Consider the following 251264-nt stretch of genomic DNA (forward strand, 5'->3'; position numbering starts at 1 on the left):
TATGCACTTCCAGATTTTTTTGGCATTTAAAGTTGTAACTTTGACATGGTAACGATGTCATTTTTGTTTAGCATTCATAGACTTATTTGTAAAGTGTTTTCCTGGACACTAATCATCTTTGTGTGGTTTTCTGGGGTTTTTTGGAGGGCGAGGGCGGTGTGGTTGTTTGTTTGTTTGTTTGTAAATTAACCCTATATGATCTGTGTATTTTGGCAAGTAACTTGCAGAAAATTCTTTTTGTTTGATCGGTGTTTATTTTTCAAAACTAAGCACCTTTATACTTACAGACTGGCTTCTGTGAAGTGTCTTTCAGCTTGAATTTGAAAGGTAATCAGTCATACTGGGAAGAGTAGCATGCATCACAATTTCCCTTCCTTGAAGGAGATGGGATAGCTTTGTGTTGCTACTTAAACAGTCAGGTTCTTTGAAGTCCATCAAGTTACTCAAGATTTACAATGGTGTAACTAGAACTGAAAATTTTTCCTACTGTATTTTTCCACTCAGTTGCACCTCCCAGGACAGTCACCTGTGTAAACATAAACTTGTCTCCAGGTGACACTCTGTTTATGTGATGTATGGGTGTCCATTACCAAAGGAAAGGAACTGCCTGGCACTAAACTTTGAACTGGTGAGAAAACATATTACTGAAATAATCATTATCAATGGAGATAATAACAGTAATCATGTAGTCATTACCAAGATAAAGAGCAACTTCTCCAATAAAAATAATCCAACCAATATAAATTTGTTTGTCTAAGGTGGGAGGAAGCTGAATCTGTTTGTAGATGTTAATAAATAGACTAGGTCAGCAATTTAACTTGCACCAATGGCATTCATGGGGATGGACTTTTAATCTGCTTTCATTTTCTTAAGACACAGACAGATGGGGATGAGAGGCGGTGGGTTGCTTCGTCAACCCCTTTTCACGGATGGATCAGAGCCATTACTTGTTCAGATTAGCTGAGAAGTCTGGCACAAGGCAATCTTCAGCTCCTGGCGGTTAATTCACTACTGAGCAGAGGTTCTTCCCGAGGACTATCCTGATCTCTTCCAGGGAGGAGTGAAGACATTATTTCTGTTTGCAGAGTGCACTTCCCACTCTGTGGAACTAATGCTTCAAGACTGGCTCAGCTCTGAATAGTGTCTCTAAATCCAGGGAAAGGAGAAAGCTGTTGCAACTGGGGGACCCAGACACGTACTGCTGAATGAAGAGACCCTGCAAACACTGCCACCAAGGCATGAGCCCTACTAGGGGCAACTGTCAGAGAGCGAGGCTGCTGAGTGCTTTAGTCATCGGGGAATGCAAGAAAATGAGCATTCACTGGGGGATTTAATTCATCAGCTCTGGTGTGTGGACAAAAGAAATGTATGATCTGGGGGGGAAAGATTTCCAGTTTGCTCTGAAGATCAAGCACGCTGGGGCCCAAATGCTGCCCATGCTACACAGCACGGTGCCCTGGTGAGTGTGCTCAACATCTTCTATGGAAGGGATGCAGCTAAAGCTCTCAGTATCCATCTCCGGACTCTCAGGAGCCCCTCCAAGAAACTTTCCAGTGTGAGTTCTATTAAAGTATCCCTGGTGTTACTAAGAAAGCAGCAGCCCCATGACTCCAGCTTGCTCTCTGAGTCCTGCCTTTCTTACATAACTCCAGTGGGCATTATATGCAACCAAACAGGGGTCGTGTGATGATCAATGCCATCGCTTGGACCATTACTAATTCCCAGTCTTGCTCTGCTTCAGTCGGCTGAAAAATTCTGCTCTACAAAGCTCTTCTGAGTGACCTGGCCAGTCCTTTCCTGCCATGTATGCACTATGCTCTGTGGTAGGGCTTTCTGTGCACAGTCTGGTCAAAGGAAGAATAAAAGGGAGGGAGGAAGGTAAAAAGACTCAGGCTAGAGAGATTGCTCCCGGCCGTGGTAAGCATGGGACTGATCCCAGCTCCAAAGGAAGATCGTTCTGCAGTCCTGCGAGCACCAGGCACGGAAATTCTATTCGGAGGAACAGCTCAACAACAGAGCCGGCCTTGGCTTGCTTACAGGTAAGAAGCAACGACACTCGGCAAAAACGGACACATGGCATTGTGCAGGACAGAATCAGCTTAAGCAAGGTTTGAGAACATATCAGTTATCTGTGATGGAAACCCAATAGTATCTGTTGGGTCTACACTGGCTTCACAAAGACCAGAAATGTTGTTTCTGTTATTAGGGCTAACGGAAACGAGGAGGGCTATATAATTTCCAGGGGGTTTCCTCCAGGTGTCCTAAAAAGCGCTGTCCAAGGTGGATAATTAATCAATTGGCAGCAGAACATTTTCCGTTTGGGAGGAGTGCCTCAAAAGCAAGGCATTTAAGGGGGCATGGAGGCAGAAAATTATTAGACTAGGAGATTTTAGTTCCCTAGCCTCTTATTCCTGGTTCTGCCACCTGTACCATCCAGGCTGCTCAGTGCCCTCTTCTGGAGCTAGAGCAGAGGTCCACAAACTGTAGGGCACGCCCTCCTCGGAGGAACGTTCAGGGGGCACGGCGGGGCCTGAGGCAGTCCCCACCGGGGCTGGGGAGGGATCACTACCCAGCCCCACTCCACCCCCAGCTCTGCTCTGGCCCCACCCCCAGCTGTGACCCCAGCTTCCAGCCCCACATCTGGCCCCATGCCCAGCCTCAGCCCCCAACTGTGGCCCGGCCGTAGCACCGTTCCTGGCCATGGCCCCACTCCCAGCCCCAACCTCAGCCCCCTACCCCCATCTGCATCCTCCCTCCCCCCTGGGAGCCATGACCCTGCTCCCAGCTCTGGCTCCAGGGGGGCACAGACAGGGGTAAGGTGGGGCACAACCCTGAAAAGTTTGAGGACCACTGAGTATGCCAAACAATCCATATTTTAAAGACTTATTTTTGTAATGCCGTTGTTTTCATTTTTCTTAGACAAAAAGCAAGGTTTTATATATAGTCGCATTATAAAAATCTTAACCATCACAAATGGAAGACTGATATTTTAAAAGCAAACTAAAACCTTGAGTGTATTATTCTGCTTCATTGTCTGTTTAGATTTCTCTCTTGCAAATGGGTTTACAAATGGTAAGAATGCAAGTTACATTATAGGAGAATTTGTAGCCAGACCTGTTCACTACATTCTTCTGCTAAAGTAACTGATTGTAGGGAGGGACTTGCGGTATTGCATTAGCCAAATGAGCCATTTTTCATTAATGGCACCCTGTTTTGCCAGTAAAATTTTGACTGATTGCTTAAAGGAACACATACATAATGCACCTTTCTTACGCTTCTCTTTTCTACAAAAATCTCTGAGACAAGAAGTGAAGGATGCATGAGTGGGGCAGTGCCCGTTTTAAAACAAAAATGAAGATCTTGCACGTAATGGGGAATGCAGCGCTGGTATCAGGCAGCAACCCATCAGTTAAGGGGTTTGTTTAATATTCATTGTGCATCCCCTGTAAAAGTGCCCTTTGGTAAAATCTCACTGCCCACTGTCACATCACTACATTCTCTTTAAAGCCTGGTATGGAGGCTGCAAATGGTAAATCCAATGGTTAAATACGGGGCCTGATTCTCCTCTCTCTTACACCAATGTAAATCAGGAATAACACCATGGAAGCCAAAGAGGTTACACAGGTGGAGAGAACTAGGCCTTCCTTTTTACACCTTAAAAAATCGATAGACCACTACAAGATATAATACCTTTGCAGTGCTAGGCCTGTCTGCAAGTCAAAAGCCATATCTTTTTGTTTTCAGATTGTGTGATTTTCTGTAGTGGAGCTTCCATTTATCTCGTTTTTTTCCTTCTTCCACACAAAGGGCCAGGACATGCCTCTGCAAATCTTCATGCACAAGCGTCTTCCAGGTGTGGATCTCCCTGTGATGGGGCGTTCGCCTCACGCTGGCATGAAGGGGGTTAATAGAGCCCTAGGGAGGCTGTGCAGGAAGCAGCCAATAGGAGAGGGGCTGTGAGGATCAGCCATTCAGGGCCCAGTAGGCACATATAAGAAGAGCCATGGGGCAGAGCACAGTCAGTAGCTGTCTGGAGCTCAAGGAGGGAAACTTGTGTTTGCAGTAGGCTGCAAACCTGTCACGCATTGGACAGAGCAGTGCAGGCAGGAACCTGAGGAGAAGAGCTGCAGAGACTGAGTAGGGTGAAGTGGCCCAGGGAAATTCAGTGATAGTAGAGGTAAAGGAACGCAGTAAGTGACTGCAGTTCAGAGGACCCCTGGGCTGGGACCTGGAGCAGTGGGCAGGCCTGGGCTTCTCCCCCCAGTCGCCACTGTGGGAAGTGCCTGGACAGTTGTCTGCAGGGCCCCTGGAAGAAGGGAGCACAGATTGTGACATGGACAGAGGGCTGTGTCATGAAGAGGGCGCTGCAGTCCATGGAGTTACATGGGTGTGAAAGCAGATGTGATGGTGGCTGAGACACACTTGGGAGAGGCCTTAACAACCTGTGAAGCTAATCCCCAAAATGGCCAGCAGGAGGTGCCAGTGTGGTGAGTGGTGCCCTGTCACACTCCCCTCTTCTACTGAAGGGGGACTCCACAACATGCTTTCTTTGTGTGGTCTAAGAACTTTACTTGAAAAGGGTGTGGAGACCGAGCAGGCCAGGGGGTCGGGTTTAGAGAGGATGCAGATCATCCACCACCCCAATCCAGCCTTGTGGACGTTATGAGAAAGGGTAATTAGTGCCAGAACTGCTAGAGCCCAGAACAAGTGTGAGACACAAGACCCTTGTGAAAATGGTGCTGATATCTCCCAAGGATCCACCAGGCTTATGGGCTGGCCTGCACCCTTTTTCCTTGTAGGGTCAAACCATAACCTGTGATGGGACAATTTGGGGGGAATCTCTGTGAGGGAATCCTTGTAGAGATGTTCCCCCTGAAGTCCCCATCTGTGGCTTTTAATGAGGGGCCTAACCCCAAAATATGGAGTCATTAAAGCTAGCTAGTTTTGAATTGGCAAAATGATTATATTTTGAGGAGACAAAGTGACCTGTTGACTGTGAAATTCATACATGAAAACTCTAATTTTTACAGTACATTACTTTTTCATAGACAGTATTTGAAAAAAACAATAAAAATTACATATGTATTTAATGGTATAGAATCATCGAAGTGTAGGACTGGAAGGGACTTCAGTAGAATAGGTCTTCTAGTCCAGTGCTCTGTGCTCAAGTCAGGACTAAGTAATAACCAGACCATCCCTGACAGGAGTTTGTCTAACCTGTTCTTAAAAATCTCCAATGATGGAGATTCCACAACCTCCCTAGGCAGTTTGTCAGGGTAATTAAGCACTGGAACAGTTAGGAAGTTTTTCCGAATGTCCAACCTAAACCTCCCTTGCTGCAATTTAAGCCCATTGCTTCCTGTCCTATCCTCAGAGTTAAGGAGAACATTTTTACTCCATCCTCCTTTTAACAACCTTTTATATACTTGAAAACTGTTATCATGTCCCCTCTCAGTCTTCTCTTTTCCAGACTAAATACACCCATTTTTTTCAATCTTTCCTCAGAGGTCATGTTTTTTAGACATTTAATCATTTTTGTTGCTCTTCTCTGGACCTTCTCCAATTTGTCCACATCTTTCCTGAAATGTGGCACCCAGAACTGGGCACAATACTCTCACTGAGGCCTTATCAGCGTGGAGTAGAGCGGAAGAATTACTTCTCTTGTCTTGCTTATGACACTTCTGATAATACATCCAGAAGGATGTTTGCTTGTTTGCAACAGTATTACACTGTTGGTTCATATTTAGCTTGTGATCCACTCTGACCCCCAGATCCCCTTCTGCAGTAATCCTTCCTAGGCAGTCATTTCCCATTTTGAATGTGTGCAACTGATTGTTCCTTCCTAAGTGGAGTACTTTGCATTTGTCCTTATTGAATTTCATCCTATTTACTTCAGACCATTTCTCCAGTTTGTCCAGATCATTTTGAATTTTAATCCTATTTTCCAAAGCACTTGCAACCCCTCCCAGCTTGGTATTGTCCACAAACTTTATAAGTGTACTCTCTATGGCATTATCTAAATCAGCGTTTCTCAAACGCAGCCACTGTGGCCGCATGTGGCCACTAGGGGCTTTTCTTGCGGCCACAGCCCCCTCCCGACCCCGTTGCTCCTGGATGCTTCACCTTGGTGTTGGTTGCTGGGGCTGCCAGCAGGGACTGGGCCCTGCCCCCTCTGGAGACACCTGGGGTACAATGCTGGAGGAGCAGCAGCTGGTGAGTTCCCCACCTTCCCAGGGGCAGTGGGGCTCAGGCTTTGGGCTTCAGGCCTGGGGTGATGGGCTGGCAGGTTCTGGCTGTGGGGCTTTGGGCTCCAATCCCAGGTTCCAGCTGCACAGTGGCAGGCCCTTGGCTCTGGTGGTGGGGCTTCAGGCTCTAGGCCCCCCGCCTCCCCTACTCCCTCATCCAGGGCTTAATTTGTCCCCAGGCTTGGCAGGGCTGAGTAAGTCTGCTGTGAAAAGTGATATTTGTATTTTAATATCACTTTTCACAACAGACTTACTAGCTAGCAATAAATAAATTACAATGATTTGGACGTGTGTATGTGCATATTTATTTGTTTTTCTAAAAGCTAATTAAGTATTTTAGGAAAGAGTGTGAGTTGGTGGCCGCACTCTGAGGCTACCAAAAAATTTGTCCTGAGAATTCCTGTTATAAATCATTGATGAAGATATTGAACAGAACTGGACCCAAAACCGATCCCTGAAGGACCCTCTAGATCCAGCTTGACTGTGAACCACGGATAACTACTCTCTGGGAACCAGTTATGCACCAACTTTATAGTAGCTCCACCTAGATTGTATTTCCATTTATGAGAAGGTCATGAGAGACAGTATCAAAAGCCTTACTAAAGTCAAGATATACCACGTCTACCACTTCCCCCCCATCTACAAGGTTTGTTACCCTGTCAAAGAAAGTTATTAGGTTGGTTTGACATGATTTGTTCTTGACAAATTATTGTCTTCTAGGTGTTTGCAAATTGATTACTTGATTTGCTCCATTATCTTTCCGGATACAGAAGTTAAGATGACTGGTCTGTAATTCCTCGGGTTGTCCTGATTCCCTTTTTTATAGAATGGCACTATATTTGCTCTTTTCCAGTCCTCCTGTCTTCCATGAGTTTTCAAAGATAATCACTAATAGCTCAGCTATCACCTCAGTCAGCTCCTGAAATACTGTACCATCCGGCCCTGATGACTTGAGGACATCTAACTTGTCTAAGTAACTTTTAACTTGTTCTTTGCCTATTTTAGCCTTAGATCCTACCTGACTTTCACTGGCGTTCACTATGTTAGATGTCCGATCGCTACTAACCTTCTTGGTGAAAACGGAAACAAAAAAGGCATTTAGCATTCCCCCATTTCTAATTTTTCTGTTATTGTTTCCTCCCCCTCCCACCAATTGATTAATGGGCCTACCCTGTCCTTGGTCTTCCTCTTGCTTCTAATATATTTGTAGAATTTTTTCTTGTTCACTTTTTTGTCTCTAGCTAGTTTAATCTCATTACATGCCTTGGCCTTTCTAATTATGTCCCTACATGCTTGTGTTTATATTCATCCTTTGTAATTTGACATAGTTTCCACTTTTTGCAGGACTTCTTTCTTTTTTTTTTTAGTGTCAGCTCACTGAAGCTCTCCTGGTTAAGCCAGGGTGGTCTCTGGCCAGACTTCCCGTCTTTCCTATGCAGTGGGATAGTTTACTCTTATGCCCTTAATAATGTCTCTGAAAAACTGCCAACTCTCTCAAACTGTTTTTTCCTCTTAGACTTGCTTGCCATGGCTCTTACCTACCAACTCCCTGAGTTTGCTAAAGTCTGCCTTCTTGAAATCCATTTACTGAATTGTAGTTAAGATAAAGTAAAATACATTTTATGCATATTAATTGGGTACAACTGTTTGTATATTTCATTGTATTATAACAAGAAAAAGGAAGGTGAGACAGTGGTCCCAATTGACTGCACGAACAACTAACTCAAAATTAAGTACATTTTATTAATTTAACGTTGGGGGAATTTGCAATGGATTTGTGGCTATTCTTTCACCTGTAAAGAGTAGTACTCCATTCATGTGGGAATCAGAACTAGCATTCAAGTAAACAGAGTGCAATTACTTAAGGATAGTTTGTCCATGTATAAGTATGCCCTATGAAAGGGGGCTGCATGTAGCTTGCACCATTCCAAGAGGAGGCATGGGAAAGGAAGCATGTCCCAGTAACCGATACAACAACATCCCTGCAGCTGCTCAGCTGGCCTGCACACTGGAGAAGTGAAGTCAATGCTCGGCCCGCTCCCCACCTCCTTGCTCCCGGGGGGAAGTAGCTGTTATAAAGTGCTTATCTCTATGTGTCTAGATCCTGGGGAGGCTGTGCAAGGGTGGGGTTTACTCTCTCTTATGCCCCTGCGCAGCCGTGTAGGGTGGGTCATAATCTGAGCCTTACCATAGGGAGTAATATCATTGGTATAACTCCAGTTAATTTTTAACAAACTGCACCAAAAATGTGTAAATCAAAATAAGCCTGTCTGCAGTTTCTAGAGAAGAGTCCTTTTAAAAATAATCCTCAAGGTTTCTTCTTTTATACCTATTATTTTGAGGCATTTCAATTGCCTAGCATTAAAAGGCATGGCCAGATGTAGCGACATACACTCTGTGTGGGAGTAGTACATGATATGTGTTAGTGTAGTGTTTCTGTCTCATTAACAGGTTAGACTTGGGAACTTTAGACATAAAAGCTGAAGAATGATGCTGTACTATAATAGCTTGTTTACACTGCTGATTAGCAGAAACAAGCAGCGGGTAGTAACTACTTGATGCTTATAAACTCTCATCAGGAGACACTAAATTGTTGTAACTGGTAGAAAATGTTCTGAGCAAAACTTCCTTGCTGTTAAAAAGAAAAGGAGGACTTGTGGCACCTTAGAGACGAACCAATTTATTTGAGCATAGGCTTTCGTGAGCTACAGCTCACTTCATCGGATGCATTCAGTGGAAATGCATCCGAGGAAGTGAGCTGTAGCTCACGAAAGCTTATGCTCAAATAAATTGGTTAGTCTCTAAGGTGCCACAAGTCCTCCTGTTCTTTTTGGGAATACAGACTAACACGGCTGCTACTCTGGTTCCTTGTTGTTGACGACCATGACCCCTAATGGTGGCAGCAGGTACTAATGCCACTGAAGCAAATAGCAATGTTACTCACTGACCTCTCAGGGTTCTTCAGGCAGACCAATATCTAGCAACCAATATCTAGCAACCAAGGCAGTTCAACAGGAATGCTAATTAATTTTGTTGGGAAATATCCTAGTTCTTATTACGCACGTGCATACTATAATTATTCACCTACTGTGTTTTGACTGTGTGACTTTGAATTTGTACTTGTAAAGTGTGACGTAAGTGAACCAGTTTTATGCATTACCTTCCGTCGCATTTTTCTTTGTGTGGCTATACCTGTTTCATTAACATAGGAAATATCAGTCTCTCTTAAATGCACTGGAGGAATTACGTGTAAACCCTAAAATGATGCCACGTTAGTTCTGTTCTTGGATACATATAAAATAAACCTTAGATGTTTTCTTGCTTACAATTCACAGTAGTAACCAAATTCCATGTTCCCAGATCTGAAGAGGATCTGGTCCCTACAAGAAAGAGCTGAATGTGTTTCATTATACAGGATTTTTTTTTACCCCAAGAGACTCTCATTTTGGGTACACCAACGTAAATCAGAATCTATACCCTCATAGCAGAAAGAGCCATGTGCCACCTAGCGACTTTGCACTGATGTGTCTGTATCTTTCTCAAGATTATCACTTAATTGCTGGCTGTAACATTTCCCAAATTGAACTGTGGGTGTTTTATGGTATCAAGTTAATTTTCTCCCCATTTTAGTTCTCTCACCCCTCCCATATTTTGCCAGCCATGACTTAACATCTGCAGTGTAATTTACTGACTCCATATTCCATTGCATGCAGTCTAGTGAGTCAGACTTGTGATGCTCAGCTTCGGGTGGTGGGCTGCCTTCTGATTAGACATACACAACAAAACAACATTAACTGGATGTAATCCGACATAGGTAACTAGGATGACTGGGATAGTAGCTTTTTGTCTTCTGGATCTAATATTCTGGATACTAAGAGGACTGAATCACTTCATGCAGTGAAATAACTTTTGGAATGTACTTACAATCAACTGACACCTTAGTAAAAATGTTAAATGATATTTTATCGAGAGAAAATTGTATTTATACTCCCTATAGAATCAGTTTTTCTTTCCTCGCATTTTTACTGCTACTGAGATTTAGGAGTTAATTCACCAAAGCAAAACCAAAAAACCCAACCCCCTTCAACTTTATGGATGATCCAGAGCTAGTGCAAAGTCAGCATGGCTTCCCTGAAGCTAATGAAGCTGCACCAGCTTACACAAGCTGAAGATCTGGCCCAGTACATTTAAGGGAGCTATCAAGATGTGCAAGTGTCTAAAACTGAGTAACCGCATGATCTGATTGCTGTAACCTGTGTCCTCCCTTACTCCCCTCCTCTGTTTGTCACCCCAACTCATTGTATCACATCTAAAATCTGATAATAAACATTGCAGGGCAGGGACCATCTCTTTGTATTTGTTCAATGAAGACTAGCGCACTTTTGAGTGTTGTAAAAATAATCAATAATAATATTCCTGAAAGCAGGATTTATTTTTGAGGGTAATTTATTGCTTTTGCATATTCCTCTATTGAAGTCATAATCCTCTCTTGGTACATCATGACCATTGTTTATCTTAGCTGATGAGGGGATCAACTAATTGCAGTGTCACAAATAGGATTCTGACTTCAGGTGGGGAATAAGCAGCAGGAGCAGAGGAGTCCTTGAAAACAAACTGAACACGACTGTCTTCATGCAAGTCTGTTACAACAGATGAGGAGTGAAAAGGTGCAGGGAAAAACCCAGTATTGTATTTAAACAGATTTGTGACAAAACATAATCTTTTGAACATTCCTATAGCTTAGCAGTGCCTTTTGAATGTACTAATGAAGTGTGCTTTGGGGAGTCTCCTGCTCGTATCATTTTATATCACTTCCAAAACAAAACAAAAAATCCATCCATTAACTCTTTTAGTATGTCGAGATATACTGTAGATCACACATCTGTAGCTAAGGCACTTGAGAGACCTGATTCACTGTTGGTGCCAGGAACACATTGTCAGACACTGAAAACTGCAGCTGTCCATCCCTGAAAGTGCTCGCCAGCACATGTCTGAAAGACTTAAGGATAATGCTCCATGAGTAGTAGAGAGGAGACTGCATGAATTTGCTGTTCAGGAAAGAGTGGTCTCAGGCTGGTGTCTATTGGTGAAAATGTCGTGAATTGAATTAACCTGGTGATCAAACTGCCCCCTCAGAGGGCAGGGTCCTTTCAAGTCAGAATTAGAATATATCACCATGGTATTATGGGACAGGTTTACACTTGCCCGATATTGCTTGCTCTCATTGTTAACCTTTTTTCTAGGAGTGCTTTATAAGCAGAATCCCTCACTGGTTAATTCCATGAAACATTAATGACCTATTGGATGAACTGTGTATTCTTCCTTGGGGCAATATCTGGTTTCGTCGTTCCCAGGCAGCCATCAGAAACAGCATGAAGCTGGCATTATGCTGTACAGGAATGCCTGACACTTTATTTAGCAGGGGTGAGAGGAAATGGACATTGTATAGGTCACAAATGTGCAGCATTAAGACTAATCACTGGTAATATTCAAGAGATCCTGTTTGAAAAGGGAGTTTGAAAAATATGACAAAAGTAAAAGGTAGGTCACTTAACAGAAGCAGAGACAATGGTCTGAGTGGGACAGCTTTTGCATGAAAACAGCTTTGTGCTACGGTTCTTGTCTATCTGTGGGGTTAGATTCTGTATAACAAATGTTGTTTCAAACACCACTGTAAAAATGACATGGGGGAGGGATAGCTCAGTGGTTTGAGCATTGGCCTGCTAAACCCAGGGTTGTGAGCTCAATCCTTGAGGGGGCCATTTAGGGATCTGGGGCAAAAATTGGGGACTGGTCCTGCTTTGAGCAGGGGGTTGGACTAGATGACCTCCTGAGGTCCCTCCAACCCTGATAATATTCTGTGATATTCTATAGGTGGAGTGTGGCTGTGACTCTCCCCTCTCCTTGGCCATAAGTCTGTTTCATACTAAACAAAAATGAAAAAGTTTGTTAAATACTATCCATGGTATGTGGTTATTTTGTTTTGTTTGGGGGTTCTTTGTGTGTCAATTGCCTCGATGGGATAGAGGGGGAATTCAGTATGGGCACCTATGCAACTCCATTGGCCCAGGATGGGCTAATGCATCACCTACAGAAATTAAAGTCCAGAGGCTTGCTTTTTCTAAGACTGTTTTGGGAGCTTAGTGGTTTTTGTGCATAACAGTGACAGATTCATGGTAGGAAACTGAGGCTTTCACCACTGATTGTATTGGGGTTGTGATGGTCTAGTCTCCTACATGGTACATTACAAATCATAGAATCTCAGGGTTGGAAGGGACCTCAGGAGGTCATCTAGTCCAACTCCCGGCTCAAAGCAGGACCAATCCCCACTTTTTGCCCCAAATCCCTAAATGGCCCCCTCAAGAATTGAACTCACAACCCTGGGTTTAGCAGGCCAATGCTCAAACCACTGAGCTATCCCTCCCCCCAGTGAACAGTCTCTGAGCCAGATCCTCTGTTACGTTATGGCTGCATTGTCTCTCTGGTGGTACAAAGCGGCCCGAAAGCCAACTAACTTAACTGGCCCGTTGAAGGTTCCTCATGTCTAGGAGAATCCTCAAGTGGCGTAGAGCTGCAGTAATAGCAGCTCCATGCTACCCTTGATACTGGTTGTTGGTGCAGGGGCATGGGCATGGAAAAGGGGTCTGATCCAAGCATCTCTACGTTCCAGTGATCCCCATCTGCTGGAACGCTCCCTTGGGGCCATGAGCAGCCATCATAAACTACCGGAGTCCTAAAGCTATGCTGATTAATGCTGTGGACTGCACCGGACTTTGATCTATTGGCCATCTGGATACGGGTATGCAACAGTGGTTAGGTTGCTTTTATAACACTCCCCTCCAAGTCTTGAGCCGTGTTGAATGCAAGTTGGCCATCAGTTTGTGCATTTTAAAATGTACAAATGCCCCAAAAGAAGCTTAATCTTTGTAACGAGCTTTGATATCCTTGGCTAAAAGATACTGTGGAAAAGCGGCGTATTTATTATGATTTTATTAATCAATTTATATAGGATTTGGCAAATCGTATCTTGGCTGCTCCCAGAAACCTTCTCACAGGTTAAGGTCCCTGTGCCGCAGTAGAACTGTAATAATGAACTAGGCTGTAATGAAATGGTCTCTAGAGACACAGTCTCATTACAGTTGAGCTTTCTGCTGGGGGGGGGGGGGGTTCAACAAGGAGAGTCTAGGTTCATAGGAGATGTTAGTTCTGCTCCTATCTGCATTTCTGGATTAGTGATTTATTTATTTATTTGTTTATTTTCGCATCAGGTTGCTTGTATGGAGGGGAAAGGAGGGAGTTAAATTTTAGCCAGGATTTTGTAGTTCTCTGCCCAGAGGTTTTACAGATGTAGGTTAAATATTTGCTTGGGGCAGGATGCATGTCTAATCCAAAAGGCACCACTCACAGATATGTTTCGATTGCTGTAGCTTCACTTAGTCCATTGCACTCCATTGGGCAAGTAAAATATGAATGAACTTGCCTGACTTAACAGCTAACTTATTTCTCCATATTTGAGAGGTCGCTGAGCATTTATGCTTCGTGAAAGTGAGTCTCACAACATTGGACAAGCTTCTCTCAGACAGTTTTGCCAATGCATATCAATTCTGACCCCCGACAATCCAGCTAATGAAGTTAAGGGATTGTCCTGAGTAGACAGCCACAGCTGTGATGATTTTGTGATATGAAAAACGATCTACTAAAGAGAACACTGAAACTTACCAGACTAATGTATTCATTAAATTACATTTGAATCCGGAGATAAATGGACATTTACGAACCACAGCATACCCGTCAAGTACTCCTTTTTCCTCTTCCACTCCAAACTTTCTTGTGTGACTGCTTTACTTCCGGGTGGACAAATGTAAATTTGAGGCTTTCTTGACATGGAATTAGCTGGGGTCACTGTGCAATCTTCAATTCACTGCAGTGTATATTGCAGTCAGGAATTCGTATCTGATGGAACTGGTTCCAGGGAGTTCGGTTTGTCCCTTAAACAACACCAGTACTTACCTTAGCCATGCTCACTGGGGGACAGCTCTTGAAATCATTTCCCACGTTTTCCTCAGTCCTTACTCAGGCAAGCTCTCATGCAGTACAGTGAAAGTGTGTCTGAGTAAAAACTGGGTAAAGATTTCAGAACACGGCTCTATGTGATTATCATTATGGTACTCGCGGACTGTTCGCAGTGTTATCGGTGGCATGTGTATGACTTAGTGTACAGGGCATTCTGTGAATAGGTTAATGTAATTTAGCATAGAAATTGCTTGACAGTTGTCCACATGTTTTTAATTATTAACTTCCAGCTGAAGATAGTGCACTTGGTACCTTGTGGCCATGTTTGGAAAGCACTGATTCCAGTGAGTCCTGTGATAAAGTGTTATTTTGCTTGTTGGTTCTCTGTGATATCATGCAAACTGATATCTCTACAAACACCTTTTAACAATGTAGCCAGCTGGAGACAGAGCCCAGGTACCATGCAGGTACCAACCTGTTTTTGGAAGAATTGTGGTTAGTAGCATGAGTAGGCCTGTTTTCCTTTCTCATTTAGAATCATATATGCATTAAAAGCTCTTGCCTTTTCTCTTGTTTGTAAGGAAAATTATCTTAGCACTGAAGCCTAAACTAATCTCTTTGGAGGTCCATTTTTGATTACTTTTTCTTGCTGGACGTGTTGTGTGTGTTTGACCACACACCACGTAAATGGCCATGTGCCATATATAGAACTTTTATCCCATAGGGCAATTGCTGATACTCCTTGCCTCAGCATTTGGCCACCTTGCTCTGTTCACCATCATCACACTCATAAAAGCGCTTCCCCAAACACTTCTGTAAACAAAACCCAGCCACCTAAAAGTTCATAGTAAAGAGACCAACAACAAAAAAGGAAATAAACATGGCTGGATCTGATCAAGCGCTGGATCTGATTCAGCCAATGTGCTCATGAATAAATTTTTCTACTATTCACCTAGTTTTCCTACGTTAATCGGTACTTTCCCCCACCCAGTCAATGAATCCTTCTGTTCCCCGCAAATCAATTAACACTTAGAATCACAGAATCTCAGGGTTGGAAGGGACCTCAGGAGGTCATCTAGTCCAACCCCCTGCTCAAAGCAGGGCCAATCCCCTGATCCCTAAAGGGCCCCCTCAAGGATTGAACTCACAACCCTGGGTTTAGCAGGCCAATGCTCTCTCCTAATCAGTTAATTAATTCTCCTCCACCTCCCCTGGCTTTTTTCTAGGGCTTTTCTGCTGTGTCTCTATCACTCTCTAAGGAGCACCAGAGACCTGTGCGCTCCCAACTCCTCTTGCTTCTGAGAGCCCTGCTCCTTGCTTGCCAGCCTGTGCTCAGAAAGCTCAGCTCAGTGGTCACTCTGACTCCCTGCCTCTCCCCTTCCTTCTCTGAAACCAGTAGCAGCAAATGGACTTCTCCTAGCTGTGAAAAATCTAGCGCGTCAGAGGCCGCTTTTGTCCTTCTCCGGTTTCCTGGGAAAGGCGTTCAAAACGGTATGGTATGTTTAGTTTAAGCTCTGCAGCATTAGTTAGCAAAACATTATCTCCCAAGTTCAGACAACATCTTCTCAAAATTGACTCTTCCAAGAGATGTGCTCCTGTACCTCTCAGGGCAAACACAGCACGTAACGCTCTGAAAGGGATACCCTCGGCTCCGCCCTCAGCAACTAGCACCTCTGGTTCTTCCAACTTGGAATGGGGAGCCCATTTCAGCAATTTAACTATTCACCATCATTGGAACTATTTGGAGAAGAAGCTACAATCAAGATACTAGAACTGAGGGCAGGTTGCTGAGCTCTCAGGTCCTGTTTGCTGGAATATGTCTTGATAAATTCCAGGACACAATTGACTTGCAAGTGCTATGACCTCAAGTGGAAAAGATTTTGAGTTTGGGCATCCATTAACAACATAGTCTCAACTTCAGCTTCAATCCAGTCTATACTTGCTTCACTTGAAACTTTCCGGTCACTTCTAATCACCTCTGAAAGTTCATTTAGCAGCCATATCTACTGACAACATCCTGTACTTACTCATGACAGAATAAAGAGATTTATGGAAGGTTCAGGGATGCCTTGAGGCAGCAATGTGAAGCTGAAAGCCACTAATATATGTTGCTATGCTCGGGAATGCAGCGCTTGTAATGCTAGGAGGAGACTGTGATTGGTGCAGATGATGCACTATGAAGGTTTAAGAAAATTGCCTATTGCTTTGCAGGCCTCTGTTTGCTTTCAGTGAATGGAATAAAGATGGCTTTCAAACCAAAACAATTCTTTAATTAAAAAACAACAACTGGAGGAGAGAGACAAACAAAAAAACACATCAGCACTGTGGGGGATGGGGGAAGGAAAGGTCCCAGGAGGAGGTGGGGTCCCAGGATGGTTAAAGATTTGTGTATGTCCAGGGATCATATCCAGCCTTCTCCTTTGGAGTACAGTGCAGCGAGTACTGTACTTCAGCAGGGCTAAGCTGCAGAGGGACGGGTGTTGAGTGCAGTGGGTACTGGGAGTCTACAGGGTTGGACTGCGACGGGGCGGGAGTGGAATGCAGCGGGTATGGACTGGAGCCAGGAGGTTGATAAGAGTGTGTTGGCGGGGTCTGGGGGCCACACGGGAAAGAGCTTTGTGACAGTGGCTGCAGGGGACGGTGGGCATGGAGCTGTTCGGTTTGCAGTGCTCGTAGTCCCTGGAGCGTGTCTGCTTGGCGCTCCATAACCTTTAAGAGCCGTTCCGTGGCTTCATTCTGGCGCACCGCATTCTCCTTTCGGTCCTTCTTCTCGCTGCCCTGCCACTCCTTCAATTCCTGTTTTTCGGCTGTGGAGTGCACCATGACATCACACAGAAAGTCCTCCTTAGTTCTTCGTGGCCGTTTTATAATTGTGTGTGGCCGTTCAGACGGCAATAACAAAGAGGGAGGCTGGGCTCCCAAGGTCACATCTGTGAAGCCAAAATGCAACGTTTTACAGAAGCAGTATTGTTTACAAGGCACAGACCACTGATTCAGTGATTTAAAAAACAGCCACTATTCACACACCTGTCACTAACTGGCTGATCCCAGGCAAGCACAAAGGAGCCACAAGACCCCCAACGTGGTGAGTAACCGCAGAGGCACGGGAAATCAGTGTTCCAGGGCCGTACTATACTCTGGGCACGTGGCTCTAGAGGAAGGTTAATAATCATTACTGTCTGCACACTTTCCACGGGCTGTGTTCATTATGGAAGATCTCTCGCTGCTGAGGGGGAGCAGGGAATCCAGGGAGGGTCTTCTCCAAGCCTGCAGCTTCTGCCCTGGCCCTTATGCGGCTCACCTGTGTGTAGCAGTGGTGTCCCCCCAGGGATGGCAGAGTAGCGTGGGAAAGTGGCCCTTAATGGGGCAAGAAACAAAGCAGCTCTGCCGAAGAACCTGTGGCAGCGGATTGCCCAGTATCTCCATGAGAGTTTCGTGGAAATCTCTGAGGCAGATTCCCGTGAAGTGAGGGAGTCAATCAACACCCTGTTCCGCTGCTCAGACGAGGCATGTGGTAGTGCGCACATCATACAGACGCAAGCCTGCTTTCTGCAACCCTCCTGCCCCCAACAACTTGCTTCAGCAATTCCCAAAATCAGATCCACTTACCAGGGGCTTCCTCTCCTGTCTGCACGTCGCCAAGCTCCAAGCTAACCTCCTCTGGGGTAGAGAAGAGCTCCTGGCTGCATGCCTCTCTGACCTCCGAGTTGTCCTCTGCCTCTGGGTCCCCCTCCCCCTCCACAGCCTCGTCCAAGATTTCCTCCTCCTGGCTCGGTCCACTCTCGACTGGCACAGGAGCCAACGAAGTATCCACAGTGGCCTTTGCAGTGGAGGTGGGGTCGCCGCCGAGTATCGCGTCCAGCTCTTTGTAGAACCGGCAGCTTGTGAGCGCAGCACTGGAGAGGCGGTTTGCCTCCCGCGCCTTGTGGCAGACGCTCCGCAGCTCCTTCACTTTGATCCTGCACTGCAGCGTGTCCTGGTGATGGCCCCTTTCTATCATGCATCGTGAAATCTCTCTGTAGGTATAATTCCTATGGCGGGAGCGCAGCTGGGACTGGACAGCCTCCTCTCCCCAAATGCTGATGAGGTCCAGCAGCTCGGCATTGCTCCAAGCGGGGGATCGCCTGGTGCGTGGAGCAGGCCTGGCCACCTGGAAAGATGCACTGAGACCACTGCACGCGTCACCGAGCAAACAGAAAGGGGACTTTCAAAATTCCCAAGGAATTTAAAGGGTGGGGCTCACGGCTGGTCACCTGAGGGCAGGGCAGTGGAGTTCAAACCGATGACCAGAGAGGTGAGAACAGGCATTGTGGGACACCTCCTGGAGGCCAATCACAGCGCTGGAATCAACCAGGGTGTCTACACTGGCACTGCGGTGCTGTAGACCCGGCACAGAAAGCTCTACGCCTCTCATCGGGGTGGCTTTTTTACAGCGTTCAAAGCTGCTTTACGGCGCGGAAACTTGCCAGTGCAGACAGGGCCTTGGTTTGATAAGCAGTAATGTGACGTATGTCAACTATCTCATGGGCAGGAATGTGCAGAGGCCTCTGGAAGAAGTAAAGGTTATTCACCTGTAATTATGGACTCTGAACAGTCACACTTCCCACCCCCCTTCCCTTGGAATCCTTGGAATGCTAATTACATCCTCATAGCTGAGGAGGCGGGGGAAGGAAGTGAGGCAGATGGAAACCTCATGTATAGCCACACTCTCCGAATGCCGAGGACCAGTGAAGGGAGGGACAGAAGGGGGTGCGAGAGCACTTCAGTGGGCACTGCCATGAAATGTTCTACTGTCAGAGCTGCACCTCTGGCCCTTCCCAGGGGTCTGACGGTGCAGGGTTCATCTCCGTTACAGATGAGTAACCTTCATTTGTTAAGCCGATGTCATGATTTTGGGCGACCCAACTCAGGACTGAATACTTGTGGGTGACAATACTGACCACACCTCCATGCATGAAGATATTTATGCCAACCCAATGTTAATGACAGGGTTCCTCACATTTATTTTTTTTTTAAATTAGAAAATTCCCACACAAATAGATTCATAGATAGTAAGGTCAGAAGGGACCATTATGATCATCTAGTCCGACCTCCTGCACAACGCAGGCCACAGAATCTCACCCACCCACTCCTGCGAAAAACTTCTCACCTATGACTGAGCTATTGAAGTCCTCAAATCGTGGTTTAAAGACTTCAAGGTGCAGAGAATCCTCCAGCAAGTGACCTGTGCCCCATACTACAGAGGAAGGCGAAAAACCTCCAGGGCCTCTTCCAATCTGCCCTGAAGGAAAATTCCTTCCCGACCCCAAATATGGCGATCAGCTGAACCCTGAGCATATGGGCAAGATTCACCAGCCAGATACCCAGGAAAGAATTTTCTGTAGTAACTCAGATCCCACCCCATCTAACATCCCATCACAGGCCATTGGGCCTATTTACCATGAATAGTTAAAGATCAATTAATTACCAAAACCATGTTATTCCATCATACTATCTCCTCCATAAACTTATCGAGTTTAATCTTTTAATCTTAAAGCTTAATCTTTGTTACTTTAGAGTTATGACTCACATAGGTGCCAACTCTGCACTCACCGGCAGCCAAGCTCCCCTTCCGCCCCCACCTCCTCCTGCCCCTCTCCCCCGAGCGCGCTGCATCCCTGCTCCTCTGCCTACCTCCCAGTGCTTCCTGCCAGGCCGCCGCCAAACAGCTGTTTGCACGGTCGGGGCGGGGGAGAAGCAGGAAGCGCTCAGGGGAGGAGGCGGGGAAGAGGCAGGGCCGGGGCAAGGATTTGGGGAAGGGATTGGAATAGGGGCAGGGAGGGGGTGGGGACTTTGGGGAAGGGATTGGAATGGGGGCGGGGAAGGGGTGGGAAGAGGCGCGGGCGGTCAAGCACCCATGTAAGACAGGGGAAGTCAGCGCCTATGATAACTGATGTAACTGACATAGGCCTTATATTACAATGCATACCTAGAGCATACCATTAAAAAAACCTAAGCGTTCAAAAGACAGGAAATGAGTAGTTAAGGTGATTTACACAAATATTCTACTACCCTTACAGTTGATAAATTAAGTTAATGACACTGTAGCATTACAGTTGTTGTTGGAATGAGTAAGGTAAATTTTCACGTGTCAGTATTATTAGCATTAAACCAAATGAATGGACTGCACTGGTAATAGAATATTTTTGTAAATTGCCCCTTACTAATTATGTCCTGTCTTTTCAAATCTAAGGTTAATGCTGTATCTGTGTATTCTGCGTAAGAGTTATATTAATTACTTCAGCAACTTTAATTTGGGTAGCAATTTTTTTATGTGGGTTTATTATTCTTTACTGTAGCCTGAGGAATTATTCTTTTAAATTCGTTCTCTGTTAAGGGTCTGAGCCGAAGCGCATTGAAGTTAAAGCCTATCTAAGCCCTGCTGTCTCCCAAGGATGACCCCAGTCCAACAAAGCACTTAAGCATATATGTAATTTTAAGCACATGAGTAATCCCTTTAAAGTCAGTGGGGTTGGTTGTCTGCTTAACATTACACATAGGCTTAAGTGCTCTGCTGAATCAGGGCCTACATGCTGACATGGGGTGAGGGCTGTGATTTTGGAATGGAAGTGAAATTCAGAAGAAGAAAAATGCGAGGTACCCTGTTCCTAGAAGTTCAAGATATGTAGTCTCTGGTGTTTTCTTTTGCATTTTCTGGTCCTCTAAAGCAGGTGGCATCTGCAGTTTAGAGGCGGTGGCTGCAGCTGTGGGAGTTTGTGGTTGGTATGGTTTAATGTTCTCTGCCAAACCTTCATTTGCTGTTAGCAAACTAGAAATATTTCAAGAGGGCGATTGCAGAAGAACCAGCTGAGTGCAGAGGTGTTTTTTCTTCACAGCTGGGAAACAGAGTAATTAGCAGTACAATCTCCCACTTGTACTGTTAGAACAGACAGGTGGTATGAACAGGGCTGAAGAGGCAGGTGTGAAAAGGTGATGAGGTTCACAAGACCCATTAAACAACGCAGAAGCTCACAGTTATTTTCCCTTCCCTTATCTTACAGATTCTTTATTTCTCTTTTCCCTGCTCTCCATGAAGTATGCGAGTGGTACAAAATGAGATGGAACATACACCTCATTCTGGAGTCCGATATCATGGGTTTTGTACTTAGTACCATTAATACACACACCTTCGAGATGAGGGTGGGAGTATCTGTGGGGGAGAGTATTATCATGGAAGCAGAGCTGAATGGACACAGAGATTGAATTCCCCATACTATCCCCAAGAAAAATCTGAGGTACATTGTGATTTAGTATTGCAGTGTGGGAGGGAAAGGAAGAAACTCAGAAAATTCTGACACATGAAGCAAGGGCATCAATTTCTACTGGACTGACAGTGTCTCCTCTCTCAAACAATATGAGAAGACCTGAATAATAATACTGCTTTGCACTCATAGGGTCTACACTATACTCTACAAATATTGGGATGAAATTAATTGTGGTGAGGGGGCCAGCACAAACCCCTATGTCCTCAAAATAGGGCTTAAGTGGTGCAGTAGAGTCTTCTGCTGGCCCTCTGCACAAGCATGAATGTCACCCCATTAATGAATGAAACCAGTCAATACTCTTGTGCAGTTGGCCAGTATTATATTCCCATTTTACACAAGGGAAAATTGACCGACAAAGCAGCCAAGTGGCTTGTTCACAGGCACATAGAAAGTCAGTGGCAGAACTGAAATATCCTGGCTTCTAACTCTTTGTTGTAATGGCAAGACCCTCCTTGATGTGAGGGAAGACTCTTGTATCAGATGAGGGAACCCAGTGGAATTGTGAAAAGATGGATGTGATGTGATCCTGTTTCAGCATTAGTTTTCTGTATGCACGCTGCAGCCTGGAGACCTGGGACTTTGGTGAGGATGAGTGTGGTGGTGTCCTTCTGTTCTTGCCAGTGAGTCTACATATTACAAGTCTGAGGCTTGCAGCAGTGAACTGTCAAAATTGGAGCCGCATTTGGGTGACTAGTGCAGTGACAGCTGTGCATTTATGCTTTGCTGTGGACAGTATCCTGTGTTGCTAACCAACCTCAAACATTCAAATATCATGAGTCAGCCCCTCCCAAAATAATGAGTGTCTTAAAAACTGAGGGTTTTTTTGTTTTGTTTTTTCTTTTAAAATGAAGTTCTTTTATTTCCTTTCTGATATTCGAGTCTTCTGAGTGCAGTTCCATCACATCTTTCTGCTTTTCTTCACAACCCTGAGGGCCAGAAGTATATGTTTTTGATGAAAGCTGAGATCTTCATGTAATCACTTGTCTCCAAAGCCCAGGCTCTAAGTGAAACATCCAATATCATAAGAATCGGCATCACAGGCATCTGCTCAGGTTGTGGAGGAGGGAAGAGACTGGAAAAGGACAAAGGGGAAGATGAAGTTTATTTTTATACCCTGCATGCTTCTCACAAGCTAATCCCCTACCAAATCTTTTAATTACCAAGTACTTGCTTGCACGCAGCCATGTGGGTGCTGTGTCTGCATTCCGTTCATTTTTAGCTTCACAGAAGACAAACATATTTTTGTCCAATGGATGTGGGAGCTTCTGTGACCTGCCTTTCCCCATCCCTTCCCCCACACACCTTCCTTCCCAATGAGTACCAGGAAGTGCCTGGATTTTGTCAGCACCTTTGACAGCCAAGCCCTTTCACATTCACTTGAACCTTACCATTTTTTTTTTAGATTTGTCTGAGGCAATGCAGGGAAAGTGAATTGGGCAGGGTGGATACCTGATCTCCAGCAAACGGATGTGAGTATTGTTGTCAGACGTCACCAGTGTGGTGCTCTGCTCTGTTCAATGTTGGTAACAGTTGGCTGCATGCGTGTGTTTCCTCTGTGTGCTGCACAGAGCACCCCCAATGACCACAGACTCCGATAAGGTACGAAGGCACCCGGCCAGGTTTATTGCCAAATGAAACACAGTCTCTAGGTCCCTGGATCAGATGTCTACAGTTCTGCTAGTACATATGTGCTCCCTGACAATGGACCGGCTCAGTCAGTGGTGGGATTTACTACTGCCCCCCAGGCCAGACAAAGACATCCACTCAGGGATGTATTCTTATACACAGGTACAAACAAGTTACACCTCACTCCTGGTGCATCGAGGTACAACCCCGCTGCTTGTTGGGGTGCTGCCTCTCTCCTGGTACATGTTGGTTCGAACAAACAAGTCTATCCATCGTATTATCCTTTGGACCCTGTCTTTTAGGATGGGTCAGCCTGTTCCTCAGTCTCTCTGTGGAATGTGTTCATACAGGACTGTTCTGGTGCCATGTTTATCCTATTAGTGCTTGGTACCCTTTAGATATGTGTATACGTCCAATTAGCAGCCTTCTTCTTGCCTACTTCCGTGAGCAGGGCCTGCCTCTGGCTCGCAGCTTAACTTTGCTTTATGTTAGCAAAGTCTTGACCATTACTTTTGTTCAGGCCTCATACCAGGCCTCTGATACAAGGGTTTATGTTTCAGGGCCTCATCTTACTACACGTATCTCTGCCCACAGCAGGCAACACCGTTTGTGTGGTTCTGACAGAAGAATTTCAGTATTGCCAGGACCATTTCTTGGTGGAAAATGAAACACAGGTACAGCCTAACAATTGTCTGGCCTCAAGCAAGAACTTGGTGAGCAAATCTTTGTTTCTGCTGCCAAGGGGATTGATTTGAGTAGGAACTGGGACTGAGGCCCACAATGCTGAGGCGACACGGAGCCCCCAGAAGCATAGGACCTCCATCAGTCTGATGAGAGCCAGGTCGCCTTTGTGCTGATGGGTAGGGTTGTAGGGCCCAGTTCATCATCCTGTGGCTCCTTTATGTAACTAAGCTGTCTTAAAGCAACTGCAGGACAAGTGCAGGGGCTCATGGGGAGTATCCCCAGCATAGGAGCCCCCACTCCAGGCACAGAGCCAGCTCTGCACAGTCTATCCCAAAGCACGGGGTGTGTTCCAGGCCAGTGGAGGAGAGATGGAGGACATAAACGGCATGTTGGGGGTGAGAATGAACTGCCCATCCAGCAAGTCTGTGCCTTTGTCATCCCCCACAGGGGCCATTGCGGCAGGGACAACCCTCCACCAGGAGCTGCGCTGTCCCCAGAAGCCATTGAATAGGAAAGGTACAAGCTGCTTTGCCTTCATCCCTGCACTGTAGAGAAATCTATCCCCTGGTGTTCAGCGGAAGGACTGTGTATCGTCTCCTCTCTCCTCCTGGGTGTCTTTTCCCACTTATCGCCACAGCATCTCTCAATTGCTGAAGTAAAAACACTCCTCTAAGGCCAGGTGTATACCACAAACTTTTGTTGGTATAGCTGTGTTGGGCAGCTGACACAATAACTGTGCTGGCAAAAGATGCCGTTATACCCGCAAAACTTCGGGTGGGGGTAATAGCAAAGCCTTCTGAGACCTCACCTAAATAGTTCAGTTTTCTTACAGAGCCACCAGTGATGATTACCTGAGTTCTAATTGGAATGTAGGACATAGGACTAGAAGGGACCAATCTAGTCTCCTGCTAGCTCTGTAAGAAAGAAACTATTTTTAAAGTCTAAGTCATGTTTTTTATGCATCTCTCACAACTAAATGTAGAACTAGTAATTTGTCATTCCTGTAATTTGTGGAAACGGGAAGGATGAGCATGTGGCTCAAGCATAGGCTTGGGAGTCAGGCTATTTGGGTTCTATTCTCGGCCCTGCTGTAAACTTTGTGTGACCGTGAGTGAGTCACTTCCCCTTTCTATGCCTTAGTTTCCCTATCTGTAGCTACAAAGTGGGCATTGCTCTTGCTTCATTAAAGTTTGCAAAGGGCTTTGAGAATCTCAGATTGAAGGTGCTAGAAGCGTGCAAAGTTTTGTTGTTTATCGGGTCATTGTCAAGTAAAACAAACATGTTATTAAATAAATCCCTTACCGTTTTACTAAGGCCGTGTCTGCACTTACAAGCTTACAGCAGCAAGGCTAGCGTACTGAGCTATGTCGACGGGAGAGAGCTCTCCTGTTGACATAACAAAACCAGTGCAATGAGCAGTGGTAGCTCTGTCAGTGGGAGAGCGTCTCCTGCTGACATAGCGTGGTGCACACGAGCGCTTATGCTGGCAAAATGCATGTCGCTCAGGGGTGTGGTTTTTTCACACCTCTGAGCGCCAGAAGTTTTGCCGACATAAATGCTAGTGTAGACATGGCCTAACTAATTTGAGAACATGAAAGGGGGGGGGGGGGAGGAAATATCTAATTTGTATTGTTTACTTTTAGCATTTCATTCATCTTAGACAATTGAAACAGAGTAGACAGAGCTGTAAAGCATAACAGTTTTTTTGACTTTTGGGGTGTGAAAGGGACTGAGGTTTGTACGGAGGCACTGAGTTTTGTGGGAGCTCTGTCGTGGGTCTAGTTTTGGTGGGAGCTGTTGGTGGGTTTAGCTTTTAGTTCCAGCTGATTTGATTTTGGAATGTATGTCAAAGGCATGTGGAGTGGTAGGTAAGTGCCTATTGTTTTATAAAGCACAATAATAAATTGAAGAATAATCTAGCTTTCTAGCTGCTACACACTAGAATAAGGTTCCTGTGTTTGGGTTTCCAGCAACACTGGGAAATGTATGAATTAAAAAACACAGATACACTCTTTTTTTTTAAATTTAAAAATATAATCAACATGAAGATCTTTCCATGCAGCTGCTCAGAACTATCCGGATAGCCTGATATGTATTTATTAGGGCTGTCGATTAATTGCAGTTAACTCGCGCGATTAACTCAGAAAAATTAATCGTGATTAAAAAAATTAATCGCGATTAATCGCAGTTTTAATTGCACTGTTAAACAATAGAGTACCAATTGAAATGTATTAAATATTTTCTACATTTTCATATATATTGTATTCTATGTTGTAACTGAAATCAAAGTGTATATTTTTATTATAAAATTTGCACTGTATATATTACAAACAAAAGAAATAGTATTTTTCAATTCACCTCATACAAGTGCAATCTCTGTCGTGAAAATGCGACTTACAAATGTGGATTTTTTTGTTACATAACTGCACTTAAAAACAAAACAATGTAAAACTTCAGCACCTACAAGTCCACTCAGTCCTACTTCTTTTTCAGCCAATCACTAAGAGACAAACAAGTTTGTTTACATTTACAGTAGATAATGCTGCCTTCTTCTTATTGACAATGTCACCAGAAAGTCAGAACAGGCATTTGCTTGGCACTTTTGTAGCTGGCATTGCAAGGTATTTACATGCCAGATATGCTAAAAAGAAGTCTTAAAGGAGCAACACTCTGATGCGGAAACTAGAGAACCCGAACCAGCAAAAAAAGAAAAACAACCATCTGCTGGTGGCATTTGACTCAGATAATGAAAATGAGCATGCTTTGGTCCATACTGCTTTGGATTGTTATCGAGCAGAACCCATCATGAGCATGGACCCATGTCCCCTGGAACGGTGGTTAAAGCATAAAAGGACATATGAATCTTTAGTGCATCTGGCATGTAAATATCTTGCGATGCTGGCTACAACAGTGCCATGAAAACGCCTGTTCTCAATTTCAGGTGACCTTGTAAACAAGAAGCGGGAGCATTATCTCCTGCAAATGTAAACAAACTTGTTTGTCTGAAAAAAGAAAAGGAGGACTTGCAGCACCTTAGAGACTAACAAATTTATTGGGGCATAAGCTTTCGTGAGCTACACCTCACTTCATCGGATGCATGCAGTGGAAAATACGGGGGGGGGGATTTTATCTGAGTGATTGGCTGAAAAAGCAGTAGGGCTGAGTGGACTTGCAGCCTCTAAAATGTTACATTGTTTTATTTTTGAATGCATTTTTTGTACATAATTTTACATTGTAAATTCAACTTTCATGATAAAGAGATTGCACTACAGTACTTGTATTAGGAGAATTGAAAAATATGTTTTCTTTTGATTTTTTACAGTGCAAATACTTGTAATCAAAATAAATATAGAGTGAGCACTGTACACTTTGTATTCTGTGTTGTAATGGAAATCAATATATTTGAAAATGTAGAAAACATCCAAAATATTGAAAGAAATGGTATTCTATTATTAACAGTGCGATTAATGACAATTAGTGTTTTTAATGGCACAATTAATCACGATTAATGTTTTTAATCACTTGACAGCCCTGGTATTTATATTATGGTTTATTATTTAAAAATAAACCCTGCATTTGGGAATGACTTGATGGCCACCATGAGTTTGCATGGAACGCTTTTCACCCAGAAAGACCCCAGCATGCTTTACAAACCATGCCGGCGAATCCTTTCGACCACCACAGGAATGCATCCGCCGCTGAGGCGGAGCAGGGCAGCTTGTTTGCACCACTGGGCAACAGGTTAGGGCAGGAAGCGGGGGGGAGGGTTCTCCCAGAGAAGGGGCTGGTTGTGACCCCACGGGAGCGGACTCTGAGCTCTTCCCACGCCAAGCGAGCGAGAAGCTGGCCGGAGCTCCGAAGCCCGGTCTCTGTGCCCCTAGCTGGGGGACGCTGCTGTCTCCTGGGGGATAAATGCAGCCGCTGTACGCGAGACAAAGGACAACAGCCCCTGCTCTCGCTCCTGGCTCCGGTCCGCGGCGGCCCTTTGGGGAAACTCCTCGGGTGGCTTTTGCTGCCTTCCTCCTGCTCCGCTGCACCTTCAGCCCGCTGCGAGCTCCCTGGCGAGCCCCCCCCAGCGGGCGGCTCGCTGGTCCCTGGCAGGCTGGGGCGTGGGATCCGCCGCGCCGCCTCGCGCGGGGCCAGGGGCCCGCCCGGCGTCCCCCGCCCGCGGGCCCGGGCGGGGGCTCGCTCTGCTCCCCCCCCCCCCAGCGCGGGCCTCTGCGGAGAAGGAGCTGCCGGAGTGCGGGAAGCCGGTTTCCACAGCAACCGGCAGCAAGTAGGGGTCAGTTATTTCCTGAGGAAAAGCATGTGTGTGCAAGGAGGGGGTGTGTGTGCAGGGTGTGTGTGCAGGAGGGTATCTGTGTGCAAGGGTGGGGGGGGGTGTGCAGGGGGTGTGTGTGCAAGGAGGGGGGGTGTGTGTGCGAGGAGGGAGTGAGTGTGCAGGAGGGTGTCTGTGTGCAGGAGTGGGTGTAGGGTGTGGGGGGGTGTGCAGGGCGGGGGGGTGCGTATGTGCGTGTGTGCAAGGAGGGGGTGTGTGTGTGTGTGTGCGAGGAGGGGGTGTGTGTGCAGGAGGGTGTCTGTGTGCAAGGGTGGGGGGGGTGTGCAGGGCGGGGGGGGTGCGTGTGTGCAAGGGAGGGGGGCGTAGGGGAGGAGAATGGGGAAGGTCCGCGACTTGCCTGCGGAATCCGGGCTCGCTCAGTGAGGGAATGACCACGCAGCCCCATTGCCATGGCACTCCTGGCCCTGGGGGCGGCTAGCCCGGGTATCAGTGCCGGGCGCCCACCCCGGGCCCGGGCAGCTCCGACTGGGTGAGTCTGGCCTCGGCCCTTTTTGTTTCGTGCATCAGCGGGCCGGGAGGGCAGAGCGAGGAAGGCAGGTTCGCAACGGGGATTTCTCCGGCTGCTTGCGGCAGCAGAGAGTCCCTGTCTCTTTTGTCTGGCCTGCCTCTGCTCTGGGTGCCTCTGCTTTGATCCTGGGGGGGGTTCTTTCTTTTTGTCTCTGTGTGTGTGTTTCTCTCTCTCCTGGCCCTGCCACAAGGAGCCCGAAGAAGAGCTCTGTGTAGCGGGAAAGCTGGGCCCCTCCATCCGCAGAAGTTGGTCCCATATGCAGGACATTCCCTCACCTACCTCGTCTCTCTCAAAGGACTCTTTGTCATTGGCGGTGGGGGCGGAGTGGGAGCTAATGCAGCAGTAGGTGGCATGCGCCTGACACAGCTTTGTGCCTTTTAACCAGGGCTTTGCTTCTGTCACCCCCTCCAGCTCCCCCAAATCGCCGCCGTTCCCATCGGTCAGTCTGTATTTCCAGTGACTTGTTTGGCAGCTGATGGCCCCTGGCCGGGTGTGCGCCGGCTGTTGGAATTCTCGTTTCTCCCCCGGAGCGTGCACCTGCTCTTGCGTTGCCATTACGCTTCACCGGCCAAGGCCCAAAGGTGTGACAAGCCCTGTCTGCGTGTGAGATGCATCAGAAATAGCAGGGCCGGGTGCTTCGAAATACATGGCGTTCATTCCATGAATATGTACAGCATAACGTGTGCTGTAATCTTAGTTTCAAGATTCAGCATTTCCAGCAGTCGGAATAAATGTACAGTAATAAGCAGCGGGATAATGCCAGGGTTCTGATCCTGCAGCTGCCACCGTCTCAATGGACCCCTGTGCCCATTTAGCGGCAGTTGGGAACTGGGGTCCCTGTTAGCGTGGGGTGGGTCACTCTAATAAGTGATGTAATGGTTAATGAGGCAGAGTGGAGAAGTGTTTTAAGGTTCCATTAATGTTCATGCAACACTCTGAAATCTTTGGATGAAAGAAGCTTGACGAGCAAAATAGAAAAGAGTGTTTTAATTAATGCGCGTTAGGTGCTTCACAGGGCATAGAAAAGACAGTCCCTGCTCTGAATTGCTTCCAGTCTAAGCATACACTGATGACAGGGATTTTAAATAAAAATGCAATTAAAAAAAATTGTTTATTTCTCCTCTTCACCTCTAGTTTCTGATCATGGGCTATTTCTCTGTTCCTGCATGGCACTGGCTTTCCCTGCATAACTAAAGTCTGCTGCAGTTTCCACGGCATGCATCCGATGAAGTGAGCTGTAGCTCACGAAAGCTCATGCTCAAATAAATTGGTTAGTCTCTAAGGTGCCACAAGTACTCCTTTTCTTTTTGCGAATACAGACTAACACGGCTGTTACTCTGAAACCTTCTTTTAATGGGCTCTCTCCTGCTTCATAGATTTCTGACCAGAAGCTCTGTGTGTGTATGTGAGATGGTAAGGCTCATGTATCCAGTTCTGAGTTTGACCACACTGACGGAAACAATCCTAGATCACAGAGCACTCTCCTAATGACTCCTTTCTTCATGCCGCTGCCTGGGTGCCAAGCCACAGGGCTTTTTTGGTTGTTTTCAGTTTTCTTTTCTCCCCTTCATTATGGCTTTGAGTTTAGAGTCAGTCCCCAAATCAGTGCTTTCTGACTACTTCACTGACTCAGCTGCATGTGCTTGAACCCGTGTTAGGTTCATCCTTCCTCTCCAGATGACCCAATGGGATCATTGAGACACAGAGTCATTGAACCACAACAATATGAATGAGAGCAGTTTTGTAACGTTATGAGTGATAGTTTAGATGTCTAATTGAAACAAACACGGCCAAATCCTTCCTCGTGAGACAAAGGATTTGAAGACTTCCTCTCAGTTTAATCCCAAATGAGGGAGTCTCTTTCCAGATGAGTGAGGCGCAGTGGAGATGGAAGGTCTGGGCATCCAGATGGCACATGCCACTTTGTAAAGCAGCTTGGATAGGAGTCTCTCTCCTCCCCAGTCTGCTTCCAGCCTCTGTGGTCTATGGTTCTCATCCTGTGGAGGCCTGATTGTGGGATGCACTAGGTCTCATTCTAATCTAAGTTATGAAGGTTTAAATCAAGTAATTCCACTGAAGTCCACTGGTGGAAACACTGGTGCAAGATGAGAATCAGGCTCAACAACTGAACAAAGACCCTGAATATCTTTGCTATTCGTTGTACGGTGGTAGCACTTTTGAAGGCCCCAATCAAGATCACAGCAGTGCAATAAGAGTGTGATGTGATGCAGAGGAGAACAGGTAAGAGACTGGGGCTTATTTACTGGCTATTGTACTAGGTTATCTACAGACTCATAGGACAACATGATTCCTACCCTGAAAAACTTACAATTGTAAAAGTTATAAAATCAAATGTTGTAGTGGAAGAAGCTGGAAATGATACAGGAATTATTAACCAAAACAACGTGGGTAAACAACACTGCAAACAATTGTGGAAGCTATGGAATTTTGGCACTTAGAATCGAAACATCACAACATGAAGAAGGAAGAAACACAGCTACAATAACATTGCAAACAGGAATTATTAAGTTAATTACAGATACAGTGTGTGTAACATCTACTTTGTATAGGTCAGCATTTCTCATGTGGACAAATTCCCAGTATCAAATCTGAATCGTTCCAGATCTGTGTGGGAGTAGGAATCAAGTTGGGGACATTGCTACTTGCATGGCTTGCTAGAGTATCTCATCCTGGACTGCTAACTTGCTGCAGCTGGAATATCTTTGCTTGTGTTTATTCCCAGGCCCTGAGGTGTCGATCTGCTTTGGAACCCTATGCCATGATTACATCTCAGAAGACCTGGGATCTGGGACCTATTCCCTCATTGAAAGACCTGTGGAAAAAGGACCTCCCTCTTGACAGTGAGTATTAAGTGATGGCTCATCCCATTCCAGGCCCAGCCCACTCTTGCTCACGCCCTTTCTCACACTACAGCCAGGAGAGGCTAGAAAACCAGCGAGCCCACATTTTTGACATTTCTTTTTAGATGCCAGAGATGAGACTAAAATGGTTTCGGGGGAAGCAATTCCAAACCAGACAAAAGCTGTTAGGTAACTCCAGGGCTTAGCAGGCAGGTATTTCAGTGCTGCTGCTGTGGTGGAAGGTGAAAGGCTCCTCTCCTGCTTTCTAGTCAGAAGCCTTGGGACAAAAGTTAAATTTTAACATGTAAAAGAAAATAAATGATCTGTGATCTGCATGGAAGAAAAACACGTGGATTCTGTTCGTCCTTCATCTCAGCTCCTCGGGAGAGTTTGTTCTCTCTCTCTCTCTAAAGCACGTAAACCAAATAGGTGAGTTTAGTTTAACGTTCTTTCTTTTTCAGGGGCTGATGTCTTTTCAAAAAGTAGCTAAAAGAACCAAAACCCGCTTGTTGAAATACGCTGCTGCTTCTATGCAGTTATACACAACACCTGCTGTCTGTTTGCAGGCTTCAGGGTCACTCTGAGTCTGGGGCTAAATGTTAAAGCCAGGTTTTAGCAAAAGGACTAGATATTTTGGGTGGGAAATCAAAAACAAATGGATTTGTTGTTCACTCTGACACATTTAAGTTCTTAAACTTTGGCAGCAATTTGTCTATTTATTGTTTCCTCTTCTCTGATTTCTAACTACTGACCATAGACGTGTGTGTCTGAGAGGCTGGCCTGGTCTGCAGCAGCAGGGGTCTGAAGTTGTGTTTTCATTTCCCCCCCTACCCTTTCCCCACTGAGCTAGTAACATTCCTTTGTTACTGGGTGGAGAGACTGGTGGGGAGTGAGACACTAAAAGCCAGTGTACTGTATGATTAGCATGAGATGGTGTCCTTCCTGGTGGGGGAATAATAATGTACATTAATTGCACGTATGTAATACTTTTTATTTAAGGAACTACACGTGATTTTGAAAGGTTGTTATTCCTATTTTAAAGATGGGGAAACAGAGGCATAGGGAGGCAAAGTGACAAGCACAGCAAGATTATATATCTATCTTGTACGTATACAGCCATCTTCACCATAGTATCTGAATACTTCCCAATTATTTAAGAACAGAAACAGCAATAACAATCTCTCTGTCCCTTTCCAGCCTGTAGGAGAAATAGCTTGATTTATTTATAGTCGTTTTTTGGTGTGTTTGTGTATGAGAGAGATGAACAGATCATGGGAAAGCTAAATGGAAGAGTTCATTTTTGCATTTAGTTCTGGACATGGAGAGACCTGTAGTCTTTCTTATTTCTTTCAGGGCTGGGTTCCCTGGTTTAGGCCCAGCTCCCGTGAAAGTTCTCTTTTCCACCCTTTCAAGCCTCCCTCTGTGGTCTGTATATTCATTATACTAGTGGGACGTAGACGCCATAAGAAGTTATGGTCACTGAAGGAGAAATGATGTCTCAGATAGATTGGGCCACTCTTATACAGGGCTTTGAATATCAGGAAAGAGACCTTGAGTAGCCACTGCAGAGAGCTGAGTGATTTTATACGGTCATGATGACCTGCACTGCTAAGTGGAGGGGTTGCTGTGTTTTGCACCCTCTGGAGCGTCATTCCTATACGTAATAAGTTGCAATGATCAAGCCTGGAGGTCACCAGAGTGTCACTGTAGTCAGGGCTGTGTTTGGGAGGAAGGAACACAATCTCCTGCTCATCACAGAAGAAAGTGAGTGTTTTTTGCCACCATGGCTATTTGAGTATCCAGTAGCATTGAGGAATCCACAACCATATCAACTCATAGCCTCCTGGTAACAGACACTCTTGAGAGCGGGGGATGAGAGAGGAGGCAAGTTCTGCAAAGTGCTTGCCACTTCCTGCCATCATCACTTTAGTGGTCCAGTCAGGGTTCAGCTTTAGCCGGCTGCTCTCCATCCAGGGATTGATTTTTGGCTAAGCATTGAGAGAGCTGGGAGATGATCCATTTTCTCAAGTGAGCTTTTTCTGCTGTTGGACCCAGAAAAGAACAGAGTGGCTACTTCGCCTCTAGATTTGTCCTTTTTGGTTCTGGTTCCATAAGGAAGAACACATTCAGAGGGGCGGAGGTGTTAGCTCACTAGTCCTGCAGTGTCAGTTAGACAGGTTTTGTGATGCAGACCTGGTCAGGCAATTAGATAGGGGATAAGATCGTGGATACTGAAGTCACAAAATAAGTGAGTGGCAAAGGTGGGAGGAGAACCCAGGAATCCTGATTCCCAATCCCCTTGTGTGGGAGTTTTGACAGTACAGAAAAAGTTCAGGCGTCTGACAACGTTGTAGATTGAGAGGTGACGTTTGCATAATTCTTCAGAGTCTGTTTGGATTGTTTACAGGGTTCTTCATAAAGATACATGAATAGATTCCTACAGTTTGGATTCCTGTAACTTATGTTCATTTGCCAACAGATCATATTTGCCCTAAAGGGCTCATTTTGCTAATCAACATTGCCCAAGTTGTAAAAATACTTTGTTCTTGTATGGTGCTTTACATTTTCCAAATGACATACAAAGAGAAAGTTGTAGTCATATGTGAAATGAGTTTGACCAGTCTCAGCTCACTCAGGTAGGCAGACTGTAGCTTTGCTTACACCTTTTCCTTCTTTCCTTCGCCCACCCCTTCTCTCTCTAGTATCATAGATTATCAGGGTTTGAAGGGACCTCAGGTGGTCATCTAGTCCAACCCCCTGCTCAAAGCAGGACCAATCCCCAATTTTTGCCCCATATCCCTAAATGGCCCCCTCAAGGATTGAACTCACAATCCTGGGTTTAGCAGGCCAATGCTCAAACCACTGAGCTATCCCTCAGCCCTGTGGCTGAGATTCCATACAAAGCTCATGGTTTCTTCATTGACCTGAAGTATTTTGGGCAGCAGGAATCGAAAGCGTGACTGTAGTTGTTAATGACCTTGGCTGTGAGCCAGAGAAGGGAGGGGGCTTGAATACCAGCTTTAGTTACTAGCATGATGATGGATGGCCTGGAACAGAACTTGGGGGGTGGGCAGAGGGGAGGAGGAGATAGACTTGCTGAATGAGAACAGGAGGCATACATAAGACTGAATCAATCTAAAGGGATCCCTCCTCACTCTCTGCTAGACAAGCTGTTTGTAGTCAGTTTCTGCTGGGCTGATTTATTTAACATTATTTTTTGTTCTGTTCAAGGGAGTGGACAAGATTCACTCCTCAGTGACGGTGAAGAGGACTCGTCTGTCCAGACGTCTGTGGTGCCTGCATTGATCCAACATAAAACCCTCAGCGTGAACTGGTGCAGTGCTGCAAGTCCACAAGGCCTCTACCTGACTGTGCAGGTAAGGAACTCCTGATCCCCTTCTCGGTGGTTTCCTGCTTGAACTGTGTGTCTTTTCAGCTGTGTCTTTATGGGAAAGGGAGTGGGTTATCAACTAAGTATTATACTGGCATCTAGAAGTCATCTGCCTGCAGTGTAAGGGAGCCAAAAAATAGCTTGACCACTGGGGACTACCTGAGGTGTACAAAGGATTTCCTGGTGATATTAGGCTGGTGTAATGACAGTACACCAGGCCCCATCACAACTTCTGGTGCCTGGACATGTCAGGGACATGCCTCGGGAAGAGAAGGGTTGTGTTGGGGAAGGCAGGAGGCTGGAATGCTCTGCATTCGGGCTATTATGATCTGTTGGGTGCTCCTGTGGGGACTGTTGCAGGCAGGATGTTAGTCACAGCAGCCCCTAGGCTGCTCTAACTTGTGTCAAGGGCTGAATCAATCCCCTGTAGTTCCAAAATCTGGAAGGCATAAAGGTTGCTTACAGTCATCTTTGTGCTCCCTAGATATAGGGCTGCACTGAACTCATCTTAGCCACAGCCCAGGATCAGGGTCACCATCAGTAGAGGATCCCAAACCAAAAATCAGCAGTAGGGATCTCAGCGTTTCCCAGGAGGATGCATTTTGGGGGGAATATGATAAGTGTCCTCATTGTGAAACTCACAGCTGATTGAACTTAGTACGACCACCACTCTCACAGCAGAAAATCCTCTAAGGAATAAGGTAGGAACTTAGCCTATGGAGCAACTGCTAGCTAATTTAAAAAAAAAATCACTCTTAGATTTAGAGTAGCAGCCGTGTTCATCTGTATTCGCAAAAAGAAAAGGAGTACTAGTGGCACCTTAGAGACTTATTCTCAAATAAATTGGTTAGTCTCTAAGGTGCCACTAGTACTCCTTTTCTTAGATTTAGGTGCCAGATTTTTAAAGCTAGCTTGTCTCTTTTCAAAATACAATTTATTCTGCTGTGTAAAGGCACTTTGTTGTAATGCTTTATTCCCTGAGTGGAGATGGAAAGGGTGCTGGGAAAATGTATCTCAGTTGTCTGGAATGTGTCAGGAAACCAAATCCACTGAGGAAGTGGTAAAGATTTAGTGGAACTGTTAAGAATAACATTTTTGGTGTCACTTTTGAGCTATATAATAATCATTCAAGGGAGGAAGAAGACAAAACAAACAAACAAGCAAACAAAAAAACCAGCCCATGCTTTGCATATACCTTATCCCAAATCTAAGATTGTGCAATAGGGTTTACTAACTACTGATTAGATGGGTCATGGGTGGGGGAGATGATGGTAGTAATTTCATATGGAGGGGTTAGAACAAAGGATTGAGAGTCAGGACTCCTGGGTTCTAGTTCCATTTCTGTCACTCGTTCATTGCTGGACTTTGGGCAAGTCACTTAGATTCATAGATATTTAGGTCAGAAGGGACCATTATGATCATCTAATCTGACCTCCTGCACAACGCAGGCCACAGAATCTCACCCACCCACTCCTGCGAAAAACCTCTCACCTATGTCTGAGCTATTGAAGTCCTCAAATTGTGGTTTAAAGACTTCAAGGAGCAGAGAATCCTCCAGCGAGTGACCCGTGCCCCATGCAACAGAGGAAGGCGAAAAACCTCCAGGGCCTCTTCCAATCTGCCCTGGAGGAAAATTCCTTCCCGACTCCAATTATGGCGATCAGCTAAACCCTGAGCATATGGGCAAGATTCACCAGCCAGATACTACAGAAAATTCTTTCCTGGGTAACTCAGATCCCACCCCATCTAATATCCCATCACAGGCCACTGGGCCTATTTACCATGAATATTTAATTACCAAAACCATGTTATACCATCTCTTCCATAAACTTATCGAGTTTAATCTTAAAGCCAGATAGATCTTTTGCCCCCACTGCTTCCCTTGAAGGCTATCCACTTAATCCATGTCTCTATACAATGGAGACAATACCTATGTGTTTCACAGGAGCGTAGTATAGCTTCAGAAATGACCTTTTGTAAAGTGCTTCGTGAATGCGGGATGACAGGTACTATAGAAATGCAACGTATTGTTTTCTGGCTGCGGACTGAGAATTGCTCTCCCTCATCTTGAAGTTAAATTCAGAAACGTTCCAGTTGTAATAACCATTCACCATTTTGTGTTGAGTATTGTACTCACTCATGCCTTTCAGGTTTATGCTCTTCAGGGCAGGGACTTATCCGTGGGACGCCGCTCACCTATTGTACAGGGCTTTCTGATCTTAAGCCTGGTCTACGCTACCAAGTTTTACCAGTAAAACTTGCCTATTTCAGAACATTATAGATACAGTGTAACTCATAAAAGTAGCTTCTGAACGGGGTGGGGGAAAATTCTCAAGTCTCAGTCAGGGAACAGATTACACCAAAACCTTGTCCACGCTGACCATTTCCAGAAAACCTTCCAACGTTGCTCCAGCCCCAGAACAATTCCACTGGTGACAACAAAGGAGAGAGTGCTGTTACCACTCTGTCATCTCCACTTGCTTTTAGACGACGTGAGGGTGAAAATGCTAGAGCCCGGCCTGCACTCGTGCCCGCATCGCTGTTAGTGCTGGCATTAGAGCTACAGCGGAGAAATCCCAATAATTGTCCCTGTAGAGACAGCTTCACAGTCCTGTCTGCAGGCCGTTAAGGTAGTCCTCGCACCGCACCAGAAACAGTGTAATCCTTCCTAGGGTAGCAGAAAGGAGAAGGCTGGAATGGAGAAGAATGTAGATTTTTTTTTTTCAGGGTACTGAATAATTGCTACATAAATTACTATAATCCCCTTATTTCTCTGCATCCTTCCAGATCTGCTATACTTGGGTAAAACTGTTAGAAGTTAGGCTTGCTCCAAATCCGTGCCTCTGAACAGTGGCTCATTGTAGTTAAATGGCCCACGGAAATGAGCTTACAGTGTGATAGAGCAGCAGAAAAAGCCAGCGTGAATTCAGAAACAACATGTCATGGAACGCAGAGTTGACAGTCTGTAGAACGACTACGCCAACTGGAATACTGTGTACAGGGCTGGGTCCCTCTCAACCAGTTAGGTGCTGGCAAATTGGAAAGAATACAGAGAATAGTAAATGTGATTTAGAAATGAGAGGCATTGATTTATGAGGCTAGATTAAAGGATACATTTGTATATATTAAAGGACAGACTAAACTAAACATGTGCATTTTGGCTAAACCACAACAAAGGTAGGAAGGGACATGACTATCTACCAATAGGATTCAAATATTAAGGAGAGTGAGGACTTGTTTAAGGTGGTTCAAGGATGGGGGTGTAACTAGGAGGAATGGGATGAAATTAAGGAAAGGAAAATCGAGATTGAATGTCAATGAAAACTTCCTGACACTGAAATCTGTAAAGCTCTGGTAACGTCTCCTGAGGAACGTGGTGGAAGCCTCATTGCTTGGGTGATCTGAAACTAGATTGGACAAAACACCAGCAAATGTAGTGAGAGGAATAATCCCTGCACGGAACCATGTCTGGGGCTACATGGACTAAAGGACTTAATGCATCTTTTCTGTTGCTGGTTTCTGATTCACTCTGTCTGGTTTCTTTCCTGCTGAAATGGATTTTTTTCCCCCTCCTCCTTTTTCCCATCAACCTTGGCTTGGCTCGCCTGGTTGCAATCAGGAAATCACCTGCTATGCGATGAATGGATCCGCCTCAGTCACTGTAATTAGTGTCACTTTTTTCTTACATTGCCATCTAATTTTCTGTCCCCTGCCTGTCTTCTCCTTGTTCCTTTCTCTCCAAAATAGTTTTCAGAACTTTGAAAAATGCCCGCGATGAGAGATGCTGATTTCCAGTCTGTAGTTTGTATTTGAGACCATGTGTATGCTGCTTCTTGTCTTTTGCCTTGTGACTGACCTTTTGGAAACCTGAGGTTGATGAGAGCTGAAAGCTGGAGGGAAAGTGTGGGAGAACATAGGAGGTCACTGGGGAAGAGGGCACCGATGGCTTTAGTGGGATGGCACAGGCTGGAGTTTGATTAGGTTGGAACGACAATGGAAGGAGTTTGGTTTAGCAGGTAGGGAGTTGACCAGATCAGAGTGGTGCAGGGAAGCAAAGAAGATGTGAAGACAGCAGAAATATATCTTGAAATACTGTGTGATACTGAGGTACCTGTAATGATTTCAATACCCTGGGGCACAGGGTGACCTTTCAAAATCTCACTCAGTCAAAATCTCGCTCAGTCTGTGATGAGAAGTCTAGGGATGGTTTGTGCCCTCTTGAGTTACAATGCCCTTTAAAGGGAAAATGGTTGTGTTTTGAATGCAGGCCTTGCAGGACAAGTTGTGCAAGGACAAGAGTCAGGTGAAGAACGAAGAGACACATCATCAGCCACAGACTCAGTGTAGGACCCAGAAGCTGGGCATAGAGAAGAGGCCGGGGTCTGCTCTCAACTGGGACGCTGGAGCACAGGGCCAGGAAGCCTGCAGCATGAACTTTGAGAAAACAGGTAAAGGGGGAGGCATGAAAATTGGTGGCCATTAATTCTTACGCCGATCTCTGTCTTAAGGCAACACAATCAGAAAGAAACTGCTTTCTAGTGAAATGAGCTAGGGGGTAAGTGAATTTCCTCAGCTCACAGCTAATGCAATGATTCTTTTATATAAATAGAAACTGATTACTCGTTAGGGAATCAGTTTGACTCAAGAGGGATCAAATGCAAACCAGGTGTTCGCAGGCAGGTAACAAAAATGAGCTGAGCTTGGTCACTGACAGATGAATCTAACCTTTGATCTGAAGCAGAATGATCTTGTTTATTTCTTGTCTTTTAAGGAAATGTTATCACAGCACAGTTATAACCACCTATTCCCTCCGAGTGCATTGCCGCCTCCTTTCCTCTTCATCCCTGCTCTCTTGCATCCCCTCGGCCTGAGTTTTTATCCTGTTCTGTGTCTGTTTCGCCTAGTAGTGCCGGCACGTGTCCCTGTGCTCTTGGGTATCGTTTAAATGTTCTGGTTTTGTCTTCAGCCCCCTTCCCACTAGAGGAGATAAATGGCATTTCAGAAGATTATACTTCTTGCTTTGAAAGCTGCTTCTTGCCCAGATGCTCTTCTGAATCTTACGCAGTTAAACTGACAGCTCAAATGTGGGACCTCGTCTTTGCTGTCCTGCAAGTGCTGAGGACAGTGTCCACTGTAATGTGTTCAAGAGGCTGGTCTACTCTTGATGGTTATTCAGAGCTTTTTTATCCCTCTCGCTGGTTAACTTCCAAAGTGGACAATGTGGATTTGGCAGAAATGGAGTCCTTATTGCTCCTTTTGTCCCGCTTCCCATCCTTCCAGAGGCAACATCGCTCGTACAAGAGTCCAGCGAATGTAAGTGTCTCCTCAGGCTTGGAGTCTGTTGGCAGGGAAAAGGAGGTGAAGGAAGAGCTTTTCACTAAAGGTGCATGGAAGCGTATTCACCTTTCTGAGAGAAATGGCAGATCTGATTCTTATCCACTCATGCCAGTTTAACTCCATTGACTTCTGGGGGTTATTCCTATTGTGCAGATTCAGGCCTCGTGTCCCTGGTGAGGAAGAAGCTACGCAGAAACTGTGCTGCAAGTTGGATTTTGATTCCTATTATTTATTTTCTCCATCAGAAACTCATTACCTGGGCTTGTCCAGACACACCAGAGTGAGCCACTCCCTGCTGTACTCTGGTTTAGAACTGACTGGGTTATCTGTGGGAGACGTCTCTCTCTGCCCTGAGCGGGCCTCAGGACAGAGCGTGTGCGTGAGAGCACCAAGCATGTTACACAGAAGAGGCGTCTCAGTGACAGAAACAGGAAGGAGCTTAAGAAAGGGGGAAGGCCTGCCAGCTGGTGATGTCAGGTTCCAAGAGACAAACAGTGATGCAAAGAGTAGGCAGATGCATGAACTGCAACTTTCTTCTCAGGCAGGGGAACTAGCGTGTGAAAATGACGTAGCTGGAGTAAGTATACAGTGAGTTAGACCTAGAATTTATCTTCACAAGTCCGTGGTACCCCCTTCTCTGAACCCCCCTGCTGCTGCTGAGTTATTTCCTCCTGTGCTGCCCCTGCTCCCCCTGCCGCTTCGCTAAGCCTTTAGCTGCTCTTCTAGCTGGGCCCACCCGAGGCAAAAGGCTCCTCTGAACTTTGCTGATCCCTCCATCTGCTAATGCTCCTTGAGCTTTTTACTGGCTTTGCTCGTAGGTGAAGCAGGCTTTCCTGCTTTATACGCTCCCCATTCTCTGGCAAATGGTTGGCAAGATGCCAAATAGAGAGGCTCAAGACACCACACAGTCAGCTATAAATAGGGCCCTACCAAATTCACGTCCATTTTGGTCAATTTCACGGTCATAGGATTTTAAAAATCGTAAAATTTCATGATTTCAGCTATTTGAATCTGAAATTTCACGGCGTTGCGACTGTAGGGGTCCTGACCCAAAAAGGAGTTGTAGGGGGGAGGAGGGGTTTGCGGTATGGCTACCCTTACTTCTGCCCTGCTGCTGGCAGGGCGCTGCCTTCCGAGCTGGGCAGCTGGAGAGCGGCAGCTGCTGGCCGGGAGCCCAGCTCGGAAGGCAGAGCCCCCGCCAGGAGCAGCATAGAAGTCAGGATGGCCTGGCCTGGTGTTGCCACCCTGACTTCTGCCCTGCTGCTGGCGGGGCGCTGCCTTCCGAGCTGGGCGCCCGGCCAACAGCCGCCCTTCTCCAGCCTCCCAGCTGTGAAGGCAGCACAGAAGTAAGGGTGGCAATACTGCGACCCCCCCTAAAATAACCTTGTGACCCCCCCCTCCCCCGCAACTCCCTTTGGGTCAGGATCCCCAATTTGAGAAACACTGGTCTCCCCCGTGAAATCTGTATGGTATAGGGTAAAAGCACACAAAAGACCAGATTTTGCAGAGGGAGACCAGATTGCACGGTCCGTGATGCGTTTTTCATGGCTGTGAATTTGGTAGGGCCCGAGCTATAAAAAGCTGAAAAGCCAGAAAGTGTTGAAATAACAGGAGATTTCATTTGTACGCTTTGCACATCAACGGCTGGCTACCTCAGCACCTTCTAAACAATTTCAGTGTTAAATGCCCCGTATAAATCCTATGATCTGATCTGCCCTGTACATAATCAACATGTTTTGTGAATACTTGGGTACTGTACACATCTTACTGCAGCCTTTGTGGAAGTCACTGATGTCCACTTTAAAAGTTTTTCAGAACAAGCATGGAAGTCTGTGTTGCAAAGCTAGCTGTGTGTGTGTGTAACTCACAGTGTGAAGTGTCTGCCTAGCTTTGAACTCTAGCATACATAGAATACTGCTGTGTAATTAGCTTCCCAACAAGTAAGTCCGTGTGGTAAGTTATATAATGTAGGCCAGCCTGCTCCATTGGCAGACCTGCCTTTCCAAGCCTCCGGTTTCCCAAGAATGGTTTCTGGAGAATAACATGTTGGAACAGATGATATACCCTGTACCAAAGGGGAACATGTTCAAAGCATAGAAAAATGCCACGCTTTGTTTGAATTAAGTTGGGTACAATTGCCATGGTTTTAAATGGAATGGTTTATATTCCCTAGCAGAAGGATTCAGTGTCCCAGCACAGGATTAAAATGGATAATACACACAGATACACAGTGGTTTCATACGTGCCCTGACATCTCCTTTAAACCTAGGATAACACTTTTGAGGTGAGAATGCTCCAAAAGGAACAACACTTTGCATTTATATATCACTTTACAGGTTCTTTTCTTAACGTCTGGTGGATGTTATCCCATCTGGTAGATATTATCCCTCTTTTACATACAGAGAAACTCAGGTACTAAGAGAGGTTAAAAGCCAACAAAAGTGCACATTGCTTTTGGACCCCCAACTTGAGTCACTCTCAAGGTGTCTCAAGCATCCAAAAATTAAGGCAAAATGCCACCCAGAATCAGTGGTCACTTGTGAAAATATTGGCCCTATTCATAGACTACAAGGCCAAAAGGAATCAGGCTGATCATCCGCTCTGACCGCCTGTATCCATAGCACTTTCCCAAATTAGTTCCCGTTTGAACTAGAATATACCTTTTAGAAAAACGTCCAATCTAGATTAAACAATTTCCAGTGATGGAGAATCCACCACAACCCTTGGCATGCATCTTATTTCTAGTTTGAATTCAGCCACTGGATCTTGTTATGTCTTCGAACTGGCCATGGTCACACGTCAAATCAGTGACGGAGCTAGGGTTAGAACTCAATACCTGCTTTTCAGCCCTTTGCTTACACCATTATCTCATAACTTCTCTAGACAGGGACGAACACGTCAAAGGCCCACAGCTGGTATATTAAACACTTCCATGTGGTCCAAACGTGTCTTAAGAAGAGACCGAGCTACCAAATGCTTACGGGGAACAAAATTTAGTTTTGCAGCAAAAGCAGCTTCTTCTGATAAATACGCTTTTCATAAAGCAAGCAACTTCGGCTGCTTGCAGTTAGCCAGACAATTACTAGCCCCATTACTTGCCCTTAAAGCCACAGAACTGTGTCATTTCCAGTAGGGCTTATTTAAACCAGGTGAGAGGCAGGGCAGGGTAGTATTAGGCTCATGGCAGGCTGGAATCCTGACCCAATCTCTCTTTCTTATGGCCACAGATTCTCCCTCCTCACCACCATAGCGCCTCCTTGTAGTGTCACCCCAAATCCTGGGAACTAGCCAGTCTCTTTACTTTCACCTGGGAATTAGCAAGTACTTTAAGGGTTAGTTACAAGAGCTACAATGTATGCATAGCTAGGTCTCGATGAACATATATGTCTATATAATAGGGGATATCTGCAGCCTTTCTCCAATCAAAAATACAAGCCCAAATATAATATAAACCATATAAAGCCACCCACAACCTGCTTCCAAAAAATAATGCTCCCTTCATAATTAATTTAAGTTAAAACAACAAAGCCTGAGGAGCTGTGAGGTGCCTTTTGTTTCCTCACTGCTGAGTCTCTTATGGCATCAGTTCTCTTACCATGAAGGCAGCGCAGTGAGAAAATAGCAGGGCACTTTCCTCCCACAACTCCTCACTTTTCCAGGTTGTTTGTCCACTGTGAATTGCAGCCACCGTCAGACCCTCCCTCACCTGCCACGGGTTTTCGATCAAGGCATCTGAATGTAGGAGTTTGTGCAATTTTTTTTTTTGTTCTTCTGAATTAAAAAATATGAATAGTAAAGCCCGACATTACCTGAGGGACTTGAGAGTAGGGTAGAAATAAGGGCCTTGCAAAGGCAGGGTGGACTAGTGGGTAGGTCACTGGACAAGGCCTTTATGAGAGATGTGTTTGAGTCCTGGCTCAGCCACAGACGTCGTATGTGACTTTGGGCAAGTTACTGAATCTATCTGTAAAGTTAAAAAGGGGGATAGTACTTCTCTGCCTCATAGTGGTGTTGTGAGGATAAGATCCACCGATGACTCTGAGGTGCTTAGATACTACCATTATGAGGGCAATGTAAGTACTTAGACATGTCGATAGGAGCTGCAGACCAGACCTGCCCTTACTGTTTTGTAGGGCCAGATTGTTACAAATAGGAGCTGAGTGGGGAAAATGAGTGAGATGTGACCATGGAGCACTGTTAGGAGATTACGGCATGTGGCATGGAGGAAGGAGATTGCTTTACTACCTCTCAGTATTATTCTCTTCACTAGATAGCCTTTTGTATCATGCTTTGGATTGTGGCTGGTGCTCTCCTTCACTTGCTGGCCACAGCCAAGAGTGAAATGCCTTGTAGTCCCCTTGGCTCAGCCCCCCTTCTTGGTAGAACTATTGTCCATTGCGAAGGGTGTATTGGGTTATTTTCCTCCGTTTGCCCCAAAGCATTTTTTTTTACGTGTTAAATGAAATCACGGGCTCTGTCTGTGTGTTTTCTTTCTTGCTCGTGGAGCCAGGAATGTGGAAGTCAGCAGGTGATGAACTCCTCAGCCCGGGGCTCAGAAGCAGTGGGGTATTTATGAACATCACATGCTTGTGTGCTCACAGTGTACTTTCCACCAGCCAAACACCAACAGAGAGTTTCCTGGGGGGTTGTGACTGTGGAGATGTGACGTTTGTGTCATTGCTGACACACACTGTTGTTTCTCTCACACGTGCGCTTGCGTCTCTGGGCATGGAACACTGTTCCCCACATGCTTCCATTGGCTCAGTGGCCACCATTTTCCATCTATGACGAACTGAACATCTTTTAAAGACAATTTAAAAAATATTTGAAGGTATTGAATTGTCAGGATTTGTCTCAAATGCCTTCTGCGACACTTTCTTCAGCCCTGATCCTACAGGCACTTAAGCATGGGTGTGACTTTACTCTGGGGGTACTCTGTAGTCCTGCTACGCTCAGTGAGACCGCTCACACGAGTAGTTAGGCACATGCGTACGTGCTTACAGAATCACAGCCTTGTTTTGGGTCTGTCAGTGTGCATGGAACTCTCAAACAAATTACTGTTCAAAGGTGTACGCACTTATTTCAGGAAAAACTTCCAATCAAATGATTCATCTTCTGTATCCGGAGCATCCCTGCAGCTCCTTCTGGGGGCCGGCAGAACTGCCTCGAGCTTCACTGCTGGTTCTTTCCCTCAGAGCATTGATTGGAGCAGCGGGTGGTTACTGGAGTCATGAAATGGTCCTCTGCATCTACAGCATGTTTAGCCCGTGCTGCTCAGGAAGGAATCTGGGGTTTTCACTGCTGTTATGGACCTTTTCTTTTTGTCTTCACATCTCCTGCTCCACTTTAGTCAGTTAGTGGGCCCTGCTTTTAGTCCACACTTACTGGCCTCTCCTGGCGTGCGTCTGTCCGCCAACCTCCATACATTCACACCTACCTGCTGCTTTGTAAATGTAATGCTAACACTCTTCTTGTTGCAGGCGGAAGATTCTTCGGTGGGAAATGCTCCAGCTTGTCAGGAGCACGTCAGTTTCCTATGATCCAGAAGATGGTGGAGTCTGTGGCCCAGCTGCAGGAGGAGAAGCTGCAGCTGCAGGAAGAGCTGCTGGCACTGCAGGAGAAACTTTCTGCACGGCAGAATGAAGAACTTGCTGTGTCTGTCCAGCTGCAAGATCAGGTACCGCACAAGATGGGGGAGGAAGAACTCTGGGAGTGAACCGAGACATTTTTCAGGGTCCAGATCCCAAAAGGTATTAGGTTCCTAGCTTCCATTGATTTCAAAGGCAGTTAAGTGCCTAAATACCTTTGAGGATCTCGACCAAGGTGTTTAGGCCAACATTGTAACTTACGTGTAAATTGCTATGTTCCAAGTGCTCTCACACTCAATATCTGATCTAATTCCTCTTGTAGAATCACAGAATCATAGAATAGAATCATAGAATCTCAGGGTTGGAAGGGACCTGGTCATCTAGTCCCACCCCCTGCTCAAGGCAGGACCAATCCCCAACTAAATCATCCCAGCCAGGGCTTCGTCAAGGCTGACCTTAAAAACCTCTAAGGAAGGAGATTCCACCACCTCCCTAGGCAACGCATTCCAGTGTTTCACCATCCTCCTAGTGCAAAAGTTTTCCTAATATCCAACCTAAACCTCCCCCACTGCAACTTGAGACCATTACTCCTTGTTCTGTCATCTGCTACCATTGAGAACAGTCTAGATCCATCCTCTTTGGAACCCCCTTTCAGGTAGTTGAAAGCAGCTATCAAATCCCCCCTCATTCTTCTCTTCCGCAGACTAAACAATCCCAGTTCCCTCAGCCTCTCCTCATAAGTCATGTGTTCCAGTCCCCTAATCATTTTTGTTGCCCTCCACTGGACGTTTTTCAATTTTTTCACATCCTTCTTGTAGCGTGGGGCCCAAAACTGGACACAGTACTCCAGATGAGGCCTCATCAATGTCGAATAGAGGGGAACGATCACGTCCCTTGATCTGCTGGCAGTGCCCCTACTTATACAGCCCAAAATGCCATTGGCCTTCTTGGCAACAAGGGCACACTGTTGACTCATATCCAGCTTCTCGTCCACTGTAACCCCTAGGTCCTTTTCTGCAGAACTGCTGCCTAGCCATTCGGTCCCTAGTCTGTAGCGGTACATGGGATTCTTCCATCCGAAGTGCAGGACTCTGCACTTGTCCGTGTTGAACCTCGTCAGATTTCTTTTGGCCCAATCCTCTAATTTGTCTAGGGCCCTTGGTATTCTATCCCTACCCTCCAGCGTATCTACCTCTCCTCCCAGTTTAGTGTCATCTGCAAACTTGCTGAGGGTACAATCCACGCCATCCTCCAGATCATTTATGAAGATATTGATCAAAACCGGCCCCAGGACCGACCCTTGGGGCACTCCACTTGATACCAGCTGCCAACTAGACATGGAGCCATTGATCACTACCCGTTGAACCTGACAATCTAGTCAGCTTTCTATCCACCTTATAGTCCATTCATCCAGCCCACACTTCTTTAACTTGCTGGCAAGAATACTGTGGGAGACGGTGTCAAAAGCTTTGCTAAAGTCAAGGAATAACATGTCCACCGCTTTCCCCTCATCCAGAGAGCCAGTTATTCTGTTGCTAAGAAACACATATTTTAAAGCAGATATTTTGCAAGACCTAGATACACAATGTGTTGTGCTCCCTTTGTTGGCTCTGTGTAACAGCAGTCAACTCACAGGTCTAGTGCAGGAGTCATGGAGGAATGTTGGGGGGAGCGGTGACGCCAGGCAGCTTGGACTTCAGCCTGGCGTGGCGGGTGCCGCCTCCACCCCAACTCACCTCTTTTTTTGGTCTGGGTTGCGGGGGAGACACAATCAAAAATTGTAACTGAAAGCGGGGGCTGAGCTCAGTTTGAAAACTGCTGGTCTAGTGGTTAGGGCAGGACTCTAGGAATGAGGACTTTGAGTTCTATTCACAGGTCTGCCTTTGGCTTTTTCTGATTTTGAACAAGTCACTAAGCAGCTGTATGCTTCAGGTTCCCTGTCTAATCTTCCTCTGAATCAGTTTTGTGGCATTTCAATAATCTCATGAAGTGCTTATAAATCCTTTGATGAAAAGAGCTCGTTAAGCACCAAGTATTGCTGCCTAGCAAACCTACTCTCAGAGCTATGCTGTGATTCTCCATTATACTAGTGTACAAAGGGCCCAGCACGATAGGTTTGTGGTATGAAATAAGCAAGTTAATTCTAGTGTCATTCAAAAGGCAGGAAGTAAAAAACACATTTAAAAATCAGTTTTCCAGCTGAGAAGGAGAAAACTGATAAGAGAATAGGTATGTGGGTGGGTGGATGTGGGGAAAAGGGTGGTGCATGAAGTACAAAGACATTCTTTGGTTTCTAAGAAAAAACAACAGATGTTTTAAAGTCATTACCTGGTTGTTTGTCAAAGTGTAGCAAGATTGTGCAACACTGGTAACCACCGCCCATACAAAAAAAATAGCATTTATTTGTGAGAAAGTGGGACTACAGTGGGAAGGGGGGTTGGTTTATAACTCTAGATGTAACTATGGTCTGATTCTGCTCTTAATTACACAGATCTAAACATGACCGAATAATTGTATTGAGTTCAGTTGGGTTACTCTGTATGACACCAGTGTGCATAAGTTAAAGCAGAATCTGGCCCTATACCAGCTGACAGAGAGAGAGAGAGAGAGAGTGACATTGTATACAGGAGGCAAATCTCTGCTAGGGAAAAACATCTAGTTAGCATGTGGACAAAGGAGAAGGATAAATTAACATGTCCCATTTCTTTAAAGAGACTTTAAAGGCTAAAAGAAAGGAGGACTTGTGGCACCTTAGAGACTAACAAATTTATTTGAGCATAAGCTTTCGTGAGCTACAGCTCACTTCATCGGATGCTGTAGCTCACGAAAGCTTATGCTCAAATAAATTTGTTAGTCTCTAAGGTGCCACAAGTCCTCCAGAGTAGCAGATTAACATGGCTGCTACTCTGAGACAGTAGTCCGGTTACTCCCAGACCCAAAGGACCAGTCATGTATACCAGGTCAGTTGCACCTTAGATCTCGCACTAAAGATAAAGCTTGAAGCCAGTCCTGTCAAACTATCTAAAGATTTATTAACTAGGAAAAGGAAACAAGTCCTCCTTTTCTTTTTGCAAATACAGACTAACACGGCTGCTACTCTGAAACCTGTTTAAAGGCTAAGAGATACAAAGGCCACACCTACGTGCCAGACCTAGCTAAGAAAACCAGTGGGTGTCATTTCTAGCAATTGTGGCCAGGCTGCAGATACAACCAGTGAGGTCTAACCAGGCAAGCAACCAGGCTCCACCTATTTTTGCAGGAAGGGGTGGGTCTCCACTGCAGGAGAAGTGAATCAGTGTCTCCTGTGGTTGTCTTCATCTTCAGCTGAGGAAGAGAGATGAGCTGGTATTTTCTAATTTAACACTGTGAGTTTTCTGCTAATGAATTTAGGGTTAAACAAACGCTGATGTTAAATGTACTGATAATCACTTATTCTGAGTGGCATTTGTATCACAGGTGAATGCTTGTCTGCAAATACTATTAATTCTAAAGACATTTCAAGACTGACCTGGGTGACTGACTGGCTGACGTTGGAATGGTATGAAGTGTATAAATCCATTCCCGGATAGATGGCTATGTGTAATGCAGACTTGCTTTTGATTTTTTTTTACTTGTTTTTTGTGTCCACACTGTAAGGACCAACTATTGTAAGTGTCCATAGGTTTTGACTCTTTTTAGAGAGATGCTGTTGTTGTTGCTTTGAAATAGTGTAAAATTTCAATATTAAAGGGAAGTAAAATGATTAAAATCTAAGGTATGGATATTAAAAGATTAATTATTCTTAGTGATTTTTAATCCATTAGATCTGTTCTTTGCATTTCTCTCAGGTTGGACAATGAAAACAGCTCAGTCAGTCGCAACTTTTTTAACTTTTTTCTTCACTTCCTGGTTCTCATGCACTTGCGCAGTGCTGCCGTATCTGGGGCTCTCTTGTTTAAAAACAAACTCCTAATTCTATTGGTCTTCGGTTTTGTCGAAGTTTGTCTTTATAAAAGCGTAATTGTTAGGCAGTGTATGACTTCTCAGTGTACTTTTTTAAATGGAACAGCAAGTGTGGGGTGGGATCTGAGTTACCCAGGAAAGAATTCTCTGTAGTATCTGGCTGATGAATCTTGCCCATATGCTCAGGGTTCAGCTGATCGCCATATTTGGGGTCAGGAAGGAATTTTCCTCCAGGGCAGATTGGAAGAGGCTCTGGAGGTTTTTCGCCTTCCTCTGTAGCACGGGGCACGAGTCACTTGCTGGAGGATTCTCTGCTCCTTGAAGTCTTTAAACCACGATTTGAGGACTTCAGTAGCTCAGACATAGGTGAGAGGTTTTTCGCAGGAGTGGTGGGTAAAATTCTGTGGCCTGCGTTGTGCAGGAGGTCAGACTAGATGATCATAATGGTCCCTTCTGACCTAAATATCTATGAATCTCAGAATATGGTAATACCATGTATTTAAGTACTCATTCTAACTTCACCTCATTAGATGGGTGTAACTTAAAGTGAGCTTAATTAATTGTAGCATAATGTAAACATGTATTTGTTTTAAGTCAGCAGTTCCAAACTGAAAAGGAGGACTTGTGGCACCTTAGAGACTAACAAATTTATTTTACTCCTTTTCTTTTTGCGAATACAGACTAACACGGCTGCTACTCTGAAACAGTTCCAAATTGTGGTCCACAGATCACTGAGGGGCTGCAGAGAGCTGGGTGGTCACATGGTAATAGCTCCTTCTCTTTGTTTCCAGCTGTTAAATGCTATTAAAAGAAGCTGAAGTATGTGAATAGTCTGCTAACATTTCTTTCCCTTGTACTTGCCCGCTGTGGCTGCCACAGGGATGTTCCATGATCACAGGTGGAGGGGAAGCACTAATGAGAGTCTTTTTCTGTTAAGAAATGGTTCACTCTTTAGGAAAAAATTGAGATCCTTTATTATAAGCTAAAAAATAAAAACTGGTATTAATTGTCACAGGGAGTCAGACCACTTATAGTAACTCCATCGTGGAAAGACTGTTTGGGTTCAGTTCTCTGGAGGGATCCACTCCCAGCACAGGGGACTTTCCAAGCGGATGTAAAAGCTCCATAGACCCACCTCTTAGCTCCTGTTTTAGGGTATGTGTCCAGGGTCGGTAACGGTTATCCCAGGGAGAGGGAAGGGGTGTGGTTTGAGTGCACGTTGCTCTGTCTGCTCTCATAGGGAGGCATGAGAAGCAAAAGATTTGTTAGAGACCTTTTGAGATAGCTCTGACTAAAGCCAGGGGGCAGAGCACTCTTCAGCTACTTTGGGACCACTTTTGGCCACCCCAGTCTTCATTCTGCATTGAGCACTAAGATGGGGGAAAATAGAATTGGGGTCTTTATATGGAGAAGTGCACACCACCAGATCTTTGTGTCTAAAGACCCTGCTTCTACACCAATCAAAGAGGTGGGTCTGAGAGCCAGAATGTAAACTTAGGAGAAGTCTGAAGTGTGTGTGTGTGGTGCAGGGGAGAGAGGGGAAGGTTGTCAAGCTGTCCTGGAGTGGCTCAAGAGTGTGGGTACCAACCCCAGGGCAGACTGTTGAGAAGCAGGTCACAAACACCAAATTGGCAATGAGTTCTATACTTAGATTTCACCTATTAAGTGTAAACTTCTCAGGCAACATAACAGCCTAACCATGGAGTCACAGATGGTTCCCTTGGCTACTCAACCTAGGCAAGCTAGCTTTTGTGCTAGATGGTGCCCTACACCAAAACTCACAACAGTAGTCCGCAAAAAGAAAAGGAGTACTTGTGGCACCTTAGAGACTGAAGTGAGCTGTAGCTCAAATAAATTTGTTAGTCTCTAAGGTGCCACAAGTACTCCTGTTCTTTTTGCGGATACAGACTAACACGGCTGCTACTCTGAGACAGTAGTCCGGTTACTCCCAGACCCAAAGGACCAGTCATGTATACCAGGTCAGTTGCACCTTAGATCTCGCACTAAAGATAAAGCTTGTAGCCAGTCCTGTCAAACTATCTAAAGATTTATTAACTAAGAAAAGGAAACAAAAGAGTTATTTACAAGCTTAAAGCAGATAAATGTACACACACTCCTAAAGGTAATAGAAGTTTGTATAATAAGCAAGCTCTATATGTACCTTAGGGCTAGCCTACGTTAAGCAGCTGGGGGACCGCATGCTTATGCCTAGAAATCTTGCCCTCTAGAGTCTAAGCAGAATAGAGTTACAGTTTCTCCTTTGTAGGGATGTTTGAGCTACCAGCTCACCTGATGGGAGGATTCAGAGTGGTAGCCATGTTAGTCTGTGTCAGCAAAAACAACGAGGTGTCCTTGTGGCATCTTAGTGACTAACAAATTTATTTGGGCATGAACATCTAGCCCACGAAAGCTTATGTTCAGATAAATTGGTTAGTCACTAAGGTGCCACAAGGACTCCTCGTTGTTTTTGCTGATGGGAGGAATTCACTTGCATGTCTCCTCTTCCACGGGGCTGGCGGGGTGGGGGTGGGGGTGGGGGGAGCAATCAGCAAAGTCTTTTATCTTCTTTGATGTTCCACAATAGTTCTTCTAGTGTTGATGGGCCTTCTCTGTGGGACAGGACACGACACCTTGTGTTGTAGGCCAGCATTACACACTAACTAATGTCTCTTGCCAATCTGGTGACTGACCCAGCTACAGAGGTTTACAATGCAAATGCTCAAATATTACCTTACAATATGGTGTACAGATGTTAGAATGGAGATTAATGCACAAAGCAGTTTACAGGCTTTCAATAAAGTCTGGACACTAAGCCCATTTTTAGAACTCGAATACTTGTTTTAACAATACTAACACTAATCAGGTACTAATGCGGAGAGTGGACTAGATGATACATCTGAGGGAAGGGAACAGAAGGAGACTCCGCCAATTGGAAGGCATGAGATGCACTGTCGTAGGGATGGGGGTTCCACGACCACCGCTCCCCAGAGGAGGAAGTGGGTGGTGGTGGTTGGGGACTCTCTCCTCAGGGGGACTGAGTCATCTATCTGCCGCCCCGACTGGGAAAACCAAGAAGTCTGCTGCTTGCCAGGAGCTAGGATTCATGATGTGACGGAGAGACTGCCGAGACTCATCAAGCCTTCGGATCACTACCCCTTCCTGCTTCTCCACATGGGCACCAATGATACTGCCAAGAATGACCTTGAGCAGATCACTGCACACTACGTGGCTCTGGGAAGAAGGATAAAGGAGTTTGAGGCGCAAGTGGTCTTCTCGTCCATCCTCCCTGTGGAAGGAAAAGGCCCGGGTAGAGACTGTTGAATCGTGGAAGTCAACAAATGGCTATACAGGTGGTGTCGGAGAGAAGGCTTTGGATTCTTTGACCATGGGATGGTGTTCCAAGAAGGAGGAGTGCTAGGCAGAGATGTGCTCCACCTAATGAAGAGAGGGAAGAGCATCTTCAGGCTGGCTAACCTAGTGAGGAGGGCTTTAAACTAGGTTCACTGGGGGAAGGAGACCAAAGCCCTGAGGTAAATGGGGATGTGGGATACCGGGAGGAAGCATGAGAAGGAGCGCGTGAGAGGGGAGGGCTCCTGCCTCATACTTGAGAAAGAGGGACGATCAGCGAGTTATCTCAGGTGTCTATACACAAACGCAAGAAGCCTGGGAAACAAGCAGGGAGAACTGGAAGTCCTGGCACAGTCAAGGAATTATGATGTGATTGGAATAACAGAGACTTGGTGGGATAACTCACATGACTGGAGTACTGTCATGGATGGATATAAACTGTTCAGGAAGGACAGGCAGGGCAGAAAAGGTGGGGGAGTTGCATTGTATGTTAGGGAGCAGTATGACTGCTCAGAGCTCAAGTATGAAACTGCAGAAAAATCTGAGTGTCTCTGGATTAAGTTTAGAAGTGTGAACAACAAGGGTGATGTCGTGGTGGGAGTCTGCTATAGACAACCGGACCAGGGGGATGAGGAGGACGAGACTTTCTTCGGGCAACTCACAGAAGTTACTAGATCACAGGCCCTGGTTCTCATGGGAGACTTCAATCACCAGATATCTGCTGGAAGAGCAAGACAGCGGTGCACAGCCAATCCAGGAAGTTTTTGGAAAGTGTAGGGGACAATTTCCTGGTGCAAGTGCTGGAGGAACCAACTAGGGGCAGAGCTCTTCTTGATCTGCTGCTCACAAACTGGGAAGAATTAGTAGGGGAAGCTAAAGTGGATGGGAACCTGGGAGGCAGTGACCATGAGATGGTCGAGTTCAGGATCCTGACAAAAGGAAGAAAGGAGAGCAGCAGAATACGGACCCTGGACTTCAGAAAAGCAGACTTTGACAACCTCAGGGAACTGATGGGCAGGATCCCCTGGGAGAATAACATGAGGGGGAAAGGAGTCCAGAAGAGCTGGCTGTATTTTAAAGAATCCTTATTGAGGTTACAGGGACAAACCATCCCGATGTGTAGAAAGAATAGTAAATATGGCAGGCGACCAGCTTGGCTTAACAGTGAAATCCTTGCTGATCTTAAACACAAAAAAGAAGCTTACAAGAAGTGGAAGCTTGGACAAATGACCAGGGAAGAGTAAAAAAATATTGCTCGGGCATGCAGGAGTGAAATCAGGAAGGCCAAATCACACCTGAAGTTGCAGCTAGCAAGAGATGTTAAGAGTAATAAGAAGGGTTTCTTCAGGTATGTTAGCAACAAGAAGAAAGTCAAGGAAAGCGTGGGCCCCTTACTGAATGAGGGAGGCAACCTAGTGACAGAGGATGTGGAAAAAGCTAATGTACTCAATGCTTTTTTTACCTCCTCCTTCACGAACAAGGTCAGCTCCCAGACTACTGCACTGGGCAGCACAGCATGGGGAGGAGGTGACCCGCCCTCCTTGGAAAAAGAAGTGGTTCGGGATTATTTAGAAAAGCTGGACGAGCACAAGTCCATGGGGCCAGACGCGCTGCATCCGAGACTGCTAAAGGAGTTGGCGGATGTGATTGCAGAGCCATTGGCCATTATCTTTGAAAACTCATGGCGATCGGGGGAGGTTCCAGATGACTGGAAAAAGGCTAATGTAGTGCCCATCTTTAAAAAAGGGAAGAAGGAGGATCCTGGGAACTACAGGCCAGTCAGCCTCACCTCAGTCCCTGGAAAAATCATGGAGCAGGTCCTCAAGGAATCAATTCTGAAGTACTTCGAGGCGAGGAAAGTGATCAGGAACAGTCAGCATGGATTCACCAAGGGCAAGTCATGCCTGACTAATCTAATTGCCTTCTATGATGAGATAACTGGCTCTGTGGATGAGGGGAAAGCAGTGGACGTGTTATTCCTTGACTTTAGCAAAGCTTTTGGCACGGTCTCCCACAGTATTCTTGCCAGCAAGTTAAAGAAGTATGGGCTGGATGAATGGACTATAAGGTGAACAGAAAGCTGTTTAGATTGTCGGGCTCAACGGGTAGTGATCAATGGCTCCATGTCTAGTTGGCAGCCGGTATCAAGTGGAGTGCCCCAAGGGTCGGTCCTGGGGCTAGTTTTGTTCAATATCTTCATTAATGATCTGGAGGATGGAGTGGATTGCACCCTCAGCAAGTTTGCAGATGACACTAAACTGGGAGGAGAGATAGACACACTGGAGGGTAGGGATAGGATACAGAGGGCCCTAAACAAATTAGAGGATTGGGCCAAAAGAAATCTGACGAGGTTCAACAAGGACAAGTGCACTTAGGACGGAAGAATCCCATGCACCGCTACAGACTAGAGACCGAATGGCTACACAGCAGTTCTGCAGAAGAGGACCTAGGGTTACAGTGGACGAGAAGCTGGATATGAGTCAACAGTGTGCCCTTGTTGCCAAGAAGGCCAATGGCATTTTGGGCTGTATAATTAGGGGCATTGCCAGCAGATCGAAGGATGTGATCGCCCCCCTCTATTCGACATTGATGAGGCCTCATCTGGAGTACTATGTCCAGTTTTGGGCCCCACACTACAAGAAGGATGTGGAAAAATTGGAAAATGTCCAGTGGAGGGCAACAAAAATGATTAGGGGACTGGAACACATGACTTATGAGGAGAGGCTGAGGGAACTGGGATTGTTTAGTCTGCAGAAGAGAAGAATGAGGGGGGATTTGATAGCTGCTTTCAACTACCTGAAAGGGGGTTCCAAAGAGGATGGCTCTAGACTGTTCTCCGTGGTAGCAGATGACAGAACAAGGAGTAATGGTCTCAAGTTGCAGTGGGGGAGGTTTAGGTTGGATATTAGGAAAACTTTTTCACTAGGATGGTGGTGAAGCACTGGAATGCATTACCTAGGGAGGTGGTGGAATCTCCTTCCTTAGAAGTTTTTAAGGTCAGGCTTGACAAAGCCCTGGCTGGGATGATTTAACTGGGAATTGGTCCTGCTTTGAGCAGGGGGTTGGACTAGATGACCTCCAGAGGTCCCTTCCAACCCTGAGATTCTATGATTCTATGAACACAGAGGTGAGCCAGTCTGAGCCCTGCTCTACGTTACAGAGTTAGGCAGCTTATGTCCACCTAACTCTGTAAGAGTCTACTGTAAAATTTTGCTCCCGCCGATGTAACTCACCCAGGACACCAATTTAATAACTCTGCCTCCACAAGAGGCGTAGCGCTCCTGGTGGGGATGCGCACTGCCCACACAAGGAGAGTCGTGTGGACATGCAGAAGTGATGTAAATATGGTGGTGGAGCTATGGCAGTGTAACTTATGTCAATATAATCTTGTAGTGTGGACATACCCTCATTCCAGCTAAGTATTTGTCAGTGCTCAGTTGAGACATGGAGGCCTGGCATGAGCTGGCACCTGCTTTGCCAGCGTCAGAGGGTTTAGCTCACCTTTTGGTCTGGCCGATGCTGTTGAAACACAGGTTTTGTCCTGGCTTTATCCTAATCCTCTGGGAGTTTGTCAGGCATCCCCTCGCTACCTTAGAGTAACTCAGGTTCCATCTGTGTGTCTGCACTGCTGCCATAACCCTCCCACTCCTGCCATCCTGTGAGATTGAGAGCCCTGACCATGAGACAGAGCCCAGCTCTCTTGGCTGGCAACAGGAAGCATTAAATGTTGAACAGAAAGGCTGCCCATCAGACAGTCTCTTAAATATTGAAATTTGGACACTTGCAGCTGTCCTGAGGGTAAACATGATGTGCGTGGTGTAATCGTCTGCAAAAGTCCCCCTTACCGTTTATCACCCTGTTCTGGTCAAATTTAGCCTATTGTCCTGCAGGTTGCTTCAGGCAGACAGACCACTGTACCTGTGTGAAGCCCCTCTGGAGTCAATGGGGCTCAGCACAGGTGCAGGGGTCTGCCTGTGTGGCTCTCATTGCAGGATTGAGACCATACCGTGTAAGTGCTTTGGGGGCGAGGACGCTGTATTTTGTCTTTAGTGAAGCCACAGCACACAATGGGGGCGCTGTAAAGTCAAAATAATGGACTCCTGCGGTGTAGCTGGTGTGACGTCTCTGAGACTGCACTGCAGCGGTTCAGGTTAGTCATTTTTTCCAGTGGATTTCCTTGTCTGACACTGATAGAAGAATAGGACCAGGTAGAGCAGAGAACTAAGTGAGAGCTCTGCAGAAATCCCGTACGTTTTGCCAAAATCCCTCACTTCTCTTGTTCATCGGTATGAAGATGGGTATACTAGTAACGTCCAGCCAGGGCTTAATCTGTAATGAAAGAGTTGCCACAGCTCGAGTGATTTATTTTTACATTCGTAACGGATGCAGCAAGCCCAGAGGTGCCGGGGCTATGGACTGCCAAGCTGCCAGGTGCTGGGGCTCAGTCCTAGCAAGCCCTGGGACAAATTAAGCACAGCTTACAGACTTCGATCTACTGTATCCCTGGAGCGGATATCCCTTACACACATGGAAGGAGAACGGTGTGCTGTACATGGAAAAAAATATTCTTTGACGTCTGTTTAGGAGGATTCTCCTTCACGAACCTCACCATATAAAAGGAATTTAAAAGCCACTGCAAGAAAAAAAAAGTAATAGACATCTTCCTAGAAGAAAAAGCAAAAAGTGCCAGAACCTGGGAATGGGAGACAGGGGATGGATCACTTGATGATTCCCTGTTCTGTTCATTCCCTCTGGGGCACCTGGCATTGGCCACTGTTGGAAGACAGGACACTGGGATAGATGGACCTTTGATCTGACTCAGTATGGTCGTTTTTATGATAGAGGAAAGCAAAGACCCCTGGCAAGGAGGGGACGATTTGATCTCTGAGCACAGTTGGGGTGGAAGATTTCTCCAATAAGAAACAACATTTTTTATCCATTAAAGTTTCTCCCAAGAGTTGGTGAAAGAATGGAGGACAAGCTGTCAAAATGCTCATGTGGTAGAGGAGGTTACCTGAAAAAAAAATCTTTTTTTATTTTTAATCCTCAAACGTGCATTGAGGCAAAAAAATGAGTATTTGGTGTGGGTAGCTCTCAAATGTGCAAGCAATTATCAGAGGAAATGGGATGAAACTGAGCAAAGAAAACTTTTGCTGAATATCAGGAAATAGTCCTAACAGTGTGGTCTCACTCTGAGGAATGATTTGCTCCAGGGCAGTGGTGGGGGGCCCATTATTTGGAACTAAAACTGGATTGGAGAAGATACTGCCAGGTATCTGCGCTGATCGCAGGTGTGGAGTAAGGGACCAAATAAGTCTATTTCCTTTCCAGCTTGAATCTTTTTATGTTCCCACTTTCTGTTGATGTTTTCAGTGGCAGCTCACAGTTAGCCAGGGCTGCTATGTACCCAGTTCTCTCCAGAAAAGCTGCCTACATGGTATTCTACAGTCATGTTAGCAGAAATAAAGAGAGTGCGTTGCTTGTTTGATGAATAGCACCCCATGTAATTTGGGGATTGCTGGTATGGTTCGTTGTCTTCTCAGGGCCAGCTTGGTAGTCTTGGACATTGCTTTCTCTGGGGTGGGGGGTTCCGCAACTCGTAACTACCCAGTCTATCGGTCTGGCTCTGTGTGGCTTGTAGGAAATTCATGATTTTTCCCTCTGGGCCTTAAAGCCCCTTATTTTTGTGCCGGAGCATTGCAGCTTCAAGTGAAGCTGTGTGTAATTTGAGCTGGTGTGTGTCGGGAGGAGGTGTTTGTGGTCAAAATAAAAAGGGGACCAGCCTAGTCAACTTGTGCCTGTGTTGACAGGTTGAAAGTCTGAAGGGGAAACTCCTGGATCAAGCTCAGGAAGTGAACAGACTCCATTCTGAGTTGGTGAGCCCTTGGAAACTTATCTGTTTTTTATATCTGTATTACATGTGTTTTTCCCCTAAGGAAATGGTTACATTCTTGGTTGAAGTTGTTGGTTGTTGTTGGTCCTTAGTATTTTACATATGAGACAGTAAAACAGGGAGAGAAAAGAAAGAAATCTCAGTGCAGATGGGGATTGTTTAGAAGCCTAAGGGTGATGAATGAAATACTCCCAGAACCATAGGTTTGACCCAGATGGATTTGGGCCAACCTAAGGTAGATAAATTGAAGTCCATTAAGTTACATGGAAGTTTGTCCAATGCAGCCTTAAAACAGAGGCCCTGGCACTCTTCTCCATAGCAGGAGTTTGCTGCTGGTGTCCTTGGACAAAATTTCCCATGCCACTATTATTGTGGTATTCAGTGGCTGCATTCTGCCCTTCACCCCAGAGATGGCTGCATTTCAGGAGTACCATATGTGTACAGGTTTCAGAGTAGCAGCCGTGTTAGTCTGTATTCGCCAAAAGAAAAGGAGGACTTGTGGCACCTTAGAGACTAACCAATTTATTTGAGCATTGTTAGTCTCTAACGTGCCACAAGTCCTCCTTTTCTTCACATGTGTATAGTGCGTGAAAAATGTAGAATCCTTAATTATTATTAAAGATACTGTGCCAAATCCTGTTCTTTCTTTTATTGGTGCAACTCCACTGAAGTCAAATGCATTGCATGGGTGTAGGGAGAGCGCAGAATTTGACCCACTGACTGAAAGTAAAATATTGGGTTAAAAAACACTCTGTCTCCTCTTCTGCCCTTTTCAGGGTGGCACTGACTTGGAAAAGCACAGGGATCTGCTCATTGCAGAGAACGAGCACCTAAAGCAAGACATGAAGTCATGTGAGGCGGAGCTGCAGAAGCTGAAGAAGCAGCATGTGAAATGCATTGACTGCGAACACATCCAGGTAGCGAAGTCCCGAGGGTGGGGAGTGCAGACAGAGCTGTTCATTATGTACCATGTGCTTGCTGCCTGCCGATCACATGAAACTTGGCTTCCTCTCCCCCCTCTCCCAACCTGGTTTGCAGGAGAACGCGAGGCTGCAAGAAAGGGTGGCCCAGCTGCAGCTGGAGGTGGAGGAGGCAAAAGGGAGGCTGTCGGAGCTGGACTTGGAAGTGCAGCAGAAGACCAATCGCCTGGCAGAGGTAGAGCTGCGCTTGAAGGACTCCCTTGCAGAGAAGGCTGAGGAGGAGGAGCGACTCAGCAGGAGGCTGCGGGACAGTCAGGAGACTATAGCTAGCTTGAAAGCCCAACCCCAGCAGATAAAGGTGAGATGGAACAAATCATTTATGCAGGGCGATTCCTACTGATCATTCTGCCCATTTGCTGTTATAAATCCACGCAGAAGGCACGCCTTTACATTTTGCTTAGAGAGAAAGGGCCAAACTCTGCCAGGCTTTCTCCCCTATTAACCCCTTGATGTCAAAAGGGGTATAAAATGGGCTAGCCCTTGACTCAGAGAATCTAGGAGGAGCTTGCAGGCGGTTTGAATACTGTTTGTTGTTTGTCTGTAGCTTATACAGAATCCTGGCAGCGTACAAAGTGCTTAGGGTAGGTGAAATCTGTCATATAAATAAGAGTCCCAGCTTTGTGCGCTAAAGATGCCACTACCTGTTTAAAGTTATGGTAAATCCGTAATGGTGGTTATGCAGACCTGCACTGAGCTCCAAAGGACTTGCCGGTTTCATCTGGTCCTTATGGATAAACTTCCTTGGAAATTCAGTGGGGAATGCCTTTGATTCGGCCAAGGCCGTGTCTGTCCCAGGCCTGATAGTGGGGAGTTTCTCAAGTGCTTGTGTTGGGAATTTTTTTGTAGTATATCATCAAAACGGTGGAAGTGGAGTCATCCAAGACAAAGCAGGCTCTCTGTGAGACCCAGTCACGGAATCAGTACTTGCAGGAGCAAGTGGGGATGCAGAGACAGGTGCTAAAGGAGATGGAACAGCAACTACAGAAGTCTCAGAAGACTGCAGCCCAGCTCAGAGCCCAGGTAATCAGTACTGCATAGAGAAGGGGAAAATATACAATGCGTGGGTGGAAAAGGAGAGAAAAACAGCTACAAAGGAACATAGCAAACTGCATCCAACCTCAGAGCTCAGGTCCCTGGGTCACACAGGGAACGTATATGGGAACAACTTGAAGAAGTTCCACTGGTCACATTACTCCTTGTTCAATGGCCCTTTTTGATTGACTGTTTCTGACTTACTCACCTAGCCCCATGGTACAAGTAAAAGAATTTTAGCAAACTCTGATAAGAGTTGGCATGAAATATTGGGTGGGTGGGTGAGTGAGTCAGTCCTGCTGGGCTTGGCCTTTGTGATGCTGGTTTTTGTCACAGATGAATAACTCCGGTTTGGGTCCCTTCCTAGATTATGATGTATGAGTCTGAACTGGAGCAGACACATGGACAGATGCTGGAGGAGATGCAGAACATGGAAGATGACAAGAACCGGGCCATTGAAGAGGCATTTGCACGAGCTCAAGTAGAAATGAAAGCTGTGCATGAGAACCTGGCAGGTGAGGAACAGGGGAAGCAAGTCCCAAAACAACCTGACGAGGGTGGGTGGTACAGGTACTGGGGAATGTAGCTTTCCAGGTGATGCTACACATTCTCATTTGCACCAGGACTTCCTTTGGAGTGACGAGAGGAAAGCCACACTTGGATTTAGAAATGCCCAGCAGCATTAGTGAATCCTCCCCACATCTCTGCCATCTGCTCTGTTGGTAGTTTGAGTTCTGACCTACACTTCCAAGTGAAGGCTCCAAACAAGAGAAGGGCTTTATCACCTTCAAGGTGGGATCTGAATGTGAGGATTATCAATTGTCTTATGTTTGTTTGCAGGGGTCCGGACAAACCTTCTCACACTACAGCCAGCACTCCGAACCCTTACCAATGATTACAACAGCCTGAAACGGCAGGTCCGAGACTTCCCCCTGCTACTGCAGGAAGCTCTGCGGAATGCCAAGGCAGAGGTGAGTATGGCAGGAGAATCCTTGCTCTGCGGAAGAGAAGGACCTAACACTGTCGCTTTGATTCTGCCACAATTAGGTTTGCACAGTGAGCATGAAGGAGACAGATGCTCTTTGATTCTCTGCCACGGGAACATCCCCCATGTTTCCCTTGTTAGATTCCTTTTCTGGTTCCTGCACTGTGAAAGAGAAGTGTGTGTGTGTGAAAGAGGGGGGGTGTGTGGGTGTATGTGTGGGTAGCATGCTGTGGTGGGGGTTCGCCATACTTCAGTTTTTTCCCCTCTCATAATTCGTGTCTCCTCCTCTTCAGATTGGACAAGCCATTGAGGAGGTGAACAGCACAAATCGAGAGCTACTCAGGAAATACCGCCGGGAGCTGCAACTCCGGAAAAAATGTCACAACGAACTGGTGCGGCTGAAAGGTGTGTGTGTGAGAGATATTATTTAGACAGCGATGTAGGGCAGATCTTTTCGGTGGGTGACATTAATGCAGCTGTAGGGCAGAGACTTCCCACTTCAAGCTTTGTGACTGGACTGAAGTTAGACATTTGTTCAGGCGTGAGGCTGGGATCGTTGGTTCTGGGGGGCCCTACCCATAAGGGCAATAACAAAAGCTTCAGCATTTCTGTCGCACAGTAACCTATTGTGGTCTGTCTCCAGATCACCGTGGTTTCACTGTGTTCTACCAGGGACATGATTCGTGGCCTGCTGCAGACAACAGTGTCTTGTGACTCCACCCATGCATGCGTCACATATTCTGTGCGGGGCACTAGCAAAACCTCTGTCCTGTGGGAAGTCTGCATGATCCGGCTGGTGGTCTTGGAGCATGTTACTCTAAGTCTCCACCTTTGGGATCTGGAGTTGCAGAAGAGAATGCGAGCGGTGAAGTGGATGGTGTTAAGCACCTTCGCTGTCTGATGCCCTTTGATAAGAGATAATCGGTGGGAAGGTTGATCGAGAGCTTGTCTCTGTGTTTTAGTCTGTATTTTTGTCTTGTAAAGGAAATATCCGTGTGTTTGGCCGAGTCCGGCCAATAACTAAAGAAGATGGGGAAGGGCCTGAAGCAGCCAACTCAGTGACCTTTGACCCTGACGACGACGCTATCTTGCACCTGATGCACAAGGGGAAGCAGGTGTCTTTTGAACTGGACAAGGTTTTCTCGCCGCAGGCAACACAGCAAGATGTAAGTACATTAGCATGGACTTCCACCTCAAGAGAAAGGTGTGGGTCAACATGAGTGTACACATAATTATTTCATAAGGTCGCAGATCACGCACAGGTCCCTGATTTTGTAGGGGAAGGATGGAGAAGAGAAGGTAAAGCAACTCTTTCCTCCAAAGGAGCAATAAGCCGGCAGAGGAGAACTCGAGTAGACTTAAGAGCTGTATCTCTGCTCCTGCCGGTATAAATGTATATGCTTTTCCGTCACCCAATGGTATGCAATAAATTAATGTAGAAACGAGAGGTTCCAGCACAGCCAGTCAATCCCAAGTGTAATCTGTATGAGAGGCTGCAGCAGGGGGAGTGGTTATGCTGGGGTGTCAGATATTGCTCATTTTTATTTCTTTCCCATTGGCAGGTATTCCAGGAAGTTCAGGCCCTGATCACATCCTGTATTGATGGCTACAATGTCTGTATATTTGCCTATGGACAGACAGGTGCAGGCAAGACATATACAATGGAGGTAAATTTCCCCTTCTCGCCTTTTCTCTCTCTATCTCCCTCCATCTTCCCTTTCAGTGTGTCTTCTTGCTTTGCTTCCTGTATTCTACAGCTCAGTGTCATCATTTCTTGAGGAAGGGTGAGGGTAGATTGATCCCTAGATCACTGTATGTAACGGATATGGTCATGGGTAAATGTGTGTAAATTCCCCCTTTGTCACCATGACCAAGAATGATGTTCCCTGATTAACCATGCACAGCAGCCCTGACTATGCATCTTCCAAGTTGGTAACAAACCTCACAATGCCAACAGCAGAACAGTCTGAAGAAGAAGGTTGGAACCTGGTTGTTTTGCAACCTTCTGGCTGTTCCCCTTCTCTTCCATGAGCGTGGGAGGTGGATCTTGGTGATTCCACAGTGAATCATGGATGCCTGTTCCAAGCTTTGTCGTGGTGTAATATCCTACCGGTGTCCTCACAACTGCACACCGTATGGGCTCAGTGGTGAGTCTTGTGTCAGTCACTCTGTCACACCTTTCTCTCCATTGATGTCACATGTGAGATTTTTTTCGCGATCATCAGGGAACTCCTGAAAACCCAGGAATCAACCAGCGAGCTCTTCAGCTGCTCTTCTCCGAGGTGCAGAGGAAAGCGTCTGACTGGGGCTACACTATCACTGTCAGTGTGGCGGAGATTTACAACGAGGCGCTCAGGTAACAGGAAGGGAGCCTGGGAAGGGTGGGAGTCTGTAGGAAAGCTTGAGTGTGGGATGTCTGTGTCCCTTAATGGGTGACATGGAGTGTGTGCGCTGAGTCACCCTGCAAAGGCAAGGGCAATCTGTCCTGGTGCTCCTCCAGGGCAAGGTGGCTCCGCACTGCACGTGGGCAGGGCTGGGCATAAATGACACACCTGAACTCTGAACCAGGCTGTCTATTGTCGGTGTAAGAAGAACAGGAGGACTTAGAGACTAACCAATGTATTTGAGCATAAGCTTCCATGAGCTACAGCTCACTTCATCGGATGCATTCAGTGGAAAAATACAGTGGGGAGATTAATATACACAGAGAACTTGAAACAATGGGTGTTACCATACACACTGTAACCAGAGTGATCAGGTAAGGTGAGCTATTGCCAGCAGGAGAGCCGGGGGGACCTTTTGTAGTGATAATCAAGGTGGGCCATTTCCAGCAGTTGACAAGACTGTCTGAGGAACGGTGGGGGGCGGGTGGGTGGGGAATAAACATGGGGAAATAGTTTTACTTTGTGTAATGACACACCCACTCCCAGTCTCTATTCAAGCCTAAGTTAATGGTGTCCAGTTTGCAAATTAATTCCAATTCAGCAGTATCTCTTTGGAGTCTGTTTTTGAAGTTTTTTTTGTTTATTCCCCCCCCACACACACACACTGTTCCTCACATGTTCTTGTCAACTGCTGGAAATGGCCCACCTACAAAAGGTTTTTTTTCTCTCCTGCTGGTAATAGCTCACCTTACCTGATCACTCTGGTTACAGTGTGTACGGTAACACCCATTGTTTCATGTTCTCTGTGTATATAAAATCTCCCCCCTGTATTTTCCACTGCATGCATCTGATGAAGTGAGAAATAAATAAATTTGTTAGTCTCCAAGGTGCCACAAGTCCTCCTGTTCTTTTTGCGGATACAGACTAACACGGCTACTACTTTGGAACCTATTTTCGTTGTGTTTACCAGGGAGTTTACTTGTAGTGCTTAGGCTGGGAATTCTTAATGGCTGAAAAGCAGGTTCGCTTCATATATCTCTCCTCCTCCAACTTGTCTAGTGTACGGTCTCTTCTCTCCCATGTACAGGTAATTAAGAAGCATATGGTGTCTCCAAAATCTTAAACTACCACACTGATCCTGGGCTGTACATTCTGTTTTTGATGTGTGCTCCAGTCCCCTAGCTTTAGCGGGCTCGGGGATTTTTCTCAGCACACAGGGCTTTCAGAACTCCTGCCTGGAATTCTTCCCAAGCCTTGGGTTCCTAGAATGCCTTCTGTTTCTATGGCCTCTCGCTCATGCCAACACCTGTTAAAACATCAGCCAGCAATCAGACTGTATTTTTCCCCTTCATGCTTTCGCTCTCTGCCTCCTCATTTTCCGCTAATGGATGTGGAAACCCCAACAAGCTTTAATTGGAAGCTCTTTTACATTAACATTCTCTGCCTGTGTTTTGTGCCTTTGGCACTTTGGTTGTTACGTTTGGAAATTGTGAGCTATGGTCTCAAAGAATGAGAAGCATTTTCCTCCAGTGAATTCTTCTTCTTGTCTCCTTCAGGAGTAGGGTTGGGGGTGGGAATGGAGCATAGAAGGGTGGCAGCAAAGACACTGGAAAAATGACTTAATTATACAGCAACTGGGTAGGTTGAACCTGAGACGGAGACTGTCAGTTGTTGAGATAATAAAAGCTGCAAACCAGGCATGAGTCAGATCAGGTGGAAACAGGGGAGTGGAACTTCTGAATGTGTATCTGTTTGGGGCGCTATACGGATGGGTTATGTTACATTCCTGACAGACAAATAACACACACACAGAAAATAGAAGAGCTGAGACTATAAATAGATGAGGAAGCATCCAGTGGGAAATGATTCCTCTGAAAATCGTATAGCTGGTGTTGCTAGTATTTAGTCTGTGCTTGTTCACCCAAAGCCAATGAAAAGGTTCTGTGGGCAACAGTTGGGGTAAGCATGCTTGAGGAGAGATCCTGGCTTCCAACGGCTGGAAAAAGCTTGTCCTGTCTAGGTCATAAACCAGACCACTGGCAGAGCAGAGGAGAGCATGGGAGCCTGGCCTGCCTCGGGCTGTAGTTTCCTTGGTGGGGACATTAGTTCAGGGGTGGTCAGGCTGAAAGGCCTCATACCTTTCACCTTTGTAAGTCACTAGTATAGGGAACAGAAAATGACACGAGTCTGAGGGGAGGGTCACCTTACCCATCTTTACAGGGACTTGCTTGGCAAGGAGCCTCAGGAGAAGCTGGACATCAAACTGTGCCCGGATGGCAGCGGGCAGCTGTATGTACCAGGACTGACTGAGTTCCAGGTGCGAAGTGTGGAGGATATTAACAAGGTAAAAACATCCTGAGAGATGGAGAAACCAGGAGGGGAAGGGCAGCGATGGTACCTAGTAGATGGGGTGAACCAGCTGGGGGATCACCTACTGGGATGGGGTGAACTGCCCTGTGCATTAGAGAGACTTACTCAAGTTCTTGTCTTATGAACAGACCAGCTGCTGGAGCAGTGGTCGCAGCACAGGGACAAGAGGATGCAAATGCCTCATCTCTCCACACATAAGATCAGGGCCATCCCTAGGGGCCTGGGACAACCCCCCCACTCCCTCTGGCCCAGGCCCTGCCCCCACTCCACCCCTTCCCCCAATCCCAGGCCTCACCTCTTCCTGCTCCTGCCCCACCCCACCCTGCCCTACCCCCTTCCTGCCCCCAATCCACCCCTTCCCCCAATCCTGTGCCCTGCCTCTTCCCTCTCCTGCCCCTCCCCACCTCTTCCCACGGAGTAGAGTGGGCTGGAGCTGGGTTGCTTGCTGCTGCCGGCACCAGGCCCCCCGCTAACTCCCCAGGCTGCCCTGGACCCTGCGTCCTGAAGCACGGGGCCCCCCAAAGCATGGGGCCTGGGGTGGTTGCCCTGGTCTGTCCTATGGATGGGACGGCTCTGCATAAGATGAAGGCAGTGGGCACAGATCCAAACCCTCCTGGACTCACATGTGTGATAGACTGACACGTGTGATATTTGCCTCTTGTAGGAGTCAGACTGAAAACGAGGCACCCAACAGAATCGACCCAGAAAGCAGCTTGTAATGTGAGCTGTGTTTCTTCACATGCCTAAGATGTACTGTAATTTCAATTTCATGAGTCAGCACTTCACAGAAACAGGGAGCAGGTGACAGATTTGTAAAGAATGAAGATACATTTAGTTGGGATTGGTCCTGCTTTGAGCAGGGGGTTGGACTAGATGACCTCCTGAGGTCCCTTCCAACCCTCATCTTCTATGATTCTATGAAATGGAGGTCTAAGTAATTACCCCTCCGAACTGGGTATGTTTGTGAGGAGCAGGGAAGGGAGACTGGAATAGGGCCCTGAATATAATGTGACAAATGCCACATGATGAGACCAGTTCGGAGGTCAATAACCCTTTGTGTGAGCCACCAATAATTTAAAAATAAGCTTTTGGGGCCTAGATGGCTCTCAGGGCGTTAGTAGGATACCAAACCTTTCTCCCACAGGTTGAAGGGCTGGACAGTGCCTTGTGTGAAATGAACTGTCAGGTCTCAGTCCACTTCTGTGTCCATATCCCAATTATATCGCCCCGCGACCCCCCCCCAGACACCCACCCACCCACTGGGTTTGCACCCTTGCTGGCAGTCTCTGAAAAGAGTGGGCCTTGTCCTCCCACCAGAAAAGGAGAGAGATGCACTGGCCAGAGATGTGTGATGGGAAACTAGCACTGACTGCTCATACCATACCTATTCTATGGGCAAATTTAGTGCTACTGTCAATCCAATATCTTTCGTGAGCAATTAAGGTCAGTCATTGATGATTTCATTGCGGAAGGCATAGGGTTAATATTTGCCTGGGGTTATGAGCATCTGCAAGGGAGAAAGGGCTGCCGTTCATCCACGTTCTGCTCAGAAAATGGGGTAGCCAGTGGTGCGGAGCATCAGCAAGGAAGATCTGCCAAAGACCTGCCCACCATGTTGTCATTTAAGAAAGTGGTAAATGTAGACAGGATAGATGAAGCTGCTGGCCAGAGAACACAATGAAATCCAAAGGCTCACGGCTTTCTGCCTCTCTCCCAGGTATTTGAATTTGGGCACTCAAACAGAGTGACTGAGTACACCAGCCTCAATGAGCACAGCTCACGGTCTCACGCCCTCCTCATCGTCACAGTAAGAGGACTCGACTACAGCACAGGACTTAGAACCACAGGTTAGTGTCTCCTAGGAGGTGGAGGGTGAGACTGGTGATCACACCTGTGCTTGGATGACACAGGCCTAGAGATTTGGGTTCAACTGCTGAAGTGGGTAACAAGTGAAAAAAGAACTGGGTGCCACTGGCCTACTCCCTAGGGGATGCTTGTCTCTGACACAGAAGTCCACACAATTACTGGGAGTCAGTGTTTGGGAGCAGAATGCTCAGGGTGTTGCTGGTCAGGACTGAGTTGTGTAGCCGAATTGAAAAAGAGGCTGGCTACTCTAGAACATCTGTAGTTATACATGCTAAGATAAGGTGCTCAGATTTCATGCTTCGGGACATCAGCTGATTGCTACAAGATCAAGAAGGAATTTTTACCCCCATGCATTGCACAATTGTGCAGTGATTCTGTATCAAGTGTAGGCAACCCCCAAAGGCTGGCTCAGCTTGTACAGTCCCATCTATTGGCCCTCTTTCATCAGCTCTAAATGTAATGAAAATCCAAGCTGCAGGTTGATCTGTGGGACTCTTTACTCATAATTCTCCATAGCAATATAAAGTTTAGTGTGTCTAGTTCCTAACTGGAGAGGATGGGGATGTTAATTAATTGCTAGGCAGGCCCCACTGTGGCTAGCACTTCCACATGGGCCAAGCAGGTAACTGCATAGGATTATTAAGTTTGTGCGTGTATTTGTGTTTTGGCTGGTCATAGGGAAGCTGAACCTGGTGGACTTGGCTGGATCTGAACGGGTAGGCAGGTCTGGTGCAGAGGGAAGCAGGCTCCGGGAGGCCCAGTACATCAACAAGTCGCTGTCAGCACTAGGAGATGTGATTTATGCTCTGCGCGCCCGCCAGGGCCACGTGCCATTCCGCAACTCCAAACTGACCTACCTACTCCAAGACTCCCTCAGCGGAGATAGCAAAACCCTCATGATGGTGCAGGTAGGTTCTGGGGCCGAATGGGCAGATGAGGTAAGGAGAGATGGTTGACTGAATCAGGAAACTTTATACTGTCAAAAAGCCAAGAGAAGTCCAGAACCTCATGGTCCAGAACCTCATTGGGTTCTTAACAGGTCTGAGGAACGGACATAAGAAAGCTTGTCTCAAGTTTGGATCGGTAGATACAATAAGGCTTCACTTGAGGTGTGGCTCTCCTCTGAAAGTGGCACTGTAGGGTTCTACATGGAGTGTCTCTAATTTTAATCAATGGTGCTGTTTATAAGTGAAAAGATGGGCTTTTTCGTAACAGCCAGCAACTTGAGAGTCAAGTTGGATTTCTTCCATCTCATCACCAGTAATAAAGGCCCTGCAGGCCAAATTATGGCTTAGTGACACCTGAGTACCCCCTTGGCTTCAGATTTTGCCTTCAGTGAGACCTGTGCAGTCCTGTTGCTGTCTGTGAGTTTGCACAGGTGTCACTGCCTGGAACCTACTTGGCAGGTTTGTCCCTAATGCATAAGAAGGAATAGAATTTGGCTTCCTCTCTCATAGCTGTGTTGGCTTCTGCATGGATAATAGGCGTAAAGAACAGTAAAAACTTGTTTTAGTTGCTAAAGTGAGCAAGGCTGACCCTGAATGCCCCATGGGGAGTAGATGAATAAGGAGGTGCCATTTTTACACAGTCATTTTTTAGAGTAGAAACCACATTTCTAAGAATAAGTTTGCAGTGCAACAATTGATACTATACTATACAATTTTAATGTGATCCACTAACTGGCTTATATGTTCGCTGGGCATTTATTTAAGCCGCTTCATTCTGTTTGTTCGGTTTGATTGGGGCAATACACAACATGTATTTATATAGCTGCCTTTGACCAGACTCAGGAATCAGTCACTGCCCTTCTGCTTTTTGAGAACACCCTCAATGTTACCACTGTGAGGAGTGGCACCCTCCTCTGGAAAATCTTCCTACACACCCACTAGGATTAGCTCTTCCACTGGTGTAAACTGGCATAGATTCACTGCAGTCTTCCAACTCTGTGGGGGGGTGCGTCCGTGTGCCCTTCTTTGTCGACGTTTGCTGCAGACAGCTGGGCTTCCCTACATGCCTTTACTTCCCACTTCAAACCATGCTCCTGTCTCAACATGAAAGTGCTGCAGGCCATAACGTATTACAGTCTCCCTCTCCAACATCAGCCTCTCTTCTTGAGTTCTCCTAGTGCCGCTGCGGAATATCTGCACTTGGTCGGGTCTGTGCTGGTGATGAAGCATGAGGAATACGTTACGTGTTGTGTAAATGTATGGCATTCCTCTCCCCTTTCCCCGCACTGCAGAGTAGCTTGCCATTTGGGACGTGTCACGGACTGAAAGGGAAAGGTGCCAGTGCAATGGAAGGGGATACTCAGGTTTAGCTGAAAGCCTCCTCTTACAACAGCGAGTGGACACTTCGAGCTGGAGATGTCATTTCTAGCTTGGGGAGATGTACCCTCACTAGCTTTGTTTGAGCCAGTGCGCTAAAAATAGAGCATAGCACGACAGTGAAACCAGTGAGAGGGCTGGCCACCCTAACTACAATCCGACTGAGGTCCGTAGGGATGGACTTAGGCAGTCAGCCCAGCCTGCTACCTGCACGGCAGCAGCTACCCTTCTATTTTTAGCGTGGTAGTGGGATCGAAGCTAGTGCACACACGTCTATTCGAGCTGGAAATGACACCTCCCGCTCAAAGTAGAGACATGCCCTCAGTCACAGAGGAGGAGCACAGTTGTCCATCACGGCACTCCACCAGCATCAGAGCCAAGAAGTCGGGGCATCCAATGAGATTCAGTCAGCCCTGCCTACTTGTCTGTTTACATTATACTTGGGGGCACTGTGTGAGGAAAAGACTTGATCTTGAAATGGAACCCGCAAAACTCATCCTTTTCTATTGTCTCTCTCTAACAGCTCTACTCAAAGAGAGCTCTGTTGTGCATGAGAGGCAGGAAAGCCAGTAAATCCATTCACAGATTCTAGTACTGGGTGGGTCACAGAGATCTACTTGTATATGGAAGTCTGAGAAATCTCATACTAAACTACGGCTCTAAATGTTCTCTAACAGCCAGGCCAGGCCAGGGGACATGTGGCTTTTTGGGGTGGGTTTCCCCCTCTCCTCTGTATTTTTCTGTGGTTGGCATTATCAGATTCTTAATAGTCTCTCTCTGCTCACCTCTATTTGTTCATGGTGGCCTGAGGTGTTTTTTTAAAACCTCCCTGCAGCTTGTGTGCCCCCTCCCCACCAGGAATTTCACCAATAAATCACTAGAATGCCTGTGTCTCCACTGTTCCCTTATGGAAGAGCCACTGAGCAGTTGCCAGCTGCTGTAGCTTATTTCAGCTCTCCTACAAACAAAAGTGTGTTAGTTACAGGGAACACACTTGACTCTGATTGTAAAGCACCACATACGTGTACAGTGCTATAATGGGAAATGATTTTTATTAATCATAGGCTCTTAGCAGCTCTGAAATACTCTTGCTGTGACGGAGAGCTGGAACTTAGATTCTATCCAGCCTCACTGAAACTGCTGTCTGATAGTGAACACGGCTCTTCCAGTCCTGCCCCCCCTCCTGTTACCAGGGATCGACGGCTGCCCGCTGCGAGCAGTACGGGAATATTGGGAGAGAGGCCGGGAGAGTTCAAGGCAGTGAATGCTGTGTATTTCTGTCTGGCTCCAGGTCTCTCCAGTGGAGAAGAACACAAGTGAGACTCTCTGTTCCCTAAAGTTTGCTGAGAGGGTTCGCTCTGTGGAACTGGGCCCTGTATCCCGGAGAGCAGAACTAGGGTCCTGGTCTAGTCAGGAGCACTTAGAGGTAACTAACCAACCCCGTTGCACTCTTCCATTGCCTTGCGTTAGATTGTTCTGTTGGGGCGCTGTTCACGTTCTGTTTCTCTGTGACACACACAACCTCCTCCACCCTGGGACAGTCTTTCTCCCTCTCTCACCAGCCCCAGGGCCTGAAGTTTGGAACTCCCCCTGAGGGCCCTTCTAGAATCTACCAGCCTGCTCAGAATACAATGGCCCCTTTTCTGACTGCCTTGAGCAGTAGTGGTCCCATCCGGCGCGGCCTGCATTCTTCATGTGGCAGATTTACTAGGCTGGCCCAGTGTGGTGATTTGTCTTTAAAAATCCTTAATGGTGCAGACAGTGTAGCTTTTCTTTGCCGTCTGATCCCGGGCTCTCGCTCTCTCTAGAATGATTCAGCAGGGGCAGCACAGCCCTCCATTCGAACACATTCTTCTCCTAGCTCCGGGACCCCTTTAAGACGAGCAGGCTCATTCCGGAGGAAGCTCCAGACCTCAGGTAGGTGCAGTGGAGAGGTCTCCTTCAGCCTCTCGGTGCTTCCCTATTTTCAGTAATGCTTCTTGACACATGTGGATGTGAATAACAAACTCCAGACTCTTCACCCTCTGTCCAAACTGTATGAATTCCCACCCCCTCTGCCCCACTCAGCTATGGTTTCTGAGTCCCTCCCAGCAAGAAGAGAACTTCTTCTGAATGCATTGTTTGTACAAAAGGCTGACCCAGAGGGCTTGTCTTACCATAAACGTGTGGGCATTGGCTCTGCAGCATCAGACAGAGCCCTTAGATCTCACTGAGGTGAGCTGCTTTATCCAGTGGCACATAGGCTGTAGAGAAAATTCACAAGCCCCTAATAGGGAGAAGTTAGGAGGCTCAAGCCACCCTCCTTGGATTTCAGATTGGATTCTCCAGGGACCCACAGACAAAGAAGGGATTTTTGGATAAATAGCCTGGTTTTAAACTGGCTCAGGGCCTTCTTCCAGCAAATGGACAAGACCCCTGGTCCACAGAGGGCCCCAGCCCTGAGGGACGGGTTGGAAGGGCTGGGCCTACCGCAGCCCTATAAGACCGTGTGCTTGTTCTGAGCTGAAGCTGTGATGAGCTTGAAACAACAAGGAAAACCATTGTGTGTGGTGGGGGGGCGGGTTGAGGGACTGCTCCTGCCAGAGCCCATATTAGGGTTGGGGTGACCTCCGGTAAGCTATTTAGCATGTGTGTAGGTTCTTTTGTTGTTTTCAATATGTTTTCTGTGTGGTGCTTTTACCTTAAGAATAAAATTGGCTTGCTTAGAAAGAGCTGTATGGTAAACACTGTTAACCATCTCTGCAGAGAAAGCAAGCGGCTGTAGTGGGGCAGCCTATCTCTGCTGGTGGGAATACCACACTGAAGGCAGAGAACTGCGCAGCCTGGAAATACCCCAGATAGAAGGGAGAGACGTGGGTCTCCACCCAAGAAAGGGAGCTGGAATCCTAATGCCCTTGCTGGGGCCCTAAGGGAAAATACAAGGCAGTTGCCCAGGACTGTGACAAACGGCTCTTTTCTGATACATCCAGTCCCAGTGTGCGAAGAGCGATCCTAGGAACTGAGGTGTCCACGTGCTCTGATGTGTTGTGCTCTATTCATGTTGCCTTTTGAGGGTCTTCACAGGACAGTTCCCCAGATAAATTCCAGACTAGACATGACTATAGAAAAGAGGATTGGTAACAACTGGGGCTAGTGCAGCAGACAACTAACGGCTCATTCGCCTGGAATAAGTTCATTAACTAAACACAAAAGATCTGGAACATTCCCAGTTAAATCTCTTCCACCTCCCTTCTTGGAAGAGGACCCAGTGGTGATGCTGCCTGGTCTGAGATCTTAATCCCACCTGCTTTGCTTCTGCTCCAGCGTCCATGTGGTGGGGAGCCGGTGCTGACCAAGGGAAGAGGTTTTCATTGCAGACTGCAAGCTCATGCTGTCGTCATCGCCTCTGGTTTAAGGACCAGTAATGGCCATATAGTTTGACAAGGCAGCATAGCAAAAACCACCCTTGGCAGCCCTTCCTGAAGGGGGCACAAAGAGAGGGAGGTGCTACATAACCTTTGTGCACTGCTCTAAATCCCACGCCCAACTTCCCCTCCTCCTCGTAGCACTGAGAGAAAAAGTGGGGGAGGGGGAGGCTTCGTTGCAGGGGGCGGGAACATGTGTAACCTCGTCTCCAATGAAACTGTGTTGTTCGCTTTGATTTCAGCCTGAAATTAGGGGAAGTCCTGGCCTCCAGGTGAGCATGTGCAGGTATGGAGGGCAGTCGGGTTTAAGCCTTTCTGTAAGCGGTGAAGGTCTCTACTTCAGTAAACGCTTAAGGAGGAAGGTCAAGTCTGCTCAATAACTGGCAAAGCGGGGCTTGTGTCTCAGAAACGGTGTGAGGTGGTTTGCAGTCTCTAATGCAGGGCGCTTTTTCTTTGGCAATTCATGGGCCAGGGTTACAGCCGGGGCCTTCCTTTGGTGGTAGCAGGGAGAAGCCCTCACACCCTAGAAGCACTGTCTCTACATTGGTGTTTGGGGCAGGAATTATGCATTCTCCCCTTTGCCATAGTATTGATGCTCTTTTCTTTCCTTGTAGGAAAGCTGAGGCCAGTCCCTGTGTGATGGACACGCTCAGCTGGGAAACAGGATCTGCTCCAGCCCCAGTGAGCTCATGCTGTGAAGGAGAACCCCTGCGTTTCAAGAGATCCGAAAACGGAAAGAGACTCTCCTCCTCCCCCACACCTCTCCCACTGGATTGACAATGCACACTACTGTGCCCTGTCACACATTCAGGAGCAAGCAGGACTCTGTGGGATCCAAGAGCCAAAGGTGAACACAGTTCTCTCCAGGCTCCCGAGCAGAGGCAGAAGCTCTTGGAAGCATGGACAACAGGTTGCTCCACTGCAGATGTGAAACCAGGTTGTCAGGTGCCGGTTCTCCTTCCTCCATCTCTGAACCAAGACTCCTGCAGAAATAAAGTCCCACCTGGAGACTCGTGTCACCAGATAGGGGCTCCAAGCTTGGCAGTGCACACTATGGACTCCATTGCTGGCAATGGATGCCCCTGGAGCTGGATTCTGGTGGACCTGAGCCCAGGGGCTTTTACCTGCCTCCCTGTGGCACTTATGCATGTATACTTTTATTTGCCATATGGAGGTTTTTAGTGGATCTGAAGGGAGAGTAGAGCTGCCGGGGCCTCTCCCATCTCACGGCCCCTGGCTTTATTTGTAAATGAATAAAGAGTATCACCAAGCTGTTGGTTTAAAACCTACCAACCAACCGTGTCTGTGCTTTCCTCTGTGCAACGACCAGGGCTGCGTCTGTTCGGATCTATTCATGGCTCTCCGGCTGCTGCCAGCGAGAGCTGTGGAAGGGAAGATCACGGACTTTCATGCCACTGTCTTCATCTCCTCAGAGATAGCTGGGGTAAAGCTTGTGTAGGTGTCAGCTGGTCGAGGACAACCTAGAGGTAATTTACGGCAGGGACGTCCACATTGGCCCTAGTTCAAACTTCACGCTGACATACTTGCACACATGCTATTTCATTGTATTCTGCTGCCCGACACACAACGCAGAGAGAGGGGAAGGGTGAATTTCAGAGGGGACGGTGTGTGCCTCTTATTCTTGGATTTAAACAGCATTTGGGGATCCAGAAGGGCCATAATTTGCTTGGCTAAAGCTCACAATCCATTCACTTTGAAGCAGTCTTCCACTCATTTTCACATCTGCAAACTACAGATGGGGACTGTCCTCTTCACCCACTTTTCCTAAAAATACAAGCAGTACCTTCTTCTGATCCCCCATTGCTGTTTCTCAAGCAGTCCTCTCCCTCCACCAATCATCTCCTTAGTTGATTATAGCTGTGGAGGGTGGGGATAGCCACATAGGAAAGCAAGTTTGCTGGTCATTACGGTAAATGTTGAGGAAGAAATGTTCTAGCCCTTCTGTGCTGTTTGTCCCTTAGCAGAACTTTTCCATGACATGTCCTGCACCCTCTGTGTATAAAAGCAGCAGCCAGCCACCACTAAAACCAGCTGAACTGTCTGCCTTAAACCAAGGATTCCTCATAGCCAGCCAGAGTTCCTTGGATCCAACTCTAGAGGCAAATGAAGCTCTTTAAGTGACTTTCATACCTTTATCCATCTGGCAGGAGAGGGGTAGTGAGGTTAAGGTTAGAGCTGAGAAAAGCAACTACTGCCTTTAAACTGGAGTTTTCCTTGTAGCAGCGACCCAGGCTTCCAGCTATCTAGCAGATATAACTTGGTACTGCTCTGCAGGAAGCTGGAGCAGCCAGGTGGTAACTGAATAGTGCAGCTGTCTTGCTTGCCAAAGACCAAGGGGATCTTAACACTGGGTTTAGAAAACTGAATCAATCCTTTCCTGGATCTGTCTGTCTCCCTGAGCCCTACTCCTGCAGAAAGTCTCCCATATGTGACCAGGGCATCTACTATTTATTTTGACGCTTGCATAGGCCAGCAAAGACTGGAATCCTGCTACCACTTAAAGCAAGATCAGGCCCCGCTGTGTGTGTGATGCAAAACATTGGAGCCAGAACCCTTTCTTACCATCCCTCTGCTTCTCACCACTACCCCCACCCCCCACATTGCATGCAGGACTTGACATACAGGGCTGTGCAAAAAGCACCTGTTAATGTGCCAGTGTAATAAGCCTGCTGCTGAGCAGCGATCGAATGTTTAAAAAAGCTTCAAATAAAGCTAATTGTAAAGCTATTTAAAAACCGTCTTCTCTCTTTCTAAACAGGTCAGTGTGTTCGTTCATGGAAGTGTCTGAAATATTTATAGCCTCTCTTACAGTCTCCGAAAAGAAACAAGCAAAAAACGTTGGTTTATATAGTTAAGTGTGGATGTTGTCTAACCTTTGGGGGTGGGGTGGGGTGGGGTGCGGTGCGGTGGATGGAGTTCAAGAGCTGTTGTTTAGAGCAGCTGCCCAAATACAGCCAACAGGGTGTGCTGGCCTGCATTACAGAGGACAGGCTGCATTTGTCAATCTTCCCAGTATTACAAATACTTGATTCCACCTTGGCTCTTTCTAAGCTTGTTCTTGCGCTATGGATTCTATTTAGAAAACCCAGCCTTTTGTAAGATTAGATGTTTTTATGTATTTTAATAAAAAGATCCTGTTTTGTAACAAAACTTATTTTAAATAAATTGTATAAAGCAACTGCTTTCACGCTATTGGTTTGCCTGCTGCTAGTTTATGATCTCTCTCCTGCTGGCTGCTGCAACAGCTTAAAATTCTTTCCTCTCCCATTTTACTGTCACTTGCAAAATGTGTTGCTTTGATCAATCTTTTCATGCTTTATCCTAAAGCGCCTATTTAATCTCTCTTTTTGCTGCTGTTTACTACAATCTGAGGTGCAGCTTGTCTTCTGCAGGCCGCTGCCTGAGAAACATACAAAAACATAAGAGCTTTTACCATCACAGACCTTGAACTTGTCATTTTTGGGGCAGGGTAGAATTATTTTCTTTATCGGTGGGAGGAAGAGAGGCCACAGCCGACAGTGTACTGCAGGGATGGTTCCTGGCAGGGAATCTAGCCTAGCTTGTTGCCTCCTCGGTACTAGTGCAGTTGGCCTGAAAAGGATTACATGCCTGCTCGCTGCAGGGAGTCAGAAAATAGAGGGAGAATGTAGGTCTCCCGCTTCTAACCGAACGTTAAGCAGCATGCGTCATCCTCCACACAATTAGTACCCCGTGGGAATTCTGAACCACTGCACATGCGCAGAATTTATGTCCCCCACACATTTCTTTGATTCCCTGCAGAAAAATGACTTTCTGAGGGGGAAGCAAAGGGAAGCCACAAGAGCAGTCACGTGACCCTCCCCAGCTGTAAGTTTTGGGTGTCCAGGGCAGCCAGCAGAGAGGTAAATCACTGTGGGGCAGGAGATGGGACTGGGGAAGAGCTGACTGGCAGCACCCACCCTGCACTGGGCTCAGTTGCTAGTCCCAGCTGGGCTGGGGAGGACAGGACTTCCTCTTCCCCTGCATGACATCCAGGGCCAGGTCAGACTCACCCCCAGATTTCTCCCCTGGCTGCACGCAGCTCTGCAAACTCCCCCTTCCCCTGCTTCCTTCACCCATTGCTCCTCAGCTGCATGGGGAGGGATCCCTGTACAGGGAGCTGCACCCCCATCTGCCCAACGCCCACGTATCCAGACCCCCTCATACCCAAACGCTCCTGTTGAGCCTCATTCCCCTGCACTCAGAACCACCCCCAAGATGAGCCCCACTCCCCCAGCATCTGGACCCCCCTCTGAGCCCCACCCACTCCAGCCCCCCTGCCAAGTGCTATCCCCCCTATACCCAGACTCTGCCCCACTAAGCCCCAACCACCTTCACCTAGACTCCCCTGCAGAGTTCCATTACCATTGCACCCAACCCCACCCCCCACAAGCCCCTGTGCATCCAGATCTTCCCTGCACCTGGATCCCCCACTAAGCTGCCCACGCCCAGATTGCCCCCCCACAGAACCCTCAACTCACACCTGGAACCCCACACACTAAGCCCCTCCACACTTGGATCCTGCCTTGCCCACACAGAGGGCAGGGCCCAGGGGTGTTTCTGGGGCAGGCCCAGTCCTTGCGCTGTCAGGGTTGGGTGCAGCCTCACCACTGAGTTCGTGCCCTGGGCGGGGGGAATCTTCACCATGATCTCCCCCTACCTCTAGGCAGCCAGGGGTCTGTGTTCCCTACTGTCATGCTAGAGTCTCCGCATTTATTTGACAAAAAAGAGTGCAGAATTTTGCAGAATTTTAAAATGTGTGCAGAATTTCTATTTTTTTAGCACAACATGCCCTCAGGGAGTAAATTAGGACAAGGAGAGGGTTGCAGCTTCACACTGGCTTCTGTGCACAAGCATGTAAGTGGGGAGGAAACTGAAGGGCAGCACCTGATGCAGGTACAGAGTCAGGAAAAGACTTGCAGGAGGTGGATGGAAAGAATGGCATTGCAGTTGCCTAGGTCAGCTGCTATGTGGGGAAGGAGGAGTTGGGCAAGGATGAGATGGGGCTAGGCCATAGCGTCTCCAGCTCCTTAACTAAGGCTGCTTAGTTTGTGTGAGACTCAGGGTTTGGCAATGATCAGTCTCTTTCCTCAGCTAACACCCCATTCCAGCTACATACCTGACTCCCCTCTGTCCCAGATTTGTTAGAACAGTTGTGTACCATTTCCCGTACAGAGCAAACGGGAACTCTGGCTCCACATCTTACTCTGCTCTCCCATGCCTCCGAAGTTCCTGACCTGAGGCTGCTCAGCCTCATACCTCTGCTCTACGACAGTCTCCCTCCCCATCAAGCAGTGGCCAGGAATGGTAAGGGAGAAAGTAGTAGACAGTAGATTCCCTTCATTTATTCTTTGCTCTTCCCCTCACTTCTGGAGTTCACACAACTGCTGAGCTGGAACTGGGCAGTGGGGTGCTGGAGACAGCAGCGGATTCAGATTTAACCAGAGATGAATTTCATTTACCAGACACACTATTTTTTATTTCACCTGTTTATAGGGAAACACTTGCAAAACACCTAGAGCTGGGGGACAAATCATTAATCAGCAGCCTCCAACCTAACAGCTCCAAGAGACAGCCTGACAGAGAGAGACAATGCACTCCAAGACTAACCACAATGGATCAGTTCCTAGACTACTAAATGATTGAAGATTAAAGGATAAAGCATGGGCAAAACCCTGAAGAGCCAATTATAGGCTAACACCAAGGGGCGTTCCAGCATGTCAGAAAGCTAGTATTTGGCCAAGATATTTATTTTAAGCAGCAGACTAAACCTCTACGCACTCAACCATGAAAAGCATCTGCTACTATAGTCTGAGGCATGAGCCACCATGCTCACAAGTGGAGCCAGGACTTCCCAGCAAGCACCTACTTACTACATCACAGAAGAGTCACAAACTCAACCAAGCAACTGGGCATTTGCTCCATGCTCCTCGGAAACAATCCCAGCAGAGGTTAGTTCCTTCAGGCTGGCAGAGCTCTCCAAAGAATTATGGAAAGCAGCTGAGTGGTCTCAGGGTGCAAATCACTTAGCCTGAGGAGGCTGCACCCAACCCATAGAACCACATTGTCTTTTCACAGCTGAAGAGGCCAGTGTTCGAAGTTTAACATATGATTGTGTTTACAGAGCTCCAATGTATTTAACAAAAACAAAAAAACAAACAAAAAAAGATGTTCTAACTCAACTGTTCCCCCCACCACATTCACTAGGAGAGAAACCACCTCTCTCCACATCAGTCCAGCTGCTCCATGCAGACACGGGCACAGCTGCAGAATGACTATTTGCATTACTGGCTCTTTTGTGAAAGACAAATAGTCAGGAAGAGAGAAAAACCACCAATTGCGCCATTTCTGATGCAGGAACAGCTGATTCTGAGAAAGGCAGTTTTCCTCCAGCTCAAGTTATTTTCATAACATTTCCTCCATCCTTCACCAAGTATCCTGGCCTTTTTCAGGTGTTCTGATAAACCTGCAACTTTTGGCCTTTACCACAGTTGCACCCGATCTACACAGAGTGCCAGGGTAATCCTCACCCAAGCATGGATCGCTGCTTACTTACAAAGTTGACACATGACAGGAGTACTGTCTACTGAGTATTGGGCAATCCTTACCTGCATGCCATTCTGCCTTAGGCACGCACTGAAGTGTGTGCAGTATTACACAATTCTTCTCCCTTCTGTCCTTATTTCTCAAGTACACCCGTTTCTAACTTGAAAAATGCTCAGACAGCTGCATCACTCATTTCAACAAAACCCAGACATGGGTGTAGCTTCATAAAACAGCCTGGAATAGAGCACAAAGCAGCAGGGAACAGCAACCACAAAGGAAGGCTGACAGCCAGTGTTTCACAAGTCCCTTCACTGCTCTTGGGTCTCTCTCCAGACTACTCTCCGAAACGTCAGGACAGATTTCACCCTCAGCCCTGCTCTGCTTTTCCTTAGGGGTCGTGATCTGATTTCCACAGCCACCACCACAGCAGGAAGCGTCTTGCTCTATGACTCCAGAGGTTGAGCCATCATTGACACCTCTTTCCCCATTGCTATTCACACCGAGGCACTGGAGAACTGCTCAGACCATTCTTGTAGGGCCCAGTAAATGCGCAAGACCGACCAGAGGGGGATGAATTTAAGATCACATTGACAGGTGTGGATCAGAGCACTTTCATGGCCATACACCCTTAGAGTGCTTTTATGGCTAGAGAACCTCTCTACCTGTGACCATGATGGAGCAGGTTTCACCAGCAGGCAAGCAAGCAGGATGCCAGTTAATACGTAACCTTTAAAGAGTTTGTGTGGAGGCCATGCTTAAGGAAGCAAGGAATTGAACCACTGGCTCCAGGCAGTGGCTGTGCAAGCTTCCCACACAGCACTCTGCACTGCACAGCCATCCTGAATGACAAACGCCTGCTGCTCCTTCATAAGCATTATATAGGATTAGAGCACTGAGTCCTCAAGTCATGTCCTCTGCTCCTTGTTACATGCAGGCTTTGCTCCTGGTCTGAGCCCTGGGTCCTCTTCACTCCCTCCTTGCTCTGTGCTTTCTTCCAGACTGCTCATACACTTGGATTTGCCTCTGTCAACCAAGCCCTTCATTTTGCCCTAGAGCGCACCACTGGGGCCTGCAGCTGCCATGCTTTACTCACCCATGGAGTCCCACTGACTGTACTGTCTGCTCCCATGTTGCAGCATTGGGTCATTAGACTAAATTCTTCAGGGCAGGTAACTTAAGTGTTCAAGCACAGCTCACCCACTGTGCACGGCTGTATACACATCAGCACAACACACTGAACAGGTTACCTCCAGCAAAAGGTAAGAGTTATGGCCCTCTTCAGGCTAAGCAGCAAACGGGGAAGACAGAGGATAAAACACTGATGGGTTTCACTTTTGTTCCCAGCCCTTACATTGTCAAGACGCAGTGCTGGAAAGGCTTGGGTTACTTGATGCTGGTTCCATTGCATTTAGCTTGGGCAGTGAGTGCGTTAACCAGGTTTGGGTTTTGGTTCTTGTACATCATACACCCTGCCTGCAACCCAAGGGAATATTCAGACAAAGTTCCTCATCAAAACCCTAAAGGTGGGACCTTAACTGTGCCACAGGAAAGGAGATCCATGTCAGACATGGGAACTGGTCCATTCAAGGACAAGCTGTGAATGGAGATTTCTTTTAAAGCTTCTAGGATGGAATAAGACAGCGGAGTGAAGATGTCCTGTAAAATCTGAACTAGGCGCTTGCTGGTGCCCTCTCCAAATTCAGGGGCTGCACCTTGGCCGTGACATGCAAACTGACACGGTTCAGCAGCACCCCACAGCAGGAGACGAGACCGCAGTATGGTTCCCACTGTAAACATTAGTAAGCTGAGCCCTGCTTTCACCACAACGTTCCCAGCAGGACAGAGCAGGGCTTTGGGTGTTTAGAGACTCAAACGTTTAACACGATTTTCCAAATAAGTTACAAATTTTTAATAAAATTCATTATAAGTTAGTTTCCTGAACAGCAGGCTCCAGCGTATTAATGGTGGGGAGGGAGCCCTCAGCACAGGAGCCTCCTTCCCTACAGGAAAGAAGCAAGAATGGACAAAGGTTCTGACAGTCATTTATTGAAAAATCTCTAAGAGTCCAATGGGTGTAGCAAGAGGTTGGTCTGTGTCCATCTGCCTCTCACCCGCCCACACACTCCCAGCTCAAAACCCTCCCCAAAGGCAAACACATAGGGCAAGTCCTGGCTAAATTCCATTTACAAACAGATCATGTAGGCCCCATCCCCACCTACTCCTAGTTAGATTTTAACATAACTAAAGCTACGCAGCCAAGAGCCACTAACAGGGATCTTAAGCACCCCCGCTATCAGGCAGACCACAAGACAGCCTCCACTGGAAACAGGGCCTTGAGACGTCAGGTGTGACACCAGCAGGACTAGTGCTGTGAGATGTCCTGACTCAAATCCTCTGAAAAAGTTCCCCAAGGAAGGGGCTAGTCCCAGCCGCCAGTGGAAAAGCACTAGCCATGTCCACGCTCTAGGAAAGGGGCACTCTGCCCAGAACCAGCTCTCCCGCAGTGTTGCACTGGCGATACCCAAGCAGAGGGAAGCTCCTGGAAAAGGGATTCCATCGCTCATCTGACTGTGAAGGGAAAAACGGAGCAGGCCTCCAGGTCCAGACTCAAGTGTTCCAGCTGGTCTGATCCACAGCCTCTCCGTGGCTGGAGTAGTCAGGTAACAAGCGGGCTGACGATGAGTATGGGAGTGGGAGACAGCGGAGTGATGGCTGATTCTGAGCCCCCACCCCAGGGAGGAGGTCTAACAGAGAAAGAGCTGGGTAAAAGTTCTATGAAGAGCTGAACTTAAGTTAGCTCCACATAAGAACCAGAGAAAGGTCTTAGCTCCGCTGCAGTCTTCATCCAGCCAGGCCCCTCCCACATGCAGGACAGACACCTCCAAATCAGGTTTTCAATCCAGCTCCTAAGGCACCAGAGGTGGGGCAGGTAGCCAGCGGGGACTTCGGTTTCCTGCTGTGCTCTGGGGAACAGGGATGGACACGGCATGAGACAGATGGAACTAACTGAACCTGTGTGTTTGCGCGTGTGGAGGTGGAGGCAGCTGTCACTCAAAGACAGCCATGAGGAGGTGAAGCTCACGGAAGGCACTGCCATGGCGGCCACTCAGTCCAGACTTGTTCTTTATGATATTGCTGATATTCTTCAGCTGCTTGTAACACAGTTTGCACTTATGGAGCCTGCAAAGAAAGAAGATGGACAGGGCATGAATCCGCAGCAAGCACTCCCTGGGGTTCCTGGGAATATGTGCTGGGAAGGAGGAAGAACGCCTGCATCTCTGTGGCTCGAAGAGACAGAAATATCAATGGATTTGTGCGAGTAGATGTTTGGAATTCTATCAATGCTATGAGCCAACAGCTCTTTTTCTACTTGTTTCCCCGCCCCGAAGGGAGCCAGTTTGCGATGTAAGGAAGTGCCATTTCAACAGAGCCACTTTTCAAAGAAAAACTGCACTTTAAATGAGGAATCTTGCAAACCCAATTTCAGGCTGAAGCCAGTTGTGGGCGGTCACTTAAGGAATACAGCCTTAAAGGACAGTGGCTGTTTGGTATTCACATGCGCTCCCGGAGCAGTGGGACACTGCGCATGTTGGGGGAAGAAAGTAGTAGCTCAAGTGCCTGAATTTGCTTCTCAGGCATGGTCCTTCATCGCCTAATGCCAGGTGCTACCCATGAAGGGGCAGGAATACCCTGCATAGCTTTGCAGCAACCCCTCTAACTCCATGAGCAAGACTGATGGGGCTGGGAGGGCATCCATCCAGCCTCTAACTGTCCAAAGGAAAAATCAGCGTGATGCCATGACATCAGGAGAGGGCTCGTATGGCAGGAGGCGGCGTGGCAGCGGCTAGGGTGCCTTACCTCTCTTCTCTTGTGATGTCCACCCCAACAGACGGTGGTGCAGCAAGAATATCGGTGATCAGTGGCAGGAATCTCTGGAGAATCAGCTTTAAGGAGGTGCAGCCAGTCTGTACATAACTGACACAAAGACACAGAGGGTCAGATGTCACTTGACTTTCACTCCCATATTTACACCACCTGGCTGAACGTGTCTTACAGCTCACTCACCAACTTAGTATCCTGAGGTTGGTGTCCTCAAACAAACCTCCCCAGCCTGCATAAAAAACCCTCCTGGGGAAGAAGGGCTAATAAGAGGAAGGAGAAAGGAAAGCAGAAGCTGGGCCTAAACAGCAGACAAATACAAACTATGCCCACACTCTCAGAGACTCTGACATTTGACCCCTGCTCAGCAACCTGTTCAAGCACAGAAACGTTCTGCCTCAGAACTCAATCTCCATAAAACCCACTAATACTCATGGTTGAAGAGTAAAAGCCGGAAGTCGTTCCTTGAGGGACATCCTGCATTTCTTTATTGTGCGTCTACGAAGTACACAGGATCTTCAAAATGACCCAGAGGCTGCCTCATGACCAGTTCCCAGGTCCAGGTCCATCTGGAGCAACTTGCTTTCTTGGTTCCCCGCCTACCTATCCAAGAGCTCCTGTTCTGTGACTAAACATTTCAACCAATGTCCTACATGCTCAACTCCAATTCATTCCTTTGACTATCTCCTCTCCCAACCCTAGTTATAAATTCCAGGTGGAGTATTCCAAAAAAACCTTTGGTCCAGTCATTGTTTAAAGCCCAACTATTCTGCCTCAACCTCTTCCCTGGCTCTGCCATAGCTACTTTCAATTCAAAATATCTAGAACAATCTGCTGCTCTCAATGTCCGTCTTGTAGTGGGTAACAACTCCCACCCCAAGCAAACCCTATCCTCCACGTTTCTTGGTTTCCCCTGTGCTCCTCCTGACCTTTGGCCATTGCACCTCTCTCTTCCAGATGATGTATCTATGCAGAACTGTATCCTACATGGTTTTCTGGTATTTTTTTTACTGAGCAGCTGTGTAATACCCAGTGAAACTCATCTAAGAATGCCACAATCCACCTGCTTGTCCCCCAAGGAGGTAGCTTCCTGAACACCTCACCTTTCATATTTGCTTTGAAGGAGCTTCTCTATCTGAGGCAGGATTATAGTACACAGATCCAGTTTCCAGAGAGACCTGAAAAGAAAATAACACACTCCAGGAGAAATGGAGACAAGCCTCAGGGGGCTTTCTGATTCAACACAAATAATGCATTCAGACCCAAAAAACTCAGCCAGTTCAGCCTGAGCTTTGCTGACTGAGTTCACTCACTCCACCTTGTGATGGAAAGTGGCATAATAGCAGCTCTGGTCATTTCTGGTTGGATTCCTGAAGAACTGGCTGAAGTTCTTCTACAAAACTCATTTTCCTGATGAGACATTAACTGCTAACAATGAAGGCACTGCAAGAACTAGTGCCAAAGACCTGATCACTAGTGTTGCAGGCTCAAAGATGTGACTAAAATGCATTTGCTCTTACACTGGTGGCCATATGCTCAATATAGGAGATGAGTGGATGTTAGGATATGTCTAGTCAATATCAGATAAAGCAACCACAGAGCGTAGAAGGTACCTACTGGACACATTCTTACACAGATGCAACAGCTGCAAATACTCACGCCTTCTGGTTGACAATGTTCAGTAGGTCCACTATGACAGAGAGATCATTGATAGCCACAGCAGAGTCCACAGATGTCTGAGACAAGGGGAGAGGAGATATAGAAAAGTTAGTGTGAGGCTTACACTAACAGACCCCATGTAATCATTATGAGAATCACTTTCTAAATACCAGGCACAGGGACATGGTAATAGAGTAGAGAAGAGCATGCTGCCACTAGCCACCCTAACACTTAGCAACACACCCACTGATTCACACAAGGGTCCTTATGTAGGAAACAGAGAAGCTCACAGCTACTCTAGTTCCAATTGCAGCCACACTACAGTTCATTCCACATTTCTTTTGAATCATATAAAAAGAATGAAACAGTACACCAAGGTGCAATGATAGGAACCGATGCTTGGATATCATCTTCCTGTAATCGGGGGTTCAGAGCCAGTTCTGCGCAAGTTGAGATGGCCTGTCCAATTGCTGTCCTACCTCCACCCCACAGAGTAAGTCTGACCTGTCCCTAAACGCCAGTAAATCCCACTTCCTTGCCTTTATGTCACCAGTGCTCCACATCGCTCGCACAGTGTCCAGGTTCTTGTGGCGGCTGGTGAGCACCACACACATAGTCTCATGGCCTTTACGGATCTGGGACATGGCTTCCTCGTCCACTATCTCGCATTGGCTTTGGTTTTTCACAGCCTGAGGTACAGAGAAAACATCAACTGATTGGTGACAGCAGAACAAGATGCTGTGGTCTGAGACTGTGAGAAGTGGATAAAGAGGAGCCTTCCTAGGTCTAATCCTGCTTCCCTTGGCAGTAGGAATATGGGCTATCCGAGAATGAATCTCGGTGTAATTGAGTCTGACCTTTCTGGCAGCATAGGGACATGGTAAAGAATTCATATTCTCCAAGTTTGGACTTTTGTTCTCAGCAAGTTTTAAGCACAAAATGAACACAGCTAGTGAAAACTAGACCTGGGAGAGAAATGGGATTCTTTCTGGTGGAATTTTTCACAAGAAAAAAAGTCTTTATTGACATTTTTCAGCTGGAGAACATTGATTTCCCATAGGAAAGTCCAAAGTGAACATTTTTAATTAAAATTTTTTTATTCTGTTTCATATTCAAATATTTCAGTTTGTTTCTTTCAAACAGAAAAATGTTTGTTTTAATTTTCAGCGTGTTTCTCCCACCCTCTTCCCTGCACTGGAAAAAAAGGAAGAGAAGGTGGTAAACCTATCTTTCATGCCTTTTTACTAATTAACAGTGGGTGGATTCTCCCCTCACCCCTTTGGCTGTTTCCCAACTCCAACTGTTAGAAAACAGTTACAAAATGCTGGAAAGGAGGGGAAAAAAAAAGTTTGTTTTGAGACAAACCCCATTTCCAATAAAAAAATTTCAATCACAACATTTTCAACCAACCTGAGTTAAAAAACCCAACACACACCAAACCACTCTGTGGATTTAATTAGAGGCTTAACTAGACTTCTGTCTAAGCCAAGCTGGAAGCTCCCTTTCATCTGATCATGTTCCTAGTTTGGTATCAGAAGAGTGCCTTGGCTTGGGAAGGACTTTTGCCTTGGGAAATTCTAGGAGCCATCCCTGATTTGGGAGACAAAGGTGAAAGTGAAATAATTTAGAGACAAACTGACACTTGCCGCAATACCTATAAAAAAAACTTGACCGATGTTAGGCAGCTTGTGTGCTGGCTCACTGCCTATCATGCTGACCTGTACTGTCCCACTGTTTCCTTGCGCTCCCGTGTCTCAGGATCCGTCCATTGTCACTTGTCTCCTATTTGGACTGTAAACTCTTTGGGGGCAGGGACTTTTTGTTCTGTGTTTGTACAGCAGCTAGCACCATGGGGTCCTGGGCAATTGCAACCAACCAAGAGCTTGTCAGTAGTTAGGGGTGTGAGGGTCCCTTGACTGATAAGGCGTGAGCAGAGGGAGGGCGAGACCTGTGGTGTTCCTCTGAGGCCACATTCAATGATCTGAAACACAGGCTTATGGAATCTCCCATGGAGCAGTGATTATTTTTCAGTATGAAGAGCCCTATTGCAGGGGTGCCCCACATCCCAGCTCTGTCTCACAGGTTTGTCCCGTGTTCTTTTTTTAGCCGTCTAAGCCAAGGCTGAACATAAGAAAATCCCGCAGTATGTGGTCAGAGATGGCACCAATACAACCTCACAACCGAGCACAACCAATCCAGGCCTACGGCACTGCTACCCCGTACTCCCAAACCACCTGCTTAACTCTCCTGCTTTAGAGCAAGCTAGTTACTTACTGGCAGAAAGTCAGAGGCCTTCAGCCCAATGGGCGCATTCCTGGCTGCAGGAATCACTGATGGCTCTGCTCTGGTCACAGGGGTTGAGGAGGCTATTGGTGGCCTCTGAACCAGGTCAGGCTGCAGGAGAAAGTGAAATAGAAGTTACAGCAGCAATACCCTGCCCCAGGTCTCACACCCTCTCCCTCACCCACTTCCTTCTGGAGCAATCTAAAGTTTGCTGGCATGGCAGGCGGGGGAGGGGGGGAGGGGAGGGGAGAGAGAGAGACAGACACTCTCCGAGGCATGTTGTGAGGCTTAATTAACGATTGTGAAGAGCATGGAGATACTCCACTGAAAGGCATTAGGGCCGCCTGAATGTGAATGGAGAGGCCCCATCCTGTGGGGCTCAGTTAATCTTCAGATACAAAGAAGCCACGGTCTAAGAATCCCGTGAAATCTGACAGCTGTTTCTCTTCAATGCACACTGGGGCTTTGAGGCACCAACAGAGACAAGACTAGAAATCTGGAAACAGAATTAAAAGTAGCAGAGTCAAAATCTGCTTGTAAATGAACCCAAACTGGAGATCTGGCTTCGAGCTCTACACCTGGCCCTGCCCAGATCAGTTTTCCCCCTTTCTGGTCTCCACTCACGTGCACTGGAGGGACTGGCATGATTAGCAACATTCCAGAATCTCCAGTGCTTGGAATTCATTGGGAATGGGGATGTTGAAAGATCCTAATGGCTCACACGGTACATACGTTTTCTTGGTTTGGCAGTGGGGTCTGAATGTCCACGACTTGGCTGGGCTTTGCTGCTTCCTTTATGATGACAGGCTCTGGAGTGAAGGAAGGAAGGGGAGGAGGGAAAAGTCACACTCTATCCCTTTCAGGAGAAGCTTTCAGCAGAGGTTCTATGTAATTCAAGTGTCTGAGTACAAGTCATGTGACTCTCTGGACAAGGAGCATCCTGTTGAAACAGCCACCTGCCCCCCTGATTCCCATCCCACCCTCACCCAGCATTCAGGTGGACAGTCCCAACTCACCATCCTCGGGAGGGGCTGGGAAGGGCTCACTCTTTGGTGGTGGAGTTCGAGCTACAAGAAGGGGGAAAAAAGAAAGCCAAGGCCACAGATTAGCACAGAGCAGCCTTGGGACTGGTGTAACTCACAACAACTAAGCAGATTAGGACAGTTACTGACATCGAAGCCTGGCTTATCTCCTCTAGAGTTTAAATGTTGTTATTGTTGGGTTTCAGCTGAAGGTTTGTAGCCACTGTGGCTGTGAGGAGCAAAACAGACCAATACGTTCCCATAATTCAAAAGGAGCGAAGTGCAGAGTCAGGCAACATGTTCACAAATCAATTAGATTAGTGAAGCAGAAAAACGTATAAAAAGATAAGGGATTATTAATTACACCAGTAAGGAAGTTAATATAACTAACACCACCACCTTAGACAGCTTAGATAATTTTAACCATTTAACCCTCTACATGGTCATAGCTGGGCTTTGGACTAGACACTTAACCACCCACCTTAAATGGGAACCCTTGGAAACTATGGGGTTTGTGCAGTATGGTGCCTACTGCCATAATTCTAAGTGAAAAGAGATATCTAACAATCCAGTGCTCCGTCTTGATCTGACCAGAAAGGCATCCCGCTCAAGATGGAGCGGTTGGCTTCTGGGCCATACCTCTATATTACAAACGAGAGGCTGCAGTTTGCTTCCCCATATGCTAGTTAGATACAGCCTTCTAGTAAGTTGCCAATGTAGCCCTTGGTTCAGAGTTCCGTTTTAAAGAATTTTAAATAGAGGTTTTCTGAACTCCAAATAGTCACAGGCTGTGCCAATTAGCCAAAGATCAGTCCTTCCTCCTGGAGCTGATTATCATAGAATCATAGAATATCAGGGTTGGAAGGGACCTCAGGAGGTCATCTAGTCCAACCCCCTGCTCAAAAGCAGGACCCATACCCAATTAAATCATCCCAGCCAGGGCTTTGTCAAGCCTGACCTTAAAAACTTCTAAGGAAGGAGATTCCACCACCTCGCGAGGCAACGCATTCCAGTGTTTCACCACCCTCCTAGTGAAAAAGTTTTTCCTAATATCCAACCTGAACCTCCCCCACTGCAACTTGAGACCATTACTCCTTGTCCTGTCCTCTTCTACCACTGAGAATAGTCTAGAACCATCCTCTCTGGAACTACCTCTCAGGTAGATGAAAGCAGCTATCAAATCCTCCCTCATTCTTCTCTTCTGCAGACTAAACAATCCCAGTTCCCTCAGCCTCTCCTCATAACTCATGTGTTCCAGACCCCTAATCATTTTTGTTGCCCTTCGCTGCACTCTCTCCAATTTATCCACATCCTTCTTGTAGTGTGGGGCCCAAAACTGGACACAGTACTCCAGATGAGGCCTCACCAATGTCGAATAGAGGGGGACGATCACGTCCCTCGATCTGCTTGCTATGCCCCTACTTATACATCCCAAAATGCCATTGGCCTTCTTGGCAACAAGGGCACACTGCTGACTCATATCCAGCTTCTCGTCCACTATCACCCCTAGGTCCTTTTCCGCAGAACTGCTGCCTAGCCATTCGGTCCCTAGTCTGTAGCTGTGCATTGGGTTCTTCTGTCCTAAGTGCAGGACCCTGCACTTATCCTTATTGAACCTCATCAGATTTCTTTTGGCCCAATCCTCCAATTTGTCTAGGTCCCTCTGTATCCTATCCCTGCCCTCCAGCGTATCTACCACTCCTCCCAATTTAGTATCATCCGCAAATTTGCCGAGAGTGCAATCCACACCATCCTCCAGATCATTTATGAAGATATTGAACAAAACCGGCCCCAGGACTGACCCCTGGGGCACTCCACTTGACACCGGCTGCCAACTAGACATGGAGCCATTGATCACTACCCGTTGAGCCCGACAATCTAGCCAACTTTCTACCCACCTTATGGTGCATTCATCCAGCCCATACTTCCTTAACTTGCTGACAAGAATACTGTGGGAGACCGTGTCAAAAGCTTTGCTAAAGTCAAGATACAATACATCCACTGCTTTCCCTTCATCCACAGAACCAGTAATCTCATCACAGAAGGCGATTAGATTAGTCAGGCATGACCTTCCCTTGGTGAATCCATGCTGACTGTTCCTGATCACTTTCCTCTCATGTAAGTGCTTCAGGATTGATTCTTTGAGGACCTGCTCCATGATTTTTCCAGGGACTGAGGTGAGGCTGACTGGCCTGTAGTTCCCAGGATCCTCCTTCTTCCCTTTTTTAAAGATGGGCACTACATTAGCCTTTTTCCAGTCATCCGGGACTTCCCCCGTTCGCCACGAGTTTTCAAAGATAATGGCCAATGGCTCTGCAATCACAGCCGCCAGTTCCTTTAGCACTCTCGGATGCAACTCATCCGGCCCCATTAATTAATTAATTCTGAAGCCTCCAAACCCTAATCCTTGCTACCACCCGGAAAGCAGAACAGAGTCCGGTACTGACTGATGGAATTCTTGGGCTGGAAGATCTCCTTGTAATCCTCTGGATTCTGGATCTCAGCCTTTGATTCCTTTTCATCCCGGTCATCTTCACTGCTGGGACTGCGCCTCTCGCTCTCTGAGTTGTGCTTCACTCTGCCAATAAGAGAGTCCCAGTCAGGAGCAGACTGGCAGGGTATGTTAGAGAGAAAGAGCACTAAGTTCTCCGCTCCTTCCAATAAAGCATTTGGAATTGTGAAGCACACACCCGCATCAGATTCTTCCTTACCTTTGGGGCTTGCTACAGGTAGTTGATGGCCTGTCATAGATGCGTCGAAGGGAGGACCCTGTGGGGGTGGGCTGAGCCAGAGGCCTATCATCTTTGATCGGTCCATGAAGACCAGAACCAGACTTTGTGACTCTGCTGAGGTCCACAACGAACGAGGAGACTGTACTCTGCGAGACGGAAACCCCTATCTGCCAAGAGCAAGAGTAAGGCAAGTTGTTAGGAGTCCAGTATAATGTTAGCCCCTCTAAGCTGAGGTCCCATGGGCTGGACTTAGGGTTTCTTCTCCTTTAAATCAGTTACATAACTTGTTTTGAATGGCTTCTCTGTGGTGTTATCCCAAAATAGTGACCAGAAGGGCCTTTAGCAACTGGGAGCGTAAGCAAGGTATGGAAGAATCTACCAGGGAAAGTTACTGAGAATGTGTCAAAGGACATTAACTAACAGATCAGACATTGGTTAAAGCAAGCAGAAAAAGGGCACTATGAGCGTATGCCAAACAGCTGCACTAGTGAAAAAGAGAAGCAGCTTGGCAGAGGGGCTCGTGAATGAGAGTGGAACTTAGGAAACCTAGATCCAACCCATGGCTCTGACAATACTTCACTAAGACTTAAAGCTTGTCATGTCACCTCACCTTCTTATTCTCGCCCTACCTGTTAGATGGGATAGAAAGGCCACTACTGCTAAGGGTTTTCTTCATGATAGTTGTCTGCATACAGTCGTGCTCTTGGCACTGGGGCTCAAACCTTTCTAGCTAGTATTCTCCATTGGGCCACATGCTCGTGGTATCAAATAGCCAAGCTCCAGGGTGCAAAAGGGACTAGAGCCCCAACTACCACCCATTTGTTCCTCAGGAAGCCAGACAGACGTGGAGCGGGGTAAGAGGGAGCAGCACGTGGAACTACACAAGCAATGATCCAAGGAGAAAACGATGCTGCCCCATGTTTATCCGTCATTCTGAGACCTGCTGAGGAGCATGGTACCAGCATTAAGACTGACCATGGCCAACTATGAGCTGTGACAGCCTAACACGGCCAGTCTGTAGAAGTCAGAGGCCCAGTAAGCAGCCCAGGGAATATTTATTTGGTATTTCTCAGACTCTTCTCTCCAATTCATGAAGGGGAACTCACCAGCTGGTTGTTGCAGATAGATAAGTCAGCCACTTTTCCCCAGGTCACCAAGACCACATCAAAGCAGCGCTCAGGCTCCCAGCCATACACACGTAGTGAATCCTGGTAGCCGCTATACAAGCAGCAGCCATCTGGGTTGAAAAGAACACACCTGGAAAAGGAAAGAGACCAAGATTTATCCAAGACTTTACTAACTCAGATAGTCTTTGAAGGAGACCAGGGCTGAACATCCTACTTCACCAGAACACCAGGGACAAGTGCCATAAGTGTTCTAGAGCTTCAACTTCAGCAGCATGAACTTTCCTTAGCAAAGTGTCCCATTAATGAGAACTCGGCCTTTTAACCAGGCCGAACCCATATGCTAGGTCGCTACCGAACTCACTATGGTACAACTATAATGTACCTGACAGGAGTGGCCTCTTCTTCAATGCAGCTCACCACTTGAAACTTCTCCAAGTCCCAGAATCTGACTGTCCTGTAAGCACAAAGAATGAAAGGAAAGAATAGCTGTAATTCTAGAAAGCCAGAGACCCAGACCGTTATAATAGTATGTAACAGTATTTTCTACTGCAGTTTATTGCTGTGTGCTAATGATGACCCCCCCAACAGTAGGTAATAACGCTAAAGCAGAATTTGGATCCAGCCACAGATGCAAAAGGAGATGCTTATTGGCTCCATAGGTATCTAGCACTGACCCAAAGCCATGGATGACTCAGTGGGGACAGGCTGCCTGCTGTGGCTGCATTAGTGTTCGACTCAAGTCTAGCTCGTTGATTCCTAGTGTGACAGAAGTTGCGACTAGATTTTGGGAGAACATGGTAGGATCTGCATGGAATCATACCACATTTGCAATCTGCAGTGCAACTGTCCAGCTCCTCCAGTGGTGGGAATGTCTCGCCCCCTACATGAACAGCAATGCTCCCAGGAGGGTGGAGACCAATACAGGAGCAGATGAATAAACATCTTGCTTTTTCTTTCCCTGCATGTACCTGTCAGCGCTGCCGGAGGCCAAGAGGTATTCATTGGGATGAAATTCAACAACGTTTACTGGGCCTGTATGTCCTGTAAACTCGAACATTATCTTCCCAGCCGCCAGATCCCACAGCTGGAAGAAGGAAAGAACAGTCAGGCTTGAGAGAGGATGTGTCTACCCTGGATTGTTCTCCACTGGAAATCTGCTAGCTAGCCCACAAGCCTGCCTCTGGCAGGTAATGACCAGGGCCACGAGAGTTCTAATCAGACTGAGGGTTATTTCCAGTTTTGTTTTTATTTGGAGATTTGTCAAAGAACCTCTATCATTGTTGAAGACTGGCAAGAATATACAGTGGCACTAGAGGGGGTTTCAGTAGCTAAAAGAAGAGGTTTTTTAAGTCATGATGTGCTATATATTATTTTACCTGTAGGGTTTAACTTTTCACATCATCTGGTCTTCACTTATAAATCTTGGGTGCAATGACTGACCTGCTCATCTGAACGGAGGTTGAAAATGAAGCCAGCTTCTTGCCCAGAGCCCTCCATACCACAGCAGAAGAAATTGAAGAGTTGCTGCTAGAACAGATACTTTGCTGAATTCTCTCTGCATTCGGCAAGTTGTGTCCCTGACAGCTCTTTGGAAAGTGCACATGCTTAACCATCCAACTGGCTGAGCTTTCATTTTCAGCCTCAGGTTCACCTCACCTGGCAGTCAATGTACCCTCAACCTTTAGAGGCAGGACACTCTTGTATGTTGGACAGTAAGGAATTATATTTCACTTAGCCACATCTCATTTCTGGCTGTTTTGCACTGTTGGACAATGGTCCCTGCTCAGAGACTTACCCTATGAAGCTAAGGGGCTCGCATCACTGCGAAGTGAGCTGGAGTAGGTGGGGTAGAGAACTGGCAACACAAATTAAAGAACAGTACCCCTGCCCTTCCACATGCCACAAGGAGGAACGGCTCTTGCCACACTCTTGATAATGAATATCATACCTTTACAGTGTGATCATCTGCAGCGGATGCTAACCACTTCCCATCAGGACTAAATCGGAGACACCTAACTGCTTGTGTGTGACCCTAAAAAAATACAACCACATACAGCTTGCAATGGGTTTGCACCTTCATTGTGCCCTTAGGAGGAAATCCTAGTTTCCTCTTTCCATTTTATTCTGTGCTTGTAACAAAATGAAATCAAGTAATGTTTATTACAGTTTGAAAGATTCCATAGTATGGTGGCAAAGCTCACATGGAAGGTCCCTGTGTGATGTTATCTAATTAGAATACGACCATACAAATCATTGTTGCTACATCTGTTATATAACTGCAACGAAACTTATACAAAGTGTGACGCATGGCCAGAAAGGGTTAAGCATCCTGAAGGATAAATGACCCAGATGCAACCTTTAGGGACATGTTAGAAAAGTATGCGAATGGTAATTATGGCCATCCCATGTTAGATAGGCTAGAACTTTGAAACACAACCTGTATTGTTAGAGAACTGGAGGTGATACTAATTGTATGTGTGTACTTATATCCTGTCAGATGTTAGCCAGATAAACAGACAGTTCCTGTCTATCACTATAGCTATTGATTCAGAGATTAAAAGGACATCTTAACATTAAAATGAACTATAAACATAGTAATATCACTGTATTCATCTCTCTTTGAAATGTATAGTGAATCACCTGCCAATGGTGGAAAAAACAGGCAATTGCCTTATGTTAATCCATATAGCTAATTACCGGAGATGCTTAGGAAATAGATCTATTTCAAAGTATCCACGATTGCCTATTGTTTGCCTAAGGACTCTGAGCTGTCAAGGAAGACCTGGAACTGTATAAGAATGCCTAGGGTCCTAAAACTTTTTATCTCAGATCTGCTTGATGCTTCATGCAGGGGCAGCTTAAGCCAAAAGGCTGAGATCTCCAGTCCTAACCTGGACTCCCCCTGCATATGGATATTGGACTATAACCTATGAACTAATTCTGAAAGAACTCTTTGCATCTACAAAACTCACCATCTCTACTATGAATCTGATCACAGAACTGTACTCATGTCTGTATGTATACTGATCTTTTAACCAATACTCTCTCTTTTTTTTTTAAATAAATTTTAGTTTAGTTCATAAAAATTGCCTGTAGTGTGTATTTGGGTAAGATCTGGAGTATTCATTAACCTGGGAGGTAATGTGTCCAATCCTTTGGGATTAGTAGAACTTTCTTATATGATGAATAAGATTTTCAGTAATCCTCATCATATTTGACTTGGGTGTCTGGGTGGAGGCCTAAGGCTGGGTGGCTTTAAGGGAACTGTGTTATTGGCTTTTGGGTAACCAGTAAGGTATTACAGAAGCTGTTTTGTGCTGGTTTGATAAATGTAAGTATTGGAATATCCACCAGCTTTGGGGATTGTTTGCCCCATTCTTTGCAGTTCACTCTAATTGAGTAACTCCAGTGTAGCTCCTTGGGACCCCAGTCACACCCTGCAGAACACGAACAATTCATGTCTCCAGCACAAGGGCAATGCATCACTCCACTGCACACTCACTCATGGGATGCTCTGTAAGCACCATTGTCACTGACAACACATAGTACATTTACTCTTATGTTAACCATTTCTTGCAGCCTCTCTATCCAATCAGGCTCTGTACAAGTGGTCAGGCCATTCATTTTCATTGCATGGACTTCACAGGTCACATCACTCCAATTTCCAATACCAAGGGATTAATAAATTAATTCTAGGTGATCCCATCTCGATTCCTGCGTAAGTCAGAGAGAATCTCCTCTCCCCTCCCCCAAATGATAGTGAAGCACACCTTACCTTGTACCGGAAGACACAGCCTTTTCTTCTTACATCCCAGAGCTACAGGAAAGAGCAACAAAAAACATGCTTAGAACCACAGTTATGAAGGACCCTGAAAGTCATAACAGAATGACAGGTCTCCCTACTACAGAGCCCATAAGTACTGTAGAATAGCTATGGGACAGGTGCCCAGCAGCTAAAGGGGCTGCTAAAACACAAGCCCATGCAAAGTATATTTCTTTACCCCTCCCTCCCCCTGCCCATGTAGGAATGGCCTGGAGTCAAGTTGTAACTTGAAGTGTTCAGAAGAGAGACGGCTGGCAAGACATTTCATACCATGAAAGCTAAATTCTTAGGGCCAAATGCAGACCTGCTATAAGCAGGTGTAGCTCCATTGATTTCAATGTAATCACACTTGCTTACACCAGATTTAATTTGGCATCTAACACCAAGAGGCTTGAGAAATAAACCATAAACCCTAAGAGATGAACCAGACTCCTATTATTAGGATAAATTTCAGCTATAAGAATACAAGCAGGAATTTCACAAGCATCTATGAACACACCTCCTTACACACATGCAACTGATACTTTACAAACCTCCAACAGGACAATCTTTTTTGCTGTCAAAACAATCATGGTACTCTGATACATATGCACAGGGGATGAAGAGGGTACTTCCAGAAAAGACTGGCCTTACCTTGATGTTAGTGTCCAGGGACCCCGAAGCCACAAAGCTTCCAAAAGGATGGAAATCAAGGCTGCAGATATTTGCCTTGTGACCCATTAATGTACGAAGAACTGGAAAGAAAGTAGCAGCACAGAGAGGGAGGAAAAACCCTATTAGTCAGTGCTAATTTTCCCCACAGACAATCCACAATTCCAGCCATGCTGCCACTTACCATTAAATACACACGGATATTGTATACTGGCCAGTCTGTGCACAGCTTATTCATCTATGTACTGTGACAGATATGGTATTTTTCTGCAATATCTTTTGGAGACCTTACTGAATCAAGTTTAAGGATGTCTGGGGTGCATCATATTAAATAAATGGTTGATGTATTACTGCGGGCTGGGACTGCACGTAATCTCTATCTAGGTGGGACATGGAATGTGAACCCTAGGAAGTGTTATGAACTTCAGAGGACTATACCGGGGTGGCAAAACTTACTGGCCCTCTGAGTCACATACAACAATCTTCAGACGTTCGAGAACTGGGGTGCACCTGCCAGGGCTCGGGGCTTCTGCCCCACGGTGGCTGCAGCCCCAAGCCCCAGCAGGCCCGCCCTGTGGCAGCTGAAGCCCCGAGCCCCGGCAGGTGATGTTTGGAGGGGGACATGTGGAGTCATGTGCTCCCCCCCATTTTTGCCAGGATTTCCTGACCCCACTCAGTCACATAGTGCTGCCGGTCCCCCTCCCTGCACAGCAGCTGCTGCAGCTGTCAAGCTGGGAGCTGTGGCTGTGGGGAGCAGCAGCAGCAGGGAGAGTCACTACTTTTGCTACTGCCTCTTCCCGTGGAACTAAAGCAGCAGCCCCTCCAGGCAGCTCCCCGCTGTTTGCTACTGCTTCGCCACAAGGAGCTTACACGTGGGATCTGCAGGGAGGGGATGCGTGACTCAGGCTGTTGGGGGGCAAACCTTTAAATTCTGCCCCCCCACTCTCAGCAGGCACCAGTCGTCTCTAGCAGAAGCCCCTAGCCCCATCACAGAGCAGAAGCCCCAAGCTCCCTCTCCCACTTTGGTAGGCAGAGAATGAGGGGGCGTGAGAGGCTCAGTGAGACACACGTTAACTGTAAAAGAGCAGAATGTAGTTCGCAAGCTGTAGTTTGGCCACCCTTGGACTGTACTAAATGATGTGCCAGACAAGAATGGACTTTTGGGACAAACCGTTTGCCTGTGGAGTCGAATACAAATTCCCCATCTCTGTTTATACAAACACCCAGCCTTTTGAAGTGGTGCCCTGAGGAGGGGACCATTGTCTGCTGATTATCCCTTCCAGGAGTCTCAAGATCAAAGGCTCAAGCTGTATAAAGGAAGGACTGATTTATTCACAGGTGTGCTAGTTTTGAACTAAGGATGTTTAAACACAGAACCACCCCTTGGTGGGCTTTGAAGGACTTACTCCTCCCAGAGCCCTTGCTGGAGTTGGGGGTGATGTCTGGCACCTATTAGCATGTGTGTAGGTTCTTTTCTTGTTTTTAATACGTTTTCTCTAATGCTTTCATCTTAAGAATAAATGTGCTGGTCTAGAAAGGGCTGATAACTTATAACAGCTAGTAATTAGAGCTGTTCATAGCCTTCGGCAAAATAGCAAAACAGTAACATTCTGGTTTGCTGGGCATATCACAGTATAGGCAGGGAACTGTACAGCCTGGAAAAACCCCAGTCAGAAGGGGAGAAACACATGGGTCTTTGCCCAAGAGAAGTGACAGCTGAGGAGCTGGGAGCCTAGAGTGGGCTCCATGGTCCACCAAGGGCAGAGGAATGCAGGTGCAGTTCCTCTGAATTCTGACATGTACATCATTTCATAGAAATGCTTTTCAGTCGACTTCCGCTAAACAAAGAAACTGCACTAAATGGACTGTTCCAGGGACCCTGCTTTACATGGTAATGCAGTTAGCAAACATTAATGCAAGCCACAAGAAGATACATAGGGGGGAAACAGGAAAAATGTATTTCTTGGCTGAGACGTTTAAGTGACACTTCAATGGCTATTATATTAACTTTCAGAGTAACAGCCGTGTTAGTCTGTATTCACAAAAAGAAAAGGAGTACTTGTGGCACCTTAGAGACTAACCAATTTATTTGAGCATAAGCTTTCGTGAGCTATAGCTATGCTCAAATAAATTGGTTAGTCTCTAAGGTGCCACAAGTACTCCTTTTCTTTTTATATTAACTTTGTATCTATAAAATGCGCCCTCAATTGACTAGACTCAAGAGCATGACTTCCACCATCAACGCTCTAATAATGCACCATGTTTCATCTACTGCAGATTCCTGGCAGGTGTCCTACAATGATGACTTGCACATGAACATGACAGAAATGCACAGGCCAAATTCCTAAACATCCAGCCTCTTAAGTCAGGCTCAACATGAGACTATGTACATTCACACAAACCCCATGTGTACATTTATAACTGTTCAAATGTATACGTGCATTATGCAGCTTCAGTAGAACACTCCAAAGCATTCTAACAATACTGGTTTTGAGCTGAAGGAAACACTATCAGTCGATAAGGGCCTATCCAGATTTTTGACCTTCCTAGTCAGGACCTCTCCAGGTCAATGGGGATATGTGGTATAGGGATTTCCCAAAAGTTTGTACCACCCTGCTGTGCTCACACACTGCTGACTTAAATGGAAGACACAAAGGAGAATGGAAACCTACTTTTGGCAGCTTCCAGATCCCATACTCGAATGGATCCTGATTGGGATCCTGCAACAATGAGCTCTTCATTTGTATTGATCCTCACACTCTCCACTGGTGTGGTATGGCCTGTCAAACTCTGCAAGGAAAGTCAACAGTAGTAGTCAGCAGACTGGAGGTGCAACTCTGAAAAGTCCTATGCGGGCACATGGTATTATCCTGTAACTGGTTTGGCATGCTGTTTTGCAACAGGCAGGACCTCCTTACCGCACAGCCAATTTGGCTGGTCCTCCCTCCTGGCAGCTCTCAGTGTGGTATAACATTCTAAGATGCATTGCCTCCCTCAGCCCCTGCCAAGTACGGCTGGTGTCACTCTGCGCGCATATCCCCCGAGCACTGTATCTCTTGCTGAGGCACTATGAGATAGTTGCCCAGATTTTCTCAGAACGTGCCGACACAAACACGGGTAGTCAAGCAGTAGGTGTGGATGTACAAATTAGGTCAGCACATGCATATGCAGTGAAAAATATGCTGTATAGACACAACTACACCAGGTTTGTTGTAAATGAGTCAGATGACTGTCATACAAAACCACAGCTGTCCTTACAGCATAAGCAGGACTATCTGAAAGCCTTCTCACAAGCAAAGAAGTACACGTTACTAGCCAGCGTTGGCTGCCCACCAACAGTGCTACAATAGTACTGCAGCATTAGCTTGATGCAACAGCTACTGCCATGTACACAGTGCCTTTCATTCTCAAGGATCTCAAAATGCTTCTAACTTGACTGTATAGATACTGTGCAATAAGTAACCATTTAGTTAAAATGCCCGTGCCATAAAACACGTAACACAAAAATAAGGAGTTGTTCCAATAATCAAATTAATATGTGCATAATAATTAGTTAATATGTGCTGTTATAGGTATTTTAGTACCATTAAGCGATGCTTATTATTCCAAATCCAAACTCTTCCTTTATTTGTCCTTAGAATGGCTCCCTTGAAAAATTCAATCCAGCTCTCTCCACCCTTCACATTTATTAAGGTAACACCAGGGAGTGACAAGTTAAAACCCACCTGGATCTTTCTGCAGTTTTTGCTTGGGATTGCTTTTCTATAATATTGCAACTGTTAACGTTTTGTGTGCAACAGAGAACTCGGACTCAAATCAGGGGTCACAAAGCTGTAAGTCACTTGCCTCCCCTCTCCCCAAGGGTACTGGGGGTCCTAGAAAATCAAGTACTAAAGGTGAACTTCAAAGCAAACAAAAATCCCATTGAGAACATCTCTATACACCATAAAGCAGTAAAATCACAGCGATTCCCCTGCCCCCATCAAATAAAACCCGTCTTTTGTTTTGTTTTTAAAAACAACAAAAACACTAGAAATACTAGGTCCTGACTTCTCTCTCTTCCCTGGAAAACCCAGGCAAATGTGCAGAAGCCTGGATGGTGACATCACAACAGTCCAAATCTAGTGCTGCAGTTCTCTCTGCCCTCAATTGGGGGGGGGCGGTGAAGAGATGCTGAATCTTATGCCCCTGCTGACTAAACTGAAACCAGTGCCCTGGTTTCACACTGCTCTGACATCACCATGCAGATCCTCCAGAGACATTGCAAAAGCCTATGGGAAGGAAACAGCACTGCCAATAAGGGATAGAGATTTCTTGTATCTACTTAGTCCTCTTCACATTTCCTGAAAGATGCCAGTTCAAACGAATGGGTGTTTGTGTGTGTGAAATGAAGTGAAAACTTCCTCCTTCTATCTTTCTCAACTCAACTCTCCTACCACACCAAGTGTCCCCTACATCCAAATCAAACATCAAACCAGGATGCAGCACAGATAAATGCTAGCTGCCTTTATAATTGGCATGTGCTCAAGATCATTTCACATTATTGTGGTAGCTTTACTCTTATTATAGTGCATTTGAACATGCTGCACACAGCTTCTCCCTGCCCAGCTTATGGCCAAATCAGCACAATATCCTGACACAGTTTTATGCAGAGGCAAATAAAACATGCAGCCGTAGATATGATGCAACTGAGAGTGCATCCTGGCCTAGGATGTGCCCCAATTCCAGGGTACAAATCTCACCACCCTGAATATTAATCTGTAAAACAAGCCTATCCTAAAACTAAGCCTTTAATAGTTTGCAACCCTGTAATAGTTGCATGCTGCAAACAACAGCAAGCCCAATATGTATTGTCTGAGCAAATGCTAGGACGGATGTTAAAGGTAGCCAGACATGCTGGATTGCCCTTGTTTTGAAAGACAGTTCCTGTCAGTTACTAACTAGGATTTTGTTCCTTCTTCACTGGAAACAAGACTCTGGTCACCCTGCACTCAGTAGCACTGATGTGCTATGAGCTAATGATATCTTTTCCCCCAACCCCACAGCCACAACTCAGCTGCTCTACAGAGAGAGGTGATGTCTGCCCTCTCACTGAACACGAGACACAAAACCAAGAACTGTGCAGGGGCAGGAGGGCTGCTCTCTCCAAACCCCCCATGTCATGAAGATCTTCAAGTATTCAGTGGGAGACTCCATTACCTGCCCTGGCCTGTCTTCAGTGGGAGGACGAGGAAGGAACCAGTGCAAATGTACCTTTTAAAACCTTTTTGAGTCAAGCCAGTGCTAGACTGGGGGAAGAGAGAGAAGATGGGGTAAAGGAGATGAAGTGGAAAATCAAGAGGAAGGAGAAAAGAAGAGTGACAGATGGAGAGGAACAATAAAATAGGTAACATTTTGGAGAGAAGTCTGGAGGAGGAGGGGACAAGCGTAAAGAAGAAAAGGTGAGTAAAGGAAAAAGAAGAAATGCCTACAATGGAGAGGGATGAAAGAATTAAGAATTACAAGTTTAATTTGGGGGTGAATGAGAAAACTATGGGGACACAGAAAGAGGGTATCTTATTGCCTGCCCCACATATTCAGCTAACTGTGAACTCCTCCTAAACATTTCTCCTGTTCCTACCACCTCACTGAACGGATATCACTTACTAGAGTGATTTACCTCTGCTCCCCACACAGCTGGTGATCTCCCCAGTATGAATTATGAATCAAGATACTAGGGTAATAGAAAAATGTACACATTGAAGAAATTAATAATTTCCATTTTTTTTAAATGTCACTCATTTTAGACCCTTGTCATCTTTGAAGGCCACTGTCACACAGTTGGGCCTTAGCAGGGCATGGGAAGAGAGGTATAGCTGGTTCAGAGTCATGTGAACTGAAGGGACAAAGCCACTTTCAAACTGTGCGCGGCTGCTGGATAACATCAGTCCACCAAAGCTACCTTACTGTGTTTGTGTCCCAATATAGCTTTGTGAGCACTCCAAAGCAGACGAGAGGGGTTGGTAAAACCTAGCTGGAGGATTTATGACATTGCCAGACTCTCTCTGGCTCTAACTATGCAGACCAATTGCCTCCTCCCACAACCTACCCACAAGCAAATAAAAAAAAAACCAGCCAACTCTTACTATGATGCAGTTGGGCTTGTTAACAGACCATATATTGACCCGACAGTCCTCTCCGCCAGTTGCCAGCAGCCGACCTGAACTTTTGCCCAGAACCAGCGAGGACACGTTGCTGCTGTGAGCTGTGATCTCTTCTGCACAAGACAAAGCAAACAAACAGTCACAACAAGTATTTGTACGATACACAATTCCTCTCCTGAAAGACTAGTAATCCACTGGGAAAGACTTCCCAGTTTTCACTGCGCAAACTGCAGTAACCTAGAGTTCCGATAAGAAGCCCCGCTACTTACTTATCTTGTTTGCAGCAGCCCCTCTTGGCCCTATCTGCTATGCTTGGTGATATATGCCAATCAACCTTCATCATCCCACTCTAGTCTCAGTGTGGTTCACAGTGACTATCTTATCTTACTAATAGTGACTCAGTAGCTTTTAAAAGGAGAATTTGCTTGGTTCCAGCACACTCCTTACGGAAGCTAGTTCATCATCTGTACCTGTGTGAACTCTCCTGGCCAGATGAAGGGTCTCAGAAGTTGGCATGGTACAAAGCAGTTACTGATCATTTAGAGAAAGGCTCCCTAATATTGTTCTGGACAGTAGCAGAAGTTCACACTGTCCTATCTGAGCCAAACTTGCAGGTTTGCAGTCACACGTGCTACCTTGCCGAGAAATTAAGACTCGGCACCTGGGATGGGCGGAGCTCCCTTCTACTTGAATTTTGGCAGAGCCTTTGCCTATATTCTCAGCATGTAACGTAGGTGAAGCAGAGCAATACAGTTAGTTTGGGGGCAGTGACAAAAGATGTCCCTATTGGAGGGATGGACATAGATATGCTTTAGAGGGGATGAATAAGGAAGTAGAATTAAAAAGGTGTTTGTTTTGTTTTTTTTTAAAGTAGCTTTTCATAAAGGCTGGGGGAGAAGATAGCCCCAGGACCCCGGTGGACTCTGGAGACGTCCCACTATAAACGGCCAGATCTGCATTTGTTTTACATTAAAGGGCACTTTAAAATGCACCCAAATTGTTAAGTTTTTGCCAAATGCATTTACCAATTCTTTAATATCACAGCTAAAAAGTTCTTGTCTTTTAAAGGCAGCTAGATTTGTTTATGAAATGGTTACGAAACATTTGTAAAAATGCTAGCTAATAACCAATCCAGCCTTTGTTCTGATAATTGGGTGTGAAGCAGCTCACTTTTAATAAGTGACACTAATATTCCAAGACTTCAGAGGGCAGGAACAATTGCATACTCTTTGATCTGATGATCTCAAAGCACATTACAGAAAGCGAAACCACGTAACTTTCACATTAGCTAGAGAAACATCTTTCATGTTTCAGTTGTAATTAGGTTATTAATTAAATGAGAAAGGGACATTTGCTGAGGATGTACTTGCAGTTTAATGAAAGACCAATATTCTACTAAATGACAATACTAAACCAGAGCATGTGTCAACACATGAAATTCAAAGGCACATACAATACTAGTTACATAAATCCTCCTTTGGTATTAAGGGACGAATAGTGACTATTTAAGATTGGGTGGTGCAAGTACTGAATGTTGTTGTGAAATGTGAACATTTGCATAGCCTCCCTTTATCTTTTATTAATAATTTTTTACAATTTTTAAGAGTCATTGCTGAAGCATTCAACCCCCTGAATAAATGCCAGATGATAATTTTATGCCAACATTCAAAAACTGGTAGCAGAACCCTCTCTCTCTGAAGTGCTGATTTCCCTAAGCCCACAAACCCTTTCATAAAATGCTCTCTCATTAGCTACTACACATTGGCTCAGCAACCTTTAAGGCCCTAATTATCCTGGCTACACCTCTTTCCTAGCACTTGAATGATTACTACTCTGAAGGCAGAGCTAAAATGAAGTAGGAAATAGTGATAGTAAAGATCAACAGCACGGGCACGGCTGCCGAATGAAATGGGATGGAGATTTGAAACGGACCAAGTGCTGTCTTTTCCAGTAATCTGTGAACTTCAGCGGGGGTGGGGTGTTGGGGGGCGGTGGTGGTGATGGGGAGAGTAAGAAAAACATTTTTTCTGATTGTGAAACTATGAATAGAAGAACCAACTGATGCCAGGTATATAGTGCTATACAGCCTTTGATCGTATACACCAGTTAACTCTATTAATACAGTTCTATTAAACATACAGCAACCCAGATAGGCAACATTCTCACTAATACAGTTCTGGGCCTCAAATACTCAGCCTGGAATGCACATTTGTGGATAATCAACTACTTCCTACTTGTTCTATTGATCTTCTGACATCTCACAAAAAATTTGCAACATCTACAGGAGAAGCATTTTTCTGTGTTTCTCTTTTTGACATTTAGGAGCTGCTTTGCCACTCTTTTTCTTTGGAGAAAAGATCAATTAAAAACAGACGTTTACTCCCTCTCGTGAACCTTTTATGGTGAAGCCAGAGACATAAAGACCTTGTAATAATCCCAGCACCCTTCCTGCAGCGATCCAAGAACCTACTGTACCTATAGCGATGGTAGAGGCAGCAACAGAGAGCAATCCAAAAAGAATATTGACATTAAACAAGTGGAACACTCCAAGGCAGGCTTGGCTTTATTAGCGTTCCAACCTGTTCACCAGCTGTTCTTATATTATATTAGAGAATTAGCAGGTTGTTACAGACCTGAAATTTAGAGAAAAAGAGAGATTTAATATCCAAAAAAACCTCAGACAACAGGAATTGAAGACAGAAAGGAGGATGCCCTATCATCATCGTTGCAAATCCCAAAGGAACGTATCCCCTAGACCGATCTCTAGCTATGTCCTTAAGTCACTCTGGCTGGATGTTCAGAGGATGCCCTATGCCCTTCCACAATTCTCTCTCTGCCCTCCATCCACAAACAGACCCCTGAATTTTAAAAGAGTGCTCTATTGTCACATTAGAAAGGGAGTGGGTAGTTCCCTGGGGAAATTTCATTCATACCACAAAATAGAACAAGAGGCCTCTCTCTTCCCCTTCCCCCTTTTTCAAATAGAGAAATCTAATGAAGGACAAGAGAACACTATGAAAGACACTCACGCAGCTTCCAAGCTGTCTTGGTGGCAACAGAAGTTGCCATTTCCTTATTCAGTTCTTTTCTGATGGCCACTGAAAAAGTGCCCCCTTTCCTCCCAACAAAGGTTCGCTTTGCTGAATTGTGTGGGGCTCAACCCCCCAAGCCTCAGTTTCTGCTGTTTGATCTGTTCAGACACATTTAGGCTAATGCAATTCCTTTCAAAATTCTTATTCTATTGTATCCAGAACAGTGGCCAGTTTCCTTCAATCGATAGGCCAGATCTTGAGTTCTGACTTAGTCTTGATCCATATCACTGAGCTGTATGCCTGGAGAAGAGGAAAAAAAGAAAGAATCTTAACGTTTATGGCATTGTCCTGTGATACCACTCAGTCAGTACAGCAGGTGCAAAGTTCAGTGTATAGTTGTAATATTCATCTATTTATTCTGCTTGTAACAGCACCTAGCACAACAGAGTCCTGGTTAATGACTAGGGCTCCTAGGTGCTATGGCAATACAAATAATGAATATTTATTTAATTATTATTTGTGAGGAAGGTCATCAAATCCTGTTCTTCTAGTGTAAGCTAAAGAGTATGGACTGGTTGCCTATATGACCACTTCCCATCTCCCAGCTTTCAACAACAAAAGCAAAACAAGGCTCAATTCAATAAGATTATCACAGGGCTAATCAGGGGTTATTAATACACTAATTATTACAATTAAAATAACTAGAATAGTTCAATGGCTAGGTCCTGAAGATGTTTACAAGTCAGCGTAACTAGCACAAGGGAAGAAGCTTACTAGGCAACCACTTATCTTAATAGGTCACCCAAAAGTTTCCCCAGACCTACTGAATCAAGTTCTACTCCACCTTTATGAGGAAGCCACTGCTGTAAAGCCAGTGAGTTTTAAACCCTTGAGCTGTCACTCAGGCTCCGTACAGAAACTGAATGAAGGTGGCAGCTTTTCCTGGCCATTGCTAACATACGATCCGTGCGGCAGAGCCGCATCCCCACACGAGTATCTACCCCCTGCCCACCCCTCTCTGGCGAGACTCATAGGCGAGCAGCTTCATAAGACGCCCCGCAGCCACGCGATCCAGGGCGCCCGGGAGTGCGGCTCAGCTCCCCCCCCCCCCCCCGCGCCGGCCCCTCCACGCCAGCAGCCCCCACGCCCGGCACGGGGGGAGGAGCCACCTTTACAGCTTCCCCCAATAGCTCCGCGCCGAGGGGTCCCACAGCCGAGCCCCCCCCCCGCCGGCCGCGGGAACCGGCACGTGAACACATTCCAGCCCCAACAGCTCCCCGGCAGCCCACCCGGGGGAGGCGTCCCCGCCCGGCGGCCTGGGGGAGGGGCGAAGGAGGGTCCCCGCCCCCACACCGGGCCCCCGGCCGGGGGAGGGGAGAAGGAGGGACCCCCCCCGCCCAGCACGCTCTGGGCCCCCGCCCCCATGAGTGGCACCAAGGCCCGAATCAGAACCGCGCCCCACCCCTCACCGTGGGGCCTGCGAGCCGGGGGGGGGAGGGGAATTAGACCCTCTCAGCGCCCCCCCCCCCCCCGCCGCAGCCGGCATGCGGGGGACGGACCCGACTCCATGCCCGCCCCCTCCTACCTGCAGCGGCTCCGAGCTCCGCTCCGCCTTCCAGCCCGGACCCCCCACCTGCTCCCATCCCCCACCCTGATTGGCCCCTGCCTGACAACCGGCCCTCACCCTCACAACAAACCTCGGGCCTGGCCCCGCCCCCACGCGGCCTTCGCCGAATCGCACGCGCCGCCTGCATCCGGGCCCACCCGCTCCGCGGCAGTCCCGCCAATCAGAGCAGCCCATTATCCCCGCCGTTCTTCGGCCGCCCAGCCGCCGCCGCTGCTGAGGTTTCTCGCCCCGCCTCTCCAGGCACACTGACCAATCACCGAACACGAAGTGGGGTCAAAGCCCGCCCGCACGGATGAGCTCTACCAATGACAGATCGGTTGGTCGCCTTAGCAACCGCGGAATTCCTGGCCACTCCCAGCGGGTCTTGCTGGCTGAGCCCCTACTAGGTAACCAATAGAGAAGGAGAGAGAGAGAGAGCGCCCCCGTGGGATGGTGTAGCCGTGTCGCCGCCATATTGGCTTCGGGCAGGCATATTGGCTTCGGACATGGCTTCTCCTGACTGTTCCGAGGGGAGGGCCCTGAGCGCCGGTGACCCGCCCGTGCCCGGCCATTGCCCCTCCCCCCGGGGCGAGGCTGGCGTCACGGCCCCTGCCGCGATCCGGAGGCTGCCCCTGGGGCTACTGGCGCGGAGGTGGGGTCGTTGAGAGCCCGGGGCAGAGCTGGGCTGGCAGCGTGAGGCGGCGAATAAGAAATGAGAATAATAAGAAATGAGGCACAAACCGTTGCGGTGAGGGTGATGCAACCTCTGGGGCAAACCACCGGCGGAGGTCGCGGGCTCTCCGTCTCCTCGTGTCTGCGCAGCCGGCCTGGGTGCCGGAGACAAGGGACTGGGCTCAGGACGGGGGCAACTGGGTGAAATTTAATGGTCTGTTATATACAGGCAGTCAGACTGGATGATTTACTGGCCCTTTCTGGCCTTAAAATCTATCAAGAATAAGATTATGGTTACATCTTGGGGAAATATTCCGTAGCAAGAGAAAATGGCCACGTTTCAATGACCTGTCCTGTCCCAGTGCATCTGCGAACAGCCCCCTAATAATGCTACGGTGTTTGTGGTGGGCAGCAGCCCAGGAACCGCTGGGCCATCTGTTCTCTGGCCTAAGCTGTGTGCTTCAGAGCAAGGAGTAAATCCCCTCTCCCCTTCCAGGTTTCAGGGTGACAGCCGTGTTAGTCTGTATTTGCAAAAAGAAAAGGAGTGCTTGGGGCACCTTAGAGACTAACCCATTTATTGGAGCATAGGCTTTGAGCTTATTATGCTCAAATAAATGGGTTAGTCTCTAAGGTGCCACAAGTCCTCCTCCCCTTCCAATGCCCCACGTTGGGGTATTCTAATATTTCATAGCAGAATGTGTTTCTGATTTTCCCAGATTGTAATCAGTATCTACCTGTGTGATTTGGTGAACTATCTGCAAGGTGAATTCCCATGAAGTTATTATAAAGTTGTTACTTTCAAAATTGCTGTATCATGAATACCACTTTGTCTGTGTATATCCATGATTGCTTACAAGCCTTTCAGCTTGTACCTCCCAAACCAGGTTCAACAGTGGGTCATTAGATTTCTGTGACCACCTGTTAAGGTTGATGAAGTTCCTTGGGACAGTGGGTTTGCTGGTGCTGGGAGAAGATATGTACTCTTCCTGTCTGAAGGCAGTGGGGAGTGAAGAGACTGGAAATTCACCAAACAGAACAAAAAGACAGAGGTGACAAAGCAGGAGGTTATAAAAGGACTCATGGTGAGGCTCAGAGAGGCAAACAGAAAGTTCTGGGCAGGAGGAAGGAAATGGATGGACCAGCCAAGATCAGAGTAAATGAGCTGGGGCAGGAGGAGACTCCTTATTTCAGAGCCCAAGTCATATGTTGAAACAGAAAGACCTTGGATGGCCCCAGACAACCCTCACCTCAGCCCAAAGAAAATGCTCAAGAGGGAATGCTTGATTGGACTTGTGACAGCCTAGTTAGAGGGGATAATTATAGGTAATCTTTTGAGGATTGTGAGTTGGATTGTCTTCATACTTGTCTATAAAATGCCTAACACTCTTTGGATGAAGAAGAGCTTTGTATAAACTCAAAAGCTTGTCTCTCCCACCACCAGAAGGTGGTCCAAGAAAAGATGTTAGCTCACCCACCTTGCCTCTCTAGTATCCTGGGACCAACATGGCTACAACAACACCGCATACAAGAATAATACTTAGCATTTATATAGTGTTTTCCATCTATGGATTTCAAAGCACTGTGTTTCCAAAACACTTTATTACCTAAAGTTCCCTTGATTAGAAATGCACTCTGTTTTACTCCTGACATTTCCTCGTATCTACCAACATTTGTGAGCTGTAACTGGGGAGAGTGAGAGAGAAAAATAAAGATGCCTTTTCCTTTCTAAATATATTTTTCTAAAAAAGATGTTTTGTAGTGACAGTAAAGAAAATGGTTGATATTTTTCTTTAAATTTTTTTTGGGACTACAGGATTTCTGGCAAATTCTATCAAATAACAGCTGTTCTACACCTTACTGCCTTTTGTAATTAATGAGTAATTCTAATGATGGTCACTGAATTTTTATATTTGTGGAAAACCAGCAAGTATATAGTTAAAAGATTTCACTGGTGGTCTCAGTTATATAGTCGGAACAGTAGTTCCCTGCACATCCAGAAATTACTGGATTTCAGAAGAGTCAACTCTTTAAATAATGCAGTCTCTCAAAATCAGAGAGACCAGGTGGTTGAGGTAATATCTTTTATGGAACCAACTTTTGTTGGTGAGAGATAGAAGCTTAATATATCTCTAGATATCAGCAATCGTGTGAAGCAAATGACATAGGAAAAAACGCTAGTGTCCAACATGTAACCTTGACCATAGCAACTTATAAAGTAAGAGGCTAAAGATGAGGGCTCATTTAGACTGCAGAACTGAACCATAAAGACAACTGTATTCTATTCTAACCAAGCCCTTTGACTCAATTGTAATTGTAGCGTAGGTGGGCCTTAAAACAGCAAGGTAACAAGAAGAAGGCAGATATACAAGTATGAAATAATAATAAAACAGGACATAAGCCTCACTAGGAAAACATTTAATGAAAAAAAAAGGGATAAATGAAATGTGTGGAAATGAAGGTACTTCTGCTATTATATCCTCTGCACTACAGTGGAGATCCCAGCAGCTCCTGAAGAAAGCTGCAGAGGGGCCCTGGGGGAAATTTGATCAATCAGACCACAAATGGTTCATTGAACACAAGTAGGAAAAAGATGCCACATTTCTCTCCAGTAGCTCGTACGGTTAGCTCAGCCAACTCTGCAGGTTTCTGCACTGATTCCCAGTGACTGTTGTGAGGGAACAGGGACTATATCAGACATTAAATTTGAGATACTCAGTCAGGCGAGGATCCTTGCACAATTTCTCTTCCAGTTCTATGTATTTCTGTGGCGCCATCTCTTTGTGCCTAAAATAAGGAGGAAATCAGAGGAAGAAGCTGGATTGTATTAGATGATATTGATATTAAGTGGAATATTTTCAGATTATGAAATTATCAAAAATTGAAATGCAAAGCCCCAGTGAATCTCCATCTGTAGATCTCCCTTAAATCACTCCTGTCAGACTGCCACGCATTCATTAAATACTTATTATTACCTATTAAGCCGTATCTCCAGAATGCGGATACGGAACATGGCATCAGAGCAGTAGGTTAGGTAGGCATCCTCATCCTCCAAGGTCATAGAGAGCTGGTTTTGCTGGTACCACTGTTGTTTCTTCTGCAACTCCTGTGTCTCCTGATGGGAAGAAGGAAGAATCAGGGTATTAGAGAGAGAGAGATACAGAAGTAGCGTATCAAGATTAAAGGAACCAAAGGAAAGAAAAAAGAACAAAGAAGAAGAAATGTAATAAGTCAGAAGCAATAAATGAGATTAGGGCATAGAAAAAGTAAGCAAAATATGGAAAGCAAGGGAAGGAGAGAGAAACGTAGAAGCGCTGCCTCCTTGGAGATAGGAGACATTGGGGGTCAAATTCTGCTCTGATATAAGCTGGAACAAATCTACTGAATTTGGTCCTAGGGCTATCTGCCCTTTGGTCTCCTTGGGTAAAGACAGAGAAACATGAGGGCATATATACTGCCTCCTCCTAGACAGAGATGTTGGAGGAGTGTTGCTTTTTCACTTGCTGTAAAATGAAGAGAGAACCCTACATGTTTCCCAGTCCCAAAGCAAAAGAGACCAAGCCAAAGGAGTGGACAAAGAGAAAGTGGGTGAGTACCTTCTCAAAGCGAGCTTGGATGAGGTTGGCCTTGTCAATGAGATGGTGCTTGAAATCATTCAGGCAATCTTCCTTGAGGCGTAGGGCTTGCCACTTGGACATCTTCTCTGTGCTTCCCATTTGAATCAGGAAGGGTGCCAGGTAATCTAGGTCCTGCTCCACTTGTCGCTGTCTCTCTTCTAGCATCAGACGCTCCTGGAGGGTAAGGGTGAGAAGAATTATGCCCCAAACATCCCTGTATAGGGCACTACCATAACAAAGGACAGACTAGCTGTGCCCCCACTGCCAGGGACATGACATAACTCACCAAGATTTGACCAGAGGTGCTTGCTTTTCACCAGCTGTTTCTTGTACCAACCATTTCCCACATAAAGCCCCAATCTGATTATTATTCTGTTTCCTAGTTTTTGGCTGTGCTTTTCAACAACTCTCCCCATTCTCCTAGAATACAAAGCTTGTCCCATACATGAAATGTCATCTCCTCTGGTGTGAGAAGGGCCCCACAAGGTACACTGTCATTCTGGGTTTGAAGTGGCTCAGGGTGGAGGGATGTGTTACATTTGAAACCTTTCTGAGCGATGTTCACCTGGTTGAACTGGCTGACAAATGTTTGCTTCTGGACTGCTTGTCTCAATTTTCTGTTCAGTCCATAGGTGCTTGACACTTAAAATCTAGTATCTCTTTTTATTACCTTTCTCACCAGGAGAGCACCTAGAGTATTGTTCTTGGAATTTATTATTACAGTTGTGCCCAATACAAAATCCATACCAAAGAAACGTCTTGTAGAGAACTGGAATTTGTAAGCAAGCCACGTAACAACCTCAGATAGCTAGACTGGAATAGCCTTACTTTTGTCCAGAAAACTCATATGGGTATTAATTCCTCAAGAGATATCCTGGGCCAAAATCAATATTGTTGTTATAAACAAGACTAAGAATGGTGGAACCATCTATTCCACACCTGGTACTCAGGGAAGATGTTGATATTTTCCCCAACAAAATGAAGCCTGGCTATGGAGCAGATTTGGATACAATTATCAAACTCCTCACCCAGCTCCAACTACAATTAGTTTTATCATTATTAATTATTTTATTTATTTTATTACACAAAATAAAGTTGTCGGTTTTTTGGACATGATTCTTCCAGAAAGTCATAGGCACAAGGAGCTAGACCTTCAACTAATATAAATTGTTTTAGCTCCATTGAAGTCCATGGAGGTATGCCGATTTACACCAGCCAAGGATCTCACACGGAGTTTTAATGGTATAAGAATGGGCTCTGGAGATAGCCCCTGAGAAGGGAAGAATTTGAGCTGGATTTTTTTTGTCCACTGGTAATGAACTCTGAATCCAATCCTGATAAAAAAAACTTGAACTGGATCTTGCTGATCCACTCAAACAGAGTAGGTTTATCCCATGGCTCTTACTAAAACCTGCTTTTAATACAAGAGGTAGAAGGTGGGATGAAAAATTGTGTTAGTTTGTTATTAGACACCACTGCCTACCATTGTCTCTCGCTGTTGTTTGCTCTTTTCATTCCTCTCTGTATCATACATGGAAACTGTCAGTTTGCTGGCTGCTGCTTCTTCCTCCCGGATCTTGAGAATTTCTAGCACCTTCAGTGAAATCAGAAAATGAAAGACCCCCTGACATTTCCTCGAAGTATGAAGCCCTCCACTTGGTTTGTCTGCTTAAAAGAACATATGCAAGGGTCTTTGTGCAAGGACTGTAGTATGAGTTTGTATACTATTAGCTGGGGAGCAGCACGTATGTATTCAATGCTGAGGATATATCAGTGTGACCAAAAGAAAATAATTTTCTCAGAATACTAATAACAAGAACTTTATGTTGTTCTACGATTTTCTACAGACTCTTTGATCAAATCTATTCACTCTTTTGGAGTCCAAACTCCCCATTGGCTCTAAAAATTGCAATGTTAGCTTTAAGAAAAGGAGGACTTGTGGCACCTTAGAGACTAACCAATTTATCTGAGCATAAGCTTTCGTGAGCTACAGCTCACTTCATCGAATGCATCTGATGTATGTAGCTCACGAAAGCTTATGCTCAAATAAATTGGTTAGTCTCCAAGGTGCCACAAGTCCTCCTGTTCTTTTTGCGGATACAGACTAACACGGCTACTCCTCTGAAACCTGTCATAATGTTAGCTTTGGCATATTATATCTCACCAATATAACCATAGGCTAGCCTGCTGATGTGTCAAGACTGAAAGAGTCCAAAAAGTCATTTGCTGGAAACCAGGTTATACCCTTCACTGTTCTGCAATATGTACTTCTACAATCCATTTTATCTTAATAATTATTGTTAATACCTTGCATTTTCACAGCACCTCTTATCCAAGGGTCTCAAGCCCCTTTACAAATATTTAATGAAAGAAGCCCCATATTTTAAAGATATGGAAACTGAGGCACTAGGGTCTTAAGTGACTTGTTCAAGGATACACAGCACGTCATTGGAAGAGCCGGTATTAGAACCCAGATACCTTGATTCCCAGTCTAACCTCTAGACTTACTGCCCCCCCGTTCTCCCTCACTCTTTCCTCCTCTCCTGTTTCCTTTGGTTCTAAAAAATACGGTAATACCACTGCAATCCTAAGAAAAAATCTAGCTGTGTTATATATAGACTGAACAGTGTGTAAAATGTGAACAATAGGGTTGTAGTTTCATTGAGGTATTCTGATGACATTATGAACCGTGGGAATGAAAGATGGGTGTCCAAAACCCACTAATGGAATTATAGATCCATAACCCATGGACCTTACCCTAGTATTTTGGTGGCCCTCTACTTTGCCACCAGGCTGGCTCCATAATCCTCTTCATTCCCTAACCAACTGCTATAGGGCTTTCATCACAGCAGCTTTCTCACCTTCAGATTCAGTGACCTTCTCTTCACATGCTGGAATGGCTGTGCTCAGTCAATCCTCTCCAATCAGTGCCATGGGAATGGATTTTGCTACATGCGGTTGCAATGTGTTACTCATTGCAATCCATCTATTTTAAGGTAATTCTTCCCTACAGATAACACAGTGATGGGCACCTAGATAGTATGGCCATGGGTACCTTAGAAGTGCTTAGTAACTAGATTTTAATCAATCCAACTTCTTGGGCTCTCTCTTCTTCCCTGCTGTGGTCAGCAGCCAAATGGTAGATGCGCTGCTAGATATCCCAGTATGTACCCTTTCTGTGCAGATTCTTGCTCTTAGATTATCCCCTTCCCCTAGAATGTAGAACAAGAACTGAGGATGGTTCTTCATAAACATTCCAAAGAATGATTTCCACAGAACAAAGGCAAGTCATGATTTGTATATTCTGGGGTGTGGACCAGCATTGTGTCATTAGAACTTTGATCACTGTTTAGTTACTAGATAATATTTGAACATATGGCATAACATGAAGAGATGGTAAGTTGAACCTGGCACCAGACTCCTATCAGACTTTGACATTAGCAAGCAGATTTCCCCCATCACCTCTGTTTCAGACTCCCAGACTTGATGCCTCAACTGCTTTTCTTCTTCCATTAGCTTCAGCATCATTTCGTACAGATGGAGCAGCTTCTTGTTTTTCACAGAAGACCCCACCTAAAAACAAAAACGCCAGTGTTGGATGGCAGGAGTCTTCCAGACACGTGGGACCAGATCCTCAGCTGGTATAAATTGGCATAGTTCCACTGACTTCAATAGAGCCATACTGATTTACACCATCTGAGAATCTGGCCCATGGTTAACAGTTAATTTAGCCCTATCTAGGTTTTGAATCTAACACTTCACTGAGCCAGAAAGTGTATTGTTCACCTCTTTGCTGCTGCTGCTGTGTGGCTAGAAACAGTCTTCTGCACACTTGAGGTCACAGTTACAGTCTGCGTGCTCTTTTCAACGCGACAAAAAATTACAACCTTTTTAAAAAGTATTCAGATTGCAGAAAAAACCCTGAACTTGGGCAAACTAATGGATGGGAGAGTTTAGGACAGATGGCAACGTCACATAGCAAGTCCATGGCAGAAATGGAGAGAGAACCCAGGTGGGTATTCCTGACTTCTTGTTCCCTGCTTTAATCGCTCCCCTGAGAGAGAAATGCAGAGAGATTTCAGCTTTCCTTTCATGAGCTGCCAGCTTTGAGCCTCAGAACTACAGAAATTGGGTCTCCCCAAATCTCAGTTAGTCTTCCAGCTTCTCTGTGTCCTTTTGAGCTAAAAAACTCCAAATCATTGTCATACTCTCTCCATACCTGATAGCTGATGCACATGTCTGAGGTCATGATGACCTTGTTTCCCTTATTATCCACATCCTTCCATTTGATGAACTCCTTCTTTGAGGCAGTGATGTAATCGTCCTTGCAATGATACGTCAGCATAATCCGCCCCTCTAAGATCATAAAGATGCGCTCTGCTACATCTTCATCAGCTGGCTTTTCTGGGTTCCTATGGAACTGCTCCTTGATTTGCTAGGGAGGGTCGGGAAAAGAGAGATAAACCAGTCAGAATCGAACATATGGCCTAGAAAAATGACAAGGTTTGTGGGGATTTGGATGAAACAGGTGGGAGACAGAGATCCCAGGTGAAAATTGGGCCCCACTCCAAATTCAAGGTCTCTCTATAACATGATAAAGATTTGGAAGAAGGAACTATGTTCAGACTAGGACTGTGATGCTATCGCTCAATGCTAGGATCAGGGTCCTACTGTTCTCGCCTGTGACTACAGTGTGACGGAGAAGGAGCAGAGTCAGAGCTGCTTGGTGCAACAAGCAGAGTTGCTGCTTATTGGAGCAGATTATACCCCTCAAGCACAAGACCAGAGTTGCACCATCCACTCCATGAGGCATTATGCCTTGGAGAGACCCAGTGCCTCCCAGAGCTCCCCACATGCAGGGGGAGAAAGGATGCAACCTCCCCCTTTGAGCACCTGTCCAAGAACCAGCCATGCTCTGGCCCTATATTAACAGGTGGGACACGTGATCCATGCTTCAGGGGGTCAGATGTGGGTGTGCCCCTTCCCCCATTATCAGATTTGGTTTTGGGGACTGGCAGGGAGATGGAGGCTCAGTATGGGGAGCACAGGGTTCACCCAACTGAAAGAGCTGACTTCAGCAGAGGATGGAAGGACTATGTCATGGAATGCCAAGTGAAGGAGAGGGTGCACTGGAGCGGACACCCCAGATACAGATCTCATGCATCTCCGTCTTACAAGCTCTCTGCCCCAGGGAAACAAGGCAGGACCATGGTCCTAGCAGCAAAGGCTGGTTTCGAGGTCTTATTGTGATAAGCAGTACCAGCTATTTTGGAGAGGGTCATTATTATGGCTCTAATTCAAGAAAGCACTGAAACACATGCTTAACTTTAAGTACATGCTTAATATCCTTCAATGGATTGGGATGCTTTCCTGAATTAGGGCTTCTATGACTCCCTGCTACTGACATGGTGCAAATCAGAGTCCTGGTCTTCTTATGCAGAGCTTTAGACACATTTCATAATGAAACCCCAAACCTGGCTAGTGTGGGGCTTGAACATGGAAACAAGACCAGTGGAGTATTTTGGGGTCCTTGTGAACATTTTTTGTCCAAACTCATAGCTAAATCTTTTGTCTGGCATAAATTTTCAAAGACTTAGTATCATTTTGGTTGCTCAATGGAATTGGTCAATTGGAGTTGCTCATGACAATTGGTCACATGGTGGGGTTTCTGGGTCAGACTAGCCCATATGCAAGGCTCATTTCTCTCATTTGGAGTTTTGCCTTGGCTATGCCAAGTGAAAATGAATCTGAACCTTCACCCAAAACGGTATGTTCCATACAGCTCTAATATTGGTAATGCCCAATATTTCCCTCTTGTACCACTATGGGCCGGGCGTTCAATTCAGTATTAATGAGGACCATCTGTGCTCTTTTTGTTCTTCTGCCAAACTCTGTGTGCCGGTAGTGCAGGAAATCTGACCGCCCTTCAAAGTATTCCGTCATCTCTTTGGTATTTTCAACCCGTTTCTGAAGGCCATCTACTCGCGTCTCGCTGTAAAACTCCATGGTGCGCTCAGTCTCCGGCTCCATCGTCTTGTAGCTGTGCGCTAGGAAAGCCAGAGGTGCTGTGTAAATCTTAAACTGTAAGAATGACAGCAATGATTAATACAGACTTGCAAAATATTACTAGGCGTGAGCAAGTAGCATCTCTCGTGACAAGATTTGCTTTGTGATTGCCCCACCAGCCACCATACAGCCTGAATGTCCCATGCACCTGTACAGGAGAATAAGAGAATGTGAAGCGCTCTATACTTTTCTGCACCAGCATGCTGTGGAAAGCAGCATTGAAGGACAGCAGCATCCACAGGGCCACTGCATCCTCCCACTCATCTGGGCTGGGAGTAGGTGGAGCCTTGATTTTACCCCTGGAGGCCTCCATGTGTGTGGCTGCCTTGGAGGTACATGCTGCACAAGGTTTATGGCTGATACAGGGTATGTCTGTCCCAGAGCAGGGGAAAACTAGGAGGCAAATTGTGACTTTGAGATTTGTCTAAACAGGATAGTTCTACCAGTTAAACCAGTATAATTATGCTGGTATAGTTAAACCAATAGTTAGATGGGTATAACTCCCATGTCACTGTTTTCAGGTTAGCTAAAACCCTTTCCAAACCAACATAAAGTAAACTGGGGTGGGGGGAAGCTATTCTTATACTGGAATGTGTGTCCACATAGCGAGTTCCATCAGAATAGCTATATTGGTTTAAATTCACCCCTTGGTTTATATTGGTATAACTTCCACATTTAAACAAGCCCCGAGTAACAATCTGGTTCCTGATCTGCCCCCGGGACAGGGCAACAATGCAAAACTGTCCCACATGGGGCTTGTGGCAAAGCCACAACTGATCCCGTAGTGAGAGGTGGAGGAGTAAAGCTTGCGCATGAGCTGATAAATTTTCATTGGTTTTGTAAAGCTGCAATAACACTTGGCATGTTTACAGGACCTTTTATCCAAAAAGACTTAAGAGCTCTTTGCAAACATTAAATAAACCTCCAGCCAAGCATTCAGAGGAAACATAGGAAACTCTATTATGAACCCACACTCTAGTTCTGAGAGTGCTGGGTTGTAGCCCATGCTGATCCCACATAACACTAGAAATGTAAATACCATTTAAAAAGTTAACCATTTAAACTAGGGCTGTCGATTAATCACAGTTAACTCATGCAATTAACTCAAAAAAATTAATTGCAATTAAAAAATTAATCACAGTTAATTGCAGTTTTAATTGCACTGTTAAACAATAAAATACCAATTGAAATTTATTAAATATTTTGGATGTTTTTCTACATTTTCATATATTGTACCTGTGTTGTAATTGAAATCAAAGTGTATATTATTTTTGATTACAAATATTTGCACTATAAAAATGATAAAACAAATAGTATTTTTCCATTCACCTCATACAAGTACTGCTGTGCAATCTCCTTGTCATGAAAGTGCAACTTACAAATGTAAAATTTTTTTTGTTAAATAACTGCACTCAAAAAAACACCCACCCAATGTAAAACTTTAGAGCCTACAAGATCAATCAGTCCTACTTCTTGTTCAGCCAATTGCTAAGACAAACAAGTTTGTTTACATTTACAGGAGATAATGCTGTCCACTTGTTATTTACAGTGTCATCAGAAAGTGAGAATAGGCATTCGCATGGGACTTTTGTAGACAGTATTGCAAGGTATTTACGTGCCAGATATGCTAAACCTTCGTATGCTCCTTCATGCTCTGGCCACCATTCCAGAGGACGTGACTCCATGCTGATGACGCTTGTTAAAACAATAATGCGTTAATTAAATTTGTGACTGAACTCCTTAGGGGAGAATTGTACGTCTCCTGCTCTGTTTTACCCACATTCTGCCCTATATTTCATGTTCTAGCAGTCTCAGATGATGACCCAGCACATGTTGTTCATTTTAGAGCACTTTCATTGCAGATTTGACAAAACACAAAGAAGGTACCAATGTGAGATTTCTAAAGATAGCTACAGCACTCAACCCAAGGTTTAAGAATCTGAAGTGCCTTCCAAAACCTGAGAGGAACGAGGTGTGGTGCATGCTTTCCGAAGTCTTAAAAGAGCAACACTCAGATGTGGAAACTACAGAACCCGAACCACCAAAAAAGAAAATCAACCTTCTGCTGGTGGCATCTGACTCAGATAATGAAAATTAACATGTGTCGGTCTGCACCGCTTTGGACTGTTATCAAGCAGAACCCATCATCAGCATAGACGCATGTCCTCTGGAATGGTGGGTGAAGCATGAAGGGACACATGAATCTTTAGCGCATCTGGCATGTAAATATCTTGCAACCCCGGCTACAACAGTGCCATGAGAATGCCTGTTCTCATTTCAGGTGACACTGTAAACAGAAGCAGGCAGAATTATCCCCTGCAAATGTAAACAAACTTGTTTGAGTGATTGGCTTGATCAAGAAGTAGGACTAAGTGGACTTGCAGGCTCTAAAATTTTACATTGTTTTATTTTTGAATGCAGTTTTTTTGTACATAATTCTGCATTTGTAAGTTCAACTTTCATGATAAAGAGAGTGCACTACAGTACTTGTATTAGGTGAATTGAAAAAATATTATTTCTTTTTTTTACAGTGCAAATACTTGTAATAAAAAATTAATACAAAGTGAGCTCTGTACACTTTGTATTCTGTGTTGTAATTGAAACACAAGCGGGAGGGGCATTTCAGAGGTGAGATTGCCGCATGCAATGCTGTAGAGATTTCAGGTAGCACTGTGGCCCATAGGAGAACTGGAGGAGGCTGCTATATCTTAGGCCCCCAGGTCTGTCTAAGTTACATTGGGGACCTCTCCAGACCCAGGATACCCCAGGACTGGGAAGGTGCACACCTTAGCACCCCTTCCCCTGGGTTGCAAGTTGTGAATTTCACCTCTTCAGTTTCTTGCATGGTAACTAGTGCTTACAAAGGCTCTAGAATGAAGCCTTGAACCTTGACTCGTGGAGGATTTCTTTTGTTGCTGAACCAGGTGACTGTGTCCAGTAGTTTATAGTCCCATGATTGGCCTTTTGGCCAAACCTAGGAGGAACTGTCACTGGGTCGCAGAGAGTACACAGCTGCGGATGGGTCTGAGCTTGTGTACCTTTGAGGCCTTGGATGTGTCCCGGGCTGAAGTACTCCGTTGTCACCTCTGTTTTTTTGTTCAGTTGTCTCATGTTCATCATGTCCTCTCTATTTTCGAACCAGCCTTTCACCTCCAGCACTCTGACACCTAGAACGAGAAAAAACCCCATGGCACAACCATGTGGCCCCTTGAAAATCCTAGACTTCAGACCTTCCCTGGTGATGGTAACACACAGGAGGTAGGGGAGAGAAAATTAGGCGACTTGTGCTAAAGGAGAATGCTGGGGAAAGGAGGTCGTTTGTCCAGTTAGGGGCTTACACCCTACTTCCTGGACCAACTGCTGATAGACATGACTTAGAAATAAAGAAAGGTCTTTAGTTAAGCATAGCACACGCTGTCCCCTTCACATCCACAGCGATTGGGCTGCGTGAGTCCCCTTCGCATCCATGGAAGACGGGGTGATCAGTTAGCGCTATACCGCTGTTTCTCAACAGGAGAAAACTAAAGGCAACTCCTGCTCACGATTCAGGACTTGATCCTGAGAGGCGCTGAGCGCTCTCGCCCGGTCCTGCAAAGCAGTTAAGCAGCGGCTTAATGTCAAGCAGGGAAGTGGAAAGGATCACTAACCTGCTTTAAGCAACGCACATGCTTAAGTGCTTTGTTGGATCAGGCCAAACTGCTCCGGGCCTGGATGGATCACGCCGTCAAACAGCATGGTGACTGCACTACTTGTGACCCATGGTGCTTCCCAAACCTGACAAAGCCCTTGAGAGTAGCTCTGAATCAGACCCAGAGGTACGAAAGGGATCAGTGATACCGACCAGCATTGCCGTTACAGCTTAGGATAGATTTATAGGTTCCAGTAAGAGTCCCCAGTCGTGCTGGAAGTTTTAGGGTTTGTAGGGGAGCGAACAGGGCAGCGTGAAGAAGGGGTTGTGGGAGCAGAAGAGGAGAAGCAAGAAGTGTGAAAGGAGGGGGAGAAGGGATGGGAGATACAATGGTACCTCTCTATCCTATTCTTTCCCCCTCCATTGCACCCCACCCCATTGTGTATCGTCTCAGTGGACTCGTGCTGATCATTCATCTCCCCTTACATTCCGGGTCCTCATAGACGGTGAGGCGTTTGACCAGCCCATTGCTGTTCAGGTAGGGTGCCCATTTCTCCAGCTTTGCGCTCTTGTACTGGATCACCTTCTTCCCTTGGGGACAGCGGGTCTCAAATTCTGCAGAGGGCAAGGAGAAGGATTTAGCCGCAAGAGCTGAGAACACTGGAGCAGAGTTGCTTGTGTTTAACAGCTGCTGCCAACACTAAAAGGAATTCACATGGGGGAAATAAAGGATGCAAGAGGAATGATTTGTTCCTTTGTCACATTCAGCTGCCTGAGAATATATTACTGGGCAGAGGGAACATTGTTCCTGATACTCTCCGTGGCTGCAGGAAGGTGATGCACTTTCAGAGGGGAGGAGCGGGAGCCAATCTGGTGGGGTACTTAGCCCCCTCTGCTGACTTCAGTGAATGTTGAGAGCACATAGGAGCTCACAGGACTGGGCCTGATCCAACTGTCTCTGGGAGCTGGATCGGGTCTTTAATTTGCATAGTCATGACATACTGCAATGGATTGGTATTATCCTTTAACCTCCATGTATCTTCTACTAGTGATAATTAAATTAAATTAGAAAAGAAAGACACAGCCCTGGGGGTGCGGATGCCAGAGGGGATTAGCAATGGGATGAGGAACCTTTCACTTCTCTATGACTGGTTAGACTATGGGCAGTACCTTCTGAATTACCTCCTGAATTTCTCATTTACAAATCATTTACCTAGGGGCTGCTCTTGAATAAAGTTCTTACTAAATATGAGAGGTTTTCCTCTTATAGCATCCCCTGTCCAAGGATCGCAAAGTACATGAAAGAATTAAGCTTCAAAACACTCCTGTGAAGTAGGCTATTCATTCTATTTTACAGATAGGGAAACTGAGGCACAGAAAAGTTAAGGGACTTGCCTGAAGTCACACAGTAAGTCAATGGTAAAACTAGGAATAGAACCTAGATCCCCTTGCTCCCAAACCTGGGCTTTAACCACTAGACACATATAATGATTAATAACACTTTGTACTGCTATAGCACATACATGATAATGCATCAATTGCAATGAACATGCGTAATGCCAGGAAAGAGATCCTCAGAGGCAGAATTCACCCAGCTAGCAGGCAAAGGAAGAAAACAGGTCCTATGTCCATAGTGGGAGCAGAGGTTCCCAATTTAGGAGGAGATAGTAGGTTCTGGGAGAATCCATGGGCACAAAACACAGCTGTGTAATTAAATAATAATGAAAAGGAGTACTTGTGGACCTTAGAGACTAACAAATTTATTTGTCTCTAAGGTGCCACAAGTCCTCCTTTTCTTTTTGCGAATACAGACTAACACGGCTGCTACTCTGAAACCTGTAAATAATAATGGATATCCTAATCATTGTGTATCTTGATTTATTGCTATTTCATTGCTTGACTTTGTCCAGTATGTTACAATAAAGGTTCGTTGCAATACACAAAATTGTATCTATTGCCATCAGAAAAATATAAAACATGGTAAAGGAAGAACAAATACCTTTCCGAGATATTTGAATCAGGTCCACCCAGGATGGTGGCATGTCAAAACCCTTCTCCTCCTCTTCCTTATCCTATCAAGACAGAGCAGGGGTTTCCATGAGGTGGCCAATGCCCTGAGTGGAGTTGGTAGTACTCTCCTGCCATGGCAGGAAGCACATTTGTCTCTGGAAATACTTGTTATATTAGCCTGTGGTTCATGCAGGTTATACACACTCCCAGGTGACGCAGCCGTACGGTAAGGGACGGTTTATTTGAGTCATACACACTGCTGAGGATACAGTCGTGCAGCAAAGTATGGTTTATACAGTCCGAGTTCCAAGAGACACACGAGATATTTATGCATGTGAGTATTTGCATCCAAAAGCTCACACCAAAAATTCATACAGGTTGTTTAGTCAGTAAAATCTCAGCGCTGATGGGACATTTCTGACCCTATAATTTTGCAGAGTGGGTGCTATTTTATGCTTCAGAACTAATTGCTCTTGGATTTCTCCACTGAAACTGCATGGCTGTTCCATTTAAAGAAACTCTGCGATGTTCACTCCATCCAGAAGTCCCTCACACATTGCCACAAGCAGAGCCCAGCCATGGCCTAAAGGCCTCCACTTGCTTTGGGTTTAAGATCATGCTGACCGTGGAGACGCTCAGGTCTGATTGAATATGGCAGTGCTCGTTAGAACCAATGACTTGCTTGTTTATTTTGTATAATCTGAGAAAGGCACTCACAGACCATGGTGATGGGCATGGTATAAACCGATTAGATAAAGGGAGAGACTGTGCTGATGTCATCCCTACGCTATCACACTGTGTCCTTCATACTAAGATGTTGTTCCTCTCAACACACAGTATTTTCTTTTGTGAATGGTATAAGAGCACATGCGTTATTTCCAGGCCCCCCATTGCCATGTTCCACCAGCCCCAGGGAGAGGAGAAGCAGGTAGAAGGGGTCCTGAAAAGTTACACATTTGAATTTGATTTTTAAAAAGCAGTTTTATCCTGGGCAGGCTTGTGCCCTTCAGGGCACGCGGGCCTTGAACATGGGTCCCGTCCATCAGGTCTCCCAGCAATCAAAGCTTGGCAGGCGCTGTCCCGTAGCAGATCAGTGACCACTTAGGATGCCACTGTGCTGCAAATCATGGTCACAGGGAATTACACAGTAACAGCAGTGCTTGAATTCAGATCCTCCTGCTCCAAAAAACGCATCCCTTGAGCTGAAGGAGAATGTCTACTAGCCCTATAGGATTGAGGCAGTGAAGTACCTCTGATTCTATCCAGCAGAGGGCAAAGGCACACATAGGCGTAAGTCCAGTTCATTAAAACATCACTCCCCTCTATCAAGAAGCGCTCCTAGAAACATAGGAAACTTACGAAATCATCCAAATCCTCATCAGCTAACTCCTCTTCTTCCTCCTCTGGGAGCAACAGAAGGGGCTTGTCGGTCCCCAGCAGCATGAACTCCCACCGCACTGGGTCCCCGAGGTCAAAGGTGAGATCCTAAGCAGGACAGAAGAACCAGGGTTGGCCACAAAGGTGTCTTCAGCTTACGATGCTAATAACAAGAGACATATGACCTGCCACGGAGCACTCAGCTGCATGCTACTCCCACTCAGCAGCAGACATTCAGAACCTGTCGGTACCATGTGGAGTTCTAAGGATTTTAGTGGGGCATTAAATCCATCCTTAGTGAGGGACTTATTGAATTCCTTTGGGGAGGAGCCACTGGACCCAAGACTCGAGTGAAGACGGGGGACAACTAAGGAATAACAGGTCTGGGAGTGGGAGTCATAGGTTCAAAACTAAGGATCCAGAGGGGGACACTGAGCAGAGAACCCCAGACATAGGCGCCGACTCCATGGGTGCTCCGGGGCTGGAGCACCCACAGGGAAAAATTGGTGGGTGCTCTGCACCCACTGGAAGCTCCCCGTCTCCTCACCTCTGCCTCCGTTCTGCTCCGCCTCCACCCCTGAGCGCGCCCCTGGGTCCTGCTTCTCCCCCCTCCCTCCCAGCGCTTGCGCCGCGAAACAGCTGTTCCGCGCGGCAAGCCTGGGAGGGAAGGGGGAGGAGGGGGAACGCAGTGCTCTTGGGGGAGGAGGTGGGGCCGGGGCGGGGATTTGGGGAGGGATCCAATAGGGGCAGGGAGAGGCAGAGTTGGGGTGGGGTCAGAGGTGGGGGGGGGCACGAGCACCCACCAGCACCAAAAAAAGTTGGTGCCTGTGACCCCAAACAGCACACACTGCTCCTCAAAGCTGTCTAGGGAGCCAGCGGACTCCATCCAGTGGAAATCTGCCCAGACGCATGAGACCAGGGAGGAACGGAAATAGGCCCCACAGTTGCAGAGTACCTCCCCATCCAACATCCTCCTCCTGGTATTGTCCATGGCCACTTTGGCAGCTTGTCAGAAGCCCAAGGGCTGCACCTCTTCACTAAAGGCCCTGGATGCAGTTCAACACTGCACCGGTGCAGGGACTGAGTGGAAGCAGCTTGGGATTCCTGGTGTCAACTGGAGTATTCCCAAGGGCTGCTCTAACTTATGCACTGGCTGTCATGGCCCCACAGCTTTGCTGCAGCTGGGGAATAGCGAGGGTGTAGAAACACTTTTGCCACGTCTCCTCCCATCCCAGTCTATCCCTGACGTGCCCCTGGAATCCCCCCTGTACGGGGCCCTTGTTGAGGGAGGGGGCACGCAGCCAGCTTTGCCGGCTGGGGATATTCCCAGGGGATGGGCAGCAATAGTGGCTTTACGTTGCTGTAGCTGGTGGGATGTGCCTGCAAAGTGATCAAAGAGCATTGCTGAACTGGGCCCAGGCTTACACCCTGGCTCAGACGCTGGCGTAGAAGGCAGCTGCTCTGACTTCTGGTCCTAAAGCCAGTGTAAGCAGAGCTAAGGGGGCGGGATGGCAAGTGAAAGGTGGGCAGCCGCATGGGTCTCCATTTTCCCCATGCCACCGAATCCAACTGCTCGCTCTCCCGCAGGGCAGGAACCATTCAAGCGGGAGAGTTACCTTGCAGCCATTCCAGCAATCCTGCATATTGACCCAGTAGTTCTTGTGGTTCCAGATGCTTTCGATACCGAGGAAATGGTCGTCGGAGGTGCTGTAGCTGTGTGCTGTGAAGGGATCAATGAAGAAGCTCTCCGGCACCTCCCGCTTCCCCGACAACACCAGAACCCAGGCGTGGACACGTAACCCGTACAAAGGGTCCGGCGTTGGCTTTTCCGCTTCCTGCAGTACAGAGTAATGATCAGAAGGTATAATCCAACACAACAACAATTGTGCTTGGTCATTCTCTGGTACTGTTCTGCCATGGCTCTCCAGGTGCCACACTGATTAATGAAACCTCACGGCCCCAGCTGTGAAGTAGGTAAGTATCATTAGCCCCGTGCTATAGTAGGGAAATTGAGGCACCGAGCGGGGAAATAGTATGTACCCAAGGTCACTCAGTGGGTCACGGAAAGAACCAGCAATGGAACCAGAAGTTCTGGCCACATTCCCTCTTTATATCAGCTGGAATTCTTCCCAGTTAATCAACTTGCTAAATGCCAGGCCACTATTTACTGTTATGGGTACCAAGGTGGCACTGAGCCAGGGACAGAGCGTGAACCCGGGAATCAGGGACTCCTCCAACCCAGATCCTCAATGGATGAAAATCAGGAAAGCTTCCCAGAAGTCAATGGAGCTAGGCTAATTTACACCAGCTGAGGATCTAGCCCCTGGCTTTTGTTCCCCGTTCTGCCACTCTGCGTGTGCCCCTTTGCAAGCGGCTTAGGGTCAAATTTTCAAAAGCAGCCACCATTTTTGCCTGCCTTGGTTTTGGGTTGTCCAACTTGAGATGTTTAGGGCCTGATTTCCAGCGGCTCTGAGCCTCCACTATTACTTCCAGTAGATGTCAATTGAAACTGCAGGTGTTCATCATCTCAAAAAATCAGTGGATACTTTTTGAAAATTTAGGGCCCAATGGCACCGTGCCTCAGTTTCCCCATTCACACACCGGGGCTAATATTACTATCTGTCTTGGAGTGGGTTGTGAAGATTAACTTAATATCTGAAAATCTTAGAGATGTAAGGGATTGTATATTGACGCATATTACAGGGCTACCTCATGCTGTCTTTCCCCAGGCTAAATGCTCGCTGACAAACACAGTGACTTACCGGCCCACTGAAGACAGTGGAGGCTGAGGGTATCTCACAGACCAATGATGTGAGGTGGCTAGCAACTTGATGAGTCGGTCACTAGCTGTGTCAGGGATCTTGCTGCTGAGACTTCGGAGTAAGAGGGAGACACATGAACATTTACTCACCATGACCCTTTCCTCTTCCTCCTTCTGCTTCTTCTTCTGTGCGGCTTTAATATCGGCTTCCTTCTTGGACACCTGCTGGAGCTCAAACTTGCTGCGCAGGTCCCGTGGGGGCTTGACTGCGTACTTCTTGGCCTTCTCCTTCACGGGCTCTTTCAGGACCTGCAACCACAAGAGCAGAGGGCTATGGAGCCTTATTTAACCCAAAAGGGATCTAACGGAGCCCACTGGACAGGCAGATCACAGACACCCCTTGGTTCTCAGCTCCCTTAACATTCTGTGGTTTAGTACTTCGTGGATCTGGGGTTCAGTAAACACTGAGAGCCCAAACAGGCTTCTTCAGTGGAAGAGTGACATGGAAAAGAACTCAGCAGATCACCCAGGCGTAGAGAAGACCAATTACATGGACACTGCCTTTGGTTCAGATCATTTACACTGGAGCCCCCATTCGGAACCAGAGCGTGTTAAACAGAACGCAGTCACAGACTATGGGAGGCCAGTCACATTCAGCATGCCTGGCCCATCTCACTGCATTGTGGCTGACTCGCCTGAACCAGTGAGCTGGGCTCCTCACCTTCTTTGACTTCTCCAGCAGTGGGCACACCTCCCTGGTCTCGTCCATCATGCAGATCTCCCGGGTGGCATAACCGTTCACACAGTAGGCATCGTAGCCCGCACCGATCAGCAGGGAGCACAGTAGCACGCTGAAGCCAAAGCAATTCCCCCTTTGGTACTTCAGGATTGTGGTCGGGGAGGGAAGGTAACTGGGCTTTAAAGAGCAAACACATTTCCTTGCTTAAAGTCTTATTCCCGTCATCTTGGTCTGTTTACCTCCACCCTCGAATCCCCTCCTTCTCCAGAAACAAAGCACAGGCTCTCAGACACACTGAGATTCTCTGGGCCAAACACTGCAGAACTACAATGGGACTCACACGTAAATAGCTGAGGAGAGAACGGAGCCCTCTGGCTCACATGCTTTCCCTGTTAGCGTATTCTCTGTATCTATGGTCCCTGCACGTGAAATAACTCTGCCTGAGTTCACTGTTTCCCCAGAATTCTCTCCTTTGTAGATTCCTTTGCTAGGAAGCCATGTGGGCTAATGGATGGAGTAGAAGGCTGGCAGCCAGGAGACCTGGAGTCTAATCCCAACTTTGACACTTGCTGTGTAACCTTGGGCAAGTCACTTCACCCGTATGTGCCTCGGTTTCCACATACATTAAATGGAGAGCATGATGCTTTCTATGAGATCTGTCAATGCAAGGAGCTAGAGAAGTGTCCGGATTTGATTTTTGAATCCCACACCAATTTGAACAACTTAAAGCCGCTCTTCAGCAAGTATAAATCAGCGTAGCTCCATTGCTCCGTGGGGCTACACTAATCCCCACCAGCTAAGGATCTGATCCATCACCTCTAACCATGTTACCAGTCCCTCTCTTCACTCTGCAAGCCTCTGTCAGGGCACCTCAAAGTCTTCTGTGGAGCTGAGAACATCCCATCAAGTGCCTCATAACAGGTCACCAAGACCTACCAGGTTCTGTCCCTGTATATGCTACTCCTCTCCAAGGCAAGCAGCCTCCCAGTCCTTGGAAGGGAAGCCTGATACTTTAGCATGCAATGAGCCACCAGCTGATCTCCGTTGTACACGCCCACTTCAATGGAGCTACTCTGGTTTTACATGGCTGGGGGTAAGACCACGATCAGGCCCAGTAGGCTAGATGGAGGCTTGTGTGCACTGTGCATATTAGTTTGGGAAGCCCAGAGTCTCCACTCAGCAGTTGGGAAATGATCATGCCTGTAACATGGTCGTATGCCCAAATAATGCACATGACAGGACTCACTGAAGTCAATGGGAGATTTGCCTAAGTAGGAGGGAGAAAGGGTTCTTAACAGGCCCTCCTGGGGAAGGAGTTCCTGGGGGGGGGGTCAAAGGGCAAGACTCTTCATAGCCCCATAACCGGTGTGATACCCTGATGAGAAACCCATTACTGTTAATGATGTGGGACTCCCAATGCGCCAAGGGGGGCAACTGGAAGACTCAAAGGAAGTGCCACGTCTTACCGGCGTGATGGGCGATGAGAGGGGCTCCATGGTGAGATAGTCAGAGACGAACTGGGCACAGCCATCCCAATTGTACAGCTCCGGGTAAGGCTGCAGGGTCGGGCGCACTGTGGTGCTCACAAATTTCTGCAGCAAGAGGGTGTCGGTTAGCAGATACGCGGTGGGGAAGCCATCAGAAGCGGCATGCAGAGCAGGTGACAGGGAGGGACTCCGGGGCCAGCTGGCCAGAGCTAGTGGCCAACTCCTCTCTCAAATGCAGCAAGCGTTTGATCAACCTTCTTGCTCTATTACTGACTCTTTCTGAGATGGGAAATACAGTGGGCAGAGAAGCCATCTCACTACGGCTTCTGAAATATGTCTCTGTCTGTCTCCCGCCTTTGTCACTTCTTGGCTGGACTACAGCAAGGGGCTAGACCTGGCCATGAAGCCTTCAGCACTGAGGTAACTGCAACTAGGACAGAGCACTGCAGCACCCGACCACAGGAGGACTGAGCACACCCAGCGCCCAGGGCAGTCAATGGGAGTTAGTTCAAGATGCCCATTGCAGGATTGGGCCCTTCCCCGCTACCTTCTAATCTCAGGGAAGCCTCACATCTATTGCTACACATCTGGCAGCTGCGGGGCATAGGAGGCTTGGATGTTTCCAGCTTCCACAGGTTGCACCTGGCATGTTGTCAGTAAAAATTCTGAACACTGGATCTGCCCAAGCTGAGCTGCAGAACTGGATGCTAGGTCTGCAGCTCAGGCCTGTCCCCACAATGGGCCCAGACAGGACCCCATATTTCAACACCCAACATCTGGAGAGGTTCAGCCTAAGATCCAAATCTGGATCTAAACTTTGTGCCTCAGACCTCGCTCGAGTGCTGAGTAGATTGTGGGGTCTTCAGAGTTGATCTCTTAGACTCAGGTATTTCTTTTAGTTTGAGTCACTTCTTTTTTCTGTTCCCCAAATGTACTGTATGCTGAGTGTACAGTCAGTGCGATGGGTATACAGGCGGTGTGTATAACTGCTGTGTCAAGTGTGCGGTTGGTATGGTGGAACTACAACTGGTAGCATGGGTGTATAACTGGAGTGCTCGGTGCATACCTGGGCACTGAATGTACAATTGGTGGGTTTTCAGCACTGGTTGTGTCTATTGCAAGGGAGCACACGGGACTGGCCCTTGGACAATTCTACTGCTAAAATATGTTTGCAGTAAAAAATACATGCAAACGAATAAAAAGATAATCAAGAAAGAAAGAAAGAAAGAAAGAAAGAAAGAAAGAAAGAAAGAAAGAAAGAAAGAAAGAAAGAAAGAAAGAAAGATCTGACTGTGCAGAATTGCACATAGTCCATATCATATGCTATCAAAGGAAAGCAAACCCAGATTGTCCCCAGCTGTCTCCAGATGTTCCTTTACCTCCACTCCACACTCATTTAATGGGTGGAGAAAGAGTGGCTGGCGATCTGGGCAGAGATGCGCATACTGTCGATGGAAATTGTCAGCTAGTTGAAGCAGCATCTGCTCCTTGGCAGAATTCGTCTTGTAGGAGGCTGGTAACTGGGAGGTGTCAATGGAATTCCAGTCAAATTCACTTCATGCGGTGGGAGGAGACAAACAGAGATGGATAATGAAATAGTGAGATTCAGATGGGTTAATCCTGTCTGAAGAAACACTAGGGTCTCTCTTCTATTATTTCCCAGCAGAATTGGTGCAAATTAAATAACTTTGAAAGCGCACAATTCAAACCAGGAGGGCATGAAGCACGACTAAGCTGTTCCCAGTGATGGCAAGTGAGCTGCACAGCCCCGTGGGCCTGTAAGTATCTTCCTATGATATCTGTAAAGCTGATCCAATGGGGAACACATGAAAAATGCAATTTAGAGAGCCAGTTAGAGCGCGGCTTGTGCCATGAAGCCTGAGGGTTTAGCTCCCTTCCAAAACACCTGGTTTTTTTTAGTCCTTACTCTGATAACTCTGGAGATTCCCATTATCCATATAAATGTACTTTTTTTTAAAATCATGCTGAGCAATTGGCCTTGGTGCTGTCTTGTGGCATGGAGTTCCACAAACTAGCTGTGCATTGGTGAGAATAGATCTCATCTTAGCTGTTTCAGAAATGCAGTCTGTCATGTATTCTTGTCTATCTGTTTGCCTTTCTCTCTCTCACACACACACATTCCTACTTACGGTACAACATTTGGGATATGGACTTTGATCCTTGACAGCTTCTCTTCCAGGTCTTGGAGTTCATTACTAATCACAAGGACTTTCTTTTCTTCTTCCTCCTGTTCCCCATTCTCTCTCAGGACCTCCATCCTGCTCCCTCATGGGCTGCTGGGAGAGAAGCATCACATGGGTTATTTTAAAAGGGTAAGAAATGGCAAGAGAGAAACATTTTTATTGTCTGCCTACAGATTCAATTGGAATGAGGAAAGCAGAGTTGGCTGGGGGTGGGATTCCTTCTTAGGGCAAAATGTGGTTTAGGGCATGATTTTAATCCATATTGGGTCTGCTGACTACTATTAGTGTGAGATGTGGCTGGGGGAGTGGGGAAACAGAAGGGCTGCTGCTTCTTTGATGGATTAGAAACACAGGAACTGCAGAACTGACCCATGATCCATCTAGTCTGGTATCCCATCTCCAGCAATGGCCAGCAGTAAGCAGTTATGGAATCACTTGCCCTTAGGGGAATTTCTTCCTGACCTCCTTGAGTTAGAACTTGGTTGGTGCCATGAAGCATGAAGGTTTAGATCCCTTCCAAAACACCTAGTCATTTTAATCCTTGCTACGACAATTCTGGAGGGTCCCACTATCCATATAAATGTCCACTCTTTTTTTTTTTTTTAATCCTGCTAAACAATTGGCCTTGGTGCTGTCTTGTAGCATGGAGTTCCACAAACTAGCTGTGCACTGGTGGAAAAGTATTTCCTCTCAGCCATTTCAGATGTGCTGTCCTTCAGTTGGATATGTCTGTGTTGAGGGCGCCGAGCGTGCTGTGGGGCGGGGTGTAAATAAATCTAAATAAATAGCAGAGCAGCAGAAGTATCTCCAAGGCCTGTTTTTTGTTTTGTTTTGTTTTTTAAGCTCACACTGATCCCAACGTGTGTTTTGGGGCTTGGGGAGATAAGGCATGAAAATGGAGACGCAAGCACTCTCTCTATCTGGCGTTGTTTTGGTTGGCAGCGGGAATGGCATGTCGAACGAAGACAGCAGGAGGAGGAGATTTACTGAAATAAGACAGAAAGGCTCACAAGAGGAAGGAGTGATTTCATGTTGGACACTAGCTAGACCATTCACTGGAGCTCTCCCTGCCCTGGGCTTTGGACTACATTCAGCCAGCCAGCCAGAGGGGAGTATCCAGCCCGAGCAAACCAACTCGTCCCATCACGTCCTGCTGACAACCGCATGGCTGTATGTCTCTGGTTACTTACTAAGATTTGTCAAACTCTCCCGCTGTGTGTGAAACTCTCCTTTTCCCCCTGTTCCCCACCCTGCCCCAGCTTTCCTCTTCGTATGTTTATTGATTAGTTGCACTGATGCAGCACCGAAGAGCCTCCGTCGGGGATTAGGACCTTATTGTGCAAGGCGCTGCACCAGGGGTTAAACACAGAACTTAGTGGAGAGCACAGGGCTCCCCTCCTCTCCCTGGTGTGGCTAAGGGGGGCTCCCCACAGCTCCCGCTCCTCTTCCCATCTCCTTTAATCACTGCCCAGTACAAATGTTTAACATTGTTTCTTCTGCTTTTAAAGCCTGGCTGCGTGAGGTCTTCTGCAGCGGGGGAAGGAAGGAGCCCAACCTCCCACTCATCAGGAGCAACCCCAGTCTGACCCCTTTCCATTTCCCAAATGCTCCTGCAGTGCCCAGCCTCCAGCCCCTCCCTTCTTCACGTCCCCCCTCCAGTCCACCCCTCCCTCCCCTGGCGGCACAGTCCGAAAAATGGCCTGGTTTTCTGTTCTCAAAACGCGCTCCCCCCAAGACACATGTGGTCTGGGTGGGAGCAGCCCGCGGTCACCTCATCGGGCCCCACGCAGACCCCGGCTCTGCCGAGGGCGATGCAACACAGGTGCTGGGCTTTTCTGGTTTTGCTTCCCTCCGACGGACAGATCCCCCAACCCAAAATTCAGCCCTCCCAAGTCTAACAGCTCCACTGGAGCCTCACGCCAGGCAGGAGTTTGTCCCAGTGTGTCAGCATCCTCCGCCTTTTGCTTTCCCAAAGCTCCCGGGTCCTCTCCTCCCCTGCCTTCGACTGATTCCCTGCCCCTTGGTCTGGGCCCTGCTTTTCCATGCCCTGCCTGGCCCGCGCCCTCAGGCGTTTCCTTACTCCCGGGCATGCCCCTGCTCCCGTCACTGGGACGCCCCTTCCCCGGGTGTCCCCTGCGCTGCCCCATAGTGCATCCCCCCCCTTCCCCAGCCCTGGGTCTGCCCTTGCCTGCAGTCAGACATATACGTCCTCGCTCACACAGGCGCACAGCTGCTCTCCATCCCTCAGTGCCCCCGGATGTAACTGCGGAGCAACGGCCGCTGAGAGAACCCCAGTGCCTCGCACCCACGCACCCACCCCTCTGCAACCAGGAGCCTCACCCGCTTCTCCTGTGCTCTCCCAGCCCTGTTGGGCTCCCTCGCCATGGCAACCGCCTCCCGCAGCCTGAGGCTTCTGGGAGCTGTAGTTTCTTGGGCAGAGAATAAAGGCTGGGACTGGCAATTTAAGCACGACCAGTTTCAGAGTAGCAACCGTGTTAGTCTGTATCCGCAAAAAGAAAAGGAGGACTTGTGGCACCATAGACTAACTCTCCTGCTGGTAATAGCTCATCTTACCCGATCACTCTGCTTACAGTGTGTATGGTAACACCCATTGTTTCATGTTCTCTGTGTTTATAAAATCCCCCCACTGTATTTTCATGCATCCGATGAAGTGAGCTGTAGCTCACGAAAGCTCATGCTCTAATAAATGTGTTAGTCTCTAAGGTGCCACAAGTCCTCCTGTTCTTTAAGCACGACCAGTTTCCTTTCTGTGTAACTTGTGGAGGTTTTGAAAATGGAAAGCTCTTTTAAAATCTAGGCGCACATTTTCAAAGGTCCGGCCAATTTGCACTGACTGAGGCTGTGCTAAACCCAGCCTTTGAAAATTAGGGCCCTAATGTTTTCTTTTCTGTTACGGATGCATTTGTTCACCTTTTGCATTTCACTTGGATTGAGAAATTAGTCCAGTCAATTTCACCCTTTGCCTCTAGTCAGTTTTACTGTCAGGATTCCTTCCTGCACCGGCAACATCCTGCAGTATTTGGATTTGGGTTTCAAGCCAAACTAACATCTGTTTGCCCTGATATTTTAATATGAATAAATCAAATTTATTGGAGAGGGTTCAGAGACAAGCCATGAGAATGATTAAAGGAATAGAAAACTTGCCTTACAGTGATACACCAAGGAGCTCAATCTAGTTTAACAAAGAGAAGGTTAAGAGGTGAGTTGTTCACAGTTTGTAAGTATGTATATGGGGAATAAATATTTAATAATAGGCTCTTCAGTCTAGCAGAGAAAGGTCTAACATGATCCAATGCCTGCAATTTGTAGCTAGACAAATTCAGGATAGAAATAAGGAGTCATTTTTTAACAGAACCACTAACCCAGGAACCTATCCTTGCAACAAAGCCCGTTGCCAACTGTGCCCACATATCTATTCAGGGGACACCATCACAGGGCCTAATAACATCAGCCACACTATCAGAGGCTCGTTCACCTGCACATCCACCAATGTGATATATGCCATCATGTGCCAGCAATGCCCCTCTGCCATGTACATTGGTCAAACTGGACAGTCTCTACGCAAAAGAATAAATGGACACAAATCAGATGTCAAGAATTATAACATTCATAAACCAGTCAGAGAACACTTCAATCTCTCTGGTCACGCAATTACAGACATGAAGGTCGCTATCTTACAACAAAAAAACTTCAAATCCAGACTCCAGCGAGAAACTGAATTGGAATTCATTTGCAAATTGGATACTATTAATTTAGGCTTAAATAGAGACTGGGAGTGGCTAAGTCATTATGCAAGGTAGCCTATTTCCCCTTGTTTTTTCCTACCACTCCCCCCTCAGATGTTCTGGTTAAACTTGGATTTGTGCTGGAAATGGCCCACCTTGATTATCATGCACATTGTAGGGAGAGTGATCACTTTGGATAAGCTATTACCAGCAGAAGAGTGTGTGTGTGTGTGTGTGGTTTTTTTTGGGGGGGGGGGTGAGAAAACCTGGATTTGTGCTAGAAATGGCCCACCTTGATTTTCATACACATTGTAAAGAGAATGGTCACTTTGGATGGGCTATTACCAGCAGGAGAGTGAGTTGGGGGGGGGGGGGGAGGCGGAGGGTGAGAAAACCTGGATTTGTGCTGGAAATGGCCCAACTTGATTATCATACACATTGTAAGGAGAGTGATCACTTTAGATAAGCTATTACCAGCAGGAGAGTGGGGTGGGAGGAGGTATTATTTCATGGTCTCTGTGTATATAATGTCTTCTGCAGTTTCCACAGTATGCATCCGATGAAGTGAGCTGTAGCTCACGAAAGCTCATGCTCAAATAAATTGGTTAGTCTCGAAGGTGCCACAAGTACTCCTTTTCTTTTTGCGAATACAGACTAACGCGGCTGTTACTCTGAAACCACCCATTTTTTAACAGTGAGAGTAATTAACCATTGGAGCAATTTACCAAAGTTTGTGGTGGATTCTCCATCACTGACTATTTTTAAATCAGGACTGGATGTTTTTCTAAAAGCTCTGCTCTAGAAATTATATGGGGGAAGTTCTCTGGCCTGTGCTATACAGGAGGTCAGACTAGAAGGTCACAGTGGTCCCTTCTGGCCTTGGAATCTATGGCTCTATGAAAATGTATGAAAAACATTTCTGTTAATATTAACGTGGCAAAAACTTGGATTCTTTTTTGCAAAATGTAAGGCCCCCAACTCTAGCAAATGCTTATGCAGATTCTTAACTTTACTCACAGGAGCAGTCCTGTTGAAGTCAGTGTGGTATCTCAAATGCTTAAAGTTAAAGATGAGGGTGTTTGCCCTGCAGGACAAGGGTCTTGGTCCTTTAACTCTGGCTGTAGAGTTTCATGCTTTTAGCTACTGGAGCTCAGTGTTCAGTTCCTTACAGTGCCCAAGGTGATGGCAGTTACACACAGGATCCCTGAGTGCAAAAACCATGAGACTGGCTAAAAAAAAAAAAAAAATTGCGTTTTTTATAGTAATACATGTTGGGCTTTTTTTCTTTGCTTTCTGTTTTCTGAACCTTTAAGGTTCGCTCACGTCAGGTGTTCAAGCTTTTCATCACACCCACGACGCCTAGAACGACAATGGAAGCTGTGTGTAGCTGGCATGTACGTGCACAGGTAGTCAATATGGTTTGCAATCCAACTGTGTCTGTGTGGGGTCTTCATAGTCTTATTGTTCTGTAAAGAGCAGCCACATCAGAAAGTAACTCGTCTGACTAAAAAGGATGTGTGCGAGGGAGGGGACGGAGGAATGCAAAAAATCTTCTCTTCCTTAGTGAGCCACCAGAGCCACGAGTTGTGTCAGTGCTTATGATGAGTGGCCTAATAGGAAGGTTGGTGTTTCGTGAGTCCTTTCCACCACTGCAGCAATCACAGGATGCTAAATTGGCACTGATACAATCACTGGGGAAGTGTGAGGGGTGGGGGAGAATCAGCTGTTGAAAGATGATATAAAGAGCACAGCAAGGCAAAGGGAAATGAGGACAGCTGTGGGTGGGTGAGTGAGCGAGCAAGGTTACGCAGGTCTGGCAATGGTGAGTAGAGAAAAGCTCATGAAATCTCAACTTTAAACAGGGACGGCAGGGTTCTGTTTGTGATTGCTGAAGTAGTGGATTTCTCTTCCTAGATTGTAACCTGCAAGAGCGCAGGGCTGTCTTTCTCTTATCTCCTGAAAGCAATTGCTAGGGCTTCTGAAATGTCTTATTGTGTAGCCATGTTCTCCCTTCAGATAAAGGGTTCTGATTCCTCAGTCTCCTGCTCCTTGTCAAGTCCATTAACTTTAAGGCAAAGTGAGTGCAAAATGCTATCACACCAGCACCGTAGCATTTGATACCTACTTTGCTGAGGTATAAATGGCTACACAAGGTGCAAGGCAGTGGGGGAATCAGCTCCAAGAAGTGCAGCTGTTTACTGCTAGCTCTTTTAGCCTCTCCAGAGGTTGGCCTGCCTCAGTGCTGTAGGAGTCATGTACTAACAACAGTGTTTCTAGACAGTATGCTATCCATAGATCTCCTAGCGCTCTAGTAGTATCTAGAGATAACGGTAGAACCTACTTCTCCAGATTTTTAGCCTTGTGCCGTCCTTAACAACACGAGGGCAAAACAGGTGTAAAATGCTCCCGAGTCAGGATGGGGACTACGTATACCTGCATTGTCCCTGGTGTTAATGACTGCCCAAAGGGCAGGGCAATGGAATCCGACTGGAGCCCTATCCACTAGCCCACACTGCCTCCTAGCAAGCTTGCCAATGAGATGGCTCCTTCTGTGTCAAACTGTTACACTCCCAACTGTCTATTGTAAGATCTGTGGAGCAGAAGGCGGCCTTGACTCCTTGTCCTTTATCTGTTTGTTTGTGATGTAAATGTACATTCCCTTCAAAGCCACACTCTTACTCTAGCTGTGTAAAGTATCCGTGGGAAGATGCTGTTCCTCTTGTAATTGACCACTTTATTTATAACTCCTCTGAAGTGGAAAGTGAACTTCCTGAGGAGGAACAACTCTTTCCTTTCTCTTCTGTTTGCACGGGTGCCTCTACTGTGTGATTTCACTGTAAGTGCTTAGCTGTTACTACTGGCCTGTAGTCACTTGTCTGCTTTTATTTTTGTCTGCATATCCTCTAATTTGGGGACTCTGATACCACAAGCCCAGTGAAGTAGCCCTATTGGCTAAGACGCTTTAATGCAGGACAAAATCCTGCCCTGCATGTTGTAGGATGGCTGATGAGTAAGTTTTTGCTGCTCAGACCCTTCAGATCTTTGGTGATTGGCAAAATAACAATAGAAGACACATCTGGGAACAGAGGAGACCAGGAGATCCCAAATTAGAGTTAGTAGCACTGATGGTCAGGGTAACAGACTCCTTCAAAAACCCAGGAAAGCAATGCTTGCTGCGAAAAGAGAAGTATTCTGAGTGGGTGAACCTCAAAGTCCATATTGTCTCTGCTTTCTAGATAGGTTCAACATCTCAGCACATTCTGCTGCTATCAGAAGACTTTTAAATGGCTGCATGTGTTTCCAAAGGCTACTGATGAGCATGTTAGAAATCAAAATAAGCTGGAGTCCATTTGCTTTTCAGGAAGTGACTGTGATGTGCCTGCTGCTGCTCTCGGCTCCCTGGCTGCCTGGCGGTGAGAGCTACAATAGTGAGTCCCTCTATTTACTGGCCTGTGGGATGAGAATTAATAGTGAAAACAAGAAGGGTGAAATCCTGATCTGTATCGGAGGATGTGCTCAAGCTACTTATCCAGAGTAGGATTAGCACTGGTCACTTTTCCCAAGAGCAGAACGAATTTGGGTGGCTGAGGGGGGCGGGTGGAAGAACACCAAAAAAAAAAAAAAAAACCTGGCAAAGGATGCTAAAGCTTTGGGGCCAGAAGTGAGATCTTTCTGCCTTCTTGTCAGCAGGAAGCTTTTTACCTGCCAAGCCAGAGATGAAGGTTCTGCATCTCCTGTAACAGTTGAGAGCAGCCACTCCCCACGCTGAGATTTGGATGCTAATGACCTCAATTCTAACAAGGGGAAGTACGGACCCTTGAACATTCCCTCTTGGTAGGCACTGAAGAGGAATTGTCTTTCAGATGTAGTGTCCCAAGGCAGTTCAGCCATTCATGTAAGGCTTCTCTCGGGAACTAAGCAGTGACTTTAAATAAGAGCAACTTGTCCTGTGGTTAAACAAGGGTTCCCCTCATGGCTGAGCAGAGCATGGGCTCAGATTTAGTGACAGGCTAACTTTAGAATCATAGAATCTCAGGGTTGGAAGGGACCTCAGGAGATCATCTAGTCCAACCCCCTGCTCAAAGCAGGACCAATCCTCAACTAAATCATCCCAGACAGGGCTTTCTCAAGCCTGACCTTAAAAACTTCTAAGGAAGGAGATTCCACCACCTCCCTACGTAACGCATTCCAGTGTTTTCACTAGGTGCGTGGTGAAAAGTTTTTCCTAATATCCAACCTAAACCTCCCCCACTGCAACTTGAGACCATTACTCCTTGTTCTGTCATCTGCTACCACTGAGAACAGTCTAGATCCATCCTCTTTGGAACCCCCTTTCAGGTAGTTGAAAGCTGCTATCAAATCCCCCCTCATTCTTCTCTTCTGCAGACTAAACAATCCCAGTTCCCTCAGCGTCTCCTCATAAGTTATGTGTTCCAGTCCCCTAATCATTTTTGTTGCCCTCCACTGGACGTTTTTCAATTTTTTCACATCCTTCTTGTGGCGTGGGGCCCAAAACTGGACACAATACTCCAGATGAGGCCTCACCAATGTCGAATAGAGGGGAACGATCACATCCCTCGATCAGCTGGCAATGCCCCCACTTATACAGCCCAAAATAACATTGGCCTTCTTGGCAACAAGGGCACACTGCTGACTCATATCCAGCTTCTCGTCCACTGTCACCCCTAGGTCCTTTTCTGCAGAACAGCTGCCGAGCCATTTGGTCCCTAGTCTGAAGCGGTGCATGGGATTCTTCCGTCCGAAGTGCAGGACTCTGCACTTGTCCTTGTTGAACCTCATCAGATTTCTTTTGGCCCGATCCTCTAATTTCTCTAGGGCCCTCTGTATCCTATCCCTACCCTCCAGCATATCTACCTCTCCTCCCAGTTTAGTGTCATCTGCAAACTTGCTGAGGGTGCAATCCACACCATCCTCCAGATCATTTATGAAGATATTGAACAAATCCGGCCCGAGGACCGACCCTTGGGGCACTCTGCTTGATACTGGCTGCCAACTAGACATGGAGCCATTGATCACTACCCGTTGAGCCCGACAATCTAGCCAACTTTCTATCCACCTTAGTCCATTCATCCAGCCCATACTTCTTTAACTTGCTGGCAAGAATACTGTGGGAGACCATGTCAAAAGCTTTGTTAAAGTCAAGGAACAACACGTCTGCTGCTTTCCCCTCATCCACAGAGCCAGTTATCTCATCATAGAAGGCAATTAGATTAGTCAGGCATGACTTGCCCTTGGTGAATCCATGCTGACTGTTCCTGGTCACTTTCCTCTCCTCTAAGTGCTTCAGAATTGATTCCTTGAAGACCTGCTCCATGATTTTTCCAGGGACTGAGATGAGGCTGACTGGCCTGTAGTTTCCAGGATCCTCCTTCTTCCCTTTTTTAAAGATGGGCACTACATTAGCCTTTTTCCAGCCATCCGGGACCTCCCCCGATCGCCATGAGTTTTCAAAGATAATGGCCAATGGCTCTGCAATCACATCCGCCAACTCCTTTAGCACTCTTGGATGCAGCGCATCCGGCCCCATGGACTTGTGCTCGTCCAGCTTTTCTAAATAGTCCCGAACCACTTCCTTCTCCACAGAGGGCTGGTCACCTCCTCCCCATGCTGTGCTGCCCAGGGCAGCAGTCTGGGAGCTGACCTTGTTCGTGAAGACAGAGGCAAAAGAAGCATTGAGTACATTAGGCAGCTTGCCTTTAGCTTACTCCACTATAGCCGGTTATTCACGATGCACTTAAACATTCACACGTCCCTCTGCTGTAGCTGATCTGAAGAAGCCCCGTCGCCGAATGGAAGAGGCTGCCCTCCGTCCCAAGAGAAGCCCGAGATTCTGCTTTCCGAACCCATGTAAGCACCAGGGAGTCTGCCGGGTAGCTGAGGAGAAGCCAAACTGTACCTGCAAGGCTGGTTTCACTGGGACATTCTGCCAAGGTAGGACTGGGGCAATGCTGGGCATGGGTGGGGTGCGCGGGTCAAGTCTAGCAGTAGTGAGCGCTACTCAAGCCACTTGGACAAATATGAGGGGGGGACTTTCCCTTTTGCACTCTGGTGAGCGCCTTTCTAAACGGATATGAGGAAAAGATTTGCTGAACTAGGAACCATTTCATGGGAATGGCGTGGGAGTCCGCTGATTTCTCGTGCAAAAAGGTGCGGGCCTGTGATGTGACTTGTGTGTACGCTTGCATAATGAGTGGGGTGGGTGGACACCTTCCTTTTCAGGGGAGCAGTGGGTGTCTGGACATGGGGAGGGAGGGTGGGGTCTCTAGCCCTTCCCATGCTACCCTGCTCTGTGGATCAGAGATGGCCCAGCACTTGCAAGGGGTGCATGGAGCTGCTCTGGTTGTAGAGATAAAACCCCTATCAGTCAAGCTAGGATTGCTCCTGCTGGTTATGGCCCAGTCCAAGGCTTTCTCGGTGAACAAAACTGGGCAAACTGAGAGGATTTGCTTGGTTGCTCTCTGTTGGGAATTACTCTCTGGAGTCACTTCAGTTGTAATGAGACTCGTGAATGGTGACAGTCACAGAGGAGATCTGGCCTTAAGAAATGTGAAGCCCTGCACTTAAGGAAAGGAAACTACTGTCCCTCCTCTCCTCCCTTCTTGTAACTAAGCAGCTCCAGCCTATAGCACTGCATTAGAGTTAATTTTCCTTTCATCTCACACCCGTCCTCATGTTTCATGCAATGGACACTTCTGCTGTGGGATGGGGAGACTGCAATGCCTCTGAGACTATCTCTGTAATTCCAGGGGCCTTGCAATAGGAGGAAGCACAAGAACCACTGTCTAGTAGCATCCCATAGCTTTCCTTGGTCACTAATGGACTCTGGCATAGCAAAGTCAAGTGTCCCTTGAGGAAAGTGAGCAAAAAATCTTGCTTTAGACTAAGGTCTGAAGCAGAAGCACTTCAGCCTCACCTGGCTTCCCAGGGTGATAGTGCTGTAGGGTAATGACTGCACAGACATCGGTCACGGGGATTAAATGTAGCACCTCTGGATCTAAAAGTGGGAGCCCTCTGCTGTCCTGAGTTAAAAGGCCATGTCCCTCAGCTTGGAGGCTGAGCAGTAGACTTGGAAACATCTTGGTGTCTAACCACTGGAGAGAGACAAGCTCCCACTGGATTCATGTGGGTTCTCAATCTCTTCCACCCAGCATCCTTTGCAGGGCTCTGAAAATCATTCTTGGCCAGCAGTGAAGTGAGGGACACTCTCAGTATACCGGTGCTGGGTCACACCATAGCTCACATAGGGCTCCTTCAGGCCTCTTCCTTATGGCTATTGCAGATCGCTTTTTCCCCAGATGTGGTGCTGAAACTGCAGTGTGAGGAAGATCACATGAAGATGATGGTGAGAAAGGAAGTGTTCGAAGTGTTGAAAATCCCCTTGGCGCGGGTCCACTTGAAGAATGGTGCTTGCAAGGTCTCCGAAAAGGAGGAAGATGGAGCAATCTTCTTTGCAGCCAGTCTCACTGGCGAGAACCATACCCTGTGTGGGTCAGTGATTCAGGTAAGGTGGGGTGTATCTGATTAGATCTTGGGAGGGGAAGCCATTCTGAGACAAGACACAGTGGTGAAGGGGTTCTAGGTATTTCTGCTCTTCCTGTTTTATCTCTGCCTTGTAGCATTAGTACCCAAGTCCTAGCTCTAAACGGAAGTCTTCTCAGGAGAACTGGTAAGGTGGCTAATGTACACCATTTAACTTAGTCAATGATTCTTTCTGGACCTCCACTGAGTTGTTGATTGCGGTTTGAGGGGGCAGTGCTTGGCTACTTCAGCAGAGTATGGGAGTCCTGAGTTTCTATTTCCCAGCTGAGAGTAACTGTCTTTGCAGCAGCTATTGTATGTATTAAGATGGAATAAATGGGCTAACACAGTTAACATAACCCAGTCACAATCCAACAGTCAATAGTATCAACTGAGGTCCGGGAATTGATATGCAGAGTCCTCCGCCTGCTTAGCATCATGGCAAACACACTATAAAATTAATGTCACAGGTTATTAAAGAGACTTTTATTGGACCAAAATCTGTTGGTGAGAGTGACAAGCTTTCAAGTTTATACAGAGATTTTCTTTGGACCTGCATAGGTCAAAAGTTTCTCTCACCAAGAGAAGTTCTTCCAATAGAAGGTATTACCACACCCACCTTGTGTCTCTAATATCCTGAGACCAACAGGGCTACAACAGCTCTGCAAATGCCAAAGATTAGAACTTTTTACTGATTGAAATATACAAGAGGAAAAGAATCAAAACCAATTAAAGAGCATCAAAATGGAAATTGTCTTGCACAAAGTCCCTTTTTGGAGACTGAATATGGCTTAAAGCCTCTTATTGAGCCGAACAGTCCTTGGTGAGGAAGAAAGAGTTAATTCTATTCAATTCTGAATCAGGCATGATAGCCCCTTTCCTGCTTTAGACCAGACTAAAACCACCCCCCTCCCCGCACCCTCATAATTTTGTCCACCAATTAGGTCTAATTTCCAACACACCAACTTTGGTTAATTTCCAATCCTCTACTCCTCTTTACTAGTCATTAATCTGAATGGTATCAGCAGATGCTTTCTGTTTAAACTAAATCCAACTTTGTCTCCCTCTCACATCTTCTCTTAAACCGTTTCATACAACAAATCCATTGACTATTCATCAACCTTTCCCCACTAGTCATCAGTTAGGTTAATGATTAAAGTAGGCCTGCTAGGCCCCAATTATTGTGATTGCTGTCAACTTTCTGTCCCATAGCAGGACTGTGTCCCATTCTAGTGGCTGGACTGCAGAAGAAGAGCCTTCCTTTTGCCAGCTAATGGAGGTCTTCCTCTATCTCAAGATATAGGAGGCTCCTTCTGGAGTCCAAGGCCCTGGGTTCTGTACCCTGCCACACATGGGGTGTGGATTAGCTGAAGGTCTGTGTGCAACATATCGATCTGTTTTGGTGCTACATGCTTAGCCATATCTAGTGCAGTACAGACGTGCCACTACCAATCTACTACATACAGTGCTGTCTTAATACAGAGATCTCCCTTATTGGGGAACAGATGACTTGTTCTGGGCCAGATCTCGAGAGGCACACAAAAATTAAAGGCTGAACTTGAGATCTGCCTCTTTGGACGAGCACCCAAAAACTCCAGCTGAAATCAACGGGTGCTTCTAGCCTTCTAGCTGCTGGGCTACCTACAGTAGCTGACCTACTGCTAGCTCTAACTGGGTTCCTGACCACCTTGCTGCAGGCAGGATGGGGTGAGCCAGACTGAGTGCAGAGAGAGAGACATGTTCTTGGCATGAAGACATGTCTTAAATACTCTTTCTGGCCCATGTCAGCAAAACAGGTCACACGTGTCTTACGCCAACGTGATGGAGTCAGACACGGAGGCTACGGGCGTGATCTCCAGAAGCAGCCTTGTGCGAGTGCACTTCTCCTGCATCTACTCCTACGAGCGGGTGGTCCAGCTGCCCTTCTCCCTTACTGCCATCGACACGTGAGTTGCTTGTCTTCCCCTCTCCTCTGGACGGGCATTTCCCTCCTATACTAAGTGCTCGTTGGCTGCCGCCCTCAGGTGGCCGAGTTTCACTGGTGAAGCTGGATGATTAAGGCCTGATCCCCGGTGGTGCTGAACCCCCACAATTCCAGCTGAAGCCGATAGGAGCAGTGGGTGTGTGGCTCCTCTAAAAATAGGTCTCATATTTACAAGCCATTAAAGGCTGTAAACAGCTGTAAAAATAGCTTCTGTCGATAAGATGAAGATCTGCCAGGCCACCAGGAGGTGCTGGTGAGCTTTGAGAGCTGTGTGTGTCACATCAAGATCCTGTACCCTCACTTCGTACAGAAGAGGCCCTAAATGCCTGACTTGGACTGGCTGAAAGCCGCCTTCCTGCCCCCTGCTGCACTGGGCAGCTTGCCTGAAGGGGCCTGTGCTTTCAGTAGCACGTGTTGCAGGCAACTGAGATATTCGTCAAGATGTGACATCCGATTCCTGCCTTTCTATCTGCCCCTCCACTGCAAATTAACTAGCTTGCAGTTCACCAAGTGAGCTGGGGGGAGGGTGGGGGGCAGGACGGTGACCCCCATCAGACTCCCTGCCACTTGGTGTGTGTCGGGGAGAGACCCTCTTGGGAGACTGCAGATGGAGACGTCTTGGGTGCATTCTTCTCAGATGCCGCTGTTCGATACCCCAGTGGGGCAGTCTGGATGGGAGCTGCTCTCTCCAGGGGTCCCTTGTGCAGAAGGGCTGCTCTTTCTGTTCTCACACCAGGTGTATCTGGGCAGGTAGCAAACTGTGCGTGAGTGTTGCTAAGGGTTGGCGATGGGACCCTGGCTGTAAGGAGAGCAACAGACAGGCTTCCCTGTGGGCAGAAGCTGGTGGCATGTGGGGATCTGTCTGCAAGCTCCAGAACTGGATGCTTGGTGGCTGCCTCCATTCTGCCTTTTTCTAACTCTGGGCCTGGTCTCCCTGATCTCCTCCTAGGCTGGTGAAGTTCGTGGTCAAAGAGGGGGAGTTCAACGTGACCATGGCCTTGTACGAGACCTCCGCTTACCTGCAGCCCTACCGGCAGCAGCCCCCGGCCCTCCCCCTGTCGGAGTTCCTCTACATCCTGCTGCAGCTGGAAGGGCAGAGCCAGGTGCGGTACTTCCTGCTGAGCCTCGAGGACTGTTGGGCCACCCCGTCAGCAGATCCCAGCCATGACGTGCAGCACCAGCTCATCGTGAAGGGGTAAGAGCAGCGGTTTCGAGCTCTCCCCAGGCTCCTCACCATGGCGAAAAGCCATGTGCTTTACTAGCCCTGATGCTAGGTAATTCCGGGAGGGGAGGAGTCCAGGTCCAGGTTGCCGTGACCGTTCCACCGGAGCGACAAGATGTCAAGTCTTCACTGGCTGGCTACGACCACAGGAGCCATGTCAAGACTTTGTAATTGCCTAGCAGAGAAAATGAAAATGACCACTAACCATGTGGCATGCGGAACGAAGTGCAAAACCCACCTCTTCCTCCCACACTTCATCTTAAGAGGAGGAGTGACCGTAATCTAGAGATGTTCAGATCCCAGAATGATTCTGGGGAGAAGGCCCTGCAAGAGAAGCCGGCTTATCTCCTGAGCATGTCCCATCTTTCATATCTGTGGGAGAAAGTGCTCGCTCCCTCGATCTTTTCCCCCATCCCAGCACCTGGGACAGTTGGCCACTACTCTAGTGCACTCTGGCATTCATGCATTAAACGCAACCTGTCTTGTTTTAAAGCTGCCTTGTGCAATCCTAAGTGACTTCCTTGTTTGTATCGTGGTAGTAATTGAGCCCTTTGACCCGTCGTGGACCCAGGAGTCTGTTGTGGCAGGTGCTGTACAAACACCACTGCAAAGCTGGTTGCTTTCTTGGTAACTCTCTGCACAGTTGTTCGTAGAACAGCATGTCAAAAGGCAGCCTGAACCCGGAAGACCTTCTAGCCTGTGTTACTCTGAGATGTAGCTTAGTGTCCCAAAGGAGGATGCGGGAAATCAAGACTCCTGAAAAGGATGCGTTTCTGGTCACAGTCATGATCTGACTGGATTCTGGAGTGAAGCTACCTCTCCACATAGCATCAGGAATATAAATAAGCCATTGCTGAGTTCTCTTGCATGGATAAGGATAGTGAAGCAGGGGAATGGGTTACCTAGGGAGGTGGTGGAATCTCCATCACTGGAGGTTTTTAGAACAGGCTGGACAAACACCTGTCGGGGGGGGTCTCTGTTTACTTGGTCCTGTCTCAGTGCCGGGGGCTGGACTGGGTAATCTTTTGAGGTCCCTTCCAGCCCTATGTTTCTCTGAGGGAGTCAATGACGGGGGTGCATGTTACTGTCCCATGCAGCTTGTGATCCAGCACATGGTCTAGCAAGACTAGTTAAAACTATGGGGCACAGGCCTGCAAGGGACATGAACAGAAGTTGGATACAGGGAACAGTGACCCAATTAAAGCAGTTTGAGCTGTGGGCATGCAAACCACTAATAGAACAGTGGAGAGCCCCACAATGCCATGATGATGCATAACCACAAAGCACAAGCATCCTGATACACCAGCCTTTCATCAGAGGCAGCGTGGCCAGAGCACTGGACTGGGACTTAAGAGACCTGGATTCGATTTTCAGCTCTGCCAGTGACCTTGGCAAGTCACTACCCCTCTCTGCCTCAGTTTCCCCACTGTAAAGTAATATCCTTTTCCTTGACCTGCTTTGTAAAGTGCTTTGAGATCTACTGATCTGTATAGGCATTATCGCCTCCTTGGCGGTTGGGAGGAAGAGAATCTTTTCTTGCTGCTGTAAGGTAGGACTGAGCTTAGACCGTTTCTTTCCTCCCCCATCTATGGGTAGGGAGTGACTTGGCAATGAAACTCTCAGGTAGAACAAGGAGCACCCTTCCCCAGAGAGATGCACACAGATGCAGGCACGTAATGCTCTGAAAGAAACATCCCCTTCGTTGCTTCCTGCTCATCATGCATCATCTGGAAAGGGGAAGTGGCTTCCCTGCAGAGTTCAGATAAGGAATTAACCCAGAGGTCACAGCTGGTCAGAACTCAGCATTGTGAAAACTGGAAACTCTTCTTGGTTTCAAATTTAAAAAGAAATTCTTCCGGGGGGAGAAGTGGAAGCATGACTGTTTCTTGTTCCCCCCAATTCTTCCAGGGGATGGGGAAGGGGAAGAAAATGGGGGGAGGGGAAAAACGGGGGTTAACATTTTTGAATTGAAAACCAATCTGCATTTTTGTCCAAAGCCATTTTCCGTTCATGCTGGCATTCTTCCTCCCTAAAAATCCCCTACCTCTACCTGAGACTGCATCTGGCAGCTACATTTGACCCCCACTGCGTAAAGCCAGACATCTCAAGGGCAAAGCCTTCTCCACTGAAAGACCAGGCGCTGCACGGGGACTGCTGGCACCTCGTGGTGTAAAACTCCCCAGGCTGACTTGGCTCTTGAATCTCTTCCCCCCCCCCCCCCCCGCAGGTGTCCCCGTGATGAGACCGTGATGTACATCAATGATATCGGAAACAGCACCATGGCAAAGTTCAGCTTCCAGATGTTCCAATTCATCAACTACTCGGAGGTGTTTCTGCACTGCCGAGTCCGCCTGTGCCTCCCCGATGGCCCCGAGCCCTGTGCAAAGGTGAGGTCCCCTCTCACTGCGAGCGGGGCTTGTTGGAAACCCTTCTCCTCTGAGCTGCCTTAGCTGTGGCAGAGGGCTCTGCTCTGACCCTACGCTGGATTCAGCTAACCGTTGGCTACAGGCCTCTCCCTGTGGAACTGTTACTTAACAATAAGGATCCGTTGGACCCGTTTTCTTTAAGACTTGCCTCCCTTGTGGGGCCTGTAAATCGGATAGTGGGACCTGCACAGGAGAGCACTCCTGCAGCATGACCATATAGGGCCCTTATCTCTGTCTGTCTATCTGCATTACTACAATGCTAGCAGCTCTAGTCACAAGCCAGGACCCCGCCGTGCTAGGCAGGGTACAAACACAGACCAAAGAGACTGGCCCTGCCCCCAAAGAGCTGACAATCTGCACTGGGCCTCAGATTTGCCCCAGTTCTTTCAGCAGCTCTCTGGCTCTCCTTGCTTCCAGAAAGAACAGAGCATGATGGTGCTTCCTCTTAAGAGGCGGCTGCCCAGTGATGGAGGGCCTCTTCTCCTTTCCCTCAGAGCTCCAAGATTACATTATGGAGGGCTTTTACTTTAACCTCCCCTTTAATGATAGCTGGTTCCATCCAGTTCATTGGTCTGCCTGGCTGCTGGATAAATGAACTGAAAACATCTCGTGTACCTAGTAGAAGGTTCCTGGGACCATGCAAGTGGAGGCTTTTCACTGCCAGTAAGTTGGGCTTGATCTCCAGAGGAAGGGCTCTTCCTACATGGCACGGGAGGGGAAAAAGCAAGAGTCCCATCCTGCCCCCGTGTCCTAGCTTTCTTCTCTCTGTTCTGCTCACAGCAATGTCCCAGGAAGACGAAAAGCAAGAGGGCACTTGAGGAGGACTACAAGAAGATTGTCTCTTATGGACCCATCCATCTCCTCGCCTCTCCCCTTTCTGGAGCACGGAGTGCTGAGTCGGGGACAAAACTGCAGGACCTTTGGGGTATGTATGTCCCTCCTGGATACCTGTACAAAGCCAGTTGAGTAGGAACAGTCCAATCACACTTGCCCCCTGTTACATATAGCCCCGTTAAAGGAGGCTGTTAAGATCTCTCCCCTGCAATGTGGCAGTTTGGGGTCTTTCAGCCTGTCACATCTCAACGCTCCTATATTGTGTTCTGCAGTGACGAAGTCTCAAGATGTAGAATGTGTATAGAGCCTAGTCTGCCCCACCGAATCTGCCTCTTCCTAGACCAGACGTCTGCCATGGCACAGAGTCATTTGGAAGACCAGGGAATGGCTTGGAGGAGAGGAGCTGATGGCAGGAAGCCTGTAGAATCCAGTGATTAAGGGCCAGGCTTTTCGAGAGCTTGGTGCTCCACATACTGAGTGCTTTTGCAAATTGGTGGGTGCTACGCTCTCTGGAGAATCTGACCCTAAATGTTATGAGTGAGGGACTGGTTAAGATCAGGGCTTCAGATTTTTGGTGTTAACTGACAAGTGCCAATAAAACATCCAGATCCAAAAAACAAAATTGGTGTTTATCCAATAAAATGCTGGAAATAGTGATTTGTACCTAGAGAGCTTGTCTACACAGAGCAGTAATGCGGACTACAGGAATGTGACTTCTAAAGCACACTGTGTTGTGCGTGAATTGGTCTGTGTAGATCTTGCCGATGCACACCAAGGTTCCCGAGCGTGCTGTAACATTTGAAGCTGTCCTGCATTAATGTGCACTGGCGAACATTACAAGGAGATGACTCACTATGGTATGAGTGTAATAAGTATTGTGTATATCTGGGATCGGCAACCTTTGGCCTACAGCCCGCCAGAGTAAGCCCCCTGGCAGCGCTGGGACGGTTTGTTTACCTGCCACGTCCGCAGGTTTGGCTGATCGCACTGGCAGCGGTTCACTGCTCCAGGCCAATGAGGGCTGCAGGAAGCAGAGGCCAGCACATCCCTCGGCCCATGCCGCTTCCCGCAGCCCCCATTGGCCTGGGACGTTAAACCGCGGCCAGTGGGAGCCACGATCGGCCAAACCTGCGGACACAGCAGGTAAACAAACTGGCCCGGCCTGCCAGGGGGCTTACCCTGGTGGGTTACAGACCAAAGGTTGCTGATCCTGTGTGTGTGTGTGTACAAAGTGCCTTGAAAAACTCCCAATTTTGGGGGCCATCTACATTAAACTCAAATGGCTGAAAATAAGCCCTAATTCAGAGACAGCCTTGAAGTACGCAGGCCTTATGGGCCAAGTGTGTCTTTGCTGTAGAGCAGTGTGTCCTACTCACTGGTGTGGAGATCAGTAGCCATGATGGCTCTTGCCTATCACGAAATGACCCCACCTTCCCAGGCCTACTGCAGTGGCAGGCTCTCGACTAAGGAATACAATTCTGGTTCTTCCTTGTAACTGCTTTCTTTTTTAGGGCCACACCTGTGGATTCCTGGTGCCCTGGTAATGCTGATCATAGCCAGCCTCTTTGTTCTGGTTGCTATCGCTAAAGCCATGAAGAAATGAGTGATATCAAGAGAGCATAATTTCTAAATAAACCTGCCACTTGCAAAGAGGGTGTCTGTCTGCTTCTTTAAACAAACTTCTCTGGAAGAACAGGCTGCTTGTTTAGAGGAGGGAAGCTGGTATAATACTCAAATCGTTCAACCACTTGAGTCTCTTGGCTGCTTATGTTCTCTTGTGCCTATAGCTGCTGACACGGAGCAAAATTTCCCAGCATATCCCACAACATCCAAGCCCCTATGAGCAAGCGCTGTGCTGGATTTACAAAGCTTAACCACTCTATGGAAACAAAGGTGGTGATGGGTTGGAGCCATCAGCTAGCAAACAGGATATTAGGGGAGACTTGCAAAGGGCAGTGAGGTGCTCGAGCCCATTCCAACCACTGAGCTGGGTGCTTAACACTACTTTGTGCCTTTGACAGTCCTTCCCCTTGCTGTCCCCAAGAGTGTTGGTTTTAAAGGAAATGCATCCGATGAAGTGAGCTGTAGTTCACGAAAGCTTATGCTCAAATAAATTGGTTAGTCTCTAAGGTGCCACAAGTCCTCCTGTTCTTTTTGCAAATACAGACTAACACGGCTGCTACTCTGAAACCGGTTTTAAAGGGGATGGTGATGCACTGTGCTGGTTAACCACTGAAACAGCGAGCTGCAAGTGTTGGTTCCACAAGACACTTGCTGAATGGAAACACTTAGGGGAAGAATGATGGGGCTGTTGCTGTGGGAACCAAAACTTTAGAACTTGCTGACCTGTCTAAATCCTCCAGCTGGTCAATGCTTTAACATCCGCTTCCTCTCCCAGCCAGCCTGTTCTTGCCCATAACCTCTTGCCTCCAGTATCTATCTGGCTATCCATCTGAATGCACCGCAGGTGATTTTTCCATGCAGTGGGGCTCATTGATACATGCCATACCCAAGAGACTTGGACTCTTTTAAACACCAGCAGTGATGCAGCCCATGATCTTCACGTAGTTGGAGGTGTTGCGATTCAAGCCAAACCTCTGCCTGGAGTAAGCTTCCTAGCAGGTTTAATGTTTCACCGTGAACGCAGAGGTTTAGGTGACTTTAGTGAAGTCTGCAAGTTTGGGCACAGTGGGCACAAATCTATTGAACTATACACCTGTAAGTGATTACCCTAGGAACCCTCAGAAAGAGGCATGTGGCTGTTTGCAGCAATGTAATGACTCATGTCTGCTTAAGGGAGAACAGACTCTTTGTAACTGGGTGCAGTTCCATAATTCTGCATGGAAATTGTAATTATTGCTCATTTGCATAGCCAAATTAGTACAAGTGCAGAGCCTCCCCTACAGGAACTGCGAGCTCTGGCCTGTGTATGACTATACACTAAGTATAAAAACCTCTTGCATTACTTTATCTAGAATTACTCAGTAACAGTTCTCGCTACCCCTAAGTATTTCAGGGACTGTTAATGCCATTTAGGAGGCTATTCTGTACATAAGTGGTGAATGAGGTGTCTTGAGCCTGTTTGTAAAAGCAGCCATTGCAGTGAAATCTGTTCGTGCTTCAAACCATGCCCTTTTTCAGGAAAGGTGCAGATCAAGCAACTCTGTACCCAAAGGAAAGGAGTAAGCAGAGAATATGGAGAGAGATCTGCTGCCCCCAGACTTCTGATTGTGCTCAGTGTCACACCCTGGAGGTTCCCAGTGGCGTCAGGAGGGAATAATCTCAATATGCAGGGTGTATTAATTCACTTATTTATTCAAAAGTCCTCAGCAGTACATGTGCAGTGCCATGGATTAGAAATGGATTCAGGAATTTTGATGGAATGGCCTAGTGCATAATGGAGTTCCCACTGATAAATGGAAGAGCTGCTTTTCCAACTCCAGGGAATGAGGAGGGAGAGAGAAATAAGTCAGCCCATCAAGCCTCTGCAGCTCTGAGAGATGTGTGCACCCTTCTACCTATCTGTATTTATTGGAATCTGCTAACTGGGAATTGTTCCCAGGAGCCAACTTATTCCCCATTAATATATAGCAAGAGAGACACCTGCAAAAGGGGGGACAGAATCCTCTTATCTGATTGTGCTATAGCTCAGTTAAACTCCATCCATGAACCTGTAGTGAGGTTTCACCCCTGTCCTGCTGCGCTTAAAGATTTTCCTGCTGGCTCAATTCCAACCCCTGGTCCTCTTCCGCCTTAACTAAAGGGGCAAAGCTATAGAGCTTGAATCCATCAAGCTTATGCCTAGAAGTCTCCATTCAGATCTCATTCCTCTTCTCTCTCTCAAGAGGGAGCTCCTTAGAAGAAAAATCCAATGGGAGTAAGGTGCTTAAATACCTTTGCAGATCTTGACCTAAGTGAGTAAGGGGCAGTTGTGAGCCCACAAGAAAGCTGTGATGATCTGCAGGGACATTAGCTGAAGTAGGTGAGATGCCAGGTGCTCTAGGCTCTGTCTTCAGGTAACCAAGGCCCCTTAATCAGACAGAGAGGTTGGCCTCTGTGAAGAGTTTCTCTTATGGCAAATCAATTTCACAGGGGGATAAACTGAGCCATAGCTGGTAGCCTTGGGCAAATAACTTGACTCCTCTGTGCCACGGTTCACCCATCTGTAAGGAAGGTATTATTCTGATCCTCATGCAGTGCATCAGGTTCAGAACAAGGCACAGAACGCAGGCCACTTACTTCCAGTTCCCTGCTCTGACTGCTAGACAAAACTCCTCTCCCCCACCCCACCATGGGAAGGAGCACAGAAAGGGGCTCATCTACTGCATGATTGTGCTTGCCACGCAAGCCTAAGCACGGCTCTCCACCTTGCTAGCGCCCTGCCCATCCCTCTCCGCTCATTGAGGAAGCTACGTGGACTGGGCAAATTCCTCTGAACTAGCCCCCCTCTGCCTGGAAGAGAAGCTGGGCCTACAGTTAGCTGTGGGAAGCGGTGGTGACTTTCCCATTCTTGCCGCTGCTGGAGGAGGATGTGGTTGCTCCTTTCTTTGGATAGTAGAGAACAGCGAACCAGATGAATATGAAGAGACCTGTGGAGACAGAAAGGCCTCGGTCAGGGTGGAAACGTTGGAATCTGTCCTGCTGGCGAACGCTATGGCTAATGGCCCAGGGACCTTTACCAGCACAAGTTTGAACCTAGCCTCATGAGCTCTTAGTACGTACAGGTGAAAGCGGAGATTGGCTTATACACCATTCCGGGGGGAACGTCCCCTGTCTCCTGCTGCCTCAGCAAGCCCATGGACTTCCGAGGTGAAGCTGAAGGAAGCTCCTAAACTCACTTGCCCTAGCTGAGCCGCTGTTAATGGTCCAGCCCTCGCTAAAGGGGGGATTCCGAAGAGTAAACTCTTGCAGGGGGAGAGTGCAGGTGGGGTGGTAGCCACCTGCGTGCCCTCCCTCCCACCCCCTGAGAGCTACATCCCTCGCTGCGGGGGCAGGCAGCTCTTTAGCTCTGTGCTCCGCAGAATGCTGCAGTTGGGCCTGGCCCCCCAGAACCGCCTTCCTCTTCAACAGGGAAGCGTGGCCTGCAGAGAGGTCCCAGCATGCACGGCTCTAGCTACGAGAGGTCCGAATGGCTTTCCGTTCGGTTCAGGATGTAGCACTGTTCTTTGCGACCTACAGCGCTAGTGGGTCACATCTCTCTATTAAAAGGGAGGGCAGCTGTGATCTGGTCCACCCTGAGCCACGGCTGCGGCCCTCCAGCCTGGGGCGAGTTGCCAGTGTAGCCGCTCGGCAATGCCTGAGCACCTGTGGTAGGCCATGCTGCCTGGCCTTGTGCTTTAGCTGGGAGCTGTGCCCTGACCTTGGAGAGAGTTCAGTACTGTGAAGAGGTACGCTGCAGGCATGGACATGGCGCCGTAGGTGAAGAAGGCCAGCCCCCAGGTGCCTCCCAGCAGGCAGGAGAGGCCTAGCACTGTGAGGCCCCCCTTCCAGGCCTTTCTTTTCTCCTCCTTCCCCGCTGTGGCGCGCTGCAGGCTGAACAGCTTCCAGGCTACGACCACGAGGACCAGGGTGTTGAAGAGGAGGATCAGGCCAAAGTAGCTGCAGTTGGTGACGTAATGGACCACCAAGTGAGCGGAGTCTATCCAGCACCTGCAAGGGACAACACAGTGAGCCTGGACGGCGGGTCTAAGATGTCACAGCTGGGGTGGGCGGCAGGCAATGGAATGGGGCCGCACACCAAGAAATTGCTCCTGTACGGATCGGCGCACGTGGCTCTCCCAGCATGGGGACCCCTCTGCATAGAGTCCCTCCTAGAAGGCAGGGCCGGGTGCTTTCAGAAGGGGGGTGCGGGTAGAAGGGTGACAGGGTCTGTGGTCGGGAATGCCCCGGTGCTAGGCGCCCCTGGTCTGTGATGTTGGGCAGTGACGTTCTTCCCCCTCTCTCACCTCGGGAACTCCAGTGAGCACTGCAGCAGACAGCGAAGCCCAAAGACACGGGGCAGTGGTGTGTACTGGGATAGGGCAAGCAGCCCTTTTAAACACAGGCTTCCCATGGGCTGGAGCGGCCAAGCTCTAGGAATGGCCTCCACTCCCATCCCTAGGCCATATGATCCTGCCAGGAGCAGGCTGGAGCACGGATGCTGAAGGCCAGATCCTGCTTTCCTTGTTTTCCCCAATTCCCCGCTGAGGTCCGTGGGAGCCTCGGCTGCCCAAGGAAGGCACAACTGGGCCCTGAGTCTTCCCCTTTCACTTCTACAGTGGGTGGTGTCCCCATGTCACAGCTGGGGCACAGTCTGGGCATAGCGCTATGCATGGGGAGTGCGTGGTTTCTCCATGTGGGGAGGCTGCACGTGCCTGGACCGTGGCCCCCCCCTGAGGCCCACCCCTGCTCAGCTGCCTCCTCCTGAAGCCCCACCCATGCTCCACCCCTGGCCCTGCTAAGCCCCCTCCCCAAAGCCCCCCCACCCACTACTCACTGGCTGCCCACTCACTGCTTGCGCGTACCTCTTCACCCCGTCCTGCGAGGCCCCCATGCGGGCAGAGCTGGGATGGGAAGAGGCGAAGCCGTGGGGGAAGAGCACGAGTGGGAGCGGGGCCTTGGGATGGAGCACAGGCCAGGCTACAGCTGGGACACCCACCCTTTCAACAGCGGTGCGCTCCAAAGGTGGTGGGCTGGCTGTTTGGGGAGGCTTAGCTTCCCCTGGCCTCTTCTACCTGCCCCTCTGGAGCTATGCAAGGGCCGCCCTGCAGTGAATGGGGTGGGCTTGTTAACACCGCTGCAGCAAGCTTTTAGTGCTTAACCTTGAACAGAGGGCGAAGCTGAGGAGCAAAGAAAAGATGGGTCCAGTTTCCTTTCTAAGGCAGCAAAGGAACAGGAGCGGGCTTGCTTTGCCCAAGCCGAGACACAGCTAATCCACACCACCGAGAGCCAGGAGCGAGGGTGCAACTTACAGGGTGACGGTGGTCCGGTTGGCCGTATCCATAATGGTGTATTTTCCATAGCTGTTCATGCTGCCAGTGATGGTGACCACGAGAGCAGGGAAGCCTGAAAAAGCAAAGGGAGGGGTCCGTGAATGCCCGAGGAAGGGGGAGATGGGTGGCTATTTTTTCTTTCTGTTTCTAAATGCTCTGGTCTGACCTCTTGTCCATCTACGCCCAGGTCCAGACGTGGTCTGAGACAACAGGCAAATCTCAGCAGATGCAAACTGTTTTAAGAAGCCATTTTGTGGAGCTGTGATATCATTTGGAGACTTAGGTTGGGTGGGCTCTGGTCTCCTTCTCCTATACTCCCAGCAGTGTTGCTGTGCCTTGTGAACCGCTGCTGTGCCCCACTCCAAGGGTGGGGGGGATTGATCTCTGATAAAGGTAGATATTTAAAATCCAGAGGATCTAACCTTCTTACTAAGGGAGGTCAGACTTTGGTCCCAAACAGGTTGGCTGTGTCCCTTTAAGAGCTGGCCCTAAGCTCTCCATGGCTAGGGAGCCCACCGTTGAGCCTGACAATCCAGCCCCTAGCAAGCTGGGGGAGATGCAGCCTACCCCAGCCGACGAGGGACAGCTTCGCCATGTAGTGCCGAATGTAGATGTTGGTGACTTTGATGACCAACAGGTAGAGCTGAAAGGCCTCAATGGCCATCCAGGTGAAACAGCAGAGCAGGGAGTAGTGGGTGAAGCCTCCGATGCCCTTGCATAGCCCTGTATGGCCCAGGCTGAAGATCCGTCTGTTCAGCAGGTAGGCCAGGTTCAGGAGGAGCAGGCTGCTCGTAAGGTTCACGTGGATCTTGGCCGTGTCATTGGACTTGAATATTTTGTAAGCGAACCTGAAAGCGAAATGAGGCTCAATGAAGACCCAAGACAGCTCAGGGAAAGAGTGACACCCATCAGAGAGCATCGCTGCTCTCAGAGCTCCCATTCTCCGCTGCCTCTTAGGAAATCAAGGAGTGGTTACTCTCATCCTTCACTGGGGGTGAGATAGCCCCATGAATGTGGGTTGTTGATTTAATCTCTCCAACCATGTAGAGAGAGAGAGAGACACGTTAACGCCGGAACTTCCTAATGAAACACAGAGCAGAGAGAGACATGGCATGACCCAGGGGAAAACAAAGGACCCGGTTGGGGGAAGAATCATAGACTATCAGGGTTGGAAGGGACCTCAGGAGGTCATCTAGTCCAACCCCCTGCTCAAAGCAGGACCAATCCCAAATTTTTGCCCCAGATCCCTCAATGGCCCCCTCAAGGATTGAACTCACAACCCTGGGTTTAGCAGGCCAATGCTCAAACCACTGAGCTATCCCTCCCCCCCAAGAGAGGATGAGAGGGGAGGAGACTGGAAGCTTTTTGGGGCAGAGACTCTTTTGTTGTTGGTATTTGTGTGCATGGAGACCAACATGACAGCAGCCTAGTCCCTGGTTGTGACCTCTGGGCCCTACTGCAATCCAAGTGACTGGCAGAAAATGAGACACTCAGAGGCTGCCCCTTGCAATGGGGTGACTGCAGCGGAGGGATGCCTCAGGAACGCCGGACCATGGACGGTTCTTGCTTCCCTTCCCCTTGACTCAGGGGGGATTTGGGGCCAGTCTCAGCCCTGGTGTAAGCAGATGGTACAACCAGTGAAGTCACTGGAACTGCACCAGTTTACACTAGGGCTGAGCTTAGCCCATAGACTCTGCGTTCGCCCAGTTCCAGGCTCCAGCGGGAGGGCTGTATAGGGAGGGTGGGGATGCCAGGAACATTCAGAGAGAGCCTGAGAGAGAAGCTGGAAGTGTCCTACCTTAGAGCAAAGTACAGGCTGATGGTGAGGGCTGAGAAGACCACGGAAATCCCACAGCCGACATCTGCGATAGTAAATAACTTCTGGGCTGTGGCATTGTCTAGGGACGGATTCTGTCAAACACACACACAGGTGCTGGGTTACCACAGGCGCGGGCTGGTGCGACAGCAGTCAGCAGAGGACGCGAGAACGCAGGCAGCTTAACAACCTGCTGGAGCCGCTGGGACAGCAACGCTGACCTTCTGGGCAGGGTTGGGGTGGGGATTAAAGGGAGGGCTGCTGCTGCAGGTCCAGCTGGGAACGCCCCTGGGTGAGGAGAAGGGGAGTGGAGCGTGAGAGAGCTAGTCAGGCTGCCTGGCTGAGTGCAGCACAAAAGGAGAGATGTGGTTCTGAGCAGACCAGTCACTCCTGCCATGTCCTGTAAAGATGGGCGAAGGAGGAGCGGGGATTAGCTATGGTTGCAATGGACAGTAAAGACTGGGCAGCACCTCACTGGGGAGGCGAGAATTTAAGTCTCTCTGCCTTGGTATTGCAGGCCAGATGCTTAGCTGGAGAACGTCCCCCTCCGCCATCCAGCCACTGAAGGTGTTGGGTTGGGTTTGTTGCTGATTAGAGACCAGGGGCTTGGAGAGGTGGAGCCCAGCTTTGTCACTGGAGCTGGGCTGACTTTCTACAGGCCTCAGATGAGGTGTAAACGTACAGCCATCATGCCAGTTCATATATGGAACAGCTCCAGCGCAGATTGGACCTGGCCTCTGGAGTTCAGGATGGAGCAGGCAACAGAAGCCAATGTAAAAGCAGTAGGTACAGAGGATACGTGATACCATTAAGAGGGTGAAGAAGGTCAGGTGATCACAGCAGCACATGGTCCCCCTGTCTCTGAGTTCGGTGAGGCAGCCAGATGTGTTCCATCCTCCGCGCCTGCCTGCAAAAGTCACATGGAGAAACCACGGAGTGGAAACCAAGCACGTCCTCAATCCTCGCTGCGCACAGCCACCAATGAGAAACGGAAGCTGAATGGCCCTGCGAGTGCCCTGGAGACCTCAAAGTGAGTGCCCTGGAGACCGAGTAAAGCCTCCAGTTTGGGGAGGGGATGGTGAAGGAAAGGACGTGGGGTGGGATGAAGGCCTCACCTGTCATGGCTTGCAAAGACCACGGTATAGGCTCAGATGCGATACTGATGGGGGACATATACATACATAGGTTGGTGTCTGTCTAGCCTATGAGAACAAAGGACATATACCATGTGATCGCCTCTGGCACAGCCAGAGCCTGGACATTAAGTTACTAAATGTGAAATACATCTTGAGGCAGAGATGATGAGGGGAGGGGCCCATCAGATACACGTACACGGGCTGGTTCCTGTATCACTCACCTGGCTACAGGGAAATTCTGAGCTCTGCTCACCAGAGGCCTCTCTGGGGATTATTCTAACAATACATTAGCTCTCGTGGTTCCTGCCTGCCTGAGGGCCTGCCCCCGCGCCGTTGACCAGGAACGGACCCAGGACTGGGCACTTCAAATTTGCGAGCAATTGCAGTTAAAACACACAAAAAGCCAAACACGTCAAGCAACCGCAGCCCAACCAATTCTGAGTGAGCACCGGCGCCCAAGGGTGTCCGTGTCGCCTTCCAGACAAGGCCTCGGCGCTGGAGGGCGCAGATGCTCCACAGAGGTGAAGAGGCAGACTGGCCCTGCCCCAGTGCTGCTAGCTCTCAGCGCAGAGGGGTTGGCAGGGCGGCAGGGTCTTGTGGATCTAGTCCCACCCTGGTAGGCCCGAGGTGCAGTCCTTTCTGGACGCGCGGCTTGTCTCTGCAAGACTTTTCCTGCTCTCATCTCAAGCCTCTCCTGGGCTGTGCCAGGGGCTGCCTGCACTCCCTGGGTGAAGCTAGTGTTTATTCTCAGTCCTGCCAAGGCCCTCCACCTCACGTACCTTTCTTGGTGTCCCAGAAGACGCACTGACGGGCCACGTTCTGCAAAGACAGAGTGGGTTAGCGAGCAGGGTGGCCTCCCCCGGTGAGGAGGAGAGGGGAGGGGAATGCTGGCTTACCTGGGGCAGTAGTCCGTGGGAGAAGGTGAGTTCTACACAGTCATTGAGCCCGGTGATTTGCCTGCCTCCCACTTTCACACTGACCATGACGTTGTCTAGCATGGTGCCTGTCTGGTCAGGGTCCTGCGGGACATTGGCATAGTTCCATGGCCACAGTTAGTCTGTACGCTTGAGGACCTCAAGCTCGCAAGGGTGGCAGAACCCGTACCCACTTAGTGCAGTGCTCTGTCTCTCTCTAGTGGAGACTCACTGGTTGATGAACCCCCTTGTCTAACAGGGCTGGATCCTTTAGCTCAGGTAGTCGAGCTTCATGCCTTTAGAGCCAGCAGTCCTAGGCTTGTTTCCCTGCTGCTGCCCCACCGACGGGTGCAGCATCGCAATGCAGCCCTTGTGCTGCCATGGGTCCTATAAGACTCTGTATGGCCACAAAGGAGTTAATTCAGTCACCTGGCCTTTATACCTCTCCGCATCAGCTGTGGAATCAAGTAGTGGCTGTCATGGGTCAGTGTCTACTTCATCAGGAGAATGTACCCTCGTGCTGCCAGGCATAATCTGATCCCCGCCATAGCCGACCACTCCCTATTCAACACCGCCTGGTCAGTGAGATGCGTGATGGGGGCGTTCGCCTTCCTCTGGAGAATCAGGGATTGCTCAGGGCCAGAGGCAGGACGGCTAAGAGATCAGCTGAACCTCTGCTCTGACTGTTACGGCAACACTTACCTTAAACAGGCCCACTTGTCCAACGTCGAGCACCAACACTGCCACTTTGACATAGTCTGTCTCGCTGCGAATGGACTGAAATAGTCCCCTGGGGAGTTTTACGTTGCTCCCGTTCCTCTTCCCACTTGTGTCTAGCTCCTTGGGGACCTACGCCGTGGACCATTAATAGTTGATTATTATTTGCTAACAATGTCTTGTTCTTCTAGAGCACCTTCTGCGACGTTACTGACATAACCTATGACCGTGTAAATCATTGTTGCAACCACTGTTATATATTTGCAGCAAACATTGTACAAAGGGTGTCGTGTGAGGTGTCTATGGAAAGGTTGTGAGTTGCTAATTATAATTATGCTGTCTGAATGTGTGGATCGTTTTTGTAGTTGAAGTTACGAATACTGGCTATGTACTTGTATCTCAGTGTGTTTTGACTCTGAGGTAGCCTTAGCAAAACATTTGGTCAGCTTCTTGAGAAAGGAATTTTCAAGTTAAGTGCCCAGTCAAGAAACACTTAACTGATAATAAATCTTGGAAGACTCCAATCCACATAAGAAGTCTTCCTGGGGATGTTCAAGATAGCAGGTGAGCAACGGCTGCCACCGGTAAAGAATGGAGTCATGCATGGACATGTGACTTGCCCATGTGACTCCAAACTCCATTTTGCTGTAATTTTCCACAGTAAGAACAAAGAGGTGTTCTTACACCTGGAAGAGACTATGAAAGGCAGCTGCCTCATTTCCATCTTGTCTTCAGTCCTGCTCCTTACTTCTGGAGGGACTTTGCTACAAACTGAAGCTCTGACCAAAGGACTGAATGACCCATCCCAGCTGTGGATGTTCTCCAGAGACTTGATTTGAACCTGCAGTTTATTCCATCACTGCTACAAGCCTGAACCAAGAAATTTGCCGTGACTGTATGTCATTGATTCCAGTTAACCAATTCTAGCTCTCATCTCTATCTTTTTCCTTTTATGAATAAACCTTTAGATTTTAGATCTAAAGGATTGGCAACAGCGTGATTTGTGGGTAAGATCTAATTTGTATATTGACCTGGGTCTGAGGCTCGGTCGTTTGGGATGAGGAGAACCTTTTTTCTTTTTTGGGGGTATTGGTTTTCATAACCAGTCATCCCCATAATGAGTGGCACTGGTGGTGATACTGGGAAACTGGAAAAAGAAAAGGAAGACTTGTGGCACCTTAGAGACTAACAAATTTATTTGAGCCTAAGCTTTCGTGCATCCGATGAAGTGAGCTGTAGCTCACAAAAGCTTATGCTCAAATAAATTTGTTAGTCTCTAAGGTCCAAAAGTACTTCTGTTCTTTTTTGCGGATACAGACTAACACAGCTGCTACTCTGAAACCTGGGAAACTGGAGTGTCTAAGGGAATTGCTTGTGTGACTTGTGGTTAGCCAGTGGGGTAAAACTGAAGTCTTCTCTGTTTGGCTGGCCTTGGTGTGCAAAGGAACCCCAGCCTTGGGCTGTAATTGCCCTGATTTAAGCAATTTGTCCTGAATTGATACTCTCAGAAGTGTCCCACCAAGTGCAGCATTGTTACACCTTCCATCTCAGGATCCACAAACACTTTACAAACATTAATGAAGCCCCTGTGAGGTGGATATTATTCTACCCACTACAGAGATGGGGAAACAAAAGACAGAAACAGGAAGTGACTGATCCTAAGTCACTCAGAGCATCTGTGGCAGGAGTCCTGATGCTCAGTTCTCCACTCTAGCCACTAGAAAACATTGCAGCCTAGCTTTTGCCACACAGGCTGGGCGTAACCTCTGTGAGAAGAAGGAAGTTCTTGCAGATAAGGAGGGCCTCGGTGTCCTACGTTTGCTCGACTAACTTGGCCCACACCAACCATTGCGGTGAATGTGAGAGCTACAGATAGCAAGATACAGCTGGCAGCATCCCCCACCTTCTCTAGTGGTGTTTTCAAGAGGCTCTTTTCTTCATAGCTCTAGTGCAGCTGGAATCATGAGCTCTGAAGAAGCACCTGGCTGCATCATGGCTTGCAGTGCACTAGCAGGGGTTAACGCCACATGGCAGTTGCCTTCAGCACTCTGGTAGTGCAGCCATCCCATGCTATCACCCAGGCCCTGAGGTGTCTGTCTGAGAAGCTAGAGGCCCAATGATTTATTTCGCCCCTGCTCAGAAGGAGAAGATGCTGCCATTTTGGAAGGAAGGTGTTTGCTACCTCATTCGGCGTGAGTGTGAAGACGAGATCGTGGGCGATGGAGGTCCTCACGTTCTGGACCCGCGCCTTTGCCCCTGTTATGTCTATGACGCTCTCATTCGCATCGTTCCCGGTGAGGTACTCCTCGAAGTCAGGCCAGAAGCTGCAACGGGAGGAGGGACATGCTGAGAACTGGTGAATGGGGGGAGTGCAGCTGTTCCTGCCAGGCAGGAAATGGCCACCATGTACTAAGTGTCCTATCCCCAGGAAGCTGACGCAAGGGAAGTGCTTCCTAGGCATATTTAAGCTAATGGGGAGCAGGGAAGAGAGCCAGAAAAGAGCCCGGCTGGTGTGGACTATGGGAATAACCCTTCCCAGGGTGGGAGGCCATGAACTCTTCACCTCAGCACAAGGCAAACTCTGGGACTGACAGACCCCTCTGTCCTGGAGTGGGCTGGGGGAAACTCTGGCATAGACCCCCTCTGTCCAGAGGATGAGCCCTTTCCTGCTGGGGTGGAATGAGGGGGACCTCTGGGCCAGGTTCCTCCCTCCTGGGCCAGGACGTGGGGGAATCCTGGGTTGGCTGCTGTAGCACGGGCCTGCCCGTCTCCCTTAGCCATGAGGGACCTTCTCCAACAGAGCCCTGCCCGGGTGACACTCTCCTTCCCGCTCCCGTGCGCGCCCTCGTACCTGTGGATCTTGTCCCTCACACAGCTGCAGAAGGTGTTGTTCTCCTGCAGCAGCTCCTCACACGAGGCGGGGATGCTCGTGATTTTCCTGGCTGACTCCAGCTGTACTGGTAAATCGCCGTCGGTCAGGCCGATGTCACAGCAGCTAGGGTAAGAGTCCCCCCTGGGTTCTTTCTGCAAAGCTGAGGGAGGCAAACACAGCAGCGGGGGTGTTCCCAGGTCACCCCACATCCCGCTCACCCTCTGGCTGTCAGGGAACGTGCGGGGAGCAATTTGGAAACCCAGGGTTACCAAGAACAAAGGAAAGTGAGTAACAGTGTCCAGGAGGCTGTGACTGCCTGAAATTAATGGGCTAGAAAAGAACCATGAGGCCCCCCCACCATGCTATTTCAGGGGCTCAGAGGGACTGCAGCTGGGCACCTAACAGGGGAGCAGCGGGAGGCTGGTTAGCTGTGCCAGGATGCGATCTGTAAGCCTTGGCAGCCCTTGGCCGAGCTTTCATTGCATGGCCAGAGGCATCTGACAGTAGATCAGAGCCTGCCCTCTGTGTTGGATTGACCTGCCCAGATGCTCTGAGCTGGATTCACCCTGGCACAAACACCTGCAACGCCCCTGACGTCAAAGGAGTTGCACCGACTTCCTTTCGGTCTCTCTCCCTCCCGCGGGGATCCTGCTGTCCATTTGCCCCTTGATTCTGCCCCTTAGCACCCATGCCAGCTCTCGAGGAGGGCTGGATCCGGCTCGCTCAGGAGCCTGCCAGAACAGCAGCAGAGCCCCATGGCTGGCCAGGTGGAAGGAGAGACTCTTGAGAGCAACACAAGACGCACTGTCTCTGCCCTCCCCTGGGATCTACTTTTGCTGCCGGGGGAGCTCAGGTTTGGAAACTGGTTTCCTCACCTGTCCTTTTGCCTGCAGCAACAACATCTCCTCATACTTCAAGCAGACTTTCCTCACTCCTAGCCTGCTATCTGGGCTCTCATCCTTTTTGCCTTGGTCCCATGGGACCAATCTAATTGCATGGCGACTTGGCAAGGGAGAGAGAGAATCAGCTCAGCATGAGACCTCATATAGAGCCGCTTTCGGGCTCTTGCAAATGAAGGCAGGCCATGGTGCATGCGATTCTAGCCGGAGATGGGTCTAAACCAAACATCCAGATCCAAATGAACCTGAAAGTCAGCCCCTACAGGGAGGGCAGCACTTCATGGAGTCACACCAGGGAGGTTTGGTGGCAGTGGCCTGGTTAATGATCAGATTGAATTCCCTGGATGTAAATCCCTGAATGGGATGTGGTTCTACCAATAAACCTGTGGGAGCAGCCTACAGCTAGGCACTTAAAGCATCTCCCAGGCTTTTAGGAACATCTGGGGTGACCTGATGGAACAGGGCCCAGGATGGGCTAAGGAGCTGTTCGGGTGGGCTAAGGGGGTATAACCAGGAGTAATGGGTGAAAGTGAGACAATAGCAACGTGGGCCGAATATGAAGGAGAGCTTTCCTGGCAGTACTTAGTTTTCTATCTTCTTAGCCCTGTACAGACATTGGATAATTAATCCTATAGCACCCGGGAGAGGTAGGTGGGTCACTAGTCTCATCACCATTGGCAGATGGGGAAACGGAGAAACGGAAGTGAAGTGACTTGCCCACGTCACACAGCAGATCTAGTAGCAGAGCCCGGATTGACTGAGGGCCTCCGAAGGGGGCTCCTTCCTCAGACCACTCTACGAGGCTGTGGCCCTGTCTCCCACAGGATGTAGCGGAGTCTGTCTGAACAGGGGTAGCTCCACTCTGCCTTCGGGCTGTGGTTACTCTCCCTCATCAGCCCAGCCCTGGCAGTGCCTCGTGGCATCGCAGAGACAGGAGGTGGTTGGCTCGTTGGGTCATGGGAGCTGAGGGTGCGGGATTGGGGAGGAGGTCTGGGTTGGGTGGCTGTTTAAGGCACTCTCGCATCGGAGGAGGAAGGAAAATGGAAAGCAGAGGCAGAAGGAGGTCCCCTGGGATTCATCCTTAGCAAGCCTAACATGGATCTGCACCTGCGGCCCGGTTCAGCAGAGGAGGGGACTCACCCCAGCACTTGTCTTGTCCTCTGACGCAGTCTGGAACAAAAAGGAAATGGAGAAAACCACCAGGGTCAGTGAGTGGCATCAGAGGAGGAAAAAGATCGTCACCACAATGCACGAGACCCAGCGGAAGAGCCATTGAATCACTCGGCGCTTCCTCGGTCCCGCGACACTGGAGCCAGCCTCAGTCTGTCTCGTCCTATGTCTCCTCCTCGCCTTCGTTTCTTTCCCCACCTCTCTCCCTCCCTCCACCGGTTCCCTCCCATTGGCTTAGAGCCACTGGAGCAGGGCGCCTAGGGCAAGAACGTCAGGAACCTGTAGGGAAGGAAACAGGAAAGACTAGGAGAGGCGAGACCATCAGTGGAGGGTCCCTTAATATCACTCCTTTGCCTCAGCCACATGCACGGCCCCGAGCCAATCACATGCAGATTGCGACTGAATCGCCTCGCCCACACTGAGTTCACGCACATCTTCAGCATGGCACAGATGCCAATAGCAAAACCCCGGCCAGACCTACAGCTCCCGGTGTGCCAGCACCCTAAAGATACACAGAACGCTATTACACGGAATAGGTAATAATCCGTATCGCAGATCACTGTCCCTAATACCTAGCACGGCCATGCTACTGACACAGGGCCAGATCCTCAGCTGGTCTGAAGCGATGTAGCAGCTCATGGGCTAGCCAGTTGTTTCTAGTGCCTTTCAATCCAGGGCTCTGTTTCAATACCACTGCATCAAACAGTGGTTTTTCTAGCTGAGAAACCTCAGAAGATTAGCCGGGGGCTGGAGCTCTCCAGGGCCCTTCCAGCCCCACATTTCTGTGAGTCTAGCTATGTCGAGAGAGAACGATACACATAAAAGATACATTAGTACATTGCATTCGTTGGGCTGGTAATCCGGGCTCCAAGGGTTAACAGATTTTCGTGTTCAGGTCAGTTGCTTGAATGTTGCGCGAGTGTTTGCTCGATCCTGCCCCATTTGGAGTCCCTGCAAAGACACCCAGTGACTGCAGTGGGTGCTGGCTCGGCCCACAGCAAATGCTCAGATTATCTTTGGAGCATATTTGCATAGATACTTCTGGCAGGATTCCCCCAGCTCTGGCTAATGTGTGATGTTCCAGGGACATCCGCCGGCCTAGCAGAGGTGTTCTAGACACCCCCTCATCATTCGGCAATAAAGCAGATCTGGCCTCCCGGGCTGTAGCCAGTATACTCAGCATACAGCTGGCGGTGGCAGGCGACCCCTTTCCACTGGATTGGGTGAATGCTCATGAAGTTGGTTCCCAACCTGCCCTATCCACGACAATGCAGGGAGCACAAAAATCACCCTACCAGCCGCTCCCTGTCAGACACCAGGGGACTGGCGCTGCAGTCAGCCAAAAAGCCAAACTTGGTCACATGATCAGAGAGCAGGCCCCCCCACACCGGGCTGCAATGCAACATATAGCGCAAAAGCTTAGGGGAAACCATCTCTCTTGCCATTCCTAGCTCTCAGCTGATCACTTTGGCCTTTCATAGAATCTCAGGGTTGGAAGGGACCTCAGGAGGTCATCTAGAGTCCAACTCCCTGCTCAAAGCAGGACCCATCCCCAATTTTTGCCCTAGATCCCTAAATGGCCCCCTCAAGGGTTGAACTCACAACCCTGGGTTTAGCAGGCCAATGCTCAAACCACCAAGCTATCCCTCCCCCTTTCAAATGGAAGTGTCTGTCCCACTGGTTAAACCAGCACTGCAGCCCCATGGTTAAACAGCCTGTTAAGGGTGGGGGGCACTTTTCCCTTTTCTTTCTCAAAGCCCCAGATCCACTAGGCCAAAGCATAGGAAAGCCCCCAAAGCATCTGCAAGTGACACACACACACAGAGTGATTGGCTTCCCCCCACTAGCTTCTTCTCCTCTACTCACCCAGCAGTGGCAGGAGGCTCAGGGTTGTCACCAGGAAGGAGTATTTCATGCTGTGCAGCAGATTCACCATTCTCCTTTCTTGTGTAAGTTTCTCTTTCTATCCACAGGGTTCTCTGCACCGTCCTGCTTCGTCTCTCTCTCTGGCTCTGTCACCAGCCCTGTGCTCTGAGGTTTAAATTAGGCAATGGAAGTGTCATTTCCTATCTGAAAACTTCACAATCCTTCCTGCTCCTTTACAGAGCAAACTCGCTGATAGAGGGTTCCTGGCTGATGAGTGACAGGTCGCTCGCCTCAAAGCTCAGAGCTGGGGGTCGCCTTTCCTAAGTCCTGACCCATCTCGGGGTGGTTCTGAGGGTTCCTCTCCTGTTGTCATGGGGGCCACAATCCCATCTGAGCCCCTAAATCTCCTCTCTTCTAAGTGTCTGGCAAAAAACGTGCCCTCTGCCTTGGGTCCAAGGTCAATGCTGCTCAGTGGGTCGGAGGGCTAGAAGCGCCTGGGGAAGATGCGCCCCTTGCATTCCAGCCCATCAAGCACCCAGATGCTGTCACCTCTATGATGCCCCTATGCCCCCCGGCCCAGGAAAGTGATGGGCTCAATATTTTCTGGCCAGCGCTTGTGGCTTCTTGCTGGAAAGCTGGAAGGACCATATGTGAGCCCCAAATGTAAGTACCTTTCCAACAACCGTTCGCAAAAGCAGGATTACCAACTCCAGTCCGTCAGACATCAAGAGGTCATTTCCCCCGAATCATAAGGTTGGCTTCAAACTCAGGAGACTTGAAGAAAAATAAATGCAGGGTTCCTTTCCTATGTGTTTTGGTGTCCCAGTCATCAGGGGGCATGTTTACAAGCTCTTCCCCCCAAACCCTGAGCATGAGGAAGGAACTTTTAAAAAAAAAAATAGAAAGCAGAGAGTCTCCCCTTATCACATGACCCCAGGAGCTGGGGCTTTAAGAACAACCTCAAATAGCTTGAGACTTGCCGTAACAGCATGAGAGTTGGCAACACCTCATGTGCCGTCAGTCCCAAGTTCCCAGCTCCTCCACACCACAGTGTAATGATGTCAGGGCCAGGACCCCTTGAGAGCTGAGCAAAGCGACTGGCCTTTCTGACCACTCATGGGCCAAAGAACGTGGATTCAGAATTAAAAGCAGGGAAAGCTCTCAGTGGGCTCGGTGGGTTTCCATTCCTTGAGCAGCATGAGCAAATCAACTCTGGGGACTGGAGTTTATTCGCCCTTTCCCATCCCTGGAGCATCAGGGAGGGGTTAGGAATAAACATGAGGCCAGATTTTAGAGAGGAAATATGGTTCAGTGCTTAGGCTGCTAACAAGATTCAAGGGACCTAGAATAATGGGGCCTACAAGCTTCTGTGCAAGCGAGGAAGGGGCTAATGGGCTACTGAAGGCCCAGCTCGCCCAAAGAAAGACACCTGGGGCTGGAAACGGGATTCCAGGGAGCGGCTGGAAAAGAAGAGCCCAGCTCAGTTGCAAGGGGACAGGCAAAGAAAGCAGGCTCGTAGGTTGCACCCTGTGAAAGATAAAGGTGATAAGTCCAGGGGTGGGTCCCTACAGATCTCCCTAGAGGAAAGGGAAGTGTTTATGGCTATGTTGCTTAAGACTTGCTTTGACCCAAGGGCCTGGAAGGGGTAGATCTGTAGGTGACTAAGCTGGGAGCCTAAGTCGCTGCCCCCCAGAAAAATGTTGGAGTATGGCGGGAGCAGCAGACGAGTAGATAAGGAAACTGAGGCTTCTGCCCCGCACCGTGCTGGAAGGGGGTGATCTGCTGGGGGGGGTGCAGTTCTCTGCAGTTGGGGGGGGGGCATTTGATCATTCAGAGATTCCACGCACACACTGGCATGCCAATCATTTGGCCCACCGCCACGAACGAAACAACCCTTTCTAGGCTAAAAGAATTTTTCCCACCTAGTTCGAAACTCGCTGCGTTGTCTCTTCTCCATGTTGCTTGGATACGTACGTTTCCCTCCGGGAGAAAGCCCCTCCGTATTTATTTGACAGCCCGTGGCCCCCCGCCTTCATAACAACACCGTCAGCTGGAGTATTTCTGCCTCCTTGCTCAAGAAGGCTTGTGCCACAGAGCTCTCTCAGGTTCGGGCGGGGTTTGCATAGACCGCTCTTCCTGTTTGCGTGTGTGTGGTGGTGTTGTGTCTGTCGCTTGTTGCGGTTCCAGGATTCCGTACTGTGTAATTTGCCATCGGTCAGAACGCCTGCCAATGTAAATCAGATGTAGGAGCTGCTCATCTTGCCCTCCTTTTGCACGTGCCATTACCCCGTGAGTGCAGGTGTACAACTGCCCCCTTGTGGGAGCAAGCGCGACGGTTCTGGGCACCCAGAACCCTAAACAAACGTAGCAGTGGGGGAAAAAAATGACACCTGCGCAACAGCTGTGCTCCCGGGGTGTCATCTCGGCGATGGTGCCTCGCGGCACCGGAGACACTCCGGTGAGCGCTCCCAGAGCCCGGGCAGCTATGGGACGATGTGCTGGCACCTGCTGGGGCTCATTCCACGCCAGCCAAAGCAACACAATCCTGGGTGAAATAAGGGAGTCAAGGCAGCTGGGCATGCAACCTTCAGCTTCGAGGGTAAGCTCTGTGGGGCAGGAACCCCCATTTGGCGTTTGTACAGCATCCAGCACAGCGAGCCCATAACGAGCCATAGACACTACAGTGAGACCAATATAGACTAATAATTGGCTTGTGCATGACCCCCACATTTTTACTGAGTTCAGTTTTTCCACATTTAATCACAGGGCTGTAATTCAGCCTCCTAAGCCAGTTGTGTGTGAAGCTAATAAATTAACTGACGTAATCACTTGGTACCGGGCCTGGCCTGGGAATCCCACTAATGAGCCTCAGGCATGAGCTGAGGTGGTACCTGGGAGACTGGCGCAAGAAGGAAATGATGGTAACAGCGAAGCACCACTCCCTGCCATGTTTCTGGGCGAGTGTTCGCAGTGGAGCCTTTGCTAAATGCTCACCAGAAACAATATGAAGAGAACGCGACAGTTTCAGGGCTCAGCACGTAAATGCTGGGAAATGGTAATGGCAGACCTGCAGGGATCACCTTAACTCTGCCCCTGTGTGTATGTGCCTAATGGCACGATCGCTCTCAATTTTTCACACACACGAACACCACAATTTTACCTCGCACTTTTCAGCCATGGATCACAAAGGAGGTCAGCATCCTTGCCTCCATGTTTCAGCTGGGGAAACTGAGGCACAGAGGTGCCTTGCCTAAGGCCATTTAGCAGCAGCGCTGGGACTCAAATTTAGCTCCGAGTCCCAGCACACTAGACGCTCGGCCACAAGACCTCTCTGCAATGTAATGTATCATTTCTTTTGGGGTGGCAGCCTTCTGCACGTCCCCAATAGGCCCTGGCTATTAACCAACACGCACGCATGTGTTTGTCTTTCGTCTGCACAGTGGCCTATGCATGGGAATGTGCACAATGAGGCTCTCCAGTGGGAGGCAGATGCAAAATCATGTAAAAACTTTTTTGGACGTGACTTTTTGCTGCCGTTTGTGATGCCACAGACTGGGGCCTAAGGGTCATCCTGGCACTTGGCTGGGGTGACCCGCATAATTTATTGAATTGAACGAAAAGAGCCCAAGCGTAGGCCAGATACACCCGTTACGCATCCTTCCTCCTACAGACGTCTGGGCAGGGAGGGCAGACGCGTCTTTATTGCTACGTAGCTAGGACCACTCATGGGGATGGCTCGTGAGCAACTCTCTCCAAAGAAGTGGCAATACAAATGCTTATAATGCATCCCGGCACCCCGGAGTGTGTTTTCTTCCACTGTGGGTTGCTCCTCTTTTTCAATGAGAAGCCCTTGGCCTTTTCCATGCTGAAGCATGTTCGTTGTGGTGATCTCAGTATTTTATACCTAGCATTTACAGTCGGGCCAGTGATGACTCTCCAAGTGCTGTGTAAAGGTGACTGAGAGGAGACTCTGGCTCTTGGGAGGAAGACCGGCCTTGTGGCCAAGACATGGGCTGGGAAGCTCTGTTACCACATAGACAACTTGCTTAACCCCTGAGTTTCCCCAGCTTCTTGTGCAAACGTGTCTCCCAAGAGTGTTGTGAAGCTTAGTTCAAGGGCTGGAAAGCATGCCGAGCTCTTCAGGAAAAAGGAGCCCACTGGTACCATGACACACTGCGGGAACTGTAAGAGTCCGTGGCAGTTCTCTTGTGCAAGATGGGATTACACAGGCCTTGCTCCTCAAAAGGTGCCCCATGGAAATCTTTGGGCGTGAGGTGCCTAAATCTCTTTGACAACTTGGGTCCTAATTCCCATTGCCTTTCAGTGCCTACCTGCCATGTGCACCGTTGAAAATCTCTCCCTAAAATACAACAGGAATCAAGTAGAGAATAAAGGCCCAACAGTGATCAAGTAGAGAATAAAGTCCCAGTGACAGACTGCAGTGGAGTGGGAATGCTGTAATACGCAGAAATCAGATTTGACACCATCGAAAACTAGACACATTCGCCATGTAATATTTTATTTCGGGCGCGAGGGCTCTCTCAGCAGTTAGACAGATTATTGATTCCTGTTAGGCTGGCAAAAAATGCACTTTTCCATCGGGTTCAAGGTGCGTGTGCAAAAATCCATCCATGGCCACCCACCTCCACCAGGCAAACCCCTTGGGGAAGTGACCCTGCATTGTGACCTACAGACAATGCGGGAGATTTCCTACAGCACAGCTGGGTTGAGATGCCCAACCCCCATTGACTTGCAGTCAGAGTTGGGTGCCTTACCCTGAAAGCCCATTAATTACATCAGTGTGAGAGGAGAACCGAGCCCTAGCAAACTCTCCCCCAGAAGCACGCCACACACATTGGGCAGGAGGGGTGATAGCACCCCCCAGGCCTTGTTACCTAAGATGCATATAACCCACACATGCCTACTCCACAGTGTTTGTCTGGATACACAGATACAAAGGTCAGAAGGGACCATTATGATCATCTAGTCTGACCTCCTGCACAACGCAGGCCACAGAATCTCACCCACCCACTCCTGCGATAAACCTCTCACCTATGTCTGAGCTATTGAAGTCCTCAAATCATGGTTTAAAGACTTCAAGGAGCAGAGACTCCTCCAGCAAGTGACTCGTGCCCCATGCTACAGAGGAAGGCAAGCTCTTTGCCTGATCCAGTCTGGACCCGCCAGAGATGCTCATGGGCCTGTCCTGCATTCTGAAGAAAATGAAACCTTTACCGTTGCCCAATCTCTCCTCTGCCCTTGTGGTTTCACTTGGCAGCTGCCTGATGTGACTGGAGCCCTGGGAGAGGTGGATACCAGGCTCTTCCCTGCCCTTTCTCTAGGCTGTGATGTGGATAGAGATGTAACAGGAGCGTGAAATAGACTAGGTCCATGATTCCCCATCAGAGAAGGCTGCAGCCCTTGCTGGCTTATAACACTCTCTGTCTTTTCCAGTGACGTTTATACTGAAGGGGTGATCTACCTGGGAGCCCAGGGGTATGCATGTGCTACAAGACTGGTGTTTAATGCTGCTGGGAACCAGGCAGGGCTGGACCCGAGAGATCCAGAAGGGAATGTGCAGAGAGAAACCGAGCTGCTGCCGTGGTCTTAGCGAACAACAGACTCCATGCCGGCAGCTCCCGGTTCAGAGTGTCTGGGTGTACGTGCGTGAATTTCTCTACATTTCTTGTGATTATACGTGGCCGCGTGTAGCAAAGCAGGAGCATCAGACAAATGCGATGCCTCCACCTCCCCTCTGGGAGTGCGACGCCTGGTTCTTGACTCACAGGGCAGAGACCGTCCCAGCTGTGACCAGAGAAAGCAGGAGATTCAGTCTGCGCTGTTGCGGCTGGTGCTGAACGGCAACGTGGTGCTGTCAGAGCTATTCGGTGAGGGGTAGGACTTCAACTTTCTGACCTGCAGCACCATTGTCCAGTACCAGAGGAAGATGAGGAAGCCTGCAAGAGAAGGGAGAAATGGGTGAGCGCTCACTGGGCAGGGGCAATGCAGAGAGCAGGACAATGGGTCCCCTGACTGCAGGGGGAGGCTGGCCCCGCATCCCATCACTCCTGCCCTTTAACTATACGGCAGAAGAACTGAGCTAGCGGGGTCTCGGATCCATCACGGTGCCCACATAGTAGAGCAGTGTCTCGAACCTTAGCTGGTGGTACCCTCGTGTGGCCACTGGGTGCTAACGCACAGAAAATCCCAGGGCCCTGCAGGAGAGATCCCTACACACAGCGAGGCACGCTCTAGTACGGAGGGGAGCCTCTCCCCCATGGTGAGGAATAGGGCACAGGGTTGTGTCAGAGCCTCATCAGCTGCTCCTCAGAGAGACTCCAGACGCCTGCGCCATTTACCCCCGAACCTCGCCCCGGGGTGACGGCACGTCGCCGGGAGAGGGCGAGATGGGGAGAGTGCGCCCGGCCCTGCGCGCTCACCTTGCAAAGTGTTGATGATGGTGAAGAGGTAGATGACGACGAGCTGGAACGATCCCGAGGAAAAGGAGAAGAACGCCAGTGCCCAGGGGATGCCCAGCACGAGGCTCAGCCCCAGGAGCACCAGGGTGTGCTTAAGCTTGTGGCCTCTCTTCCTCTGCCTGCGGATCTCCCACACCATGGCTCCCAGCATCACCAAGTTGAAGAGGAACACCAGGTTGAAGATGCCCAGGTTGACTATGTTATGGATCAGGGGGGCTGTGATCCAGCATCTGGAGGGAGGAGAAAGGCAGATAGTTCAGGTCCATAATCCTCTAGGTTAAAAGGGGCTGAAGGTCTGATCGGAGAGCTCGGGGGAACCCACTGGCACATTCGGCCTCCAGCCCAGAGTTAAACATGGAGGCCGGTCTCCCAGCTGATGTAAAGCTGTACAGCTCCACTGAAGTCACGAGGGCTTTGCTGATTTATGCCAGCTGGGGATCTGGATGGACTGAGCAGCGGGAGGAAGAAAAGGTTTCGGGAAAACCCCAGCAGAGGGGATATAATCTGTTGGTATGATCCAGGGTCCACGCTGTGTGAAACTGACTCATGGGAGGAGGCACGGCTAGCCGTGGTATAACCAGAACATGGTGATGCCATTCCAATTACTCACATGGTTGCATTGGTGGATTTCTCAAGGGATTCAAATACTTCAATGTGGAATGGTCCATAATTTGTCTGATCCGCCAGGAAGATCACACCCACGATAAAGATGGGAAGCCCTGGATGCAGAGAACAGCATTAGGTAGTTTCCCTCGCCCCAATTCCTCTCTTTGCAGGTCCCTGAAAAAGGAGCTCATCCTTTCTACTCCTAAGGAATTGACCATGTTGTTCTCCCATACCCTTTGTCACCCTAGCGGTGGACTGAGGACAGTGCATTGAACAGGGATGGTTGGGTACAGCTTTGGGTCCTCATGTCCACACTGCTCATAGGTTCATTGGTGTTGAGGCCAGAAGGGACCACTGTGATCATCTATGACAGGTTTCAGAGTAGCAGCCATGTTAGTCTGTATCTGCAAAAAGAACAGGAGGACTTGTGGCACCTTAGAGACCAACAAATTTATCTGAGCATAAGCTTTCGTGAGCTACAGCTCACTTCATCGGATGCATAGAATGGAACTCCCAGGCTCGATTCAAATCCAAGTTAATGGTATCTAGGGTGGCAATTTTGCAACAGAAAAGCTTCAAAAACAGACTCCAGTGAGAAACTGCTGAGCTTGAATTAATAGGCAAACTAGATACCATTAACTTGGGTGTGAAGAGAGACTGGAAGTGGCTGGGTCATGATTATCATGCACATTGTGTAGAGAGTTGTCACTTTGGATGGGCTATTACCAGCAGGAGAGTGAGTTTGTGTGTGGGGGGGTGGAGGGTGAGAAAACCTGGATTTGTGCTGGAAATGGCCCAACTTGATGATCACTTTAGATAAGCTATTACCAGCAGGACAGTGGGGTGGGAGGAGGTATTGTTTTATGATCTCTGTGTGTATATAAAGTCTGCTGCAGTTTCCACGGTATGCATCCGATGAAGTGAGCTGTAGCTCACGAAAGCTCATGCTCAAATAAATTGGTTAGTCTCTAAGGTGCCACAAGTACTCCTTTTCTTTTTGCGAATACAGACTAACACGGCTGTTACTCTGAAACCTGTCATATTGAATCTATTTCCCCATGTTAAGTATCCTCACACCTTCTTGTCAACTGTCTAAATGGGCCATCCTGATTATCACTACAAAAGTTTTTTTCTCCTGCTGAGAATAGCTCATCTTAACTAATTAGCCTCTCACAGTTTGTATGGTAACTTCCAACTTATCTGTATGTGTGTTGTGACGGGGCAAGGCCAGATGGCTATAGAAAAGTAGTGGGAGATAGATATATTAGCTCCAGGCTAAACAAATCCCTGAGCTGCTCCAGGTCAATTAAGACACCTGGGGCCAATTAAGAACTTTCCAGAAGGCAGGGAGAAGGCTAGGTTGATTGGGACATCTGAAGCCAATCAGGGGCTGGCTGAAACTAGTTAAAAGCCTCCCAGTCAGTCAGGTGGGTGTGTATGTCAGGAGCTGTGGGAGGAAGCTGTGCTGTTGGAGAGGCTGAGCAGTACACACCATATCAGGCACAAGGAAGGAGGCCCTGAGGTAAGGGTGGAGTTTGAGGAAGTGAGGGCTGCTGTGGGGAAGTAGCCCAGGGAATTGTACATGCCATGTTTCTAAAAGCTACCATAGCTGATACTATTAGGGTCCCTGGGCTGGAGCCCGGAGTGGAGGGTGGGCCCGGGCTCCCCCCACACACACACACACCTTTGCCCCCTGATTAATCACTGAGACTGGGAGACAACAGAGACTGTGCAAGGAAGGATAACTTCTCCTCACCTCCCTTGCTGGCTTATGATGAAAATGGCTCAGTAGACTGTGACCCTTGTCTCTAGAGAAAGAAGGGTTACGTGGAGGGTCACAGTGAGCCTCTGAGGCTAGCGAAATCCGCCAGGAAACGCGGGACCCACGGAGGCAAGGACAGAGCTTTGTCACAGTGTGTATGTATATCAATCTCTTACTATGTGTTCCATTCTATGCATCCGATGAAGTGAGCTGTAGATGACGAAAGCTTATGCTCTAATAAATTTGTTAGTCTCTAAGGTGCCACAACTCCTCCTGTTCTTTTTGAGATCATCTAGTGTGACTTGCTGCACAGCACAGGCCAGAGACGTTCACCCAGTGCCTCCTGCCCATAACTGGTGTTTGAGTGACCGTGTATTTTTTACAGAGACAGCCAGTCTTGACTTAAAAGCCTTAGTGATGGAGATACCATTGCCGCCAATGCTTTAGGCACAATTCTGAACAGTGAGGGGACTGATCTCTACCCTGAATTTCTCTACCTTTAGTTTCCAGACATTGGTTCGTCTTACGCCTTTGCCTGCTAGATTAAACAGCCTCTGCCCTCAGAAATCTCTTCCACGTGTCGGTACTTATGGACGGTGAGCAAATCATCCTCTTATCCTTGTGAGAGGAAAGTCTTCTAGGGGCGCAGAGGCCTGGAGTTCTCAGGGCCATCTGGGCCTCCTTTCATACTCACCCCAGCCCACCGCGCAGAGCTTGAGAATGAAGTGCTCCACGTAGGTGTTGAAGACCTCCACCACCAGCCTGTAGAGATTGTAGCCCTCAATGCCCATCCAGGTCAGGCAGCACAGCAGAGATAGGTGCAGGAACATGCCGCCGGCTTTGCAGGCCGCCTCGCTGCCGATGGAGGCCAAGTGCTCAGTGATGAGGAAGCTCACATCCAGCAGGAAGATGGCCCCCAGCAGGTTCATGTGAATGTAGATGTTTATGGTGCTGTCTCTGTGCTTCCTCCTGGGAAAGGCAGAGGAAGAGACTTCACTCCTGATCGTGTCTGGGAGTCCCAGACCCAGCATCCACAAAAGCCCACGATGGGGTCCCAGTGCTTTGATTCAAGCAGTTCACACTAACCGGAGACACACAAGAGATCTGTGTCTTAACAACAGGAGATCGTGAGCCCAGTGCCTATTCCACATGGCCATAGCCAGCTGATGGCTGAGATGGGTGAACTTACTGAGCCACCGGTAACTGCAACAGGTGAGCGATCCTGGTCCCCTTGTTCCACTGGGAAGCTACATCTCATCTGGCCTTTGAAGCATGTGTGTAGGCGACAGGTTTGGCCATTGCATACAGCCTAATTTCTCAAAGGAAGCCTCTTGTAGTCTGCGTCAACCCCTTGTTAACACACTGCTAAAGATCTGTGCATGCCCATGCTCGCTGCATTAGTGCTAAAGACCAAGATGGCGGTCAAGATTATTAAAAATGATAGGTGGTTCTGGGGGCCCATCTGGAGACCTTATAAAGGGGTCTGGTTTCTAGGTCGGGGGGAGGGTGCTCAGAACTTCCTGAATATCAGGCCCCTTTCAGGTGTCTCATGGTGGACCCTCAAAATCACAAGTCCCTTTAGAAAAATCTTGGCCAATCTGTGTGTAATGGCAGCCGAGGGGGATGCTGCCTGCATGGGGAAGCAAACTGGTCAGCATGAGCACGAGTTACAGGCTGCTAGCTAATCCCCTGCCCCGAACCATAGTACTGTACCTGGAGCAGCAGAAGAGGATGATGGTGAAGAGGGAAGCCACAGCTGAGATAATGCAGCCAATGTAGGTGATAATCGTTAGGTACTTCTTGTGGATGTAATCTATCCCCGGAGAGGACATCTGAGAATGGAGAGGACAGGGGAGGTGTTAGAGCCACGCTGGGCAAGAGCTGAGAGCTTTACCCATCACCACAGAGACCACGCAGTGAGGATGCAGAGAGCTCGAGTGGGAGCTGGTACCCACCATCAGCACAGCAAAATAGGTGAGGTGGTTGCAACGGCAGACCGTCTGGTTATTACCCGTCTCTGTTTCACAGCCATCACTTTTCCAGCTGCCGTGGCCATCTGCAAAGAGAAAAGCAGTGTTTCCTGTTGTGGGTGGGACTGTCACACACTCAGCCCAAGTCAATGTTCACAGAAAGTCTTTGACCCACGGTGTCTGCAAGCAGGTGAGAGAATGAGAGAGTGCTTTGCAATGGGGCCCAGTGACTTCCTTACAGACCACATGGCAGCACTGCTATACTGGGGACTCCTAGCACCCGAAATCACCCCCACCCATATCTGCGTGGGGAGCAGAGCCTGGGACAGATTCTTTGGGATATCCGTGGGGGAACCGCCTGAGATCTAGCCATGCATAGAGATCTAGGGGCTGTATCCCTGGCATTAGAGGAATGGCAGGATTTACAGATGAGGGGAGGCAGTCAAAGCAAGCCCCGTTGAGGCTGAAAAGGGGAAGTCACAGGGAGCTGGGATGAGTGACACAGATTGGAGAAGGACAGAGTGAAAACTGATCATCTTCCACTGATGGAAAAGGGATGGATGTGTATCCAGCCACTAACCATGCGCTGGGCCATGGTCCACGGTAAACGGGAGTCTTTTCATCCACTCCAGTGAGAGCTGGACGTGGCCAAGAGTTTGTCTCTACAAGAGTTAAAATATCAAGGACAATCCAGTCCCATGTGTCAGGTTGTAAAGTGATTGATGCTCAGTCCCTTCCTTGGGCAGCTAGGCTAGAGGTCTGGTTCCCACCTGCCCCGCACCTTGAGTCCTCACACCTGTGCAAAGCCAGCATAAAGGTACTGTCAAATTGGGAGGGTAGCACTGCACTCCCCCACTGCACAGGTGTAAGTGACCTGGGGGAGACCCAGGGCCCTGCAAAACAGCCTGCTCTCTCTGAGATACTCACGACTGGAGTCCACGTCCCAGAACACGCACCGTGGAGTCACGTTCCTCTGAAAGGACAAGAACATGGGTGGTGACGCAGGACCCTCTCTGGGTTATTCACGGGGCAGGCAAGTTTGGCTGAGGGGCAGATCAAGGGAAAGATGGGGCAGGAGGAGAAAAGAAACTCTGGCCCTTGTCATGTGACTGGAGCCAGGAAACAAAGATCATTCTCTCCCCAGCACTCCAGGGCGTCACCTCCTTTTTCAACAGGGAGGCTGCTCCCAGCAACAGGGAAAGATCAAGGACACTGGTTGTGTCGCCTGGAAGTGGCTAGTTGTCCTGAGTTACGTTTTTTGGAAGGGCATCCCCTAGAGAGGATGGGGCGACAGAGACGAGGCAGAAGCTGAGCTGGCAGAAGTCCCAGCTTCCGCCCCCTCCTCCCCGGTCTGGACAGACTCATTTGAATGAGGCCGTTTCTCACACCTACCGGTAGCTGGTCATGAAAGAATTTGAGGACCACGTCCTGGGGGAGGCCTGATACGGGGGTGTTCCCCACAGTGATGCCAATCACCTTTTCACCGAGCACCCTGCTGCCGTTCTGGTCCTGAAAGAGATGGAAAGACCGTGATGCCAGCGTGGGAGAGTGACAGCTGCCGGACACCACGCTGCTATAAAACCCCTGGAGATCTCCGAGCCAGAGAGCTTCCTTGTCACCTTCCTCAGCAGACAATACAAACCCAAAGAGGGTCTGCGCACACAAGCGACAGGAGCCGCCGCAGCCTTTCCTCAGGTTGTGCCTTGTCGCTGTCACAGTCCTCTGCGGGAGGGCATCAGGGCACCGGGTGGCCTCCTATGTACCGTGGCAAAGGCCAGATCACAACCGCCAATGGTCCAGCTGCTCCGGTGTCTTGACGCTGAGAGGAGCTGCAGTCCGATACTTCAGGGGAAGGTGCCACCTTCCATACTGCCCCTAGCTGTACAATACCCTGCTGGGGCAAGGGGGCATTTCTTCCGGAGCCCAGCCAGGGACTGGTTTGAGCTGCAGTCACTAGGCACAAAGGGAGATCGCAACGGGCAGAGCTTTGGCAGGAACCTGAATTTTGGGACCCTCCTAGCACTGTCCCGGTGCGTGTCTATGATGGGTCCGCAGCGTTTCCCGGTGGGGGTGGGGAGGGGACTGTGAGTACGCCGGCCTGGCTCCTCTGGAAATGGGAGCTTGGCTAAAGGCACACAGCAAAAATAACCTCTGGGGTCTCATCCTACTCAATCTGTTCACACAGGACACTGGGCCACCAGGTACAGTTCAGATAGGCAGCATCAGCTCAGGGGAGCCTCTGGGCTGGGAGAGCAGGGGGTGCTGAGAGTCGCGGAGGGGCACTGGCAGGGCTGGCATAGCAGGGGGTGCTGAGAGTCGGGGCAGGGGCATTGGCAGGGCTGGGCAGGGGGCCAGGGCTGGCACAGCAGGGGGTGCTGAGAGTCGGGGAGAGGGGCACTGGCAGGGCTGGCATAGTAGGGGGTGCTGTGAGTTGGGGTGGAGGGGGATTGGCAGGGCTGGGCATGGGCTCAGGTCTGGCATAGCAGGGGGTGCTGTGAGTCGGGGGGGAGGGGCATTGGCAGGTCTGGCATAGCAGGGGGTGCTGTGAGTCGGGGGGCATTGGCAGGGCAGGGGGCCAGGGCTGGCAAAGCAGCAGGTGCTGTGGGTCGGGGGCAGGGGCATTGGCAGGGCAGGGGGCCAGGGCTGGCACAGCAGGAGGTGCTGTGAGTCTGGGGGAGGGGCATTGGCAGGGCTGGCACAGCAGGGGGTGCTGTGAGTCGGGGGGAAGGGGCATGAGCAGGGGGGCCAGGCTGGCATAGCAGGGGGTGCTGTGGGTCGGGGGGAGGGGCATTGGCAGGGCTGGCATAGCAGGGGGTGTTGTGAGTCGGGGGAAGGGGCATGGGCAGGGGGGCCAGGCTGGCATAGCAGGGGGTGCTGTGGGTCGGGGGTCAGAGCTGGATACCAGCCAAACTTGGCTGAGCAGGAGGTTGCACGGCAGGCCAGGTTTCACGATGTTTGGCAGACCGAGGGAGCAGGGCAGGACCGGCAGCGGGGATGCTCTCAAGCGGCCCTGGCAGAGTTGTGGGCAGCACGTATCTTCGGCATTCGTAGCAGCTGCTCCCAACCAAACTTGGCCCAGCGCTGCCCAGCACTATTAGCCCCTCGCTTACTACACCCGCGCACCAAATTCATTCCCATCCCTGAGCCCGGTCGTTACCTGGAAAAGGGCCTGGCTGTTGATATCCATCAGGAGCACTCGACTCTCAGTGTTCTTCTTCCTGCCCTTCGCCTGTGCAAAGAGGATCCTCGGCAGATTCACCGCAAACCCATGGACCTCTCTGCCCACCTGCAAAACAAAGCCCAGTAGAGCCCTCGAAGAGTGGCCGGAGGATGCGGTGAGTTCGGGGAGGACGCTAGGGAAAGCCTCGGGCTCTGGCTACACACGCACCAGATTATCCACTGGGGTAAATCGGCATCAACAGAGCTAGGCTGATTTACCCCAGCTGAGGATCTGACTGCCGTCTAGCCCAGGCCAGGGACCCATATGCATCACTGCTCTGGTTTCTAGTGTGGACAGCACCGGGCTGGGTATTAAAGGGACGCCAGCAACTCAAGTTAAGAACGTTTCTATTCCAGTAGTTTTGCCGGGTTGGCTGTTCCCTCTCTTCAGCAGCAGCACTGAGATGAAGCCTCACCCCCTCGACGCTCCTCCCTGGGCTCGAAAGGCGGGGTCCTCTACCTACCCTGCCTCCCGCTGTTCCCCAGCCTCATGCCAGAAGGGCGGAGCCGGGCTCCCCATGCAGGAGTCTCAAGGAAAGGAGGTTCCCTCCTGGCTGCCCTCGCAAGGGCGCGAGCCTGCCAGCGAGCTCTCCTGGGGCGTGAGGGCAGGGGGCTCCTCTGATCACCCTCAGGAGATGGGAAGTGCGACTAGTCAGAGCCTGGGACTCCACCAAGTGCTGACTAAGGCACCAAGGGAAGAAAGTGAAACCAGAGCGACAAGGAGATTTCCCTTGCAATCGGTACAAAGAACAGAAGTCTGATTTTTTCGGGGTGAGGGCATCCCTTTAACTACACGCTGTAACCAGACACGTCCCAGGTTACCCTGGTTATGGGAAGGAGTCGGGTCCCCTCTACGTTGCAAACCGTAATGCTGCAAAGACCAACCCAGGACCATGACCTGAAAAGATTCCACGGAGAACAAGGCACAACCTGGAAACATGCCAAGTGCATCAAGAGGTTCTGCAAACGCTCTGGTTGGTCTGGGGTCCCTGCTCTAGGCCCTGCAGGTCATTTCAATCTGTCACCGGAGGGCTGGGCCATTAAGAGGAGCAGGACCCAGCCTGTGACTGATCAGCTTGGGATGAGGCGATTACAGAAGCCAGCAGGCAGGCCAGCTGGGTATGGAGCCATCAGAAAGAGCTGCAGGCAGCAGATCAACTCCTGTGGGAAGCCCAGAAGCAGGGCATGACTTTCAGGTAAGAGACCCGTAGGGAACAGACACCCCCTGGATTTGGGGGAAGGGATGGCTGGCATGGAACCTGTACTGTCTGTTCTTATGTAAAATAAAGCTCAAGCCCTTCGGGGCTTCAGCTGGTCAGTGGCAGGCATCAGGGAGGGAGGGTTCCCCTTGCCACCAGGTCATTTTTTTGTCTGCTTCCTCTGAAGCCTCAGGGATGGAGGTGGGACATTGAATGGGGGTGGCCGGTGAGCTGAGGTGATCCTGAGCGTCCTCTCTCTCGGGTGCTGGGCTGGCTGGTTCTTGCTCACATGCTCAGGGTCTAACTGATCACTGCCATATGGGGCTTTGAGGAGGAACTGTCTCCCAGCTCAGATGGGCAGTGACCTGGAGAGTTTTTCACCTTCCTCTGCAGCATGGGGCGCAGGTCGCTTGTCAGGATCATTTGAAGGTCTCTCTCTTCATCATTTCCCCACTGTCCCCAGGCATTCGTGCACCTCGGTCCCTGCTGTTCTCTGCCTGTCGCACACAATAGGCTAGTCTCCTTTAGGCTGTAATACTTGGGTCTTGTTCCAGTTGTTGGGTTTAGTGTGTAGGTGTTGGTGGCCTATACTGTACAGGAGGTCAGACTAGATGATCTGGTGGTCCCTTCTGGCCTTGAACTCTATTGTCATGACTTTGTGACTATGGGAAAAAGAGCCTGGACCCCTGGCACACCTGCACTCACCTCCAGTTCAGACACGAAGGGCAGATCCTGAGAGGCTTTGCTGGGTCCTATCTTCAAAACAGTTGCACGCACCATACTCGTCCCAAAAGTCTCGCTCTCCCCTTCAAACACCACCTGTCCCAGGTCCGATTCCAAATGCAGAAGTCTCCTTTTGGGGAAGAAGGAACAGAGCATGGATCTAGAGAGGGTAGGAGGGAAGAGAGCCTCAAAGCAGGGGCTGTACCATCAGCAAGTGACAGGAGAGTTTTGAGGACCCACTGCTGCGATTGGGAGGCCCTACATCTGACCCACCTCTCCCGAAAACCATAGCTCCCCAGACGGATCCTCGGGTATGTGAGGCTGTACAGACAGTGATGGCAAGCGCCTGATCTGGGAGAGGAGGAGATGGACATAGTTTGTATACTGTACTCACTCATATGGTGTTTTGGCATTGGTCTGTCTTCCAGTGGGTTTATTGGGATTCTTCATGAAGTTTGCTAAATTCCTTAATTGTTCTTCAATTGCATGCACCTTGCTGATGTCTTCAGCAGTCGATGTGGAAAGAAAAGAGAACGCGGTGATTAATTCTGTGAAGAGGGGACAATTCTGGTTTCTGCAGCATCCCTCCCCCCGGCAGCGAGTGCTTTATACTGTGTTCTTAGGCACCTGCATTATTAATTGATTGGCAATCATGGGTCTGATGAGGACTGGTCTGAATTCAATGGAGCCACTCCTGATTTACATCAGCATGAGTGAGTGGCAAGCCAGACGCGGGGTGTTTGCAATGGCCATGCCTGGGTAGGTTTGAATGGCCAAGCAGAGCACGGGTACGGCTTAAGGCATTTGGGGCCAGACTTTCAAAGCTATTAAGCACCTCAGCGGATTCTCAGAAGCCCCTCTCGGCATCTTCTGGTGCCTAAATACCTTTACAAACCTGGCCTTTTGAGCCGAGTCACAGGGGCTAGCCATGCAAAAGGAAGAATTCACATGAGGTGATCCCTGAGCCTCTTGCATCCACCAGGACTCATGAGAGGGGAGACAGCCCATGGTGGTGCATTTCTTGCCTGTCTCATTCCTCTGGACTTCAGTTGCATAGGAGATTGGCTTGCTGAAGTTTGCAGAGGGCTCCTGAACAGCCAACTGGCTGCACCAAATTGTAAGGAATGGGCTAGCTGAGGGTAATAGCAGGTAATGGATACTTTGACAATAGCTTTGCCCCATTGTCTGGCAGGCCATTAGGTTACAGCAGCTCCAGCATAGGAATGACATGAGTTTGCACCTATCTGCACAGGCCGAGAACCTCAAGGTGCAATCTCGAGCATGTATGCTCCTGCTCTCCCGCCTCTTACTCTGTATGTCTCTAACCAGAATGCAGCTGAGGTCACTCCAGTACCCATGTGCAGCCATGGACACTGCAGGTCCTAGCACCCAGAGCTCCATCTTGATCTCAGTGGTCTCCAACCGTGCAGATGTTCTACAGGATGGAGTGTTGCTGGTGTCATGATGGATCCCTATAAGGCCCCCCATACAGCTGTGACCTGAGGACCCCGGCACTGCTGAAGGCAGCACAACTGACCATTAAAGGTGGGACACTGTGACTAGATGAGGGATTATCCGGTGAAATGCAGGACCTTTGCAGCTACATCTTCAAAAGTGGTCACTTATTTTGTGTGCTTACACAGAGAAACTTTGGGCTGGATTTCCAGAGGTGCTGAGAACCCACAACTCCGGTTCTCGTCAGTGGGAGAGGTGGGATTTCGACACCGTGGGGAAATCGGCCCCAGAGCGCTGCATGTGGGTGCCCAAAAAACGAGGAACCCAAAACTAGTGGCCGTTTTTGAAAAACGATGGAATTAGCGACTGGTGGAGAAGCCAACTGCCCTGCTCTACCTCCTAATGGTGCCTCAGCGGTTTCCCCAGAACCTTCCCATCCACGGGTGGGCAGACAGAGCCAGCCCCGCTTAGCTTCCAAGCCTGAACATGCTCAGAGGCTGCAAGCTCTCTAACCCATTCAACATGTTGATTCAACTGTACCACGGATGGAGAAGAAGTAAACAGCAGCGCTGCTGAGGGAGGTGTTCCGCAGGCCTTTGCCGTAGGCGTAGGACACGTTGGAAAGCACAGGGACCCCACTTTTATTCTGCGGTGCGCTTGGGTTTGAAAAGTCGAAGGAAGGGTTCGCCTCGGTACTCAGTGTGTAGTTGTTTCTGCCGTACGTGAGGTTGAAAATCCTGTCCCTTTGGTACCAGTAGAGGCAGAAGCGGTAGTTCCCCAAGTTCTCCGGTAACGTGTGGTTGTCAAGGTTTGGGAATGGCGCAGCTATTTGCAGCGTCTCAGCACTGTTCTCGATGGTGATGATGTTCTCTGGCCGCATCTGATAAATGATACGGCTTTTCTTCGTTTGTCTTCTTTCGCCACAGAATCGGAAATCTTCGGCATGGCGGCTGCTTCCGTTGACCCCTGCGTTACACAAAACCCGCCCGGTAAGGTGTAGCTCAGCCTGAGGGGCTCCGTACGCCAGGAGTTCCCCAGGTTACTCATCCCCCTTGGTGACCTCACACAACACAGCTGTCTACTATTTATTACATGGATCACAGGAAGGCTCAGGGGCTCCATTGTGATAGGTGCTGCATGTCTACAAGAGACAGAGAGAGCTCCTCCTCTGAAAATCTTGGGAGCCATGTAAGAACCCATTAACATAGAGTCTGAGTGCCTCCCAGTCTTTCCTGTCTTCAGCCACACACTCCCCTGTGAGGCAGGGCAGGCCTGTTATCCCCATGGTATGGATGGGGAAGTGAGGCCCAGAGAGACTCAGTGACTGCCCATGGTCACCCAGGGAGGTGTTTGCAGAGCAAGCATGTGAACCCAGCTCTCCTGAGGCTCAGGCCTGGCCCATCCTTCCTCTGAATGGACTCTAACTTCACCCCGGTGAGCTGATCAGACAAGAGGAACATAGACGATAATAACGCATTCTCCATGTCCATCCAGTCTTGTTCCTGCCCTGATTCATCTACATGCCTCTAGCCTGTCCTGGAAGGAGAGGGGAATTCCATCTTGGAACACAATGACGGTCTCTCTGTCTTTCAGGAAACTTAATTACAGGGAAAGTCCCTCTGTACCTCCTGCCCCCACCTCACTCCACCCATACTGGCATGACTGCTTCCTCCTAACGGGTACTATCCTGGCACTGGCGGTGGGGAGAAGGTTGATAATGCTACATCCCTGCCACCTCGGCTGTTGTAAGCCATATAGACCAGCGTAGAGGTGAGGAAATAACCAGGGAGCATATTACCTTGCAACAGGAGAAGCAGAGCCAGAAGGAGGCGATCCATCGTGGGCGGCTTTCCCAGCTCTTGATGTTCCTCAGTGATAGACTTTGACCCTGAGGGACAGAAGCACACAATGGCAGAGTGAGTTTGTCTAGAGAACTGCAGGAATTTTTCACCGCTCAGGGCCTGGAACAGACTGAAAAGCCTGCAGTTCTTTCTGCATCAGCATGGGCTGAGTTGAGCTACCATGGTAGGTGTGGGACACCTGCAAATGCCAGGAATTGTGTTCTTGTGAGTACCAGAGAGAAGAAAAAATGGTAGCTCTATCCATGCAAGAAGGCTCGACACAACTGTTCTATTGTCATCTGCCATTCGGGCAGTGGCGGGCAACCCGTGGCCCATCAGGGTAATCCGCTGGCGGGCCGCAAGACAGTTTATTTACATCGACTGTCCGCAGGCATGGCCGCCCACAGCTCCCAGTGGCCATGGTTCACCATTCCTGGCCAATGGGCGCTGCGGCAAGCAGTGCGGGCCACAGGTTGCCCACCACTGCACTAGGGGGAGTGATGGATTGCTATAGCCAAGTGAAATTTTATGGGGCCAGTGGAAGAGTTTCATAGAGGGAGGGAAATGAAAGATGCTGATCCTTGGAGGAGGCTGGATTAGCCCTGTGATTCGCTGCTCTTCCATTCCCTCCCAGGAATCCAAAGCAGGGAGCTTTTAAAATAACTATTAAACAAAATTCCTCTGCCTGTTTCATTTAAAATATTGCCCAGTGTTGGGGTGTATAAACCCCACACAGGCTCACAAAGGGTTAAGGGGATCTGGAGATCCTAATTAGCCCACCTAGTTGCACCTGGAGGGTCTGTCAGGCTCAATTCTGGATCAGACCCAGCTGGGAAGGAGCTGGATGGTTTCTATACAGGAAGGAGTTCAGAGCCGTAGAAGGTGATGATTCTGCATCCTCTTCTCCTGAGGAGAAGGCCCAGGGGAGACAGAGGGTGGAAATTTTCTCCTGCATGGAGAGGCTGAAGAAGTATCCATAAGGGAAAGAAGAGAGGAACAAGCTGAAGGAGCCAAGATTAGCATCTGCGGTGGGTTCCTAGGGAGCGAGACACGACACGGGAGAAATGGCCGTGTGGGTTGGTGCCCTGAAAATAGGATGGAGGACAAAGGGGAATCAGAATAGATCATGGAATCTCAAACCCGTAGCAGCAGGAGCAAGCTGGTGGTGGTTTTGTTTGAGGTTACTTGGTGAAGAGACTGGAACTGAAGTAAGACCCCAGATTTCTTAGTTTGCTGCCTGCGTCTTAGTACGGGTGAAGGGCATTATTTAGGACACTGATGAACCAGAAAGGTTGAAGCTCCAGAGGGACCTGGCTGGAGGGTCAAGTACCCTCCCACACAAAATGGGTGACCGCAGCAGAAGGGGCTGCTCTGGGATAGTGTATGATGGCAATGCCATGAGAGGTGCTCCTGCACCGTAAGACTCTTGAATTCCCCTATTTTAAACAGAGTTAATAGTAACAAAACCGAACAGAAGCCAGTGTGATGTCCAGTCACATTTAGATTTATTTTCTCTTGGGTTTTATTTTCTCTCTTTACAGCCTTTGGGAATGGCCCATGACACCCCTCTGCTGCTGTAAGTCGGAGCACCGCTGAAAGCAGTGGAACTATGCTGATTTACCCCAGCTGAGGATCTGGCCCTATGTGATCAGCCACTTTGGGTTCAGCGACACCAACTGTATTAAGGGAGGAAAAAGTGAGAGACTCGGTGCATCATCACCAGCACAGCCGATGCAGAGGACACGGAGAGCGAGGGAATATTTCTGCTGCACTTAGGCAATGCTCCATTTGTTAGTGCTAATAGGAAGTGCTGGATTGAGAGCCCTGGGGGGGTCTAGTCCTCAGTTTATTGCAGAACAGGTGCCTCGTTGCTGAATCAACAGGACTACCCCACGGGCAAGGGGGGTAGCGTGGTCCCCAGCGTCCAGTCAACCCTTGTCATCTCTTCTGAAAAGTCTGCCAGTCCGGTACCAAACCCACTGGAACTGTGCTAGGTCTGCCCAATTCATTTCACATTGGCCACCAAGTGGACACCAGCTGGTAACAACTGCTGACCCCGACTGACCTGGGCTGCATTGCGAATCGGTGACCAAGGGCTTGATTCTCATTTATTCACCACCCTGGCAGTCATGTTACATCTACACCAACACCAGTTTTAAGGACCCATTAAACGACGAGAGTGGGGTAAAGGGGCTGAGGCCTGGTCTACAGGAGAATATTCTGCTTGTAATAACCTTGCGCAGTGGTGTGGGGGGTTTTTTATGCCAGCAAAAGCACTTAGTATAAGTGCAGCTATACCAGCAAAAAATTCTTCTTGCTTATTTCACCTGGGGAACTGGGATAAGCTATACGGACAGAACGAGCCTTTTGCCAGTATGTCTTATGAGTTCAAACGTGACCCTTTTTAGTAGAGAGAAGATCTGAGTGCAAATGAAAATCAGGGTACTAGAGATTAGATGGTCTAGGTATCTCAATGCTGAGCCCATCAATCCCTCTGAACTAAACTGAAGTCATGGGGCCTGATTCTTCCCAGACCAGTGTACGTGAGGCGTAACTCTTTTGAAGTCAATGGAGACGCCGAAGTAAAACTGGTAACACCATAAGTTTCGGTGGAGTTAGTCCTGATCTACACTGGTGTGAGGAAGAGAAGAATCAGTACCATGGAATTTGTCTTTGTGAGACAAGGGTGAGGTTATCGCTGTTGGCTTTCCATAGAGAGAATAAATACAGGCCGGATCTTCAGTATCATGTTTTTGGCTTAATCCCATTTTATCAATGACCTGGAAATAAATATAAAATCCCTGCTGATTAAAATTTGCAGATGATGGAAAAATTGGTGAAGAGGTTAAAAAAAATTATGAGAACAGGGCAGTCATACGTAGCAATCTAGATTGCTTGGTAGGCTGGGCCAATTCAAACAGAATGTACTTTATACAACCAAATGCAAGGTCCTCCATCTGGGAACAAAGCATAGAGGCCATACCTATGGAACTGTACCGACATGAGCTCCTGGCGCAATGCTGTGGCTATAGGGGCTAATGCAGGCCTTGGGTATATGAACAAGAGGTGAGGTAGATACTGGAATACTGTGTACAGTTCTGGGGGCAACATTTTAAACAGGATGTTGGAAAAAAGTGGAGGGGTCACAGAAAAGAGAGGGCTGGTGAAAATGCCTAGGAGAGGCTTGGAGTCCAGTCTAGTCATCTTTTCAACAAGAAGACCGAGAGGTGACTCAATTACGGTGTCTAAGTACCTTCATGAAGAGAATATACTGAGTAATAAAGGGCTCTCTTAGCTAGCAGAGAAAGGCAGAGCAAGAACCAATGGCTGCCTGGAGGTTAAAGTCAAACTAATTCAAATTAGAAGTAAAGTGCATGTCTTTACAGTGACGGTGATTAACCACTGGAATAAACCATCAGTGGAAGTGGTGAATTTGCCATTTCTTGATGTTTTCAAGTCTGGACTAGCTGCCTTTCTGGAAGATGTGCTTTAGCCAATCACAAGTTGCTGGGCTTGATACAGGGGTAGCTCAGAGAAATTATCTGACCTGTGCTAGACAGGAAGTCAGACTAGCTGATGTAATGGTCCCTTCTGGATTTAACCTCTAGGAATCTTGAGAATTCAGTGTGCACATGGGTCAGCATCCGCTGTCTGCCCATGCAAGCCCAGCAGGCAGGGGGCCCATCACCTGTAACCCTCCCTCATGTCCCTCCTAGGATTTATAGTAGCAGTAGAAACAAATCATCATGTTGCAATATCCATACTCTAGCTCAGTGGTTCTCAACCTTCTTGGGTTCAGGACCCATTTGTAAACCTTGATGGCCTGCCATGACTCAGTGCCCTCTTCCTCCCCCGCATCCAGGGCAGAAGGGGCTGGGATGTGGTGGGAGAACAGCTGGGGACCAGGAGGGGTGGTTTAGCTGTGTGGGAGTGGTACATTGGGAGGTCCTGCAGGCTGGGGGTACACTGGAGTGCAAGCATTTATCAGAGAATGTGACACCAGCCACTCCCACCCAGCTCTTGGCCCCCAGGGCTGCCTGGGCTCAGCTCTCCACTCTGGGAGTTGTGACCTCTGGGGTCGCAGTGCGGCTCAGGTTTGGCCTGGCGGGGCCATAATTGTGTAAGTGGAGTTGTGACCTGGTGCCTGGGGTTGCAGCACCACTCACTCCAATTTGGCCCAGCTGTCCCAGTGTCGTCATGATGGAGGGGTGGCTGGGGCAAACTGGAGTGGCACCGAGACCCTATGCACCAGGTCACTATGTCCAGAGTGGGGAATTGAGCCCAGCCAGCCCCACAAACTTTTGATACATTCTAGCGACCCAATCTTGGGTCGTGCCTCACAGGGTGAGAAACCCTGCTCGAGTTCAACCCCTACTTCTATAGCCAGCATATCTGCCCCAGCTGTTTTTCTATAACCATTTTACAGCATTACATCTGATTCCTGGCTCGCTCCTCATTTTCCTTCCTCCCGTTTTGATTCGCGGTGCTGCTGAAATTATAACGAGGTGAAATCAAGCAGAAGGAAAGAACAGAATGTTCTGACAGCTGTTCAGGGACATGTGCAAAAAGAGCTACTGGTCTGGATCCAGCTCTTAAAGGACAGGTGTCCCCATCCCAAAACCCAGTGCTACAACTGACAGTAACTGCCCCTCTCGGCAGGTTAGCCCACAGTTTTCCAATAGCGGGTTTTTGGCACCTTTCTCTGAAGTAAGTGGGACTGGCCGTTGTCAGAGGAGAAGTCTACCATGAAATCAAAGCAGCGATGGCAGCTCCAGCAGATACACGCACGCTATCATGGCTACAAACAGAAGACTAGAACCGTGGGTTTCAGCAACGTGAGTAGAAAACCAGGGTCCCCAGTGTGCTTGTCCAGCCCACGCTGCTGCATCTACATTGCTGTTTTTAGCCATGCTAGTGTGCATATGAGAGTCTGTCTGGAGGAGCTGCATTCACACCTCATATTGCAGGATAGACATACCCAGAGACAGGATATTGGACTGGCTTCTCCACTGGTCTGCTCTTAGGTTCCTTGTTGAATCACTGATCTGATCCAGTGCGGTGATTCCCATTCTCCCATAAGTGGTGTTCCCGTGGAGGCTCTCTCAGCAGCGAAGCCGTGGAGACTGGTGGGAGAGCGCGAGGGAAGCTCGCTACTGCCCTCCTTGTGCCTGTTCTGTGGCTACAAGGGAGGACTCCAGTCTCAAGGGTTGTCAACCCAGCACCTTCACAGCACTAAAGCAACTAACCAAACTTTCCAGCAGGACTAGCTGACCAATCACTTGTGAGTGCAGAGGGAGTCTGTTTGCCCTTTCGAGGGTTGTGATTTCTTCCTCCACCCTACTGCTTCTCCAGTGCTGGAGGATTTCACAGCGAGTTCTTTGCCCTTGTATATCAGCCTTTCCCACGCTACTGCTCTCAGATAATAAAACCAGCCAACACAGGCTCATTTACGTTCTAACACACAAACATGCAACACTGTGGGTGTGTCACCCACAAGGGGGTGAGTGCGGGGGGGAGGCGGGAGAGAGAAAGAGAACAGTGAGAAGCAGGACGTCAGAGTAGAAACATACCACACACCAACTCAGCTGGGTGTGCGGGCCGGGGTTCGTGGCCCCCTCAAAGGAAGTGACAGCTTTTGTTCATTATTTATATTGCCGTAGTCCTAACAGGCCCACTCAGGAATCCGGGCCCTGCTGTGCCAGGTACTGTACTTGCATGTACAGAGACAGGCCCTGCCCACGGTACTAGCTTGTCTGCACAATCTCTCTGGCCACATTCCATTTTCTGCTTTCAGAATTGAATAGTCTGGTCAAAACTCTCCCCACCCCCACCCCTCAAATGTCAGCTCATGCCTTCCCCCCCTCCTGCCTGCACGGGAAAGTTGGGGTGTCTTTGTTACCTGCTCCTTTCCCAGGATACCAGGCCACACTTCCATGGTTACATCTTTCCAGGTGCAGCTGCAGAACTAGTATAAAACTCTGGAGCAAGACCATACGTGTATTTTTCTTTACTGCTGTTACGAACGTCTGGGGGTGATTCTGCTCTTGCATACACAGGTGTAAATCAGTAAAAACTCCCTTGGGATCAGCTAAATTAAACTGAGGGAAAGCCCCTGAAAGTGAAATTAGAATCAGACTCTCTGGATGAAATCCTGGTGTCAGTGAAATCAATGGAAAAACCTCCCTTGAGTCAGGATTTTAAACCTCGGCGGATTCTCCGAGTGTGGGATGCAGCCGCTACTTTCCAAAGCCCGACCGCTAGCCCCTACAATCGCCAGCCCCTATGCGCTCTGCTCTGCACAGAGTCCGGCAGCCCTCTGGCAGGCAGCACGGAGTTACTCCTCCAAGCGTGAGAGCTGCCTGCGCTCATGGGAACCGAGTCTTTGGGTTTTAACCCCAGCGCTCAGGTACTGGTTTCTGTCTGAGTCAATTGTGCTGTGGCTGCAGTGTGTTAGCATAGATCCAGCATAACGATAATGGGGAATAAAGGGAAGAGGAACAGAGGTTGGCTAGGCCAGAGAGAAAACTCCGAGTAGGGGAAGTCATGAGACATGCTCTTGGCCATCCCTTAGTGACTTCAGCTTCAGGGACAGACAGCTCAGCAGCCCCTGTTTTTGCTAGCGTGGCCAACTGCACAGCTCGTGCTTCTGTTCCCAATTTGAATAAGATCAGAAGAACCCACTGTGAGAACCGAGGCTGGAGGTTTCCAATGCAAACACAGATCAAGCTTAGTTTATGAGCCCTATCTGTCACAGCTGCTATGCAAACAACGCGCCAGGGGATGGTAGTATGCAGTGCTAGGAGGAGTGGTCTTCACAGCTTCAGATGCCAGCAGGGGGTGCCAACAGTGCCACATGCCTCCTTACACCAGCCCAGCTACATCAATGGGCCAGCACTCTTAGCTTGAAGGCCAGAGTGGGTGCTTCCTGCCTGAATGCTACCTCCACCTGCAGCAGCCACGGCCCCACCTCCAGGCTGCGTGGCCCTGCGTGTTCATTTTTAGAGCAGTTTCTTTGTCTAACCACACCACAAACTAGGGTGTTGATCAGCACGGCAGAGCAAAGTGACTGGAGCCCCTGCGCAGCTGCTCTTCGGAAACTCTGGCTCGCAGCGTGAGCTTCGCTTTGCCCAATGCTGTCTGGCACCATGTGAGCCAAGGAGCTGGCAGACAGGCCAGGGAATGAGACAACAGGGCCTGACAGCTGCTCTGAAGTAGCGTCTGATGAGGGAATGCTGGCCTGCCCGCCTCCTGGGGGAGTAGAAGGGGCTGTGGGGGAGGCTCTGTTCCACTCTGAATTAAGCCCATTTCCTTCTCTCCATTCCTCTCACATTCCCTCCTTCTTTCTGCGTCCCCCTTTGTCAATCTTCTCTGTCCTCCTCTTCTCCCACATCCTCCCTTCCAGCCTACGCCCAGTCTTCACTCCTTTCCATCGACTCTACATCTCCGGACCCGATCCAGCCCTCTCACCTAATAATCAGCCCATTCCTCTATCTTCTCTCTCTCCATTTCCCTCTCCCTCCCTGGGTGATATATGTTTGCCTGTCCGGGTAGGCCTACACAGCAATGAAACCCCCCCAGCTGGGCTGGGCCAGCAGACTCAGGCTTGCGGGCCTCAGGCTGGGGGGCTATTTCATTGCTGGAGCCCTGGCTCCAGGACCCTGCAGGGTGGGAGGATCCCAGAGCTCAGGCTCCAGCCCAAGCCTAGAAATCTACACAGCAGTGACACAGTCCTGCAGTCGGAGCCCCGCAATCCCGAGTTGGCTGGCACGGGCCAGCTGCGAGTTTTTCTTTGCTATGTAGACATACCCACAGTCTTTCATCCTGTCTCCTGGGTGGTCATTTACACTAGGACTCCCAAAATTGCTAACATCTAGTGCAGACAGACTGGTTCTAGCAACGAGGGAAAAGCGCAAAATTTCCCCCAGGGTAGATGTCAGGGTTCCCTTCCCACTGTGAACTCTAGGGTACAGATGTGGGGACCCGCGTGAAAGGCCCCCTAAGCTTATTTCTACCAGCTTCGGTTAAAACTTCCCCAAGGCACAAATCCTTCCTTGTCCTTGGATGGGTACTGCTGCCACCACCAAGTGAGTTAGACAAAGATTCAGGAAAAAGGACCACTTGGAGTTCCTGTTTCCCTAAAATATCCCCCCAAACCCCTTCACCCCCTTTCCTGGGGAGGCTTGAGAATAATCTACCAACCAAATAGGTAAACCAGATGAACACAGACCAGACCTTTGGGTTCTTAGGGCACTAAAAACCCCAATCAGATTCTTAAAAACAGAACTTTATTATAAAGAAAAAAAAGTAAAAGAAGCACCTCTGTAAAATCAGGATGCAAGTTAACTTTACAGGGTAATCAGATTCAAAACACAGAGGATTCCCCTCTAAGCAAAACTTTAAAGTTACAAAAAACAGGGATAAACCTCCCTCCTAGCACAGGGAAAATTCACAAGCTAAAAACAAAAGATAATCTAACACGCCTTGCTTTATTTACTTACTCTTTTTGCAATACCGAGATTCATTTTAGCATGATTTTAGGAGGAGTTTTCTGACCTGATGCTTCTCTGCTTCCCCAGAGAACACAAAACAAAGAGCACAAACAAAGCCTTCCCCCAGATTTGAAAGTATCTTCTTTCCCCATTGGTCCTTTTGGTCAGGTGCCAACCAGGTTATCTGAGCTTCTTAACTCCTTACAGGTAAGGAGGAATTCTAGGTTACCCTTAGCTGTATGGTTATGACAGCAGACGTGGCCTATGGTGGCTGGAAAACTAGTAAAATGATGACACAAGAGGCTGAAAGTTAAGGGGCCAGAAGTTGTAGTTAGGCAGTTTAAAATGCTTTGTAGTTGTTGAGGCCTATTTAATTCTAATGACTAATTAACATTTGGGAGAAAAGAAGATTTTGCTAAAGATTCAACACCACCCTCACCCTTTCCCTTAGAGTTGTTTCTGGAGTCAGTGGAAGTCTGACCATTGGCTTCAGCAGGAGCAGAGTCAAGCCAAGTCTGCAGGCTTTTGAAAACCACCCCTTACGTGGCCCCTGGCATGGTGCAGCTGGCTGTCAGGGCCCAGCCCCTTGGCCTGTTTCGTTCCTCTTCTCTGCTCTCCAGCCCCAGAGCTGCTTTCTTGCTAGCAGCCTGGCGAGTTCTAGACCTGACTGCAGGTCTCCCTGGCGCACCATTCGCTGCCCCAGGTATTTTCATCGCCGCTGTTTCTGCTTTCAGGAAATGCATCGAGCCAGGAGCCCGCACACGCTGCCCTCTCAGGGGTCACTGCAGCGCCCAGGTGTCAGGCAGCACACCCTGAAGCTGGGGAGGGATACAGCCTGGGTGCACGGTCACCATTTCCCCTTCCTCCACACGCTGGCGCACGCTGTATCAGCTTCATCCTGGCCTGTTTCTGAGGCACTTGTGCTGCTCACCGAATGAAGCCATGTTGGGAAAGGGAGCCAGAGTGGGGGCTGCGGTTTCCCACCCTCTCTTGATCCCGGGCTGTGCTGACATTGCTTTCCCATAAAGCTGTGTGTTGCAAGACCTCACGACTTGGTTCTGTCTCAGTGCAGGGAGCTGAACTTGAGAACCACTCAAGGTCCCTGCCTGCCCTTCATATGAAGTGAGCTGTAGCTTATGAAAGCTCATGCTCAAATAAATTGGTTAGTCTCTAAGGTGCCACAAGTCCTCCTTTTCTTTTTGTGAATACAGACTAACATGGCTGCTACTCTGGAACCTTCATATCTATGATTCTTTGCAAGGGAATCAGCTATAGCCAGAGATGCATGATGTTATCCAGGAGTGGGGAGCTGTAGCAGGACGGTCACCCCGCTCCATCCCTGAAAGAGTTAAAAGTCAGCCCTTGGAGAGGGCTGGGACGGAGAGCCAATCAGAAAAGGCGGGGAGGCAGCCAATCAGGGCCAGGCTGGGCCCTATAAAAGGGCTGCAGGGCCAGACGGCAGGCAGTCCCTCTCTCTCCATTTGCGGAGGGAGATGGACCTGGCTGCCTGATGGAGAAAAGGCCTTGCTGTCAGGGCTGGAGGAGGTCCTTGGGCTGTGGGGAAGCAGCCAGGGGAGGAAGAGGCAGCAGGTCCAACCCCCTGGCTGATGATGAGTGACCACTTCAGGCTGCAGTTTGCCCCTGAGGGAAGGGGCTAGATGAAGACTGGCAGTGGGTCACTGAGATGAGGTGGTCTTAGGGGATTGGGGTTCCCCAGGGAGGGGAGGACCCTGAGTGTGGGGGCACCACTGCAGGGGAGTACCTAAGAGAAGGGGCACTGCAGGCTGGGAGGGATGCGGGACCTGAACTACGGTGGTGGAGAAGGAAAGGAAGCGGGTACCGGTAGGGAAACACTGGCCAGCAGGAGGCGCACTGAGGCTGGGATGAGCTAATTCCCGAGGTAACCAGCAGGAGGTGCTGTGGTGGCGAGGGCACACCGTGTTACAGGAGTGCTGTCACGATATGCTCAGCCCTGGCAGTGCTATCCAGGAGACTTGGTTTCCTGGGCGATCCAGGACTTCCAGGCTCCGGCGCTTGGCTTTGTGAAGGGGGTGGTTGGTGACTACACGGAGCAGTTATGGGACTCATTGTCCTCTCTCCTCCTCTTGAAGGTGCAGATTACACAGTTTGCTACAGATGGTAATTAGTGAGGGCTGTGAGGTGTAACTAAGGATGGGCAGGGCCCCAGCTGAGGGGAGGTAACCACAAGTGGCCCTCAGTGCATGGCTGGTGCTTTGTATGTCTATGTGGTTTGGACTCAAGCGGTTCAAGCTCTGCAGCAGGGCTGGGAGTGTTGTAGTTTGTAGCACATCCCAGGCCTCAGCAAACTAGTGATTTCTGGTCCTCGCTGGCGTTGTGGCCTGGGTGGGAAGCATGGGGAGGCTGGCTCTGAAGCACGCCCTGTGGTGGGTGCGATGTTGTTCTGCAGTGCAATGCCCCGACAATGAGCTGTGGCTCAGAGACCCGTCCATTTCACAGCTTCTCCTCCCCTCCCCTCGAGGCCCCGTATTTCAGCAGAGATCAGGGTGATCCCCTCCGAAGCCCACTGGGCTGACTCCAGAATGGTCAGGATGGGGTTGTTTGTTGGAGGGGGGTACACAAGGCACTGCCAAGCTGTGCTCCAGGACAAAGCTGCTTGAAGGCAGGGCCTGACATTAGCCCTGCTTGGCAGCTCCTAGCCCTCGCTCCCTGCCGGAATGATGAGCAAAGGGCAGGGCTGGGCTCCCCTGCCGGTCGGTGCCAGGCTGAAGAGCACAGGGCAGCCCTCAGCTCTGTATAATAAATAAAACCTGGAAAATTTGCATGCTGAGCTCTGGTGCTCCCCCAAGTGGAGATTCTCTGTGGGAAGCACAGGTGGCTTTCAGTCCCCGGGAACGGGGTGCATTTCCCCTGAGGGTGCCTTCGCCACCCCAGTCTCCCCTCCTTTTTTGAGGCACCAATCAAATCTGATTCACCGGGGACACAGGCGACCTTTAGCTTTTCCTTGTTTCGTGTACTTCCTGCTCGCTCATATCCAGAGAGGGCTCCTTTCTTTTTAAACTACATTCATTCCTTATTTAAGTAACTACTTACAGGGGCGCTTCAGGTTCGCACTCTTTGCCCTGTGAGTACAGACTGAGTCCTTCATGCCATCTCCAAACCCTTCTCTTCTGCCACCTGGGCTCCGCTCACCTCTGCCGGATGACTGAAAAACCACCACATGGGTGGGAAATGGATCTTGTTCCAGGGCACTGGCAAGACAGCGGTGGATTTGTGTTGCTTTGCTTTCCCTGGGGAGCTTTTCCCACACAGGCCCATAGTCACAAGACAGATGGGGAAGGATACACCACGGTGTTTTCGGAGGCAGCCTGCATCCTACCAGAACTGGTCCTCCTGGAATAGAGGAGCTGCAGGGAGGGGCAGCCAGACCTTTGGTGCTCTCAGAGGAGGCTCTCACCCTGTGTTCCACTCCCTAGGCTGGCACTTCTCTCTGGTTCCTCAGGGCCTTTTCTTCACAAGGAGACCTCCAGTCCCCATGCAGGTGGAGCCTGACTTTCTCCTGCTTCACACTAAAGCCAGGTGACTACCAGCGAGACAATCCAAGCTCTCGTGCGTGGGTCAGTCAAGCCCATCTCTGTATTTTGGATTGGAGACCAGCAGACGGTTGCGCTGGGACAGGCTGATGGTGCATTGCCGGGGTGTCTCCACGGCTGGCCTGTATTGATGTAGTTATGTCCTAGCAGGATACCTTGCAGCAGGATCCCAACCCTGGATGGGGTTGTCAGAGGGTTTGGCTTCATCCAACACTGCGTTCACCTGGCCCCGCTGCCACCCCCTAGGAAACGTGTCATTGGTCGGTTGGGGTTTTATTGACTTATCTACAAATGTTAATTACAGAATATTTGACTGAAAGCTAAATTCCCCATGGGGCAGCTGGTATTTCCCTCCACGAGGGCTGCACTCCCTGCCCAGAAGCAGTGCGACACTCAGAACGGGGTTTCTTGCTCTGAACAATGGCCAAAACGTAAAACCCCCGGGAAGGCAGATACAGGCCCCTGTAACGCGCACTCAAGGAAATAAGCAGACTCCCTGCTTCTGCATGGGGCCATTCGTCACTGCGGCAGCTGCTTGGTGCCAGCTCCCAGCAGGGGTCTTGGCCCACTGAGCCAATGCAGGGGGCTGCGTTTTGTTCCCCTCATACCTACTGGAGATGGGGCATGACATCTCTGCACGGAGGGGGCGGTGCACTCTCTACCATGCATGCTGGGCTGGGGCTCTAGGTACTGAAGTTGAAGGGCTGCTGACACCAGCAGTAGGGGTGCCAAGGCTGCCCTGTGACAAGGCTTGGGCATTGTGGGAACAGCCCTGGACTGGCAGCCCCCTGAATGCCTGGCTCTTGGCTGCTGGGCTTGCAAATCCCAGCTCCGCTTTCCAAAGAAATGGACTGGCTGGCTCTCCTCTGCTTCCGCTCTCTTGCCCTCTGTGTCATACATTCTCTCCTAGCCCAGTTTCTCTCCAGGGGCTGTTCCATACCCGGGGCAGAGCCATCCGGTGCTTGCACCTCCTCTGTCCAGGGGCTGGTTTGGCCCTGCTCCATGGGGCTTTGGATGGGTGCAGACATGCTAGGCATGGCAATGGCCTGACCATCCCTCTCCCTGCCCACACCTCCGTGAATCTCGAGGGGCTCTGTGCAAGGGGGGTCCTTGGGCCTGCCCAGCAGCCCCTTGGCAATGACGAATCAGGTCCACAGGGTGCTGCTCACCCAGCAGCACCTCTCAGGCCCCCTGGATGCTGACCTGCAGGGCTCCCCAAGAACAGATAGTGCTGGGCTTTTGTGGGGTGGCTCTGGGCTTCTGCACCAGGGAGAGCCCGAAAGCTCAGAGGGGACAGAGGCGCCAAGATTTTGCTTGCTTGGCTGGAGTGTAGGCCTCTGAAACAGGGCTGGGATCCCTCTGACCCAGGGGAGTCCCAGATGGTGCAGCCGCACATCTCAACCGGCTAGGGCATCACCCTGCACCTCGTGCAATTGCTCACGCCAACAGCAGAGGAGAGGCGCTGAGCATCACAGCGGTGGTGACAGCCCTCAGCCCAGAACCCAGGGGACATCAGCTAACACTGAAAACCATCCCACATTTTGTGGGACAGTGAGTCATCCCCCAGCAGCTCTCTCAGGCTGTCAGGCAGCTGCTGCACTCTTCTCATATCACTGCTGTCCACAGCTGGCTGGCGCTGGGCTCTCCCCCCACTTTGCTGCTCTCTAGGGCTAGGCTCTCCCCTCGCTGCTCGACAGGTGCTGGGCCCTGACTCCTAGGCACGATGGGAATACAAATTAATAACAGGCCTGGCTGCTGTCCTAGGACTGGGCTGTGCCCCAGCTCGCGGCTCCCCAGGTCTGGCTCGCCCCTCGCTGTGCCCTAGAGTTGTCGGGGGGGGAAGGGGTTGCTGCTCTCGGATGACGTATCCGTGCTAGCAAAAAGCAGGCCCAGCATTGGGCCTCACAGAGCTCTGTCGTGAGCAGCAGACAGCTCAGGTGTCTTGCCAAGGCTCCAGCCTCTGAGCCTGGTGGGGTGTGGGGGAGGTTTACCGCAGGCCCGAGGTTTGCTCGTGGAGACCAGGCTTAAGGTTGTCTGGCCCCTGCCGCCCCTGAGCCTGGCCCCCCTGTGCCAGGCTCTCCCTCGGCCTGGGCTGGGCTCTCCCTTCGGTTCAGTGTAGTCACAAGGCCCCGCTGCACCAGCTGCATGCACAGGCCGGCATTAGCTATATAGACATTAGGCAGATGGTGGGCTGTGCGGTCTTGCATGGGAACACCAGATCGTTGGCACTCCCCTCTCCTCAGAGCTTTTTTGTTCTTAGAAATTCACCACAGACGCCCAGCCTCTAATCAGCCTGAGATCTGACAACCCACCCAAGCCCATCACTATCTCCCAGGGCCAGGCAGATCCTTCCTCCCCACAGGCTCTGCAAGGCCAAACTGAGCTGTTTTCTGTATCCTTGTATCCTGAGACACCAACCCGCAGCCTCTTCCTCCTCCGTGGCAGCACAAACAGCCTTATCTCCCCCAGGCCGCAGCTAGGAACGAGCCTTGCGGTATATTTAGAACCCACCTCAAGGCCTGCTATTCAGTTACTTCAATGGGCTGGATGGAGAACAATAGCACATAAAAGTTCCTGCTTAGTCACAAACAGAGTACAGATGGATCTCAGGGGCATTAAGTAATCAGAGGGGATGCAGGCTCAGATGGAGCACCTCCCTTCCTGCCCCTGATGGCAGAAGCCCTGCGCTGCAAAAGCAGCCGTGTAATGGGCTAGGATCCTGGGGTCAGGCGGAGGCAGATGTCACTTGTGCAAGGCTCCTGATTCTGCCCCCTAACTCTCACCAAGAGACATCCAGTCCAGGGTCTGTGCATCACCCTCAGCCCACTTTGACTCTCAATATACAGCCTTTTGCATGGAGTACCTGAAATCGGTATGCAAAATGGGACTACTCAGCATGAGGAAGGGTCCTAGATGGCTGGTTCTCTGTAAAGCTCCAGCCTAGAGCTAGCTGCAGCAAATGCAGGGTGCCAGCTACCAGAAACAAAGTGGGCCTGATTCTGACTTCACTAACACCAGTATAAATCGGGAATAAGAATAGGAGCCAACAGAATATAAAACTGGTGTCAGTGAAATTGGACTTACACCCAAGAACTGGGTACACAACAGTTAGCAGGATGTTGGCACCATGTTACCAGCTGTCATGATTGGTATCATAAGACTTGTGATACTAAGGAATTTTCTTAAAGCCCCAGCTCCTGGAGTAAGGCTGACTACATGAGACTACATAGAATGTAAGTGTTGAGCCCTGGTGGTGACGGAGAAAAGCTCAGAAACATGAATGCAAAAGGCTCAGAAAACAGGAGGCAAATAAAAAGAATGCAGCATTTTAAAAAAATCTCATGCTGTTTAAATGCTTGGGGTTAGCGATGCTGTTGGAAGCTGCGTTTTACTTGCTATTTGATCTTTTTTCCTTACGAAGGAGACGGATGGTCTTATATCTTAAGTGCATGACCGGTAGTGAGAAGACCTGGGTTCTGTTCCCTGCTTTTGGAAAAATGTCAACATTCTTTGCCTCAATTTCCCTATCTGTTAAATGGGGATAATATCTGCTGACCTGCCCCATTAGGGGGCTGGGGAGATACATTCACTCGACTTTGAAGCCCTCTGAGAGCCCAGCTTACCCTGTAAATAAGGGAGAGGCAAGTCCCGCTATTGCTGCTTCTTGTCAGAGATAAAAACACTCTAGTAGAGCAGGTCAAATTCTCTTTGCTGATTTTGCTTACTGAATTTTTGCCTCTCCTTTTAAGAGCTGGTTGGGATGTGCAAACAACTCAAAAACATCCCTAATGAACAAATGGCAGCTCACGCATTATTCATAATGTTGGCATTTGAGCTGCAGAACGGGCCGTTTGAGTTGCAAGTGGCTGAAGGCACACTCATTCATCTGAATCATGCAGACCAGTTTTGAAGCATTGTGTATTTGCCATCACGAAAGGATTTGCATACAGCTGAGCTGAATGGAAACTAAGATTTGCCAAACATTTTCTCAGTCTTCAGCCAGCTCTGTCTTTTATTAAATACCCCATATCACTAATACTGGCTTCAAAGAAACCTCAAGCATGATGCATCATGGGTAATGGTATACACACTGAACCTCTCAGTCCTACAGTCTGACTTCTACTGAAAAGGAAAAAAGAACAGACATGGCTGCACAGGGGGCTGAACTCATTACAGTCAATGGGAAGACCCCCTCTGACTTTGCTGGGAGCTGGCTCGGGCCACTAAATTAGCGGACTCGGAATGAGAAAGCGGGGTGAGGAAATAAAGTGCTAACCTCACCTTGTGAGCTGCGAACAGTGGAAGAGGGAACTATTGGCGCAGACGGTTATCGGCATTTGTGGTTTTTCAGGCAGATACGTGGTAAGAGCTATTGTCTGGGGGCTGAAGGTTTAGACTGCTCGTTTCCTAAAGTGTTCTAGCTGGGTTGGCTAAAAATGCAACGCTGGTTGCTCCTGCTTTGAATGTGGAACTTCCAGCATTTTGCTCAATGAACCGGAAAGGCTGTAGCTTCTGCAAGAGCTATAAATGGACTGTAAAGGAGATGGGTTGGTGGCCACCCACCCTCAAGCTTTCCGGACCGACGACTATTTCAGAGGAGTGATCCTGTGGCTTGCCGGAGGTTAGGTTAAGGCAATAGACTAGGGTCTAGTTCCTGGCTCATCTGCGAAATGGGGATGATCATATGGTCACGCTCCTTTGGTCTGAGACTGTATGCTCTTTGGGCTGGAGCTGTCTCTTACTGTGTGTATGTACAGGACCTACACAATGGGGTGCTGGTCTCTAAGCTCTCCCACAATATAAATAATGTATCACTAATTAATTGTCAGGGTTTGACATCATCCTGTGGCGATGTTGCCTCCCTAGATACTCAAAAGGCATTACACAGTAGTTGGGGAAAGCCTGGACAACCTACTTATTCCATCTTTGACTCTTCCATCTTCTCATTCATGAAGTGTTTTTTGTCTGAGCCAGAGCAGGAAGTTGCTCCCTGCAGATATGCAGGGCTTGCCGTGTGGTCTGGAAGCACATTTGTATCTTCTCAGAATTGCAACACTAATAATAATAATAATAATAGCCCCTCACCCCGTTCGCTTAGTACACATGCAAGCTGTGTCTCTGTGATGCTGTGGCCACGTGATCAGATAAGCGTTTAAGAGGCAGCAGTAGAAACCTTTTCAGCACTGCAGGGTCAGGAGCTGAATGTTGGATTCAACAGTGACCATGGCCAAGATGTTGCTAAGATACTAAAGAGGACGCTCCGATCACATTGGTGCATATTTCTACTGGGCCCGGGGAGCTGACCCCCTGGTACATCTCCCCACCGGACGTTGCCTTGCTCATGGCTCTGAAGTTGGGTAGCTGGAAATAATGTCACAAGGCCAGCCAGCCAGCCAGTGTCTTGCAATGCTCACCACACTGTCCTGTCCTTTTGCAATCCTGTTTCTGAGAACCATCCGCTGAGGTCAGAGGCTACACCAGCATTGTCAGTCCCTCAATGTCTCTTGCCTTTAGCTTCCTACACACCAACCACGGACCTGTCCTGCTGAGCTCAGCTTGCTTCGACATACCATAGCACTCAGCTGGACATCTACTCTCCTGCTATCTTTTCAGAATTGGACAACAGGATTAGACTGTCCATGGTCTGACCAGCAGGGCAGAGAAAGAACCAAGAGGCATGCCTGTGACATAAAACACTATAGCATTAAAGGGAACAGAAGGTGACCAGTACTCACTTCGCTTTGAGACTTGGGTGCTGCTGTCAAGAGATCTCATAAAAGACAGGCGGGTCCAGCTACCCACCTCAATAGGAGACTTCAATGGAAAACCCAAGTGCTGTGAGCAGCACTGCTGAGAGGGCACCCTACTCACACTCAGTGTTGAAATGAGAACCTAATATAGCATTGGGGGCAGATGCTGTCTTCATCTGGGTCACTCATGGTTGTGAAAGATACCATGATGCTTTGCCTTGGTGGACTGTCCACATTCCAGCTCGTGTCTTCTCTCCACCTAAAATTCTCCTGTGGTTTCAATGGGTTACAATACTCTTCCATGTATCCTGGACAGATGTGAAGTGCTGATGCATGCATGGTGCTGGTAAACCAGGTGCCAGCTCTTGCCAAGGCTGTAGGTTTCAGCTGAGCACTTACAAATTCATAGGTGGAAACCAGACCAGCTCACCTGTTGTGACGTTACTGACATAACCTATGACCGTATAGATCATTGTTCAACCATGGTTGTATATTTGCAGCAAATATTGTACAAAGGTAGGCGTTAGATTTGTAAAGATGAGTCTAAACATTAAACACTAAGTTGTGGCATGCATTAATCTTTCCTGTAATGTCTGTGTCCTGTGCTATAACGTAATAAGTTTTGCTTTATAACTGTAAAAGTGCCTGGTCTGAACTCACGAACCTAGACAGGAAGAGTGGTTCCCCCTGCCCATCGAGAAGGACCATCAAGACTAAATGGTTCCATTGTAGGACAAACTTTGTTGATTGCCCCATCCACCCATGAAGAAGTTACATGCAGGAGCTCTCATCCCATTGGTTTGAGCTCTGGGGGAAGGGTATATAGAGAAGCTCACAAGAAGAAACAAAAATAAAAGGAGTACTTGTGGCACCTTAGACTAACAAATTAGAAGAAACAGTTATCTCTTTGAGGTTTGAACTCTCATCGGGCTGAAGCTAGGAAACAAAGGCAGAGATCCCCAGAGTCAACCTGGGTTACCCCTAAAAGACATTCAGTGGACAGATGACTACCTCTGTCATCTTTTGGAACCACAGACTGTAGCTCACCTGTGCTTATATGGTGTCTGCTTTAACCTGTAAATAACTCATTTCTTTTTCCTAGTTAGTTTACTATAGTCTTGGCTACCAACATGGTCTTTAGTGTGAGATCTAAGGTACAAACTGACCTGGGGTAAGTGACTGGTCTCTCGGCACTGGGAGCAAAGTGAATATTTTGTGACTTTTGAGTAAGTGACCATTTATCACACAGCCCAGCTTGCCTGGGTGGCAAGACAGACTGCAGTGCCCAAGGGGACTGTGTCTGATTCCATGGCCAGACTGTTACCATGATCCAGGAGGTCATATTTGTTACTGGGGTGGTGAAATCTAATTACAGAACATACCACCAGTTTGTGGTGTCGGCCCTGAGGTTGGCACTCATGGCATGAACCGTACCAGACAGTGACACTGCATGCTTTTAAACTGCTGCCCTCCTCTCTAGTGGTGCATTTCCGTAGGGGGATGTGGTGGGACGGCAGGATGGGGTAAAGTGATCCAGACACGCACACAAGTGTGTACTCAATGTTTTCCTGCACACACAGACTGTAATCACTTTGTTGGCTGCTTGGGGCTCTCCGGATACAAGGTGCAAGGTAAATGCAGTCACTGAGTTACAATAGCTGTGGAGTGACATTCACCTATGGGTGCCAGTGAACATGCGGGAAAGAGCAAAAAAGACAGAGGTTCTGGATGGTACAGGGATTAGTGCTGGGAGTCCAGAGATCTGGGATCTATTCCCAGCTTGGCAGGTTTCAGAGTAGCAGCCGTGGTAGTCTGTATTCACAATAAGAAAAGAGACTCTAAGGTGCCACACGTACTCCTTTTCTTATTCCCAGCTTGGTCATTGACTCGTTGGGTGGCGTTCAGCAAAACACAATCTCTCTGTGCCTCAGATACCGTCATGTATAAGATAGGGATAACATAAAGGGCTTTGAGATCTTGGGAGGAGAGATGCTAAGTATTAGCATCATGCCAACAGATCCCTGCAGACAATCCCTCTGTAAGTGCCTGAATAGGTCAACAATTTGGAAGCATGAAACTCATTATGGAACAAGCCCTACTCCCCTCTGTCTGTGCTGACTCCTGGCTGGGCCTTTTTTGCCACTCCCCTCCTGCTAGGCGTAAGACACATTATTCTGATCCTGGGAGTCATAGATGTGGCAAAGACAGGGCGATGTCATGGGAGTCTCAGACCTTTTTATGAGGAGGAGGCAGATTCTGCTCTCAGTTGAATGCATGTCAATCAAGAAAAATGCCATGGAAGTCTATGGCACAATACAGGGGTAAAGGCAGGGATTGGGATTGCAGAATCAGACCCAAAGATGTGTGTCTGTGACTTTGGAAGTCCTGAGAAAGCTGGCAGCATTATGTACAAAGAGACCTTGGAAATGTTCCTGGGCTGGGTAAAGCAGCCTCGCTGTGCTTTATAGACTCCTTTGTAGTCTGATCACGGCTGGCTGAATGTTTGTGGCATTTCAATGAATGCAGAATTCCTAGGGGATGGCATAAACTCATGTGACACTCAAGCGCAATCGGTAACCTGCCAAGTCCCTCGGAGCATGGAGTGAGTCACACAACCTGGGGCCATGCATCAGACCTCACAAAAGCCTTTGTGCTCTCCCCTGGAAAGGGAAAGGCAGCGCTTGGCATACATTCTTGGGATTTTGTTGAAGGGTGGGGGGTTGGTTTTCCCTTGGGATCCATAACAGGTGAGGCTGGGTGTCTGTCACACTGTGGCTTTGGTGACAAAACCAAGGCCACTTAGGGATTTTTTCCAATGAGTCATGGGCCCTGATCTCAACTTGGGACCCAGGGACAGCAATGTATAGAGGTTGGAACTGTGCTACAAGGGGCAGGGAGAAAATTCACCCTGACCTGCACCCCCTGCTATTCTACCCCAGAGTGTCCCACTCACCCAGACCAGTGCACCCCGTCATGACCTGCACCCCCTGCCAGTCCACCCCAGAGTGCCCCTCTCACAGACCAGGGCACCCCCACCTGATCTGGGAAGGTGTGGTGGAGGCAGGAGGGAACGTGTCCTTAGCACATCCCCTGTGAGACTCTGGGCTATTCAGGACTACAGAGCCACCCATGGGAGGCTGCTGTGGATTGGAGCACCCCCAGTGGTATTCTAGTTTATCCTGGAAAGTCATTTAAGTCCCTAACGTAGCCCCAAATCCTGAGGTCACAGAAGTGTCTTAAAGCCAGCTTTGTCCCCAAGCTCCACTGGGCTTCACCTTCTGGGCACACAATCTCAACCCTGGTATGCACAGTGCACGCTGGGATGGGGTGGAGGCAAAGACGGCTTTGAGATGGCCCCTGATCCTGGGCTGCTCGCCTGTGTGCAGGTCCAGTCCCCAGCATCAATCAGAGCAGTCTCATGCCCTGCTGTCACTTACACTGGCTGCCAGTGACTCCAAGGGCCTGTTATGGAAGCTTGGGATCGGCGGGGTCCTGGGAAGCTCTGTCCACCCACCTTGTTCCCAGCCACACTCCCTATGCCAACAGCCAGGAATGGGTGTAGCAGAGGAGTTGCTACACTGGCTCTGTGGGATCCCCCTCCAATGGGGGGGATCTTCCTCTGGCCGGCTTTACGGCTGCCTTGTGCCAGGGGGACGATTCCTTGGGCTGCGTTAGTGCTTTGTCACCCGCACACTTCACCAGCCTCCTACACAGATGTCAGCACGGGTCCTGGGCAGTGCAGCAGTGGGGTGGTGAATGGTCATGACCTATTCATTAATTGTTAACAAACAGCCGTAAGCCCTTCTAAAATAAAGGGTTTGTAGTTGGCTTTCCCCATCACTTCCCATGACACACAACCTAGCATTCATTCCAGCACTGTGTGTCATGACTTTCCCGTTCTCATTGTTATGCCTTTTACACCCTTTCCCTCCACCAAACCATGGTTTTAAGATGCCAGCCTCAAAAAGGGGATGGGAGAGCCTTTCATCTACGTTGGTGCCATGAAACAGCTGCTTTGGAGCTGCTGGGAAATGAGTTGGTGGGTCTCGGTCTGGTTACGCGTGAGCAGGTGTCCACATGATGAAACCACCACCCATACCGGCACCAATTAGTTCCCCTGGTGGTCTCAACAGAACTCAGTAGTCCTGTATCAGCCCCCTGGGCTCTTTCACTGAGAGGGACGGCTGCTCTCACACAGCTAGGAAAACTGCCTCCATCAAAACCAGAGCCGTGCTACCTCAAGGTTTGGGAACTGCGCTTGCCACTATGGCAAGAGATCAGCAGAGATCCCCTTTCCCACCACTACTGCTGCTGTTTACAAACCTGTCGCTTTCCGATTTCCTCCCTCTCCACCTTTTGCCCACTCCCCTCCCTCCAAATTGCTGGATTAAGATTTGGACGGCGATCAAATATGTAGCATTTATCATCACCGCCTGATTTGTGCGAGCGCTACAGATCAGAGCCGCATAGACAGTGCAGAGGATTCTAACTGGTCTCTTGTGGCTTCTGCTGGAAGACCAGCAACCAGCAGATCCATGCACTTGTTGCTCTGGACAAAGCCTGAGTGCTAGCTGGAACCACCAAGAGCGAGCTGACATGATCTGAAATCCACACTAGGCATCCCTTGGGACAACAAGGGTTCTCTGGGGTGTCAGCGGTTCTGCAAGGGAAGGCTGAGGTAGACCTCACTTGAGGTGGTACTAGCAGGGGCAGATGCAACCCTCCTTGTTAAAACGCAGGGGTGGGTGAGCCCAGATGTTCAGTGAATCGTCAGAGTGAAGTTCTCTTCAGGGCTGGCACCGCCAGGCGTTCAACATGGTCCAACACCACAAGGCTATGTCTGCGGAGGTGAACCGGCTATAGGGTCACAGGGACAAGAGATGGAAGGGCTCCGGCAAGGGACAAGACTGAGTTGCTGGGACTAGGGCAGTGGTTTAAGATTTCCAAAGGAGTCTGTGCCTCCGCTCAACAATTTTTAGGGGGCTGCAAATGAAAAAAGGTTGAAAAACCCCCTGAACTAGGCTCTGCAGTCAGACCTTGTATGGCTGGATCAGTGGATAAAGTGATCGCTCAGCCCTAGCTGGAATGAAGCTATCGCCCAGCCCAACGAGCCTTCACAGCCCCCAGGCCGGGCTTATCCATACCTGCCTGCCTCGTGGTCTGACCAACAGTTGTTCACGCAGCTGAGCCCTCCCCTGCTGCTGCTGCGGGAAGGTTTTCCAGGATCCTTTCGCTCAGCTGTGGGGAGTGGCCGTAGGTGTGGGGGGCCGTTGGAGGATGCGCTGTTTAATGGCAATGGAATTCATCCCCACCCTTAGTTGGGGGGCTCCCTACTCCCCGGGGCTGGCCAGACAGATCCAGCAGACACGGGGGGGGGGGGGGGGGGAGACACGCAATCGCTCTCCGGCCGAACTGTCGTTGCAATCTAACCTGAGCCACTTCCAGCGCATTGTAATGCACCCTGGGACTGGAATTTTTAATACAAACCCTCAAAGGAAGTTACCCCCCAGACTGACCCCCTTATCGTCTAGCTCCTGCTGACTGGAAAAGCAGAGCACGCAGTCTTTACTCGAGCTAGTGGGCTAAAGAGAACGGTGTGGACGTTGCAGCTCCAGGCTAGCCCGGGGAGCTCTGACCAAGGGGGATAGGGCGAGCCCAGAGGCAGGCAGCTAGCCTGAGCCAGGCGTGCCCCCGAGGGCGGCGTAGACGCACCCAGCGAAGACTCCTCTGTGATCTCCGGAGTTGCTCACCAGCAGCCTGCCAGTCCCAGAGCCATCGAAACGTTTCTGACCAAAACCCCACCGCAGGACTGCCTCATTAGCAAGAGGCTGAAAAATACCCATGCATCCACCTAGCCAGGTGCGCCTTAAAACTCAGGGCCTTCCTGAGGGATCAAAGACGCACCTGGCCCCAGCCTGTCCGTTTTACATGAGTACCCATGGGTACGAAAGCCCTGTCTTTAGTAGTTTTGCAGCGGCACGTCTCAAATAAGTGGGTCCCTTTAGCCCCCCCCCCCTTCCCTGCCAGCCCCCAGAATGAGAGATTCCTGGGCGGCTCAGTCCACTAGCCACAGATCTTCAGCTGGTTGCAGGGTCCCTTGGCCGAAATCCAGGGAGGGCCAGTGATTGTACAGGCGGGCACCTGGGGATTTAAAGGGAAAGTCCCTCGCCCCTTGCCAAGCGTTGCCCGCCTCTGCCAGGCAAACACATTCCTGACGCCCCCCCGCCGCCTCCTCTTCCTAAGGGATTGACCAGCCCCTCCTCGCCCAAGGTGAGCGGTGCAGGGCGCAAGGAAAGAGCCCCGGAGTATTGGCGCTGCCTTATTTAGCGACCTGATCGCTGCACCCCTTAACACCCCCCGCGCTGGAGCCCGGGCCCCCCGATGGCTGGCGAGCCGCCGACGGCGCGGAGCCGGTACCTGTGTTCCGCAGGGGCGAGCGGCGGGGCGCGGCTCTCCGGCGGCGGCGAGCGAGGGCTGGGACTGCGGTCCCTTGCCCGGCCGGCGGGGGAAGCAGCCGGCAGCCCCCGCGGAGCGCCAGGCGCGCAGGGCGGGGGCTGCGCCGGCGCCGGCGCCTCCGCAGCGGGCCCCCCCTCCCCGCGCCCGTGGGCCGGGTTCCCGCCTGGCTCCGCCCCGGGGCGGCTCGGAGGCGTCCGGGGCTTCACCTGAGCCGTCCTGGGAGCCGCCCGGGCGTGTGCGGGTCTCCCCCCGGCCGGGCAGGGCGCCTTCAGCGGGGGGAGAAGCGCCCCGGCTTTCTTCCAAACATCCCCCTGAGCCCATCTCAAAGCAAGCGGGCGCCGGGGACCCCCCCCGCTCGGTGCGACGGGAGCCCCCCCCGTGCAGCCTGGCCCCCTCGCCGCCCCTGGCCCCCTCGCCGCCCCTGGCCCCGGCTTGCCAGGAGCCAGTCCAAACAGATAATAGAAAAAGCAACAAGCTACAAGCCCAAAGCTAGCCGGCAAGCAACTCACAAGCCCAAACCAAGCCCAGTTTGTGTGTTCCCCCCCCCCCCCCCCGGGTTTGGCCTGTCTGAAGGACAGCCGGGAGCGGGCTGGTTGCCCACCTCCCAGCCACCCTGAGCCCTCAGCAGGTCCCACCGCACGGAGAGACCATCACACACCCCCCTACACACAGACTCACACACACCCGGGCACCCTTATACCAAAACACCCTACACACACAGAGGCACCCTTAGATCCCTACACACAGACACACAACTGGCACCCGTACACCCCTACACACACACTCAGAGGCACCCTCAGACCCCTACACACACAGGCACCCCTACACATGCACACCCCCTCAGACCCCCTACACACACACACACCTTCAGACTCCTACACAAACACACCCTCAGACCCCCTGCACACACACGCACACCCTCAGACTCCTACACACACACACACCCTCAGACCCCTACACACACACACAAACACACCCTCAGACCCCTACACAAACACACCCTCAGACCCCCTACACACACACACACACACCCTCAGACCCCTACACACACACAAACACCCCTACACATGCACACACCCTCAGACTCCTACACACACACACACACCCTCAGACTCCTACACACACGCACAAACACACCCTCAGACCCCTACACACACACACACCCCCTCAGACTCCTACACACACACACAAACACACCCTCAGACTCCTACACACACACACACCCTCAGACTCCTACACACACACAAGCACCCCTACACATGCACACACCTTACACCCCTTACACACACACACACACCCTCAGACCCCTACACACACACACAGAGGCACCCTCCAACCCCTACACACATGCCAGAGAGACACTGGTGGTCCCTCATTCCTCTCCCTCCCCAGTAGTCACCTTCCCCCGAGGTTTAATGCACTAGTGTTTAATGCACCGCTTATCATTGCTGAAGCGGATGGCTTGATAACTGCACCCTGGAGTGAGGCCCTGGAAGGAGAGGACGTCTCTGTTAACAAGTCAGTGAGGAGTACAGAGAGGATGGGAATTAATGTGCAAGTTACTGATACTATTACAGATTGATTGGCTCTTGTCTAGCTTCCCACCTGCCTCAGGTAAGCAACAGCTTGAATAAAATAGAAAATCCACAGCGTCCTTATTGGCCTTGTCCACACCAAGGTCCTGCTGCTGGTGTTAAAACACAGCTGCTCTGGCTGGGGATCATCCATTTTTCAGGCTATTTGGTGTATGTCTACACAGCAATGACAGCCCAGGGTTAATAGCACTTGAATTAGGAGACCCTGGGTTTGTTAACCTAGGGCTTGAGCATCTATGCTCATTTGTAACCACAGGTTAGGAACTGTTGAATCCTGGGTCACCACCTGCAGTTCCAATGTCCACGTATGCAGGCCCAAGTCCAATCACCCGTATGCCAGGCTTCCTTGTGCCCTCCCCAGATGTGGGCCTTAGTTCATGGTGCAGCGAGGGACAACTCGCCTGTCCAGAGGGCAAAGAAAGTCAACCTCTGGGATCATGGGATACTTTTGGCAGGCTCCCAGTCCATTAGGGCTGCCTCTACACGGCAAAGCAATAGGGCTTGAACCCTTGGTCCCAGCTTCACGCAGGCGCGGACCCTCCGCCCCTGTGGATCCTGGGTCCAAGTACTGGGGTAGGATGATTTGTATGTAGAGTGAAGTGGGGGGCAGGGCGCTGAGGCTTGAATCATAGAATCTCAGGGTTGGAAGGGACCTCAGGAGGTCATCTAGTCCAACCCCCTGCTCAAAGCAGGACCAATCCCCAATTTTTGCCCCAGATCCCTAAATGGCCCCCTCAAGGATTGAGCTCACAACCCTGGGTTTAGCAGGCCAATGCTCAAACCACTGAGCTATCCCTCCCCCCTAGTTCAAGCTGTGAATTTGGTCCCGTGTTAACTGTGTTACAACCAAGTTAAAAGACACTTCCTCTTCCCCCAGCCGTAGCCTTGGCTTGTACTTGTGCAGTCAGTTTCACAGTGCAGACAGGCCCAGGGGGACCAGTACCCGGACGTTGGCAGCTCCACTATTCTTATGAATTAATGTATGTATTGTCTGTATTGTGGGAGTGCCTAAAAACCCCAATCAAGGATTGCATGGGGCACTCTACACACAAGTAGCACAGAGAGAGTCCTTGCTTTGGAGAGCTCACAGTCTAGGACTGAGACAACGTGCAACAGGTGAATAAACAACCCGGGAGGAGAAGAAGGTGAGACATGGCTGTGAGCCCAATCGCTGCCAAAGAGTAATGATTTGTAGGCATCCCAGGGAAGGGACTGGATTGTAGTTCTCCAGCACCTCTGGGCCTGCCACATGGAGCAGCTTGGAGGATTTCCCCCTTTCTCTACTCATGCCAGGCCACTTGACTCCAGCTGGGAGTATGTCAACTGCCAGCTCCAGTTCTCTGCTGGGTTCCTGTCCCGACTGAGCTATTCAGGCTTCATCTGCCCCATTTTTGGCCACAATTCTGTTTTCTTTTGGCACCACATAATACAGGTGTGATGCACAGGAGCCATGGGAAGAGACTTAACTGCATTTCGTGTCTCATGGCAGAGGGCAGTCGCCACCGACTTCAGTGGCTACTGTACATTCACCTGCTCTCTTGGACGGAGGGAGAAGAGAAAGAAGTCAGGTGTGTGGTAGACAGGGTGGGTGAGGTCATAGCTTTGATTGGACCAGGGAGGCAGAGAGAGAGGTATGATTAGCTATTTAACTGTCTGAGTTTACCATGGTCCCCAGCCAACCCTTATCTAACGTGAGGGTTTTGCTATAATAGCTGTATGGGGGTGTTGGCTGAGCAGCTCTTTGTTCCGCAAATGCTTGTGCACATAAACATTTCACCGTTGGGGTGTGCACGCCTAGTGCACTTGGCCCGAGACTCTTAGCCAGCAGCACCTGGCTGGCTGGTACATGCACCCTGAATGTCTTTGTACCCACCCACTCCATCGGAGCTGGCAGCGAAGCTTGCTTTTCCTGGCTTATCAGCAGTTTGTCCTTGTGTAAATCGGAGTTAGCATAGTCGTTAGTCTGGGTTTGATAATGTTTCCTTTGTTCTCCTCTGTAGGAAATCCTTCTGAATAATTCTGGTTCGAGCTTAGTCAGGCATAAGTCCCCAGGTTTTAAAAACTGCCCCTCTTAGACAATTTACCACAAACTTTAAAGAGACATACAATGACATTATTGCACCGAAGTTTCTTCTCAGTGTTAATATTTCCTTTTGATCTTGCGATTTACAGACTACAGGAACCATTCGCTTTCTTTGTTAATCATCTAACCACATCTCCTCCCAAGTCTTGTACACTTGTATTTCTAATTTCAAACTCTACAGTACCTAATGCAAAATGGCCCTAATGGCCATTTAGACATGTATCTAACATGTCTCTAAAGGTTGCCAGGCATTTGTGCCTGTTAATGACAGGCATACGAGATGCCTCCTCTGTCAGGCTGTGAGTTGGGTGTGGTGCTCATGGTAATCGTGAACTTGAATAGAGCCCATGACCCACATCGTGGCGACGCCTCTCCCTCCGGGCATTGCGACCTGGCCCACGTGGTCACAGCACCATACAGGTTTCATGCACCCGCCCTGCTGTAGATGTAGATGCTGCGGTGTGGCCTCACTTTCCAATCCTTCCTTCTTTTCCCACCCCTCTGCCATTAAATGTATTACAATTTTCTGTGAATAAAAAGTGGAGCCTTTCTCATCTGTTTAGGTGACAGGCCTGGTAGGGACAAATGTAGTATCTGAGAGTCCTTCTCAAAGGGTATGTCTCCACCGCGATCAGAGGTGGGAGGGCAGCAGATGGAGCATTGATCTAATTAGTGGAAGAACAGCAGGAGTAAAGCCACAGCAAGCTGGGCAGCAGCATGGGCTGTACAGCCCCGCCCGGGACCCTGGCTACGTACGTGAGTAGCTAGCCCCCAAGAGGAGGCAAGGCAAGCCTCAACAGCACCATAGTTAGCCCTCCATTCCACCTGACTCCTCCAGAAAGCGGCACAGATTTCCACGAAGGAAGCCTTCTGCTTTGGCATGAATATGTTCGACCCATCAGTCTCAAGGCAGCCAATTTGGCTGCAGTGCGCCAGTTATTCTGGATCTTCCCAACCCATTCCCCCCCCCTTTGGAAACCTGTCGTACCACTTCTCTGCTGCCTGGAACTTCATAACCACTAATCAGTGGGTTCTAGAGACTTATGGAACTGGGATCCACCATCCAATTCCAGTTCTTGCCCCACCCCCAGCATCCTCCCCTTTCCCTATTCAGGGTCCTCCTCACAAAACTACTGCGTCAAGAGCTGCAGTTTCTTCTAGCTCTTGGAAGGGAGGGGGCCCTTTATACCATAGGGAAGTCAGTTCTACTCCTGATATTTTCACCCCAAATGAGAGGAGGTTCCTAGACTTAAGGAAATTGAACATCTTACCAATAAGCAAAAATTCAGGATGGTGTCCCCTGCCTCCATTTCCCCATCCTTAAATCCCAACGATTGGTACATGGACCAACAGGATTCCTATTTTGATGCAGTTATCCACCCAAGCCACAGAAAGTACTTCAGGTTTATAGTATGGGACCACCACTACCTCTCATCAGTCCCAAGAAGTCTCACAAAGTGCATGGTAGAGGTAGCAGTACATCTCAGGTGACTCAGATATTCCCATCTCTGGACGACTGGTTGATTTGTGGTCGCATCAAGTGACAAACAGCGTCCATCAGAGCCAGTTCCTGTTTGCACAGGTGGGTCTGAAAATAAACAAGGACAAACTGATACTATTCCCTGTACGAAGAATCGAGTTCACTGAGGCCATTCTCGATTCTACAACTGCAGCCCCTGGAAAGATTCCAGTCCCTACTAAACCTGTGCACCAATCTGTAAGTTCAACGAGAACCACAGGGAGCTCTTGTCTGAGGCTGCTGCTCCCCATGGCATCCGGCACGTATGTGACTCAGTGTATCACATGTCATCTGAGGTTCATGCAAAGCTGGGTGAGGTCTGCGTATCAGCTGAACAAGCATTTTCTGGACATGTTGAGCTCCTTACCTGCTCAAATCGTATCTTTGTTACATCAGTGGAGGAGTCTGGAAAACATCTGCACAGTGAGGTATGCGGTTCCCCTTTTCTTCCATCAAAGATGTGAGTGAGGGACACATCCACTCTGGGCTTGGAAGCTCATCTAGATAGCATACAGACTCAGGGTCTCTGGTCCAGCCAAGAATCAGCTGTCCAAAAAAAAACATTTTGGAGCTGTGGGCCATTCTTTATGCCTGTGAAGTTTCCCTACCATCTATCAAAGGCCTTCCCAGCCCAAGTAATGACAGATCATACGACTGCTATGTTTTACCTTAATCAGCCCATTATCCTCTGGTGCATCTGCATCTGGAACGACATCGCCCTCAGGTCATCTCATCTTCTCAGAGTGCAGAGTGTTTGAGCAGGTCACCTGTGCAGAAGTCCATCCAAGCCCATGAACAGACTCTGATGTACAAAATAGTTAAGATGATTTTCAATAAAGGGGATATCCCTGCTTTTGAACGATACCCTACCAGGGAGAATAGAAAATGTCATCGCTTCTGTGCTGGGGCAGTCACAGCCCAGGATTGATAACAGATGCATTTGTGCTTCCTTGGGGCTCAGATCTTATGCATTCATGCCCTCCATCCCCAGGATTCCCAAAGTCATCGGAAAATTGAAACAAGATCAGGCCAGAATGATTCCAATAGCTCTGGCATGGCTGAGGAAATTTTGTTTTTCAGATCTTCAGACTCCTCCAATACAGCCTCCCATAAGCCTGCCACTTCTCCCAGACTAAATCACCTAAGATCTCGGCAAAGTCCTCACCCACATCACTGTGTGGATTTTGACTGGCTAACATCCTCAGAGGTTCTTTCTACATGGTGTCCAGAACACCTTGTTTAACAGCAGGAAAAGCTCAACCAGAGCAACTCACCTAGCTAAGTGGGGTGGGAGTGCAGGGGGGATTTTCGATTTGGGCTAGCCAACATCCAAGGAAGATATTGTGGAATACCTACTAGACTTAAAACAATCAGGTCTCTCTATGAGTTCAATAAAAGTCCACTTTGCAGCCAGTTCTCCAGTCACCTTCTGTTCTATAGGCATTCTATTTTTTCCCATCCTATGGTGGGAAGGCTTCTAAAATGCCTAAAGGGATTAACCTCCATTAAGGGAACTAGTGCCTTCCCCTGACCTTAATTTAGTATTGGCAAGACTTGTGCGACTACCATTTGAGCCACTGGCTTTCATGTTCTTTCTTCCATTTGTCAGCTAAGACAGTCTTTCTAATGGCAATAACATCACCAAGGAGAGTAGGAGAGCTTCAAGTTTTAATGGCAAGGCCCTTCTATGCTGTATTTTGTAAGGGCCAGGTCTCATTAAGGCTTCACCCATTGTTTTTATTGAAAGTGGTCTCAGAATTCCACCTGAATCAGGTCATATATTTGCCAATATCCTTTCTGAAACTGCATGCTCATGGGGACGAGGAGAGGTTATGTTTGCTGGATGTCCCCAGGGCAATCTCATTTTACAAAGACAGGACGACACAATTTAGATCCTCAACAAGGCTCTTTGTGGCTTACTCAGAGAGAATGAGAGGCCAGGTCGTATCAGCACAAAGAATTTCCAACTGGATATCTTCGGGCATCAGGACATGTAATGACTTGGCAAAGGGGACAGCATCATTCTTCCAGGGCTCAAGTACCTCAGTGGCTTTTCTCAGCAATGTTCCAGTCCTAAACACTTGGCAAGCAGAAGACTGGTCTTTGGTACAAATGTTCACTCATAGTGTTCTCAGTGAAGCATCTAGAGCTGATGCAAACTTTGGAAAGGTAGTTCTATGCTTACTGTTTAAGTAGACTTCGTTGAGGGAGCACTGCTTGGAAATCACTAATAGTGGAATATATACGTGCACGATTACTCGAAAAAGAATAAATAGTTGCTTACCTGTACAGTGATTGTGGTTCATCGAGGTGTGTTGTGCAAGCCTATACTCCATGGCTCACCCTCAATCCAGCCTATTAATGTCGCAATTTCAGTGGTGAAGGAACCTCACACCCTCTGTTGTAAGCAGGAGGGCACTCAGAAAGGACGTATGCACCATCCCAACAAGTACTGCTGGCCCAAAAGTCCCCTGGTCAAGTGCATTGGGCATGCTCACACCGGCAGAGGAACATAGACATGCACAATGCATCTTGAAGAACAGTAGTTGCCATACAGGTTAAAGTAATCTTCTTCTAACTGGTCTTTCCTGTGTTGCTGTGCATTACCCTGGCGGTGTTGCGACATCGTTGTGTGGAAGGAGACGGCTGAGCTGTTCTATGGCACTGCTGCTTGTGTTGTTCTAATTACACAAACATTTTCATTCCCATGAGAAAGAGGAACTTCTTGCCTCAGACTGTGCCCACCAAGATCTCCCAAGGGGATTCCAAACACACCGGCTGCCAGTGGCCCTGCAGTGTGACTGGAAACGCACAGCCCATGCATGACCATGGCTAACGCATCCTCCTTTGAAGTGCAGCCGTTCTTGCACAGAGAGGGAGCAGCAGATGCAACCAGATGGTCTTTCAGCACAATCAGTCACACAGTTGTCTCTCTGTGCCTCAGCACGTGGCCCTCGAGCAAATTCATGTGGGCAGAGATCAAAGCCAACTGTGATGGGGGGGGTGGATAGGAGGAGGGTGGGGAATGAGGAGATGGCGGAAGGAAATAGGAACTCAGCTGGAGCAGGCTTTTAGCTTGGCTTGAGCCTGAGCCACAGAGGGTGGCTCCGGATCCAGATTGCCCCAAGCTCAGGAGCATTCAGATCCAAGGACTTGATTCAGGCCCATCCACTTCTACATCCTTGACCTTTAAATAAACCTGACGCATTGGCACAAGACAAGCCAATGCAACCAAAGGGCAGGGAATCAAGAAGCCAGCCCTGGAGATAACAGGAAGGAGAATGTGGTTGAAGGGAAGCGTACTGACTCGGAGAAAAGGTCTGGGGACTTGTTCACTCCTATTCTGCAGTGCAAAACTACAAACCTAGAGGGGTAGAGCCAACACCTCCTGAATTTATGGGATGGCCCTGAATCCCATGTGGGGCTATGGAGTCTACTGCTGTCTGAGAGCCCTGAGGAGAGCAGGAGGGCAAAGAGAGACTGCGGAGACCTGGGAAAGGGATTGGGATGGTGTGGGGGCGGGGAGGACTAAAGGGATGAATTTGGAAATCAGAAACTGCAGGGCAGGGGTAAAATCCTAAAGCTGGTTATGCTGTCAGGACAAGTCCTGCTTGGCTTTATCTGCGGGGAACCTGTCCCCAAGGTACCAAGCACCCACACACAGGAGAAATTATATAGCAACAGATGTTTGTAATCTTTGCAGTTGTTGATAATCTCTGGTGCACCTGCTCCTGCTAAGTCACCAGCATCACCTGTTCTTTAGTTATCACAGGAAAGCTTTTCTTGTTATCGGTTGACATGGAGATGGTCAAGCACTGCAGCTACAGTAATGCTTGGTGTGTGTGCTGGAGAGAGCGATCGCCCGAGGGGCCAGGAGATACCCTTGTCCCGCCTAAATGCATCCCAGCGATTCAGCCATCCTGACTTGCTCCCCCTCATTAACATGTCCCCCGCTTGGCTCTTGGTAAGCATGTTGTTAAGCAATGAGCCCCTCCTCTCGTTTCCGATGGGCTAGTCTTGATGTACATTGTCATAAATGTAATCCCTTTTTTAAATTCTGGTGGCTAGAGGCTGCTAGCAAAGGTCCTGGGCATTCACTCCGTAGGTATTTCAGATTGTCATCGCTCCCCTTCGTCTCCTGCAGGTGCCCCCGGGGGGGCTCTTCCTGCTCCAAGCGCTTGTTTCCTGTAAGCTTCACTCCACATATAAGCAGGGACTGGTGTGTGCTTAAAGGTGAGTGGATACAAGGCTCCGGGACCTGCAGCGTGGGCTCCACCATGCAGCATTTACCTTTTAATGTCACAGCCTCCCGCTGAGTCTTTATCTTCAGGTCACCATGACTGGCTTGCTGCCCTTAGTTAGGGACCCCTGTAAATCTGCAGTGCATTAAAAGAACAACAGCAATGAAAAAATCCAGCCAAACAAATCATAACACCCCTTCTCCCCTTGTCTGCCTTCAAATAGCTCCATAGTCCTCAGAGTTGGAACGAACCTCTGAAATCACTGATTCCATCCTTGCTAGTACAGGATACAGTCCCCCGATCAAAGATAAGGCCTGTATTCTATGTATTAGGCAATCAGCTCCGTCCATTATGTGTATGAGTAAGAATCAGCCTAGGAGAAAAGAACATTTCAAATCACTTGTTTTATTGCTGTTTGTGACAGAGGGCTGGAAACTAGCCGGGGAACCAGCTCTGATCACTTTGGCGCCAATCAGTTTCCCTGGGGAGAAGGCAGATTGGGACTGTGCAACTGATTAGCTGATCAGGCTAGGAGGGCTGATGAACCAATTAGCAATAGCTGAGGGGTATAAAAGAAGACACCGGAAGGTAATGAGGAGGGAGGATCTGGTCTAACTGAGTCTAGTTTGTGTGGGAAAAGTGAGCATTATTCTTCACTGGCCTTGTGAGAAAGGGCAAGAGACACTGTAAATACCTTACTGCATGAGACTGTATTGGGGTGGGGGATATAAATGAGTCTATGGAGTTGCCACTTAATGGACAGAGTCTGAGAGGTTTCAGGGGTATGAAAGAATGGGGGTGAAGAGTGCCTTGTGGCACTTTAAAGAACAGAATGACTTTCAGATCCCCATCTGATGGGTTTTTTTCTCTCCTGCTGGTAATAGCTCACCTTACCTGATCTCTCTCCTTACAGGGTGGATGGTAACACCCATTGTTTCATGTTCTCTGTGTATATAAAATCTCCCCACTGTATTTTCCACGGCATGCATCCGATGAAGTGAGCGGTAGCTCACGAAAGCTTAAGCTCAAATAAATTTGCTCGTCTCTAAGGCGCCACAAGTCCTCCTGTTCTTTTTGAGGTTGAGTGAGTTATTTGTAATGTGGTAGTTCATAGAATTGATAGATACAATCAGGTCTTACAACACTCGTGTAGGGTTGATTGCTGTCTCAAAAGGAAACCATAGGCCGAGGATGCCCCTGCTTCATCTGAAGTCAAGGTATATCTGCCACTGATTACAGATGCTCAAGAGCACCGAGACAACCAACTCCCATTGAACTCAATGGGTGTTATGCCCCTAAATAACTTGGGTGATCTGGTTGTGAGTCCACAGTGATTGGACCATATGAGAGTGGCTGCACCTCAGAGTATGTTAAATTTGAGGGACCTAGAGCCACCCCTCAAATCTGTTCACTTTGTGGTGTTACCTGTTAAAAACGTTTCTCTTAGAATTGGCCCCTTCCAAATGAAAGTATTCTCTTGCCAGTGGGTGAAGTGATGGACCTGAGGACTCTTCTCTGGGCCATGAAGGTGACTCCCCTGAGGGTTCTTTTCCTTCCAGTCATGAACTTTTAGAAGGAAGCTAATGGCCGTAGCTCAGCTTGGGAACCTTGAGTCTGACCAACAGAGGACTGGGGCTCTGGTGACTTAGAACTGTAAGGTTTTTGAAGCCCAGTGGCTCTTGGGTGATATTGCAATTTAGGTTTTTTTCCCCCTTTATCCTTTGTAAGATGACCTGCAGGAGACACTATCTATGTTTGTACCTTTTATTGCTTCTTTATCATGGCTAAAGAGAGCCTGAAATGCTTATATTTAGTTTATCTTGCCTGTCTGGGAAGACTCTATGGGCTACTAGGAAGCTGGTAGCATCTATATTGTCAGAGGAACCAGATTCGTTGGGAAGGGGTCAGATTATTTTTCAGCCTGTTTAAACATTTTCTTGCTGTGAGTTAACACATATGACAAATATGACCTTGCTCCTGGGTGTCTGCAGACTGGAGGCTGCTGACTCAAAAACCACTGTATCTACAGAGGGAGATAATGACCAACACTGGTTTAATGTGAGTTACGTTGACTTGATTGGGGGGTTTCTCTTGATTGTTAAAGACAACAAGTGGGAGCCTTCTGTTCTCTAACTGAAGCGGTGGAGATACTGAAAGTTTAACAGAAAGCTTTTCTCCCGAGTGCTGCTTGGATAACTGTGGGGTTGGACTGGACTGTGTTTTAGGTTCCTGTATTGTTATCACCATGGTATCGAAGCGTATTCAGTGACGTGACTAGCATCTGTGGCATGTGGCTCCAGGCACTCTTTGAACAGCTCCCCTTCTACCTGGAAGCAAAAGACTCCAATTCCCATAAGGGCTGTGGGGCAAGATGTTTCCTGCAACAGACCATGGCCTGTTTAATTACTAGTTTCAGATTTGGAAACTGATACAGGCCAGGCCAAGGGAGAATGGGGAATTGAGGCAGGAGAGCCTGGCAGATCTGGTAAGTGTGGTAAGGGGAGGCCTTGGACATTTGAGGAAAGGACCTTTGACTCCCATGCTAGCACCTCAACTTAGTAGGGTGAGCACCAATGGGGGCCAGAGCAAACTTAGAGATGGAGGACCATGAGGATGGCAGAATGAGCCGGACTCATGACTAGAGAGCTATGGCCAATGTGGGGGGGAGGGGTAGGATGTCTCACTGAGGATCTGCGATCTTCCCCACTTCCCAAGCTGATAAGATATGAGAGGCATACTTGAGGGTCATCAAGGATGGGGAGGAAGAGGGGAGAGCTGGAGTAGCTTGAGGCTGCAAAATGGCGTGGGAGAGACCTGGGGTGGGGAAACATCCTGGATCCTTTGTAAAATAAATAAATAAAAAACCCTTTACTTGTGCCTGTGGTCCCAGGCTCTGGAAGGGCTCTACATAGACTAATTGAGCATCCCAAACCTCTGGAGGTAGGTAGTTATCTCCATTCTGCAGTTGGGAGGAAAGTGTGGCACAGAGAAGTTCCATGATATGTCCAAGGTGTCGCTGCTAGCTAGTGTGGATCAGAACCCAGGAGTCCTGACTCCCAGTCTCCATGCCACCCTGGAGAGAAAACACTGCTTTTTTTTTTTTTTTTTTGGCCACAGCTGCTCTGTGGGGAAATGAGGAACACTGCATGGGGCTTTGATCTGGGATCAGGGCAGCTCGTGAGCTCCAGCAGAGCAACACCCAGTCGGAGTCAGCACTTCAGCTCTAGGAAACTGATCGAAAAGAATCGATGCCTCCGGTTCCCCGTTTGGCTGGGGCTGGTCTAGATGGCTCCTTGCTGGCTGGGGCTAGGCTCGACTGCTCCCACCTGGGCTCGCTAGCCATCTCTGGTTGTACCTGATCTCAGTAGCTCATCATATTGGAATTGGAAAAGGTTCAGAAAAGAGCGACAAAAACGATGGGGGGTAGGGAACGGCTTCCATATGAGGAGAGATTAATAAGACTGGGACTGGTCAGCTTGGAAAAGGGACGACGAAGGGGGGGATCTGCTAGAGGTCTATAAAATCGTGACTGGTGTGGAGACAGTGAATAAGGAAGTGTTGTTTACTCCTTCTCATAACACCAGAACTAGGGGTCACCCAATGATAGTAATAGGCAGCAGGCTTAAAGCAAACAAAAGGACGTACTTCTTCACACAATGCACAGTCAACCAGGGGATGTTGTAAAGGCCAAAAATATAACTGGATTAAAAAAAGAATGAGGTAAATTCATGGAGGATAGGTCCATCAGCGGCTGTTAGTCAAGATGGTCAGGGATGCAACTCCATGCTCTGGGTGTCCCTAGCCTGTGATTGCCAGATGCTGGGAATGGGCAACACAGGATGGGTCACTTGATGATTACCTGTTCCCTCTGAAGCACCTGGCATTGGCCACTGTCGGAAGACAGGATGCTGGGCTGGAAGGACCTTTGGTCTGACCCTGTAGAGCCGTTCTTATGTTCTTATCATTGGTCTGGATGGCCCAATCCTGATCTCACTGGCTCCCTGATGCCCACTGCTGGGATCAACGTTGTCATGTTGGTTGTTGCTAGGATTGCTGGCCCCTTCCTAATTGTTTCTCATCTCAGTGGCTTCATGTGGGTCATGACCCTCATCCTGGCTGTTGTGGGTCTTGGTAGCTCTGTGCTGGCTATCCATGTGTTTGCCATCTGCCTCCTGGTCACTGCTGGGATTGGTGGCCCCGACTATTGTTGGGGTGGTTACCCTGTTCCTCTTGATTCCCCTGCCTTTGCCCTTTACCAGTTATAACCCTGTTTCAGTTAACTCTGTCTTTCTCCTGTTAAAGTGTTTGGATACATTTATTTTTTTAAAAACGTGATTAGTCCTTGATTGGTTTTAACTTGTAATGTCCCAGAGTAATAGTGGCTGTATATTTATTCACCTGGCCAAGGCCCCAGGCCTCACTGACAAAGGCATGACTGGAAAGGAGTCTGGCTTACCTGTGTATTAATATTGTTACAATAGATGCTGGTTATAAGAATGTGTTTAGAGTTGATGGAACGCTTGTAGGATGCTGCATGTATTAACCTCACTTCAGGGGCATGTGCGGGAGTTTAAATTTGACTGATTTTGGAGGGGTATGTTAAACACATGTTATACACATTAAACCATATCAACAAAAGCACATGCGTCATATGCATAGAAATAAACTGCAGTACACTCACCATTTCAACCAAAATCCATGCGCTTGGAGCCATCTGAATAAATGTATCCCCAAGTACTTGGCCGTGGCGGGATCACAGAGCTCCTCTGGCCCCAGGGCTGCAGTGGAGAAAGTGAGCGAGCTCTGTAACTATTAAAATCTTTGCTAAGACTGTAAACCCCCCACCACTGGGGAGAAACTTTGCCAAGTGTGAAATGCTAGTTTACCGGAAGAGATGTTGTTTCCTCCACAAGAAAAGAAAGTCTACAGATATCAGACTTCTTGTTGATTGCTTCTCCCACACCCCTGAAGAGGGTCTGTGCACTAGCCCTCATTACATCACAGCTTGAATGCTGAGGGAAGGAAGTAAAAATACCTTCTCCTTATGCTGCTTGCACTCTGAGGGGCAAAGATTTCTGAGCATAAGCAAGGGATCCCCAGCTGCTCTGTGTGGGTTAACCCCAAAGGACATGTAAAGCTTGAATAGTATAGCAGCTACTATCCTCTTTTGAAATACAAGACTGTGTCTCGTGTGTGTAGGTTTACCTGATTTAGCCTTGTAGATAAGTTTCTTTTCTTAGTTAATTATAGTATTGGCTACTAGCATTGTCTTTGAGACAGCTAAGCTGCAAATGACCTGGAGTGAGTGACTGGTCCTGTGGGACTGGGAGTAACCTGAATACTGTTGTGATTTTTGTTGTTGTTGTAAGGGACTATCCATCACAGAGGCAGGCTTGCCTGGGTGGCAAGATAGGCCCCAAGGGGACTGTCTGTGATCCCCTATTAAGACTGCGTTAGTGCCTGAGACGTTCACGCGTGTTACTTGGCTGGTGAAACCGAAGTACAGAACGCGCACCCAGTTTGGGGTTCAGGCTGTGTTTCTTGGCAGTCTGCCCTGAGGTTGGCACCCAGGGTCGTGAGCCACTCCAGGCAGCGTGACAGATACTGCACACCGACTAACGTAGCAGCAGCGAGCTGGGACTGGATAGCGTCCTGCCGAGCACAAAGTCCAGGTCCTGAGGTGGGACCCAGAGTCAGGGCGGAGGGAAGAGCAAGTGGACGCTACTGTGCTTTGGGCGCTCCAGGAGGAGCGGCTCTATGCCGTCTTGGGAGACGGGGCGCTATTGGGTGTGCAACCTGATATTGCTTCGGTCTCTTTGCTGCATGAGATGGCAGCAGGACTCGGGGAGGGGGAATCTACAGAAGCCGTCCCACTGAAGGAGAATCCGGTCGGAGACCTGTCTGCGTTGCCCCGTGGGGGTGGTGGGAGGCTCCGTTACTTGTTGCCTATAAGAGCTAGGGATCGTGGGGTGGTTTTGCTGCTTTTGCAGGGACGAGGAACTCTCCCAACGGCTCACAACCTGCTGCAGCGAAGTCGGGTGGTTACCTTTTTTTGCTGGGTAGCCAGTCAAGGCAGAGACTTCCTGCAACTGCGCTGCTGGGGGAGAGCCAGAAAGCAACCCCATGTCAGTACAGAGGATGGGGGGGCAATACGGACCTAACCCTGAGAGGGGCTGAGCCCCCCCCCCCCATCCTCCCAGGGAAGTGCAAGGGTACAAGGCAGACTTGGCTCAATCCCAATCTGACTAATCAGCCTGCATTTGAAAGCAGCTTGTGGTTGGCAGGGAGGAGAGCAGCTGGAAGGTGTCAGCCTGTCTGCCCCCAGGCACCAGTTGGCCTACTCAGAGGGTCGGAGGCTCAGCTGGTATAAGTTTGCATACCTCTATTAAAGTCAAAGGTGCTACCCTGACTCTCACCAGTTGTGGATCTGGTCCAGAAGTACCAGCCTCTGTGCCAGGGGATCTAATCTGTCTGCCTTGAGCCACCTGCCACACAGGAAATGCCTGCTTCTCTTCTCTGCAGGACCACTCAGAGGTGCTAGCCTTCCTCTCCAGCCAGGCCAGTGGGTGTGCTTAAATGGTCATCACAACTCTGGACAACAGCTGCTCATCCCTGCCTGGGTCCCTGGGGAGCAAATCTCTCTGGAATTGGGATGTAGGAGGGCACAAAAAGAGAAAGCACTTTGATCACAAGAACCGTATTTTGGGACGCACTCTGGGACCAGCTAACAGGTATATGGGTTGGGGAGGACCCAATTTTCAGTCTCCCAGGTCCAGGGGAATTCCGGGGAGACGATTTCTCCTTAAATCTCAAAATCTGGCTTGTCGGATTTTATTTGTAGAGCCTGGGGTGACTGCCTCCTGTTGGAGGATAACTGGGCTGCACTGAAAGGGGAGGTTTCCTGGGAAATACTATGCCCTTAGGGCATTGTATGTTTTCTTATTAAAGACCTGGAGAATGGTTCGCCATAGGGAGCCCCAGCCATGTATCTGAGGGCAGGATCTGGCTCTGAGGCACCATCACTCGCTCTGAGGGGCGGCACTGAAAAGCTCAAGCAGGGGCCGGAGAACCAGGTATCGCTCCAGAAGCCACCCTCTATCCAACTGTGAACAGCTAGGTGTCGCTTCTTGAGGAACTGGCCAGGAAGAGTCCCTGAACCTTGAGAGCCTCCGTGCTATGCCCAGGTCCAACGTGCTAGCCAGACAATGGAGCTGCAGCTCTTCTGCACCTTTGCAAATCAAGCTATTTAGGAGCCTAAATATGGGTTTTGCTTCCTAGCTTTAGACAAACCAGTTAAAATGTTGGTCTGAACCTCTGTGCCTCAGTTTCCCTATTAGGAAAGAATAACCCCCTTTTACCAATTCCAAGAGCCTTAATTAATCTCCGTAAAGAGTTCCAAGAGCCTTGGATGAAAGATGCCATAGAACATCCCCATCTAAGTAGGTTTCAGAGTAGCAGCCGTGTTAGTCTGTATCCGCAAAAAGAACAGGAGTAGTTGTGGCGCCTTAGAGACCTACAAATTTATTTGAGCATAAGCTTTCGTAAGCTCCAGCTCACTTCATCAGATGCATCCCATCTAAGTAATGGTTCAGCTCTTGGGGCTGTACAGAAGGGCCTAACCTGGCAGGCTTCTAGAGGCAACTGCCCTATAAATGTTGAACAATGTTCGTCTTCCACACACTTATGGTGCTCGCCTGTATGCTCGAGCTGTAACCATGCCTACACGGCAGCGGTGCTGGAGGGCCATAGTGTAGATGTTTCCTACGTTGACAGAGGAGGGGTTTTTCATCTATTGTAGTTAATCTAGGTCAGAATTCTTCCACTGACCTAGCTATGTCTATACACTGGTGGCTAGGCCAACCAAATTACGTTACACCGGGGACAACATTTTCCACAGCCCTGAGTCACGTAGCTAGGTTGACCTAAGCTTAGCTACGCCTAAGCTTAAGTTGTGTGCTCAAAGTGGAGATTCAGCCTCGTTGTTACATACAAGGAATATAGCGTATCCTCCTCGTGCTTACAGCACCTGTTCTTTGAGCACACTCTGGGGACACGAGTTCACACTAGCAAGCACAAAGTGGACTGCGTCTAGAGACACTAGCAAGCACAAAGTGGACTGCATCTAGAGAGACAACAGCTGCTTTCCTAGAAGCTGTAACCACACTGTGTAGCTACCACATTCACACGCTGTTTGTAAGCCTTTCTGCTGAAAACCTTCTCGCCAACCTGGCCGCTCAGAGCTGCGTATTGACACTCGCAGCCACAGCAGTGGAAACGCCGGTATAGACCCGGTGCGGATGGCCACTCATGGTTTTGTAGGTGTCTCACAGTCCTGCTCAGAACATTCATGGGAAAGTCTTCAGACAGACTTGTGAAGGCCCAGCCTCCAGCAACATGAGAATCGGGCGATTTATTTGCACAGCAAGGTTGTTTGTTTTGATGGAGTCAGGCCTTCAGCTTCCTGTTGCCCGTCATAGAACAATGGGCATCTTTGTGCGGTGACTTACTGGCCTTTATCGTAGTGATCAGATCCTACCTGTGGAAACACGAGCCAATGCAATGATGGAGGCGCGTGGCAGCCTGAAAGATGATAATGGGATGGAGATCAGAGCTAGGGAGCCCCTTCTATTGTTAACTTCCCCTCTGCATTTGGCTAACAGGGACTCAGAAACAGGATAGCAGAGTGCATCATGTACTCTTGGAGCAGATCAGGACTGGTCACAGAGCTTGCTTATACACGCCAGAGGTGTTCATCATAAGATCCTTTAATGCTCTGCCAGGTATGGCTGAGGTGTGTTTAAGGTATTTTACACAATGCCACCTAGTGGCTGAACAGTACAATGCAGTTTAGTATTCCATGACTGTGTGTGTACGTCCGCCTGCCTAGGGATATGCAATGATCTTTTCACTAAGCTTTACTGGAAATCTCTAACAATCCAAAGACCCGGGGGACAGGCTGTTTCTGTCACAGGACTAGACCACTGGTGATCGGGTCTGCTAAATAGGAGAGATTAAAGAGGCTGGGATTTTTCAGCTTGGAAAAGAGGAGACTAACGGGGGATATGCTCGAGGTCTATAAAATCATGAGTGGGGTGGAGAAAGTGAATAAGGAAAAGTTATTTACTTATTCCCATAATATAAGAACTAGGGGCCACCAAATGAAATTAGTGGGCAGCAGGTTTAAAAGAAATAAAAGGAAGTTCTTCTGCACACTGTGCACAGTCAACCTGTGGAACTCCTTGCCAGAGGAGGTTGTGAAGGCGAGGACTATAACAGGGTTTAAAAGAGAACTGCATAAATTCATGGAGGTTAAGTCCATTAATGGCTATTAGCCAGGATGGGTAAGGAATGGTGTCCCTAGCCTCTGTTTGTCAGAGGGTGGAGATGGATGGCAGGAGAGAGATCACTAAATCATTACCTGTTAGGTTCCCTCCCTCCAGGGCACCTGGCACTGGCCACTGCCGGCAGACAGGATTCTGGGCTGGATGGACCTTTGGTCTGACCCAGTGTGGCCGTTCTGATGTTCTTATGATAGTTGGTTTACTTAAGCATTTTTATCCCCTCCCCAATCATTCTCATTACGTTCAGAATTGCTCAGCGTTCAACATGCTGAACTGCTTTGTAAAGCTGGCTACTCAGCTTGGCGCCACAATGGGCGCTGAGGTCTCGAACGGTAACTCACAGCTGTATTACAAGCTTCTTGCTAGCATGGTTTCAACTTCAGAGCCTGTCCATGCTGGGGTAAATGGGATCGTTTTAACTAACGTGTTTTTTAAAACACTGGTATAGAGCAACTTTATAGTTTTAGTACATGGTAGCTGGCAGGGGGGCTGGAACAATTTGTATTGTGAGGGTGCTAAAAGCCATTTTACCAAACTGTAAACACTTTATATAATGGAAACCACTTCAACATGGGAGGCAGTGTGGTCTAGTGGGTAGAGCACTGGATTGGGACTCGGCAGACCTGGGTTGCATTCCCACTTCTGCCAGTGGGCTGCTAGGTAACCTTGGACAAGTCACTTCACCTCTCTGTGCCTCCATTTTCCCCATCTGTAAAATGGGCATAATGATACTGACAAAAACCAGTTTTCCTGTTCTGGGAAAACTTTTGAAACTTTAAAAAACTTTTCCTTTCCCAAATCAATATGAAAAGTCCATCTCAAATGTTAGCAAACTGGCATTCTCTGCCCCCTTTCCCCCCCCCTTCCAAAATCAACTAAGGGAAATCAAAACATCTTGTTTGGATTTTTGATGTTTATTTGAACACTTTACTATAATTAGTTTACATTGCTCAATGGAAAGTCATTCTGAATGGGGAAAAAAACAGAATTTTTCACTTTGGAAATGTCAGAGTGGGATGTCTTGAGGATTTTTAAACTTTTTTTTCCCCATTTTTCTTTTGAAATAAGAAATTAGTTAAAACTAGCCCTTGACCATTTTGACTTCAACAAATTAGCATTTTCCAATGACTCTTTTTAAAGTCCCTATCCGCTCCAGTACTGACTTCCTTTTGTAAAGCGTTTTGAGATTTACTGATAAGTCGTATAAGAGCTCAGTGGTGATAGTATTATTAAAATACCTCTCGCCCTGTGCACACTAGGATTGCCACGGTGGCAAAAGGGCTGCTAAAGCCTTGTCTGCGCGAGGGCTCCTGCAGGGAGCCTACTGCCAGTGTGGCTGCATCAGAAGCATCTTTCTAAACTCCCCTAACATAGGCATGGCCAAGAGACCGGGTACGTGCACTGGTGTGCAACCTGAACCAGATTATAGCCCCGGGCAGCCCCTGCGATAAGGGTAACACGGCTCTTGCTGCAGCTGTCTGAGAGTTGCAAATCAAGTGGGCGTTTAACACCGCCACCGCAGTGAATTTAGTGCTGGTAAGAACAGAATCATCCCTCCCTTTCCCCAAGCTGCTCCCGCAGTGCGCCTCCTTCCCTGCCCAGGGGGACAGTGAGCAGGGCAGTTCAGCATCTACAACCTCCCTGCTGAGCTGCCAGCAACAGGGCCTATCAGTGGCAACCACGATGGTTGACATAGGCCCACAAGGCAGGGGAGTGAGAGCCCTGCATAGCCTGCCCACTCAGCGAGGGGAGGGAGGGGGCGAGCAAGGTCTCGCTCTGGAGAGGCTTGTTGGCCTTTTGCGTGAGAGGATGTGAGGTCCGCACTCCTCCCCCAGTGTTGCAGTAAAAGCGGTGCATCCAAATGAACCCACAACTCAGAACAAAACTTCTAGGTGAAGGCAGCTTTTTCCGATCTACTGTGGAAAGCAGAGTTCTGTGTCATTTGCAGCCAAACCTATGAATTCCTGCCTGGAAGATGGGCCCAGATCCAAGCACATACCCCGGCCCACCTTGGGATCCAGGTCTGAGCTTTGGCTTGGGTCTAACCCTTGTTTTTTATCCCAGGATCTGAAGAATTCTCTCTAGGTCTGTTTATTAACTTACTAACCCTTTATGGAGCGGTTTAATTTGTTCCTCTCCATGGAGACAAATTCTAGCTTCCCAAGAGTCAAACAAGCCCTCTTTTGATAAGGATAACAGACGGCAAATAGGGTGGTTTTCTCTGGGTTATTGGGCGGGGTTGAAAGAACAGAACCTCACCCTGCTTTAAAGAGAGAAGGGGGGAAGAAAGAACTAATAGAGTCCTGTTCACCCCCCATTCATACACATGCTAGGAATGGGTCCTGAGCAGCAGATGGATGAAGGGGCCTAGTGCCAGGAGGAGGGAGGGATGAGGAGGAATGGAACTTTTGCCCATCCCTTGCCAGAGCACCACTCCTCTGGAAAGCATGAACAAAACATGGCAAGGCTGTTCTCGGCTATCAAAATTTCCAAGACCACTTAGTTCAGGACCTCAGAACTACAAGCAAACCCGTATGGGGGTGTGTGTGCCCACGGATCTGTGACTGATCACCTTGTCCTTAAAATCGTTCTAAAGTTCATCCGCTCCCCACTTGTTCGACACTGGCAGGCATCACACGCACTCTGCAACCTCTGAGTGCTGCGAGTCTCTGCCAGCACCAACCCACTCCCTTCGCATCTCAAACCCATGCCCTGCAGCTCCCCACGCGTTTCTCGCTGGCACGGCTGTAATCCTCTACCCAACCCACATGCATGAGGTGAGGGGAAGCGGAACTCACGAATTTCTGCAGCAAAAACTCGGGCCTCTCCTGTTCCAGCTAAAGGGCAGTCGCGTTCGTGGCTTGCGGGCTTTCATCTCTTCTTTCAGCCCCCCGCCATCTCTCGTCTGTGCTCAGAAGCGTGGAATCGTAGAATTGAAGGCCAGAAGGGACCCGCTAGATCATGTAGTCTGACCTCCTGCGTGCACAGGCCAACAACACCACATCCCAGCACCCGCATGCTGTACCTAACAACTGAAATGAGACCAATTACAGCCCACAGGAAGCGGTGTTATGTGCCACAGGCAGAAAACGGGAAGGCCTGAGGTGCACGAGCACCTCCGGCCTTCTGCAATGGCAGGGAAATGATTTAACAGATGGACCCAGAAAATCTTGGCTAGTGATCTGCACCCACGTGCTACAGAGGCAGGTGACTCCGCCCCCCCCCCCCGATCACTGCCAGTCGAACCTGGGGGGAAATTCCTTCCTGAGGCCGTATATGGCAGTGATCAGTTAGACCTTGAACATGCGAGCAAGAACCAGCCAGCCAAGCACCGAGAGAGAGGACACTCGGTGCCACCTCAGAGGCCCCCCCCCCAGTGTATTTATACAGAGCAATGATATCCCCCCTCAGCCTTCCTCTGGCTAGGCTGAACAACTCAAGCTCTTCCAGTCTCCTCCCGTACGAAAGGTCCTGCATTCCCCTGATCATCCTTGTAGCTCTTCTTGCACCTGTTCCAGTTTAAAATATTTTTTTCTTGAGCATGGGTGACCAGAATTGCACACACTATTCCAGATGAGGTCTTACCAGTGCCTTGTACAAGGGCATTAATACTTCCCTATCTCTCCTGGAAATGCCTTGCGTCACACAACCTAGAATCACAGCTGCATCACGTTGGTGGCTTATAGTCACCCTCTGATCGACCTGCACACCCAGGTCTCTCTCCTCCTCTGTCGGCTCATCCGATGAGCCCCCAGCTTGCAGCAGAAACTTTTAGCAGGCCTTAACTGTGTGACCTTGCACTTTGTACACTTGAATTTCATCCCATTTCTGTCACTTCAAGGTCATCCAGATCTTCCTGTACAATGCTCTGATTCTCCCCTGTGTTGATTCAGACTTGTACTGCTCCGTCCTGCAGGTTGACTTGCCAGCCATTGAACAGGGATCTAGCCAGGTGACTGCCATTGACACAACCTCAGCAGAGTGCTTCCAAAATTCAGCACTGAGTCCTTGGCTTGGTAGCGCTGGACTTTCTGCCTCATGCCTCCTTCTGCCTGCTCTAAGTTTGGTTTAACTTCATCCGTAACTAAAGGACAGACATTTTAGCTGTCAGAGTAGATGAGCCCAGTTCTGGTTGGTGTGACCTGGGAGCCCCGGTCACAACACGATTGTGCTAGAGGCTGCATAAACAAAGGATGGAAAAACCCCAAACAACTTACGATCCAAGGCAAATTTTTGCCTATTGTTCACAGCTGGTGTCGCAGCACCCCTCTAATTCCCTCGAATGCCTCTTTCCATTGGAGCCAGTCCGTAAGCATTGGCCTGCTAAACCCAGGGTTGTGAGTTCGATCCTTGAGGGGGCCATTTGGGATCTGGGGCAAAAATTGGGGATTGGTCCTGCTTCGAGCAGGGGGTTGGACTAGATGACCTCCTCAGGTCCCTTCCAACCCTGGTATTCTATGATCTCCCCCAAAATTTACTCCTTGTACACCCTGAAACTGCTCTGCTGGTGTTGCGTTGTCTGAGACAGCAGGATCATTTCACTGCAAAGGTAGGACTTGCAGGCCCGGATTGTGGGGCTCTGGCTCAGGGGCTAACGGCACTGAGAACAAAATACGGCTTGTGACTTCTGGGTGGGTGACTTGCCGGCCTTGGGCAAAACCTGCTGTATGTTTGTTGTGGAAATTGGAAAATGGTTCAACTACAAGGTTTTGAGGGGAGTACTGCACTGGTCGGTGTGAATACACTGCGGTCAGAGGCAGGCTGCATATTAGACACTGAGCTACTGTGTTCTTTTGCATTCCCCAGCGAAAGGGGAAACTGCGGCAGGAGCACCTGTCCTGTTGCAAGCGGGCGCCCCAGGAGGCGGCTGTCCAGATGGCTTTTAGGAGGGGCAGAGAATGGTCAGAGCCTCACGTGAAGTAGCGGTCTTTTCGCAGGAAACTGGGGAAGGCTGAGAGCGCTTCAGGGAGGCTGGAGGAGGAAGAGCAGTGGCAGTCTGAGATGATCACTGCTGGATGTGAAGTTTGTGGTGTGAATGGAAAGGAATGGGTGGACTTTGGAGACGATGATGATTACCAGCAGGAGGTAGGGACCGTATCCAGTTGGGAGAGGAGGAGAGAGTGCACCAAAGTCGCAAACCTTGGAGGGTGCAAGGCAGGGAGGACGATGGCATTGTTGACCGCAATGGAAAGGAAGGGAAGTGGGAGGGTTTGGAGCAAACTAATTCAGCTGTTAGCACTTTGAGCTAGTACGGGTAGAGGGACTTCCAGGGTGGGGGAGATGTCCTAGGCATAGCTAGGGCCTTAGTCCTTCATGCAGTCCAGCACCTCCTAAATTCAGCTACCGTATCTAGAGCCCCACAGTCAGCTTCCCAGGCTGAACACGCTCTGTGAAAGTGCATTCCTCCTTATTTGTTTTAAACAGACCTGCCGTTGGCTTCACTAAGCCATCCTGTGCTCTCTGCCCATGGAAGCCATGCTCGTGATGCATCCTCCAAGCTGCTGGCTTCAACACAGGCCTCAAACTGATTTCACTTCTCAAACCAGACCCAGCCAACCACTAACCTTGTGTGCTGTCAAGTTGTAGTGTTCTGCACTCACCTGCGCTCGGCATCTGCCAAACCACATACATGAGAAGTGGGGAAATGGAGTCCTGCTTCAGCAACGTAAAACACAAAAATCATTGTGATCCTTACCCCTGGTTTCAAACTGAAATTTTTGTGTGCCAGGCAGATCTTTCTGAAAGCAAAGGTGGTGTGGTAGCAATGTGGTTTTAATTACCTCAGCCCCGTGCAATCAACTCTGGTTCGTTGGGTGGCCCAAAGACCTGTTGCTTGGGAGTTCCCACGGCTTTTGATGGAGTTATCACGTCGTTCTAGCAACAGACCAGGATCACTCTGAGATAGCAGACAATGCCTCGATGTGGACTATTGGATGTTTAGTTTGATTGGACGCTTTGCATGGGACAAGGGTGCCATCCCTTCAGGACACTCCATTTCTGGGGCGCGCCTTTGGTGCCTTTAATCAGTCACCTTGTCAAAGGCATCCTCCTTCACCATCAGCACCATCCCCCACCATGGGTGACACCAACATGTGCTGGCACCCAGAGATTATCTGCATATTCTTGGGCCTCTTTTCTGACTCTGAAAGATCTGATGAAGAGAAGACTCCAGGCAACATCTCCATCCCCATTACTCTTTCCTGAGCAAAGTCTAAGACATGAACCACACATTCTTGCTACTCCAGTCCCATGTCTTCTGATGTGTTAACTTCACCCCTAACTTTTTCCTCTCACCTCTCTTTCCTATTTCTCTTGCCACCTTCTCTTTAGTAAGAATCGGGCTCCTTTAGCCAGGACAGATGTACCCCTGGAACAATATGCGTTGACGAGTTTGGCAAACTACAAAGAATGCATGAGCAGCCTTATTCTAGAAAGGGCTTTACTCCAGTCTTCTTCTGGAATCTAGTGAGCTGTTTTTCACAGCCAGGGCAGCAAAGCTGGGGTCCAGGAGTGACTGACTGGGTCACGTGCTAATGTTTGCAGTCTTCCAGGAGCTGAGGGAGTGTCTACCCAGCAAAGAAAAGCCCACGGCTGCCCTGTGCCAGCTGACTCAGACTTGCAGGCCGCGGGCTGCGGGGTTTTTTCATTGCAGTGCAGGCTTGGGCTGGTGCCTAGGCTCTAGGACACTGCAGGGTGGGAGGGTCCCAGAGCTTGGGCTTCAGCTATACAGTCCCAGATGGAGCTGTGGCACGAGGGTGTCCTCCACTGGCTGCTGCCCCTAGAGCCCCATCTCATGAGGGTGGGTACGGGAGCATAGAGGGGAACCCCTGCAAGTCAATGCTCAGCGTTAAGTTGGGGTGGGTCTGCTGACAGGCTTGACGGTGATGGGAAATTTGATGATGTAGACAGCAGCTGTTTCATCCCCTCCCCACCTACAGATCCTGACCATCATGGTGAACCCATGGAGAGGCTTCTGCTGGGTCAGGGGAAAGAGAAGCATGCCACAGAGCTGGCCCTTCCCATTCCCTGGATCACCACCCCCAGACCAGGGGACTGGTGCTCCATTCTCTTACATCAATGTAACTCTGTGATGTTACAGAGAGGGGAATTGGGCCACAGATTTTTGCTCCTCCCTCCCCCACCCACTCACCAAATTATAAGGCCCCATGGGACCCTATCGCACTGGCTAGTGACTGTGGTGACTCACAGCTGGTCTTCCAGATGCTAGTGCAGACTAGCAAGGTTCTGCTTTATTACGATTCAATTTCCCTCTTCTACAATTATGAAACCTCAGGAAATCTCTTTCCCCCCTGCCCCAAAGTCACCGTGTTTCCATAGGCACATTATCCGTCAGTATCCACCTGTTCTATCTTGTCTTAGATTGTCAGCCTTTTAAGGCAGGGACTGCCTTTAGTTCTACGTTTGTACAGCCCTTAACACCATGGGGTGGACTTCAAGAGGCTATTGAAATACAAATACGTGAATTGGTTGAACTGATGTTCGGCAAGCGCAGATGGCTTTGGAAACACACCGAAGCCTGATGCTTCCCTCTGCTGCTCTGAGCACGGCCGTTTTGCAGTAGCATTAGCAGGTGTGAGACAGAGGGAACTTTTCTGTTCGTCAGCATGCTCGTGCGGGTGAGGTGGGTGACAAGGGCCACGGTTCAGAACTTATGAGTAAGGGCTGGGATCTCCGCATCTGCCTCCAGAGGAGCAGAGTAGGAGGAAGGGCCACGCTGAAAGCTCTATAGGAAGGGAGATAACAAAGGTGTCTTTTGTCACGCTCTCCTCCTAGTTTCCTAGCAGGCAGCCGCATTGGCCGTGCCTTGTTGGGGAAACGGCTCCTCCCTCAGCCTCGAGGAAGCATGGGCCAGATGTAAGCTGATGCAACTCCATTGACTCCCATGACAGCCCTGAATTTGGCCCTTATAATGCAACTTGCTGTGTAAGCTGACTTGTGGCCAGACAGCAGAACAGACAGAAGCAGCAGGTTGGTGGGGGAGCGGTGCGAGCATCGTGTGTGTTACCGCAGGTGGGATGTGCAGAAAACCTCCCGGATTCTAGTGCATCGTTCTGCGAGCGGAGGCAGCAGGGGCCTTTCTTGCTTTATGTCTGACCCAGCAGCTTGTCTCTTATCAGCTAGAGGATATTTCTGGCTTAAGTCAGACAGCATTTGATCTAACAGAAGCCGCACCAGTTAGACGGTGTGGGCTGGAGATGGCAAACCACCTCGTCTGCCAGGATAAGATCTCTGAAAATAACTCTCTTTCTCTGCCGTTTCAGAGAAGACTTTTTTTTTTTTCAAAAATTGCTGGTTTCTAACACTTTGTTAACTTTAATCCCCCCCCACGCCCCCCAAAAAATCTATATTTAGGTCAAGGGAACATTTGATTTACATCTGGTGTAAATCAACATAGCTCCATTGTAATCAAGGTAGGCAGGCTGATTTGCACCAGCTGAGCATCTGGCCCAGGGTTCCAAGATCCTCCTGCTTGTTTTTACCTGCTCCTTCACTTCTGCAGGGCCCGTTCTGCCCCTTCGCCGCAGCGTCGGAAGGCCCCAGATGCAATGGAACCCATGCAGCTCCTCTGCAGCTGGATGTAGGACTGGGTCGGAATGCCCACCACGCTGAGGGGGTGGGCTCCCTGCAGAGGGTCGATTGGGGTGGGGGAGGGGATGAGGAAGTTGTGGCCAAGGGATCTGCCGGCTCTACAGAACAGCATTGCAGTAGAGCCCTGCTGCTCCTGCAGCCTACAGCATGGCTGCGTCCTGGGAGCCCAGAAGAGGAAGGTGAGGAGGGTAAGATCCCTTCCCTCCCCACCATCTGCTGAACCTGAACTCTAACCTGGGAAATAGTAAAGAGAAAGAGAAAAGGAACATCCCTGTCTCAGTCAGCTAACCAATATCTGGGCTCTCAGCAATATCTGTTCCTGGTCCCACAGGGGCTGTGGTTCTGAGTTTGTCTCGTCCACATCCTGATTTGCCCCCAGTTCCTAAGCAACAGTTTCAGTTTTTAAATTTTTAGTTTATTGGGACTGAGGTTATAGATAAACCCCATCCCTGCATTCCCATCTACACACTTGTTCTAACATAATAGCATCCCATCCTGCCCTAGTTACTCTCCTCTAGTTCAATATGTAGAATCATAGAGATGTTGGTGTGACGGATTCCCCTGGGGTGCCAGCTGGAAGTGGGGTACTACTGAGCCCCCCTGACCCACCAGCCTGGGCTCTCTCTTACACTGTACTGCTGTGACAAGCTGCCAAGCCCTCCAGGCTTCAGCCTGCACTTTCACCAACATACATACACACAGGGACACACCCAGCTGCAGTTACATGCTGGCGCTTTGATCAGCCCCTGCATGGAAGGCGACAGCTAGGACAATAACCAGCTCCTCAGGCATGCACCCCATCTAGTGTATAAACCCAAAAGTATACCATCGTGCACTGCACAGGGAACTGGACAGTGTAAGCTCATGAAATTCACCCCCTCCCTCAATGTGGAGAGGAATATGTCCAGCTGTCTGCCCCTGAAGTAGGATTCCCACACATCGGTTTAGATAAAGCAAAAACAAATTTATTAACTACAAAAGATGGATTTTAAGTGATTATAAGGGATAGCAAACAGATCAAAGCAGCTTACCTAGCAAATAAACAAAAGCAAACTAAGTTTAATATACTAAATAGATTGGATATGAATAGCAGATTCTCATCCTAAGTGATGATACAAGCAGGCTGCAGATTCTTAAGGGGAAAGCTGCGCTTGCCTTCAGCTTGAAATCCCCATGTGTTCCATTCACAGGCTAAAAATCCCTTTAGCCTGGGTCCAGCACTTCCCCCAGTTCAGTCTTTGTTCCTAAGGTGTTTTCAGAAGTCGTCTTGTGTGGGGAGCAAAGAACCGCAGGTGCTGTCACTCCCCACCTTATATAGTTTTGCATATGGCAGGAAGCCCTTTGTTCCAAAGCTTGGTTCCCAGAGTGGTCTGTGGAAAAACACTAACATTCCAAGATGGAGTCTAAAGACATGTGGTCACATCACATGTCCTTGTAGAGTCATAGCAGCCATTATTCAGAGGCTGTCTGTAGTGTTCTCAGGAAGGCTCCCCCGGTGAGAGAGAAGCTTCTCCTAATTATGTTCCTAATGCCCCATTCCCCACCCACTATCTAGAATGAAAACAACAAGGAGTCTTGTGCCACCTTAGAGACTAACACATTTATTTAGGCATAAGCTTTCAGGGGTTAGAACCCTCTTCATTCGATGCATGGAGTGGAAAATACAGGAGCAGGTATAAATACATGAAAAGATGGGAGTTGCCTTACCAGCTTGGGACTCCAGAACCCTGCCTTGTTGAGCCAGACACTCTAGCCAGCTGCAAACACAGACCCAGGTCTGGTCCAAACCCCCAAAGCTGCAGACTTTAACTAAAAACTGCTCATCAGGTCACCTATCTCCAGCACCCAGACACCCAGTTCCTAATGGGATCCAAACCCCAAATAAATCTGTTTTACTCTGTATAAAGCTTATACAGGGTAAACTCATAAATTGTCCACCCTCTATAACACTGATAGAGAGATACGCACAGCTGTTTGCTCCCCCAGGTATTAATCACTTTCTCTTGGTTAATTAATAAACAAAAGTGATTTTATTAAGTATAAAAAGTAGGATTTAATTGGTTCCAATAACAGACAGAACAAAGTAAGTAATGAAGCAAAATAAAACAAAACACGCAAGTCTAAGCCTAATACATTAAGAAACTGCATACAGGTAAATCTCACCCTCAGAGATGTTCCAATATGCTTCTTTCACAAACTAGACTCCTTCCTAGTCTGGGCCCAATCCTTTCCCCTGGTCCAGCTCTTGTTAGTTCCAGATCAGGTGGTAATTTGGGGATTTCTCATGAATGGCAGCCTGTTTTGTTCTATTCCACCCCCTTTTTATATCTTTGGCACAAGGTGGGAATCCTTTATGTCTCTCTCTAGGTTCCCATCCCTCCTTCTAAATGGAAAAGCACCAGGTTAAAGATGGATTCCAGTTCAGGTGACATGATCACGTGTCACTGTAAGACCTCCTTCTTCATTACCTAGTAGCTGGAGGACAGGTCCATAGGAAGGCATGCAGAAAAACAAACACATTCACAGTTCTTTGATTTTGAAGCACCTTTAATGGCTTCCATTTAAGATGTTTGCATCAGTAATACAAGTTTATATCTTATTCTCCTAACTCCAGACATAGAAATAATACATGCAAATGAATAGGATGACTACACACAGTAGATCATAAGCTTTGTAATGATACCTTACAAGAGACCTTTTGCAAGAAGCATATTCCAGTTACATCATAATCACACTTATAAACATATTTCCATAAAACACGTGGAGTGCAACATCCCACAGCTGTTTTTCTTAAGTGACTCTGAAAAGCACATCGTTGACCCCTAGATTCCTCCTCACTCAGGATTCCAGAGAGTTGCTGCCGGACAGTCGTGAAAAGACAACTCTTCAAACCACCACTGGAAACGGGCGTTGAATTACTTTTTGGACCAAGTGCGATCCATGCAGGAGTGATTTAACATGAGAACTTGCATGGGTCTGGCCCCGGGGATGTCTTGTACCACTGCAGAAGGGGACAGCTTGAGTGGAGGAGAGGCAGTTTGTGAAGCCAAAGAGGAGAGAAGGAGAAGAAAGCTATGGTGAAGAAAAGCTAGGAAGGAGGGTCCAGTGCTTAGGGCACTAGGCTAGGACTTGGGAAAGCTGGGTTCAATTCTGTGCTCTCCTACAGACTTCCTGTATGACCATGAACAAGTCATTTAGGTCCAAATCCTCAAAGCTCAACCTCCAGTTGAAATCAGTCAGAGTTAGGATCTGGGCCTTCACCTCTCTGTTCCCCATCTGGGAAATGGGGATAATGGCACTTCCCCACCTCACAGGGGTGAGTGGAGATACCCCACTAATGGGGACCATATAAGTGCCTAAGATAGGGAAAGTAAAAGACTGTCTGAGGGAATAGAAAGAGCCTGTTCTGGAGAAAGACAGGCCCTGAGCAATAAAAGAAACCTTCTGAAGTGTGTACCCCTTGGAGACTTTGTGGCCCAGCTGACATAGCAAATAAAATGCTGAAACTTGGCTCTGTGCACATGCCAGGGAGCCCTGGCAACTAGCCTTCCATTCCTGAAAGAGTCTGCGGGACTAATCCCTCCCCCACCTACAGATAGAGATGCAACCCAAATAACCCCAGAGGCAGCTTTGTGATCATAGAATCATAGAATCTCAGGGTTGGAAGGGACCCCAGGAGGTCATCTAATCCAACCCCCTGCTCAAAGCAGGACCCAACTAAATCATCCCAGCCAGGGCTTTGTCAAGCCTGACCTTAAAAACCTCAAAGGAAGGAGATTCCACCACCTCCCTAGGTAACGCATTCCAGTGCTTCATCACCCTCCTAGTGAAAAAGTTTTTCCTAATATCCAACCTAAACCTCCCCCACTGCAACTTGAGACCATTACTCCTTGTTCTGTCATCTGCCACCACTGAGAACAGTCTAGATCCATCCTCTTTGGAACCCCCTTTCAGGTAGCTGAAAGCAGCTATCAAATCCCTCCTCATTCTTCTCTTCTGCAGACTAAACAATCCCAGTTCCCTCAGCCTCTCCTCATAAGTCATGTGTTCCAGTCCCCTAATCATTTTTGTTGCCCTCCACTGGATGCTTTCCAATTTTTCCACATCCTTGTAGTGTGGGGCCCAAAACTGGACACAGTACTCCAGATAAGGCTTCACCAACATCGAATTGAAGGGGAACGATCACGCCCCTTGATCTGCTGGCAATGCCCCTACTTATACAGCCCAAAATGCCGTTAGCCTTTTATTGGACCAACTTCTGGTGGTGAGAGAGACAAGCTTTCAAGCTTACACAGAGCTCTTCTTCAGGTCTGGGAAAATGAGGGAGGCCATGTCTACACTACAACAGTTATATTCTGGTCTGGGAAGTAAATCCCTTCCTGTAGCCGTTTAAACAGACCGGAGTACGCGAGCGTCATGAACCTTTCCCGGCCATCCCACGTTGACGTTGGTGAAACGTCCCTTGTGATTCACCAGAGCTTGCAGCACCATTGAAAAGTACCCCTTGCGGTTTATGTGCTGGCTGCCCTGGTGGTCCGGTCCCAAGACAGGGATATCCGTTCCGTGTATAGCCCCACCACAGTTAGGGAATCCCATTGCAGCAAAGCCATCCACTATGACCTGCACATTTCCCAGAGTCACTACCTTTGATAGCAGCAGCTCAATGATTGTGTTGGCTACTTGGATCCCAGCAACCCCCACAGTAGATTTGCCCACTCCAAATTGATTACCGACTGACCGGTAGCTGTCTGATATTGCAAGCTTCCACAGGGCTATTGCCACTCGCTTGTGAACTGTGAGGGCTGCTCTCATCTTGGTATTCTTGCGCTTCAGGGCAGGGGAAAGCAAGTCACAAAGTTCCATGAAAGTGCCCTTACGCATGTGAAAGTTTCGGAGCCACTGGGAATCACCCCAAACCTGCAACACTATGCGGTCCCACCACTCTGTGCTTGTTTCCCAGGCCCAGAATCGGAGTTCCACGGCATGAGCCTGCCCCAGTAACACCATGATCTCCAAATTGACGGGGACCGCGGTTTTAGAGAAATCTGTGTTCATGTCCTCATCACCGCGCTGCCGTCGCCTCCTTGCCTGGTTTTTCAGGTGCTGGTTCTGCATAAACTGCACGATAATGCGCGAGGTGTTTACAATGGTCATAACTGCTGCGGTGAGCTGAACGGGCTCCATGCTTGCCATGCTATGGCGTCTGCTCGGGCAATCCAGGGGAAAGGGTGTGAAATGATTGTCTGCTGTTGCTTTCACGGAGGGAGGGAGGGTTGGCTGATGACATTTACCCATAACCACCCGTGACGAATTTTTGGCCCCATCAGGGATTGGGAGCTGAGCCCAGAATTCCCATGGGCAGTGGAGACTGCGGGAACTGTGGGATAGCTACCCACAGTGCACCGCTCAGAATGTCGACGCTTGCCACGGTACTGTGGATGCACACCGCCAAATTAATGTGCTTAGTGTGGATGCATGCACTCAACTTTATACAATCTGTTTCCAAAAATCGACTTCTGTAAAATCGGAGTACTTTCGTCGTGTAGACATGGCCTAAGAGGCTGTAAATAGGGGACCCCACAATGCCATTTTCAGTCACCGTAACCACCCTTTAATACCCTCTGGGCAGACCCTCTATCCAAAGCAACTTTAAAATGTCTAATCAGACTTATGTAGTCAGGCTCCTTTAGCCACTGTGTATTTGGGCAGGTGTTAGACTTCTAGCAGGTTAGAAAGACGCCTCATACACTTCTGGAAATCACAGCAATCTGACCCTGTTGTTAGTCATTCCAGTGCTTAGTGCTCCACTAATGAGCTCCTCATCCTTCCTCAAATACGAATCATGCTACCTGACATAAGTCACCTGCCAGTAACTGTCTTTGATGACAAGTGAGATGTGTGAAGCCCAGCTACTGGTCCTTCAGTCTTTTTCCATAAGGGATTTCCTTCAGGGCTTATACCTCTGATGTGCTTGTATTTCATGAACAACGTTTGCCTTGATATTTTTGATGTTTTTTTTTTCAAACCTTTCCTTCGTCTTCCTTCTGCCACCTTCCTGTGAGAGGCAGAGTCATTGGGAGTGGACTGAGCCAGGAGCCACTGAGATGAGCTCTGCTCTGACTCAGCATGCGGACTTGAGGAAATGCTTGAGTCATCTCTGAGTCAGCTTCCCAAATCTGTGAAATTGGGATGAGTACAGTTGCCGGCCTCGCAGAACTGTTGCAAGGACTATCTAGTTAATGTGTGTGTCAAAGGAACAATTCCAAGACCAGTCAGCGCTGAACTTAGTGCTGTCCCAGAGAAAACCAGAAGCACAGTCCGGAACCAAAGTCACTAGCCACTGATGATCTCAATTTAATCAACCACATGGACAGATGGACGAGTTCTCCGCAGCAGCTTCCTGGTGGGTGGCTGCCATCTAGTGGTAACATGAGATAGGCAAATAAAGGGTTTTTTTTTTCCTTGTTTTTCTTTTTTGTTTTGTTCCCAGGAAATTCTGAGAAACTAGGGGGGAGAAATCATTGTGGGTCGAACAAAATATTCATTGTGATCTTGAGCATTTTAATGCTTCTCGTTTTTTTCATAAATAACAGGGAAGGAAAATGTGTTTACAATAGCATCGTTTCAAACCTGCTGACTTTGAAAAAATGTATCCTAAAAAATCAAAATGTGCAAGCTGGTGAAATTGATGCAAGTTCATGAAATGTTTAGATGTCCCTGAATCTGCCTTTTTCATGGGGCAGGGGGGATTTTGGTTGAAAAGTTGCACCCAGCTCTAGTGTGGAGCCATTTCTATATCTATATAATGTGCATAGGCCAAACTGGACAGTCTCTACACAAAAGAATAAATGGACACAAATCTGACATCAGGAATTATAACATTCAAAAACCAGTAGGAGAACACTTCAGTCTCCCTGGTCACTCAATAACAGACCTAAAAGTAGCAATTCTTCAACAAAAAAACTTCAAAAACAAACTCCAACGTGAAACTGCAGAACTGGAATTAGTTTGCAAACTGGACACCATCAAGTTAGGCCTAAATAAAGACTGGGAGTGGTTGGGTCATTACAAAACCTAATTTCCCCCATACTAATTTCCCCCTACTGTTACTCACACCTTCTTGTCAACTGTTTGAAATGGGCCACTCTCATTACCACTACATATGTAATTTTTCCTCCCTTGGTATCCTACTGTTAATTGAATTGTCTTGTTAGACTGACCTCCCACTTGGTAAGGCAACTCCCGTCTTTTCATGTGCTGTGTATTTATACCTGCCTACGGTATGTTCCACTCCATGCATCTGATGAAGTGGGATCTAGCCCACAAAAGCTTATGCCCAAATACATTTGTTAGTCTCTAAGGTGCCACAAGGACTCCTCGTTGTTTTTATATCTCCTCTGTTCAGATCTCTCCCACGCTAAGCTTGCACTGGCAGCTGTCGTGACTAACTGGGGGTGGGGCGGGGGACTTGGTGCAGCTCACCATGTAGCACCTCTTCTTGCTCTTCACGAGCGTAGTATCCAGGAGGGCAGAATGACCCTGTGCAGTGGGCTGGCACATGGCCCACACACTCTTCCAGTCCCATTCAGGGGGATTCAGTGGGACTTCAGATGGGCCCCTCGGCACAGGAGTGAATTTCACACTTTCCACTGTATTTATTTTTGCCATATCTGCTCCCCCTCTTCCCCCCTCAGTCCCAGGAAATCTCTTGTACAGTTTGTCACAGGATGGTCCCCTGAAAGTCTTTTCCAGCCTCCAAAGATACATAGACACAAATGTTCACGGTGAGCCTTCCGGCCCCAGTGAGGATGTGAGTGGTGAGGAGATGCCTGATCTTCCAGTTAGTCAGAGTGCAGGTGACCTGGCAGCTACTGCAGCATCCATATCTCCATCTCAAATGGATGTAACCATGCACATTCCTGAAGAAAAGTGTAGATCAGAGAAGAGTGTGGTGGAGGCGCAAGAAACAGCTGCTGCTGAGTTTAGTCCCTTAAGTCTAGATGATCCAGGACTGTGGACCCATTTGAGCAGTAGCCCGAGGGACTTCCTTGTACTGCACAGGCCACAGCAAGTGAAAAACTTCATGTTCCCCAAAGACAATGAAAATAGAAGTTTCCATCCAACACGTTGGCTTGAAATCCCCAGTGGTGACAAAGTGGAGAGGCCATGGCTTATGTACGCAAAAACCCAGAATGCTGCATACTTGTTTTGTTGCAAACTCTTCCAGTCTAATGTTCCAGCCACATTGGGTTCTACAGGAACAAAGGACTGGAAAAATCTGGCTAGAAATCTGGCCTGCCATGAGAAGGCAGCTAATCACCAGAGAGCATTCCACAGGTGGAAAGAGCTTGAGATGAGACTAAGGTTAAAGGCCACCATAGATGATCAGCATCAAGAGAAGATTGCATCAGAGTCTCTTTACTGGCAAAATGTTCTGAAAAGGCTCATTGCCATTGTGAGAATGCTTGCTACCCAAATGCCTAGCAGTGCGTAGCACTTCAGATCAGCTGTATGTGCCAAACAATGGAAACCTCCTTAAAATTGTGGAGCTGATGGCTGAGTTTGATGCTGGATCCAGGAGCATCTAAGAAGAGTCACCACCCAAGAAATGTACACAGACCACTACCTTGGAAAAACAATTCAAAATGAGATCATACAGTTACTGGCAACAAAAGTCAAACAGAAGATTGTGGCAGAACTGAAGTCAGCAAGATATTACTCTGTTATTCTGGACTGGACCCCTGACATCAGCCATATGAAACAAATGATAAACAAATGACTTTAATGGTGCGTTTTGTAACAACCACAGAACTGAGTGAAAATGTCCCTGCAATGGTGACTGCCAGAGAGCATTTTCCATAATTTATTGACATTGATGATACTACAGGAGCTGGTATGGCAAATGTGCTCCTTAAAAAGCTGGAAGAGACGGGAATTGCGATCGCTGACATGAGAGGTCAGGGCTACGGTAATGGTGCCAACATGAGAGGCAAGAACAGAGGAGGGCAGACACGGATCCGAGAGTTAAACCCTCGAGCTTTTTTTGTCCCATGCAGTTCTCATTCATTGAACTCGGTGGCCAGTGATGCAGCATCAGCTTCTAGAGAGGCTGCTGAATTGTTTAATGTAATTCAAAGCATCGATGTATTTTTCTCTGCATCAACTTGTCGATGGCAAATTTTGAAGCAACATCTGGGAACATCCTCTCTGACACTGAAACCACTGAGTGCCACACCGTGGGAAAGTCGAGTGGAGGCGATAAAGCCTATCAAACACCAAATTGGGAAGATAGATGATGCCATAGTTGCTAGGAAATGGGGGGGGGGATCGTCTAGGGAAAGCGGGGCACTGGCATGCATGGTGCAGCGCAGCCCCTTGCCCCCCCAGCCCTCTCCCCCCGACTGGCTGGCTGTGGTTTTTGCCTTGGTTTTTTTGTTTTGTTTTGTTTTTTTGCAAAAACCACAGCCAGCCAGCCAGGGGGACAGGGCCGGGGGGAGTTCGGAACCTAGCTGCATCAGCAGCCTGGTTGGAGGAGGAGGGAGAACAAGGAGAAAAATGGGACCATGAGTTTTCACTTTTTCAGGCTTGTTCCAATGTTAAAGTTTTATTACAGACAGTATTCATAATAGCAGTAGCTTTATTTTCAATAGCAAAGTCACGCAATGGGAGGGCTCCATGAAGTATGTAGGAGAGGTGGGTTGCTTGCGATTGGACCGTACCAGTAAGAAATGTAAATGACTTTCACCCCTGGAATGAGTACGTGACACACTAGGACTCCCATAAGGCATTTTGGCAGCACATCCAAACTGAAATTATGGGGTGGGGGGGTTGACTAAAATATTCCATTTTTTGAATTTTTGCCAGAAAAACAAATAAATTTTCGATTGCTTTGCCTATTAAACCTAGTGAGACCTATGACCCATCTGTCCCCAGCAAGCAGGTGTCCCAAACCACTGGGGCTGCTCTCGCTTGCTCAGTCATTGGAGACTTAAATTTATAAGAAAATGATTATTTTTTCCGTTTTCATTGAATTTCCCCAGGAATATATTTTTTCCAACCAGCTTTAGTAGCTACGTACTTGTGACAGTAACAGTCTCAATACTGATGAGCCCACAGAGATGGATGTAAAACCCCTCTGCCCCGTGGCATCATGCATGTGTTCTAGGCTCCCATCACTTGTATAAAGGGTTGTCAGGTGTGGACTGAGGGGGAGGGAGGCAAAGGAATCCCTACCAGCACAGGACCACTGTAGGGGGGTGGTTACCCTGCTCCTGAAATAAGAGGAGTGAGAACAGCTGAGGGAGGCTGACTGAGTAGCTGACCACAGGTGCGGCCAGCTCAGTCAGGGCCCAGCTGGCCCTAATAAGAGGGCTGGAGGCCAGGAGCTACAGTCTCTCTCTTGAGAGAGAGAGAGAGAAGGACCTGGCTGCCTGGGAGCTCAGGATACCAGGAGCAGAGCAGTGCTAGGAAAAGGAAAGAGGAGCTGGGGAGCTCCAGCCTGGTAAACTCCCAGGCTGCAGGCCTTGTTAAGGGCCAAAGCAGGTCCTGAGGTTACAGAGGTGCAGCCCGGGGTAGGGCAGAGGCAGCTGGTCCAAGCCCCTTGCCAGTGATGTGTGGCCATTGCAGTCTGCTCCAGTGATCAGGGGCTAGATGATGACTGGCAGTAGCCACTGAGGCAAGGTGGGCTTAGAGGGTTCCCCTGAGAGGGGAGACCCAGT

The 251264-nt window shown here is 48.6% G+C and overlaps 7 protein-coding genes and 1 long non-coding RNA gene across 30 annotated transcripts; 2 read left to right on the forward strand and 6 right to left on the reverse strand.

The window, feature by feature from the left end:
* Window positions 1-2017: 2017 nt before the first annotated feature.
* KIFC3 (kinesin family member C3) lies at window positions 2018-75717 on the forward strand. 13 transcript variants are annotated; one of them, XM_073307388.1, is made up of 24 exons: window positions 28526-28680; window positions 29131-29300; window positions 29854-29989; window positions 31463-31580; window positions 34812-34957; window positions 39239-39419; window positions 45789-45985; window positions 50519-50602; window positions 58997-59062; window positions 59856-59996; window positions 60118-60357; window positions 60906-61079; window positions 61459-61606; window positions 61932-62062; window positions 62370-62481; window positions 63061-63242; window positions 63639-63743; window positions 64302-64432; window positions 66681-66804; window positions 68548-68677; window positions 69375-69604; window positions 72312-72446; window positions 72829-72937; window positions 75039-75717. In XM_073307388.1, the coding sequence occupies exons 4-24, from the start codon at window positions 31499-31501 to the stop codon at window positions 75062-75064; spliced, it is 2874 nt and encodes a 957-aa protein (XP_073163489.1). In that variant the 5' UTR covers window positions 28526-28680; window positions 29131-29300; window positions 29854-29989; window positions 31463-31498; the 3' UTR covers window positions 75065-75717. The 13 variants fall into 13 exon arrangements, with proteins under 13 accessions (XP_073163483.1, XP_073163486.1, XP_073163485.1 ...); XM_073307389.1 differs by lacking the exon at window positions 28526-28680 and adding an exon at window positions 28066-28154 and having other exon boundaries at window positions 29131-29989; XM_073307390.1 differs by lacking the exon at window positions 29854-29989.
* LOC140896516 (uncharacterized) lies at window positions 16552-18722 on the reverse strand. Its single transcript, XM_073308440.1, has 2 exons — window positions 17868-18722; window positions 16552-17188 (listed from the first exon to the last, which is right to left on the reverse strand). The coding sequence occupies exons 1-2, from the start codon at window positions 18256-18258 to the stop codon at window positions 16635-16637; spliced, it is 945 nt and encodes a 314-aa protein (XP_073164541.1). The 5' UTR covers window positions 18259-18722; the 3' UTR covers window positions 16552-16634.
* A 7177-nt stretch (window positions 75718-82894) lies between the features above and the next one.
* KATNB1 (katanin regulatory subunit B1) lies at window positions 82895-110227 on the reverse strand. 4 transcript variants are annotated; one of them, XM_073307404.1, is made up of 20 exons: window positions 109708-110227; window positions 107358-107660; window positions 104311-104441; window positions 100858-100975; window positions 98168-98268; window positions 97487-97528; window positions 95660-95743; window positions 94680-94795; window positions 94094-94165; window positions 93691-93841; window positions 92564-92751; window positions 92300-92430; window positions 89847-89897; window positions 89563-89639; window positions 88822-88941; window positions 87087-87236; window positions 86548-86624; window positions 85992-86066; window positions 84868-84984; window positions 82895-84189 (listed from the first exon to the last, which is right to left on the reverse strand). In XM_073307404.1, the coding sequence occupies exons 2-20, from the start codon at window positions 107395-107397 to the stop codon at window positions 84057-84059; spliced, it is 1974 nt and encodes a 657-aa protein (XP_073163505.1). In that variant the 5' UTR covers window positions 107398-107660; window positions 109708-110227; the 3' UTR covers window positions 82895-84056. The 4 variants fall into 4 exon arrangements, with proteins under 4 accessions (XP_073163505.1, XP_073163503.1, XP_073163501.1 ...); XM_073307402.1 differs by lacking the exon at window positions 109708-110227 and adding an exon at window positions 109058-109142; XM_073307400.1 differs by lacking the exon at window positions 109708-110227 and adding an exon at window positions 108946-109018.
* A 1810-nt stretch (window positions 110228-112037) lies between these two features.
* DRC7 (dynein regulatory complex subunit 7) lies at window positions 112038-135920 on the reverse strand. 4 transcript variants are annotated; one of them, XM_073307397.1, is made up of 18 exons: window positions 135865-135920; window positions 133471-133617; window positions 132700-132874; window positions 131300-131425; window positions 129816-130010; window positions 129245-129403; window positions 127950-128168; window positions 126316-126441; window positions 124946-125018; window positions 123433-123561; window positions 122357-122485; window positions 119073-119299; window positions 117472-117687; window positions 116715-116825; window positions 114736-114846; window positions 113232-113426; window positions 112611-112750; window positions 112038-112422 (listed from the first exon to the last, which is right to left on the reverse strand). In XM_073307397.1, the coding sequence occupies exons 2-18, from the start codon at window positions 133596-133598 to the stop codon at window positions 112329-112331; spliced, it is 2553 nt and encodes an 850-aa protein (XP_073163498.1). In that variant the 5' UTR covers window positions 133599-133617; window positions 135865-135920; the 3' UTR covers window positions 112038-112328. The 4 variants fall into 4 exon arrangements, 3 of the variants coding, with proteins under 3 accessions (XP_073163498.1, XP_073163499.1, XP_073163500.1); XM_073307398.1 differs by having other exon boundaries at window positions 133471-133614; window positions 135865-135885; XR_012154456.1 differs by lacking the exons at window positions 112038-112422; window positions 112611-112750; window positions 113232-113426 and having other exon boundaries at window positions 114768-114846; window positions 116308-116825.
* LOC140896147 (uromodulin-like) lies at window positions 134541-152915 on the forward strand. Of its 2 annotated transcripts, XM_073307405.1 has the most exons (10): window positions 134653-134694; window positions 138584-138664; window positions 140632-140698; window positions 143055-143222; window positions 144587-144792; window positions 146598-146755; window positions 147743-147988; window positions 150243-150402; window positions 151222-151366; window positions 152787-152915. In XM_073307405.1, the coding sequence occupies exons 1-10, from the start codon at window positions 134689-134691 to the stop codon at window positions 152876-152878; spliced, it is 1329 nt and encodes a 442-aa protein (XP_073163506.1). In that variant the 5' UTR covers window positions 134653-134688; the 3' UTR covers window positions 152879-152915. The 2 variants fall into 2 exon arrangements, with proteins under 2 accessions (XP_073163507.1, XP_073163506.1); XM_073307406.1 differs by lacking the exon at window positions 138584-138664 and having other exon boundaries at window positions 134541-134694.
* Window positions 152916-154605: 1690 nt separating this feature from the next.
* Window positions 154606-170312, reverse strand: ADGRG3 (adhesion G protein-coupled receptor G3). Of its 3 annotated transcripts, XM_073307408.1 has the most exons (13): window positions 169637-170312; window positions 167741-167770; window positions 165681-165861; window positions 165012-165153; window positions 162815-162961; window positions 162095-162217; window positions 161978-162017; window positions 160869-160969; window positions 160045-160157; window positions 158814-159094; window positions 158226-158319; window positions 156635-156924; window positions 154606-155864 (listed from the first exon to the last, which is right to left on the reverse strand). In XM_073307408.1, the coding sequence occupies exons 1-13, from the start codon at window positions 169704-169706 to the stop codon at window positions 155752-155754; spliced, it is 1725 nt and encodes a 574-aa protein (XP_073163509.1). In that variant the 5' UTR covers window positions 169707-170312; the 3' UTR covers window positions 154606-155751. The 3 variants fall into 3 exon arrangements, with proteins under 3 accessions (XP_073163509.1, XP_073163508.1, XP_073163510.1); XM_073307407.1 differs by lacking the exon at window positions 169637-170312 and having other exon boundaries at window positions 167741-167971; XM_073307409.1 differs by lacking the exons at window positions 162095-162217; window positions 169637-170312 and having other exon boundaries at window positions 167741-167971.
* A 3822-nt stretch (window positions 170313-174134) lies between these two features.
* ADGRG1 (adhesion G protein-coupled receptor G1) lies at window positions 174135-213313 on the reverse strand. 2 transcript variants are annotated; one of them, XM_073307411.1, is made up of 15 exons: window positions 213119-213313; window positions 189671-189975; window positions 188848-188937; window positions 187590-188015; window positions 185989-186097; window positions 185577-185724; window positions 183611-183739; window positions 181846-181962; window positions 181381-181426; window positions 180439-180539; window positions 180197-180315; window positions 179178-179452; window positions 176726-176834; window positions 176077-176345; window positions 174135-175593 (listed from the first exon to the last, which is right to left on the reverse strand). In XM_073307411.1, exons 3-15 carry the CDS (start codon window positions 188885-188887, stop codon window positions 175466-175468), a joined length of 2016 nt encoding a protein of 671 aa, XP_073163512.1. In that variant the 5' UTR covers window positions 188888-188937; window positions 189671-189975; window positions 213119-213313; the 3' UTR covers window positions 174135-175465. The 2 variants fall into 2 exon arrangements, with proteins under 2 accessions (XP_073163512.1, XP_073163511.1); XM_073307410.1 differs by lacking the exon at window positions 189671-189975.
* Window positions 213314-218221: 4908 nt separating this feature from the next.
* LOC140896517 (uncharacterized) lies at window positions 218222-218888 on the reverse strand. Its single transcript, XR_012154565.1, has 2 exons — window positions 218722-218888; window positions 218222-218423 (listed from the first exon to the last, which is right to left on the reverse strand). It is a non-coding gene; the product is annotated as an uncharacterized lncRNA (long non-coding RNA).
* Between the last annotated feature and the right edge of the window lie 32376 nt (window positions 218889-251264).

The sequence above is a fragment of the Lepidochelys kempii genome, chromosome 12 (genome assembly GCF_965140265.1).
Source record: "Lepidochelys kempii isolate rLepKem1 chromosome 12, rLepKem1.hap2, whole genome shotgun sequence".
In the NCBI taxonomy this organism is placed as follows: Eukaryota; Metazoa; Chordata; order Testudines; family Cheloniidae; genus Lepidochelys; species Lepidochelys kempii.

Bases quoted from the DNA above. Each gene is read 5' to 3' on its own strand.
- LOC140896516 (XM_073308440.1), bottom strand. From the start codon at position 18,258: ATGATAGAAAGGGGCCATCACCAGGACACGCTGCAGTGCAGGATCAAA. The intron at 17,189-17,867 runs GTAAGTGGATCT...TTGGCTTCACAG, and splicing joins GACAGGAGAGGAAGCCCCTG to ATGTGACCTTGGGAGCCCAG.
- KIFC3 (XM_073307387.1), top strand. From the start codon at position 31,915: ATGGAAGAAAAACACGTGGATTCTGTTCGTCCTTCATCTCAGCTCCTC. The intron at 39,420-45,788 runs GTAAAGGGGGAG...TTCTTGTTGCAG, and splicing joins CATGAACTTTGAGAAAACAG to GCGGAAGATTCTTCGGTGGG. The intron at 72,447-72,828 runs GTAACTAACCAA...CGCTCTCTCTAG, and splicing joins CTAGTCAGGAGCACTTAGAG to AATGATTCAGCAGGGGCAGC.
- KATNB1 (XM_073307404.1), bottom strand. From the start codon at position 107,397: ATGGCAACTTCTGTTGCCACCAAGACAGCTTGGAAGCTGC. The intron at 95,744-97,486 runs GTAAGGTGTGCT...GTATTTTTTTAG, and splicing joins GCTGTGTCTTCCGGTACAAG to GGTCACACACAAGCAGTTAG. The intron at 86,625-87,086 runs GCAAGGAAGTGG...CCCTTGTCTCAG, and splicing joins GGAGCACTGGTGACATAAAG to ACATCTGTGGACTCTGCTGT.
- DRC7 (XM_073307397.1), bottom strand. From the start codon at position 133,598: ATGGAGGTCCTGAGAGAGAATGGGGAACAGGAGGAAGAAGAAAAGAAA. The intron at 129,404-129,815 runs GTGAGGAGCCCA...TTGTGGTTGCAG, and splicing joins TGCTGGAGAAGTCAAAGAAG to GTCCTGAAAGAGCCCGTGAA. The intron at 126,442-127,949 runs GTAACTCTCCCG...TGTCCTGCTTAG, and splicing joins ATTGCTGGAATGGCTGCAAG to GATCTCACCTTTGACCTCGG.
- LOC140896147 (XM_073307405.1), top strand. The intron at 143,223-144,586 runs GTAGGACTGGGG...CTTTTTCCCCAG, and splicing joins CACTGGGACATTCTGCCAAG to ATGTGGTGCTGAAACTGCAG. The intron at 147,989-150,242 runs GTAAGAGCAGCG...CCCCCCCCGCAG, and splicing joins CACCAGCTCATCGTGAAGGG to GTGTCCCCGTGATGAGACCG.
- ADGRG3 (XM_073307407.1), bottom strand. From the start codon at position 167,873: ATGGCTCTTCCGCTGGGTCTCGTGCATTGTGGTGACGATCTTTTTCCT. The intron at 165,154-165,680 runs GTACGAGGGCGC...CTCCCGTTGCAG, and splicing joins GTGAGGGACAAGATCCACAG to CTTCTGGCCTGACTTCGAGG. The intron at 160,158-160,868 runs GTATCACGTATC...TGTGTTTGACAG, and splicing joins CCTTCTTCACCCTCTTAATG to AATCCGTCCCTAGACAATGC.
- ADGRG1 (XM_073307410.1), bottom strand. From the start codon at position 188,887: ATGGATCGCCTCCTTCTGGCTCTGCTTCTCCTGTTGCAAG. The intron at 188,016-188,847 runs GTAATATGCTCC...TGTGTAACGCAG, and splicing joins TCTGCTTCTCCTGTTGCAAG to GGGTCAACGGAAGCAGCCGC. The intron at 179,453-180,196 runs GTACAGTACTAT...TGCCTTTCCCAG, and splicing joins ATCCTCTTCTGCTGCTCCAG to GAGGAAGCACAGAGACAGCA.